This window comes from Leopardus geoffroyi, chromosome C1 (genome assembly GCF_018350155.1).
Source record: "Leopardus geoffroyi isolate Oge1 chromosome C1, O.geoffroyi_Oge1_pat1.0, whole genome shotgun sequence".
Classification (NCBI taxonomy): domain Eukaryota; kingdom Metazoa; phylum Chordata; class Mammalia; order Carnivora; family Felidae; genus Leopardus; species Leopardus geoffroyi.
The window spans coordinates 45,862,608-46,136,295 of NC_059328.1; the positions used below are offsets into that span (position 1 = coordinate 45,862,608).

At 41.5% G+C, this 273,688-nt stretch overlaps 2 protein-coding genes and 1 long non-coding RNA gene across 9 annotated transcripts; 1 reads left to right on the forward strand and 2 right to left on the reverse strand.

Moving 5' to 3' along the window:
- Nucleotides 1-14,745: 14,745 nt before the first annotated feature.
- Nucleotides 14,746-24,876, reverse strand: LOC123597960. Its single transcript, XR_006712331.1, has 3 exons — nt 24,724-24,876; nt 16,894-16,990; nt 14,746-14,987 (listed from the first exon to the last, which is right to left on the reverse strand). It is a non-coding gene; the product is annotated as an uncharacterized LOC123597960 (long non-coding RNA).
- Nucleotides 24,877-25,110: 234 nt separating this feature from the next.
- PRKAA2 (protein kinase AMP-activated catalytic subunit alpha 2) lies at nt 25,111-105,259 on the forward strand. 4 transcript variants are annotated; one of them, XM_045477545.1, is made up of 9 exons: nt 25,112-25,334; nt 60,178-60,319; nt 74,968-75,061; nt 75,756-75,900; nt 85,151-85,238; nt 87,244-87,468; nt 99,446-99,950; nt 101,395-101,521; nt 102,788-105,259. In XM_045477545.1, exons 1-9 carry the CDS (start codon nt 25,241-25,243, stop codon nt 103,024-103,026), a joined length of 1,659 nt encoding a protein of 552 aa, XP_045333501.1. In that variant the 5' UTR covers nt 25,112-25,240; the 3' UTR covers nt 103,027-105,259. The 4 variants fall into 4 exon arrangements, with proteins under 4 accessions (XP_045333502.1, XP_045333501.1, XP_045333503.1 ...); XM_045477546.1 differs by lacking the exon at nt 87,244-87,468 and having other exon boundaries at nt 25,111-25,334; XM_045477547.1 differs by lacking the exon at nt 60,178-60,319 and having other exon boundaries at nt 25,250-25,334.
- Nucleotides 105,260-114,158: 8,899 nt separating this feature from the next.
- Nucleotides 114,159-242,472, reverse strand: FYB2 (FYN binding protein 2). Of its 4 annotated transcripts, none has more exons than XM_045477543.1 (20): nt 242,102-242,472; nt 206,656-207,397; nt 202,871-203,032; nt 199,620-199,650; nt 168,928-169,028; nt 159,209-159,243; nt 156,417-156,448; nt 152,752-152,854; nt 149,670-149,832; nt 141,235-141,349; nt 141,104-141,144; nt 139,979-140,057; nt 138,850-138,948; nt 133,905-133,933; nt 132,389-132,449; nt 120,203-120,289; nt 117,825-117,906; nt 114,993-115,149; nt 114,854-114,887; nt 114,159-114,609 (listed from the first exon to the last, which is right to left on the reverse strand). In XM_045477543.1, exons 1-20 carry the CDS (start codon nt 242,432-242,434, stop codon nt 114,588-114,590), a joined length of 2,508 nt encoding a protein of 835 aa, XP_045333499.1. In that variant the 5' UTR covers nt 242,435-242,472; the 3' UTR covers nt 114,159-114,587. The 4 variants fall into 4 exon arrangements, 3 of the variants coding, with proteins under 3 accessions (XP_045333499.1, XP_045333498.1, XP_045333500.1); XM_045477542.1 differs by having other exon boundaries at nt 199,620-199,653; nt 242,102-242,471; XM_045477544.1 differs by having other exon boundaries at nt 139,979-140,042; nt 199,620-199,653; nt 242,102-242,470.
- Nucleotides 242,473-273,688: the final 31,216 nt, after the last annotated feature.

Genomic DNA, 273,688 nt, shown 5'->3' on the forward strand with positions numbered 1-273,688 from the left:
GCAGTAAAGGGAGGTCTTTTAAAGGTGGGAAAAGTACAGTGAATGCAGACGGGAATAGAGGAAGAGGGGTTATGGCCACAAGAAGGAAGGGAATGAGGAATCAAGGCCCCGAGAAGGCCAGGGGCAGTCAGATCCATACTGAGGAATTGGCTGGCCATAGGAGAAGAGACACTCCACCAGATGGAATAGGAGGAAAGGAGAGGAGGGCAGGCGCAGATGGGCTTATTGACCTAGTGATAAGATGACCCAAGAGTGCCCATCTGATGGTGTCTATTTTCCCAATTAAATGCGAAGAGAGGTTGTCAGATGAAGGCGATAGTGATGGGGATAGAAGTTTGAGGCTAGAGGGTCTACGAAGCAGACACCCGAGAATTTGAAAGCGAGCTTTTAAGAGGAATGTGGTATGACGGTTGCCCAATGTGGACAGCTCATTTTAACTTGTCAGTTGGCATTACCATTCTCCTGTATTTAACATCCTGACTTGTAAATTAATCCAAATTGATCTCTGCAAGAGTTTGGTCTGAATTAACCAGATGATGGTTTCAATTCTCCCCTTATGTCTTAGTCTGGATCTCCCCAAAGCAGAGCCTGAAGCGGAGGGTGTGTGTGCTCTTATTTTATTAAGGAGTACAATCCCAGGGAAGGGGCGTGAAGGGCTAAGAGAGCCAAGCAGGGAAGGTGAGAAAGCCCAAGTGCCGATGGTATATACCAGTTGCTGCAAAGTGCTATTGATTGCTGGATTCAAAGACTAGGCTCTTAAGAATCCGGACATGCTGTTTGTCAGGACTTCCCACTTGGCAGGGAAGGGGGTAGAAAGGAGGAAGATTTTATCCATTGGCTGTGATCTATGAGATCGTAGTTTCACCCCCTGCGCTTCTAGGTTGCATCTGTCCGGGTGCATGTGGACCCCTAGTAGGGATGTGCCTGGGTGGGAGGCAGGGCTGGAGGTGACGTGCTTTCATCTTTGGCCTGTGTGAACTTTGTCAGAGCTCATACAGAGCTGGCCTGCCCATCTATGCCTAACGAGCTGGACTAAGAGATAGAAACGTCCAAAGAAGTATCTCATATTACTTACACTTCACAATATGGCTTACTGATTTGACTCAAGTCAAGTAACACTTTAGAAATCCAGACAGCGATGGAAATGAACTAGCTGATTTTTGTTTTCGTTTTTGTTTTTTTTTTTTTATGCTTATTTATTTTTGAGAGAGACAGAGACAGAATGCGAGTGGGTTAGGGGCAGAGAGAGAGGGAGACACAGAAGCTGAAGCAGGCTCCAGGCTCTGAGCTGTCAGCACAGAGCCCGCCGCGGGGCTCGAACTCACGAGCTGTGAGATCATGACCCGAGCCGAAGAGGGACACTCAACCGACTGAGCCGCCCAGGCGCCCCTGAACCAGCTGTTTTTAAAGTCATTAATAGAAGTCCTCTAACCTGGGTGGTAGGCTGATCTGAGATTTTAAGATGCTTTGTACATAGCAGGAGAAGTTCAGATTTGCTTTGGGCAGACTTACACAGGAAACGATGTTAAAATTATTATTTCAACAGGGCAGAAGAATCTCATGGATTTTGAATGCTGACCTCCCCCACCCTTAATCAGAACGCTTCACTGTCCTGCCATCCAGTGTCCATCTCAGAGGGACGTTTGTAAAGAGTTGCTTTATCTGGTCCTCAGGGGAAGCCCTACAGACGTTTTGTGGCAGGGCAATTTCTAGTTATGGGGGACTACTCCCTGGCATTTGGGGATATTTATGTCCCCGTCCCCCACCTGCCTCCCTCCAGCCCTTGTGAGGATTGAAAACACTTGCACATTTTCAAATGTGCTCCAGCACCCCAACCTTTGAAAACCAGTGCTGGAGGGGTTGATGGTGAGCCCCTACCTTATAGACGAGGGAACCAGGGCTTAGAGAAGCTGGATAGGAAGGTCACGCTAGACATGAGCAGGGGATTTGGTACTCCATAAATGTAAGTGCTTTCCTAACTTCCCTCTGCAGAGGGTGTTTAAGTGAGTAGCAAGTTATTTAAGTTAGTGCATGTATGATAGGACACAATTTATAAAATATTTTCACAGAGCTGCGTTTCACAGTGAGGTTCACTTGTCAGATGGTCATGCTAACAAAGAGTAAATGATAGAGAGGTCGATAGAAGAAACGATAGAGAAGTCACAAAGTACAAAGACCATGAGGCGTTTGAGGAAAGATTATAGGAAGAAATTATAAATAAACTGGGCGATTCAGCCTAGAAATTGGAATGAGGATTTGCTAGTGGCCTTCGAGCATATGAAAGATTTTGCACAGAGAATGGTGTGAATATGTGACATGCTATATGGTCAGAGATGCTGTGAGTGAATGGTGTTTGCATCGGGATAGTGTTTGTAAAGAGCTTGAAAGCTTACCAAGCACTTTCATATACATTAGCTCATCTAAATAATTTTTCTAGCATTGAGTTGAGTTTAAGGTGGTAGTGTTATATGTACTTGTTATGTACATGCGTAAAAATGAAAGAAAACAAACATTACTGATAAAAATCAGAGAAAGGACTACTGAATATAAACATATATGATGATTCGGTTTTAATTAGATAGGAAGATGGGAGTTCATATAGGCAGGCCCGTGTCTGACCATCAGATGCCTAGGAAATTCAGGGAACTGGCTAATTTTAATGGAAGGTCTATGCATGCATTACAAGACCTGCCTAACCGAACGCACCAACAGACAGATCATCAGTCAAAGTGAAATCAAATTCAAAGAGAAAATATATATCCGTGACATACTGCAGATGGTCACTGAAAACAAACCCCAAATTAGAAGGAGTTGGGAACCAGGATTATCAGGAACGCACGAGGCACAATGCAAAGACAGGATAAAAAAGATGATGTAAGAGAAAACTCTGGGAAAAAAAAAAAAGAATCCTGAGAAGAACTTCTTATGTAAAAAAAAATTGCATGCAAGCCAGAACCATCTAATTCATTGTACCTGTGTGTGTAACCCCAAATAACCAGAAATGACGTAAGACGTAAGAATAATTGACTATGTATACTGCATGAATATGTGTTTTCATAGTCACATTATCTGACTGAGTTTTAAATCCAGGAATTATCTCCTGTGATGGCGCTATTATCCCTTCCTCTTTGACATTATTTATTCAATAAATAGCATTCCCACTGTGTGCCAAGCCTTCTTTAGGCACTGGTGAGACAGTAGAGAACAGAATAAACATATTTTTGTTCTCATGGAGATTACTTTCTTGAATGTGTGTAGGGGGTGGGGAGGGGAGGAACAACAGATGAACAAAATAAAGAAGTAACATTTGACATTGGTAGGTGTTACAGAGATGGTAAAACAGGCAAGGAGGGTAGGCACTGTTGGGGCATCCATAAAAAAATAGTATTTGTTGCTCAGGATAAAATATTCAGTGAAAAGAACAGGTCTGAAACTGCATATAAGTATATTGCCCATTTTTATGTAAAAATACATTTAATACAATATGCACAGAAAAGAGAATCCAAGGGAATATTCCTAAAATTAAAGCGATTATCTTTTCAGTTGGTGAAATCAGGAGTGATTTTTAAAGTGTTTTTCTTTATATTTTACCATTTTGCTAGTTTTCTATGTTAGCACATATTACTTTTATAAACCAGAAGCAATACAAAATTATAATTATTTTTTAAATATGGTTTTCATTTCCACTACATAGAATGGCTCATACCCAGCATAATAGATTTGTGTTACACGTATGGAAGAATCATTTTTCTAGAGAGATAAAATAAAATCTTCTTGAAACCCCAATAATATCTCTTATCATTATCCACTGTTCTCTCTACTAAAGTGTTATCAATTTTTAAAGATCTTGACCCTTTGCCCTGATTTCTCTCCCCTCACTCACTTACGGCTTAGACCACTCGTAAGATGTTTACCAAATATTGTTTTGTATTAGTAACCTCCCTTCAAGAAGGAGTGGCTAAGACTCTGGAAAACAGGATGGAGGTTCCTCAAAAAATTAAAAAATAGAACTACCCTACAATGCTTTGGAAAGAGCCCAAATGTCCATCGACGGATGAATGGATAAAGAAGATGTGGTATATATATACAATGGAGTATTATTCAGCAATCAAAAAGAATGGAATCTTGCCATTTGCAACTAAGTGGTTGGAACTAGAGGGTATTATGCTAAGCGAAATTAGTCAGAGAAACACAAATATCATATGACTTCACTCATAAGAGGACTTTAAGATACAAAACAGCTGAACTTAAGGGAAGGGAACCAAAAATAATATAAAAACAGGGAGGGGGAGAAAACATAAGAGACTCTTAAATACAGAGAACAACCTGAGGGTTGCTGGAGGGGTTATGGGTTGGGGCATGGGCTAAATGGTTAAGGGGCATTAGGGAGGACACTTGTTGGGATAGCACTGGGTGTTACATGTAGGGGATGAATCACTGGAATCTACTCCTGAAATCATTATAGCACTATATGCTAACTAACTTGGATGTAAACTAAAGAATAAAAAAATAAATTAAAAAGAAAAAAAGAGGCAGTGGCTAAGAACACAGATTCCAGAGACAGGCTGCTTGGGATTGAATTCCACCTTGCTACTCACTTGTTGTGTTACTATGGCCAAGTGGCCTAATCTTCCCGTGCTTCCTCACAGAAAACAGGATGTAGGGGCCCTGGGCTCAGTCGATTAAGGTTAAGCGTCTGACTCTTGGTTTTGGCTCAGGTCATGATCTCACGGTTGGTGAGTTCGAGCTCCTCGTGGGGCTTTGCACTGACAGCACAAAGCCTGCTTGGGATTCTTCTCTCTCTCTCTCTCTCTCTATCTCTTTCTCCCTGTCCTTGTCCTGCTCTCTCTCTCCCAGAAGAAATAAAGTTAAAAAAAAAAAAAAAAAAAGACAGGATGTGCATAATTCCTATCTCATAGGTTGGTATGAAGAAGAGTGACTTTATCCATCTAATAGTACTTAGGACAATGGTTGGTATATATTAAATGTTGCTCATTGTTATTTAATTTTCCAGAAGACGAGGACCACATTTGATAGTTCTCTATATTAGCTCCAACTAAGCACAGTGCTTAGGAAATGCAACCTATCCATCTTGTATCCCTAGGGCCTAACATGTGGCATGGGGTAGGAGAAAATAAAATGTCAAGCAGTTTTATCTGTTATGTTTGTAATTCACTCTGTCATTCTTCAAGGTAAACAGCAGGTATGAAAGCTGAGGCTCTGAGAATTTAAACAACTTGCCCGAGATCACCCTGCTGTTAAGTGCAAATTAAATCCATGTTTGTTTGACTCTATTCGTTGTACTATGTGTTGGAAATAAACGTGAATAAATGGATGAGTGAATCTGAGAAGGATCTGGAATTGTCTTTTGAGCTCCTCCTGTGTTTATTTATTTACCGCTGTATTCCCAGAACTTCGCACAGCGCCTACCTCACAGGAAGTCCTCAATAAATATTTATTGTTAAGTGAATGAATAAATAAATGAAGAAAAGGACAAAGGAACAAATCAAGGAATGAATAGGCAGAACGCCCTTTCAAAATACTATTTTCAGCCTTAATATCCAGTCTCCTACATTCAGTATATGACAGGTTCATGATAAATGCATCTATTCAGCACCTAGAGAAAGTGGAGGAAGTAATTCATTACCTATTGCTACATGCACAAATTCAGACCAACTGGTACACAATCACCCGTGGTTTTATTTTTATTAAATGAAGAAGTAATAAGTCTCCAGCTGTGCAACCATAAGCTTCATTTTTTTGGCTGTGGGTTCACATGGAATAGGCAAAGGGATTCTAGTAAATTTATATGGTGCATCCCCAACATATTTTCTCTTTCGATTCAAAGAACTTTGGGGAAACATTTTTGTTTATATCTTAGATTATTGTATTTCTTCCCCCCCCCCCTAAAAAAATCAGTCTCAAGCTCGCAAAAATCTACAGGGACTCCTGGAGGGACTATTATAGATACTTCTTTTGATTCATACTAGTCCCCCACTTCCTCTTAATATAAGCATGGGAGAAACACCATAAGTTTAAGATAAAATGATTTATTTATAATAACACGTCAACATGATAAAAACACATTAATATATCTGCAGGGTACGATGAAAACCTGCTCTAAAAATCAACTGTAAAAATAACTTTCATTTCGATGAGTAATAGTAGATAGCTCTGGAATGAGCCAATACGTGTTTTTGCGAAGAAAGTTTATATCCCACTGGTGCTTATAAAACATTTCTCAATTTATAAAAATATGCTTTTTTGCATGATTTTAGAGTTTATAAAAAAAGTCACGCTGGAAATGGCATAGTATCGTTATGTTTTATACGTGTACATTCTCTCCGTTCACACATACAAATCTTCAACATTAGAATTAATTTTGGAACAGGGAGGTTGCTTTCAGATAGTCAAATAACTATAATATGCAAATACTGCAGAGCAGAAATATAAACAAGATGAGTGTTAGTCACAGATGACTTTAAAATTTTGAGAGCTACTACTAATGCACAGTATTGAACAAGAAATCTTTCTCAGTGTTCAAACTAGAACCCTCCAATAAATGAGAAAATACTAATGTTTGGTATTATTATTTCTATTACCATATGCATCTGGGTATATAGTTACACAAAACACAGTTACAATCCTACAACGCGGTTTCTTTCCTTTATTTTGCTTCCCGTGGCCATTAGTGGAGAGTGAAAACTGTCTGAAGCATTTCATAAGCCTAAAGTCCTATTTTATTAGGACAAAACTCGTCTTCATCATGTCATTTTCTTTACTGAATTAGATTGGTGGCAATGGATTTTATTGTGAAAATGATTTCTTTTCAACTTTATAATAAAAGGGGAATCATGACAGATACATTATTATTAATTATTAATACAAACACAGAGGCACACAGGCATACCTGTAGGCTATTGTATGGCAAGTATTTGCATCCTTTGCATGCACTTTGGTACAAAAAGGCAGACATTGTGTTAAGAGTGACACACGGCACATATTTGACAATCTATGTGTAACATTTGCTTCTTTGTTTTGAAAGTCACTTCAAAGTCCCCCCTTTTGTTTATATTGCTTATGGTTTTTCTCACAAGTACGCTATGATCAAAAAGTTAATTCTTTTTTGCTATAGTACCAGGCGACCCTAACACTCCAGTGGCTTACATTAATATAGATTTATTTCATGCTCACAGGCCTCTGAGCATCGCCTACAGCTTTGATGGGCTCTATATGTTTTTTTTTTTTTTTTTTTTTTTTTTCGGTTCAGGACTATCCGAGAAAGGCTATTCTTTTGGCAGAGATCAGAAGCTTAAGAGGACAGAGCAAACCATGCAAGCATGTTAGTACCTGTTCAAGGATGGGGTGTATGTCACATCTGCTCACATTCCATTGGTCAAAGCAAGTCACATGGCCAAGCCCCTCATCAGTGTGGTGGGGAAGTATATGCCTCTCCTACACGGGGAGGTGGGGCAGGAAAAATTGGGGTTAAACGTAAAGTAGTATCGTCTGTCTTGACTGCAGATTAAAGAGCCAAGTCATACCCCTGAGTTACAAAAACGAGTTAAATTCTAAAATATCCTTTCAGATTTAAGTAACATTTTAGTATTTCGTTGGAAAACCACTTACAAAGGACGTGATTGTTTGGAAGCCAGACTAATAGTTTAGAGAAAGCGATCTGATACATTAATTAAATCTAAGAAAGTACAGAACAAAACATATCAATTTCTTTCTGGGGCTTCCGTAGCACCTGTGCTTATCTCTATCATTTTACATATTATTATGCCTTCTGATCGTTCATTTCTGAAGACAGAAGCAGTATGTATTATCTTTGCATACCCAAGGCCTAGTCAAAGCCCTGGCATCAAAAAAAAACACTTAATAAATGTCTTTTGAATGACTAAATGAATCCATGCACACAGAAACCAGAATATGTTGTTCTTAATCTTTTTCAATTCTAAAATCATGGGAGAATTAAAGTAGTTATTTTTCTCTCCCCCGTTTCCTATGTGGGACTTCTCACTTTTCCTTCTCTCGGTGAGGTGATTTTATTTTAAATAAAATAAGTTAAGCATGCTTCGTTTAATATACCTCAAGTATTTTCCTGCAGATGAGCTGTGTGCACGTGAACATCTGTGCGTGTATGTGTGTGTGTGAGAGAGAGAGAGAGAGAGAAATCTGTACAGATTGTATACATTTACCAAATATCTTTAGGGTATTCACTATTCATTTACTATACTATTGATAAAAATCAGTTCTTGAACCGACTTCTTTCCACATTTATTTCTTTTATGATTTGCTTACTGGGAAAACCTTCAGAGAGTCACATTATGTAGTTATGAGCCTGTCAGGAGGTCTATCACCATAACAACACAGTTAAAAAGATTTCAAATAGGTTGTATAATGCAGTCCCTTCACAGTAAACAGCAGACAACAATATACAGGAATGAGAAAGTGATGATAATTCGAAAAAAAAAAAATGAAAATGGAAACAGTAGAATGCAAACTGGTTTCTATTACCATTCAGCACATAAAATAAGCCTTTCGATTTCTATAAAATTATTGTTAGACTCACTTGGCTCAGTTGTATATTTTCCTGATGTAAACCTCACACTGAAGTCATGAAGTATTTTTAAATGAAGTTCATATGAAATTGCATCTTTGCAAGTTATTCAGAAATAATGGAGAGATACCATCTCTGCAATTCCCCCTGCTTCTCCAAACCATGACTTTCCAATTCTGTAGCTGATATTAGAGAGATGAAGTATGTGACAAGAGTAGACAGTATTATTTTTATGTTGCTACACAAAAGGAAACAGAATTTGCTCGTGTTTTTTTTTACATATGCATATCCTCTTCCTGCGGGAAACTTAATTGTTCCTGACAAAACTTTTGAGGACGCGAATGGGTGTGATTTCTTAGTACAAGTCACCTTGGCTTCTTTTTTTCTTATAGGTAAAAATGTGATGACGATTTATTTTATTTTATTTTATTTTATTTTATTTTATTTTATTTTATTTTATTTTATTTAACATTTATTTATTTTTCGAGACAGAGAGAGACAGAGCATGAACGGGGGGAGGGTCAGAGAGAGGGAGACACAGAATCTGAAACAGGCTCCAGGCTCTGAGCTGTCAGCACAGAGCCCGACGCAGGGCCCAAACTCACGGACGGTGAGATCATGACCTGAGCCGAAGTCGGCCGCTTAACCGCCTGAGCCACCCAGGCACCCCATGTGATGACAATTTAAAGACTAAATGAATTATCCAAAAATCACAACTTCATGAAATCTCAGATTTGTAATGAATATTCAGAAGATTTTCATTTAGAAACTCACACATATCAGGGCAGAAATAGTAAAGTGATTCAAAATAGTTAACACCCGAAATCTGAAAATTCTTGGCTTAATGCTGAGAAATATTTGGAATATAATAAGATCAAGCTGTTTTTATCTGATGCTTGACTCTATGCTAAGGATTCTATCAGATACAAATTCTCTATGCTAAGGATTCTATCAGATACAAATTCAGCTAAGACTTAATGACACGAAGCTATGACATAAAGCTCCCAGCAGCAAAGGAGTGAGAACATAAAATTCTTGTAGGGATTTATTTTTTAATGTACGTTTGAAAAATGTTCCTAACAGATGAGAAAAAGTAAGGAGCTATTCATAAAACCTTTGGCCTATTTCCATGAAAATGTTCCATTTATTGAACAGGAAATAAGGTGTAGAATGTACTTTTAACCAAACTAAGAATTCATTTCTCCAATTTATAAAAGCTGTTCGTTCCTTCTACTACCAATCCAAACATTTCCTCATCTGTACCTCTCAAGAGGCTTGTGACTCTTTAAAAGAAGTTCAAGAATAAGTGTTTATGGCACCCTCTTTCCTGAAGAGGAGGAAAAAACAATTCCTTTTCAATGTTGCTAAACTCTGGTGGGTGACAAAGCTGGGGGTTACTTGGTGTGATGAGAAACTTGCCAGAGTTCCCAGTTTATTCGTTAACAAGACAACCTTTTTAAGGGGGAAAGCCTAGAGTTTGCTAGGGTGCATCCATATTTTGTAGAATAAATTTTGCCCTGATGGGGGAGGAGCAGGATGTTGTTAAGACTGTCAGACTTTGGATGCAGCAGTCGTAGAAAAACAGGTAAATATAAAAATGCAGAGCAGACTTGGGGCGCCTGGGTGGCTCAGTCAGTTGAGCGGCCGACTTCCGCTCAGGTCTATAATCTCACAGTGCGTGAGTTCGAGCCCCGCGTCGGACTCTGTGCTGACAGCTCAGAGCCTGGAGCCTGTCTCTGTCTCTCTCAAAAATAAATAAACATTAAAAAATGCAGAGCAGACTTAACCAACAAAATGGTTACAGAGGCAAAAGAGGCAAAGTATGGAACAACTGGTGAGACTTAACCACAGACAGGTGTCTTTACAACTAATGCGGAAAGTCTTTGCAGCAGGAATTCAGGGCTGAGGCCAAGTTTTGGATTCAAGAAACATTGTCAGTGCTGGTACTTAGAAATATGGGACTTATCAAAGACAGTTTGATTCATTATCTCTCTAAAAAAATCTTCCTTGCCTTCAGGTTATTTTTTTTTAATGTGTATTTATTGATTTTTGTGTGAGAGGAAAGGGAGGGGCAGAGAGAGAGGGAGACAGAGAATCCCAAGCAGGCTCCGTGCTGTCAGCACAGAGACCCACACCAGACTCAAACCCACAAACAGTGAGATCATGACGTGAGCCAAAATCAAGAGTTGGACCTTTGACTGAGCCACCCACGTGCCCCCCAGGTTGTTTATTTTAAGCTATCACCACTTGACTCAGCGTTTTCTTTCTAGGCATCATAAAGATACATTAGATTTTCGAGTGAGGGAGTAAAGAAAAGGGCAGGAAGAGTGTATAATCAGACTGTTTTTTTACAAACCCATGTTTCTGAGAGTATTTATGTCACAGGCAATGAAAAGTAACAAAAGTCCAGTGATTTCTTTCCTATGCAACAAAAGAGAGTTTGGCGGAAAAAAAAAGAGGTGCCATTTTAATTCATGAGTTAAAAAGGAATAAGTCAAAAAATAATGACTTACTTTTAAATTGTTTCATGGCGGGGCACCTGAGGGGCTCGTCTGGTTAAGCATTTGCCTCTTGATTTCAGCTCAGGTCATGATCTCACAGTTTGTGGGATTGAGCCCCGAGACAGGCTCTGCACTGACAGCATGAAGCCTGCTTGGGATTCTCTTTCTCCCTCTCTCTCTGCCCTCCCCCACTCTCTCTCTCTCAAAATAAATAAATAAACATGGAAAAAACAAATTGTTTCATTAGTACAAGTCTTCTTGAGAAGGTGAGCTTCAGGGCATTGTTCACGGGATACTTCTTTTGTATGTAGCATGGTAGGCACTAGAAAATTCTTGAGGCTTGAATGACATTCTGAAAGATTAGCATTTAGCTTACCAAAAGAATTCCTCCAATGATTCACCTTTACAATAGACCTGATAACAGTTACCTGAAAAAAAGCTACATTAAAAATGACTGTACAGCAGCCAAATTATGCAAAGAGCCCAAAAGTCCATCAACTGATGAATGGATAAAGATGTGGTCTATACATCCATTCACAAGGGAATATTACTAGGCGATCAAAAAGAATGAAATGTTGCCATTTGCAACAACATGGATGGAACTAGAGCGCATTATGCTAAGTGACATAAGTCAGAGAAAGACAAATAACATATGACTTGACTCATATACAGAATTTAAGGAACAAAACAAATGAATATAGAGGAAGAGAAGGAAAAATAAAATAAGATAAAAACAGAGAGGGAGGCAAACCACAAGAGACTCTTAAATACAGAGAGCAAACTGAGAGTGGCTAGAGGAGAGGCAGGTGGGGGGATGGGTTGAATAGGTGATGGGCGATAAGGAGGGCACTTGTTGGGATGATCATTGGGTGTTGTGTGTAAGTGATAAATCACTAAATTCTACTGAAACCCAATACTGCACTGTATGTTAACTAACTTGAATCTAAAAAAAATGGTTGTAAGTTTTATTAAAGAGAATTAGAATCAGATTTAAAGCAAAACAAAAAGAATGCCTTCAAATTTATTTTTACTTTTTTCTTTGTTGTTCCCGAAACAAGACTTGAAAAAGATTATAAAAGGCTGGAAATATACATTTTAAAAAATAGAGGATGATACTTAAGGTGGTTTCTTTTTTTTCCTCCTGAGGAAAAATTTAAAGACCTATTTATTTCCAGGAATATAGTTGAAGATTGCTTTGAATTCTTTTTTTTTTTTTTCCTGGAAAAACTCATGAGAGATGCTGTGATAAGTTTCTCATTATGCATTACGATTTTTAGCATATCCCTAATCTATGTCTGCAGCCAAGTAAGCCCAACATTCCACACACTTTGTTACATGATCTATGTGAGATATCAAGAGGATCAAATCAGGAAAGCGTATGAGAGCAGGATCACGGTGGGGATGCCAACCACATGCTCACTTTCTAAATTCTGGCAAGGGAACCCAAGTGTCAACTTTGCACAGAGACGTCCTCCCTATGTGCCTTCTCCCTTTCTCCCAGCGTCAGGAGCAGCTTTCTGGGGCACTTGGATGATCACACAAAGAGGAAAAACAAAGTGGGGGGAAATAAAAGCTGCCTCCAGTCTTTGAAAAAGTGGAAGGTGTTCCCTGAGAAGGGTAGAATTACCCACGCAGGTAGAAGGAGCAGAGAGACAGGTGCTCCAGGGCTGGGCTACTATGTTTTGCAGGGATAACAGGTTGGGGCTGAGCGTGCATGATAACTTCCTCCCGGTGCTCAGTCCTCCTGAGACATTTGTTTCAAGTTCTGCATTGTATAATGGGGTCTAAACGAAAAGAACAAAATTGCCTTTCACTTTTTTTTTTAACTTTTTAAAGTTTATTTATTTATTTTGAGAGAGAGCCCGTGCATGTGTGAGAGGGGGAAGGGGCAGAAAGAGAGGAGAGAATCCCAAGCAGGCTCCGTGTACTGTCAGTGCAAAGCCCGATGTGGGGCTCCAACTCACCAACCGTGAGATCATGACCTGAGCTGAAATTAAATGACCTGAGCTGAAATCAAGACTCAGACGCTTAACTGCTTAACCGCTTAACCGACTGAGCCACCCAGGCACCCCCAAGATCACCTTTTCAATTGTTAAAGAGTTGTAGTCACTGGGAGGAAAAAAAAATCCCTCCTCCTCAATTTTGGGGATCAAGAAAGCAGCAGTGGGCGCCAGATGGAAAAGCAAGTGCTGGGGAACATGGGAAATGGGAAAGAGTAGCGGTTACTTGGGTTACACAGAGAATAGAGAGGTCAGAACATACTAACACCTCAGGGAAACCTCAGTTCCTGTAAACATTTCTATTTGTTTCCAAGGTTAGTATGGCCTGGAAAAAAGAAGCATATTTCTTTTAAGTGAAACTATTATTTTATTTCAAATTTGGCTTATAAAGGACAATACTAACTTCCTCTAGCCCATACAAATAAATTATTTCTGGCTCTAAGCAGTGATAGATAAAATGAGCAGACTAATTTTGGACAAAAAGCAAAGTCTGAAATCCCTCTGAAGTTGGTAATGGAAATAGTATTCCTTCCTTCTTTTATTCATTCATCAAACATTCAAAGAAAGCCTGCCGGGGAGACAAGAGATTGGCATAACTAGTTATCAATAATAGTATAAATGCAGTAGTTTATGATTGTTTATTTTAACAAAATAAATCATATCAGATTCAGAAGCATTGTTTTTACAGCTCTCTCCCATGGGAAGGGTAGAATTATGACAAGGGGTCTAGGAACTAGTGTGCTATTCAAGTATAAAAAAAGAAGAGAATTACAGCTGTATGGGAATATAATGAAGAATAAGATTTTTCTTGTTCTTAGGCTTTTGTAGTCACTCTGTACCAATTACTGTCCTAGAAAGTGGTAATTACACAAAAGAGATACAGGTACAGGTCAATAGAACGCTGAGCGAAAGATTCTGGGGGAGTTCTAGCCCAGAGTCGTTAGAGAATCCTTAGTGAAGGTGGAAAAACATGGGCATGATTATGTGATATAAGACTTTAAAAGGCAAGCTAGCTCTTTAATTATTAAACAATACATATTTATTTTATTTTTAAAAAATTTTTTAAGTTTATTCATTTTTGAGAGAGAGAGAGACAAGAGTATGAGCAGGGGAGGGGTAGAGAGAGAGGGAGACACAGAATCCGAAGTAGGCTCCAGGCTCCGAGCTGTCAGCACAGAGCCTGATGCGGGGCTCGAACTCACAAACTGTGAGATCATGACCTGAGCTGAAGTCGGACGCTCAACCGACTGCGCCACCCAGGCGCCCCATTAAACAACACATTTTTAAAGCATATATTAAGAACCTAGGTGATTGGGATACAGAGATTAACAGGATAAAATCCTTGCACTTGAACACTGCAGGGAAGGGATATAAGCACCAAAAGAGGCAGAAGAAACAATGCTATAGAGCAAAATACGACATTAGCGCACAGTATGGTGCTAGAACAGAAGTGATACAGGACCTTACAGGAGTAAACAGGAAGAACCCTTTAGGGCTGCCTGGGAGGGGAGAGGTGAATCCAGATAACATTATGCCTGAAGTGAGATTTCATCTGTTACTCATTCACTCCACTGACATGTATTAAGTACATGTATCAACATATATTAAGTACCATTACCATGTACTGTGTATACAGCTTGCCCTCAAGGGATTAATAGTCAAACGGTGAACGAGACCTATAAATAGGTAAGTACAATGAGGGATTTAATTGTATAAAGCACACGACATTATTAAAGACAGCGTGGTCAACTGTACCTGGGACGTTGCAGAACGGCGGGACCGAGGAGGCGAATTTTGAAACCCGTGGAGGTATTTGTTAGGCAGACCGTGATCAGGAGTACCAACGGCTAAAGGAGAGTTCTAGACAATGAGAACAAGGAACTTGTCTGCTATAGCTTCATGTGTACACAGAATGGAAAAGACCTACAGGTAAGAAAGATGAGAGAAGAAATGCGATTAGTAAGGAGATTAGAGAGAGCTTTGAATGCAGACTGAAAGAGTTTGAATTTTACTCTTTAGATGAGTACTTTTCAAAGTAGAATTCACTAAGTCCTTGAGTTCCAACGAAGTCTCTAAGAAAGGTACTGGGCATGCCAAAAAAGCAGATTTCAGGGGTCCATGAATTCCAGACTATGGAGCTTTAAACATTAATCATTAGGCAATGTAAAGTCTTTGCACGTTTTTATTTTATGGATTTATTCAATTTTAATTTTCTTAAAAATTTGAGACAGAGAGTGCACGAGCAGGAAAGAGAGAGAGAGAGAGAGAGAGAGAGAGAGAGAGAGAGAGAATATTAAGCAGGCTCCATAGCTCAGCATGGAACCCAACGCAGGGCTCAATCCCACAGCCATTAGATCATGACCAGAGCTGAAATCAAGAGTTGGATGCTTAGTCGACTGAGCCCCGCAGGTGCCCTGTCTTTGAACATTTTTTAAAAATATTTTTTTATGTTTATTGTTGAGAGAGAGAGACAGAGACAGAGAGACAGAGTGAGAGCAGGGGAGGGGCAGAGAGAGAGGGAGACACAGAGACCAAAGCAGGCTCCAGGCCCTGAGCTGTCAGCACAGAGTCTGGCGTGGGGCTCGAACTCACAAACCGCGAGATCATGACCTGAGCTGAAGTCAGATGCTTAACCGACTGAGCCACCCAGGCACCCCTTTTTAAATATTTTTTTATGTTTATTTTTGAGAGAGAGAGAGAGAAAGTGTGTGAGGAAAGAGCAGAGACAGAGGGAGCCGTCTTTGAACATTTTTAAGGAAGAAAGCGATAGGCTAAGAATTGTTTAAGGAAGATTCATCCACCTAGAGGTCATCCAAAATCGTTCCATTTCTCTCCTAATTCATAAATAAGCAGTCACTAAATCCTATCCATTCTTCCTCTTCAATATTACTCGAATCCACCCTTTCCTCTCCTTCCCTGCGGGAACTGCCAGTGGTTCGAGTCCTTAACCTTTTTTCCCCTGGTCAAATACAAGAGCCTTCTAACCTACGGTTCCTTACTCTTCAGGCACTTCTATCCATGATTTTGTCCTACCACTTCTTGCACCATTTTTGCAATCTATTAAAGTGTATATGATTTCCATTAGAGTATAAGTCCAGGTATGAGAGGTCCTGCAGGACTGTCGAATCAGGATTCACTGCTAAACGTTCCACGGGTATTCATTCTGTCTTACACCATCATGTCCCGCCCTGCTTCTACGGGATCATACCAATCAGCACGCAAGCATGTGGCATTTTTCCTCATCCTAAACCATTCCCTCTTGTCTCCACATTCCCCAATTGCTACTACCCCCTGCAAAGCAAACTTCATAAATTTCTCTGCTCCCTTTCGTAGCCGAGAATTGGAGGGAATCGTCTTCTCCTAGGTCTTCACTTCAATTTTCTCCTTGACTCACTCCATTCATACCACCATCATCATACCACTATCAAGTCCGTGATCAAATCCAATAGTCAACTCTTCAACTCCAACTCGCTTAACCTCTTGGTAGCATTAGGCAAGGCTGCCAATAGGGTCTTGAAACAGTTGATAATACTTTTTTAAACTTCCTCCTACCTTAGTGGATATTCCTTCGTAGTATCTTTTTTTTTTTTTTTCTCCCTAACTCCTTTTCCTTTTATAGTTCTCTAAGTCTGACCTACCTCAGTGTGAGAATCTCTTCCTTTTGCTCTTTATATTGATTTCCCAAGGGATCGCCAGTCCTTGGGTATATATACTGATGGTTTTGAAACTTGAATTTACTGTCTGGACCTGTCCCCTGAGGTTCCCATTCTTCTGGTTGACTACTTACTGGATGAATCCTTTTGAATTTGGTTAAACTTCTCACACTCACCATGGTCAAGACAGAATTGTGTCCCTCGTCCTTCCCTTCGTCCCAACTGATTTCTCATGAAGTCTTTTGCATGTCAGTCTGTGGCACCCCCGTCCATCTGGTTGTATGGCCCAAAAGAAATCAAAGTGTTTCATTCCTTTTTGTGATTCTTCTCACATCACTCATCCGACCACTGGCAAATCCTCTTGGATAAAGATTCTATCAAAATATATGCCAAATTTGGATGGTTGTCCCCATCCTCACTGCTATGACCCTAGTGTAAGAGCTTATTGGCCCTCGGCTGTTTCTACTACACAATGGCCTCTCAGTTTCTCTGCTTCAACTCTTGTCCCTTTTGACTCTTTTCCACACGGCCGTCCAGAGAGGTCTTTAAGTTTATGATTCATATCATGCCAGTCTCCTGTTCCAAAATCCTCCAAAAACTGTGATCACACTGTTTAAAACGTCCGGAGTTTTTACTCTAGCCTAACCAATATGATCTGGCTGTAAGCATTCTTTTCTTTTCTTTTTTTTTAAGTTTATTTATTTTGAGAGAGAGAGAACCAGTGGGGGAAGGGCAGAGAGAGAGGGGGACAGAGGATCTGAAGCTGGCTCTGCACTGACAGCAGCGAGCCCAATGTGGGGCTCAAAACCCTTGAACCATGAGATCATGACGTGAGCCACATATGGACGCTTAACCAACTGAGCCACCCAGGTGTCCCTGGCTCTAAGCATTCTAATCGCAACACCATCTATTCTCATTCTTGTACTCACCACTCTGGGCACATTGGTTTTCTTGCATGCTATTTTCTGTATGCTATTTGTACTATCTCAGGGTCTTTGCTCTTGCCTCTGTGTGCAATGCTCTGATCTCAGACATTTCAATGGTTCTTTCCTTCATATAATTCTCAGCTGTCTGCTCAAATGCTACATTCTCAGAGAGACTTTCTCTGACAACCCATATAAAATGCCTGTTCAACCCTTCCCCCTTCCCCACTTTCATCTGTGCATCCATTTACTCTGCTCATTTTTCCTTACTGCACTTGTCACTAATATTACATTAGATTATATAATTGATTGCTTGTTTATTGTCTGGCTTTCCCCCTAGAATGCGACAAAGACCCTCTCCTTGACAGGATTGTTGTCAGACTCCTCTGAGCCCAATTAGGCCCCACCCTTGGGCACCCTTAGGCTCTCCCCTTGGGCACCCACCCTTGAGCAAGAATACTACTAAGTTAGGGGCGCCTGGGTGGCCCAGTCTGTTAAGCGTCTGACTTCGGCTCAGGTCATGATCTCACGGTCTGTGAGTTCAAGCGCCGTGTCGGGCTCTGTGCTGACAGCTCAGAGCTTGGAGCCTGCTTCAGATTCTGTGTCTCCCTCTCTCTCTGCCCCTCTCCTGCTCATGCTCTGTCTCTCTCTGTCTCAAAAATAAAAAAAATAAAAAAGAATACTACTGAGTTAGTTCAGCCAGACTAATAACCCTCACTACTCAACAAAGTTCTTCATCTTTACCATCACCTTGTCCTGTTAAGTCACTTTAGCAAAGAATTACTTTTTTTTTTCTTTTTTACTATTTTTAAAAAGTAATCTGTATGCTCAACATGGGGTTCACATTCACGAACCCATGATCAAGAGTCACATGCCCTAGCCTTTTAGAAATTTCCTACCCACTGACCCTCCCATCTTGCTCCTTGTCTATAAATCCCTACTTTTCATTATTGTATTTGGAATTGAGCCAAATCTCTCTCCTACTGTAAAACCCCAATGCAATAGCCCTTATCCTATAGGGATGGAGACACAGACACACACACAAATATACCAATAATATAAATAATATTATAATAATATAAATAATAAAATATACCTTACCTTCCTTAAAATTATATCCTCGAAGAGTGTGTGGTTCTCAGTAGGCATTCAAAACATCTTTGTTCAATAAATGAATATATTTAGAACAAGGAATGATATACTCAGAGAAGTTGGGAATCTTTAATAGATAAAGCTAATTTTATACCACTTCTAAAACATTTCAATATTTTAAGAACAAAGGGTGAAAGGTTTATTAATACATACTTTAAAAAGTATTAATACGTTTAATTTCATAGAATCACAACTTCAGAGTTAAGAACGCTTCAAGGGCACCTACTGCCCCACATTCTAATTAAAAAAAAAAAAAAAGAAAAGAAAGAAAAGAAACTGAATTCTTTGGTTATTTTTTAAAGGTCTTTATTCTTAGAGGGTGAATTATTTTGTCATTTACAGACCATTTGGAAATTTTGAAATTACATAATTGATCTTAAGTTTGCACTAACTAATCATGTCAAAGCTTTGTAGTTAATGCTAACAGGATTGAGCCAACAAGCCAAAGCATTAACACCCACTTGAGGTCATTAAAAGTGGATTACAAAAGACTTCAAATAATATATATACTATATTGTTTTGTCAAGGGTTGTTTTAATTCCAAAGCACGGCCATAACAAAGTTGATAATCAATTCAAGGTGACATTGATATCTCATTCAACCTCACCAATTTAAAAGTATTTAGTATAGATAGGCACTGAATTCATGCCAGGAGGGAAATAATTGATTTAGCTGATCTAAAAGTGTGTTTGAGCTTTTTTCAGGCAAGCTGTCAACACACACATGAAAGCAAGATTCTAAAAATGCCATCAGATCCATAATGTTTATACAGCAAAGCAAACAACCTTTGTTATTCCAATTAATGCATCTGCTCTTGGAAGAAATTTGATCCAAAATGTTTTATTTTTCTCAGCTACACTGAAAATTACAATGTTGACTCACATTGAAGCAATTTAGAAATGTACTCAGCCACAAAATGGAAATGGATTACATTAAGTTTAATATCTGTGACTAGGGTACCTGCTAAAAATTACATCTCAAAGTTACATATTATATTTCCTTGAAAGGGTTTCAAGTATTGTCACACATATTGCATCTACTTATCCTTTTGGAGAAGGTTGGGCCCAGTAATATTATTCTCTCAACCTTACAAACCAGTAATAACAAATGTCAAGAGGTAAATGTGTATAGGGAAAATAATGTATCAAGAGCAGTTTGTTGATACCTTGGGCTATAGCCTACAGTCCTTTCTTGTAATCTTATCTTTTTCCTTTGATAGTTTCATTTTTTTTTTTTTTTAATTTTTTTTTTTCAACATTTATTTATTTTTGGGACAGAGAGAGACAGAGCATGAACGGGGTAGGGGCAGAGAGAGAGGGAGACACAGAATCGGAAACAGGCTCCAGGCTCTGAGCCATCAGCCCAGAGCCTGACGCGGGGCTCGAACTCACGGACCGCGAGATCGTGACCTGGCTGAAGTCGGACGCTTAACCGACTGCGCCACCCAGGCGCCCCGATAGTTTCATTTTAAAATGGGGAGTGGGGACTGGGAGTTGAATTTCCTCACAATTGAAAAGAACTTTCAGTATAATCTATTTCAACTCTACTAGTTTTACCAATGAGATATGAAATGATCTGTTTTTGTTTTTGTTTTTTTTTAAGTATATTTATTTTGAGTGAGAGAGCTCATGAGCAGGGAAGGGACAGAGAGAGAGGGAGAGAGACCTAATCCCAGCAAGCTCCATGCTATCAGCACAGAGCTTCACAAGGGACTCGATCCCATCAACTGTGAGATCATGACTTGAGCTGAAATAAAGAGTTGGGCATTCAACTGACTGAGCCAGCCAGGTGCCCCTAAAGTACTTTTTTTTATCAGTGAAATATTTTATCTGGTTATTTGCTTTCAAATACCTTAGGAAACAAATTAAAAAGTGCCAAGATAGACTGGTAAATGTTAACACTGTTGATAATCATCAAGGGTAGGGGTTATTTCTACTACCTACTTTGGTGTATGTTTGGAATTTTTCATAATAAAAATTAGATAATTATTGGTCTTGTAATACATAAAACATACCATCAACGCAGTTCATTAATCACTGAATGTCCAACTCTTATTTTATGTATGTTTTAAGTTTATTTATTTAGAGAGAGAGAGAGAGAGAGCACATGCGAGCGTGTGCAGAAAAGGGGCAGAAAGTAATGGAGAGAGAGAATCCCAAGCAGGCTCCAGGCTATCAGTGCAGAACCTGATGCGGGGCTCAATCTCACGAACCGTGAGAACCATGAGATCATGACCCAAGCCAAAATCAAGAGTTGGACGCTTAACCAAGTGAGCCACCCAGGGGGCCCATCAACTCTTCTTATTTTAAACTTCAGAGCAATAACAGAAATGCCTTAGGATGAATCTATAAGGTCCTACATGTTCTCCCTTATGCCTATTTCCAATCTCACTAATGACTACTGCACTAAAGATAGAAAATTATGCTTTGTAGTCAATATGCATTTGCATAAAATAAAACTATTAATTTTGACTTTTTAATTTTATTATTTTTTATTAAACGTTTTCATTTAAGTAATCTCCACACTTTACATGGGGTTCGAACTCACGACCCCAAGATCAGGAGTCACATGCTTTTCGAACCGAGCCAGCTGGGCACCCAACTTCTTTTTTTAAAGTGCTCTTCCCTATATTCTTGTTCCTTAATTCTATGGTTTAGTAACTATTTTGCTTATTTCAATTCAGTAAATATTTCTGGAATGATGTACCACTTTCTGTTAGGCCCTAGGAACAGCAGATGGGATATGTAATTTTTATATGTATCTATGAAATATTCACTTATAGATAAGTATATATGAAAAATACATGAGATATTAATATATAATAGAATTGATAGATGCTCTATTAGCTGTATGAAGAAAGTCCTATGGGGACCCCAAAGAGAAATGTGTGATCAAAAACTTGATGAATAATGTCAGAGGAAGGACAGAATTATCTTTCTATGCGCTCTATAAAGAATATTAGGGGCACCTGGGTGTCTTAGTTGGTTGAGGGTCTGACTCTTGATTTTGGCTCAGGTCATGATCCCAGGATTGTGGGATTGAGCCCTGCGCTGGGCTCAGTGCTGAGCATGGAGTCTGCTTGGGATTCTCTCTCCCTCTTCCTCGCTCCTCTACCTTGCTCACATGCCCCCCCCCTTCTCTCCCTAAAAGAAAATAAAAAATTATAAAACATGAAGAGACAATCAAAGAATATGCTTCCAAAAATGTACACAAGTATTATAGAGATGTGTGGGACAATTAATTTATAAAAATGTTATTTTTCTGGATTTAGGAATGTTTGTGTTGTCAGCTTCAAAGGATGTGTACATAGTTGTGTTCTCTCTTTCAAATAAATACTCACTTTCATACACAAGTTTGTATTTTTTTTCCTTAAAGAGGTCCTGCACATTATATAAACTTCAGGTGCCACACAACGTGAATCCACTTGAGTGCCTGTAATTTGCTAGGCACTATTCTGGGAGCCAAGGATCCATCAGTGAACAAAATAGAGAAAAAAAAAAAAAAACAACCCTCTCTCTTTGAAGCTTACGTTCTAGTTAGGAGTGACAAGCAAAACGAAAACATAACAAACGAGGAAATGAAATAGTATGTCAGAAAGTAAGTGCCATGGGGGAAAAAGAAACAGCTGAGAAGGGTAGGGAGAAGGAGAGCGCGCAGGGCAGAGAGTATGGGTGGGCTGGTACTTCCCATGTTAAAATAAGGTGGTCAAAGCAGGTAAGTCTCATGGGGAAGGTGACTGAGCAAAGACTTGAAGGAACTGGTTGTTGAGAATACCAGTGGAATCTAGCGTAGTATATTAGGCTAATGGTAGTCCATTATTCTCTTATTCAGGCTCTGAGTATTTGAAGTAAAATAACCCCAAAGACCCAGTATCAGTGAGTAGAGCAGTTAACAGCTGGAGCAGGGTTGAGAACTGAATGACTGTCTGGGGCACCAATCTAGAGATAGGTACTAAAGAACATAGGGACACTATAGCATCACTGGAAAATAATCAAATGGGGAATATTGTTATTTACCAGAACATCTCTCTTGGTGCTGGGGGGTTGGTGGTGGTGAGACCTCCAAGGGGCACGGCACTCAAGGAGATTTGTTCTGATGAACAGTCAGGTTTGTTCTCCTGGGGAGGGTGAGGCAGTTGGGAACCACATCCGAAATGCCCCAGGGCAACAGGAGGCTGCTCCCTGCCAATGAGAGAGTGGTGCTTTCCCAGCCTTCTCAGCCCTTAGGGTTCAATCTTGCTGCCAAACTGAGGTCAGGAAGACAGCTAAACGTATAAGCTTGAAGTATACATTGTTGGCCTGCCCTCGACATAACTATGAGAATGGGACTCCAATCGTGAACATTTTAAATGTTCTTAGAACAGCACATTTGGTTTTCTTTGGCAGCTGTGGTATGGTAGAGAGACCAAAGGACAAGTCAGAACTGCATAGGGGTTCTGATGAGTCTGCCACTTAGCCGATTTAAGTTTTACCATCTACAAAATGGGCGTAATAATAAGTTTCTTTTATGGCAGTCAAATGAGATCATTGTGTTCAAATGAACGTTTTAATCAGCGAAGTACATACTTGTTGGCATAATAATAAAGCTACAAGGTCGTTCACAGTTGCTGGGTAAGGATCATAGTTATGAAGTATATAATAACAAGTTGTAATTATCGAGGAGTAAAGATGGTGTGTAAAATGCTTTAAAATCTCCATTGATAATCTGCCTTCGTGGCGAATCAAGAAAACAATCTAACAGACTTTTCAATGTCTTTTACTGGTATATCAGAAGAAGAGACATACATCATCTGTCTCAAAAGCAAAATTAAGTATTCTGTTTTCTTACTTATTTGAACGAATACCCAAATGAAGGTTCAGCATTAAAAATAACTGGCTGTTTTCTCCCAATTGCCAGCTAGGTAGAGTGATTCTTAAATGACACTTCTTGTCAGCAAGAAAGATGATCCCAAGAATGAACGAAAATAGCCTCTGTTCAACAGCTGTGATATTTATAATTTATAAGCTGTGATCATCTCTCATCAGATTGCCTTGGTGTCTGACCAAGAAAGGATGTATGTTTGCCATTTGTGTATCTTATCACTTCTCAGAAAATAAACTTTTATTACATTTTATTCCTTCTGATCAATACATTTCTCTCTTTACACATAAACAGTGTGATAAGAGGCTTCCTGTTTGAGGAGCATGACCTTGAAACTCTAGTGTTATGCACAAGTTAAGTATGTTCAACTACTCCGTAAACATTCAGTTCCAATCATCAAATCATTTTTAAGCACTGAAAGGCAACCCTGAAGACTCGGACCACATGGAAGGAAGAAAGGGAGGGAGGATGGGAGAGATCAATTCGTAACGAAATTCTTGTCAGTCTTTAATACTGTGCCTGCGTGTCACGCTTCCAGTTTCCTCTCACCCTTCTCCCCTACTTCGATCTCTATTTTTCTTTAATTTATGTCCTTATATCGCCCTTGCTCTTCACAATTCTCTAGGTTCTTTATGTATTTTACTTGCTTTGCTCATTACATTGTTTCTCTTTTCATTTCACTATTGCCCCCTTTGGGCAACTCTACGACCAGCTAAATCTACACTTTATATAAGCATGTCCTAAGTTACAATCGAGCAAAAATCGTGACTGTGCGTTACTGGAGAACTAAATGCAAATCAGAATTGAGAGCTCTTGGGGAGAGAGCTCTTGCACCACAGGGCAAGAGAACGGAGAATTACAAAATGCACAGTGGAGAACAACTGAAGAGAGCACAAGTATTGCGTCCTCTGTGTGCCAAGACCTGCATCAGAAACACCCCGCCCATGACTCGAAAAACTTCCCACTAGCGCTCCGCAGACTGACCTTCGATCGAGGCCCTTCCCCACCGCCGCCTCCCCCTGACGTCCCTTACACCCGCACTTTAGACTTCACGTCCCTCTCTCCCCACACCTCAGGCCTGCCTCTCTTCAAATTCGATTCCCACGTCGCCGCACGCCGACGCTCGGCCCCTCTCGGCTCACACGTTAGCTCCCCTCGGTTTCTCCCACGGCGGGTTCGGAAGCCGGCTCCCGCGCTAGGCGCCCCCCACAGGTGGAAGGGGCCACCCCCCTCCCTGCCCCCGCTCCCTCCCCCGCACACCTGGCTGCCCCCAGGCCCGCCCCGCCCCCCTCCGGCGCCCCGCCCAGCCCCCAGCCGCCGCCGCTGCCGCCGCCGCCGCCGCCGCCGCCGCTGCCGCTCGCGCCCGGACGCTCCCACGCCGCCGCCGCCGCCGCCGCCACCGCCACCGCCTCCCGCGCGCCGCGCCCGCCCCGAGCCCCTCGGCGACTCGGGCCTCCCCCCACCCCCCCCCCCCCCCCGCGCGGGCCCGCTGCACTGTGGGTAGGCGGCGGCCACACTGAGGAGCCCGCGGCGGCGGCCGCACTCGCACGGAGGAGCCGGCGGCGGAGCGAGGCTGCGCGCGCCGAAGATGGCTGAGAAGCAGAAGCACGACGGGCGGGTGAAGATCGGACACTACGTGCTGGGTGACACGCTAGGCGTCGGCACCTTCGGCAAAGTGAAGAGTTGAGTACGCGCCGGAGGCCGCCGCGCGGGACTGTCCGCTCGCAGGAGGCCGGGCCGGGCGGCGGGAGCCCGGCGCGCCCAGGGCCGCGGGCGGGCGCGGGCCTGGCGGCAGGTGGAGCGGGCCCGGGAGCCCCGCGAGGGCGGGCGTGGGGGCGGCGGCGGGGACGACGGCGGGCCCGGGGTGTGACCGGCGGTCCGTGCCCGGGTGGGTGACGCCGGAGGTCGGGCTGGGGGGCAGGGTGCCTTGCAGCGGAGTCGGTGTGGGCGGCGCCGGGGAGTAAGACCCGGTGCCGGTGAGCGAGTTTCCAGCGCCTCAGGTGCCTTGCTGGGTGCTTCGCGTGTGAGCTCATTTCATCCTTGCGGCGACTCGGCGCAGGTGTTGTCCTCACCTTGAAGGTGGGAAAACGGGGACCCCTAGAGGTTTGGGAACGAGCCCAAGGTCACACCGAAATTGGCAGAAGCAGGATGAGGTGCAAAATGTCTTCCAGTACTGGCCAGGCCGGGAGGTGCCTGCCGTCCGACGCTCGTGCTCCGGGATTCGGGTTGGTGGGGCGGACGCTTTCGGGCAGGTTCCCAGGGCCTGCAGGTGGGGGCGTGAACGCAGGGAGGCCGCTGCAGCGGGTCTGGGCTCGGTTAGATCTGGGGGTCTCAAGGGTGCTTGGCGTGTGGAAAGAAGTCTAGGAAGGTTTTTGGAATGGGGACAGATTAAAGGTTCCTTGGTGTTGGCCCTCGGAGCGTGCTGGGCTCAGGAGGCCAGAACTGCTGAGACCTGTCCAGCTGAGGTCTGTTTTTTTTGGTGATGGGATCCCATTTTGGGTGTAGAAAACAGGCTGCTTTTGAATGTCATTTTATTTATTTATTTTTTTTTACTTGTTACTAGTTAAGTATTGAACCTTTTTTTTTTTTTTGATGTTAATAGGAGTCACATGGGGTTTTATTAATCTGTCCTGTCTTCAGAATTAGAGCCAGCTTATTAGAAATAATTTCCGTTGGATTATTGTAAATCCAGAATTACAAGTCAAACGTCAGCTTTTTTCTTTTGCTGTAGGCAGTCTGAGATTTTACTCTCAGGCCTTTAGTTCTCTGTAAACTTCATATTTTAAGCCTCAAGTCAAAGGTGTTAAATAGGTAGAAGGAACTCGTTCATTCCCGTGGCATAGATCATCTTATTTACTTGCACGTGTCTGATGCTGTTTTATTCGGAAGGCACTTGCCGAGCACCTGCTGTGTGCTAGGCATCATTCTAGGCGGTGGGGATACAATAAGGAACACAGCCACATTGAAATCTCTCCTGTGGGGTGCCTGGGTGGCTCAGTTGGTTAAGCCACCGACTTCGGCTCAGGTCATGATCTCGCGGTCTGTGAGTTCTAGCCCCGCATCGGGCTCTGTGCTGACAGCTCAGACCCTGGAGCCTACTTTGGATTCTATGTCTCCCCCTCTCTCTACCCTTCCCCTGCTCACGCTCTGTGTCTCTCTGTCTCTGGATGATAAATAAACGTTAAAAAAAAATTAGATAAAATCTCTCCTTTTGTGGAGCTTATGTTCTAGTAGGAGGAGACAAAAGATCAGAATATATGTGTAAAATATGTAGTCAGTTTAGTGCTACTGAGAAAAATGAATCAGGGAGGAGAGAGTGAGTTTTGTGAGGTTGCAGTTTTCAATAAGGTGGTCAGGCCAAGTCTCACAGACAAGGTGGTATTTGTGTAAAGACCTGAAAAGTTTGTAAAAATCTTTGAAGTACTATGTGCGCCATAAAGTCCTGGGGTATTATAAAAGGCTTCCTAGAGCGGCTAGCCAAGAGGATATATTTAGGATGAATATAGGAAGATCCAAGCCTTAGATTCATGCCTGTAAGGTTACTTGCCATTCAGTGTCATTACTGAGGGCTACCGTGTCATGACATGATCCATTTACTCAAGCAAGCTGTGCCTCTGCCATCTGGGCATGTATACCCTCAAAGTTATATAACTTACCCTGCATCCTTTCAAACTGTGTTAAAATGTTTGTCGTTTTGAATTCTTACATAATTTGAATGTAGACGAAAACACCCATCAGATCCACCGGCCCATTGTCAAAGGACGACTTAAATCTCTTTTGTATATACTCTTGAGCAGCTTCCAGGCCCTGGCTTCTTAAAATATAAACCAGTGGAAGGTACGCTGATTTATGAGAAAACCTTTTCCTGGAGGGCCCAGTCTAATGAACGATCAGAGGAGTGTTTTTAACACCATGTTGGAGCCTCTCTAAAGTTAGACTGTGATTTCCCATCCCGGATTAGAAGTAGTACAGTTGCTCAATAAAAATGGTAGAAATTGCTGTAGTCAGTCTTACTTAATTCTTCAGGGGACAACAAACAAAAGTACACGTATTTTTAAAAACTTGTATTTTTGGGGGCGTCTGGGTGGCTCAGTCGGTTCAGTGTCCAGCTCAGGTCATGATCTCATAGTTTATGAGTTCAAAGCCCACATGAGGCTCTCTGCTGTCATCGTGGAGCCTGCTTGGGATCCTCTGTCTCCCTCTCCCCCTCCCCCACTCTCTCTCTCTCAAAAACAAACATTTAAAAAATGTATTTTTTAAAAAGAAAAATATACCTTTATTGAGGCATGTTTATGTATCATAAAATTCACCCATTTCAAATGTATGATTCATTAATTTTTAGTAACTTTATTGATGATGCAGCCATCATCATAGATGGAACCAACATCAACTTTAAAACATTTTTATCACCACAGTAAGATCCCTCATGTTCATTTACAGTTCATCTTTGTTCCCACCAGCAGCCTCAGGAAACCCCTAATCTGTTTTCTGTCTGAATAAACTTTATTTCTCTGGACACTTCTGATAAATAGGATCATTCAATAATGAGTCTTTCATATTTCCTTTAACGATGTGTTTAGGCTTATGCATGAGGTAACGTGTCAATAGTTTATTCCTTTTTATTGCTAAATAATGTTCCATTGTGTGGACATGCCACTTTCTGCCTGTACATTGACCAGTTGATGGACACTGTTTTCAGTTTGGGGCTATTACAAATAATGCTACCACAGGGATGCCTCGGTGACTCAGTCAGTTAAGCGTCCGACTTCGGCTCAGGTCATGATCTCACGGTCTGTGAGTTCGAGCCCCACGTCGGGCTCTGTGCTGACAGCTCAGAGCCTGGAGCCTGCTTTGGATTCTGTGTCTCCCTCTCTCTCTGCCCCTCCCCTGTTTGCGCTCTCTCTCTCAAAGATAAAAATGTTAAAAAAAAAATTTACGAATAATGCTACCACAAATAATTGGATGCAAATCTTTGGGCACATGTTTTCATATATCTTGGTCAGGTACCTAGGAGAAGAATTGTTGGGACATATCATAGTTTGTATGTTTAGCTTTTTGAAAAACTGCAAACTTTTCAAAAGTGGTTGTACCATTTTACTATCCTACCCACAACGTATGAAGGTTCTCCTTTCTCTACATCCTTACCAACATTTGTTGTTGTGTGTTTTAAAGGCATTTTGATGGGTGGAAATGGTGTCCATTGTGGCTTTAATTTGCATTTGTTAATGATTAATGATACTATCTTCAGATACTTATTAGCCATATATTTATTGTCTTGGGTGAGATATCTCTTCATATCTTTTGCTCATCTCATGAGCTGAATTATAAGAATTCTTTACAAATTTTGGGTCCGAGTCCCTTATTGGATGCAGTTTGTAAATATTTTCTCCTAATCTGTTTGACTTTTCATTTTCTTAACGGTGTCTTTTGAAGTTTAAAAGTTTTGAATTTTCATGAGGTCCAATTTATTCTTGTTTTTATGGACCTTGCTTTTGATGCTATATCCAAGAAATCTTTGCTTTAGATCTCAAGGATTTTCTCTTACGTTGTCTTCTAAATATTTTGTTTTAGCCCTCACATTTAAGTGTATGACTCATTTTGAGTTAATTTTTGAGTGTAAGAGGAGGTTCTAAGATCAGCTTTTTGAATGAATACCCAGTTGTTCCAGTACAATTGAAATGTATTGAAAACATATTTTTAATTGTTATATAGATTTAGACCTTGTAAAGTTAATTACTACTAAATAACTTAATGATAGATGATTTAGTTTTTTTTTTTTTTTTTTAAGTTTTTTATTTGAGAGAGAGAGGTAGAGAATCTCAAGCAGGCTCCATGCCATCAGCACAGAGCCCGACGTGGGGTTCACCTCAGTAACTGTGAAATCATGACCTGAGCCCAAATTAAGAGTTGGACGCTTAACTGAGCCATTCAGGCGCCCCGGTGATTTGGTTTTATATGGTTTTAAAAACATGGAAATGGAAGAGTAAGTAGCATTATTTTTGTGTGTGCCTTTTCTCCTTAACTGTTAGGCTAATTACAGATTTTTAAGATTTAACTTGGTGTATCAACTGATAGGCCAACGTTAGGTACGATAAGCAAAAATTGAAAGTGGCATAATTTTCATTTGATAGCACTTGTTTCAAGTCATTTTTTTTTTTTCAACGTTTATTTTATTTTTGGGACAGAGAGAGACAGAGCATGACCGGGGGAGGGGCAGAGAGAGAGGGAGACACAGAATCGGAAGCAGGCTCCAGGCTCTGAGCCATCAGCCCAGAGCCTGATGCGGGGCCCAAACTCACGAACCGTGAGATCGTGACCTGGCTGAAGTCGGACGCCTAACCGACTGCACCACCTAGGCGCCCCTCAAGTCATTTTTTAAAAGTATAAAGAACTTTTCTTTTTGCTGTTAAATAATGAAAGGTTTATTTAAAAAGTTCTAAACTGATTTTCTCCGTTGTTTTGTTAGATTACCAGAGAAGTGCTATGGAAACAAGTGATGTAGGCTGACAGAATTTAAAAGTAATGCTTTTTATCTACTTAAATTTTTTTCTCCACATTGATTTAGTTCATATTCTTTCCAGGGTAGGGTAGAACTGCTTGAGAACTGTTGAAGATCTCTTGTAATTGGACTTGTTCAGCTCTTATCTCAATAGTAAAGATGATAGAAATACAAGAATAGATTTGTTGTTTGTGTTATACAAAGACTGATTCAAGAATATATGTAATATAATGCTAATTATTTATTTGAAAAGCAGCCTGCGTTTTCAAGGTGAGTACTGATAGATTTGGTTTATGAAATATTTACTCTTTGTCAGAAGACACCACTGGATACTTTGCAATCACATTAGCCTTTTTCTAGCTAGTAGTTTCATCAAGGAATTACCTTCTCTGTTTTTCAGATAGTTCTGTGAATGGCCCACAGAATTGGCTTTCAAAAAATTGTACTAATTCCCCACTTATTTATTTACTGTTTCCTCACTTAACAGGAAAGATAAGCAGATGGAATTTTTATTACATTTTTAAGTAGGCTTCATGCCCAGTGTGGAGCTGAATGTGGGGCTTGAACTCACGACCTTGAGATTGAGACCTGAGCTGAGATCAAGAGTCCGAGGCTTAAGTGAGCTCCCCAGGTGCTCCTTTTTATTACATTTTTAAAAACAAGCAGTGTTACATTTTTTGAAATGTAACGAGTTCTATATGATAAGTTGAATATTGGACAACTATCTGGTCAGTTGGTGGACCAGAATGTTGTACCTGTGGCATACTGGCCCCTGCTGGGATTGCTTTTGACTTCCTGGGCCTTGTTTTCTTTTTCTCCTAAAGGAGAGCGCTAGAACATGTAATCTGTTGGATCCTTTCCAACTTTAAACTGATTTTTAAAAAGATTTAATTCCTCCAAATGGGTATTTTTAATTGTTCCTTCTCGATTAATGGAAATTTGAGTTACTGAAGACCAGAGCTGAAATGTAGATGTAATGGAGAACAAAAGAAAAGGGAAACACATCTGTAACAATTTAGTGATAAAAGCTACAACTCAAGGGGCACCTGGGTGGTTCAGTTGGTTAAGCCTCTGACTTCAACTCAGGTCATGATCTCACTGCTCATGAGTTTGAGCCCCGTCCTGGGCTCTGTGCTGACAGCTTGAAGCTCGAAGCCGGGAGCCTGCTTCAGATTTTGTCTCCCTCTCTCTGTCCCTCCCCTGCTCAAGCTCTTGTCTGTCAGTCTCTCTCTCTCTCTCTCTCTCTCTCTCTCTCAAATATAAACATTAAAAAAAAAAAAAAAGCTACAACTAGACTCAGTTTTTTAATATTTTAAGTACTATAAAATCCATTTGATTTTATTTATTCCCCAGAATAATCTTGAGTTTGTTATTATCTCCATTTTACAAATGATGAAATTGAGAATCCTATACCTTAAGTGACTTGCTCAAGGTCACAGTGCTAGGTAAGTGGCAGAATTGGCAATCATAAGCCAGATTTTCTGACTCCAGAGTCTGTGTTCCATGCAGTGTAAAGTCAAGATGCATAGTGTGTTGTTTTGAGTTTTAAATCTACAAGAATGTAATTTCACATATCTGTAAGTATTCATCAAGTATTAAAAAAGATTGATGTTTCATTTTAGTTCGCATTTAGAATAAAATTGTTCTTTGAAAATCCATCATATGCATGATTAAAATTTATTTTTTCATATTCCTAACTTTAATGCCTTAATCCATTCCTTATATGGATGAATATGCTGAATTCTGACAGTTTTAAACCAAATTTCTTGTAAATCCCAGGTATTTCAGTTTTTTCTTATTATGAAAGTAACCCTGACTAAAGATTACCAGTAACCTTTAGTAACCAAAGTAAAGAGAACTTACAAAAACGATTTGATGTCCTAGAAGGAACATAGGTCTAAGAAGGCTTTAGCCCTGGATTTTAATTCCATTTTATCACTAGTTATATGGCTTTGGGAAAACTAGTAACCTTCTTTGAGCCTGTTTCCTCCTTTGTAAAATGGCAATAACAGCATTCGGCCTACTGCCTTCTAGAATTTTTATGAGGATTAAATGAGGTACATAAAATGGCTTTAAGAATGATAAAGTGGCAGTGTCGTGAAGATGCCTGGGTGCATGGGTGTTGTGAATCAATTCTGCAGTCTCTGTGAAGTGTTAGTAAGTGTTTGCTGTGTTCAAATATGCCTTCAGTTCTGATAGAGACTGGAGACAGAGCTGTAACAATTTGCCCCTGTTTTTTGGATGCCTACATTGAAGGAAGTTCTAAATGACTAACTTGTGTTATGTGATAATTATTAATTTTTTTATTGAAATGCAGTTGTTTTTGGGTAAGTCATGTAATTTTTTCCCCCACAAACATGAAAAATGACTAAAATAAGAAAAAGGCAAGTAATAGTGGATGTTCATATAACTTACTAGCTGAACTGATTTTACGTTTAAAATTATTCAGATTCTAAGCAAGTGTTAAACAGTAGTTCCAAATAATAAAGATATATTTCTCCTCAAGTACTAGAAGGTTAGTGTTTAGGGGCTCCTGGGTAGCTCAAGTCAGTTAAAACGTCCAACCTCAGCTCAGGTCATGATCTCATGGTTTGTGAGTTCGAGCCCCACGTCTGACTCTGTGTTGACAGCGTGGAGCCTGGTTGGGATTCTGTGTCTCCCTCTCTCTCTGCCCCTCCCCTGCTCTCTCTCTCTCAAAAATAAATAAATGTTAAAAAAATTTTTTTAGAAGGTTAGTGTTTGAATCAAAATCAATTCAGTGGTATCTCTCAAAAATTGGATAAATGATGTGGTATTTAGACTTTTTTCCCCCTGACTTCTGTATCGCGTAGATGATTTCAGCATTGATAATTTGGTCCTTAATTTCTGAATGGATTTTGTTCCTTTTGTGTAATCAGTTCACGGGACTCTCAGAAGATGTTTTTTTCCCTTAAGAAACAATGTTAAAAATGGTGGATAGGTTCAAAGTAAGTGCACAAAGGCAACATGGTGTATAGTACAAAGACCATTGGATTCGGAAGACCTGGGGTGGAACGTTTGCTATGTTGTAAGCCCGCTGAGGGGCCTTAAACTAAAGTCACTTGATCTGTAAAAAAAGGGAATAATACCACATGTTCTCTTACATTGTTGTGAGAAGAACATGAAAAAATGTAGGTGAAGAGACCCTCATAAGTCCTTAAATCTTACGTAATTTTATGTAAGTAGGTTTTATGTATATAAACCCCATAATTAGTTGAATTCTGAGAATAACCTGTGATCTGGTTCTGAGACCAGAAGTTTATTTAATGAGGGGAGGAAGACTTTACGATCTTCTGTTTAGTGTTTCCCAGCTCTCTTCTGATATTTTTTTCTGATATGTTCAGAAAACTCTGAGTCTCTAGATACTGCTCACTGTCACTCTCTCCTGTACATTACTCCCTGTGCATAGGTGTGAACGTGTAACTGACTTATATTCCAGATCCTGTGGCTGCAATCGCAGATCTCTTGAGAAAAGGAGGCAGAAGTTAGGAGAAGGAAAAGAATGTGAGCAGCAACTGGCATTTTTTATTTATAAAGGGTCATTTTTAAGGCTCTACTTAGAGTAGAACCAAAATTAATACAGTTCATTTTTTTTAAACTACAGAAAATGCACTTTGTGTTCAAAATGTCTTTGTACCAAACTTTCTCTTAGTATATGTGTGTAAATTCAGAGAGGATTTTGGAAGTTTGATCATAGACTGAAGTAATTACTTCAGTTCTGTGGACTTTATTCCTTTCCCATGCTGGCACAGCACTGCTTATAGTGTTTCTTTGTTTGTTTGTTTTGGTAAAAACATGCCAAAATATTAATTTATCTTGTCATCCATGTTAGTTTTCCTTAAAACATTTGGTAGTATTTGTAATGGTGACACCCATTTATTCTTCTGGGATTCTTGTACTTTCCTTGATGATAGGGAAAATATTTTATAGAGAAAGTAATTTTTTTTAAGTCAGGCTGATAATTTAATTTGACCTAGCAGAAGATCTAATCGCAAATCCTTTAAGAGATAACGAGTAAGTGGGTAGCACAAGATTCCTAAAATACTCAATGTGTTATAAGTAGAGCAAATCTACCTAGTATATGTATCAGATAAAAACATAAGAGCACCTTGAATCAGGTTGAATGGATTTTTATCTGTTAAATGGCTGAAATGCATATACAAAGCAATGTGTTTATTTTGAAATGTAGTGAGCCATTTTATTTTTAGTATAGTGTATTAAGGAAAGAATTTCAGGCAGCTCTTATCTCTGCTAATAATAGAAACCTTTTTCACCCCTTCAAGGGAACAGTATTCTTGCTTAAGTGCTGTCTAACGTTTAACCATGTTTGCCTCTGATAAATTTTACCATTTTTTTTAGGTGGTGCCTTTGTTTTTAAAGTGGTAATCTTTTTAAACCTGCCATTAGGTTGTTTTTTTTTTTAAACAACCTTTTATATGGTTAAGGAAAATGGTCAAATCTTGCAATAAACATGTCTCAGTCTGAATGCCCATGTATTAACTTACTAAGATACTTCTTTTCAGAAAATTTTCTTCATATTATTTATACAGTCTTATGTAGTATTAAATACATGATCAGTAGTATTAAATATATGTTCACATTTAACGTCTCTTAACTCCTAAATTATGAATTAGTTATGAGGTAGTTTATCTAGCTGTCATAATTGAAAATCATGGAATTAAAAAATTTGAATATATCATAATTTTTTTCCAAATTCTTATTTTACTTGATAAATACTATAAATATCAGTTAATTTCATTTTCTTTTTAAAGGTGTTTGAATATAGTTTGGCACTATATGGTATTCCATACTTCACTTCTCCCAGGCTTAGTTAATGAGATAATAAAACTGATATGTATTTAGCATTTACTGTGCTTAGTCATTTTGGATTTTATGCAGAATATTTTTACCAGTATTAAAAATGTGGCAATGATGCTGCTACAGCTGATTTACTAATTTAAAACAAAGTGGGAAATATTCATTGGGAATTTACCTAAATGAATCTTGTCTCACATTTGAATTCTAAGTCAAATATATGATAAATCCACCTTTTACTCAGATTGATATCAGCTTCTACCTAGTGCTCTACTAATTCACTGTTAGACAGTGTAACGGTTATACTGTATGTTGTAAACTCGATTTCAGCAAGAATTTGACTTTGTGTCTTACAGTAACTTTGTGGATAAGGTGAAGAAATGTGCTGTATGTGGTTTATTGCTGCTGAATAACTATTCCCAAAGAAACCAGGTGTCCTCCTAAGGGGAAATCTTGGACCTTGACTCTATTTAATTAGTAATATTTCCTATTTGGGATGGTACAAAGCTAGATGAGGCGATTAATAGACCAATTACAAAAGCAGAATTTAAATTTATATTAACACTTAGACTGCTGTGCAAAAACCAAGAAGGTGAAATTGAATAGGGGCAAGTGTAAAATATAGCACTTAAGTTAAAAACAAAGAAGAGGTGCATAAAAGACTAGAACAGTTTGACACTCGTTCTTGAAATGTTGGAGTTTTAGCTGACTATAAGCTGAGGAAGTATATGTTTTGAATGCTTTAAATGTAAAAATTGTTACCACATGGAAAATAGATGTATAGAGACCATATTAGCTGGTAGTTTTAGAGGGAGCGTAGTTCTGTACTTGGGATTAATCTAAATTTTGAATATTGAATTCATTTTTTGGCACTACAATTTGCAAAACTTAGCCAATCATATTTCAGAGAATGACCCTTATAATTAGGAAGCCCCAAAAGAATGCCATGTGAAATACAGTAAAGGAAACATTTTTTATACTATAGAAAGTGTATTTTCAGTGTGATAGATGTTTTTGAATAGCTGAAGTACCATCATCTAGCAAAAGGAGTCACCATGTTCAGTGATGTTTTGAAGGATATAGCTAGTACTGTTGGGTGAATATTTTAAGAGGCAAATTATAATCCAGAATAATGAGGATCTTTCTGTCAAGGAGCTTGTTTAGGAATGGTACAACTTATACTCTAAATCAGTTAGGTTTCTTTTTTTTTTTTTTTTTAATTTTTTCTTAATGTTTATTTTTGAGAGAGAAAGCACAAGCGGGGGATAGGTAGAGAAAGAGGGAGACACAGAATCCGAGGCAGGCTCCAGGCTCTGAGTTGTCAGCACAGAGCCTGATGTGGGACTTGAACCCACAAAGTGCCAGTTCATGACCTGCGCTGAAGTCAGGCACTCAACCGACTGAGCCACCCACACGTCCCCAGATCGGTTAGATTTCTGTCATTGACACATTTACTTAGATCCTGTATGGTTAGCTATCAAAATTGTTGCCACAAAATTCCTATTTTGAATGGAAGGTTGGCATAAATAATTTATAAAGTTCTTTTTAACTTCAATATTCTATTAGTGCATGAACATTTTTTCTAATGTGATTAACTTCCACACCTGCTGTGACTTTAAACTTGTATCAAATCAACCTCCTAGTCAAGAACAATTAGAAAACTTGGAGGAAATGAAAAAAATCTGTTTGAAGTCAGCCAAGACTTGGGTGGTCAGTGTCCCAATGAGAAGAAAAATGTATTGGAGTGAGTCTGATACTTTGGCTTTTCTCTTGGTCATTTGCTAATTTGTAATTATGGTACATGTGAAAAGCCAAACAGATAGCAGTGGCTAAAAGGCAGAAAAGATGAGCAGAACTTGAGTCTTGGTGAGAAGGCAGTTGACAACTTATCAAGAAGGAGAGCCCCTCGTAAACAGTTGGGTTTCTGGTTGCAGCCCTCTGAGGACCGAAATCCTTTTTAGAATCAGCTTAATTTCACACTTATTAAGATGATCTGCTTCCTATCTTTATTCTTTGGCGGAAATAAAATCATCTGGAGCTTGTACAGTTTTTTCATGTACGGTGTTCAACATTCTAGGAGACAAGGCCAAGATAACAGGAACAGACTCATGGGTGATTCAGATATTAAAGTTATCAGACATGGACTTTAAAATAACTTATATGTTAAAGATGGAGAATTTTAGCAGAGATCTAGAATCTATAAAAATAGGGAATTCTGCAACTGGAAAATATAATAATTGAGTTAGGACTCCATGGATGCTTTAAAGCAAATTAGTTTGTGTTGCAGAGAGAATTGTGAACTGGAAGAAAAGTCAGAAGAAACATCCAGACTGAACCATAGGGAGACAAAGTGATAGAAAGTGAAAGAGACCTATAGAAATAACAGTGAAAAGTCTAACATGTGTTAATGGAACCTGTAGAGAAAAAAGTCATTGTAGGCTTAAGGTTTTTTCCCCCTTGTAGAAAGGTGACCTCAGACGTACTTTCTTCTTCTTTTTTTAAATTTATTTTTTTAAATGTTTATTTATTTTTGAAGGGGAGAGAGACAGAATGTGGGGGGGGGGGGAGGGGCAGAGAGAGAGGGAAACAAAGAAACCAAAACAGGCTCCAGGCTCCCAGCTGTCAGCACAGAACCCGATATGGGGCTCAAACTCACAAACTGTGTGATCATGACCTGAGCTGAAATCAAGAGTTGGACACTGAACCAGTTGAGACACCCAAGTGCTCCTACCTTCTTTTAATGTAGTTTCTTTTAACATATACCAAGATACCAAGATGTGATTTCTCAGTTCTGTTACCACACACCAGTATTTACTTTGAAAATGACCTGTGATTGTGGAATTACATGTGGACTGGGAGGTCTCTGAAGGGACGTGTAATACTCCAAGGAACTATATTACTACCTCACTGTTTCACCAGCATTAAACTTGTGTAGAAAAAGATACTCCAGCTCCCCTTTATGATGTCTCTTCTAATTCAATGCATCCCCTGTGGGAGGCTTAGAAGCTGCATGAGGGGACAGTTATTTGATGTGGTTACTGTTTGAGGCTTACAAATGCTGGAGTTGATTTTATCCATTCATGTGAGTGTCATCCCTCACAACCTCTTCTGTCTGTGTGATATGGGCTCTGGGAAGCAGGGATTAGATATTTTAACTCCTGATGAAGATGTGTTTGTTTCTACCATACTGATAGGCTGTTTCTAGTCCTAATTCTTTCTAGAAAACCAAAACTGGTATTAGATTACTACCAATTATGTCCTGTGAGCATGGATGTTATTTTGAACATAAGACCACTGATGATCGTAAGACTGGGGCACTGTGCAGGTCCAGAAGGAAGGAGACAGGGAATTGGGGAAGTAGCAGTATTTGAAGAGACAATGGCAGACAGTTTTCCAAGTCTGATAAACACATCAGACCACAGATTCAAAGCTTATGAACCTCAAGCAGAATAAATGTAGGAAAATCATTCCTAGGTACATCATTGAAAAACTGCTTAAGACTGGTTCCCTTTGCTTCAGGCTTTCCTGTAATGGAGTGGACTGCATCTGTTTGTACAGAAATGGGAGAAAGTGTTGAGAAAAAATCTTAAAAGTAGTCAGGAGATACTGTCTTCAAAGGAACAATAAGCTAATTTTCTGAACAAAGCAAGGACACAGTAGAATAATATTCTGTTCCACCTATAATTAAAAAAATTTTTCTTAATGTTTATTTTTGAGAGAGACAGCATGAACAGGGGAGGGACAGAGAGAAAGGCAGACACAGAATCTGAAGCAGGCTCTGAGCTGTCAGCACACAGCCCGACACGGGGCTCCAACCCATGAGCTGTGAGATCATGACCTGAGCTGAAGTCGGACGCTTAACTGACTGAGCCACCCAGGCGCCCCCTGTTCAACCTATAATTTTGTAATACTTTGTAATATTTTATAATATTTTTCAAAATTGTAAAATTTTGCGATGTAATTTTGTAACATCTGTTCAGTCTATAATTTTGTACCCAACAAAAATATCCTTCACAAATAAAGGCAAAATACATTTCAGATGAGCATAATTTGAGGGAATTCACCTGCAGACCCATAGTAAAGGGAATGCCAAAGGGAATTCTTTGAGGCAGAAAGAAAATGATACTTTCACAAATGGAAGCAGGAGGAAATGAAGAGCATTGCAAAGGGTAAATATGTGGGTAACTAAACAGATACTGATGATACAAAATAATAACATCTTTTGAGATTTAAAATATATGTAGGAATTAAATACACCAACAGCAAAAGTGGGAGAGGAAGCATAGAGCCAATGTGTTCTGAAATTCTTGATTGTCTAGGAAATGGTAAAGATACTAATACTAATTTATATTAGACTCTGGTAAGTCAGGGATGCATGTTATAATCTCTGGGGTAGCCACTGAAATGAAAACCTAAAGGCCTTAGGGGTAAAAAGTAGTTTGGTTCTCATTTTGTTTTGGAGAGAATGCTAAGTCATTCCACAGTTTTACTTTATTTTTTAAGTAAGCTCTACTCTCAGCATGGGGCTTGAACTCCAGATCCCGAGATCAAGAGTCACCTGCTTTACTGACTGAGCCAGCCAGGCCACCCCCACAGTTTTACTTTAAAGAGAAATTTTATGGAACAGAAAGTTATGTTCAGTAAATATGTTAAACAAAAAACTATTCAGTTAGGGCCAGTTGATGGGCATAGAAAGGGAAGTGTTTGAAGATAGGAAAAGGAGGATGAATAAGGAGAAGAAAAAGCATGTAGAATAAGAGAAACACAGAGAGAAAAGAGACACATTAAAGACCAGAGTTGAGTGGGGGGCACCTGGGTGGCTCAGTCAGTTGAGCGTCCAGCTTCGGCTCAGGTCATGATATCATGGTCCATGGGTTCCAGCCCCACATCCGGCTCTGTGCTGACAGCTCAGAGCCTGGAGCCTGCTTCGGATTCTGTGTCTCTCTGTCTCTCCCCCTCTTCCATTCGCTCTCTCTCTTTCTCTCTCAAAAATAAGTAAACATTAAAAAAAAAAAAAAAAAAAAAAAAAGACCAGAGTTGGAAAGACAGAAGAGAGGGCATGGTTTAAGAAGCTTTGGGAGTGTTTCTGGAAGATTCTACTGTTCACATGGCATGAGGACATCTGTGCATGTTTTTATCTTTTCTCTGACCCGAATGTTAATACTCTCTCCAGCAGTTTTAAATATATACTGGAGAAATGTTTTTTTCTGACTCTGTAAATGATTCATCTTACATGATTATGTAAAAAGTAATTTGACTCTTGGGTGGAATTCTTGATTGACTTAAGTTTTAATGAAATACGTTAAGGCATTTAGAGTGTAAAGCCAGTATAAACATAAGTTTTAAAAATGAAGCTGAATACAGCATATCACGTAATCACTTTCAAAGAAATTAGCTGAAGAACAAGTCTGCCAAATGTTCTCATCTCCAGGCTTTCCTGATCTGTTTAAAATAGCACGTTTTCCCACCTCTACCCTGTCACTCATACTCTGCTTTATTTTCATGGTACTTCATTACAGTACCATTGCATGTTTATTGTTTATGTTCTCTACCTGAATGCAAGTTCCATCTGTACCTGTATTCTCAGCATTTGGAGCAATGCCTAGTACACATTAGACACTCAGAAAATATTTGTCAAGTGAATGAATAAATGGATGCTCAGACCAACGGAGGGTAAAAACAACTAGGAGGAAAAGGTCTTCAAGGATATAGGAGTTTGTTCTCTGAAATAAAATGGAGTGCATGTTACATATTGTATTACGGGACTGTGTTGTATTTTCTTGACATTTGGAGCTCTTGATGAATACCTTTAGTTTGATCCACAGCAAAGGCTACAGCCCTACCCCAGCCTGCATTTTAACAGCAATTTTTCTTACTTGATTATTCTCGTCCTTTGTCTCTCCTTTCTTAGCTTATCACCTACAACGAGGCTCCATCCCTTCATCACCCTAGTTTCTCAACTCAAGGGCTAGAGATAAAAGGATTAACATGTAGTAAGTGCTCTTGTTATGTTACAATCAAGAGACCCTGGTTACTGGGAGGTAAAATAGTGTGAATTTTGGGCTTGGGCAGATGTACCATCTTGCCGCTCACTGTTGTCTCATTCCTAATTGCTTCGTCTGTAAGCTGGGTGTAGTCATATTTACCTTATGGAATTCTAGGGATTAAGTAAGACTTGTATATAAAGTGTTTAATAATTCTTGCTTAATCAGTGGTAGATAAAGAGGAATAAAGTTTTTTGCTTCCTGTTCAGAACTATCCTTGAGAGAACTGTAAAGGGCTTTCAGGGAAAGGAAATGTAGAGAAAAGCAGTGAGTCTGTGTTTTGTTTCACCAGGGGTGAGGAAGAAAGGAGCCTTGTGTTATTTTGGCAAAAGTCTGGTGATGGTAGGGGTCAGAACACATGTGCCTCAGATGACTTTCCTGACTCCCGGATCGAAAGCTCTTGATACAGATGAGTAAGGGTGGCCGATGCCTGTCAGGGCCCCGCTTGCTAACACATACAGTGTCTCTCAGACCTGTCATAGCCTAAGTACAGATAGAGTGTCATCCAAACATTCCTTCTTAACTTTTTATTAGGCTGCACCGCATGTACAAAGAGGTACATGCATTGTAAGTGTTTTTTAACTAAATCCTCAGTGAATATTCACAAACTAAACGTATCCATATCACGGCTACTTAAACACATACAAAATGACCAGTATCCCACAAGCCCCCACTTTGTGTCCCATTTTGGTTACTGTTTCCATCGTCCACCCCCACCAAGGGTAACCACTATCCAGGGATTAGTTTCACTTATTTTTAAACTTTGTAGAAACAGTTCCATTTGCGCCTGGCTTCTTTCACTTGAGATTATGTCCGTGAGATTCTCCACGTTGCTGCATGTAGTTGTAATTTGTTAATTCTCATTGCTGTATGCTATTACGTTAAGACTACACCATTATTTATCCGTTCTGATACTGATAGGCATGTATGTGGCTGGTTTTTATATTTTGGTTATTATGAATAATGCTGCTTTAAACATTCTTCTAAGTCTTTTTTTTCTATTTATAATATATTACTATATACATATGCATATTTAAAATCATATAAATGTTTTAGAAATGCCATTTTTTCCTACTTTACATTTCAGAGTTTTGTCATTCCTGGGGCTACTTTTTGAATCATCTGCCGTAGTTTTCTAGAGTAACTATTCACTTTTGTTTAAGTTATTTTGAATTTGTGAACAATAGTATAACAAGTGGCCACTAATAAAACATGAGAGCTTTGGGTTTTTTCATTTGTCTTGTAGAGTTATGCTTAGGAACTTCACAATGTTGTAACCACACAGCATACTGCTTTTTAAAAAATCTTTTATCTTTAGAAGGCTGATTTTATTTAGGATGATATTCTACATTTGTAAGTATGAAATCATTGTGCAGGAATAATGTCATATTACCAAATCCTGACAGATATCTTTTTTGTTGTTGTGTACTGATTTGGTCAAATGTTTTTTCTCAGCTAGTGGTTGATACATATTTAGGCAAATGTGTCTTTTGTACAGAGTCCTTCATTCAAGATAATTTAGAAATAACCTTTGTAAATATGAAAGGTTTATGAGACCTTGAATTTGAAAAGACTCTCTTTTCTGGAGTATAACTTTGGGTTAAAAAAATCAGGTTATATTTGGAATATATGGTATATCTTTGAGAAAAGGATTTTGTTGTTGTTGTTTAGTTTAGTTTTTAGTCCAGGTGCTGTTTCCAGTCATTTTGCCAGTGGCCACAGAACTCTGTAGGGCTCAAAATATGAGAAAGGAGCAAACTCTGCCCTCCCCCTCCCCCCGAGAATATCTTTGGAGATAGCAAGATCCTGGAATCACAGTTCTAGCATTAATTTCTTACATGAATTTTGAGTGTCTTAAGTTCTATGAGCCTCAGTTTTCTGCACAAAAATCCGTGTAGCATTTAAATAGGAACATGTGTATAAAGTACTTAATATACATAGACACACACACACATAAGTACAAAGTGCCCAGTATGTTGCAAGCACTTATTATTATTATTACATGCCTTTGAGAAATACCTTTCTTCCTATTGATACCATAGCCACCTATCTCCAAATTGCTTTCCTTCCTGAGCCCCAGAATTGTCTGCTCCTTTCACCCTGCTTTTGGAGACCCACTCTGGTTCCTTTTCTACAGCACTCTGTACTTTTTCTTTTATTTCTTAGATCTTTGCTACTGAAAATGTAAATCCATGGACCAGCAGAATAGAGAACTTTTTTTTGTTTTTTGTTTTTTTGTTTTTTTGTTTTTTTGTTTTTTTTTTTTTTGAAAGAGAGTATGCACGCTTGCACATGCAGGTGAGGGGAGGGGAGAAACCCCAAACAAGCTTGTTGCTGACTGTGTAGAGATCTACCTGAGGAGTGGGGCCCAGTCTCTCAAACTGGGAGATCATCACCTGAGCAAAATCAAAAGTCAGATACTTGACCAACTAAGCTACTCAGGGGCCCCTTATATCGTGGTTTTAATTTACATTTCCCTGGTGAGTAAAAATATTGAGCGCCTTTTCATGTATTTATTATCTACACCTTCTCTTTTCCAAATTTAGTTTCCTGGAAGACATTTGATTTCTTCTGGAATGCCTAGACTTTAAGTAAATTGCAGTCTTGTAGTTGACGGTTATTCTTTCTTCTATCAATACTTTTCCATATTTAGGAGCTCCTGGAATGTAATACCACAAGAGATTCCTTGGGATGTAGAATGTATAGATAATATTTTTTCTCTGACAGATAGTTGTTTTTTCTCATATATGAGAGATTAGCACACCCAATTTGAATTCCCCTCTCAAATTCTAAAGCTGCAATAGTAGGAGTATATGAAACCTAAATTACATGTTCAAACAACCAAATATTAATGTCAGTTAGGCATTCAGTCCATACAGAAAATAGTTACTGAAGGCCAGTTATATGTCAGGCACTGTGCCAGATTCTGAGGATACGAAGATAAATGAGACACAGTCCCTGCTTTGAAGGATCCGATTGGTTTAAAGAAGAAGATCAATAACAGCAACAAAATAGGTAATTCTAGCACTCGATGTTCAGTGCCATCATGGAGAGGAGCTATGGTTGTACATTGGAGGGTCATTTAATCCATACATTTGAGTTGCTGGAATGAGTGGGGGAATAAGGATGGTGTTTAGGGAATGTTTGCTGGAATAGTACTTGAAGTGAACCTTAAAGACAAATGAAACTTGGACAGGTGAAACATTGGAGATTGGTGACTGGGGACACAAAGGGTTCACGTGTTTCACTGCATTCATTTATTATACTCAATAAAATTCCACTGAAATTTACTAAATGCTTATCATGAGCTAAACATATGTTAGCCCTGGAAATGAGAGAAAGCACAGCTTGATGGGGAATTCAAAATAGCTCTAAATGACTAATTTATAACATTTGAGGTGAGGGAATGGTGAAAGATGATACTGGAAAGGTAGGTATATGCCAAAATAGGTATTACGTAAATACTGTATGGGTACCTATGAAACTAAGTGAAGCCTCTGCCATTAGATAAGTCATTCAGATTATCTCCTCATTCCAGTTTTCCAACTAAGTACAGAGCATACTAGGATAGGTTCTAGCTTCCTAGTATCAGTGGAACGTTCATTTTGTGTGGTACCGTAATTTGATATGTCTCCCAGAACTTCTGTCCAACACCATTGTTAAAAGTTCTTGAATCGGGGCGCCTGGGTGGCGCAGTCGGTTAAGCGTCCGACTTCAGCCAGGTCACGATCTCGCAGTCCGTGAGTTCGAGCCCCGCGTCGGGCTCTGGGCTGATGGCTTGGAGCCTGTTTCCGATTCTGTGTCTCCCTCTCTCTCTGCCCCTCCCCCGTTCATGCTCTGTCTCTCTCTGTCCCAAAAAAATAAATAAACGTTGAAAAAAAAAATTAAAAAAAAAAAAAAAAAAGTTCTTGAATCTTCCCTTTGCTTTTTATTTAAGTCATCTTGCTTGGTCTGCAACTGGAGAGTGTTCATAACTAATCTTTCTTGCTACGGAAGTATTTAATAATGTATTCCCAACTTTCCACCCTTGCTCCTTAAACCTAGGTCCAATTTCAAGGTCTCACCTTGAATAATAGTTGTTCTTCTGATCCATGAGCATGGGACGTTTTCCATTTTTTTGTGTCGTCTTCAATTTCTTTAATAAGCTTTCTATAGTTTTCATTGAATAGACTTTTCACCTCTTTGGTTAGGTTTATTCATAGGTTTTTGGTGTAATCGTAAATGGGATTGATTCCTTGATATCTCTTTCTGCTGCTCCATTATTGGTGTACAGAAATGCAACCAGGTTCTGTACATTGATTTTATATCCTGTGACTTTGTTGAATTCATGTATTCGTTCTAGCAGCTTTTTGGTGGAGTCCTTTGGGTTTTACACATAGAGTGTCATGTCATCTGTGAAGAGTGAAATTTTGACTTTCTCCTTGCTAATTTGGATGCCTTTGTTTCTTTGTGCCTGATTGCTGATGGTAGGACTTCTAATACTATGCTGAATAACAGTGGTGAGAGTGGACATCCCTGTTGTGTTCCTGACCTTAGGGGGCAAGCTCTCAGTTTTCCCCATTGAGGGTGATTTTAGCGGTGGGTCTTTCATATATGGCTTTTATGATCTTGAGGTATGGTCCTTTTGTCCCCACTTTCTTGAGGATCTTTATAAAAAAGGATGTTGTATTTTGTCAAATGCTTTCTCTGCATCTATTGAGAGGACCATATGGTTCTTATCCTTTCTTTTATTAATGTGATGTAACATTGATTGATTTGCAGATATTGAACCAGCCCTGTATCCCAAGAATAAATTCCACTTGATTATGGTGAATAATTCTTTTAATGTAGTTGGATCTGGTTTGCTGGTATTTTGTTGAGAATTTTTGCATCCGTGTTCATCAGGGAAATTGGTCTATAGTTTTCCATTTTAGTGGGGTCTTTGGTTTTGGAATGAAGGTAATGCTGACCTTGTCGAATGAAAAATTGACAAAAATAAAATGTAAAAAATAAAAAATTGACAAAAGATTTCAACAGGCAAATCATTAAGTAAGATACAGATGTCTGATAAACACATGAAAAGATGCTCAACATCACTAATCATTAGGGAAATGCAAATTAGGAGAGGTCACTACACATCTAGTGAAATGGGTGAAATTAACAAAGAAAATGCTGACAAACCAAATGCTGTAAAGAATGAACTAGAACTCTTTTTTAGTGAAAGAGAGTGAGCAGGGGGGTGATGGAGAGAGAGAAAAAAAAATCTTAAAAAAAATGTTTTTTAAGGTTGTTATTTTTGACAGAGCACGTGAGCACGCACAGGAGTGGCAGAGAGAGAGAGAGAGAGAGAGAGAGAGAATGAATCAGAAGCAGGCTCTAGGTTCTGAGCTGTTAGCACAGAACCCATTGTGGGGCTCGAACTCAGGAGCCAAGAGATCATGACCTGAGCTGAAATTGGATGCTTAACCAACTGAGCCACCCAGCTACCCCAAGAGAGAAGATCTTAAGTAGGTTCAACGCTCAGTGCAGAACCTGATAAGGGGCTTAATACCACGATCCTGGGATCGTGACCTGAGCCAAAATCAAGAGTCAGTGCTCATCCAGCTGAGTGAGGCACCTTATATACTACTGGTGAGAATACAAAATGGTATATAATGCTGGGAGACAGTTTAAATAAAATCTTACCATACAGCCCAGCAGTCCAGTACCTAGAAATCTACCCCAAAGAAATGAAGACACATTGGCCCCACCCACCCATCCTTACCACAAACACACAAATAGCTGACTTATTTCATAATCTCCCAAAACTGGAAACTACCCATATGGCCATCACCTGGTGAATGGATAAACAAATTGTACAATATACATACAGTGGAATATCACTCAACAATAAAATGGAATAAACTACTGGTATATGCAAAAGAAAAAAATAAAAAAAAAATGGATGAATCTCAAAAGCATTAGAGCATAAGAAGCCAGAGTCGAAAGATTATATACTGTATGGTTTTAGTTATAGAATAGTGTGAAAAGTACTGTAGTAACAGAAAACAGATCAATAGTTGGGAGAGATTGGGGTGGAGAGAGGGTCTGACTGCAAAAGGTTGTAGTGGAATTTTTACATGATGATAGAAATGAGCTACATTTGATTTTAGTGATAGTTACATGACCATATATGTGTAACTCGTAGTACTATAATGTATTTAAAATTCATAGTACTATCTATATTTAAGAGGAGTAAATTTTAAACTTCAATAAAATGACTTTAAAAAGGAGATAAAGGTATACTTAGGGTATAGTTATATTAAATGGGAAATTTTCAGTATAGACTGGAGTGGTGAGAAAGGGAGGTGTGGAGAGGATTCCTACAGCAGGTGACTGTTCATTGAAAGAATTTCTATCAGTTATTCCCAGTTCTGCTTCTCAAATGATATAAATCAGTTTCATTCTTCTGTATAACAACTCTTCACCTTATCAAATATAAAATCCTAGAAAGCATAGATAGTGTAAGTATGGTTTTTTTCTCATAAAATTCCATAGCTTTACAAAATATTTTGTGTAGTTTGGCGATAATTTAGAAAAAGCAAAATAGAACACTAACGGGTGGTAAGTTTGTTGAACTCTTTAATCCGAGAAATTTTATGGGCTATAAAATAATTTATTTCCATTAGTTCATTGGTGGTAGTTTGGCAGAATTGGAAATTTGAAGTAATAGTGAAATAATAGTGAACTAAGTAGATTCACCTGTGAATGGCAGACATCTTCAAAACAAGAGTGACTTAAGATAGTATTTTGCTCTCTTGTAACAGTCTGAGCAGGTGGTTCAGACTGTTGTGCCCAGTAGCATCAAAAGCATGAGCTTCTCTTTTCTGTTGCTCCCACCCGCCTAACTAACCCTGTCTTCAAGGTACAAGATGGTGACTTTGGAATTCCAGGCTTTATGACAGAGGAAGGGATGAAGAAGCTTGTTCGGGAGATTTCTTCTAATGCGTTGTTGATCAGAACGTAGTGATATGACCACATCTAGTAACAAAAGAGGCTAAGATGTGGTCTGTACTCTGGGTAGCCATGTGCTCAAGTGTAATTTGGGAGTCTTTCTGTCTGGGATGGAAGGGTGGAATAAATACTGGGAGAGCTAGCCAGCGGTATAACAGAACTAGTTTGTTCACCGCTTACGTCTCAAGTGTTTAGTGCTTATCATAGTAGGGATTCATTGCATGGATAGACATCCCTTGCTTGTATTGATCTTGGTATTTACTTTGTATACATGATACATTGTGGCAAATCGTCCATCCCTGATGTTTTTTGATGTTTTTTCTTATCTGTGCTCTCCATTTACAAAGAAGGTATCCCTAACAGTCTGCAGACAGGTTTAATACCATACAGAATTTATTTTAGCTCCTCTGTTGCTGTTTTTTCCCCTCTACTAAAATTGGAAGTCCTGTTACTCCTCTCTTTTCATGTCTCCTTTGATCAACATAGCCCTTGCATGTGGGAAGTAGTACATGTTTTTGGATTGAATAAATGCATGGAAATAAAACTGATGAACCCAATCCTTTCCTTTCAATTACTCTATAGCCCTAACACAGAAGAAATTCTTGGTCTTAAATCTGTTTTTCTTAAAAGATTCTTAGGAATATTCATTTGGCTTTCAGATGGAATATGATTATGAGGCAACTTGGATTTAATTAGTTATTACTAAGTACTAATTCACTTAAGTTATTAGGCAATAGGGGCTGATTTAGTTCAGGAAAAAGAAGAGGCAATCTCAATGCATTTGCCTTTTTTTTTTTTTTTTTAGATTTTATTTTTAGCAATCTCCACACCCAAAGTGGGGCTTGAACTCATAACCCCAAGATCAAGAGTCTCATGCTCCACTAACTGAGCCTGCCAGGCACCCTCGATGAACTTGACTCTTTTTTCTTTTCTCTCTTTTTTTTATTATGAAATTTATTGTCAAATTGGTTTCTATACAACACCCAGTGCTCATCCCAACAGGTGCCCTCAATACCCATCATCCCCCCCTCACCCCCCATAAACCCTCAGTTCTCAGTTTTTAGGAGTCTCTTATGGTTTGGCTCCCTCCCTCTCTAACCATTTTTTTTCTTCCCCTCCCCCATGGTCTTCTGTTAAGTTTTTCAGGATCCACACAGGGGTGAAAACATATGGAATCTGTCCTTCTCTGTATGACTTATTTCACTTAGCATAACACTCTCCAGTTCCATCCATGTTGCTACAAAAGGCCGTATTTCATTCTTTCTCATTGCCACGTAGTATTCCATTGTGTGTATAAACCACAATTTCTTTATCCATTCATCAGTTGATGGACATTTAGGCTCTTTCCATAATTTAGCTATTGTTGAGAGTGTTGCTATAAACATTGGGGTACAAGTGCCCCTATGCACCAATACTCCTGTATCCCTTGGGTAAATTCCTAGCAGTGCTATTGTTGGGTCATAGGGTAGGTCTATTTTTAATTTTTTGAGAAACCTCCACACTCTTTTCCAGAGCGGCTACACCAGTTTGCATTCCCACCAACAGTGCAAGAGGGTTCCCGTTTCTCCACATCCTCTCCAGCATCTATAGTCTCCTGTTTTGTTCATTTTAGCCACTCTGACTGGCGTGAGGTGATATCTGAGTGTGGTTTTGATTTGTATTTCCCTGATGAGGAGCGACATTAAGCATCTTTTCATGTGCCTGTTGGCCATCTGGATGTCTCCTTTAGAGAAGTGTCTATTCATGTTTTCTGCCCATTTCTTCACTGGATTATTTGTTTCTCGGGTGTGGAGTTTGGTGAGCTCTTTATAGATTTTGGATACTAGCCCTTTGTCCGATATGTCATTTGCAGATGTCTTTTCCCATTGCTTTGGTTGCCTTTTAGTTTTGTTGATTGTTTCCTTTGATGTGCAGAAGGTTTTTATCTTCATGAGATCCCAATGGTTCATTTTTGCTTTTAATTCCTTTGCCTTTGGGGATATGTCAAGTAAGAAATTGCTGTGGCCGAGGTCAGAGAGGTTTTTCCCTGCTTTCTCCTCTATGGTTTTGATGGTTTCCTGTCTCATATTCAGGTCCTTTATCCACTTTGAGTTTGTTTTTGTGAATGGTGTAAGAAAGTGGTCTAGTTTCATCCTTCTTCATGTTTCTGTCCACTTCTCCCAGCACCATTTGTTAAAGAGACTGTCTTTTTTCCATTGGATATTCTTTTCTGCTTTGTCAAAGATTAGCTGGTCATACTTTTGTGGGTCTAGTTCTGGGGTTTCTAGTCTATTCCATTGGTCTATGTGTCTGTTTTTGTGCCAATACCATGCTGTCTTGATGATTACAGCTTTGTAGTAGAGGCTAAAGTCTGGGATTGTGATGCCTCCTGCTTTGGTCTTCTTCAAAATTACTTTGGCTATTCGGGGCCTTTTGTGGTTCCGTACAATTTTAGGATTGCTTGTTATAGCTTCGAGAAGAATGCTGGTGCAATTTTGATTGGGATTGCATTGAATGTGTAGATAGCTTTGGGTAGTATTTACATTTTAACAATATTTATTCTTCCAGTCCATGAGCATGGAATGTTTTTCCATTTCTTTATATCTTCAATTTCCTTCATAAGCTTTCTATAGTTTTCAGCATACAGATTTTTTACATCTTTGGTCAGGTTTGTTCCTAGGTATTTTATGCTTCTTGGTGCAATTGTGAATGGGATCAGTTTCCTTAGTTGTCTTTCTGTTGCTTCATTTTTAGTGTATAAGAATGCAACTGATTTCTGTACATTGATTTTGTATCCTGCGACGTTGCAGAATTCATGGTGGAGTCTATCGGGTTTTCCACGTATAATATCGTGTCATCTGCAAAAAGCGAAAGCTTAACTTCGTCTTTGCCAATTTTGATGCCTTTGATTTCCTTTTGTTGTCTGATTGCTGATGCTAGGACCTCCAATGCTACCTTAAACAACAGCGGTGAGAGTGGACATCCCTGTCGTGTTCCTGATCTCAGGGAGAAAGCTCTCAGTTTTTCCCCATTGAGGATAATATTAGCTTGGGCTTTTCATAAATGGCTTTTATGATGTGTAAGTATGTTGCTTCTATCCCAACTTTCTCAAGGGTTTTTATTAAGAAAGGATGCTGAATTTTGTCAAATGCTTTTTCTGCATCGATTGACAGGATCATACGGTTCTTATCTTTTATTAATGTGATGTATCACATTGATTGATTTGCGAATGTTGAACCAGCCCTGCATTCCAGGAATGAATCCCACTTGAGCATGGTGAATAATTCTTTTTATATGCTTTTGAATTCGATTTGCTAGTATCTCATTGAGAATTTTTGCATCCGTATTCATCAGGGATATTGGCCTGTAGTTCTCTTTTTTTACTGGGTCTCTGTCTGGTTTAGGAATCAAAGTAATGCTGGCTTCATAGAATGAGTCTGGAAGTTTTCCTTCCCTATTTTTTGTAATAGCTTGAGAAGGATAGGTATTATCTCTGCTTTAAATGTCTGGTAGAATTCCCCTGGGAAGCCATCTGGCCCTGGACTCTTATTTGTTGGGAGATTTTTGATAACTGATTCAATTTCTTCGCTGGTTATGGGTCTGTTCAAGCTTTCTATTTCTTCCTGTTTGAGTTTTGGAAGTGTGTCGGTGTTTAGGAATTTGTCCATTTCTTCCGGGTTGTCCAGTTTGTTGGCATATAATTTTTCATAGTATTCCCTGATAATTGCTTGTATTTCTGAGGGACTGGTTGTAATAATTCCGTTTTCATTCATGATTTTATCTATTTGGGTCATCCCCCTTTTCTTTTTGAGAAGCCTTGCTAGAGGTTTTTCAATTTTGTTTATTTTTTCAAAAAACCAACTCTTGGTTTCATTGATCTGCTCTACAGTTTTTTAGATTCTATATTGTTTATTTCTGCTCTGATCTTTATTATTTCTCTTCTTCTGCTGGATTTGGGGTGTCTTTGCTGTTCTGCTTCTATTTCCTTTAGGTGTGCTGTTAGATTTTGTATTTGGGATTTTTCTTGTTTCTTGAGATAGGCCTGGATTGCAATGTATTTTCCTCTCAGGACTGCCTTCGCTGCATCCCAAAGCATTTAGATTGTTGTATTTTCATTTCCATTTGTTTCCATATATTTTTTAATTTCTTCTCTAATTGCCTGGTTGACCCATTCATTCTTTAGTAGGGTGTTCTTTAACCTCCATGCTTTTGGAGGTTTTCCAGACTTTTTCTTGTGGTTGATTTGAAGCTTCATCGCATTGTGGTCTGAAAGTATGCATGGTATGATCTCAATTCTTGTATACTTATGAAGGGCTCTTTTGTGACCCAGTATGTGATCTGTCTTGGAGAATGTTCCATGTGCACTCGAGAAGAAAGTATATTCTGTTGCTTTGGGATGCAGAGTTCTAAATGTATCTATCAAGTCCATCTGATCCAGTGTATCATTCAGGGCCCTTGTTTCTTTATTGATCCTGTGTCTAGATGATCTATCCAATGTTGTAAGTGGAGTATTAAAGTGCCCTGCAATTACCACATTCTTATCAATAAGGTTGCTTATGTTTGTGATTAATTGTTTTATATATTTGGGGGCTCCCGTATTCGGTGCATAGACATTTATAATTGTTAGCTCCTCCTGATGGATATACCCTGTAATAATTATATAATGCCCTTCTTCATCTCTTGTTACAGCCTTTAATTTGAAGTCTAGTTTGCCTGATATAAGTATGGCTACTCCAGCTTTCTTTTGACTTCCAGTAGCATGATAGATAGTTCTCCATTCCCTCCCTTTCAATCTGAAGGTGTCCTCAGGTCTAAAATGAGTCTCTTGTAGACAGCAAATAGATGGGTCTTGTTTTTTTATCCATTCTGATACCCTGTGTCTTTTGGTTGGGGCTTTTAGTCCATTTACATTCAGTGTTATTATTGAAAGATATGGGTTTAGAGTCATTGTGATATCTGTAGGTTTCATGCTTGCAGTGATGTCTCTGGTACTTTGTCTCACAGGATCTCCCTTAGGATCTCTTGTAGGGCTGGTTTAGTGGTGATGAATTCCTTCAGTTTTTGTATGTTTGGGAAGACCTTTATCTCTCCTCCTATTCTAAATGACAGATTTGCTGGATAAAGGATTCTCGGCTGCATATTTTTTCTGTTCATCACATTGAAGATTTCCTGCTATTCCTTTCTGGCCTGCCAAGTTTCAGTAGAGAGATCCGTCACGAGTCTTATCGGTCTCCCTTTATATGTTAGAGCATGTTTATCCCTAGCTGCTTTCAGAATTCTCTTTATCCTTGTATTTTGCCAGTTTCACTGGCACGATATGTCATGCAGAAGATTGATTCAAGTTACATCTGAAGGGAGTTCTCTGTGCCTCTTGGATTTCAGTGCCTTTTTCCTTCCCCAGTTCAGGGAAGTTCTCAGCTATGATTTCTTCAAGTACACCCTCAGCACCTTTCCCTCTCTCTTCCTCCTCTGGAATCCCATTTATGCATATGTTATTGCGTTTTATCACATCACTTAGTTCTCTAATTCTCCCCCCATACTCCTGGATTTTTTTCTCTCTCTTTTACTCAGCTTCCTCTTTTTCCATAATTTTATCTTCTAGTTACGTATTCTCTCCTCTGCCTCTTCAGTCTGAGTTGTGTTCACCTCCCTTTTATTTTGCAGCTCATTTATAACATTTTTTAGCTCCTCCTGACTGTTTCTTTGTCCCTTGATCTCTGTAGCAATAGATTCTCTGTTGTCCTCTATAGTTTTTTTCAAGCCCAGCAGTTAATTTTATGACTATTATTCTAAATTCATTTTCTGTTATATTGTTTAAATTGCTTTTGATCAGATCGTTAGCTGTCGCTAATTCCTGGAGTTTCCCTTGAGGAGAATTCCTCCTTTTTGTCATTTTGTATAGTCCCTGGAGTGGCGCGGAACTGTAGGGCTCTTCCTCTGTGCTGTCTGGAGTAACTTGCGTTGGTGGGTGGGGCCGCAGTCAGACCTAATGTCTGCCCCCAGCCTGCCGCTGGGGCCGCAGTCAGACTGGTGTGTACCTTATCTTCCCCTCTCCCAGGGGCAGGACTAACTGGAGTGGTGTGGCCTCTGCCTGGGCTACTTGCACACTGCCAGGCTTGTGGTCCTGCTTCGATTGGATCTGGCGTATTATCCAGGGTGGATCCGCAAGGTGCACAGGGGCGGGAGGGGCAGACTCAGCTGGCTTTGCCTTCGGTGGTCTGCTTCGGGAGGGGCCTTGCGGCACCGGGAGGGAGGCAGACCCGTCGGAGGGATGGATCCACAGAAGCACAGCGTTGGGTGTTTGTGGGGTACAGACAAGTTCCGTGAGGGGAACTGGCTCCCTTTGGGATTTTGGCTGGGGGATGGGCGAGGGAGACGGCGCTTCCCAGCACCTTTGTTCCCCGCCAAGCTGAGCTCTGTCCTCTGGGACTCAACAACTCTCCCTCCCGCTCTCCGAGTAGAGCTGTTGACTTAAAACATTCCAGATGTTAAGTCCCACTGGCTGTCAGAACATGCTCTGTCTGGCCCCTCCACTTTTGCAAGGCAGACTGGGGACTCTGCCTTGCCGGGTGGGCTGGCTGCCCCTCCACCGCCCCGGCTCCCTCCTGCCAGTCCATGTAGCACGCACCACCTCTCCGCCCTTCCTACCCTGTTCTGTGGGCCTCTCGTCTACACTTGGCTCCAGAGTCTGTTCTGCTAGTCTTCTGGTGGTTATCGGGGTAAATTAGGCAGATGTGGGTGGAATCTAAGCGATCAGCAGGACGCGGTGAGCCCATCGTCCTCCTTCACTGCCATCTTCTTCCCCACAGTCTCAGACTCTTTTTTCTTTAAAGTTTATTTATTTTGAGAGTGAGTGAGAGAGAGCATGGGCACAAGTGGGGGGAGGGGCAGAGAGAGAATCCCAAGCAGACTGGCATTATCAGTGCAGAGCCGGATGTGGGGCTCGAACTCATGAACCAGGAGATCATGACCTGAGCCAAAAATCAAGAGTCGGACACTCAACTGACTGAACCACCCAGGCACCTTTGTATTCCTCTTATAGGTGAAAGTTTGTACACTTTTACTAAGCTCTATCTCCCAGCCCTTGGCAACCACTTTTCTACAAGTTTGACTTTTTTTTTTTTTAGATTCTACAGATAAGTGATACAGTGCAGTATTTGTCTTTAACTGGCCTAATTTACTTAGCATAATGCCTCAAAGTCCATCTATGTCACAAACAGGATTTCCTTCTTTCTCATGACTGAATGACACATGTATGTGTGTATGTATCATCTTTATTCATTTGTTGACAGATACCTGGGTGGTTTCCATGTCTTGGCTGTTGTGAATAATGCTGCAGTGAATGTGGAAGTACAGACACGTCTATAAATAAATAAATAAATAAATTTTACTATATATATAAATATATATATGTCAATAAATAAATATATATATACGTCTATAAATAAATAAATATATATATTTTTTACTATATACTCAGAAATGGGATTGCTGGATCATATGGTAGTTCTATGAATTTTTTAAGGAAGCTACATACTGTTTTTTATAATAGCTGTACCAATTTATATTCCCACCAACAGTGCACGGGGTTCCCTCTTTTCCCACATCCTTGGCAACATTTAACTCTTGTGTTTGTGGTGACAGCAGTTCAAGCAGGTGTGAGGTGATACACATGGTGTTTTTGATTTGCATTTCCCTGATGATTATTGATGTTGAGCACTTTTTCATGGATTTATTGGCCATTTGTATGTCGTCTTTGGGAAAATGTTTATTCAGTTCTTCTGTCCACTTTTTAATCAAGTGTTTTTTGTTTTTGCCATTGAATTGAGTTCTTTATATATTTTGAATATCAATCCCTTGTCAGATGTATGATTTGTGGATATTTTCTCCCATTCTGTAGGTTGTCTTTTCATTTTGTTTCCTTTTCTGTTGAAAACCTTTTTAGTTTGATGTAGTCCCACTTGTTCATTTTTGTTTTTGTTGTCTTTGCTTTTTTTGTCAAATCCAAAAAATCATTATCAAGACTTATGTCGAGGAGCTTACCACCTATGTTTTCTTCTAGAAGTTTTATGGTTTCAGGTATTAAATTTAAGTCTTTAATCTATTTTGAGTTGATTTGTACATAATGTGCAAGATAGGGTTCTAGTTTCATTCTTTTATATGTGGCTATCCAGTTTTCCTAGCACCATTTATTGAAGACACTATCCTTTCTCCATTGTATATTCTTGACTCCTGTGTTGTAGACTAATTGACCATATATGCAAAGGTTTATTTCTGGGTTCTATATCCTATTCTGTTGATCTATGTGTTTGTTTTTATGCCAATATTAGACTGTTTTGATTACTGTAGCTTTGTAATACAGTTGGAATTGGGAAGTGTGATTTTTTAAGCTTTGTTCTTTCTCAAGATTGCTTTGGCTTTTTGGGGTCTTTTGTGGTTCCATATAAACTTTAGGATTGTTTTTTCTATTTCTGTGAAAAATGCCATTAGAGTTTTGATAGGGATTGCATTGAATCTGTAGGTTGCTTTGAGTAGTATAGACTTATTAACATTATCAGTTCTTCTAATCTGTGAGTGTGGTATATCTATTGTGTCTTCTTCCATTTCTTTTAATCAGTGTCTTAAAATTTTCAGTGTGTAGATCTTTCCACCTCCTTGTCAAATTTATTCCTAGGTATTTTATTCTTTTGATGCAGTTGTACGTGGGCTTGTTTTCTTCTTTTCTCTTTCTGATAATTCATTGTTAGTGTATAGAAACACAAGTGATTTTTGTATATTGATTTTGTATACTGCAGCTTTATTGAATTTGTTGGCGAAGTAATACTTCATCATTAAATTGTTTTTTGAGTGATTTCACTCACTTTCTGGTTTCCTGGTTTTTCAGTTTAAGCATATGGTATTAAAAAACAAAACACCCATCTGTTTGGCTGTTAGAGTCTTTGGTCTTACTTCTTTGATCTGGTAAGAGCCCATATGTTCTCAGTAGTCAGTAGTTTCAATTATCAAATGGGGAAGGAGTAATTGAACTCTTTTTTTCAATTGTATTGGCAAGGGATGCAGCATTGGTTACTCTCACTGAGACTATCTGGGATGTGAGGGGAGAAACATATTTTTTAGGCCATGCAAGCAGATGTTTGGGTATCATGAAATTCTCAAAAGTGAATAATACTACCCTACCGAGGCATTAAGAAACCATTTAAGTTATTTTAATTGAGTAGAAGAAGCTCCCTGAAATTGACTTCACCATAAAGAAGAATGAAATCTTGCCCTTTGCAACAATATGGATGGCTCTAGAGCACATAATGCTAAGTGAAGTCAGTCAGAGAAAGAGAAATACCGTATGATTTCACTCGTATGTGGAATTTAAGAAACAAAACAAAGAAAACAAGACAAAATTGAACAAAGAAAAAAAAGACAAAAAACTCTTAAGTACAGAGAACAAACTGGTGGTTACCAGAGGAGAGACCCCGGGGAAATGAGTGAAATAGGTGAAGGGGATTAAGAGCACTGAGGAATCTATAGAATTGTTGAATCACTGTATTGTACACCTGAAATTAATGTAACATTATATGTTAATTATACTGAAATTTAAAAAATTAATAAAAGAAAGTCCCTGAAATTGATAATATTTTTCTGGGGTCCTGGAAGCAAGTTTTAGAATGTTATATTAGGTTAGATTGCTTGAACTTGATTTGCTGTCTCCCAGTTTGTTTTATATGCCGGCACAGCATTTGAGATGATAATTTACTACCTGAGAAAGTTATAAAGGTAAAAATAATCTCCAGTGACAGGAAACTCAGTTCTTCCTAGGTCAGCCCATTTCATGTTTGGATTCTTCTGACTGGGGCCACTATGTGTAGTTAAACATGCTTCCTGTGAACTGAAGGGAGATGATGACCTGAGATGACATGTGCCACCTCACACTGCATCACTTTGGACGAGTTGTTTAACTTCTCTGTGCCTCAGGTTTCTCATCTCTACTCTGGAGGATACTGATACTTCATAGAGTTGTAGGGTTGAGTGAGCAGGTTAGTTAGCACTTAGAATAATGCTTAGTACATAATAAGCAATAAATGTCATGGTTACTTTTACCATCAGTATTAACGTATTTGTTTTAATGATTTGACTTGACTCCCAAGAAATTCTTGGGAGATATTGTCACCTGACTCTTTGATTTCTAGCATATAGTCTGTGTGCCATCAAGTGAAATAGAGGACATAGGTTTGGTAGAGGAAGTGGAGGAGAATGCTGAGTTTACTTCTGAACATGCTGAATTTGAAATGTTTGTGGAATACTAGTGTTGAGATACGGAAATTTGAAGAAGAGGGCAGAGTCCTTGGCATATGGCTGGTAATTAAAATTATGAGAGATGGGTGAAATAACTTAAGGATCTACTTTGGTTATAGATGAGAAACCTGGGGACCCTAAACCTTAAAGAATAGGTGAGGCCATAAAGGAGACAATCTGAGAGTTAGAGATGGTCTGAGAACCAGGAGAGAGAAGTGACACCAAAGAAGGGAAAGGTATCAATGTTGTCTAATGCAACAGAGAGTACAGTAACCTGTGAACTGGAAAGTATACATGGCTTGATAGTTAACAGGTCTTTTGTGACCCTCTTGTATCAGTAGAGGAATAGAGGTAGAAGCCAGATAGCAGTGACTTCTGAAGGGTTAAAAGGGAGGAAGAACAGACAATAAATATAGACTACTGTTTTGAGAAATTTTAATGAGGCAGATGTTAAAAACTAAAGGAAGATACAGGGTAAATGGAAGATTTAGGGGCAGGATGGAATATTGATGGGCTAAAGAGAAGGGCTATTAGAAAAGAAAAAGGTTGAGTGGCGCCTGGGTGACTCTTGATTTCAGCTCAGGTCATGATGATCTCATGGTTTGTGAGTTTGAGCCCCACATCGGGTTCTGCGCTGACAATGGAGAGCCTGCTTGGAATTCTCTGTCTCCCTCCCTCTCTGCCCCTCCCCTCACTATCTCTCTCTCTCTCTCTCAAAAATGAATAAATAAGCATTAAAAAAATATTAAAAAAAAGAAAAGAAAAGAAAAAGGTTGAGTATAAGGAGAATGGAGAAAAGATGGGTTCAAGACCACAAGTTGATGATACTAGTCTTAAACAGGAGGAAGGTGAAAACATCTGAGACTGGAACAAAGAGAGATGTGGATATAATCAAGCCTTGAAGATAGAGGAAATTCTCCTAAAGACTTCATTTTCCCCAAAGAAAAGAAAGGGGAATTTGTTGGAAGGAGTCAAGGGTTGACTAAGTGTTTGGAGGAGAATGGTCAGTATTTAGAATAGTGATTGAAAGAAAAAGAGGGCAGGCAGATTTGTTCTCCAATGAAGGGATTTTTCATCTGAGCAGTATTTGGGTACTATGAATGTGTTATATGAAAGGGGAAGGATTATTGTTTAATTCAATGGAAGATATATTTATTTAGCATGTATTTTGTACAAAATACCGTGTTATTTCTTCTGGGAGACTTGGATGAATACTGACCGCCTTACTCAAGATGGGGGTGGGTATGAACTATAATAGCTCATGTCATATGATATTTCAGAACCATAAATGTTTATAATAGCCTAAAATGATGATACATGAATTTTAAAAACATACTGTGAGAGTTTGAAAGAAGAAGAGATCCCACTAAATATGGGGAAATAGGAAGGTTTTATGGAAAAGACAAAAAAATATATAAAATAAGGGCTACATGTGTATTTTCTGATGAAATAGTAATGAAATCAGTTGTAAGTTTTTCATCTATTACATCAATTATTTATTCTTCTAGAATACAATGGCACTAACCAGAAATGAAGAAATAAAGAGATTAACAAAACATAATTCTGCTTTATCCAAAAGATGTTCCAAATTTGGCTTTTTTTTTTTTTTTTTTTTTTTTTTTTTTTTTTTTTGGTAGGAATGTAGAATTCAGTAATCCTTTCCACAAATATTTAAAGGACATCTCCATGTTAGGTAATGAGGATACAGAGAAGACTAAGATACAATTTCTTTCTTCAAGGAGTGCATACTCTAGTAGAAGAAATAGAAGGAAAGGAAACTGAAGATCTGTGCAATAAAAGATATAAAAGTGGTATATATGAGTAAAGAAATTTGGGGTTACAGTGGAAGGAAACATGAATAAATGATTATGTTGCTATGACAGCAAGTTTTTCCCTTTTTCTTTTCTTTAGTTGGAGAACATCAATTGACAGGCCATAAAGTGGCAGTTAAAATCTTAAATAGACAGAAGATTCGCAGTTTAGATGTTGTTGGAAAAATAAAACGAGAAATTCAAAATCTAAAACTCTTTCGCCATCCTCATATTATCAAACTGTAAGTATTTTTGTACCTGATAATGCAAAAGAAACTGTCCTGAAATAATTCCTATGAATTTATAAATAATTGTTTATCTTTAGTTAACTTTTTATAAAAGTATAATTCTTTTTTTATTTGTATTCAGCAAATATTAATTCATTTAACCTCTATTAATCTTTTTTTGTATACTTTTAGTTTATAATTAAGAGTCACTTTTCAAAATTGCTACTGTTTTCGGGTGGTGAATGCAGCCTTAGAAGTTGACTCTTCCCTAGTATTCACTTTAAAGGGCATTTAGGACTTTGGTGTTCCTAGAGTCATTTCATAATTTTTTTCTAGTCTATTTTCGTTAACATAACAGTATTTTCTTTTTGGAAAAGGTAGAAAGTAACTGGTAGAGATTATCCACCCTAGTATATTATTTGCAAAACTGCAGTTATTACTGTGATTACTGATACCAAAGCTCTTAGGGAGGCAAATGGATTTTTTTTGATAGGATAAGTTACAAATTTAAAAGATAAGTAAATATGAAGAGATTGATAAACCTGATTAATTATATTGAAAGATAAATAATTTAAAATTGATTATACTCATAGAAAATGTAGATACTGAGTATGGAACAGTATTCTTTTAAATCATTTAAAGTTGCAGTTTTATATGAACTGAGAAAATGTAATATGATAAACACTGATAATTGTCTCTATTTTTTATCTTAAAAAATTGTTTTAAAGTTTATTTTGAGAGAGAGAGGCGCAGAGGGAGTGGGGGAGGGGCAGAGAGAGAGGGAGACAGAATCTCAAGCAGACTAAGCACTGCCAGTGCAGAGCCTGACATGGGGCTTGATCCCATGAACTGTGAAATCATGCCCTGAGCTGAATCCAAGAGTCAGGTGAACTGACCACCTAGGCACCCCTCTTTATTTTTTATCTTAAAGTTTGGATAGAGTTTTATAAAATAAATATTAATCTTGTTGAGTACCTGATAATGGCTAGGAACTATATTGAGAATTTTACATACATAATTTCACTGTATCCTCTTGATGAGCCTATAGGATAGGTATTCTTTTTTTTTTTTTTTTTAATTTTTTTTCAACGTTTATTTATTTTTGGGACAGAGAGAGACAGGGCATGAACGGGGGAGGGGCAGAGAGAGAGGGAGACACAGAATCGGAAACAGGCTCCAGGCTCCGAGCCATCAGCCCAGAGCCTGACGCGGGGCTCGAACTCACGGACCGCGAGATCGTGACCTGGCTGAAGTCGGACGCTTAACCGACTGCGCCACCCAGGCGCCCCTATAGGATAGGTATTCTTGTCTTCAGTTTATAAATAGGGAAATTACATATCTAAAGAGTATCATCAGTGTGTCCAAGGTCAAATAGCCAGTAAATTGCAGAGCTGGTAGTTGATGCTATGCTGTTAATGCTTTACTCCAGTTTTTCTCAAAACAAAATGATATAAATCCCTTTTAAGGGAAAAATAAATTTGTGGATCCCTGGTCTTGACTTAATTATTTTTAGTGTATTGTTTTTTAAGTTTATAGAAACAAAGAATTAGGTATAATAAACTCCATATGCTTATAGCTTCAACACAACTATGAAACTAAAATAAATTCACAATTTAAATATAAGACAATGAATGAAGTCATTGAAATTCATAGTATCTATAGTATAACGTGACAAATAATGGTGGTTTTCAAAAAACAAATCATTGTTAGTTTAATTGTGGAATTAATAGAATGAGGTCCAAGGCCATATATATTTTTTCCTTCAAATAATATTGCAGAGAATGCCTGTTGATATGACTATACCGTAAAAAATCATTTTTAATATCTTTGAGATTTTATTTGCTAGTTCATTATAATCAGGCATTATATTTAGCCTAAACTTTGTTAGTGAGTCATCTTTGGGTGTCAGTGTTAATGAGAAACATCTCAATAACCTATAGAGATATATTATTTGCCTGTGACAAAGCTAGCATAGTAGCTGTGGTAAGCTGAATAATCCCCCTGCCCCAGATATCCTATTTCCTAGATTCTTTGACTATGTTACATTACATGGCAAACGGGAATTAAAGTTAGAGATAGATTTAAGGTTGCTGATCAGCTGACTTTAGGGAGGTTTTCCTTTATTTTCTGGGTGTGCCCATAGTAATCACAATGGCCTTTAAAAGTGAAAGAGGGGGGCGCCTGGGTGGCTCAGTCGGTTAAGCGGCCGACTTCGGCTCAGGTCATGATCTCGCGGTTCGTGAGTTCGAGCCCCGCGTCGGGCTCTGGGCTGACAGCTCAGAGCCTGGAGCCTGTTTCAAATTCTGTGTCTCCCTCTCTCTGACCCTCCCCCAATCATGCTCTGTCTCTCTCTGTCTCAAAAATAAATAAACGTTAAAAAAAAATAAAAAAAAATAAAAGTGAGAGAGGGAATCAGAAGACTAAGAGAAAGAGGTTTGAGGATGAAGCAAGGTCAGAGTGTTAAATGTGAGAAGGACTTAATTGGCTGTTGCTGACTTTGAAGATGGAGGAAGAGGGCCATGAGCCAAGGAATGTAGGCAGGCTCTGAAAGTTAGAAAATAGAAAAGTTTCCCCCTAGAGCCTTCAGAAGGCAATACAGCCTTGCTGACAACCTTGATTTTAGCCCAGTGAGGTGTATTAGACTTATATAAAACTACAAGATAATACATTTTTGTTGTTGTAAGCCACCAAATTTGAAGTATGGCAGCAATAGGAAACTAATACAGTAGCATTCTTCAAATCCTTAAATGAGTGGCTAATCCACTTATTGCTAGGATTTGGAACATGCGTACATTTATTGTTGGTGAACTGTTGCAAATTGGTATGTTCCGTTCATCTTACTAACAACATGAATATGCAACTGTTTAGAGAAGGCTTTTTTTGGAGGGGCTTGGTGTGCTATTGGGTGACTGTGATGACTCAGTTCTCTCTCAAACAACTACCATGAAAACTTCCTTCATAACAGTAAGCTTCAGTGTCATTTGATCTTGACTTGAAGTTCACTTGATCATACACATAAACAACAAATAAGGTCACTGAATTTGCACAGCAGTACATGATTGATTATAAGGTTATCATCTAAGACCTATATTCTAGAAGATCCAGAGTACATTTATACTGATTTTTTAAGATTATCTTAAGAATTAAAATACTACCTACTAGCTTGGTGACTCACCTCTCCTATTCTTTGTTTCCTTAACTTTAAAATGAGGATGTGTTTGCACTGGTATAATGCCTAGTATTTGATAAACATTGGTCTAAAGCAGGAATTGGCAACCCACATGCTGATTCCAGTCCACTTTCATGATTAACTGTTTTTGAAACAGTTCATAGCTGACTTCAACTCCATGTTAATAATGACTTTATTCTAGTTACTGAGTGACTTCTAAGCTAAATCTCTTTGCTCTTCCTTACTGAGTGGCCACCTTCTGTGAGAGGAGAAAGCTGAGAAGTCAGACTAAAAGTATCACATGCCAGAATGAGAGTGAAGGGAGATACCTCTGTATTTGCCTTGTTCCTTAACCTCATCCCTTTTAGAATGCCAACCCTGAAAGACCCCAAGGAAACTTTGCCCATTTAAAGTATGAGTCCTAGTTCCTGTTCTGTTCCTACAAACACAGATCAGATTTTGTCAGTAAGCAGTTGCAACTGTCATGAGGATTTAAAAGCTTATTATTGTTATTTTTTTACTGTTTATTTATTTTTGAGAGAGACAGTGTGAGCAAGGGAGGGGCAGAGAAAGACGGGGACAGAGGATCCAAAGTGGGCCCTACGCTGATAGCAGTGAGCTTGATGTGGGACTCGAATTCAGGAACCGTGAAATCATGACCTGAGCCGAGGACGGATGCTCAGTTGACTCAGCCACCCAGCCTCCCTTAAATGTTTATTTTTGTTGTCCTATGTACCAGTGTTTTCTTGCCTTCATTTCTATAATTATTTGTAATTTTAAATTTACTTTGGCTAATTATCTCATTCTGGCTTAGGATTATTTAATTATTTGCTTATAATTATAATTATTTAATTATTTGTTTTGTGTAGGAGATATAGAATGTTCTTAGGGTTGATCGGAAAGTAATTAGTGGAGGTAAATTTAATGTTTAAAGCTCCGCTTTCTAGCCTTGGGCTTAATCCATTCAGCTTGATTGCCTCTTTAATTGTGGACTGAAATAAAAAAAGAAAAAGCACTCATGTATCCTTGGTTTAGAACAAGCTTATTGACATAGCCTCTAACAGTGTTAGTGATTTAAATAGAGAGAGAGACCTGATCCTTTCAGTGGTTTTGTTTGTTTTGTGTAGTCTTGGACTAGCTGCCAAGAATAGTTCCCTTGTTAGGGATTGGGCCTCTAGTTTCGCTAGCAAGAAAGCTTGGAAACCAAAAACCAAGAATGGAGGGTATTTATTGGATGATATCTCTATTAACTCAAATTGAAAAAATATCACTGGGAGAAAACTGAAAGGAGTAAACAGGATTCAAAGGAAACTCCAGACTTACCCATGAACTAGAATTTGTTGATTTGATTTTTGTCTCCCCCCGCCCCCCACCATAGTTCTTGGGGAACTTCATTTTACTAATCAAAGATGAATACTTCCTAATTTGGTAGAGCTGGTTTCGCCTATTTTTTAATTTTTTAAATCTTATTCAGCCTATAGACAGCTCTTTAACATTGTTCATCACCTTGAAATGTTGCAGTCCCTAGGTTTCTGTGACATCATAGTCTTCTGATTTTCTTTCTTTTTTGCCGCTTCTTAAGACTTTTCTTTATGGGCCTCTTTCTCTGCATGGCCATTAAATAATGATGCATTTCAGCAGTGTGAGCTACTGTAATCTTAGTGAACCGCCTTTGGGTGCCCCCATCTATTATGTTGGTTGTCATTTGTCATCTTTGTGTTCAAGACTTCTAGACCTGTATTTCTGGGCAGGTATTTCTCCTGAATTCTGAACACATGTACTCTTTATTGGATGATTCCATTCTGAAGTCCTAGAATCATCTGAAACTAAGTTGAACTTTTCTTTCTTTTCCACACTTCTCTGTTTTTTGTTTATTTAGTAAAAGTACCATTCATGCAATTTTCTGAGCCTAAAACTTGAACATAATCTTTAATTCCTTTCCATCACATATAATTAATTGTTGAGTTCTGAAGCTACTTTTTCCTAAGTATCTCCTGAGTCTGTCCATTTTTTTTTTGTTTTTATTGTCACTAGGTCTTTTACTTGTCTTTTGACTGTTGCTTCTGCTTAGAAAAGTTTTCCCACACCTCCCTTCCCCTTAGGCTTCCAATTCCAACTTGCCATTTAGATCTGAGGCTTTACATGTGATTACCTCTAGAAAACCTGCTTTACTCCCTAAGACTGAGTTAGGTATCATCCTCTCTGTACCATAGCAGTCTGCTTTTCTAAAGTCCTGGGCATTGTATTGTACTCACTCTTTTTTTTTTTTTAGTTTCCCCCCACAAGACCGAGTTCTTTTAGAAGCAGAAATTATGTTTTTTTCTTTAATTTAACAAATTTTTATTGAGCGCCTGCTATATAATAGGAACTGTCCTATCATTGGGGATACAGTGGTGAAAGACATGGTTTCTGCCCTTGTGGAGTTTATGTTCTAGAGGTATCTAGCAGTTCTAGATAGGGAGTAATCAAATTAACAAGATTACTTTAGGCAGTGATATGTGCTTTGAGGAGAATGAAACCATATGGTTCTGTTCCAGGGTGTGATTAGTGAGGCAGAAGTGTTAATTCAGATTAGGTTGTGGGGAAGACCTCCCTGAAGAGGTAAAGTTTGAACTAAGACCTGAAAGATTATTGGGGCGCCTGGGTGGCTCAGTTGTTTGAGCATCTGACTTTGGCTCAGGTCATGATCTCACGGTTCGTGAGTTCGAGCCCTGTATTGGGCTCTCTGCTGTCGTCACAGAGCCTGCTTCAGATCCTCTGTCATCCTCTCTGCCTCTCCCCTGTTTGCTCTCTCTCTCAAAAATAAGGAAACATTAAAAAAATAAATAAAAGATCTAGCCATCTAGTGACATGATATGACTATAGTGTAGAATGGGTGTGGGGACAGAAGTGGAAGCAGACCAGGTAGGAAGCTGTTGCTGTAGTCCAGCTGAGACATTGTGATTATGGTGACTTTACCCAAAGTGATAGTCTAGATTTGTGCTGTCCGGTATAGTAGCCACTAGCCACATGTAGCATAAATTTAAATTAATTAAAATATTTAGTTCTCTGGTCACAGAAGCTGTTTTCCAGGTGTTTAATAGCAACATGTGGTTAGTGGCTATTGTATCGGACAGAGACTGCATAAAACATTTCTGTCAATGCAGAAAGTTCTATTTGACAATACTGGTCTAGGTAGGGAGAATTGATGGATTCAGTATGTAGTTTGGAGATAAAACGAATGAATTACTGAGGACAAGAGAGTGAATAAGAAATATTGTGTGTGTGTGTGTGTGTGTGTATATGTGTGTGTGTGCGCGCGCGCGCATGTGCCTGAGCAACTGAGATTTTGGATTTCGGTTTGAGCAGCTAAGTGGTGATAATGATGCTGTTTTTCAAGATAGGAAGAATGGAGGAGAATCATGTTGGGGTACAGGTGGGCATTAAGGATAGTTGTTTTGGCCATGTTAAGTTGAGAATCCCATTGGACATCTAAATGGAGATGTTAGATACCATGTTTATCTCCCTAGCACCTTGCACAGTAGCAGGTGACATTTTGAATAAGGTCCTGATGGTTCTGGGAGGACAACAAGAGTCAAAGAATGAAAGTGTAAAGAACATGGTATACTGGGAACAACAGTCTTGCTCGTCTGGTGCACAGAGTATGTGTAGGGAAATGGAGGAAAACAAGGCCAGAAAGTTAGTTTGTTCATTCATTCAGCAAATGGCACCATTTAGGCCACTTGGAATGCATCAGCAAACAAAAAGTTGATAATAGCATCTCTGCTCATATGGGGCTTCTATTTGTGTACATGTGTAGTGGGGGTTGGTGGGAAGATAGTAAACTTTATATTAGTAAACTATATTGTAAGATAGTGGAGAGGTGAGGGAATATGCCATGCAGATTATCTGGGGAGGAAGATAACTGATGGAGGGAACAGTAAATACAAAGGCTCTGAGGTGGAAATACAGTCCAGAGATTAAGGGAGCAGAGTCATTCAGTCCTCTAGGCAGTGTGATTCAGGGGGAATTGGAGTAAGAGGTGAGGACAGAGACCTAAAGGGGAGCCAAACTGTGTAGGCCATTGTAAGGACTTTGGCTTTTACTCTGAGTGGGATGGGAAGCCATTAGAAAGTTTTCATCAGAGGTATGATATGACCTGACTTATGTCGAAGCAGGGAGGCTAGTTAAGAGTCCATTGCGGTATTCTTGGTGGCTTGGAATAGAGCATAGTTTGGAGGGTGTTGAGAAGTAAGCATCTTCTGTATATGCTTTCAAGGTAGGGTAAAGAGCATTTGCTGAGAGAGATTAGATGTGGATTGTGAGAGGAGAGAAGTCAATGATTGACTCCAAGGTTATTTGGCTTTGGCAAATAAAAGAGTGAAATAGTTGCCATTAAGTGAAATGGAGAAGATTGTAGGAGGAACAAGTTAGAGGTAGAGGGTGGAATCAAGAATTTGATTTTGGTTTTACGTTTTTGTTTTTTTTTTTTAAGTTTTTTATTTCGAGAGTGCGAGTGAGCACGAGTGGGGAAGGGTCAGAGAGAGAAGGAGAGAGAGAATCTCTGCACTGTCAGTGCTGAGCCTGATGCGGGGCTCAAACCCACAAACCATGAGCTCATGACCTGAGCCTAAACCAAGAGTTGGGCCCTTAATTGACTGAGCCACCCAGCCACCCCTCGTTTTATGATATTGAGATACTTATTAAGCATGTAAGTAGAGATAAAAGTAGGCTACTGAATATGTGATTCTGGAGTTAAGGAACCGTGTAAGATAGAAATTTGGAAGTCCTCACCATATAACTAGTAGTTAAGATATTTAAAGCCCTAAGACTTGATGAGATCACCAAGGATGTGAGTACAGATAAACAAGAAGTTCATGAATTCATCTCTAGGGCACTATGATGTTAAGATGTCCAAGATGAGGAGGAACCAGCAGAAGAGAATGAAAATGAACAGTTACGAGGTTGGAGGAAAACCAGGAGAATCTGGTATCTTGAAGCCTAGTGAAGAACATATTTGTGAGAGAGATTATTAACTATTCCTTTCACTGCTAAATATTGAGTAAGATGGTGCTGAGAATTGATCATTAGATTTGGCAAGGTGGAGATTGCTGGTGTCTTCAAAACGGACACATTAATTGTAATGAGGGCATAACATAAATCCTGTTATGAGGAGCTTAGGAGAGCATTTGAGATGAAGGAGGAGTTATTAACAATATACAATTCAGGAATTTTATTAAAAGGTAAGGAGATAAATAGGAGTGGTAACTAGAGGGGAATGTGGAGTCTACTTTTAAGATGGAAGATATTAATGCTTTATACCAAAGGGGATGGTTCAGTCAAGGTGGAGAGAGTGATACAGGAGAAAGAAAAGCTAGTTGCAGAAAGCAAGCCCTTTAGTAGGTGGGAGGAAGGAATCCAGTGAGTAATTGGAAGAGTTAGTCTTTGATAGTAAATGACCATGGAGAGCATGGTCGTGTGTGGTGGAGGATGAGGGGGTCCCGGAAATTAGAGGCCATGTATTGATTGGACAGATCTTCCTTGTACACCCTAAATGATGACAACAGTAGCAGTGGGGAAAAAGACATTAAGGCAGAATGAAAGGGAGTGGGCAAGGAGATAGGTTGATGACTATAACAAGAAAAAGTATTGGGTATGTAATCTGATGATGGCCTGTACTTCAGAGACAATGGGGTTTTTGAGTAAGAAGGTTTTGAGTGAGGGTTTCATTAATTTTTTTTTATTAAAAAATTGTTTTTAAGGTTTATTTATTTTTGAGAGAGAGAACGTGAGCAGGGGAGGAGAGAGAGAGGGAGACACTGTTATTTGAAGCAGCCAGCACAGATCCTGATGCGGAGCTTGAACTCACGAACCCCAAGATCATGACCTGAGCCAAAGCTGGACACTTAACCAACTGAGCCACCCAGGTGCCCTGAGTGAGGGTTCCCTTTAGATCATAATATATTATTAGATTATGCAAATTGGCTAGCTTTTAAAATTTCCGTGTGAATTAATCTAGGATCTGATCAGCAATGCCTGCTAATTTCTCAAAAAAGAAAGACATACATTGTATGCCTTTGCCTGGAGGTACACAGCACCATCTAGTCCTTCAAAGGAAAATAAAAATCAAAATGAAATCTGATCTAGGGGCGCCTGAGTGGTTCAGTCAGTTAAGCGGTTAAGCGTCCGATTTTGGTTCAGGTCATGATTTTACGGTTCATGAGTTTGAGCCCCGTGTCTGGCTCTCTGCTGACAGCTCAGAGGCTGGAGCCTTCTTTGGATTCTGTGTCTCCCTGTGTCTCTGCCCCTCCCTGCTCACACTCTGTCTGTCTCTGTGTCTCAAAGTTAAACATTAAAAAATTAAAAAAGAAATGCAATCTGATGCAATCTCTAGATCTAACAGGGTGCTGTAAATTGTTCATTATGTTGCCATAAAGGATGGATCAGCCAAATAAGACCATGGAATCCTCTACAGGACAAGCCACTGGTTTCTTCAACAAAAGAATGCAAAAGAAAACAGAGGTAGAGGAGCATATATAAATTAAAAGAAACACGAGAGACATTATTAATCATTTGCAATGTATTGATTATATTTGGTTCCTTAATTAAAATATTAAAACAAAAAGCAAAAAGATATTATAAGCTAATCAGGAAACCTATTTGGATATTTGATGACATTTGTGATTTGTTAAATTATGCATTGATAACAGTATTGCATGGGTATATACACGTACATTTTTTACGGCTGTTAGTTTTTAGAAATACATATAGGTCTATTTACAGAGAAAAATGAGAGCCAAATCCAGTGGGAATTGATTAAAAATGTATACTTTTATCAAGTTAATAACCAAGACATTTTAATAATCTTTTAGAATGTTAGAGAAGATACTGATTTTTTCTGTATATCCATGTATAAATAAAGGAAGTATGATCAACCTAATAAAAATGGGCACAGGACAGGAGTGAGCATTTCATAAGAAATGTGTATGGTGTTTTCCAAGGTTGGAGAATATCTAAATCTACAGATTTTCTAAACATTTTAGTATTGCCAAGATGTTTTTGGAAAACAGTTGGCATTATTTCCTATAATTGGACATTCACATGAACTATGACTCAGCAATTTCATTCATAGGTGTATATGAAAGAGAAAATCTTGCCATATATAAGAATGTTCACAGCAGCGCAATTGATGGTAGCAAAATTGTGGAAAAAATTTACTCTCCAGTGGTAGATTGGATGAATAAATAGCTTCTCCATTAACAGGAGAGTAGATCAATAAATACAATGAAATATTATATAATGGTCACATCAAATAAGTATAGCAAACACAGCATTGTGGATGGATCAATAAAACAGGTCCCAAAATACTCCATATAGCCTGATACCCTTTTTTTAAAGCTGAGAGCAATTAAAATAAAAATATACGTTAAGAGTATGAATTTTACATATATATGAAGATAAAGGGACACGCACACACAAATGTATAAAAGAGAAAGCAAGGGAGGCAGGAATGGGATTCAGGATGATGGCTAACTTGTTTGGGGAGAAGCAGTAGGAGGGGGAAGAGAGAGGACTGCATTGTATAGTTAGCTGGAAGGTATTGTCCAGGTCCTAGGTTTTTGTTTGGGTGATGGGTTTGTAGGTGCTTATATTAAAAATAGTAATTAAAAGTAGGCCATTCATGGACCAATAAATGAACTAAGAATAATGATTACGAATTTCTTTAATAACTGACTTCTAAATAAAGAAAAATATGCTATATATGCAGCTATATAAATAATTTTAAATCTCTATGGATGTAACCATCAAGGAGGTTTACTCATGAATATTGATTTTTGTCTAACTTTAGACAGATTTTTCCTGAGTTCTGTATGCTATTTAAATGGATAGTGCTTAAAAATGCATATAACTTGGTCAGCTGGAGAATGCTTGAGGTTTTGGGGGATACTGGAATTTTTTTGCCTAATTATACTTTTTCTGAAAAATGTTTCTAAAGCATGTTAGTTTACTTTTCTGTTGTATTAAGAAAATGATGATATGAATGAGTTTCATGATTGAATTTCTTGTAATGCTTCAATGTGGTATTTTGGAAGGCACAAAAATTTAGCTTACTCTGGCTAGGTTTACGAACATAATCCTGGAATTTGCCTTTTTCCCTAAGTCCCACTATCAAACTGTTTTGTTAGGGGCGCCTGGGTGGCTTAGTCAAGCGTCCGACTTCGGCTCAGGTCATGATCTCACGGTCCGTGAGTTCAAGCCTCGCGTCGGGCTCTGTGCTGACAGCTCAGAGCCTGGAGCCCGTTTCAGATTCTGTGTCTCCCTCTCTCTCTACCCCTCCCCTGTTCATGCTCTGTCTCTGTCTCAAAAATAAATAAACGTTAAAAAAAATTAAGGAAAAAAAAGAAACTGTTTTCTTAGGATTTCTTTCTCATGTTTCTTCTTGTCTTGACTTCATTCTAGTTAACTGAAATTTTATTCATTGAATTTTTGTTGTAATGTTGCCCTAATTATTCTGGTTTTGGCTCCGAGCTGGTCACAATTATTATTATAAAAGTGCTAATTTATTTATTTACTTATTTAAATGACTGCTTTGTTACAGATACTTCACTAGGTGCATACTCAATCACTGTATAGATCACCAGCTGAGGTACAAGCCCTGAAGGGAAGGGAGTGCTCTGTGAGAGCAGAAAGGGTGACCTGGGCTTACGGAGTGACCTTCTCTGCTTAAGCGGAGATATAAAGGCTGACTGGTGGCCAGTTACAGGTGCGGGTACAGGTCATGGTACAGGATTCACGTTAGTAGGCACTGCTTAGACAGATGCTGAGGCAGGAGCAAGTGCAGCACGAATGAACGAATGGAAGAAATAGTGCCCTCTAGTGGTGGGAATCAGAGATGAGACCGTGTAGACACAGGCGGGGGCCTGATTCACTCAGCACCTAAGAGCACTGGGAACTCCCTGAGGATTTTAATTAGGAGGCTACTGAAGAACAGATTCATGTTTTGAAAAGAGTACTAGAGTACTTGTCTGATGTCTGTCTTCCTCAGTGAGTGTAGGCTCCACAACTAGAGACAGGAGCCGTTGATCTCACCGAGTGCAATACATGTAGATTTGCAGCAAATAGTAAATGTCACAATTTAATAGCTCAGTGTCTGGCACACGGTATAAGTGCTTATTAGTAATGTTGGCTGTGGTTTTCATCGCTCTAGATTGGCCTTTAATGTGCACCGTGGCTACTTTGGAGTTAGAGGTTTCATGAAATAGTTCAATCCAACAGTATCCACTGAAGACCTGTGATATACTTGGAAGAATCAGCAGCTAAGTTTATTAGAATTTCATCACTTTTGGGGCGCCTGGGTGGTGCAGTCGGTTGGGCGTCCGACTTCAGCCAGATCACGATCTCGCGGTCCGTGAGTTCGAGCCCCGCGTCGGGCTCTGGGCTGATGGCTCAGAGCCTGGAGCCTGTTTCCGATTCTGTGTCTCCCTCTCTCTCTGCCCCTCCCCCGTTCATGCTCTGTCTCTCTCTGTCCCAGAAATAAATAAACGTTGAAAAAAAAAAAATTAAAAAAAAAAAATTTCATCACTTTTTTTTCTGTTATGCTCCAAGGATGTAACAGAGCAGAAAAGTGATAGAGAATTCTGTTAATAAACCAGATTAGCCGGCAGTGAGTTGACTAGGTGCTCCTGCTTCACACTATTCATTTTATTCAGTTAGAGTTTGGTGCCTGGTAAGATTGCTCTTACAGAACCATTTCTTCTGGAGTTCTCAGGTAAAATTCTCTTTTCATAGTTCATTTGAAGTAATCTTAACTTTATTCTTCAGTGGTGTTAGTTTATTTTATATAAAGTGGTTACTGTGTCATTTTTCATCCAAAAGACTAAAGATTGCTATTAGGAATATTTTTTTGAAGATCTATAATCATTTTTATACTGTAGCTTTAATATTTTACTTTTTTCAAATGTTTAATTTACACATGATGTGTCTTTTCTTAAAATATATAGTATGTGGTTACATGACCAACTACCGGGCCATTTTCCTTTCCTTTGTAATGGGGAATAATAACCAGAACCACCATGTAGCACATACTTGCTTTCGTGCACATTAGTAAAAAGTACTCTATCTGGGTGGACGAATTTACCGAAGGGGTCTCCTGCTTCTGACACATTGAACAGGGTAGCATCTGGGCTACTTTTCACCTCCTACTTGTGTCCTCATTGGGTGCCTGGAAGCCATGCAAAAACTACACAGCTATACTTAGTGGCCCTAAATAGTAACTCAGTAGAAATCACATATTGCTCACAATCAGATTATAGATAATCCTTTATAAACAAAGTTAAAACTTTAATAATTGTATTTAACTTGTTTTCAAAACTTTGTTAAAATTGTGTATATGGGGAGAAGTCTTTTATGAAATTTTTTTCAAGTAGAGCTAAGATTCTTATTTTTTTAATGTTCTCAGCTTTGCCGAGAAGTCAATTTAAGAAATATATATATAAACACACATTCGTATATATGTCTATTTAATTTTTTACTATGGAACGTTTTTGATGTATACAAAAGTAAAGTGATAAAGCCTCATGTATCCATCACTTGGCTTCAATGATTGCCAGTATACTGTTTTATCTGCTTCTTTCCACTTCTCCCACCCCAAATTATTTTGAAGTAAATCCCAAAATATTATGTGTTTTAATCTCTAAACTTTTCACTATCTGCTCTGGAATATAGACTCTTTATTTAAAAAACACAAGCATAGATCATTATAACACCTAAAAAATTAAAGTGATTAACAATATTATCAACCACCCAGTCAGTATTCAGACTTTGTTTCATAAATTTTTTTTTTAAGTTTATTTTATTTTGAGAGAGAGAGAGACGGAGGGAGAGAGATCAGGGCAGGGTGGGCAGAAAGAGAGAAAGAGAATTCCAAGCAGCCTCTGCTCTCTAAATGTGGAGCCCAGTGTGGGGCTCAATCTCATGAACCGTGATAGATCATGACCTGAGCCGAAATCAGGAGTCAGATGCTTAACTGACTGAGCCGCTTAGGTGCCCCTTGATTTACTTTTAACCTATAGCTCCCCCCTCCCTTTTTCTTTTCTCACATTTTATTTGTTGAAGAAATGGTTATTTGTCCACTTTCTGCATTTTGCTGATTAAATCTCTTGTATCATTTAACCTTAACAAGAGTATTTTTAATTTATGTTTCAGTATGATACTTGATCTCCAGACTATAAAAAAATTTGTTTAAATGGAGAAATTAATGCTTACTTTTTCAAGAATGACGGATTTCAAAGAATTTGTAAACACGGAAGGGAGGATCTGAAGAAAAGTCCCTTAAGCCTCAGAAAGGAGAGAATTTTGTAAAGCTATGTTTATAGCTCTGTGATTGTTTTGATAATTTGTTGCCATCTTAAAATATTGTAAAGCACTGGAATATAAAATTGTAGCAATAATATACTAGCTTGATTTTTTAAATTAAACTAACATTTTTTTATGATTCTTTTTATTTACAAAAAAGATACCAGGTGATCAGCACTCCAACAGATTTTTTTATGGTAATGGAATATGTGTCTGGCGGTGAATTATTTGACTACATCTGTAAACATGGACGGGTGAGTAACTTATTATCTAGTACAATAAACCCCTAAGCTAAGAAAGAGGATAGTAGGAAATAGTAAACCACAAAGATACCTACAAAGTCAGGGTTGCTTCTGTAATAAAGCCCAGCTAAAGATACAGAATAGTAGACATATTTTCTTTCGTAAAAATGTACATTTCAAGGGGCTCCTTCCTGGCTCAGTGAGTGCAGCATGTGACTTTTGATCTTGGGGTTGTACGTTCAAGCTCCACATTGGATGTAGAGATTACTTAAAAATAAAATCTTAAAAAAAATACACCTTTTGAAATACTGATTTTAGGGAACACGTTCCACTTAGTTGCCAACATGATATTTGTGTTTTCAGAATGAAAAATCTGTTGTATAACATGTTGAAGCTTCAATTATTTTCTTTTCGGAGCACTTTCATAGAAGTTCTGTTTTACATTATGTTTGTTGATTGCCTAAAACATTGTGCACATTTAGTGATATTAATTGAAAATCAAATCTTCCTAGCAGCCCAGAAAAACCTTGTTGATTAACATGTTGACCTTTAATGCAAGTTTTTGGTTTGTTTATCTGATGTGTTGAAAGTTCTGACCCAGTTCTAATTAGCTTACACAGTTACGTTTGGGTTGATTATAAAACTGAAACTCTTGCTATGAAGATGTCCTAAATATTCTTAGCGCAGCTTCTGTTATACTTGCTAGGTTGAAGAGGTGGAAGCAAGGCGCCTCTTTCAGCAGATTCTGTCAGCTGTGGATTACTGTCATAGGCATATGGTAGTTCATCGAGACCTGAAACCAGAGAACGTGCTGTTGGATGCTCACATGAATGCCAAGATAGCGGATTTTGGTATGTAACTCCAAGGTTGTTCAGAAACGTACTGGTTGCCTTTTAAAAATGTGTCAGTAGCAAGTGTTAAGGTACGAATTTGCAGGTTCAACTTTGCAAATCCTATACCATGAAAAGGGATGAGTGGCGCAGTCTCCAGGCTACCTTATTGTATTCATCTTAACAGTTTTTTAAAATGCAAATACTTCCAGAGAAGTTAGGGCTAGCTTCAAGGTAAATCCATTTAATCTGCATTTCCTTCTAAAGGAATTCTTAACTGTTATTTTTGTGGGGGGTCACAAACTCCTTTGAAAATCTAATGAAAATACGGAAACTTCCTTTGATGAATGTACTTCAAGAGGGGTAGTGAAAATTTACATGCAGCTTTGGAGACTTAAAGTCTTTCTGAATTGATCAAGGGTAAAATCTAACAACTTGCTAAAAGAATAGGAGTTTTGGTCAAGAGTAAACAAAAAGGTGAAATGTAAATTTAAGGCACCACTTTCTGGGGTAAACAAACCTGAAAGAGTACCATAATAGAGAGTTTGGCAAAAATATTAGGAGGTGAGAGATTATAGAGAGATAGAAAGGTACCAGAGTTCAGCAGTGCTTATTTATAATTTTTGTAATAATTTTGTATATATTTAATAGTAATAATTGTTATATAATAATAATTGTATTATTATATTGTATATTAATATATAATTACATATTAACATATAATAATAACAATATTGTATAATCTTGTATAATCTTTAAAAACTAGGAAACTTGGGCAGGCCCCTTTTGGGGCACCCGAGTGTCTCAATTGGTTAAGTGTCCTACTTCAGTTCAGGTCATGATCTCACAGTTCATGAGTTCGAACCCCACGTCAGGCTCTGTGCTGTTGGCCCAGAGCTCATTTCAGATCCTCTGTCCCCCGCCCCTCTCTCTGCCCCTCCCCCCCAGAAATAAATAAACATTAAAAAAAAATTTTAAACAAGGAAACTAGTTTCCCTGTTTCACTTTCTTTTCTTTTTAAAATCAAAAAAATTTATTTCTTCATAATTTATTGTCAAGTTAGCTAACATACGGTGTATACAGTGTGCTCTTGGCTTCAGGAGTAGATTCCCATGATTCATCGCTTACATACAACACCCAGTGCTCATCCCAACAGGTGCCCTCCTCAGTTTTCTTCACTCATTTTTCCCTCTCCCAACCGCCCCCCCCAGCAACCCCCAGTTTGTTCTCTGTATTTAGGGGTCTCTTATAGTTTGCCTTCCTCTCTGTTTGAAACTTATTTTTTCCCCTTCCCCACGGTCCTCCGTTAAGCTTCTCAAATTCTACATATGAGTGAAAATATATGATACCTGTCTTTCTCTGACTGACTTATTTCACTTAGCATAATACCCTCTAGTTCCATTCATGTTGTTGCAAATGGAAAGATTTAATTCTTTCTCATTGCCAAGCAGTAGTCCATCTTCTCTATCCATTCATCAGTTAATGGACATGTGGGTTCTTTCTGTAATTTGGCTATTGTTCAAAATGCTGCTATAAACGTTCGGGTACATGTGCCCCTATGAATCAGCACTCCTGTATCCCTTGGCTAAATTCCTAGCAGTGGTATTGCTGGGTCATAGGGTAGATCTATTTTTAATTTTTTGAGGAACCTCCACACTGTTTTCCAGAGTAGCTGCACCAATTTGCATTCCCACCAACAGTGCAAGAGGGTTCCCATTTCTCCACATCCTTGCCAACATCTGTTGTTGATGGGGTTGTTAATTTTAGTCACTCTGACCAGTGTGAGGTGGTATCTCATTGTGGTTTTGATATGTATTTCCCTGATGATGAGTGACATTGAGCATCTTTTCATTTGTCTGTTGTCCATCTGAGTGTCTTCTTTGGAAAATATCCATTCATGACTTCTGCCTGTTTCTTCACTGGATTATTTGTTTTTTGGGTGTTAAGTTTTGTAAGTTCTTTATAGGTTTTGGATACTAACCCTTTATCTGATATCTGATAAGTCATTTGCAAATAACTTTTCCCATTCCGTCAGTTGCCTTTTAGTTTTGTTGATTATTTCCTTTGCAGTGCAGAAGGTTTTTATCTTGATGAGGTCCCAATAGTTCATTTTTGCTTTTATTTCCCTTGCCTTCAGAGACATGTCGAGTAAGAATTTGCTGCGGCTGAGGTCAAAGAGGTTGTTGCCTGTTTTCTCCTGTAGGGTTTGATGGTTTCCTGTCTCACATTTAGGTCTTTCGTTCATTTTGAGTTTATTTTTGTGCATAGTGTAAGAATGTGGTGCAGTTTCATTCTTCTGCATGTTGCTCTCTAGTTCTTCCACCACTGTTTGCTGGAGACGGTCTTGTTTCCATTGGATACTCTTCCCTGCTTTGTCAAAGATTAGTTGGCCATACATTTGTGGGTCCACTTCTGGGTTCTCTATTCCATTGGTCTATGTATCTGTTTTTGTGCCAAAACCATACTGTCTTGATGATTACAGCTTTGTGTGCTAGAGGCTAAAGTCTGGGATTGTGATGCTTCCTGCTTTGGTTTTCTTTTTCCACGTTACTTTGGCCATTCAGGGTCTTTTGTGGTTCCATACAAATTTTAGGATTATTTGTTCTAGTTCTGAGAAGAAATACCAATGTAATTGTGATTAGGATTGCATTGAATGTGTAGATTGCTTTGGGTAGTATTGACATCTTAACAGTATTTGTTCTTCTAATTTGTGAGCATGGAATGTTTTTCCATTTCTTTGTGTCTTCTCGAATTTCTTTCATAAGTTTTATATAGTTTTTAACATACAGATCTTTTACATCTTTGGTTAGATTTATTCCCAAGTATTTTATGGTTCTTGGTGCAATTGTAAATGGGATCAACTTCTTGATTTCTCTTTCTGTTACTTCATTATTGGTGTATAGAAATGCAACTGATTTCTATACATTGATTTTGTATCCTGTGACTTTGCTGAATTCATATATCAATTCTAGCAGCTTTTTGATGGAGTCTTTTGGATTTTCCATGTAGAGTATCATGTCATCTGTGAAAAGTGAAAGTTTGACTTCTTTGCCAATTCAGATGCCTTTTATTTCATTTTGTTGTCTGATTGCTAAGGCTAGGACTTCCAACACTATGTTAAATAACAGCGGTGAGAGTGGACATCCCTGTCATGTTCCTGATCTCAGGGGAAAGCTCTCAGTTTTTCCCCCTTGAGGATGATACTAGCTGTGGACTTTTCATATATGGCTTTTATGATGTTAACGTATGTTACTTTTATCCCGACATTCTTGAGAGTTTTTGTTATGAAAGGATGCTGTATTTTGTCAAATGTTTTTTCTGCATCTATTGAGATCATGTCGTTCTTATCCTTTCTTCTATTAACGTGATGTATCACACTGATTTGCAAATATTGAACTAGCCCTGCAGCCCAGAAATGAATTCCACTTGATCATGGCAAATAATTCTTTTAATAGACTATTGAATTCGATTTGCTAGTATCTTGTTGAGAATTTTTACATCCATGTTCATCAGGGATATTGGCCTGTCATTCTCCTTTTTTGTGGGGTCTCTCTCTGGTTCGGGAATCAAAGTAATGCTGGCTTCGTAGAATGAGTCCAGAAGTTTTCCTTTCATTTCTATTTTTTGGAACAGCTTGAGAAGGATAGGTATGAACTCTGCTTTAAATGTCTGGTAGAATTCCCCAGGAAAGCCATCTATCTGGTCCAGGACTCTTATTTGTTGGGAGATTTTTTTTTTTTTTAATGCTTTATTTGGTTTTGAGAGAGAGAAGCGTGCACAAGTGGGAGAGGGGCAGAAAGACACACACACACACACACACAGAATCTGAAACAGGCTCTAGGCTCTGAGCTGTCAGCACAGAGCCCAACGTGGGGCTCAAACTTGGGAACAATGAGATCATGACCTAGGCTGAAGTCAGATGCTTAACCAACTGAGCCACCCAAGCACCCCTGTTGGGAGATTTTTGATAACTGATTCAATTTCTTTGCTGATTTGGGTCTGTTCAAATTTTCTGTTTCTTCACGTTTGAATTTTGGAAGTGTGGGGGTGTCTAGAAATTTGTCCATTTTTTCCAGGTTGTCCAATTTGTTGGCATATAATTTTTAATAGTATTCTAATAATTGTATGTATTTCTGTGGTGTTGGTTGTGATCTGTCCTTTTTCATTCGTGATTGTATCTATTTGGGTCTTCTCTCTTTTTAAGAAGTCTGGCTAGGGGTTTATCAATTTGGTTTATTTTTTCAAAAAACCAACTCTTAGATTCATTTATCTGTTCTCTTTTTTTTTGGATTCTGTATTTATTTCTGCTCTAATCTTTATTATTTCTCTTCTTCTACTGGCTTTGGGGTTTCTTTGCTCTTCTGCTTCTAGTTCCTTTAGGTGAGTGATTAGGTGTTTGTATTTGGAATTTTCTTGTTTCTTGAGATAGGCCAAATTGCAGTGTATTTTCCTCTTAATGACTGCCTTTGCTGCATCTCAGAAGGTTTGGACTGTTGTGTTTTCATTTTCATTTGCTTCCATATATTTTTTAATTTCTTCTTTAATTGGTTGACCCATTTATTCTTTTTTTTTCCTATTTATTTACTTAAATTTTATTTTTTTAAATTTACATCCAAATTAGTTAGCATATAGTGCAACAATGATCTCAGGAGTAGATTCCTTAATGCCCCTTACCCATTTAGCTCATCCCCCCTCCCACAACCCCTCCAGTAACCCTCTGTTTGTTCTCCATATTTAAGAGTCTCATGTTTTGTCCCCCTCTTTGTTTTTATATTATTTTTGCTTCCCTTCCTTTATGTTCATCTGTGTCTTAAAGTCCTCATATGAGTGAGTCATATTATATTTGTCTTTCTCTGACTAATTTCACTTAGCATAATACCCTCCAGTTCCATCCACGTAGTTGCAAATGGCAAGATTTCATTCTTTTTGATTACCGAGTAATACTCCATTATATATACACACACACACACACACACATATATACGTATATATATACATATATATACATATACATATACATACTGCATCTTCTTTATCCATTCATCCATCGATGGACATTTGGGCTCTTTCCATACTTTGGCTATTGTTGATAGTGTTGCTATAAACATTGGGGTGCATGTGTCCCTTTGAAACAGCACACTTGTATCCCTTGGATAAATACCTAGTGGTGCAATTGCTAGGTCATAGGGTAGTTCTATTTTTAATTTTTTGAGGGGCCTCCAAACTGTTTTCCAGAGTGGCTGCACCAGCTTGCATTCCCAAACCCATTTATTCTTCAGTAGGATGTTCTTTAACCTCCATGCCTTTGGAGGCTTTCCAAACTTTTTCTTGTTGTTGATTTCAAGTTTCATAGTGTTGTGATCTGAAAATATGCATGGTATGATCTCAGTTCTTTTATGTTTATTGAGGGCTGTTTTGTGACCTGGTAACTGTTCTGTCTTGGAGAATGTTCCATGTGCACTTGAGAAGAATGTGTATTCTGCTGCTTTTGGATGAAAAATTCTGAATATATCTGTCAAGTCCATCTGGTCCAGTGTATCATTCAAGACCATTGTTCATTTATTGATTTTCTGCCTAGATGATCTGTCCGTTGCTATAAATGAAGTATTAAAGTCTCCTGCAATTACCATATTCTTACCAATAAGGTTGCTTACGTTTGTGATTAATTGATTGATATATTTGGGAACCTGTGTGTTGGGGCATAAACATTTATAATTGTTAGCTCTTCTTGATGGATAGATCCCGTAATTACAATACAGTTTCCTTCTTCATCTCGTTACAGCTTTTAGTTTAAAATCTAGTTTGTTTGATGTAAGTATGACTACTGCAGCTTTCTTTTGACTTCCAGTAGCATGATAGAGGTTCTCCATTCCCTCACTTTCAATCTGAAGGTGTCCTCAGGTCTAAAATGAGTCTCTTTTAGACAGCGTATAGATGGATCTTGTTTTTAATCCATTCTGATATCCTCTGTCTTTTGACTGGGGCATGTAGTCCATTTACATTCAGAGTTCTTACTGAAAGATATGAATTTAGTGTCATTGTGTTATCTGTAGGTTTTATGCTTGTGGTGATATCTCTCTGCTTTCCACTCACAGGGTCCTCCTTAGGATCTCTTGCAGGGCTGGTTTAGTGGTTATGAACTCCTTCAGCTTTTGTCTGTCTGGGAAAACCTTTATCTCTCCTTCTATTCTGAATGACAGCCTTGCTGGATAAAGGATTCTTGGCTGCATATTTTTCCTGTTCAGCACATTGATTATTTCCTGCCATTCTCTTCTGGCCTGCCAAGTTTCAGGGAACAGGTCTGCCTCTACTGTTATGTGTCTACTCTTACAGGTTAAGGCCCATTTGTCCCTAGCTGCTTTCAGAATTCCCTCTTTATCTTTCTTTTTTGCCAGTTTCATTATGATATGCCATGGTGAAGACCTATTCTTGTTGAGTCTGAAGGGAGTTCTCTTTGCCTCCTGGATTTGGATGTCCACTTCCTTTCTCAGATTAGGGAAGTTCTCCGCTATAATTTGTTCAAGTAAACCTTCTGCCCCTTTCTCTCTTCTTCTGCTGGAACTCCTAGGATACAGATATTATTATGTTTCATTGAATGACATAGTTCTCTAATTCTCCCCTCATGATCTAGCATTGTCTCATCTCTCTTTTTCTTGGCTTCATCGTTTTCCCTAATGTTATCTTCTGTTGCTGTCACTGCATCTCGTTTATTTTGCACCTTATTTGCAGCATTTCTTAATTTGTCTTGACTATTTCTTAGTTCTTTGATCTCTGTAGCAGTAGATTCTCTGCTGTCTTCTATGCTCTTTTCAAGTCTAGCTATTAATCTTATGACTGTTATTCAAAATGCTTGATCAGATATATTGTTTATATCTGTTTTGATCAATTCTCTAGCTGTCATTTCTTCCTGGAATTTCTTTTGAGGAGAATTCTTCCGTTTCATCATTTTGGCTAGTTTTCTGTCCTTTATGTGTTTTGATAGCTTGTTATATGACCTGCACCTGCAAGCACAATTATATTAAAAAGTGGTCGTACACTGTCAAGAACCTGGCCCTTCAGGAGGTGTTTTTGGAGTGTGTTGCATGCTCTCTGTTGTTGTGACTCTGGTTGCTTGATCTCGCTACCTGTAATGGTAGTTTGGACCTTGTACTAGGCGTGCTTTGATTTGTTCATTGAAGTAACTCTGAAAAAAATTTAAAAATGGGTGTGGTGGTAGAAGAAGCCTTATCCCATACAAAGAGAGAAATGACGGGTGGTTAAAAAGAAAAGAACAGCAACCAAAAAATTGACCAGGCAGGGAATCAGAGAAACTATATTGCTTAATCCAGAGAGAGAGAGAGAGAGAGAGAGAGAGAGAGGAAAATAGGGAAGGTGATACAGGGGCGCCTGGGTGGCTCAATTGGTTAAGCGTCTGCCTTAGGCTCGGGTCATGATCTCACGGTTCATGGGTTTGAGCCCCACATTGGGCTTTGTGCTGACAGCTGTGGAGCCTACTTGGGATTCTCTGTCTCCCTCTCTCTCTCTGCCCCTCCCCTGCTCTTTTTCTGTCTCTCAGAATGAATAAATAAACAAATATTTAAAAAAAAAAAGAAAAAGGAGATACAGAAGAGATGTAAAAAGAATGGATTAAAAATTATCTGCTTAAATAAACCAATCAGAATTAGAAATAATAAAAGGAATGAAGAAAGAAAAATTTATATAAAATAAGAACTGATCAAGAGTCAAATCAGAAAATGCAAAACCACTGGACTGATACCTGATGGTGCCTTGGAACCTGTGACTGCGGTGCTGGTCTGGAACACTGTCTGCTTCAGTGTCCGTCTCGCTTCCATAGATATGCATTTACCAGGCACTAAGGGGCGTGGTTTGGTGTAGGCAGGTCCTGCCTGCACTGTGGGTCTGTTGTCCCTTCCCTGAAGCCCAACCTTGTTGGCGATGGGGAGAAAAATGGGGACACCCCTGTCTCTCCTCCCCAGACCAGATGTCTCCCACTGCTCTGTTCAGGCTGTCCACACAGTGCCGTGCAGACACAAGAGGGCCACTTTGTCCCACTCCACCATCTCCTGCACCTCCCAGGCACTTGACTAAATTCAGTCCCTGATGTCATAAAGGATCCTGCTCCGTGCACCCCAGTTCTGGGGTAGTGCCGCTCCTGGCCTGGGTGGCAGGTGTCCGCAGGGTCTTTTGTCTTTAGAGTGGATATATACCTTCTTCCCACAGCACTCAAGGGAGGGGGCTACTCTCTCCGACTGCACCCCTGAGCTCGCTACCAAGCCTGGGTCTGGCTCCCCTCCTCCCCAGGCGTGCATACAGGGCGGCAGGCTCCAGTCTGGAGAAAGACCTGCAACCCTGGATCGTGTTAGATATTGGTTCTTTCTCTATTTTTTCTATTCCCAGGTCTGTGGTTTTTCTCTTGTCCAAATACAGCCCTACACTTCCACAGCCTCTCTTTCTCTTCCTTTTGTCTCTCCAGAGAAAGGGATCCCTCTCCTCTGTGCCTATGCCACCCATTTTCTCTCTCCCAATTGACAGTCACACACCTATGGACCACCAAGTTGTCCCTGTGGGCCCCTAGAGATATTTCTGTCACTCTGTAGCCTGGGTTCTTGGAATTCCGTCTTCTGGCCTCAGTATTGCTGTGTTTGAAGGACGAGGGAACTTTGGGTCCCCCTACTTATAGCTCTGCTATGTTGACTCCTTCCTCCTAAAAAAAAAACTTTAAAAGGTGCCCCTTCTCTTTTGTAAATCAAAAAAACTCTTTAATATTGTAGTCCAGTTAGATTTTTGGTTCAGTAGATTATTTTTTCTATGTTGAATATAAGCTTTCCAAATTAAAAGCTTTTGGAACATAATCTTTATAAATAAGAACCTGTCTGATTTCTACTTAGAGATTTTATTTTTAAAGGCTTTGAAAGCATAGGACAAAAAGTAATAGGCTCCATTTCATTCTTTCAACTGTAGAAATGGGCAAATAATATTTTGTTGCTTTTATGTTTAGAAGAGTTCATATAATTTAGAACAATCTCATATTTGTCAGGTGAATCAAGATTTTTATTTAGAAAAAGGAATTCGAATCATACATGATGTGCTTTATCTTTTAGAGCTTAAGCATGCTGGAATGTTTTTTTCTAGTCTAACAAATACTTTCCACTACTTTTTTTCTAATAATTAAAAAATATGTATAGGACATTAAAGACTTGATATTTTCCCTCGTACTTATATCTACTTTTAAAAATATCTAGCATGAAGTAAACGTTACTCTTATTTTCAGGATTGTCTAATATGATGTCGGATGGTGAGTTTCTGCGAACTAGTTGTGGATCTCCCAATTATGCAGCACCTGAAGTCATCTCAGGCAGGTAATAATAGATGGGTGGAGAGTAAACTTTTCATAATCTTTTGTTCATCTTAATAACATTTAATTATGATATATTCTGTTTAGAGGATAAGATTAACACAGTAGGAACAAATTGTCCTTTTAATTTTTCCATTCTTTAAGAGAGAATAGTTTTATTAAACAATTTTTTAAACAGTTTAGATTTTGTTATGAGTATATTTAATGATTTTTTTCTTTTTTCCAGGTGTAATTATTTTTATTCCTAGTTATTTTTGATAGTATTACTGATATAGTAATAACAGAGAATAAGTGTTGTGTTTGTTGAAAACATTTACAAAAGAATTCAAGCATTAAGTTCTTGATAGGACAATATTAGTGTCCCTGGTCCTATATATGCTGGCAATATGTAAAACACCTAGGTTCCCGGGTGCAGAGTGCAGAGGTGTAAAGTAAGTCACTGAGACATTGCAAGGAAAAGAAGAGAGTATAAAATAAAGATGTAAGCAAAGAGTAAAGTGTTGAAGGAACAGATAAGAAGCATATCGATGAACATAAAACCCTTAGGTGAGCTTTTGTTCTCTCTGTTCTCAAAGTTCCATGAGTCTGTGATGATGCTGAATTATTGAAAAAAATTTTAAGGGAGTTTTTCCATTAAAAAAATGACTGAAAGAAATATTGATTTTATTTTGATAAAGTACAGATAAGAGCATTTGCTATATTCAAGCATTCCTATCAGACAGTCCTTAAATAATAAACATATTTTTAATAAGGTACTATATAGACCATTATTTTATGTTTTGTTTTTAGAACAATGAGGTTTTGGGGGGACAGTATTGTCACTTCATGAAATTAAACTGTACAAGTAGAGATTGGAGCTTACCCATTGGTATATAGAAAAAATGTTCATACAGATTGCAGTGATAAACTGAAGACTTTCTACAGTGACCAGTGTCTGTTTAAAAACTTAACAGAATTCTCTGAGAGAAAATACAGAAAAGTTATTCTTGCAAGGAACAGATATAGGAGTTTTGGACAGTACAGCAAATGATATAAATGATGGGCAGCACCATTTTGAAGTGGATTATATTCTTTTAATTGGAATAACATAGATTTACTTTGTTACCTCAGACCTAGGTTTGAGTTTGTCAGTGTGCTATCAGGAGCATTTTAATATTTTTTATGTAGGTGAGAGAAGAAAGGACTAATATTCCAGGCATAGGTTATGTATGACAAAGCTAACCTTAGTCCTGTGAGCTAACCTAACAAGTGATTGGAATGAAAGTCATACTCAGGATAATGTTATACAGGACAAGTACTGTCAAAGGGATGGCTGTAGGACTAGTTAGGCATTGTAATGTTTCAAATATTCTGTAAAATAGGCATGTCAGGGATAAAAATTCTGTTCTATATGCATTTTCTTTATTGTAGTTTTATGATAAAAGGATTTAACGTATACATTATAGTATTGTTTTTTTTCAGGTTTATGGTTATCTACTTTGATGTTTCCATAAAAATTCAACCATAGTATGTTTTATTTTTAAAAAAAAAAAATTTAATGTTTATTTCTGAGACAGAGAGAGACAGAGCATGAGTGGGGGAGGGGCAGAGAGAGAGGGAGACACAGAATCAGAAGCAGGCTCCAGGCTCTGAGCTGTCAGCACAAAGCCGGACGTGGGGCTCGAACTCACAAACTGTGAGATCATGACCTGAGCCGAAGTCAGTCGCTCAACTGGCTGAGCCACCCAGGCGCCCCTGTTTTATTTTTTTTTAATTAGTCAATTAGTAAGTTAAGTGAGTTTGTGACAAAGAAAAATACTGCTTTCTTTTGGAAAACTTGAATAGTAATTGCATAGACCATTTCTCTACGGGAACAAGTATTGACTGTTGGGAGTGTGGCCATGGTCCTCATTGAAGGCCTGCAAATCAGTATAGACTGAGTCTGTAATATGTATATGAAGAAACAGGGTATACACGCGGATGAGAAAAAGTGTACTTGTATTTCAGGGTTTTGTCATCCTTTTTCTTAGATTGTATGCAGGTCCTGAAGTTGATATCTGGAGCTGTGGTGTTATCTTGTATGCTCTCCTTTGTGGCACCCTCCCATTTGATGATGAGCATGTACCTACGTTATTTAAGAAGATCCGAGGGGGTGTTTTTTATATCCCAGAATATCTCAATCGTTCTGTTGCCACTCTGTTGATGCATATGCTGCAGGTTGACCCCCTGAAACGGGCAACTATCAAAGATATAAGGTGATTATTCTTTTTGTGACTGTTACGTGCATTTTGTAGTATTAATAATAATAACACTAATTGAGTGCCTGCTTTATGTTAGTCTCTGTAACACTTAATTGCATAGGAATTTTGCTTTCCTTTTTACACAAACCTGATCAGGTCACTGATCTTTTTAAATATTTCAGATTGTTTCCTAAACTTTTTAGCTTAAGCAGCAAATCCTTAAAGGCCCTTCCTAATAAGGCTCCATTTCCTTCTCCTGAAGCCTCACTGCTGCACTTACCACCACACACTGGTACCAGTGCCTCAGCTACATTCAGCTTCTTGTTCTTCAAGAAACATATTTTATGCCTTCATGTTTTAATTTATATTATTGTCTCTGATTTGTCTTCTGCCTTTTTTGACCCTGTAGATTTCCATCCATCCTTTATAATTCTTACTTATCCTCTCCCTTGTGAAATTACCTCTGATTCCTCCAGGCAGTGTTAGTTGCTTCCACTTCGTGATTTCCACATTTTGTTCATGGTTTTACTTTTTCATTATCGCTTCATATCTAGCTATTACTCAGTGCCTCTTCCTCCAGTCCTAAATTATAACTCCATAAGGGTAGAGAGAGTGTCTTACTCATCTTAGTACACACAATGCTAGAAGGCCCACGAATGTAGTATATGTTGAGAAACTATTTGAATAAATTTCAGGAGTGCCTGGGTGGCTCAGTCGGTTCAGCATCCAGCGCTTGATTTGGGCTCAGGTCATGATCTCACTCACAGTTGTGGGATTTGAGCCCTGCTTCAGGCTCTGTGCTGACATTGTGGAGCCTGCTTGAGATTCTCTCTCTCTCCCTCTCTCTTTGCCCCTCCCCTGTGTACACATGCATATATTCTCTCTCTCTTTCTGAAAATAAACTTAAAAAAAAAGTGAATAAATTTCAAATGGAATACAGGGTGAGATTTATGTATTTTACATATGGTTGATGAAATAAAGCATTAAAAGTTTTGCTAAGATTTTGAATAAAAAAATAAGCTAGGGCTGTGAAGGATTTCTTGTTACGTGAGAAACTTCGGAACTTGCGGTGTTACTGTGAATAGGACCTTTATCTAGCATACACAAGCCATGGTAATTCTTTACCTTCTACTTTTTACTTACTGTGTTACGTTTCCTAGGGTTTTTTTTGTTTTTACCTAACATTTCATCAGTTATTTATTTACAAACACATTCTGTTACCGTCTCTCCAGAATCTCTCCTCTTACAAGCCGGAATGGTTGTGTAGAGACCTGTGACTCTTGGAATGTTTAAATGGAGTAGTTTTTTACGTGGTAGCTGCTGATCTCTTCTGCAAGCAGGGACTGATTGCTTTTCCATTTGTATACTGTTTTTCTCCCCTAGCCTTTCTTCAGTGTTCCAGGCCTCATACATAAAATAAACATGTGATTGTAAATTAGCACCAACTTTAGTTATGGAAATGAAGTTAGTAGGAAAAAAACCTTTTGTGTTTACAGTTTTTGTTTTGTTTGGTTTGTTTTTGGCTTTTTTTTTTTTTTTTTTTTTTTTTTAACATTAAGCTCTATGCCCAGCTTGGGGCTTAAACTCACAACCCTGAGATCAAGAGTCAACATGCTGTATGGACTGAGCCAGCCAAGCACCTTGGTCACTTAATTGTCTTTTCCTTAGAAAGAAAATTAGAGACGCTGATACATATATTTGCACCTGTTTCTGTCAGCACATACATTTAGAATAGGAAAAGTACTGATTCCACTTCTGTTAAAACCGATACTTGTATATTTACAAGCTTTAGATGAAAAATGTAAATAAAATTCTTAGGATGAAGTAATTTATGCATATGTAGTTGACATAAAATAGTATTCAGTACAAGTACAAACTCCCAGTTATAAAAAAAATAATGGCATTCATTTCTGTTCTCAAACTAATAACTTGAATTTATAGTTTCTATCATTTTTTATTTATCCAAATTCAGTTTTTTAATGTATGGGAATTTTTTTTGTTGTTGGTTTTTTTTTAACGTTTATTTATTTTTGACAGAAAGCGTGAACGGGGTAGAGGCAGAGAGAGAGAAGGAGGGAGAGGGAAAGGGGGGGAGAGAGAGAGAGAGAGAATGAGAATGAATGAATGAATGAATGAATCTGAAGCAGGCTCCAGGCTCTGAGCTGTCAGCACAGAGCCTGATGCGGGGCTCGAACTCACGAACCATGAGATCATGACTTAGCCAAAGTAGTATGCTTAATAAGACTGAGGCGCCCCTGTTATGCTAGTGCATTCTTTTTTTTTTTTTTTTTTTTTTTTTTTTTTTAAGGAAAGGAACTTTATTTCATGGAAAAAAAAAATCTGGGAGGGATTTTTCTGAACCAAAATCCACTGGAGAACAGCAAGAGATCAGAGTGATGACAGTTTCTCACTGGCTGCATCACAGTCGTGATCAGTACCCCGATGGGCTCTGTAAATGATACTGAGTGGTAGGGCTCCCCCTTCTAGTGTCCCTGCTCTCTTTTAGCTATGTTTCCCTTTATTCTCACACTTACTAGTGGTTTTGTGGCCCAGCTGAACTTAACACAAGCTCAGAGGTGCTTTATCTGATACTGTGGAAGGTATGGGGTGTGGATTGACCCACCAGGGTTTCAAATCTGACTGCACACAGGAGTTACCTGCCAACCTCCAAGAGCCAGGTTGTGCCCCTCTGTGGCATTCGTTGTGGAGTTGGGCTGGCTGCAAAGAGGAGGTGTCCCACAGGGTCTCCCCTCCACAGCGCACCTTGGTCCCTGCGACACAGATGCGTCTCCCAGGCTGATAGGTGGTGGGGGACCAGAAACACCCACACGTGGATGACTTAGTCCACCAGCTTATTGAGCACTTAGAGCAGAACTTCCCTTCTGCTGTGGTCCTGGTGGTGTGGGCCTTGGGGTTGGGGTGCCTGTGTCCCTGCACCCCGAGTTGTTATGCTGCTATATTCTTATGGTTATTCCATGTAGGTCTTATTTTTCTTATAAGGTGGTAAGCGATTGGAGGTTAGAAAATGTATCTCAGTATTTATTCATTCATTTAATCATTTTTGCTTTTATTTATTCAGTAACTATTTATTTAGTATTTATTCTGTTCAAGGCCCTAGGCTAAGTTCTGGGAATATAGTGATAGACAAGACAGACATCGTTTTCATGAAATAACATTTTTGTATTCTCCCAAGTGCCTTAAGCTTAGTATTACTCTTATTACTAATAATTAATAATAACAGTTAATACAACGTGATTAAAAGTGAAGGGTCTGAAGTTCAACTGTTTTAGTATTAATCCTAATTATTCTGGTTACTAACTACCAGCATACTACTTACTCTTTCTGTGCTTTTGTTACATCATATATAGTGGGTTTGGTGGGAGGAAAGTCTTAGGTTGAGCCATGTGAATTTTTTCCGTAGGTCTAAAAACAGCTGAATATCAGAAACTGCAGACATTCAACCCAATATAATTAAAGCTCTTAGAACAATGTCCAGCACACGGTGTTAATATGTAGGAAACTTTTAGCTGCAGTTGAAGAAATTTGGACACATGGTGAAATTTCTAAAATTTGATATTCTTTATAACTCATTTGGTCTCCTTTTAAAAAATATTTTTGAGTATGGTTGACACACACTGTTACATTAGTCTTAGGTAAACAACATAGTGATTCAGCTTCTCTATATGTTATGCTATGCTCACCACAAGCGTAGCTGCCATATGTTATCACAGAATGCTATTACAGCATCATTGACTATATTCCCTATGCTGTGCCTTTTATTGCTGTGATGCGTTCATTCCTTAACTGGAAGCCTGCGTCCCCCTCTTGCCTTTTCACTTTGTCCATACTCCTTACCACCACCCCCCCTTCCCTGGCAGCTGTCTCTTCTCTATTTATCGGTCTGATTCTGCTTTTTAAAATTTGTTTATTCATTTCCTTTTTTTAGATTCCACTTATGAGTGAAATCATGTATTTATTTTTCTCAGATTTACTTCACTTAGTCCATTCATTTTGTTGCAAATGGCACAACATCATCCTTTTTTAAGGCTGTGTAATACTCCATTGTACATGTATACCCCATGTTCTTTATCCATTTGTCTGTGATACGTAGATGGTTCCATATCTTGGCTATTGTAAATAATGCTGCAGTAAACATAGGAGTGCTTATATATTTTTTGTATTAGTGGTTTTGTTTTCTCTAGGTAAATACCTAGTGAATTTAAAATATCTTTTAAATTTTTTGAAGAACTTCTGTTCTATTTTTCACAGTGGCTATACCAGTTTATATTCCCAGCAGCAGTGTATAAGGGTTCTTTTTTCTCTGAAGCCTTGCCAACATTTACTGTCTCTTATCTTTTGATTTTTGCTACTCTGTTGTAAGGTGATATCTCGTTGTGGTTTTGATTGTGGTTTCCCTGATTACAGAGGTTGAGCATCTTTTCATGTGTCTATTGGCCATCTCTATGTCTTCTTTGGTAAAATGTCTATTCAGGTCCTCTGCCTATTTTTTAATTGATTGGTTTTTGTTTTGGTTTGTTTTGTTTTTTTTTTTTGTTTCGTTTTTCATTTTTTGTTTTTTGGTGTTGTGTTGTATAAGTTCTTTATAAAGTTTGAATATTAACCCTTTATTGGATATATAATTTGCAAGTATCTTCTCCCATTTGGTAGGTTGCCTTCGTGTTTTGTTGATGGTTTCATTCACTGTGCAAAAGCTTTTTATTTGATGTAGTCCCAATAGTTTATTTTTGCTTTTGTTTCCCTTGCCTTAGGAAACATATCTAGAAAAATGTTGTTTTGGCCAGTGTCAGAGACATTATTGCCTGTGTTTGCCTCTAGGAATTTCATGGTTTCAGATCTCACATTTAGGTTTTTAATCCATTTTGAGTTTATTTTTGTATATGGTGTTAGAAAGTGGTCCAGTTCCATTCTTTTACATGTAGGTGTCCAGTTTTCCCAGCACCATTTATTGAAAAGAATGTCTTTCCCCCGTTATATATTCTTGCCTCCTTTGTTATAGAGTAATAGACCATGTAAGCATAGGTTTGTTTCTGGGCTCTCTATTCTGTTCCATTGATATGTGTGCCTCTTTTTGTGCCAGTACCATGCTGTTTTGATCACTCTTGCTTTGTAGTATATCTTGAAATCTGGGATTGTGATACTTCCAGCTTTATTTTTCTTTCTCAACGTTGCTTTGGCTATTTGAGGTCTTTTATAGTTGCACACAAATTTTAAGATTGTTCTAGTTCTGTGAGAAATGCTGTTGGTATTTTAATCTGTAGATTGCTTTGGGTAGTATGGACATTTTAACAATATTCATTCTGGGGCATCTGGGTGACTCAGTCAGTTAAGCATCTGACTCTTGATCTTGATTCAGGTCATGATCTCATGGATCATGAGATCTGCTGACAGTGCGGAGCCTGCTTAGGATTCTCTCTCTCTCCCTCTCTTTCTGCCCTTTCCTGCTCATGGGTGTGTGCACACGTTCTGTCTCTCTCAAAAGCAAATAAATTAAAAAAAAATTTTTTTTTTCATTCTTCCAGTCTATGAGCATGGTCTTTCACTTCCTTGGTTAAATTTATTCATAGGTATTTTATTATTTCTGGTGCAGTTGTAAATGGAATTGTTTTCTTAATTTCTCTTTCTAGTACTTTATTATTAGTGTGTAGAAATGTGACTGATTTTTAGGTATCTGCAGTTTCACTGACTTATTCTAGTAGTTTTTTGTTGGAGTCTTTAGGATTTTTTAATGTTACTCCCATGTCATCTGCAAATAGTGACAGTTTGATATCTTCTTTACCATTATGGATCCCTTTTATTTCCATTTCTTGTCTGATTGCTATAGTTAGGATGTCCAGTACTATGTTGAATAAAAGTGGTAAGAGTAGACATCCTTGTCTTGTTCCTGATCTTAGGGGGGAAGCTCTTGGTTTTTCACCATTGAGTATGATGTTAGCAGTGGGTTTTTCATATATGGCTTTTTATCACGTTGAGATCTATTCCTTTTGAACCCACTTTGTTGGTTTTTTGTTTTTTTTTTAATCATGAACAGATACTGAATTTTGTCAAATGAGATGATTATTTGATTTTTATTCTTTGTTTTGTTGATGTCATGTATTTGGGTGATTGATTTATAAATAATGAAACATCCTTGCATCCCCCAGAATAAATCCCACTTGATTGTGATGAGTGATCTTTTTAATGTTAAATGTGGTTTGCTGTTTATTAAGATTTATATGTCTGTGTTCATCAGGGATATTGGCTGGTAGTTTTCTGTTTTTGTAATGTCTGTGTTGTTTTGGTATCAGGGTAATGCTGGCTTTGTAGAATGTATTTGGAAACTTTCCTTCCTCTTCTATTTTTTGGAATAGTTTGAGGAGAATAGGTATTCACTCTTCTTTAAATGTTTTATAGAATCCATCTGATACTGGACTTTTATTTTTTGGTAGTTTTTGATTATGAATTCAGTCTTATATGTTTGGTTTGTTTAGGTTTTCTATTTCATCCTGATTTAGTTTTGGAAGATTGTATCTTTCTAGGAATTTATCCATTTCTTCTAGGTTATCCAATTTGTTGGCATATAAGTTGGTGTAATATTCTCTTATAATACCTTATATTTCTGTGGTGTCAGTTGGTAGTCCTTCTCGTTTGTTTCTGATTTTATTTGGGCCTTTTCTTTTTTTTTCCTTATGAGTCTGGCTAAGGGTTTATCAATTTTATTTATCATTTCAAAGAACCAGCTCTTGATTTCATTTATTTTTTTTCTATTGTTTTGTAGTCTTTATGTCATTTATTTCTAATCTTATCTTTATTATATGCTCTAACTCACCTTAGACTTTGTTCTTCTTTTTCTGGTTCCTTTAGGAGGAACGTTAGATTGTTTATCTGAGTGTGTATTTATTTATTTATTTATTTTCTTAGTTACTGAGGTAGGCCTGTGTTGCTATATATTTCCCTCTTAGAATTGCTTTCACTGCATCTCAGAGATTTTAGATGGTTGTGTTTTCATTTTCATGTGTCTCCATAACTCATTTAGTGTTAAGTCATGTATCAAAATTGGGTATCAGATAGTAGTGATAGAAAGACTTAATTTCTGATGGCTGTGCAGTAGTAACCCATGGGAAATGAACTGATTTTGTCTCGGGCGAACCCTCATAAACATTCTGGTTACTGGTTCCATTGATAGAGTTAATTCAGGAATTGACTCCTGAAAATCAAAAACTGGGAGTATGACTTTTTAACTGGCAGTTTTCTTATGGTAAAGAATTATGGTCCTTTGTCTAAATGAATGAATTAAAAAAAAAATGTGGGGACACCTGGGTGGCTCAGTCAGTTAAGCGTCTGACTTTAGCTCAGGTCATGATGTTGTGGTCCGTGGGTTTGAGCCCCATGTCGGGCTCTGTGCTGACCACTCAGAGCCTGGAGCCTGCTTTGGATTCTGTGTCTCCCTCCCTCTCTCTGCCCCTCCCTGACCCATGATCTGTCTCTCAAAAATAAATAAGTGTCAAAAAAAATTTAAAATGTACATTATTTCTCTAGTTATTATTTTTAAGCATTTATTTATTTTATTAGTGTAATTCATATAGCATAAGTTTGCTCCTTTAAATTCTGTAATTCAGTGGTTCTCAGTGTATTCGCCAAGTTGTACAGTCATCACCATTTTCTAATTCCCTAAAAGAAACTCTATACCCTTTAACAGTCATTACATGTTTTCCCCTCCTTTTATCCCTTGGAACCCAGTAATCTACTTTCTGCCTTTACCTATTTGCCTATTTTGGAAGTTTCATATACATAGAATCATAGAGCATATAGCCTTTTGAGTCTTGCTACATTCACATAGCATAATGTTTTCAAGGTTCATTCATGATGTAGCATCTATCAGTTCTTCATTCCTTTTTTTCCTTGAACAATACTCCATTGTATAGATATACTACATTTTGTTTATCCATCCGTTAGTGGATACTTGAATTGTTTCCACGTTTTGGCTCTTAAGAATAACGTTGCAATGCACATCTGTGTACAAGTGTTTTTTGTTTTTTTTTTTTAATTTTTTTTTTTCAATGTTTATTTATTTTTGGGACAGAGAGAGACAGAGCATGAACGGGGGAGGGGCAGAGAGAGAGGGAGACACAGATTCGGAAACAGCCTCCAGGCTCTGAGCCATCAGCCCAGAGCCCGACGCGGGGCTCGAACTCACGGACCGCGAGATCGTGACCTGGCTGAAGTCGGACGCTTAACCGACTGCGCCACCCAGGCGCCCCTGTGTACAAGTGTTTTATGGTCATACGTTTCCATTTCTTGTGGGTGTATGCCTAGAGTTTGTAATTCTTGTATGTTGTTGCTGCTCTTCTTGTTGAGTGATTTTATTGAACTAATTCCATAAATTTTTTATTCTTTGTCATGGTTGGCCCCTGAAATCTCTGCTTGGTTAGCTTAATGGTCAGCTAATTATTAGAGCTTCCGTTGAATGTCTTGATCTAATAAGTCTCCCAGCCTTTGCTGAGAGACTCCGTGTGCATGTCTTCATTGCTCCAACGAGAAGCTTGTTAACCCGGCTTTAGGCTTTACTCTCTGTCAGCATCGAGGCTCCAAGTGAGCCACTAATTAGAAATTAGGGTCTTTCTTGGGCATGCGTACAGCCCTGTATATGTACGTGGCCTTCTTTAGTCCCAGGAATGTATTAGAGTATTTCAAAGATCCCAGTGGAACCCTTATTCCTAAAGTTTTCATTTTAAGGTTTTTGGTTAGCTTCTTACTTGCTCCAACTCTTCTTGCCTCTTTAGGCAGCAGGGATGTGAGACAGTTGCCATTGGTTGTTTTTGACAAGTGTCCTGAGGAGAAGGCTGTTTGCAGTGAGGGAGCTCTGAATCAGGTCAGATCAAGACCAGGCTTACAAAGTGGAGATTTTCAGGGAACTGCAAGACATGTCAAATAGTGACAGTTCTGTGGGGCTAGGACTTTGGCGAATTCTAAAGCTATTCTGCTCTAATTCCAAGCCTTTTTCCCCTTAGTGGTTGCTAGGCTGCCAGTTTTCTGGGCTACCATGATTGTGACGCTGTTGGTTTTCAAGGCTACCATGGAAAATGGGGGAAAGGAAGATGGATATAGGGCAGTTTAAAATGTCCCACATCTCACTGTTTTTACTCAGCTGTTTTCCTGAGTAAATACTTCTAAGGATTTTGCAGGCTTTTGGTTAATTTCCAGAGTACTGGAAAAGTCGACTTTGATAATTTTTGCTAGTAATCTTAATGCCTGTATGGAAGAGTGAATTTTTGGAGTTCATTCAAAAGTGCTCACCTTCCCTATTTGTCATTGATGTTTTAAAAATGTTAGACATATAATTTCTTATGTTCTCTTTCTTTTGAAAAAATTAACATCTCACATTTTTATTATTAAGCCTTGGGTACTTAGTCTGATACAGGAAATAATCACATTAATGAATTCATTTCGGTTTTCATACTTAATGTATTCATCATTTATTTATTTTGCATTTACTGAGCATTTGTTTACACTGTATTGGGTAATGGAATATAGCTAAATAAGGCATGATCCCTGTTTCAAGGAGCTCTGAGTTTAGTGGGTAAGATTCAGAAAAAAAATCAACACCTATAAGAAAGTGTGAGTGTTAAATACAAAGATCTACTAGAGGCTATAGAAGATTCATCTTTGGATCACCCTCGGGGCCTGGCACACCATCATCAACATCATCATTATTTTTGTCTTTTCAATTCAATTTCTATATCACAAGCAGAATGATCTTTATAGAATGCAAATTAGATCATGTCACTGTCATCCCTGTCTCTCTAAATTCTTTCAGTGATTTTCATCAGGCATAAGTTCTCAGCCCAAAATCTTTCTTACAGCCTACAGCTGTCAGAAATATCTGGTATGTTTTGACCCTCTAATCTGCAACTCATGTTTTCATGGTAGTGGCCTCAGACCTCCTGCTCCTTGAACATGGTACAGCTGTTTCTTGTCTCGGTCTTTACATACATTGTTTCTTTTGCTGGGAATACCTGTTCGTAGCTCTTTGCTTAGCTGATATGTAATCATTCTGTTATCTGCTTAAATACCACTCAGAGTAGCTTCCCTAATTACACGCATCCCATTGTGATTTTTACATTCTTATTTTACACTGTGCTTTCCACCTAGAATCTTTATCACAGGATTTTCATGTTTGTGTATTTATAACTGTATGTTTATTTTTGTGAATATTTTATCTGTATTCAGCTAGAATATAATCTCTGTGAGGATGAGAGTCCTTTTGCCATAGGATAACCTTAAAACTTACTTTTATTTTTATTTATTTATTAAAAAAAGTTTTTTAATGTTTATCTTAGAATGAGAACGAGTGGGGGAGGGGCAGAGAGAGAGGGAGACAGAGAAACCGAAGCAGGCTCCAGGCTCTGAGCTGTCAGCCCAGAGCCCAACGCCGGGCTCAAGCTCACAAGCCGTGAGATTGTGGTCTAAGCTGAAGTCGGATGCCCAACCAACTAAGCCACCCAGGCACCCCTAAAATTTTTTTTAAATGTTTACTTATTTAGAGAGAGAGAGAGAGAGAGAGAGAGAGAGAGAGAGAGAGAGAGTGTGTTAGCAGGGGAGGGGCAGAGAAAGAGAGAGAGGGGGACAGAGAATCCCCAGTAAGCTCTGTTCTGTTAGCATGGAGCTCGAACCCACAAACTGTGAGACCGTGACCTAAGCCGAAATCAAGAGTCAGATGCTTGACCAACTGAGCCACCCAGGTGCCCCATCGTTGTATACCCTTAGTTAATATTCATAAATGAAACAATCAGTCAATAGAAGGCATTCAAGTAAAATATATATTGATCTGAATTTAGCTTAGGGGGTGCCCAGTTCTACCAATAGTAATGCTTGTGCAGTCTCAAAGGAATAGTACATGTTACTTGGATGAAAAGGGATGGGATATTCTAGGATGGTTACAGTAACATTATGAACAAAGGCCCAGAAGTGTGAGAAAATAAAATTTAGGAGAGTGATTATCAAATTTATTGGTTTTAGTATTCCTTTACAGTCTTAAAATTGAGAATTCTAAAGAGTTGTGTTTTTAATGCAGGTTATGTCAATATCTGAGAAACTTAAAAAAACATTTAATTAACTTAAAAATAACACTAAAGCTACTACATGTTAATCTAAATAAATATCTTTTCTGAAAAATAACCAAAAAAAAAATGGTAACAAGAGTGGCATTATTTTACATTTTCAGATTCTCTTAAGTGTTGGGCTTAATCAGAAACAGTGGCTAGGTTCTTCTGTCTCTGTCTTCATTCAGTCTGTTGCAATGTGTTGTATGTTAGTTGCAGTCTATGAAGAAAATCTGACATCAAGTAAGTGGTTGGAAAGGGAAGCACATTTTTAATAGTCTTTTAGACGGTTGTGATACTCTTCTTGGTATTAAGCCAAAGCTTAACGTGTTAGTTACAATATCAAATGAGAAAAGGTATCAGCCTACTTTTGTCCTATATTACATTAAAATTAGCAGGTTGCTTTTGTGTTCTGAGGATGTTTTATCCTTGTATGATTTTGTAACCTCATGTGTTGGTCATTTTGAAAATACTGAGTTATTGAGTTAGAAAGATTTTCCAAATGGTGACATGTTCATTATACAATATTAGAAATCATTTTCATTGTTACCACTATAAAGTTACCAGCAAAGTCTTTCATAGGAAGCTGTCAAACCAGTAGAGGCAGATATAAATTGTATAAAATTCTAAAATTTTGCTTTAAAGCTTGAACTTTATCATTGGCAACAAACACTGCCAGTTTCCTTTGAAGTGACAGGCTCTGAGAAAATTTCAGCCAAATACCTAAGCCTGAATAGCCATAGCTATTCAAGGGTGGGGGTTAATTAACTTAGCCAGGGTCACACAGAGAACAGGTCTTCCTGATTCTGTTATATTGCATTGCCCCGTGTATAAATTACTTGGGACTTGCCAAAGCATGTTCTTACAATAGTGTATTGTGGTATTTTTCCTAGAGAGCATGAATGGTTTAAACAAGATTTGCCCAGTTACTTATTTCCTGAAGACCCCTCCTATGATGCTAACGTCATTGATGATGAGGCTGTGAAAGAAGTGTGTGAAAAATTTGAGTGTACAGAATCAGAAGTAATGAACAGTTTATATAGTGGTGACCCTCAAGACCAGCTTGCAGTGGCTTATCATCTTATCATTGACAATCGGAGAATAATGAACCAAGCCAGTGAGTTCTACCTCGCCTCTAGTCCCCCAACTGGTTCTTTTATGGATGATAGTGCCATGCATATTCCCCCAGGCCTGAAGCCTCATCCAGAAAGGATGCCACCTCTTATAGCAGACAGCCCTAAAGCAAGATGTCCATTGGATGCACTGAATACAACTAAGCCCAAATCTTTAGCTGTGAAAAAAGCCAAGTGGCATCTTGGAATCAGAAGTCAAAGCAAACCATATGACATTATGGCCGAAGTCTACCGAGCTATGAAGCAGCTGGATTTTGAATGGAAGGTAGGAGATGGCAGTATATTAAGATCATTTGTAAAAGGTTTGTTTTTTTTGGTTTTTGTTTGCTTTTTATGTTTGTGTTTTTGTATAATAAGCTGTTCTGAACTACTGAGTTCTTAGGGTCAATAGAAATTTTGATTTAGATACAAATTTTGTGGTCATCTTGCTTCTGGATGATAAACCCCATTTTCCTCATTAATGTACCATGTACATTCAAAACTAAAGTTTAAGGATGAAGAGTTGTCGATGCTGGGGACCTCTGATATTTTTGAATTAGCGACTAGCATTCTTGGCCAAGAAAGAGAACGTCATCAACCTGAAATCGCCTGAGAAAATTGTCCATCTGTTTTTGCCTGCATCATAGCAATAAAAAGTCATGTGTCTTCAACGATGCTATGTTTAACTTTTTGTTCTCATTTCTTCTTTTTCCCACTAACTATAGCAGCTAGTGGTCAATACAGATGATACCATCAGGATAAATTTCTTCAGTCAACAAATATTTTTCTCTAGGTTGAGAAGATCTCTTTTATTTGTATAGTGCTTTTAATCCTTAGTTATGGTATGTTTTTCTTACTCTCAGCCCCCAGTTTTCCTTTTTTCAAATTAGTGCTCAAATTCATTATAATTCTATTTGAGTATAGGTGGAAGGAAAAGCATTTTTTTCCCCCATCTCAGATATCCTTTTTCACTCTTGTTCCTTTCTTGAAAGCTGTGAATGTATTTTTAAAGGAAGAAGAAAAACATTCAAATACACCATGCATGTATTCATTTGACATGTTTGAAAAATCAGTCCTTTTCATTTTATTGGTACATGAAATGAATAAACAAAATAATATTTCCTTAAAATCATTTAAAAACATTTCTGAAGCAATTCAGTGAAAAGAGAGACATTAATGTCTTTAAAATTCCATACTGAAAAAAAGTTTGAACTAACTTGACAGATGTTTTGAAAACCCAGGATCATCTTTTTTCTGAGCTGCAGTTGTCTTATCTTCCAAAGGCAAATAATACTTCTTCACAGGATTATTGCAATACTTAAATTCTGTGACAGTACCTGTTTATACTGCTGAATGCAAACCATTAACATATTGGTTCTTTTTTATTCCTTCTACTCCATATTAATAGGGAGAAGTATTCAAATTGAGGCTGGGTAACCAGAATTACTGTTGATGTGTTAGAGTGGAGGCATATCTAGAATGAGGGCTAAGACACTCTATAATCCCTGAGTTCCCTTTAGGTTTCAGTTGCTCTGCACACACAGTACTATCAGTAGAGATTAAGTAAATATGAAGCTGTTATGTAATATATATTAAAAAAAAAAGGTCATTCAGGAATTCCTTTTCTACCCCACCTCTATCAGTCATGGCTATTTGCAATAAGAATAGGAAGATATTTTGTAGTTTGTTTTTTTTAACATTTTTCCTTAAAAAAAGATTTCCCATTTTAGGTAGTGAATGCATACCATCTTCGTGTAAGAAGGAAAAATCCAGTGACTGGCAATTATGTGAAAATGAGCTTACAACTTTACCTGGTTGACAACAGAAGCTATCTTTTGGACTTTAAAAGCATTGATGGTAAGGAAGCTATGCAGGCATGAGCTCTGAGAAGATAAAACTTGGCGCTAGTTGACAAGATGTTAAAATCATCTCAAAGACATGGTGGGTAGGTCTTCTGTACTGGTATTTTAGTAATCTAGAGTTAACTAAAAATGTAAGTGAAATGAAAAGGATTGAAGACATGTGGAATATCTCTAATCCAGCACCTCTTCAAAAGAAGTGCCTCCTTAGCATAAAAAAGTCACTTAAAGTGCTGGCTGTGGGAGCAAAGTAAGGAATTACAGGGAAGTAATTTTTACCTAAACTTGGCTGATGTTGTCAGGTTCTTTGTCACATTTCTCCATTCATATGTTATTACCATTAGGGTTGTAATAGCTAAACTTGCCTATTTATCAACTTCCCTCATCCTGGTTGGCCAAATGGGCCTTTGCTTGGAGTCAGCCCATTTGGTCTGCCCCAGATGTCCAGGAGACGAAGGAATTGGGAGGTGGTCTGGGTTGTGTCTAAGTACTTAATGTGACAGAAGTCAAACCTTCACGAACCGAATGGGGTTGTTGAGTTCAGAGGGCCAAGTGGGATAAAAACAGTAAGCCATGGGTTAGGTGCCGAATGGACAAGAGTAGAACTGAGTTCAGAGTTGGGGAGGTTGTTTTCAACAGAATAGTTAAATTACGTTCTTGAACTACCACCAACGATAGCAGTATTTATTTGGTCCCTGACCACCATTATCAGAATTACCCAGCATTCTTACTACAATGCAAATACTTGGGAACTACCCCCGTATCTACCAAATCAGAATCTCTAGAGGTGAGTCCTGGGAAATTGGAAGTCTTCACTTTTAACAAGATTTTCCTTGCCCCTCCTGGAGGCAATTGCAGTGTGCACTGAATGTGCAGATGTGCAGAATGGCAACTTTTTTTTTTTTTTTTTTTTTTTTTTAGTGATACCTTTTGTTGGTATGTTGCAAGAAAATAATCCTCCAAGGATGTGCTTCCTTCCTATTGGTTATCAATTTGATTTCAAGGCTGATGCCAAATACTATACTGAGAAGGATTTAGGGGTGACATTTTGACCGTGTCAGTGTTGTGATTGGTTAGTGATGCCTTGTGACAGTGGGAGGAAAGGGGTATTGCCACCCCTGCTCCCCGAACTCTGAAACATGCCATCCATTAAGTTGCGCTTGTTCAGATGTGTTTATTCAATGTTCTGAATGTAGCATCTTCAGGGGAAGGTCTCAGACAAGTACACCTTTCATGTAATTTGCTCTCCTTTGGTTCATTTCAGATGAGGTGGTGGAGCAGAGGTCTGGTTCGTCAACACCTCAGCGTTCCTGTTCCGCTGCTGGCTTACACAGACCCAGATCAAGTTTTGATTCTGTAACAGCAGAGAGTCATTCACTCTCTGGCTCTCTTACTGGCTCCTTGACAGGAAGCACACTGTCTTCTGTTTCACCTCGCCTAGGCAGTCACACCATGGATTTTTTTGAAATGTGTGCCAGTCTGATCACTACTTTGGCCCGTTGATGATGTTTCTCTAGTTTGTCTTTGTTATTGCACTGTGAAAATCAGATATATTCTTAAAATCATTATTTTACTTATGGGTATCACATCCTCTGGAATACTGATCGAGAGTCATGAATATTTCCAGGGGACACTCAATGCCATTGACATTACTGAAAACAAAAAAAGTCTGACATTTTATTTACCTGTAGACATCTGTAATTCTGTTTTGCCTATGATGAATTCATAGGCAGTATCTTTAGTAGGTGAATGTCGGTGAAGATTGTTAATTTAAAATTGTGAGTTCACTACAGATGATTAATGCACCTTCACCAGTGAACCGTCTCATCAAAGGATAGTTTGGCAACACCTCTTTGCTCTACTATTTAATGTAGGTAAATCCAGTTTACTTCCTAAAAAGTGAAGCAGGCTTTAAGTTGTGTTGATGCATCCTGTTCTCTTGCACAAGAAGATTAAAAAAAATAATACGGCCATTAGTAAGTTAGTATTTAAATGTTGAAATCTTAAAGGCTTGTCCCCCAAATTTCAGAAGCCAAGTTCTTCTAGTAGCTTTAGTGTTTGCAGATACTGCCTATTGTTTAACAGAAGGGCTGTGGTCCTGAAACAGGTAACTGGTTTTTCCAGGTTCCTTAAGAACAGCTATAATCAGCTCCTGGCTGGGAGATTTCCTTGAATAATTATCTTAAGAGCCTTCAGTGTTCTACTCAGTATTGGAACATCCAGAATGGCAGCAACTTTTGTGTTTTTCATAAATGTTGTATCATTTTTAGAAAAACCTTAACATCATTTTAAAACATGCCTTCAAAAGTACCTTTCTCAAATTATTTTTGGCTCTATTTATTTTTGTATTTCACTAAGCATGATAAAGTAGACAGTTAAATGAAACAAAGCAAAATATCAACAGTCCCTTAAAAGAGAACTCTTATCTTTGATTTAATGTATGTGGTGGAGAGTTTTGTGTCTGTCCTGTTGTATCCCACAATGCTCATTCTTCATTTGAAGTTCAAATTTGTCATAGCAGCTGTTCCCCTCCCTAACCTTCCCACCACCATTGTCTTCGTTGTTTGATCCTTAGTGGCTGATTGACTTAGCTTTTTTTCTGGTTCCCTTTCTTTGTTCTCTATCTTGGTTCTAGCCATCCAGTTTGAAAACACTGTTCTGGCCCTAAGGGCTTTTGTGTACTTCCAAAGCTTAATAGTCTCTGACCTTGACTGTTGAGGCTGTTTGGGTAGGGAAGCCTTAAACATTAAAAAAAAACAAAAAACAAAAAAACTCTCGAGTAAATGTGTGTTGTTTACATATATACAAATATGTATTCACACACCAGTGCTTTTTAAAAGAAAACCAAACAGTTTCTTTGTTTTGCCTTGTGCAGGTTTTATTTTTTAAAGTTTAAAAAGAAACCTATCTATATACAGCACAGTAGATAATAATAGCTCATTGCTTATATTGTTTTAGTGAAAGTATTTAATTTTTAAATTATGTGTAATTTATCTAATTTGTATTTATCTATTCATTTGTTTAATGTGTTGTAATTAACACTCTCATTCACCTGACTTACCCCAGAACAGATTAAGCTCTTGAAAACCAAGTTTCTCTTTGCCAAAAATGATGTTTTCTACCAAGAAGCAAATGAAAATGTTAGGATAAGTTCCTCTTGTGTTTATGGAAGATCAGCATGTCTGTCTTTAAGTAGTTTTGAGTCAGGAGTTTGTAGTGTGTCACATCATATTGGTTTATAGGACTTTTTAAAAATGGTGTTAAGAACTTTTAAATCTGACTTAATATTGAAAGGAATCTGTTCACCAGTTTAGGAAGGAGGGGTGGGTTTACATTAAACGGTTTTAAGTTTAAGCCTTTGAAAGACTGCCATCTAGTGGCATCAAAGGGTACTTTCTGTAGTTGTTTTTACAGGGAAAGCAGTCTGGCTGTGTATTTTGCTTAGGGCATAATTTTGGCCTCTCTAAATGTGTAAATACCTCTTTTGGGAAAAACAGGACCGCCTCATAATATTTGCTTGACTATGAATTGGTGACCTTAGAGATAAGGAGTTAATCTGAGGAGTCCTATCCCCAGGGACAAAATCCCTAATAATTTTGAAGATGGAAAAGCAGCAGCAAGGACTACAGTGGCATTTTAGCTCTCTGTAAGTCAGATATTAAAAACTTACATCAAAATTATTTTATATGGATGTTTATCATGTTTATTGAGAATTAAAAATATTTACTATTTTCACCCTCTGATGGTTACCTGTTGAATTTTAGGAGAACCAGGGTTGCAGTTTGGGTTGTTGTATGGTTAAATTTTAAAGTACAGCTACTCTGTGAATCTAGAAGGTGTAGTAAATTGCTTTGTATAGAGAAGATTGCAGGGGGCTCAGTCCAGCTTCTATAAAAGGGGCTAGAACATTGTCCTAGGAAGCTTTTGTTGCTAATTAGAAGAGGGAAAGAATCAGTTGCTAAATTCCCACATTTCAGTCTTGTAAGCTGGTTAACTGTAGCTGTGGTATGTGGTAGTTAGATCTGGGATAGGAGGAATTTCCAGTTAAGATTCTGGAGGAGAGGGGCGCCTGGGTGGCTCAGTCAGTTAAGCATCTGACTTCAGCGCAGGTCATGATCTCACAGTTCATGGGTTCAAGCCCTCGTCAGGCTCTATGCTGACAGCTCAGAGCCTGGAGCCTGCTTTGGATTCTGTGTCTCCCTCTGTCTCTGCCCCTCCCCCAAGTGCTCTCTCTCTCTCTCTCTCTGTCTCTCAAAAATAAACATTAAAAAAAAAAAAAGATTCTGGAGGAGAGCTTCTATTATTAGGTCATAAAGACTTAGTCACATCATGGAAATGGACTCCATAAGTTCTACAACAGCACTCCCAAACTGATTCCCTTGAGGTGGTCTGCTGAAAAACGAGTCCATTGAGCAAATTTGGAAAATGTTACATGCTCCTCTCCTGCTTGAGGATGACAAGAGATTACGAACATTAAAGACTCTGAAACGTCCTTCAGTGAAAAAAAAGAAAACCATTTAACTTTAACCCTGCTTTGCCCAAATTAACTATATTTTAAACTTAATATCCTTTGGGAAAAGGCAACTTGGGAAAATACTTTGTCCCAGGTTGCTATAATTAGAGTAGTTAAGAATAGAATTAAGATCTCTCTTCTCATCAGTTGTTGGAGAGAATATGGTTCAAAATCAGAAAAATTTCATTTTAACCTGTGGATAAATGCTGGACTACACAGAATTGTGTGTGTGTGTGGGATGTGTTTCATAGCACCTTGATCTTCTTAAATCAGGTTGTGGTAACTGTTTGGGAGCAGAATGTATTCTGTGTTGTGTTGAGCTGATAGCTAAAAAACCTTAAACAAGATTACTTGTAAAAGAAAAGGCCTAAGAGACTAGTGACTAAAGGCCTAAGAGACTAGAGCTTATGGCTCTGTGGGCGGTGAGTTCAAGACATTGATTCTCAATTTTCAAACGTGTAGTCAGTGAACATTTTGTAAATACTTTTATATAGGACATCATATTTGGATCTGATTGCTATTATCTTTTAATGTAGGAACCAGATAACATCTTGGATTGAATAGGGAGGTAGGCAAACTATTTGAAGTTGGGTTTTTGTTTTGAACAACAGACTTTTGAGACACTTTTGTAACCTCAAGTGTCTGCGTTCCTTGATATTAGCCAAATATAAGAAGAATATAGGAGCCTAAATTAATCAGAAGTAATGGTATTTCTGTGTCAGGGAATTGGCTGTATGTAGTACAGACAATTCTCCATTTTCTGCAAATAGGGTTCCCGTAATAGTCACATAATTGTGGGCTTGCTTTTTCTTATTCTCTAGCCAGTTTGTACTCAGGGAACATAAACTGGTTTTTTATAGTAGATGAGACATAATTGAGAAAATAATCATAAAAAAAAAGTTACAGGTTTTTTGACTGTTTGAATTTGTTGCTTCTAATGTGCAGTATGCTCAGTTAATATAAGCACTGTATCTTCCGTTTATAAAGTAGAAAAGCTTAGAATGTGCCTACCATGGACACTGTATCTTTGGCTATTCACTGGTTAAGAATTTAAATCCTGGTAATGGCTGTGAAATCTCAATATCTAAATGCTAAACATCTTCACAGTTTTGTCCGTTTTCGTTTTTAAAGAACTCCACCTTTTCATTCTGGCATTTCTTTACCTGGTCATTCTGTCACTCTGTGACTTTTTAAATGGGGAATGTAATTTATTTTAATAATTCTCAGAGGCTCTATTAGGAACTCTGGATGAGGGATATGTGCAATGTTAGTAAGTCACACCTATGTTGACCTCAGTTTGTAACCTCTAAAGTGGGAGGAAAAGACTAAAAGGCCTCTGAGGTACCTTTGAGCTTTAAAGTTCTGTCTTTGCCTTTTTTTAATGTGATTTGTGTTAGTGTTCACTTTGTATATATTTAGGGGTTTTATAGTGTGGATGTTCTGTATTTGTTCCGTGAATCATTTTAAAGGTAAATACTTGAAAAAAAAAATTAATATAACTGCCCTCTGGAATATATATGGCAAAAATCATACAGAAAACCAAACATGCTAAAACATCATATGCACTTAGCATAAGCAAAATATGACTAATTTGAAGTGTTGGAAGTGTTCCAAACATTTTTATAGTGACTTTTAGATCCCCAGACCATATCTATTAACTTATTTAGTACATTACAGTAACCTTGCGAGGTAACCATTTTCCAGATGAGGAAGCAGGACCACAGAGCCCTTCAGAAAGCTTTAATGCCATACATGTATTCAGCGATGATCATGGCTCTGTGTATGCCACCTGCCTCCAGGGGAGACCCGGTGACTCACTGAAACATCTGAGTAGCTGAGTAATAAAGATAAATCAGATAGATTGCTTTCGAGTCTTAGAGTGACATAAAATAGTCTTAATTGAATATTTCTTAATTATTTGAACTGGCTGATTGTACTAACTAAATTATCTGAAGTATTTACGATTAGCATATTGATATTTAAAAGTACTTCTGAGTTATTGAGGTGCTTACAAAATACTAGAAAAACTTTTAGGCATGAGTCATTTTACTTAGATAATTCTAAGTAGCACAATCTTTTATAAAAAGGAAGACTGGCCCCAGCCCCTAACTTATCATAGTTTTTGACTGATATCTGAATTGGGCTTCCCTAAATTTCATATACAGATTGATAATTTTTCATTTTGTATGTGTATTTAGATGATTAACACTATTTTCATAGAGTATATTTCTATTCACAGACTACCTAATTATGGGCTTGATAGTCTCCCAGATCTTACAAAACTTTAAAATGTAATTTGTTTGATGAGCTTTCAAAAAGATATGTTCCTTAAACAAGTTGCTGGCATCCTTACTAGCTCCTCCACATATAATCGTGATACATTTGATGCCACTGAACAGAAATAGCACGAATAATAGCACTCACAGTCTAGACTGGCTTGCGTTTGAATTGAACTGTTTCAGCCACGACCTGATAAGAATCAGGCTAGGTCTCAAAGTTAGCAAGCAGACTGTGGGCTTTTAGTCTCGGTGGGAGCCAGTGTCCGTGTTTACCGCCAGCCTCGTACAGCAGTGCCAGCTTGTGGCCGTGACTGTGATGTGACTTTCAGTAATTACCGTTTATATCTAAAGCAGTTTAGCTCTTAGGGAAGTAGCTTATGATGATTCGGACAAGCAAGGTAGGTAAATTTCAGTTACATTTAAAGTGCAATTAAGGAAACCCTAGAGTAGTGTGCTTTTTCCAGGACAAAAACTTAAGTATTTGTAGAGTATCCTAGCATGGAAATTTTTCTGAACGTAGATAGAATTTTGAGGAGGTTCATACATGTGACTTTTTTGAAGGTTAACTACTGCGTGTTGATTTAAAATTTCAAGAAGGAATAGGAATGTTCTCTTCAAGGAGAACTGCATAGTTAATTTTTTGCTGCTAACGTAAGCATTTATTTTTCACGGCCAATAATGCCTTTTCAGTTAGTTTTGTTAAAAAGAAAGGCCATTCTTCAAGATCGATGACATTTTCCGGGATGGAAAAAGAACTAGATCCATTGTTGTAAACAAATACACCTTAATTGTGCCTTCTCAAATTAGAGGAATAGTCATAACGAGTCAAAAATTTGAACTATCTTTTTTCTAATTCCTCTCCTTTTTCCTTCCATCTGCCCTTCACAGATGGTTACTTTGCTTTTTTGCCTGTTTGTTTTCAGGCTCCTGTGGCCAGGCCTTCCCCTGTCAGAAGCTGTTCACTGGATGTATTTTTCTATTCCTTTTACATTGCTTTACTTTTTAAGTCACTTTGGCAAAACGTTGGCTGCTTTCTCATGTTTTTAAAATTAATAGCAATCTTTATATTTCAGCCCTTTAACATGTTTGTGAAGGCAAGAAATAGTGCAGAGCAAAGAACAAAAATCTAATTTGGAATCTGATTCTCGGTTTGGTTGTGTTTTCTCATCTACAAAATGTGGACAATAACCTACCTCACAGACGTGTGAGAAACTGAAGGCCCTCACTTAAATACAGGGTTTATCATCCTCTTTAAGGTAGGATCCCTTCCTTTTTTTTTTTAAATAGGTATCTTTGATAATGATGGGATGAGTATCTTGATTTTAGCTAAGTCTTATGTGGTAAGAAAAAATGTTTAAGACCACAGTTACACCAACATACCAAATTATGGTATTTTAAGTGACTTAAAATTTCCCGAAAATATCAAATATTCAAATGTCGAATTTGTCTTTTGTGGCAACATGTATTCAGAACTTCTTAAAATGTCGGCTGGATCTGCCTTAATGTACCAAAACACAGCTTTCTTTCAAGACTGTTCACAAATATGTATGGCTGTATAATGTTTTGTGTGTTTAATGTAAAATTGTTAGAGAACTGTGACCTCTAAGCATAGTAATCTAAAAAATGTTTTAAGAAGAACTCCTGTGTTCTTTGTCATATATGCTGAAATATCATACAGTGGGTTTTAAGTGCAACAAATAAAACTGAAAGTTGATAGCCATTAGGTTATGACCTTGACAATCAAGAAAATACAAGATTGGCTATTATTCCAAAAAATTTTAAGAGTATCCTGTGTTCATTCTTGCCTAGCCTATCTTTGAAAAAGACAAAAAAAAAAAAAAAAAAATCCCATTGACTGACACATTGACCTGTTGAAGCACTTGGTAACCTATTAAAAAATCTTTTTAAAACTGTTGAAATTGGGATCATTTTTTACGATTTCAGGAAGAAAAAGAAAAAAGCCCTGACTTGGAGTGCTTTTGTGTTTTAATAACCAGAGATTCAAATTTCAGTTTTGTTTGTTAGGTATTTTTTGTGGGTGTCGAATGATCAGTGAGAAGGCTCTGTCTTCCAGTAACCACGTGGTGAAGCTGTCGTCTTGAACTACATGGCACTTCATACTTCTAGGTTCTCCCTGGTTCATATTTGCACTGTGCGTATTCACAGGTAACAAACACAAAAGAGAAAAGCAGCCTGATTGCTTATAAGCTTTTTTCACAAGATCAAATTAAAGTCTCTGGTTAATGTGAAAGCTGTTTTTGTTTCTGCTCAGTCATTAAGCTAATATTCTACACATCAGTTAATAGTTAGAGAGAAAGCTGTTGAAGGAAAAGATTGCCTGTGATTCCTTGAAGATTTCGTACTACTTTTTGTTGTACATTGTAGTTTCTAACTTTAGCCACTGTATTTTCTATTGATGCCATAACAAATTATTATTAAACTGGTGTTAAGTCACTGGTTTATATCTTACAGTTCTGTACGTCAGAAGTTTGGTGTTGCTTCTTCAGGTCACACAGGCTGTGACACAAGGTCACAAAAGCACTGGTAGGGTTGGGCTCTGGGGAATCGTCTGTTTCAAGGCTGCTTCAGATTGTTGGCAGAATTTCAGTGCATGCTGCTATGGGATTGAAATCCCATTTCTTGTGTGGCTATTGGCTAGGGATCATTCGCAGCTTCTAGAGGCCACCATCATTCCCTAGCCTGTGGCTCCCTTTAGCTTCAAGGCCCGCCACGGCGGGGTGGGGGGTGGTGGTTCATGCTTGAATCTCTCCTGCCTCTTCTGTCACTACCTTTCTCTGGCTGGCTGGCTCTTCTGCTTTCCTCTTCTTATTTTTAAGGGCCCCTGTGATGAAAAGTCAACTGGCTAGTGACCTTAATTTTACAGGAATAACACCAGTGCATACAAATCACAGAGGGAAAAAAATCTGCTTACCCCAACCATAGGATAGGAAGGGAAAGGACCTCAGTGTAAAAACAACAGAATTTTACACTAAAGGCTATGTAGGGCAGAAAACGAACAATGTAGATGTGAGCCTATGTACTTAAAATGGTCGCCACTCATACTTCTCTAAATGCAACTATCTGAAAAATACTGTATGGTAATCTGCTTGAAAAACATGTAAGATTTCAATTTGCCTTCTACAAACTTTAAAGAGATTTGCTTTTATTAGTTAAAATGTTTTTCTTTTGTTTCTTCAATTGCATGGGTATGGATACTTATTGTAGGAAATTTGTAAAGTACAGGAAGTTTGAAGAAGGTGAAAAAAGAATAATCCCTACTCTTTTGTCCCCAAAGAAGCACTTCTTAGGAATTTGTTATTATATATCCATTTTTTTTCTCTTCCTATTCTTTCAAAAGTTTTGAAGATGTACAGGAGAGGGCCTGGTCAAGAGAAAGCTCTGTCCTCTTGGAAGAGCATTTCAGAGGTTCTCAAAAGGAGGAAGGGAAGGTCTTGTTGGGGCAGGCATACAGGTTGCTGGAGGCCGGGCCCCTACGTGAAGTTGAGTGTGCCAATGTCAGCCTCCTTTAAGGTCAAGTACCTTTGGATGCTGTTGTCTTTATCTGTGTATATAAAATTAAAAAGTCCATCTTTCTATTGAAGTTTTATGCTAGGTTAGGGTTTGTAGGAGACAGATGGCATCTGCTTTGATAGCACTGAAGTATTACAGTGTTGACCTTAATAAACCTCATAGATAAATAATGAGATACTTGGTTTGAATGCTGTGACTTAAAGAATGGGAGAAATGTGGCTGAAATTAGTGAGATAGATACATAACATTAATTATGGATAGAAGCAGTTATTCTTCCTAAAAACATATTCCATATCAATAAATAGTAATTAGGTAGTAGTTTATATTTTAAAAACACAAAATATTCAATTTACCTAGAACATCCCAGCCATTCTTTCAAGTCTTAAGATTTGAATGTCAAAACCATATTTTTGTTTCTAACATCCTCCACCTACAGAAAACACCAGGTATCAAAATAATATGTACACAGTATTGCACATTAAGGATTTTAGGACACATTTATATTATTGTATTAATATGACAGCCTGATAACACTGTGAAGTAGACAGGTTGAGTGTTATCAGCCTTTTTAAAATTTATTTCTGAGAGCGGGAGACAGAGTAGCCCTGTTTTACTGAGGAAAGTGAGGCTCAGAGCTGAGCTACTGAATCAAAACAAGTGACTGTGTGATGAGGTGGCAAGATGGGTACATGATTTCTGACTCTTCTGCACAGGATTGTTGGAGGAGAGGTCTCTGCTCAGCCTCTCTCTCACTCACTCACTCAACCTCCTTGTCCACAGGCCATACGTAGCCTCATCTTCTACAATGCCCACGGCAATAGGTCTTTTCCCTGGGGTGTGCGAGAGGGTTGTGCTGGCCTCTCATGGAGTAGCTGTAATTCAGGGGGGTCCAAGCAGCAATGTATTCCCAGTCTATGGATGGAGCCCTTTATTTCTGCTGTGTTATTCCTTATCTCTGTGTTAAGGGTCTCACTGATACCTTCCAGTCTTCTCTCAAGTCCCGTGAGTATGCTTCATCAGGCATGTGACTTGTCTCTATTTTGGTTAGGTTGCCAGCTGTGGCTCGTCTTGGTTCTTTCATTTGGGAAAAATTCTTGCGACGTCTCCTGGTCTTCAGCCTAATAGCTTTGTGAAGAAGGGGGCCTCTCGTGCCCTTCCAGGAGGGTCACTGCTGTGTACTATGTGTGCCCAGGCTGCTTTATCCTTCAGGCCAGTAGTCTGCAGAGGCTCTTTGCCTGTTGCGGGCAATGTCCCAGGCCAGAATGCGGTGCGTTTTAACTAAGTCTTCTGCCACTGGAACCGAGGCCACACAAAACTCCCAGGTTGGAATGGGCTGGAGACATGGTGTCGCCAGGGGTTTGGGCCCGTCTCCTGGGGGAGGGAGCCGGCCGCACGGCCCGAAGCAAGCTGACTGGGAAAGTAGTTCTTCTAGAACATGGGGAGGTGGGGCTCGGTGTTGTCAGCAAGTGAGGTAGTGAGTGTGGCACTGTGCTAATTCCTGCAGGTGGCCCTACCCACTGTAGCGACCGCAATCCATTTGTCTCTGGCCCTTCCCACCTTCTTTGTCGTGGCCTCTTCTCCACCTTCAGTTGGGGAGTTTGTTTTGCCAGTCTTCAGATTGATTTCTGGGGTATTTAGGATGATTTGATAGTTACCTAGTTGCCTTCATGGAGGAGGTAAGCCTAGAGTATTCCTACCCGGCTGCCACATTCCCCTTTCCTCTAATGGATACTTTTTATGCTTGGCCTTTATTGGTGAGTGCCATTTGGAACATGAGAAAGAAGATAAAAGAACCTAGAAGCTTAAAAAAATAGTTTCACAGTATAAAGAATTAGGTCATGAGACAAATTCCATTACACCCTTGAAGACTAGACTCAGCCTGTCTAAACAGTCGAGCAGAATTGTTCGGCTGTTCAGGGCTGAAGAAGCCACTTAAAACAGCTGTATGCCTATGTACAATTTATCTCATGGACAGGCAGTACACATCATGTAAAAACAAAGAAAGTGGAACTGTAAATAACATTAATTCTATTTGAATAGGTATTTAGGCATAGAATTATTTTTCTTACTTGGATGGCAGGATGTTTTAAACTGACAGCATATATATATATAAAATTGTGTTAATTTAGGCTCTTCCTTTAGGAATAAATTGCTTTTTAGCATTCTGTTCCCAAAGGAAGCCAATATTGAATAGCATTTGTCTGATTTTGGTTTTCTGATAAAGCAGAAGGACACTTACTTTTACCTTGATTTTTTTTTTTTCTAAAGACTGAGCCATAATTACATTCAAGATTATACCTTAAATCTGAGTATTTAAAAGATCTTGGTTACATTATTTATTTTTCAGAATTACATGCAATTTAAATGCACAACATCTTCTAGAAATTATAAACACTCGTATACTAATATTAGAAGCAAACTAACCATCTGCACAACTGCCTAGGTGCCATAAGGCATGATTTCTAACTTTGGCTATGGCTCATTAAATAAGTGCTCAAATGCTAACACACACAGTTTCACATTCTCTTGAGCCAGCAGTGAAATAGATACGGAAATAGACATTGAAAGATAACCATTTAGGAGTAAAACCAACATCTAAATATGGAGGATTTGTTTTTCTCTTCTCCAGTTCCACAGATCCCACCATCCCAATTGACCTGTGAACTGGAACAGGTGAGGCAGACCTAAGGTCTCAGATTAGTCCTTCCTAGTGGAGCCCCTGCCCCTGGAGCTTCATCTTCCTAAGGCGACCAACCTTGATGCCTGAGAAAACAGAAAGGTAGAGGCCCGTGGAGTAGTGAGTGGTAGATTTCTTACCCAGTTTGCAAGAGACTATTATTGCGTTTCCTGTTACCAGACTTCTATACAGAGCATAAAAATACCAAAGTAATCCTTACAGCTTTTCCGGAATTTAAAGAAATTGGGTAGTCTTTCCTTGAGACTGACACACACAACAGTGTCTTATATTTAGGATTCATGATTTGTAATATAAAATCAAACCACTTACTTGAAATCTAGATGTTCAACTAGTACATATCCATCTATAGAAACAAAAATCACTATTACTAGTCTCAAAGGTATAGAATGCTTTCAGATTTTTCTTAAACAGTGACTGAAATTTTATGGGTGATAAGCCAGTAACTTACATTTGCCTTTAGAATTGCGACAAATCACTAGATTTTCTTCAGTGGTGTCAATGACTTGCAGTTCTTCTCCAGGGGTTATTGGCAAATCAAACATTCCATTTCTTGAATTCCTGGAACATGCCACTGCTGTGTTGATGACAGTAATCTCTTTATCATACTGAAACAAGAAATTACTAGTCAGACTATGTGTGCATAGTTTTTATTCTAACAAAATTGATGGAGGACATCATAGGTCTCTAACATGGGTGTAAAGAAATAGGTATGTTAACCATTCCAGTAATAAAGTTACCCCCAAACTCAGGAATGGAGAAGTTTAAAAAATAAGAGGGAAAGAGAAAAATCTGTGTAGCGCTTTAGAGTTTATAATGTTCTTACATACCTAGCTTTGCTAGGTGGCACTCTTTCTACCCTTCCTCTCTGGGCTTATGTATAAAGTAAAGTAGAAGAAATGGGGGCTAATTCCCACTCTCCTTCTGTGGTCCAAAGACAGGCGTTTGTGAAACAAACTAAGGAGGAATTCAATGTCTGACCTTAAGGTGTGTGATAAACTAGCCAGCCTATACATTTATAGGTGCTTCACCAAATTAGAGTGGCCGGACAGCTCCCTCTGCTCAGGACAGTCTATACCTAATATCTCTACACATACTTACCTCCCACTCCCAGAAATGTAAATTTGGATGATAAATGATGGGATCTGATTCACAAGATAGATTTTGCTTTTGTCCAACAAAGTAATGGTTTCCTCCCTGATTTCTAGGCCATTGTTCACTATGAATACAGTGATTTCTTAACATGAAAATCTGATCAGGTCACTTTCCTTTCTGTCAAGTTCTAAAGATTCTTCATTACTTGCACACTAAGATCCACATTTCTCAGCTTGATATTCAGGGTCCTTTGCAGACTGTCATTTCTCATGCTTCCATTTCTGCCCTGTTAATGAAGCCACATCAAGCTATAGGATGGTCCTGAATATACCATGTACCTTTTATATTTCCAGGCCGTTGCTCATGGGGTTTTCATACCTGCAGTATCTTTTTCTCTTAACATGGAGACTTTCACAACTGCCATGTGTAATTTTGTTTAACTGCACCACTTTGTATGTGCTCCTGTTACAGCATTTAATAAACATATTGTCTTATAAAATGGAAGACAGTTTTATTCATCCTTTGTACCCTCAGTCTATAGTACCAATGAGGCACTAATCTTACATGATTTTAGCTGAATAAAAATGACTGAAATGGCATAGTTTTTCTAATGATAAAAGAAAACCCACCACAGGTAATAAGAAGGAATAGAATCATACACACGGGACAATGGGAATTTCTGTCCCATATGAGACAGTCACAAATATAGTTAGAAAAGTACTAGACGGAATGTAGGGTCTTTCCAAAAATTGTTACTTGCTAGAAACCATCGTTTTTCACCTAAACTACTAACATCACAGTTGCAGTAAATAATTTCATATCAGTTTCTAGACATAATAACTCTAATCAGCTTTGGTCCACAGCAGGAGTTACTGGGGCACCTGGGTGGCTCAGTCAGTTGAGCATCCCAACTCTTGATTTTGCTTCACCTCATGGGATTGAGCCCTGGGTCAGGCTCCACACTGAGGGTGCAGTCTGCTCAAGACTCTCTCTTCCCCACTCTGCCCCTCTTTCCCACTTGTGCACACTCTATTAAAAAAGCAGGAGTTATGAATGATTACGAGGGAGTCATGTATATTCCTTTTATCCAGTCCAAAAACATTTTTGGACATTTATAAAGGTAATTTTATTCTGTTCCACACATGGATATAAAGATAACTCTGTCCTCTAAGAGCTCATCGGTTAATTGGTGAACACATAATTGCAATAATGTAATAAGCTCAAATACAGAGGTATATAGAGGAAGAGTAATTTCCTTAATGAGCAAGTGTGGGTCGGTCTTCCTGGAGGAGAGAAGATGAGTTAACTGGAGGTTGATAAATGAGTAAGAGCTAGTCAGATGGCGAAAAGTAACAAGAATGTACCAGACAGTTGGAATGGAACAAGCAAATGCCTAGAGGAAGGGAACAGTAGGACAGGTGATTGAGGACAGAACTATGCATAGTTTGTTGCCAAAGCATGAAGTACGAGGTAAATAAAGAATGGCAGGAAATAAAACCAGAAAGACAAGCAAAGGTATGACATGAAGAGCTTTCTATGCCATGTTAAGAAGCCTCACCTTTATCCATTTGGTAATGGGGATTAGTAGTGACTTGGACAAGTTTTATGAGCAGGATGCACACATTCTCAATCCAAGATCTGGGACCTGGGAGGCTATTCATATTTCTTAAATTAAAAAAATCTCCTGGTGACAGTATATGAAATCAGAAGGGAGAACCGTTTGAACCTTGGAATTCAGGAAATCCTCCATGGATTCTTAATGACAGAAAAAGTCAAGGAGCCTTAGATACTGCTTCCTTCATTCACTCATTCAGCTATTTGTTTATCTAATCATTCAGTCATTCAGTGAACGCTGTATCCAGGTATGTGAGGACCTGGGAAGCAAGGAATGAGACAAAATCTCTCCTTCAGTGAGGACTCTAGTTCAGAATACACACACATACACAGGCTGTTAGGCAGAGTGGGTAACATGTGAACAGAGCCTTAAAGAATAACTCAGGAGTTTTTCCAGGAGGCTAGCATGTACAAAGGCATGATCATATAGAAATGCATCAGGAAATAGCAGTATCAGTAGTGGATCGTATCTACCCCAGAGGCAGAGGTGCAAAACTCTTGTAGACTCTTTAACAATATTAAAGGCTAGGAATTTCTACTTTAAATTAATATTTACCTTCAGAGGAGAACATACCTCAAATTGTTCTCTAAAACGTTTTTCTTCTTTTTCCATTCTGATCTTTTCTAAGTTTTGCTTCTTAGTTCTAAAGAAATTTCTAGGAGATTAAGGGGCAAGAAATACGCAGAGTTGAATGTACCATAATAAAACACTTAAGTTTCCAAATCTATAAATTCATTCTACTTCAGGATAAATTCAGGTATAATTTGGTGTGTATATGTATACTTTTATATAAAATCATATAATCCCATATATCTAGGTGTGTATAGGAATATATATATATATGTTTCCACTTAGAGCAGGGTGTCAGAACAACTGAGCAGGTTGAGTAATACCAGTTGCTTTTTCCTGTAATTAAAAAGTTGTGGTTTCTTTTTGGATACCAAGATAATTTGGAATACAATAAAATTGGTTAAACAAAAAACTTTTCTAAATCAGACTTCAAAGTATAATTAACTTGTTTACAAAAATCATAAATCTATGTGTTTCAATCAGAGAACTGTCCTGTTTGCAGAATGGTTCTGGAGAAGAACTGAATTAAGAAAATAAAGCAAGTTGCCACAAAATAGGTGCAAAATTGTCAGCACATAAAAGGGGATAGATACAGCAGACTGAATACCCTCTTAACTCCTCCCATTTCCTCCTTCCTGTTCTTCATGTGGGGATTGGTGCTTTTTTACCAGTTTAATATATTGACAGAAGGAAAAAAGGCAGGTCATACTAGTTTTATTCAGGAGTGTCTCCTGCATCTGTTTCATTCTGTCCCAAGACTACAGCCACTGACACATTTCATTTCTTGCCTGAGATACCATCTTTTTTTTGCCTTTCCTTTCTCAAATCCATCTGCATACTGATCTCTAAAGTCATCTTTCTAAAATGTAATTGATCATGTCATCTTTTGCTTAAAATCTTTCATCTGTCTCTACTGCCCATAAGATAAAGGCAAATTCCTTAGGGTGGTACACAGGGCATTTTCTAATCTGGCCCCAATCTACCTTTTCCACACACACACACACACACACACACACACACACACACACACCCATACACAAACTCTACATCTTGGAACATCTTAGAAGGTGGGCTATTTCTATACCTTTATAGCATGGCTTTATATCTTTCCCCAACTTCTCTGAAAACTTGTCATCATCGATTCAGAAAGAGATAATAAAATAGAGAATAATAAAAGGGTTGAACTAATATAGAAAACATTTCTTGTTGGTAGAGTAAGTTACGACAGAAATCACTTTAAAACGAACAAAAAGGACATAGAAATTGATACATCAATCAATAAGAATATGGTAGCCCTAATAACTGCAATGTAAAATTTACTCAGTTGAAAATAAAAGTAAACTATAATATCAGCTTGTTGTAAGAACTTAATAAGCACTAGAAAATTGTTTCCTGAAAAGACTTATGTGTACATTAAAATACTAAACTTTTGCGGGGGGGTGGGGGGGGGTGGGGGGGGGGTGGGGGAGGGGGCAGGAGATGTCAACAATTTCACTGATACTTTCTCTCGTGGAATTCTGTTTTACTATGCTAAGTAAAAGTATGAAGTTTAGGTGGAGAGATGCTTTTCTAGTCTCTGAATACATCTTTTGAACTTGGGAAAAGTTACATCAGCCTAAACCCAAAGATGGCCATTTTATGCCATCCTCTGAGTTTAAATTTGATATAGACAGATGTCTGCTTCCTTTTGGGGTTCCCTTATAGTACTGTTCGAGACAGGTTTCCTAGAGCAGACAAATCACACAGTGTTCCCAGCTCAATGACTGTTTTAATAGATGTCTTGGGGAAAGTGCCCTATCCTAACAATTGAGAAGACCAGAGCACAGATCATATAGTAACCATCCGGGACAGTAAAAACATCACCTCCTTCATAGCCAACTCTGGGAACTCGAATCACATGAATGAAGGTTAGATCTTGAGTTGCAATATACTTTTTAAATTATAACACTAATGTAGTCATAGCTAGAATTGTGTTCCAGGGAAATTAATCTGGTTATGTGATCACAGTTTCTCAAAGTTTAAGTTCTAATTGGTGTATTATTAATTTAAGTTCCATCTATAGAGGAAAAGTTCTTACAGCCTAAAAGAAGATGAAGGTTTTTCCTCATTTGATAAAGGCTAGCTTGAAAGTTTTCCTTACTCCCTATCCACCAAAAGTATGGACAACGATGATGAAGATAAATGTGTGTGGCACTTTACGTTTTTATATTCTTTGTCTCTTTTAATCCTCTCAACTATACTATGATGTAGGTGCTATTATTCTCACATGACGGATGTGGAATGTGAAAATCAAATTTAATGACTTGCCTAAGGTCACACAACTAGTAACAGGTGTAAATTTCAGCAGATAAGCTATAATGTAAATGCACCTGTGTACCTACCTTTCAGATTCTTCAACACCTTTTTTCTCTTTCTTTTCCTTTGCCATGAAAAACCTGGGCTTCCAAGTTTTTAGTTTATCTTCATTTCTGAGGAGAAAAATATTTTGAGCAAGTAGATAAAGACTGAACTAAACATTTATGGAAATGTCAGCATTTTCTGGACAATTATGTTTTACAAAAAAATTAAAATATCATCTAGAAGTATATTTGGATAATCTGTGTCAAGGCCAGATTGTGAATATCTTAAGCTTTGAAAGCCATATCATCTCTATGGTAACTACTAAACTCTGCTGTTGTAACTGTATTTACAAAAACAAGTGGCCAGCTATTTTGGCCCACAGGCCATAGTTTGCTGACCTCTGATGTGTGGTGATCCAAATTTGAAACCAGAAGCAAGAGATCAACCTGCTTATAATCACATTTCCCTTCCTGGGCTTCAGTTTCCTTGCCTCTAAAACGCAAATAATATTAATCATTACCATGAGATGAGACAAATCTAACTAGTGTTTAACATTAGTAGCAAAGGATGCGGGGAAGAGCCGGGGAAGATGGTGGAGTAGGAAGACCCTAAGCTTACCTGGTCCCATGGATACAACTAGGTAACACCCACATCAGTGTAAAAAATCCAGAAAATAATCTGGAGACTGGCAGAACAGATTTTGTACAGCTAAATGTAGAGAAGAGGCCATATGGAAGAGGCTCAGAAGGGCAGAGTCACTGTAGGAAGCTAAACAGACCCACCCTCAAGACTGTACAGAGGAAGGAGGGAGGGATGCTGTGGGCAAGGAGAAAGGAAAGAACAGACACCCCAGGCATGGGGAAGATGAACCCCACCCCCCAATAACATTTAGCTTTCAAAACTAGAGAGGCCAAATTTCATGAGTTCTTACATTCAGTTGGGCTTAACACCTGTAAGTTTAAAAATCAGTGCAATCAAAAAAAAAAAAACCAAAAAACCGTGCCATCAACTCTGGGAGAGCAAAGAGGGCTAGAAAAAGCAGTGTCCTTTTCTTTAAAGAGACAGCACAACAAATGGTTCCAAGGGGATACACCATAGAAGCAACAGTTTAAAAAACACCTGGGGCATAAGGGAAGGATAGTTGTTTACTAATCTCAGAACATGTGCTAGAAGGACAGGGATCTTCTCCAGGAAGAAAGGAGTAGGTGGGCACCATTTCCTCTCCTACCCCCAAGCTTGACACCTATGGGAACCAATGCAGTGAACACTCTCCACCTAGCTTGCTAACACCAATCGCCTTGCCCCCATGCACTTCTGTGGATCTGCCCCTTCCAACCCAGCCTGCGAAGTTGCAGGTCCCCTCTCAGAGGGTGGACCTTGTTGGCAACACACCCACCCCTGCCTCTTCCTGTTGACTTCTTCAGCACTTGACTGGAGCTTGTCCAAAGCAGTGCCACAAGCCTGGTAGTGTGCAAGCAGACTCAACAGGGGCCAGCACACTGCAAACTGCTCCAGGAGAGGGGAAGATAATCATACAGACCAGTCAGACTGTGGCCCCAGCAGCAGGCTGGGGGCAGACATCTGGTATGATTACAGGCCCTGCCCACCAACAAGCTTCTCAGGACAACACAGGGGAACTGTCCTGCAGTTCAGTGCTATTGCATCTCTAGCAAATGCCTGGTCTGAGTCAACTCAAACCCAAGGAAGCCCCAGTCTGGCCTAAAAACACAGGGACCAAATCTTGCCTACAACAGGTAGAGAGCCATTGCAGATGACTGGACTTGAGCCAAATGCACCTCAGCCATAGCAGCAAGGCTCATGCAACACACAAAGGAGAGACCCCAGCTGCACCAAGTTCTGGTGAACAGGGGACAATATCTTGCAGGGCACTGTAGGACCTTTTCTTAATAAGCCCACTACTTTCAAAAGCAGGAGGTGTACGTGACTTTTTAACACATAGAAACAGACATGAAGAGTTAGACAAAATGAGGAGACAAGAATGTGTCCCAAATGAAAAAAACACGATAAAACCAGTAGCAGATATAAGCAAAATGGAAATAAGTAATATGCTTGATAGAGAATTTAAAGTAATGGTCATAAGGATACTGACTTGAGAAAAGAGTGGAGAACCCCAGTGAGACCCTCAACAAAGAGACAAAACATAAAAATGAACCAGTCAGAGATGAAGAACTCAATAACTGAAGTTAAAAATATATTAGATGGAATAAAGGGTAGGTTAGAGGAAGCAGAATAACTGATCAGAGACCTGGAGAACAAAGTAATGTGAAGCAAGATGAATGGTGGGGCGTGGGGGGAGAATGAAGAGACTTAGGGAACTTAGCAACAGCATCAGGTGCATTAACATTCATTTTATCAGGATCCCAGAAGGAGAAGACAAAGAAGAGGGGGCAGAAATTTATTTGATAAAATAATAGCTGAAAGTTTCCAGAAGGTAGGGAAAGAAACACATTAAGATCCAGGAAGCACAGAAAGTTCCCAACCAAATCAAACCAAGGAGGTCCACACCAAGACACATAGTGATTAAAATGGCAAAAGAGTGATAAGGAGAGAATTTTAAAAGCAGCAAAAGAAAACAGTTACATGCAAGGGAAACTCCATTAAGCTATCAGCTGATTTTTTTTAGCAGAAACTGCAGGCCAGAAAGGAGTGAGATGATACATTCAAAGTGCTGAAAGAAAAAAACCCCTGCAGCCAAGAATACTACTATATCCAGCAAGGCTATCATTCAGAACAGAAGAAGAAATAAGGGATTTCCCAAATAAAAGGTAAAGGAATTCATGATCACTAAACCAACCCTGTAAGAAATATTAAAGGGGACTCTTTGAATGGAAAGGAAAGACCATAAGTAGGAGTAAAGTAGGAAGCACAAAAGTAGTAAAAATAAGTATATCTATAAAAATCAGTCAAGGGGCGCCTGGGTGGCTCAGTCGGTTAAGTGTCCGACTTCAGCTCAGGTCACGATCTCACAGTCCGTGAGTTTGAGCCCCGCATCAGGCTCTGGGCTGATGGCTCAGAGCCTGGAGCCTGCTTCCGATTCTGTGTCTCCCTCTGTCTCTGCCCCTCCCCCAATCATGCTCTGTCTCTGTCTCAAAAATAAATAAACGTTAAAAAAAAAAATTAAAAAACAAATCAGTCAAGAGATTCACAAAATAAAAGGATGTAAAATATGACACATCTATGTAAAATGAGAGGAGGGGAGTAAAGAATGGGTTCAAACTTAAGCAACCATAAATGAAGTATAGATTGCTATATGCAAAAGATGTTATATATAAACCTAAGGGTAGCCACAAGTAAAAAACCAGTAATAGATATGCAAAGAATAAAGGAAAGGAATCCAACTATATCTCTAAATAAAGCCAGCAAACTGTGGGAGAAGAGAGCAAGAGAAGAAAGGAACAGAGTAAAACAACCACAGAACAAATAATAAAATGGCAATGAATACATACTTATCAAAAATTACTTTGAATGTAAATGGACTAAGCACTTCAATCAAAAGACACAGGGTGACAGAATGGATTAAAAAAAAAAAAAAGCAAGACCCATCTATATGCTGCCAGCAAGAGACTCATGTTAGACCTAAAGACACCTGCAGATTGATAGTGAAGTGATAGAAAAGGATTTATCATGCAAATGGAAGTGAAAAGAAAGCCAGGGTAGCAATGCTTATATCAGACAAAATACACTTTAAAATAAAGACTGTAACAAGAGACAAAGGATGCTGTATAATCATAAAGGGAACAATCCAACAAGAAGATATAATAATTGTAAATATTTATGCACCCAACATGGAAGCACCCAAATACATAGAGCAGATAATAACAACTGACAGTAATACAACAGTAGGGGATTTTAACACCCCATTTATATCAATGGACAGATCATCTTAACAGAAGATCAACAAAGACACAGTGGCTTTGAATGACACATTGGGTCAGATATGTCTAACAGATACATTCAGAACATTCCATCCTAGAACAGAATACACATCTTTTCAAGTGCACATGGAACATTCTCCAGCACATATCACATATTAGGCCACAAAACAAGCCTCAACAAATTCAAGAAGATCAAAGTCATACAATGCACCTTTTCTAATCAAGACACTATGAAACTAGGAATCAACCACAAGAAAACATCTGGAAAGAATTCAAGTACAGGGAGGTTAAATAACATGCTAGTAAACAATGAATGGGTCAAACAAGAAATCAAAGAGGAAATGAAAAATACATGGAGAGAAATGAACATGAAAACATAATGGTCCAAAATCTTTGGGATGCAGCAAAAGCTGTTCTAAGAGGGAAGCTTATAGCAACACAGGCCTACCCAAGCAGCAAGAAAAATATCAAAAAATAACCTCATTTTACACCCAAAGGAGTTAGGAAAAGAACAAAACCCCCAAACCAGTAGAAGAAAGGCAATAAAAACATTAGACCATAAATAAACAATATAGAAAATAAAAATAATAGAAAGGATCGATGAAACCAGGAGCTGTTTCTTTGAAAAGATAAATGAAATTGATAAAAATCTTTAGACTCCTAAAAAAGGAGAGAAGACTCAAAATCAGAAATGAAAGAGCAGAAACAACAGACACTGCAGAAATACAAGAATTGTAAGAGAATATTATGAAAAATTATATGCCAACAAATTGGAAAACCTAGAAGAAATGGAAAAATTCCCAGAAACATATAACCTACCAAAACTGAATCAAGAAGAAATAGAAAATTTGAACAAATTGATTACCAGCAAAGAAACTGAATCCATAATCAAAAAACAGAAGCCCAGGACCAGAGAGCTTCACAGGTGAATTCTACCAAACTTTCAAAGAAGAGTTAATATCCATTCTTCTGAAATTATTAAAAAAAAAAAAAAAAAAACAGAAGAGTAAGGAAAGCTTCCAAATTCATTCTATGAGGCCAGCATTACCCTTATTCCAAAACCAAATAAAGACACTACAAAAAAAGAGAACTACAGGTCAGTATCTTCGATGAACATAGATGTAAAAATTCTCAACGAAATATTAGCAAACTGAATCCAACAATACATTAAAATCCATCACAATCAAGTGAGATTTACTTCTGGGATGCAAGGGTGATTCAGTATTCACAAATCAATCAACATGATATGTCACATCAACAAAAGAAAGGATAAAAATCACATGATCATTCCAATAGATGCAGAAAAAAAATCTGACAAAGTACAACATCGATGCATGCATTAACAAAGTAGGTTTAGAAAGAACATACCTCAACGTAATTAAGGCCATAAATGAAAAACCCCCAACTGACATCATCCTCAATGGTAAAAAACTGAGAACTTTACCCCTAAGACTAGGACCAAGACAAACATATCTACCCTCACTACTTTTATTTAACAGAGTGTTGGAAATCTTAGCCACAGCAATCAGAGAAGAAAAAGGAATAAAAAGTACTCAGATTGGTAAGGAAAAAGTAAAACTTTCACTATTTGTAGATGACATGATGCTATATATAGAAAACCCAAAAGACTCCACCAAAAAATGACTAGAACTGATAAATGAATTAAGATCACAGAATACAAAATCAATATACAGAAGTCTGTTACATTTCTATGCACTAATAATGAAGCAGTAGAGAGATTGAGCAATCCCATGTATAACTGCACAAAAAATAAAACAGGAATAAACTTAACCAAGGAGATGAAAGACTTGTAATCTTTGACACAAATGGAAAGCTATTCCATGCTCAATGATTGACATAACCAATATTGTTGGTTTAGAAATTTAATGCAATCCCTATCAAAATACTAACAGCAATTTTTCAAAGAACTAGAACAATCCTAAAATTTGTATGGAACCACAAAGGACCCCAAATAGCCAGAGCAATCTTGAAAAGATTAATAAAACTAGAGGTATCACAATCTCACATTCCAAAATATTCCAAAGGTATAGGAATCAAAACAATATGGTGGAGACACAAAACACACATACATCAGTGGAACAGAAAAACCAGAAGTAAAATCACAATTATATGGTCAATTAATCTTTGATACAGAAGGAAGAATATTCAATCGGAAAAAGTGTCTTCAACAAATAGTGATGGGAAAACTAGACAGCTATATGCAAAACAATGAAACTGGACCACTTTCTTATACTGCGCACAAAAATAAACTCAAAGTGGATTAAAGACCTAAGTGTGAGATGTGAAACTATAAAAATTCTAGAAGAAAGCACAGGCAGTAATTTCTCAGACATAAGCTGTATCAACAGTTTTCTGCATCTGTCTCCTGAGGCAGAGGAAATAAAAGCAAAAATAAACTATTGGGACTACATCAAAATAAAAAGCTTCTTTATGCACAGCCAAGGAAACAACAAAACTAAAAGGCAACGTACTGAACGGGAGAAGCTATTTGCAAATGACATATCTGATAATGGGTTAGTATCCAAAATATATAAAGAACTCCTACATCCCAACACCAAAAAACAAACAAAAGAACCCAAACAATCCAAATAAAAATGAGAAGAACATTTTTCCAAAGAAGACATACCGACACATGAAAAGATGCTCAACCTTACTCACCATACGGGAAATGCAAACCAAAACCACAATGAAATACCACCTCACACCTGTTGGAATAGCTAAAATAAAAAACACAAGAAACAACAAGTGTTTGTGAGGATGTGGAAAAAAGGAACCCTCATGCACTGTTGTCGGGAACGCAAACTGGTGTAGCCACTATGGCAAACGGTATAGAGATTCCTCAAAAAATTGAAAATATAATTACCACATGATCCAGTAATTCCACTACTGGGTATTTACCCAAAGAAATTAAAAACACTGATTGAAAAAAGATCACCCCTATGTTTATTGCAGCATTATTTACAACAGCCAAGATATAGAAGCAGCCCAAGTGTCCGTCAATAGATGAATGGATCAAGAAGTGGTATGTAACAACCACAACAAAAAGTGGTATAAAGAACATGTATGCATGCACGCACACACACACACAGGTATATTTCTCAGCCATAAAAAAGAATAAAATTTTTCCATTTGCAACAGCATGGATGGATTTAGAGAATATAATGCTAAGTGAAATAAGCCAGAGAAAGACAAACACCCTATGATTTTACTCAGATGTGGAATTTAAGAAACAAAATAAATGAACAAAAAAGGACAAAGCAAAAAATAGACTCTTAACTACAGAGAACTGATGGTTACCAGAGGAGAGGTGGGTGGGTGGTGCAGTGGGTGAAAGAGGTTAAGAGTAGACTTATCATGATAAGCACTGAGTAATGTATAGAATGGTTAAATCCCTATATTACACACATGAAAATAATATAATACTCTGTTAATTAAAAAAATACTGGAGATTGGGAGGTAGGTGACAGTGTAAACAAGGTTGCCCATAAATTGGTAATTTTTAAAGCTGGGTAATGGGTACATGAGGGTTCATTATAACATTCTATTTTTCTACATTTGGAATTTTCAGTAAGAAATTCTTTTTAACGAAGACCATTCAAAGAAAAAATAAAAGGATGCAGGGAGGGGAGGGTATCATAGAAGGAACTAAAACTTTCTGAGCACTGGTGTGCCTGGGTGGCTCAGTTGGTTAAGGGTCCGGCTTTGGCTCAGGTCATGGTCTCGTGGTTTGTGGGTTCGGGCCGCACGTTGGACTCTGTGCGACAGCTCGGAGCCTGGAGCCTGCTTCAGATTCTGTGTCTCCCTGTCTCTCTGCCCCTCCCCTGCTCATGCTGTCTCTGTCTCTCAAAAATAAATAAACGTTAAAAAAAATTTAAAAAAACTTTCTGAGCACCTATGTGTCAAGTTTTATGCTGTTAACCAATTTAGTTTTCACAGTGAAAATTCTGAGTATTTAAAAAATTGGAAGATGTAGAAAAGAGACAAAATAAGCATAATCTGACCTCTCAAAGACCTCTAAGTTTCCTTTAAAACATCCTTCCTAGCACTTTTAAAAATTGAATTGAGATCATACTATACATACAGTTTTGCATTCTATTTTTTAATTGTTATTATAGAGTAACACTTCTCCATGTCATTAGAAATTCTTTAGTATATATTTAGCATATATGTAACTGTCATATACTTGGCAGATTACTATATATTTCAGTATTTGGGTGGGTGGTTTTAAACATCTTTTTATAAATACTCTGAGATACACATTTTTATGCATTAAATTTTTTTGTTTCCTTTTTCACCAGAGCTTATTGCTTGAAGTCAAATTACTGGGTAAAGTAAAGGGTGTGGGCATTTTGGATACATATGGCCAAATATTCTTTCAGAGAGGTCATACCAATTTCTATCCATGCTAGCCATGTGAATACTATGGTCCACTCTGCCCCTTTGTCAACTTATTTTAGCTTTCCTAGGGATCTAGTTAGAGAGCTTAAAGAATCTGGCAGGATGAGGATTTTTTATTACCATATCATGGGTAAGAAACAAAGGCTCAGAGAAGTAAAAGGATATGCCACAGGTCTCACTGGTGCCATGTTCCAGTACCAGCGTCCTTTTCAAGATCCCCCTCTTCTTCTTTCCCTTGCTAATCCCCTAAGAGACCTTCTACTGAACAAAAGGAAATAAAAAGCAGAGGTCTGGAATACCTAGTGACAACTTAATCTAGAGCTGTTTAGACTTCTCCTCAATCTAATACCTATCTACCAAAGTATGACAAGCAAACTAGCCAAGTTTATAAGAATCCAGGTATCGGGGCACTGCATGGCTCAGTCAGTTAAGTGTCCGACTTCGGCTCAGGTCATGATCTTCCGGTTTGTGGTTTGAGCCCCGCATAGGGCTCTGTGCTGACCGCTCAGAGCCTGGAGCCTGCTTCAGATTCTGTGTCTCCCTCTCTATGCCCCTCCCCAGCTCATGCTCTTTCTCTCTCAAAAATAAACATTAAAAAAAAAAAAAAAAAAGAAAAAAGGAATTGAGGTATCATCTTCCCTCTCCCTTCTGCTACTTTCTTTCCACCAGTGTTCTATCTGCTACAAATGCCTTTAATAATTAGTTTATGTGAAGCCAAACTACAGATTTACTCTATCACATGAAGAAGGTCTTGTTCAGAATTTGACAGGGCTTATGTGGTAAACATCGTTCATGCACAAAATATTCCTTGGGTACCTACCATCATCTAAGTGCTATATTAGGACGTGGATAATAGAGATGAGGAGGATGTGGTTTCTACCAGAGGATTTCACAGTTTAACAAAATCCACGTAAGTTCTCCCCTGAAATCTCTTCTCTCCTTCATTTCTTTCACCACCCGAGAACATTTGATCATCTTTCACCTGAGCGATCATAATGACATTCTAACATATGTATTACTTCATACTTTCTCTCCAAAGCATTCTGGAGAAGGATCCCTTTACTCTTCCTGAAGTGTAGCTCTGAGTACATTGTCCTTTTGCTCAGAGTTTGGACTTCCTCATTTGGCTGTAGGGCAGAAGAGTATCCTGAAAGGGCGCTCCCAGTACAAAACTACTAGACTCAAGTGTCTTAAAAAATTGCTACACTTTACCCTTAGAGTAAGTACTGTGCACAGTACCTTAGTAGCCCCCGCCAACTAAGCTGAAACCATACAGCAGCAAGCAGTATGCAAGCACAAATGGCCAGTTTGTCCCATGGAAAATGCTAGAATCAGCACCACAGTATTTCAGGAGAGTGAACCTTAGGCCAAGGTCAAGGTAGGAGTTAAGACAGATTGTTATATTGGCATTCTAAAAAGCCAAATGCAGCTCTATGGCTATTTATTCAAGACCCAACGAATGAGAATGTGGAAAACAGAAAATTAAAGGATTAAAAATATAGTAGGGAAATCCTAACTAAAAGAAAGTTCCAGTAGATATATATCAGGCAAATTAGACGTTAAGACAGAGCATCACTAGGAGATACAACATTGTGTAGTAGTAATTCTTTACTACTGGATTGGGTTTGAATCCTGTTTCTACACTTTACTACCTCTGTGAACTTGGGCAAGTAACAACCTCTATGCCTGAGTCTCTCTTCTGAAATGTTTGTATAATAATAGTATCTACCTCATGGGATGGTGGTGAAGATTGAATGAACTAATACATAGTAAATGTATATAACAGTTACTGACCCCAGTAAGAACTACATATTATTTTTGTTATTAAGAGTATTAGGGATAGAGACATCTACCATATGAGGAAGAAACATTAGGTTCACTATATTTTTAATTTTGTAAGCAACTAACAAAAGAGCCTCAGGATACATCGAATAAAACATGACAGAACTTTAGGAAGAGATTGACAAGTCTACCATGTTTGTATGAGATTTGAAGCTGTTTCTTTCAAATATTGATGGCTCCAACATCTAAAAATTCATAAATCTACAGATTTTAACAAGAGAATGATTTGAAGAACCTAAGTGGATTGTTGTACCAAACAATTAGAGAAGGCATATTTTTCTAAAGTGCACATGGGACATTTATAGAACTTAACTGTACATTAGGCATGAATCATGTCTTAAAACATGTCAAGGCACTGATAGCAATTACTTTCTCAGGGTACTAATATCTTTTTTTAATGTTTACTTTTGAGAGGGGGAGGGAGGGGGAGGGAGGGAGAGAGAGGGAGAGGGGGAGGGGGAGGGGGGGAGAGAGAGAGAGAGAGAGAGAGAGAGAGAGAGAGAGAGAGAGAGGAGAGAGAACACAAGTTGGGGAAGGGTAGACAAAGACAGAGATTCCCAAGCAGGCTCCAAGCTGTCAGCACAGAGCCTGATGCAGGGCTGGAACTCATGAACCATGAGATCATGACCTGAGCCAAAGTTGGATGCTTAACTGACTGAGCCACACAGGTGCCCCTCTGTGTACTAATATCTTACTAACTACTTTTTCAGAGCACCAGGCTATTAAGATGGAAAGGACACTGGAATAGAGAGCATGGGCACAGACCTTCAGACATGGAAGCTTGGTATGACAAAGATGGCATTGTATATCCATGGGGAAAGGTGTAACTATTCAATTAATCATGCAGGACATTTATCCACATGTAAGAAAATTTAATTAGATTGATACTTCATTATAGTACCAACACACAAAACTCAGTTCCAGATACGTCTAAAGTTTAAATGTAAAAGGCAAAAAATTCAGCAGTTTTAGAAGAAAATATAGGAGGATATCATATGATCTTGGGATAAAGATTTCTTCTAAAGATGCCAAAGGCAACACTCAATTGCTAAATTCAAGTACATTAAAATTAAAAATTTCTGTTCATTAGAAGACTAGGAAGAATGTTGCAAAGTCAAGCTACAATGGGGGAGAAGGTCTCTGCAACATATATAACTGACAAAGGGATGATATCTAGAATGCATTAAAAAATCTATAAATAAATAAGAAAAAGACCATCAATGCAATAAGAAAACAGAATAAAAATGTATGAACCGGCCTTCGATAGAAGATATGAATGGTGAATATTAAAAGGGGTTCAACACTTAGTATTTTATACCCACAAAATTGGCAAAGTTAAGAATTCTCTCTGTGCTAAGTGTTGGTGAGAATGCGGATCAACATTCCCCTTACAAACAGCTGGGAAGAATGTAAATTGGTACAACCACTTTGGAAAATAAGTTGGCATTTTCTTATCAATTTGCATTCCCTTCGGCATTTCTCTTCCCTTCTGAGTATCTGCTAGGAAAATTCTAGGACATATTCACAGAAGACATAAGACTATTTACAGCAATAGTGTTTTTATGTACAAAAAAAAAAAAAATTAGAACCCTAAATGAATCAAGGATAAGCAGAGGAGACCTTTCTTTTCAGTCATTTAGTTGAGGGGGAGAGGACAGAAAACAAGCAGCTAGAGAGGGGGCATCGAGTTCCAGGATGGTTTCTTTCTGGTTAGATGGTTATTCTGTCTTTGAGGATAGAGGCTCCGCCAAACACTGCTCGCTATCCTCCGTGTTGCCTTGTACATAGGAGGTTATTAAATCAGGGTATGTTGCATTAAAATGAGTTTCAAGTCTCTAGATTCAAAGGCAAGAAACAGATTCCAAAGCTCCAGTGACTTCTGAATCACCTACTACCATTAGATCACGTACATTATTCACTGTTTTCCCTTCTTAGGGGAGGGACATCAGAATCTGACTTTTTATCCAGTTTCTAAGGCTCTGAAGAGGTGGCCCTCTGACCATATTTAACAAACCATCAGGAAATGGATTAGGTATCAGTAGGGATGACCAATGAGGTAAAATGACTTACCTGGATTCTTTTTCATTTATATCGACGTTATCATAGATAATAACTTCCTGAGACCTAAGTTCTAGGGTCAAGACACGAACAAAATAGTCCACTATTAGGTATGGCTCATACAAATTTCTGGGCTTTCCGAATTATCCACAATGTCCACCATTATCCTTAATACCCAATTATCCAGGTGTCTCCCCATGTCTGTTTTATCAAAATCTGATCATAGAACACAGGCTGGAAGGATCAAAGAGCAAAAAGAATCTCCATTTGGGGAGAAATTCAATTAAGAGATTAAAAAAATAGTGGCATGCCCTAGTATCTCAAATATACACATACATATTTATGTCTATTTAATTTCATGCATGTTTTCAGAAAATATGAGTTGCTGAAAGGGTCATTTTTAGAATAGCTCCCCATCATCCTGGAACTAGGCAAAGATGTTTTACTTCTAGAACAGTAAGAGGGCTTTTCCAAAATCCTGGAAAAAGACAGTTTAAGTAAAATATTCATGTTTTTTTCCTCCTTAATTTTGATTTCAAACCATTGGTAACTGCTCTTCTATAATAATCTTGCATAAAACTGAACCTTAGTGCATAATTGGACATTTTCAGTTTGGGATATTCACAATTCCTTGCTGCTTTACATAGAATCCCATGTTTAAGTGATTCACCACTTGAATGAGTTTGAGACTTTCTAGTATAATAATTTCATAATTCATATTTGATTATTCATAAATTTGGCTGCGAGTACAATGCATGTCTATTCTATGTTGGCTTTTTGGATTTTTACGTGGACCAAGGAAACTTGGGGGGGACCTATGATTTTACCAGGCTTATTTATATAACCTTCACTTGTTATTTAGTACAGCAAACTCATATTTCTGAAATACAATATACATTTGAATTGCCTAATCAGAGTGAAATCAAAGTACCACCAAACAAACAAACAAAACCAGCTTACAAACAAAAACCAGCAAACAACACATGGCCTTCTTACTGGCAGATTCAACTCACTGTACATGTATTGAGATCATACTATGGATCAGACAATGTACTAATCTGTGCATTATTTTTATAGCAAAGAATATTCCAGTAACCCATCCTTGATTCAGCTAGTCAGTGTACTGCAACTTGATCATGTCCAACTCATTAGGTCTTAATTAGGGTGATTTGGCTGTCAAATCCTATAAGAGCTGTGTGGTATAATGTAAAATGCACGAGCTTTGTAATCAGAGAAACTTGAGTACAAATCCCAGATCACTAAGGTATGGATATGGGTCCTAGAGCTTCCTAAAAAGATACTATTTTTCTGGGATTTTAAGAGGCCTGGTATATAGTAGGCACTCAAGAAACGTTATTCATCTTCCCCAACGTAAGTTATACTGTTGGATAAAATGTTGTCTTTGATCTTTATGTCTCAAACTTTCATTAACTATGCAATGAAGGAAGGATTACTACTTCTCTTTCCCTGCCTCTGAATATGCCAGTACTGAGTAGTTTTGTGCCAGTAGTAAGTGAATGTCACTTACCTAAATCAGGCAGCGAAATGGAAAATGCACTGTTGATTGACAGGAGACACAAAAGGGTTAAGGAAAAAAGCCAGGTTCAGAAAGATTAGCTGATCCATCTCAAATAACATATTGATGACTAGGTTTCTTGCTGCAAGTGCATCTAGGCAAAGATGTGAAGCAAACCTCTCCTGTAGCTTTGTTCTGATCAACTGTCCCCCTGCTTCCACACCACCATTTAAAAATGAGCTTATGTATCCCTGGGACCACCCGTAGTTCCCTCCCCTAACTAGACAACTTCAGGCTCTACCCTGTCCATTCACAAGATCCTGTTTCCACCTTCAAACCTTCCAAGATGCCCATCAAATACAGGCCTACCTTGTTTCATTGCAATTCACAGACACTGCGTTTTTGACAAATAGGTTTGTGACAACTTGCCATCAGCAAGCCTATCAACACTGTTTTCCCAAGAACATTTTCTTAATGTCTCTGGATCATATTTTGGTAATTCTCGAAGCATTTCAAGTTTTTTCATTATTATTCATTATGGTGATCCGTGATCAGTGATTAGAACTCAGTAAAGCTCAGAAGATGGTTAGCATTTTTAGCAACAGATTTTTAAATTAAGGTACGTACATTTTTTTTTCAACGTTTATTTATTATTTTTGGGACAGAGAGAGACAGAGCATGAACGGGGGAGGGGCAGAGAGAGAGGGAGACACAGAATCGGAAACAGGTTCCAGGCTCTGAGCCATCAGCCCAGAGCCCGACGCGGGGCTCGAACTCACGGACCGCGAGATCGTGACCTGGCTGAAGTCGGACGCTTAACCGACTGCGCCACCCAGGCGCCCCTGGTACGTACATTTTTTTAGACATGTTTCACGCTTAGTAGACCACAGTATAAACACAACTTTTATATGAACTGGGAAACCAAAAAACTGGACTCGCTTTATTGCTAACATTTGCTTTGTTGCGATGGTCTGGAACCCAACACACAATGTCTCTGAGCTGCACCTGGACATCCACTGTGGTGAAAGAGAACCACCCTCTGCAGACCTGGGACCCCGCCTACATGTATGGTTAAGCCAAAAGGATATCTTGAGGGCAGAATTCCAGGCCAGGGGGGGATGGGAGATAGCAAATTGCTAAGTGGGAGAGGGACATTTGGCCCGAGTAGATTGTTCGGTTACACAGTTAAGGAGATGGAAGGAAGCAGGGTGTGGTAGAAAAAAAAAAAATCCACGTATTTTAAGCAATGAGTTTCAGTGCAGTCCAACGGGGACACTCACCACGGGCCAGACCCCTGTGCTGGGTATATAAAATTATCAGACACAGTTTCTACCCTGAAGTAGCCAGGCGTTTAGTGAGGGAGACCCAAAGTACAACACTGTGTGATAAGAACCTAAGAAAGGAATGTCCAAAGAAATAGCACTTCTGGGAAAATCAGCTAAGCTTTATGCAAGCCTCAGGTTCTTCATTTCTAGAGTGAACACCAGCTGTATCACACGGGGGAGTATTAGAGCTGCATGGGCGTACCTAAGTAGATGTGCCTGGGAAAGAGCTGAGGACGTTCAACGGTCCTTGCTGTCAGTGACTGTACAACCAGACCTGGTGCCATCAGAACAGAGGAGCAGCAGTCCCTGGGGTCAGAGGGAGCTGCATCTGACTCTGAGTTCTGCCACTTGTCCACTTACCTGTGCAAGTCACATAACTTTTCAAAGCCCTAATTTTTCATCCGTGAAATGGAGAAAAGAGTTTCTATCGCATCGTGAGTATTGTGAGAACTGGAGAGAGAACACACGTGAAGCCCTTCACCCTCCCTGTCCTCAATGCCTAGTTAGCATACTTCCTTGGCTTCTCCACTCAAGGGTTCCTAGCTCAGCAAAACCTTTCTTAATGCCAACTCCGTTCCTCTATTTTTTTGGGTCAGGGTGATGGCAGCTCCTATTTAAACATAGAAACGGAGGCTACAAAAAGTCTAGAACGATATTGCCTTCCTCTAGGTCATTTAACTCATTCATCAGCTATTTACGGAGTACCTGTCATGTCTCACGCACTGTTCTTTATACTGGAGATACAGCAGGGGACAAAACCATGAGTGCCCTCGTGGATTCTAGCAGGGTGAAGCAGATGCAACAAGGATTTTTATGTTCTGTCAACTAAGGAGAGAAGTGCAACTGAACAGAAGAGAGCAAGATGAGGGGCCAGGAGGGCTGCAGGTGAGGGCTGGTCTGCCGTTTTTCGGAAGATGGTCAGGGAAGGGTTCGCTGATAAGGCAACTTGAGTAGAATCTGAAGGAAGGGAGGGGGTGAGCCACACTGTTATCTGAATGAAAGCGTTCTGGGAAAGGGAATGGCCAATGCAGAGACCGACAGGCAGAGGTGTGCTAGGTCTCTTTAAAGAAAAACAAGGAAGTCGGTGCATCTGGAACAGAGGGTGTGAGAACAGGTTTAACATCTAGTTCCCATGTAAAACTCACAGCAGAGCTGAGACCAGTTGGCATTTAATTCTTGGCTTATTTCTACCTAAATCAGACCATTTAATGACTGTCCTAATAGACAGTGTGTGTATCCGAGAGAAAGAGAGGGTGGAGAGCCTTACTCTTTTTCCATGTCACATTCCCAGTGTTGCAAAACCTCTCTCTGAAGGTAAGGTACTCAAGTAGGAGTTGGTGTTTAATCAAAAAGCTCAATAAACACAGTAATAAATTCTATCTTGTCCTGTTATATCTACACGTTATTAATTGAAAAATTAAGGCTGAGGGGCAGATTTTGCCAAAATTGATGAGAAAAATGTATCTTATTTTTATTTGAGAGAGATAGAGAGTGAGTTGGGAAGAGGGGCAGAGGGAGGGAGGGAGAGGGAGAGAGAGAAAGCGAGAGGGAGAGCGAGAGAGAGAGAATCCCAAGCAGGCTCCATACAGTGGGAAGCCAGATGGAGGGTTCCATCCCATGACCCTGGGATCATGATCTGAGCTGAAACCCAGGGCCAGTCAACTCAACTGACTGAGCCATGCAGGTGCCCAAGGAAAAAATCTTATTAGACCTTCCTAAAGATGAAACATCTTTCTCTGCAGGTAGTAAATTTCTCTTTTATAGAGGTGTGCAAGCACAGATATTTGGCTTGTTAGGAAGTTTCCAGAAAAGCTTTTGTACTGCATTAGACTAGATAATATGGATTTCTCTTATAACCCTGTGATTCTCTAACTTTAAGAAAAAAGGTTTCTCAGGAGTATTAATAGATGTTAGAAGACATGCACAGGATGTTAGGGAGACACAGAGGAGACACAGGTAATCCAGGTCTGGGTAGAGAGGTTCAGGAAAGGTGTCCCAGAAGGGATACTATTTGACCAAATTTTAAGGGAAGACCAGAACTCTGATAATCAAAGGAGGTTGGAGGAGGGTGGGTGCATTCCAGACCAAGGGAATGTCATGGTTAAAGCAAGGAGGCACCAATACCATGGCAGAATTACATCTGTCGGGTATTTATGCGGGATGGTAAAGGAAATCTGAGTGAGAGATGGAACTGGACAAAAAGGGAGCTTCCATAAAATATTCACTTGCCATAGAAAAAGCCTGGGTATTCTAAAAGTCATTAAGGAGTCATTGAATAGTTCTAAGAAAAAGGAAATGAGATTTGCATTAAAAAATATCAGCATTTTCACCTGGATCAATTTTTTTTTAATGTTTATTTATTTTTGAGACAGAGGAGAGACAGAGCATGAGCAGGGAAGAGGCAGAGAGAGATGGAGACACAGAATGTGAAGCAGGCTCCAGGCTCTGAGCTGTCAGCACACAGCCCGATGCGGGGCTCGAACTCACGAACCGTGAGATTATGACCCGAGCCGAAGTCGGACGCTTAACCGACTGAGCCACCCAGGTGCCCCGCCTGGATCAATTTTTTAAGGGACCACAGGCATCATGCTAATCTTTTTTTGTCAGAAGCATCTAACCTGCCAGGGCCCGAGTATGCCTTCGTGCGTAGGTCTAACTGACCACTGGAGCTCTACTTCCATGGTCAGGAGTACAATCTGTGAACAAGACAGACTGTTGGATCTCTTGGTAGATCTAGATCCAGCAGACAACTGGACTAAAAATCATGTAACTTTCAGCTTCTACGAAGGACGAGAACGTCAAGGTAGAGTAGTAATTCCATGCCAATGTATCTGGTGACCTTAGGGAAATTATCTTATTGTCCCCTGCTCTTATAAAACACAGATCTCTGTCTATATCCATTTCTACATATTAGAGAAGTGCCTGCAGAAACTACCCAGCCTCTCTTGTAGGCAAGAGGAAACATGGGCTGGGGCATGATTTGCCCACAACTGCACACTGAGTAAACGACAAAGCTGTAACTAGAATCCAGAATCCAGGCCTTCCATACTGCTGGCAACGTGTAACCTTCTCAACCACTGGTAATTAGCGCCGAGATCTTGGAGGGCCCTTTCCAGATCTAACACCTTGAGATATATGAACCAGTCAGCTGCAAAGTTCATCTCCCCTGTCTACACATTACATCTCTCTAGAGATGCAAATCAGAATACAGAAGTGTAGACAGGTAAAACACTGAAACTCGCAGGGCCAAGAAAACATACAAGGATGTAATTAATAACACAACGGCCGGTGTTAACAGGGATATATGACACAATGGCCGGTGATAACAGGGATATATGGCAACAAAATTACTTTCTGGACTTTGCTTAGGCTTTCCTCTCTACCCTTGTTTACAACCCTGTTTCATCAATTTTTTTTTTTTTTTTCCCAAACGGATGTTGTCACCTTATTACTAGCTGTGGGTGTGGTTCATTCACAAATTGGAAAGAAGAGGCAGGTGATAAGCAGGCCTGTGGCTTTGGTTTCTGATACCCCCTGCACCGTTTCTGAGACTAGCACGCAGAGCCACAAGGCTGACACTGCGAGTTCCCCCATGGTGGGGAAAACAAAAACAACCGCCAAAGACTTTTTACCTTACATTTTCTTTCAACTTGTTTTTCTTCATTTTAAATCTGTTCTTTTCTTTCTTCAAGAATTTCTGCAGTCTTTTAAGTGCTTCTTTTCCGTCTAAGCTAAGAGGAATCAGAGGATATAAACAACATGGCATTTGAAAGAGTCCTAGAGAAGGAAGAGGCTCATTCCAGAACACGTCCCACTCCAGGAAGCGAGAGCAAATGCCTCATCAACCTCTGTGCTAGTCTTATTTGTTTAGATGCCAATATGAAGTAACACACACCAATCAGCTACGAAGGGAATTATACTTCAGTACAAGCTTCATCCACCGCGAATGGTCTCTATTTTGTACATGTGAAGCAAGAGCTTCCTTTCAGAGAAGATGACTTAGGGAAAGAATAGTTTACAAACTATACTGGAAATACAGCAATTGTGGCTCCTGAAATCCATGTCACCAACTCTTAATTGACTGACTGATATTACAACAATGGTGGTACATTTATTGCCCAGTTAATGATTAAAATTCTTCCAAATATGCTCTTGGGTTTTTTTAGGGTTGCTGGAGAGGGAATGATACATCCACACCATCCCACCCAGCATGGAACACTACTCCTCCCTCCAACCCTTGAACCTCTTGCTTTTGACCATTGCTGTTTTCATTTCCACAATGTGCCCTCAGTAACTAAAGTTGACGAATAAGGCCCATTTGAACAAATATTCCCGATAACACTGAATTCTTAGATATTAAATTAAGTCTAAATCCCAGAGACAGTCTTCTTAACTTGCAAAGACACAATTTAAGTCATGACCAGTGATTTCTTTCCGCAAATGCTATGATAGGGCCGAAGCGAGTTTTATTACTATTTACTTCTCCCTTTTGACTTAATTCCTAACACGATATTAAAGTTCCCTACTTGGAGAGATGGGCATTTTCTTAAGAGAGAAAAGCAATATGATTAAAGATTCTAGCATATGACCGTACACAATCCCAAGTCTCTTATTCATCACAATTGTAGATTAAAGTAGCTTCTCATGACTCATGACGCAAATCCTAAGGATGACACAAAGGAAGACGACTACTTCTTAAAGTCTGATTTTCCTACAGCATCAATACTATTAGCTACAATGCTAAGAAAGAGAGGAACTCACTCTATTTTTGGGTAGTTGCCTTTTGTTTTGTAGACCTCTTCATACACTTCTTCACTATTTTCTTCTGGAATTAAAAGAACTGTTTTCATGTATTACAATGACAATAGCTCAAATTCATATTTCACCAGAAATTATTGGATACCTATCATGTGTTAGGTACACTTTCATGTCAGGCACGTTTTTAAAAATATTTTTTAATGTTTATTTATATTTGAGAGAGAGAGAGAGTGCAAGCAGGAGAGGGGCAGAGAGGGAGACAGAAATCTAAGCAGGCTCTAGGCTCTGAGTTGTCAGCACAGAGCCTGATGGGGGGCTTGAAGGGAGATCATGACCTGAGCTTATGTTGGATGCTCAACAGACTGAGCCACATTTTCTTTTAAAGTTTATTTATTTGGAGAGAAAGGGACAGAGAACCCCAAGCAGACTCCGTGCTGTTAGCACAGAGCCCAACACAGGGCTTGATCTCATGAACCGTGAGATCATGACCTGAGCCAAAACCATGTGTCAGACGCTTAATCAACTGAGCCACCCAGGTCCCTCAGGCATATGGCAAAAATAATTAAACCCCTATAAAAGTAGGTACAAAATGAAAATTCATATTTGCTTTTCCCCAATCCTAAGTCTGATCTGGTATAGTCAAAGAAAGCAGGTTTATCAACAGATTCCATCCTTCTAACCTCTTCCTTTGCATATTTTGTGCATAACATTCAGAGTCTATAAACATCACATGCTGTGTTGGATGTTGGGGCAATAAAGGGGAACCAAAGCATCCTGAATAATCTTCCCCTTCTTACCATGGCTTTAGCCTAGCCTAATACATCAGCTTAAGATACACAGATACAATTGAAGGCTACCCTGTATGGGAGGATTTTCAAGTTTAATTTTTTTTAATGTTTATTTTTGAGAGAGACAGAGAGACAGTGTGTGAATGGGGGAGGGGCAGAGGAAGAGGGAGACAGAGAATCCAAGGCAGGCTCCAGGCTCTGAGCTGTCAGCACAGAGCCCCATGCGGGGCTTGAACCCACACACCGTGAGATCATGACCTGAGCCGAAGTCGGGCTCTCAACCGACTGAGCCACCCAGGCGCCCCCCTACCCACATTTGCAAATGTCTTCTTATACTTACCATCATCTGAAGCAAATGAGCTAGAGAAATCTGACCTTGTTCTGTGGGGAGAAGTAACGCAGAGACCATTAACCTGTTGTGTTGTACCTTTAAAGTCTTACCACACTGCTGAAGGGCTGAGATGCACTTACCTCCCTCTGCTGGGGCACTCAACATCGTCATATGTCTCCTCTGAGATGGAGCGAGGCTTCCAGGCCCCCTGGCCTGGCATTTCTTTACTGACCTCCAAGGCCTCCACATACCCACCTATAAAGAAAACAGAGAAAGTCCTGGAAGAATAGCTCATCAAGTGCTACTAGCATAAATGCATTCACACATGTCGTGGCAAGGAGGCAAGAACAGGAAAGGCAGATTTCATCAACTAAAACTGGATTATAATCTTGATGTGTGCGTTTCTTCAAACCATTTTGCCTTGCAGAGACTCAGTTATGGTTCTCTGAAGTTGGGATAATAAAAACCCGGACTCTTAAGTGAGTGTGGCAAGGATGAATACGTATTCATGAAAGGTGCTCGTTACCTAGTGACCAGTAACTCCTCCCTCTTCTCTGATGGCTCTTCTCTAATCTCAGACCTCAGATGGTGATATCCTCCAGGATATAGCTCTGGGGCTTCTCTCTCTTTATAAATTTTTTTTTAATGTTTATTTATTTTATTTTATTTTTAAAAATTTTTTTAAACGTTTATTTATTATTGAAAGACAGAGAGAGTCAGAGCGTGAGCAGGGGAGGGGCAGAGGGAGAGGGAGACACAGAATCCGAAGCAGGCTCCAGGCTCTGAACTGTCGGCACAAGCCCGACGCGGGGCTCGAACTCACAAACCGCGAGATCATGACCTGAGCTGAAGTCGGAGGCTTAACCAACTGAGTCACACAGCACCCCTTTAATGTTTATTTTTGAGAGGGAGAGCATGAGAGCGAGTGGGGGAAGGGCAGAGAGAGAGAGAGGGAGAGAGAGAGAGAGAGGGGGAGAGAGAGAGAGGGAGAGAGAGAGAGAGATAGACAGAGAGACAGACATAGAATCCGAAGCAGGCTCCAAGCTCTGAGCTGTCAGCACTGAGCCTGACGCGGGTCTCAAACTCACCAACTATGAGATCATGACCTGAGCTGAAGTCGGATGTTTAACCGACTGAGCCACCCAGGTGCCCCACAATCTCTTGAAATTTAGATGATCTTATCCAGTTGTGTGGCACTTTTCTCTTCAAATTTCTTAGACCAGTTAATTGAGCGAGCACATTAGCATTTCCTTACTCCTTAGTGATGGAATTAGCCAGAAGATGGGGTGCCAGGTTGAAAAATGTACAGGGATTGTGGGCGCAAGTAGTGAGCCCTGTTAACTGCAGGTGCTGGTTTATTTCACAGAGCTATACACTTGTCATAATCATAAAACTGTCATATTTTTATCAGTTGGCATAGTTTGATATTTCGAGTACGGGTGATTCAGAACCATTTTCACACATGGACTGTTAATCAGAAAGAAGAAGTGATACATCTGAGAAATAAGCAAGAAGCAAACGGACTTGTGTCAATTAAACGAACCAAGTAACGAAATTTTAACCCCTGGTAAGAAGTCAGCATGTTCAAACCCCAAACTGTCTCAGGCACGTCAGCTCCTTGAGCTGTCATGTGTTGCTTTTCCGTAAGAGGTTATCAGCAAGTTTCTCCCAGCACAAAACAAAGATGCTGCACACACACAGGTGCCTAACTCCTAGTTCAAGACCACTTTTTTTCTTTTTTAATCCTTCCTTTTGGCTGCGGCAAATGTTAAAGTTTATGGCTTCCTCTTAAAAACACAGACAGCTCCCAAATTTACATCTCTAACTTAGACATCTTTCACAAATTCTAGATTCTCCCTCACCCTTCAAGTCACTCCTATTTGGTTGTCTAAATACATTATGTTCCAAACCAAACTCAAGGTTTCTTCTCTGCAAATCTGCATTTCCTGAGGTCGGTCCCAGCTAAGTAAACAGTGGCAGCTCGTCCTTTCTGTCGTTCGGGTCCCAAACAGGAAGACGTCCTTGATTCTCTTCTCTACTTGCAAATTCTATCCTGAATCCAAGCACGGCTCAACAAGTCTACCACGCACGCTCCTCCAAGCTCCCGTCCTTTCTCTCTCACGTTAGTACTACATGCTCCTAACAGGCCCCTGATTGATCCCTTTGCATTTCTTCTTTCACAACAGCAGCCAGGATAATTCTTTAAATGCAATCAGATCACTCCATTCTTGTGCTCACAGCCTGTCATTTGTTCTTAAAAACCTGTCAACGTAAATGTCAAAGTTCTTGCAATGGTCTATAGAAGCCCCCACCCTATCCGGCCCCTTGTCATGTCTCTGACCTCATCTCCTACTACACTCTGCTCCAGCCACACACCTCCTGGCTGCTCTGCCCCCACACCCGGTAGGCTCCTGCCCCAGGATATTGGCACTCCTTCTCCCCTCTCCCCTGGAACATTCTTATCCTAGATACACATGGCTCTCCTCATCTACGTTACAGCTTTGAAGTCACCTATGAACACTTGAAAAATACCACTTCTACCTCTCCTTGGCTTTCCTGATTCTCTTTCCTTGCCTTATCTTTTTCCCTGTAACATTTACTGCCATTCCATATAGTGGATATTTTATTGTTTATATATTTATGATCTGTCTCCTCTGATTAGAACGCACCCTCTGTGAGGATAGGAATTTTTATCAGTTTTGTCTACTACTATACCCCCAGCCCCTGGACCAGTGCCGGGCACATAAAAGGCACTCCAATATTTTTTAATATTAAATGATTTGAACGGACAGGTCTTCTAACAGAAGTGTTTTCTGTACTGAATTTTTAGTTATAGTGTACTGATATTTTAAATTTTCTATCTAGTATCTCATTACATACTTGTTATTTGTTCTTTTTTCTTCCCCTTCATCCTCCTCTTTCTTGACTGAGATTTCTTCTCTTTATTCTTTTTTCTTTTCTATTTGTTTGGAAGTTTCCATTTGCTTAGAAGTTACCCGAGTAGGTTTTCAATTTTACTTCTAACACACAGGAAAAAGCACACATCCTAAGAGTACAGCTCAATGGTTTTTCCCAAGTTGAACATATTCATGCATGGAGCACGTATTTCAAAAACCTAACACTGCCAGTGCCCCTCCGAGCCCCTCCCACGCTCTGTTCTGGTCGTCATTCCTTCTCACAAGGGTAGCCACCATCGTTAACGCCTAACACATGAAGTAAATTCTGCTTGTTTCTGAACTTTTATTAATGGAATCATTCAGAATGTTTTCTTTGGTGTCGCCTACTTCAATACTCCGTGACATTCATCTGTGTTGTTGCATATAGTTGTAATTCCTTCCCGTAACTATTCCATTGTGTGAATACACTACATTTATTCATTGTACTTTAGATGGACACGTGGACAGTTTCCAGTGTGAGGCTGTTATAAAAAGTTCTGCTATGAACATCTTGTATCTGTCTTGGTAGACTGAAGGATGCATTTCTATTGGTACAAGAACAGGCACGGCATTGCCTGTCATAGGCATACGCCGGACTTTAATAGATACTGCCAGATGGTTTTCCAAGGTGAGTACCCCAGTTCACAGTCCCAGCAAGTGTAGGAGAGTTCTAGCTGCTCCACAGCTTCACTAAAACTTGGTATTTTTAGTCTTTTTTACTTTAGCCATTTTGGGTGGGCAGGTAGTGATACCCCATTGTAGGTTTCATTTCCATTTTCCCACGACTTAATGAAGAGCTCTTTATTATGTATTTACTTTTTGAATATCTTCGAGTGAAGTACCTGTTCAAGCATTTTCCTAATTTCATTTTTCTGATTTCTATTCTTCTTAAGTTTATTTATTTATTTTGAGAGAGAGGGGGCCATGAACGCATGTGCAAATGGGGGAAGGGGCAGAGAAAGAGGGAAAGAAAGAATCCCAAGTGGGCTGTGCGCTGTCAGCATGGGGCTGAAACTCACGAACTGTGAAATCACGACCTGAGCCAAAATCAAGAGTTGGATGCTTAACTGACTGAGTCACCCAGGTGCCCCTGATTTCTTTTTTATATTTTCTGGGTACAGTGACGTTCACAGAAGCTTTATATATTCCATCTGAGTCCTTTGTCATATACCTATATGTACAGATCTCTCTCTCTCTCTCTAGATATCTGTATATCAAATAACATCTTCCACTCTGCGTCTCGCCTTTTCACTCTGGTATCTTTTGATGAATATATCCTAGCTATGCTCTTCTAAGGCTAACGTAAATTAATACTACAATTAAAAACCTTAGACTGTTTTAATTGTGAGTTACCTTCTCGAAGTATGTGCTATTAATGTTCAGTATTTTTTCCCCTCTCCCCAGTTTTATATTCTTGGTGTTTTTTTTTTTTTTCCCAGTTGATATTTTTGGTCAGCTTTTTTCTTGCATCCAAAATTCTCTATCCAGGATTATCTTCCTTCTGCCTGAAGTATATGCTTTAGAATCTCCCTTAGAGATTTCATTTGGTGATAAAAGTCTCTTTTTGTCTGAAAATACCTTGATTTTTCCTTCACTGTTGACCTGCATTTGCACGGGCTGCACAATTCTAGACAGACACTCAGGATCCTTCGGCTGCACTGTATTCAAGTTACACACTCTTGTTGAGAACTCAGCAGTCAGCCTGCTTGTTTCTTTCTGGGTGACTGACCTTCTTTGTTTGCTTTGAAGATATTTGAAGATATTTTCTTATTCTTCAGTTTCTTTAAGATCTAACTAGGTGTGTTCTTTTATTTATCCTGCTTGAGAACTTTGGGGCTTCTTCATCTACAAACTGATTATCTTTCCATAATTCTAGAAAATGATGAGACATTATCTTTTTACTTTTTCCACTTTCAACTCTTTCTAAGGCCGCTTTGTAGAACTGACTTGATGTTACTTTTAAGATTTTTTCTTTTATCCTTGAGGATTCTTATCCTCTGTCTCATTCTTTCCTATCATTCCCTACGGACTATGTTGGGATAATTTCTCTGAATGTATCTCCTAGTTCCTTAATTTCCTTTTCACCCGTGTCTAATCTGAGATCACTCCCTTTCTATATCACTTTATCAAATTACTGTTTATCTCTATCAATTCTGTTTGTTCCCTGTTCCTATTCTTTTTACTTTTTAAAATCTACTATGATGTTTTGTATTTAACAACTCTCATATCTGTAACTATCTTTCAGGTTGGTTCCTGTTGTCTGCTGTTCTGCTGGTCTCCAATCACCGTGACTTGTTTGCTTGTGCGTTTAGTAATTGTGGCCTATGAACTGTTAATTTTTAAAAGTATACATTGGGGAATTACTTGAAACCTAGGATGGAAGGAGGCTGCATCAAAGAGGATTTTGTGTGCTTCTAGCAGTGATCTGGGAGGGCTCACAAGTTGATACACATTAGACTAAATTGGGTTTCCTCTGGACCACACACATAGTAGTGGGGATTTGAACTGCAGGTGGGCAAGACGATCAGCTCATGGGAATCTTTTTTTTTTTTTTTTTCCCTTCAGCCAGCACCAGGGTCAAAACGGACACGTTTCGGCTCCCTGGGGTTTAGGCTTTGTTAATTTTGTTTTCATCCCCAAGAAGCAATACTTTTTTTTAGTTTGTTCATTTTTTTACAAGAGGCCTATTTGCACAGGAGTATAGAAAGACATGCCATTGTCTTTTTCTTCTCAAAATTTTCTGTTTTCCTGCCCACTCTCCTTGACTAAGCATTTTACGCTACTGAAACAAGGGCTGCAAAGAGCCATTAATGGACCCAGCGACTCCCTTTGTGCTTTCGCGGCCTGTGCGTTATGTACAGATTACTCAGAATAATCGTCTTTGCACTGTTTTCTTCACGGCATAATCCTCAAATCTATAGTGACTCCTCATGGGCAGTCCATAATTGCGTGAAAACAGCTTTCAGCCCCCTATTCAGGGCTCTCCTTTAACTCTTTTATTAACTTCAACTTGTCTTCCTCTCCTTTTTTTTCTTTTCTTTTTTTTTTTTTTTTTTTTTTTTTTGCTATACTCCAAATTCAGTCTACCCACTTCTCAAGGCATGGTTTTGATTTTATGCCAACTCTGTGCTTTCTCATGTGTCATTAACATCACCAGAAATGTCTTTTTTTCCCCCTGTTGTCACATTTATTTTTGAAAAAAAAAAATTTATGATGTTCGTAACATTTGAGATCTAGCCTTTTATAACACATTTATAAGAACACAATACAGCATTTTAAACTATGGGCAGAGTCTCATTCATTCTATGTGGACATAATCCTTTGAGGTCCTGACGTTATACAGGAGTCTCCTATTATAAGCTCACTCGGGGCAGGCCCCGGGATATAGCTCCTGTCCTCTGCATAACACTCAGTCTAAACAGGGGCTCAAGGGATTCGGAGCTCAATAAAAACCCTCAGGCCAAGTGTAGCTCTGGCATTCACCTTCCAGGGCTCCCGGTTCCTGCAAATATGCGGATGCTTTCTTTTTATATCAGTTTTGTGATACTTTAATACATCTTCCAAAAATGTAACCTTTACTTGTCTTAGTCGAGACAATTATTCAGGTTGTCCAATCTACCACGGTCGCACTGAAGTTGGATTTCTTCTTTTATTCCTTCCTTTCACAACATTTTGTCGGGGGTTCTCCAGTGTGCAAGACACTGTACCAGGTTGCAGAAATACAGAGAAAAATACCACATTGTCTCTGATCGCGTGGTGCCCACCGAGTACCATGGGAGACAGACACATAGCCCATGAATTGTAACGTAAGGGATGCTCTGCTTTTTTTAGATGAGGAAATAAATGAAGAGAACACTAATTGAGCACACTAACTAGATACTTTATGTGCATTGACAAATGGGCCTTGGAAAATAAGGCGTATTATTCCCATTTGCATATGAAAGTCCATAAACTTCCCAAGGTTATGGGATTAGCATACAGTGGTCCTGGGTCCTAGAACTGCTTCACTCTAAAGCCTAATGTGGAAATGTGGTTATTCGGTTGCTGTTTTCATGTGATGGAATCAGAAAGGAGTGAGGAATTATGTCCCTGGAGAGCAGGGAAGAGGAGGATGGACTGAAGTAAGGGAGACCTCAGAAGAAGTGACTTTTTAAAAAATTTTTTTTTTCTTTAATGTTTATTATTTGAGAAAGAGACAGAGAGCATGCAGGGGAGGGGCAGAGAGAGAGGGAGACACAGAATCGGAAGCAGGCTCCAGGCTCTGAGCTGTCAGCACAGAGCCCGACCCAGGGCTCGAACCCACAGACCGCGAGATCATGACCTGAGCTGAAGTCAGCCGCCTAACCGACTGAGCCACCCAGGCGTCCCAAGAAGTGACTTTTAAGACAGATCTTGAAGGATGCCTAGGACATCAGGAGGTAGAGAATTAGGTAGAGAATTCCAGACAGAGATTGGGCAAAATTACAGAGGCATTTAAACACGTGACTTGGGAAATACAGAATATAGCAGAGTATGCAGGGATGTGGCCAACTAGTCCAAAGGCAGATTTTAAGGGGCCCTGAGTCCATCTCGTGATCACTGTGTTTTTATTCTTCTCATAACTGATTTGTAACATGTGAAATGTCAGTGGTTTGCCATGGTTTATTGGGCTGGAGGGGACATCTGTTTTGTCTACCTGCTATCTTCTTTTTCTCCCCGATAACAGCCCTTTCCTTTTGTTTGGGAAATCCTTCAATCTGAGTTACTCAGTTTTGGTAGAAGTGACTCTGCCCCCAGCTCCAGGGGTGAGTTTATGGCACAGGCTGGGCCAACCACAGCATCATAGCTCCCATTCGTGATGGCTGGATCAGTGATGACATGTGACCCAATCAGAGCCAGTAAACCCAGATCTGGGCCTTTTCTCCTAATGGTTGAGAAGGTTACAATTTCTAGTGTTCCCCTGGGGTTCCCAAGAGGATAGGGTATAAGCCCGTTAATGCTAGAAGCCATCTCGCCTCCGGAAGGGTAGGATTTGTCTGAAAATGGAGCCATGCCAGAGGGGGAAAAGCCAAGAGGAGAAGAAGTAATATTGAGTCTTTGTATTCTATCTGCGGACGCGGATCCCGCCATGGCCAGACTTTCCTCAAAGTGAGCCTCCTCTTTTCTTTTTTTTTTTTTGCTTAACACAATATGATGTGATTATTGTTACCTATAATCAAGAGTCTTGACTAACATGAAGTAAAACACAACCTAAATAAAGTCAGCTAATGATATCATACTGTGTCAATTATTTTGGCCCACAAAAAACAACAGGAGCTGGCAGACACACAAAGAAAGTATTTGCTGAGCACCTATTATGTGACATACGGTCAGATCTGGCCCTGACAAATCCCGTGAGGTCCACAGTATGAACCCTTTTTATGAATGAAGCAACACTGTAGGAATATGAAGTTATTTCTTACGTAGCCAGTAAGATTTGAACTCTGGTCTCCTTCTACATCCAGGGCTCTTTCCATGATCTGCATACCCGTGTCACTAGGGCGAGTTACCCGGTACAATAACAGATGTTCAATATTTATAAACTAATCTACAATCGTGGACACGCACAACTTTAGAATCATGTGGTGACGGTGAAGAGAACCAGGAAGAACACAACTTACCGTGGCTTAAGGAGTGTCTGGCCAGCTTTGGGTCATGGGGGCGGGGCTTTGTCTGGACAGCGATGATGCTCCCAGTGTCCTGTTTCCCGGGCAGCGGGCTCCTGCTGCCTCCGTGGACCTTCATCACCTTGTTTCTTCCCAGCATCCCTCCAGAGGCAGCCCCCTAAACACACGCAACAGGGAGAGTGCTGCTGAATTCGGATTTACCTGCTCTGTGTTTCACTGACTTGTGCTGTTCATTCACTCATTTCTCACGGATGGCAATGATCTCTTATGGTACTGAACGCAGTCTCCCTAGACTAAGTTTCACAAGGATGCATACGATGCCTTTGGTTCGCCTCTGAATGGTCACCGAAGGCCCGGCACGGAGGCAGCCCCCACCCCCGCCTGGAGGCAACCAGCATGAAACACAGCACTGACAAAGCAGGCTCTTCCTATATTTAATCTCACCTCATCCCCATGACACCCCATTAGGAAAATATTAGTCCATGCGATAAAGAGTTTAGAAAGGTTAAATAACTGGCCTCTGGTCTCACAGCTAATAGTCAACCAGGGCAGGGCTTGAGCTCACAGCCCCATTCTCCTGACCACCGAGGGATGCTGTGTTCCTTCTGCCTGATATTTCATCTTCCCACCTGCCATTTTTCTGTTCCTCCTCACTTCCTTTCACCCCTCCTCCCTCCAGGGTTTGTCAGACACCAACGCTGAGTTCTGGTGATTGATACAACGGGCAGGGTGGCCTCTACAGCGATCACGGAAACGATGCACAGGAACAATTAAGGTACCACGGGGCCAGCGCTATATACAGTTGTATTGTTCACTGAGACGGAAGCAGAGGGGGGGAGGTCAGTTCTCTAGGCTGGGAGACAGGATGGGGAAAGACTACCAAAGCAGGTCTTATTAAAGCGTATTTTAAAACGCAAGTAAGAGATCGACTGAGGGGATAAAAGAAGACCTGATGCGCAAATCAGCACGAGCAAAGCCACGGGGGTCTGGTCAAGGGTTAGTGTCCTCAGACCAGAGCATGGAGGCTGACGCTGAGGGCGGAGTGGAAGGAAGAGGGGGAAAAAAGAGATGTGAAAGATGGGACAGAATGAGGCTGAGTGATGCAGGGTCTTGTGGGTGAGGCCGCCTGTGGGCTCCACTGAGCCTCGGGCAGCAACCCGAGCGATGCGCATTTCAGAAAGATCTGGATGGATTACCAGGAAGAGGCCCTGGAAGGACCAAGGGGAATTACAGCATTTCTGGCCATCTGTCAGATGACAGTGGGAGAGGAGATTACGGTCCTTCCGGCTTCAAGTGGGCGGGAGGCTTGACCAGTACAATAACCTCTGAGAGTAACTGGGAAAAAGCTGACGTATTTAACAGACATAAAGGATGGGGTCTCCCCAGGTCTTGGTGGGACGTGGGCAAACTCAAAGGCCAGTACAAGGAGGGGCATTCTTTTAAGTCACACAGCCAAGAATGAAGTTTTTAATGGGGGAACATGACAGGGAAGAAAGTCAGTTTCACACACATGCAGAACTGCCTTCCTTCGCTGTGGCCCCTAATAAAGTGGGGCAGGGCTCCCATCGGGCTGTCCTTGGGAATGCTTCCGAGGGGGCTCAGTTTGAGCCACCGATTATGTATTTACTGACTTACCATTTACATCTGACCCTGAACACCACTGCTACTCCACCCACCACGTTTATGTAACGGAATCCAAACACTTTTGATTCCCAAACTCAAATCCACTCTCGGAAAGCAGGAATATGTCCCTTTATTTTTTTAAAAAAAATTTTTTAACGTTTATTTATTTTTGAGACAGAGAGAGACAGAGCATGAACGGGGGAGGGGCAGAGAGAGAGGGAGACACAGAATCGGAAGCAGGCTCCAGGCTCTGAGCCATCAGCCCAGAGCCCGACGCGGGGCTCGAACTCACAGACTGTGAGATCGTGACCTGAGCTGAAGTCGGACGCTCAACTGACTGAGCCACCCAGGCACCCCTGAGGAATATGTCCCTTTAGTGGTGGCCTGACCCCATACCTGGCTCTCGTCAAACAGCCAGCATGGATGAAGAACACATCCCTGCTTTTGCTCTTTCGCGGTTAGTCGGTATCCTTAACCTTGCTCCCCTATTGCCTTTTGCATGCTCCTGATTAACCCCTTCCTGACCTCAGCCTCCTCGCCCACTTACGGGCTTGCCCTCTCTCCGGCCTCATGTGCAACGCCGCCCCCCTAACTCTGGTCCCTGCCTTTCATAATTCGTGACTTATTTCTTCCTTGAATTACGCTGCTTTGTGACACCCTATGAACACACAACCCGGCCAGCCTGGGTCTCCAGGCCCACAACACCGACAACCTGTTGGATTCACCCAAGCCCTGCAGATGGAACTGAAACAATCTGAGGTCAGAAGGTAGGCACATCTCAAATAGCTTCTTAGAATGTTCTGAGCAGTACAACTGTCGAGGTGGTAGCAACTGTCGAGGCCTCTGACCACTCCAGCTGTTCTGAAGGGGACAGTGTCAAATAGATGCAGAGACACGCATATAGGCGGTATTTGCGGACAGGTAATAACTAACAACACCTTTCATTTTTATGGTAGCTTAGGGTTTACCAAGCACTTTTACGTACATTACTTCTTTTTATCATCACTAGCGAGACAGAATCAGGATGGGGCTGAAGATGATAACTGGGTACAGACTATTTTTCTTTTCCACATGAGATGGCCTAGCTGAGAAAGGAAGTTGTTTTAAGCTGGAGTACACGCCTGAAGGAGGCCCCTCTCCTCCAGGCTCCTTCTTTTGCAGGGCAGAGCACCCGAATGGCTGTCCCTTTATGTCTTGCCCCCAGGGCACTTGGCTGAATCCACACTAGTCCCAGCCCATCTCCTAAGGCCTGCTTCAGGACTACTGAATGGGAAATCCAAGGCTAGAGCTCTGTGTTACGGTCACGTTCATTTCTTTGGTAAAACACCCAACACCCGCTGCGTCTTCTGACTCTGGACAGCTGCTGTCACAGCCTCGGAAAGGTCGCTCCATGAACTGCTCCTACAACATGGCTGGACTGTTCTGTTGGCCCCGAACCCTAGAACACGGATACCTCGAAAAGACGGCTTGAATGTAGATCCCTTTCTGGTTTTCGAGGTCCCAATTCACACAGCTCCTTTTCCTTCTCTTTTTTACCTTCATCTTCATGTGTAGGGCTTAGAGGTGAAGAGATAGCAGGGAAAGAGTCAGGTTTAGAGTGTTTAGATCACAGTGTGCCCCCCCCCCCCGCCCCCCCGCCACTTCAATGAAATGAATGGAAAAAATGTATTTAAACAGACATCAACAATCCCTCTTCTCTCCCCACCTTCTTCTAAGATGAGGATCAGGTCACCCATTAGATCATCTCGGTGAGTTTCTATCTGCTCCAGTCAATGCCAGAACGAATCCCTGCTTAAAATCTCCCTAGGAACTCGCCATTGACTATAGGATAAAATATAAGCCCATTGTGATCTTACCGCAACCTTTCTTTCCAACCTCGTCTCCCTCTGCTCCTTCCCGCCACTTTTGCTCTAGACTCTCACATTCCCCAAACCTACCAGCCTAGTTCAAGCAGTTCTTCCTTTCATCTTTTTAAGTTTTTTTCTTTTTTTTTTTGGCGGGGGGTGGGGGGAGGGACCCCAAGCAGGCTCCGTGAAGTCAACGCAGACCCTGACATGGGGCTCGATCTCACGACCATGAGATCATAACCCGAACTGAAGTCTAGAGTCCGATGCTTAACCGACAGTCACCCAGGTGCCCTGCAAATCTCCCTTTTTATTTACTATTTCCCTTATCAGACATGCCTTCCACATCTTCTATTGCTGGAAAACATGGTGGCAATTTGTTCTCAATGTGTCTGAATTTCTCCGAATCTTACCTCCAAGAATCCTTTCCTGATTCTCCCAGTCCTACCTTCTTATCTGCTGCCCCAGTAATGTGTCCTTCCATCTTGTACCTTAACCCATTGTCTATGGATCTGCCTCCAGTTCGTTCACTTTGCCTTGTAAACTAACAAGTTACAAGGAGGCAGAGCTCTGTGATTTCTGTATCCCAGCACTAGTGCCGTGTAATCCATGGCGGCAATAGCGCAGTCCTGGCACAGAGTGGTACTTAGTATTCCCGAAGGAAACGAATGACCGCCGTGCACGAGAATACAGATGGCAGCTGCACCAGGGGAGTGTAAGAGAGGCAGGGTGGACGGTGTCACGAAGAACCGGGACAGAGGACCAAGGGACAGAATGCTGGAGAACATCAACACCCATATGAGAACTTCTGCTTCTGGCATAGTGAACTAGATTTACAGCCACAATTATATGGAAGGCAGAGGGAGAGGAGCCCTCAAAGAAAATCAGAGAGGGGCCACCACGGGAGGAAAAGCACCAGAGAGAGCGCTGTTCTGAACGACAACGGCAAGAGTTTTAAGGAGTTTCTTTCATGTATCTCATAACTGAGCACTCACGCCCACCATTAAGGCCATATGCTAGTTCTGTGATGATCAGGGGCTGTGAAGGAGGGCTGGGTTCTAATCCCCACCATCCCCCTTTCTGAAAGTCTAAGACTTACCTGTCTAAAAAATCAAACTGTATCATTTATAAATGAATGGTCACAGTGCCAATCTCCACGGTTACCATGAGAATGAAATGTGATAAAAATGTTGAAAGCCTAGCACTGTTCAGAGCACATAACGGGCCCTCAATAATTGTCGGTGTACTTTTCTTCATGGAAGCATTTGCTATGTCAGAAGTACCCGATTCTCATGTTCTCACCGCACACTGCTGGTATTTCTCCTAAAGCATTACCTGCCTTGTTGACATTATGTCCTTTGTAACCTATCTTCCTGTCCCTCAGGCCCTTGTCTGGTACTTTCTACACAACTGGACCTCCATAAATGGTTATCAAATCCAATTCGATATTGTGACTTCTAGGGAGACTGTAAGGAAATGGGGTACATCATCCCTGCTTTGAAACTTCTAATTCCCCCCGATCTATAGTATAAAGTCTAAATCTGTGCCATCCAATAGTGACTACTATCCGGGTGTGGCTCTTGAGCACTTGAAATGTATCAGGTTCAAAATGAGCTGGAAGTATAAAACATATCTGGATCTTGAAGACTTGGCATGAATACAATACTATAAATACCTCAGTATTGACTACATGTTGAAAGAATATTTTGGTATACTGGGATCAATGAAATACATTAATTTCACCTGTTTCTTTTTACTTTTTAACATACGGCTACTAGAAAACTCTTAAATGACATCTGTGGTTTGCCTTATAGTTCCATCGGATGGGGCTGGTCTAAATGGCAAATAGACAGCGTGGGCCCTCCTGGATCCCGCTCTGTACGTGCCCCTGGCTTCGTTCCTGCTGCTCCCACACTGCACCTTATGCTCGGGCCTGATCTTTGTTTGTGGATTCCTGGACCAGCCTCACTGTTGAACAGTATGTCTTTGCTCCTACTTTTCCTTGGGCCTGGAACGTACATTCCGACATTTTCACCTGGCCAATTCCTACAGGTCTTTCAAGAATAAACTCAACTGTCAACTCTTCAAGAAAGGGGGCCCAGAGCCTCATCTCTGGGCTTCTATAACCTCTTAGCAGTGATTATATTATATTGCAAAGTCCTACTTATGTGGTCATCTGCCTCCAAACAGCTCCTGACCCCCAGCCATTCTGGCCTCCACTCCCATCTTGAACCAAAGGCAGAGAATATATTCTATTCGTTTTTGTACTGCAGAATCTAGCGGCATCTGAACAGAGGTAAAGCTCAATAAACATTGAATGAATCACTCGACATGTGCTTACCAAGTGCCCAGCACCCTGCTAGAGGGCAATTATGGGGACCATGAATTGAGGCAGGCAGGCCAGAACTCAAGGAGAAACATGAAGCGGGCTTCCCCTATGATCCACTGCTTGCGTTCGTATCCTCGGTCAGAAAATTCTGATACTTCTCCAGAGTTCACTGACCATGTTTACCCTAATGTATTAAAAATAACTCCAGGGGAAGAGTGACAGACTCTGAAGAGGCGGGTAAGAGGCCGGTAATGCCCTTGCCAAGACCGTGCTCTGAACCTACCGGTAAGAGGTTTTAGCAATACCAAGAACAAGACAACATGGGCCGTCCTCACAAGGAGCTCCGACGGGAAGGAGGTAGAGGAGAGTGAGGATGAACTGGCATGTTAGCAAATAAACGACATACAGCGATGTCAGCGCCAACTTGTGACCTTACAGGGAAGGGGCTGGGTACTTCTCTCTGAAGGAGGGGAATTGGGAAGGCTTCTTACAGGAGGGGTGTCTGATGGTCGATGTTTGCCAGATCATCAAGTTGGGGAGTAAAGGCACAGAGACTCGAAACAGCACGCTGGATTTTGGAAACTAAGGTCTTGGGGAGTCACGTGATCGTTTTATGCCTATTTGTGTGACTCCCACAATCCAGGAGCCCCTGAGGGTAGTGGTCATATCGCACCACTGCTGCAGTCCCCGCAGTTAGAAAGTGACTGGCTAGTGACGTTGGGGTCTCAGTAAGTGTTTGCTGGTGAGTTTGGCGTGGGCTAGAACAAGGCAGGAGGCAAAGGCCGTGCAGAGCCCTGAGCACCTTCTCTGTACCAGGCACCTTGCGGGGCACGAGGGAGGCTGAACCAGGCCAGTTTGCCCAGCTGGCCCACTGAGGAAAACTAGTTCAGTCATCAGAGGGTCAGTGGTTGGATAAATGTTTTTCCATTTGAAGGTAAAACTCACCTAAATTCTCCACGGAGACCACTCTTCCAAGGCTGAAAGTAAAGAGGAAACTGGTCATTTTCATAAATCAATCCAAACCATGCCTTTGTTGTTTGGCTACAGCCCATTAGAGACTTGAACAAAAGATGAGGTGAGGCCCGAGGACAGAGCAAAGGCAGACACAGACAACAGAAATTTCCAGGAACCACGAGAGGAAAACAAGCACCCCCAAAGCTACGGCACACGCCAGAAGAAATGTGTAATTTGCTTAGAAGAACTCATTGTCCTCTGCATGCTTTTCCAGGAAGGCCTCTGTAGAGGAACGACTTTCTGGTCACTTGAGGAAATATGTGCTTGGGATATTGGGGCAATGTTTCAGTGGGCAGAAGTGGTAAATGAGTATGTAAGCCATGCTGGGGACTCTCCCTTGCTGGTCGTGCCCCACGTTGATCCAAAGTCAGCTCTCATATGATCTAGATTTGGCTCTGTTAAAATTACGTCCCAGTGACCACAACAGAGCTCCTCGTTCATTCAGTCGTCACACAGATCTGATTCATTCATTATTCTGAATCTAGACAAGAATACTGAAGCAAACAGAAAATATCTAAGCCTCGAAAATGCTGCCACCAAGACCAGCCTCACAGCTCATTTACCCTCCTTTGAGGGTAACCCCACAAGCCTTCATTCGGGGACTACTGGTTTTTATTTTCCATAGAATTCTAACAAACCGGATGGCAGCACAGGTAAAGTAACATGTCAGACGGACCTCTGCTGCGTTACTCACAGGTTGTTTTCTCTCTCTGAGCCTTGAGTTCTCACCTGGGAAATGAAGCAGAGATACTACCTCGGCGGGGAACACTGAGGATTAAGTGCTCCCACATTTGCACCAGTGCCTGACACACAATAAGGACTCGGCACATGCTTTTCCACGTGAAAGACTCCCTTCCAGACACAAAGGTATGGACAAAGAAATCCTAACTGTCCGACAGGAGACAGCAAACACCCTTGTGGTGGTCGGATGTGAAGGGATCTAGCTCCGAACACCTAACAAGGGCCCAAAAGCATTTCACCAAGAAGAGCGTGAACTATGCCCACTCAGTCCATTATGTTCCAGAGGATTCCACGTCATCAAGAAAAGGTGAAGTCAGATTCCACCCACCCAGGTAAGAATACTGAGATCAACAGGGGCGCCTGGGTGGCGCAGTGGGTTAAGCATCCGACTCTTGATCTTGGCTCACGGCACAATCTCACGGTTCATGAGTTCGAGCCCCACATCGGGCTCTACACTGATGGTGTGGAGCCTGCCTGAGATTCTGTCTCTCCTTCTCTCTGGGCCTCTCCTGCTTATGCTTTCTCTCCCTCTCCCACCCTCCCTCCCTCCCTCTCTCAAAATAAATAAAAACGAATACTGAGTGAACACAATTCATGTCTCTAAGTTAAGACTTAAAAGTTAAAAATACTTTCAAGCTTTTTAAATTTTGAATGGATTTAGCTATTTATGGATTTCACCTGTGCAGAAAAGGTTATCATTTGGTGATGTTGCCAGATAACTGAAGCCAGTTTTTTTTGGTCTTGTTTTGGAAGCTTTTTAAAATCAGAATGGTTCTAACCTTGTTAATAAGAACAACAATTATTTATAGTTTTCTAGCTATAAAGCGTATCCACTAATGAACAGTCCTTTGCAGCAAATGTAAGAAAGCAAGCAGAAAGATGTAAGATTTGACTAAATGAAACCAATGAGAAAAGAGTAAACTTTGACTGACCCACAACATGAAGTTAGCACCTACTGTGTGCCAGGCACTTACCTACTCTGAGTTCTCCCAGCGATGATGAACCCCCTTATTTACTGAGCACCTACTACAGAAGATACGGTAACCACAAGGCATATGCTTCCTGTCCTTACAGAGAATACACATTTTACACAGACATAACTGGGGCTCATGACTGCAACAGAAGCCAGCACTTACTAGTAAACTGTTCACCTGAATTTACCTTATTCTCATTCCTACAATGACCCCAGATGCTGGTACTTCTTTTTTATTTTTTAAAAACTTTTTAAAATGATTATTTAAATTTTTTTTAATGTTTATTTATTTTTGAGAGACAGAAACAGAGTGTGAGCGGGGGAGGGGCAGAGAGAGAGAGAGAGAGAGAGAGAGAGGGAGAGAAAGACACAGAATCTGAAGAGGCTCCAGGCTCTGACCTGTCAGCACAGAGCCCGATGCAGGACTCGAACTCACAGACTGTGAGATCATGACCTGAGCCACAGTCGGATGCTTCACCCACTGAGCCACCCAGGCACCCATGGGTACTTCTATTATCTCTATTTTACAGGTGAGGAAATGGAGGTTCAAGATCACACAGCCAGGGGCTGGGATTGAGGCCAGCAGTGATTCTGCCTGAACCCTAATCAAGCTGTTCCAAGGTGGCACCTACACTGTGCCCACGAGGAGCCAGCAAATGTGCCTTCAAAGGGCTGGTCATTCTCGTGAAAACACAGATATGCACGTTTGGCTTGTGCCACAGCAGTCCTCTCTCTGAAGGGACAGTTATTAAAGGCCGGTTGATGCTGGCCGCCATAGATAAGGGGCTTAGAATGGATTGGGACCAGATTCTCTCCCCCTTCCACATTTTCTATCTCTGTTATTACAGGCCTTAGGCTACAGAATCTTAACAGCTGGAGTCTTGGAAAACCCTCAGGAATCAGGGGAAAACCAAAAGCAAAGGCTTTTCTCCTTGCTCATAAAAACAAAATACAATCAATTCTGTATACCTATTGTAGTTATAAAGTTGGTAAAAAGAGCAAACAATACCTTTCGCAGTTCTTCGATTTCGACTTCGTAAGTTGCTAAAATAAATACGAAAAAAATTATATCAAAGGCAGTGTATTCACCCATTCCGTACAGCACCCAGGATTCAAGCGATTACGCAAGACTGCAGAGCTCAGTTTTCTCAGCCTTCAGAACGCGGATCTGTGTGAGGCTTTGTCTACACGGTTTGGGAAACTCTCGGGTCACTGATCAGGACTTTAATCCATGTGGGGATTTCCAGGATGGAATATAGAGTCAGTGAAAACACTTGAAACAATTTTCAGTGTCCTGTTTTGGTAAACAGATGTGCACCCAAAGCTTAGGAGAGAGCACCGAAATTTCGTGGTAGCCATAAGAAGGGGAACTTGGAAGGGAAGGGAAAAAAGGACCCCCCTCCAAAAAAAAAAAAAAAAAAAAAAAGCCTAAATCTAACTTCAACAAAATGAACTCCATAGCACAGTGATAAGTGTTTTACTCTACGACTGTTTTGTTTCCTTAGTATCTTTTTTTTATTGTTTATTTTTGAGAGAGAGAGGGGGAGGAGAGGGAGGATGGACAGACACAGGCAGGGTAGGGGCAGAGAGAGAGGGAGACACAGAATCTGAAGCAGGCTCCAGTCAGAGCAGAGCCCCATGCAGGGCTTCATCTCACTAACGATGAGATCACGACCTGAGCTGAAGTAGGACACTTAACTGATTGCGCCACCCAGGCAACCCTCCTTAGCACCTCTTGAAAAGAGGAGACTGGCCACCAGCTAAGGTTGGAATTTCTTTCGATTGTTTCTGAGAGTTCTGTGGAACGTATTGAGTGATGTGATCCCAACCTTAATGATTAGCAAACGCCAAGGAGTGGCAAGAATGTGGGTTCAGAGTCCAGTCCTGCCACTTCCCATCTATGGGATTGCAGACAAATTCCTTCATTTTCTTGAGTCTCAGTGTGCTCATTTGAGAAAGGTAGTCAATGGGAAACCTCCTTACACAGTTAATGGGGAGGTTAAAGGAGATGATGTAAGAAATGGAACATCCTAGCACAGCACCAGACATTGTATAGAAAGTGATGGGTTTTTTGATAAATTTGCTTATTTGAATTTTCTTTCTTGAAATGTCATCTATAAAACTTTTTTCTTTACTGCTAATGAATATATGGGCATAATAGGTAGGGCTCTCCCTGTTTTTCTTTTCTTTCTTGCTGCTAGGGTCCTAAAGGTTTTGTTTAAAAAACTGACCAATATGTTGCATTTCTAAGCCATCATTATTCTACACAGGTAGTCCATTGATAAAGGAAATGAAATCCTAGGCTTTCTTTAGGGATTGCCTACAAGTGACTACTGAACAAAGACCTAAGATTCTCTATGTATGATTAATACTATGTGCTTCAAAATGAGTAACTGTACACTTTTACTTTTTACTGATTTTTGAATCAAAAGGTATTACACCTTGCTATTGCTTGCTTTAAAACCTTTGTTTAGCCATTAATACATTACAATCATATTTGCTTACGATGCAATTTACTCCATGCCCATTCCAAGTATGGCTTTTCCAACTTTAAAAATGATAATTTCCCTCCCCTAACTTATTTACTATTTTTTGCTTTTCAAAGAATTAATAAATCATGATCTTCTTGCTTCTCGTTGCCACCTGGGGAGAGGGGAGATATTATTATCCTGTCTTAGAGATGGGGAAACCGAGGCTCAGAGGAATCTTACTTGCCAAGGCTAGGACACAAAAGTACACACGGAGTAAATGATGCGTTCATAATCTGACGATGCTCTTTAACAAAGTGGAGGTGCCCCAATGATAAGTTTTGCCATCACAACTTGCTCCTAAGGTAGGAATATAAAGGACAAAGGACTGTACCCTGAGGGGTTAGGAAGGGACTAGGACATAACAGGAAGATGCAGCCCACAGAACTGGAGCCCTCTCTCTCCACTGAAGATCTTTATCCCAGCTGGGGAAAAAGGAACCTATCAGAAGATGGTCTTTGGCACCCTCCAACGGCCCGTACCATAAAATGACCACAGCCTTTGGCTTTTTCTCCATGTGCTAACTCTCTGTGTGGCCTTGGAAAACCAGGAGGTGAGAGCACTATTACTAGTAATATACAGAAACAAGAAGCAGAAGTGGCTAATATTTTTTACACTTACAGATAGCAGGCACTAAGCTAAATGTGTAAATGCGTGATTTCACTTAATTTGTACAGCGATCACCAGTGATACATTTCACTAATGAGGAAGCAGATGCCCAGAGAGTGACATTACTTTCCCAAGGTCATTCAGTTAGCAAATGGCCTTCAAACTTCCTTCCAGCCATGATTCATTCATTTAAATCAAACAGCACTCACAATGATGGGTAGAACTCTTATTAATGTTATCCTCAAGGGTTTCTAGTACTCCTCAGGAAGCACAGTCTGAATGGCTGGTCTAAATGACCTCTGAGGACAATTCTGCAGAGCTTCTAGAAAAGCTTAAACCCTGCTTACCCCAGTTCTATACAAAAGGGTAAAGCCTCAGAAAGGCTTGGAGCTATGTGTTGAGCTACGCACCCCAGAGGGGATGGTCTTGTAACATCTTGTTAGATTTAAGTCTAAGTATTTATCTTCCTTGAGAAATTGTAAATGTTATGAAATTTTCTGATTTTATTGTGTCCATTGCTAGGATATAGAAATAGGATTTTTTTTAATGTCCATTTTGTATCCCATAACCTTATTGAATTCATTTACCAGTTCTAAGAATTTTTTTTTTTTGGGGGGGAAATTCCTTGGGATTTTCTACCTAGACAATCCTGTGATCTGCAAATAAGGACAGTTTAATTCTTTGATTTGTATACCATTCATTTCCTTTTCTTGACTTATTGCATTGGCTAGAACTTCTAGCAAATGTTGAATAGGTGCAGTTAAGAGTGGACATCCTTGCCTTGTTGCCAATCTCAGGGGGAAAGTATTCAGTACCTCTCCATTAAGCATCATGTTAGCTGTAGGCTTTTTTGCAAATGCTTTTTTTCAAGTTGAGGAAGTTCCTCTCTATTCCTGTTTTTCTGAGGAAAAAGTTATCATAATGGGTGTTGAATCAGTCAAATGCTTTTTTTGCACAGATTGAGATGATTGTGATTTTTCTTCTTTAGGCTGTCAATAAGGATTTCATCGATTAATTTTTGAATATTGAACCAGCTTTATCCCTGAAATAAACAACATTTGATTATGGTATAATTCTATTTTATATCTTGCTGAATTCTATTTTCTAATATTTTGCTAAGGATTTTTCTGACTATACTCACAAAAGATGTTAATCTGCATGCAGTATTATTCTTGTGGTCTCTGTCTAGGTCTGGTATCGGTAACATCAGCTTCTTAAAATGAATCAGCAAGTGTTTCCTCCTCTTCCATTTTTCTTGGAAACACTGTGTAGAATTGGTGTTAATTCATTTTTAAACATTTGACAGAATTTTCCAGTGAAAAGTCCCTAGAATTTGAGATAGCCTTTTTTGGGAATTTAGTTTTTTATTTACCAATTTATTTATGTAAAAATTTTAATTCAAGTATTGTTGACACAGTGTTATAGCTTTTTGGGGGGAGTTTTAAAATTATGGATTCAATGTCCTTAGCAGTCACAGGGCTATTCAAATGATTTATACTAGGTTACTTGAGGTACTGTGAGCTTTTTGTAGAACTGTTCCTTCTTCAAGTTGTCAACTTTAGACGTGTAGAATTGTTCATAATATCCTTACTGCCCTTTTGATGTCTGCAGGGTTTGTAATGGTATCTCTGTTTCATTCTTGATATCGTTCATTTGTGTCTTCTTTCTGTTTCTTTGTTACTCTTGCTAGACATTTGTCAATTTTATTGATCTTTTCAAGGAACAAGCTTTTGCTTTCATTGGTTTTCTCTATTGCTTTTCTGTTTTCAATTTCATTTATTTCTGTTCTTGATCTTTCTTTTGTTCATTCCCCTTGTTTTAGATTTATTTTTCTCTTTTTCTGTGTTGAGGTAAGATCTTAGATTTAAAGATTTTCCTATTTTTTAGTGTAAACATTTAGTGCTATTAATTTCTCCTCTGCATTCCTTAGGCTATGTCCCACAGATTTTTATATATTTTCATTTTCATTAAGTTCAATATATATTTTGGTTACCCTTGAGACTTTCTGACCCATGGATTACTTAGAAAGGTGTGATTTTGGTTCTAAGTGTTTAGAGAGTTTTCTGTTATCTTTTGGTTACTGATTTCCAGTTTGATTACATTGTGAAAATACACTATGATTTCAAGTTTTCAAAATGTGTTGAGATTTGTTTTATGGCCAGAATATAGTCTATCTTTGTATATGTTTATGGGTGCTTGAAAGTATATGTATTCTGCTCCTGTTGTGCATTCTATAGGTATCAGTTAGATCTTGTTGCTTGATGGTGTGGCTGAATTCTTCTGTATCCTTAATGATTTTCTGAGTAGGTGTTCTGTCAATGTGGAGAGAGGGGTGTTAAAGTCTCAAACTATGAGCCTATTTGTCTATTTCTTCTTTCGGTTTCTGCTTCACATATATTACAGCTCTGGAGCTCGGTGAACACACATTTAGGATTATTCTGTCTTCTTGATGGATTGACCCTTTTCTTATTACATAATGTCCTTCTGAATCTCTCATAATTTTCTGTGCTCTGAAGTTTACTTTATCTGTTACTAATATAGCCATACCTACAATCTTTGGATTAAATTTACATCTGCCAATCCCTTTCTTTTCATTGGCATAGTTAGACAATTTACATTTAATGTAATTAATGCAATCATTGATATGTTAGGGCTTAAGTCAGCCTTTTATTTTTTATTTTTTGTTTATTCTGTTTTTTGCTCTTCTGAGATTTCCTGTTTTCTTATGGGTTACTTGAGCATTTTTTTTGAATTATTTTTTATCTGTAGTGTTTTTTAAATTACATCTCACTGTATACCTGTTTTAGTGGTTGTTGTATGGATTACACTATATGTACACATTAACTTATCACAGTCTACTGGTGTGGACATTTTATCAGTTAATGTGAAGTATAGAAACCTTACTTCCTTTTACATCCCTTAACCCTTTCCTTATAATGGTCTTACATATTTCTTTTATATACATTTAGAACTACATCAGACAATGTTAACAGTTTTTGCTTCAACCAGCAAACATAATTTAGAAAATTCAAAAGAAGAAAAGTGTGTCACATTTACTCACATTTGTATTCTTTTCCATTGTTTTTTCTCCTGAACTGATGGTCCAAGATCCTTCCTTTTATCATTTCTTTTCTGTTTAGAAAGCTTCCTTTAGCCATTCTTTCAGGATAGGTCTGCTCTAACAAATTTTCTTAGTTTTCCTTCATTTGAGAATGTCTTGATTTCCCCTTCAATCTTCAACGATTTTTTTCACTGGTAATAGGATTCTGGATGGATAGTTCTTTTCTTCTTGCGCTTGAAAAATGTTGTGCCACTTCCTTCTAGCTTTCAAGGTTTCTGAGGAGAAATTCAGTCATTCAAATTGTTTTCCACCTATAGGTAATATATCATTTCTTTGCTACTTTCAAGAGGTTTACTTTTTATTTTTAGAAGTTTGATTGTGTTTTTGTGTAGATCAGGTTTATCTTCTTTGGGGTTTTCTTGGCTTCTTCAATCTTTTATGCCTTTTACCAAATTTGGGAAGTTTTCAGTTATCATTTCTTCAAGCACTTCTTCAGTAGCATCCTTTCCCCAATCTTTCCAGTACTACAATTTAAGTCAGAGTCCCACAGGTCCTTGAATCTCTGTTCATCACCCCTCCCCCAATCGCTTTTCTCCATGCTGTTCAGATTGGATACTTTCTATCATTTCTTTCGAGTTCATGGATTCTTCTATTCTCCTCATTCTGCTGCTGAGCCCATCCAGTAAGCTTTTTATTTTTTATTGTATTCTTCACTTCTAACGTTTCTGTTTCTTTTTTTTTTTTTTTTTTTACATCTTCCATTTCTTTGCAGAGACATTCCATTTCTTCCAAAAATAAAACAAAACTATTTTTTGTGTGTGTTTCAGTCATGTTCATAATTACTCAAGCATTTTTTAAATGTTTTTTATCTTGAGAGAGAGAGAGAAAGGGGGGGGGCAGAGGAAGAGGGAGAGAGAGAGAATCCCAAGCAGGCTCCACGGTGTCAGCACAGAGTCTGGAGTGGGGCTTGATCCCACAAACCATGAGATCATGACCCAAGCCAAAATCAGGACTGAGTCACTCAACAGACTGAGCCAGCCAGGCGCCCCAACACTGAACTATTTTTGTAACAACTGCTTTAAAGTCTCTGTCAGAACACTCTACTACTTCAGTCATCTCAATGTTGGCATCTACTGATCACCTCTTTTCATTCAACTTTACACTCTCCTGGCTCTTGGTATGATGAGTACTTTTCTATTGACACCATGGGCATTTTAAGTATTATGTTAGGAGACGCTGGATATTATTGGAAGCTTCTATTTTAGTTGGTTTTTCCTGGTGGCAGAAATGGGGGGGACTCTTTTCTGTCGGGTGAGGGAACACATCCAGGTTCCCCACTTCCTGGCCTCCTGATAACGCAGATGAGGGAAACGTTCTTCACGACTGCTGGGCAGGACTGGGCACTCCAGTTCCACACTCAGCTTCTGCTGATAAGGCTGGGAGTGGTAAGAGTGCTTGCTATTATTCCCCATTTGGCATCCTTACTGCTGGGTAGTTGTCCAAGTCCTGACTCTCCGCTAGGTTTTCTCTAACACCATCCCAAGAGGGAAAAGAAAGGGCACCTTGTTATCGCTTGATGGGCGGGAGACTGGAATACAAGCTCCCCACGCGGTCTTCACGGACGTCCACTGTAGGAGAAGTGTTTTTTACTCCTGGGATGGAAGTCCCAGCTTCTGACCTGACTTTCTCTGATACCACCTCAGCAGAGCTGTTGGGATGTGTATTGCAGCCTCATGAGGGTGTCTTAGGCTCCCCACTCCGCATTGGCTGGGAGGATGGAGCCACAGTTTTTTCTGTGACGTTTGGCGGGAGAGGAACAGTTATTGTCTTGAGGCGTTCTGTTTTTTCTAGGCTGCCCCTTTTCTGGTCCTTTGGCTAGACAGAACAGGCTTTTGCTGGACCTCTTTCTGTTTGTGCTCACTGGTGTTTCCGGACTGCCAACTTCTTCACTTCCAACTCTGAGATAAATGAGGCAAGAAGAAAACACAAGGAAGTCACCACCTACTCGTCCTTGGGTCTTCAGGTCCCTAGCGGGTCCGCCTTCTTGTTTCTACCTTCAGAGTCTTCCAGTTTTCTTATGGTTGTTTTACATATACTGTCTGACTGTTCTAGCTGTACTTAGCAGGGGGAAGAGAGAAAAGTATATATGCTCCATCTTTCCAGAAGCACAATTCCACGTGACCTCAAATGTCTTGCTTTACCCAAGTCTCAGAACAACTCCACAAAGGAAATATTAGGCCCATTTTACAGGTGAAGACACTGAGGTTCAAATACCATTCATTAAGTGGTATAAAGATAACGGAAAATAAATGGGGGAAGAGTCAAATGAGTAAGTACAAGTGGAGGTAAAAGAGCTCATCTCCTCCTCCCCTCCCCTCCTCCTTCCCCCCCCCCCCCCATAGGGTAACTTCACCTTGGTTGGCTCTTTAAAGACGAACAAGGAAAGGGGTTTTGACCCCAGGCTATAGTTCCTCAGCTTCTTCAGCCCTGGTATGTCAACCCTACCTCTCAGCAGGATATTCTCTCTGGCTAGGGACACCCTCACCACCCTCACCTGTCTCCCACCTTCCTCCTTTTGGGCTATCCTATGCTCTGTTACTCTCCATTGAATCAGTGATTTATTTTCTGAGCCCTTCCTCTTTCAGTCATAAACACCTGTCTCTTTGGGAAGTACACAAAGAACCCTCAGGGAAAGACTGTATAGAGGCTTGAGTTAGTGGTTCCTTCTGTGGGTACCTCAGGTGATGTCCCCGGGCAGGTTCACCTTGAACATGTGTGGCCTGAGGAGATCAAATGTAGGCCTCCAGCTTCTCATTTTCAAGATGCACCTTCACCCTTCATGACAACGTGTCCAAACCACACCTATACCACCCCCCATGAGCTGCTCTCTCTGCAGCCCAGTCTGTCCTGGGACTTAGGGACGAGACCCAAGCAGGACCTCAGACAACCACTTGGGAGGGGGACATTCTGAAGGTCCTATGTATCCAGAGACAGAACGTATAGGCTCTGACTGCCGCATCTAAAGGGCCCTGTGGGCCCTTGCAGAAAGGCGTGCAGTTGGAATTTAGTCCAAATGGAGCCCACCGCCTTTCTATTCAAAGCATGGTTTGTAGACCAGCAGCATCGGCACCACCAGGGAACTTGTTAGAAATGAAGACTTTCAGGTCCAACCCCAGAGGTACCAAACCAGAATATGTTAAGCAAGATCCTCAGATGATTCATATTTTAAATGTCAGAATTCGAGAAGCCATAATCTGATGTTGGTGCCCAGACACCGCAAGAATGGAACAATCCTGCCTTATGGAGGTGAGAGGGGAAAGGAGTTGTGTTTCTTGAGGCTAGTGTTTTACAAGCCACAGGGAAGAGTCGAAACGTTGCCCAGTCGAAGAGTCAGAAAGAGGTTCTTCAACCCTTTATTTCCTGGGGGAGGGAAGCGAAATTTCAATGGGATCCCAACTCCTACTCCACAAACCTCTTCTGTCTGTATCCTCAGGCAAATGACTTCTCCCAGAGCCTTGGGTCTTTTCTCCATACAATAAAGAAGCTGAATCAGATGATCTCTCTTTAACCCTCTCTCCAGGGAAGCAAAAACATTCTTGAATGAGAAGCAGAAAAACACTGAAAAGAGCAGGCATCTTAGAGGCAGTCTGAGCCTGTTTCACAATAGAGCTCTACCATATTTTCCTTGTGTGACCCTGTACAACTCAATCTCTCTAGTACTCAGTTTCCGGTCTCAAAAAGTGGGCGAATAAAACTGCTCTATCAGCAAGGATGTGCACAGAGAGCCCAGAGAACACACAGAACCACAGAACTGTGGCCCACAGTATAGGTTCACTAATATTAGTGTTCATTCTGACACAAATATTTGTGCTTTTTATAGAGAATCGGCTGATCCTATAGGCAGAACAAAGACACAGAAACTTGTAGAAATGTTATGAGTTCCTGCTTGTTCATTTTCTTACCTGACAGGGTCTCTTTCTTCCTAGAGAGGTCTGAGCTTTGTCGGCAACACCAGAGGCTGGAAGACTTAGCTCTGAACCAGTGGTCAGATCCATTAAATGAATTCTCTGCTGCTATTCAGACTAAACACAGGGACCTAATTCTCATAGTCTGTTATCTCCCTCTCCACACACAGAGTTACCAGGGGAGTTCAAGAAAGACACCAGAAGAAGAGAGAGGAAGTTTCTATAGGAGGGGGAAGGAAGAAAAATGAATTGCCCTATCTTGATTTTCCCTCCCACATATCTATAGAAGGCAAGGCATCTAAGTAGATTGGTGAAGGAGAGAATAGAAAGGGTAGAGAGGAGGCAGCACTAGGAGTTGTGAGATAGCAGTGATGTCCAAATGGATTTATTTTTATTTTTAAGAGACCAGACCGGGGCGGGGGGGGGGGGGGGGGGGGAGAAACGAGATGGTAGACCAGCATGGCTGTGAATTTTTAAACTCATAGTTAGCTAGAGGGAAAATACCACTTTTGCTGCATTTTCATTCCACACAGGGTTACAGTATTAATTGGCTTAGCAGACTTACAATCAGCAATTTCTTTTGCGGTGCACAGGTTAATGGAGTTGCCAGAGTGTTTCAGATATGAAATTGTCGCCTCATAATTATGTGGTTCTTCAAATTCAGCACTGAGAAACATGGAGGAAACAAAAAGGTTACTTAGAATAAAACATTGCTTTAAACATTTTAAAACTTTTTCTATTTTTTTTTCTTCATTAGAGAAGTAATATGCCTGATAAATACGGTGATTTAAACAGATATGAAACGCACACCACCCCTACTCTCAACCTACGGGAATTCTGAAAAAACGTAACAATACAGAGAATTATATGAAGAATACATAACTCATCTAGACATCAATAAAGTCTCCAGGGGCCAGATATAGAGAAAGAAAGTCACAACTAAAGATGTATTATATGCAAAGAGAATTATATGCAAAGGGAAACTGAGACAGATAAGGAAAGATCTTAATGACTGAGCGGCCAAGGATTTACTTTCTGAGTCAGAAGTTAAGTCTCAGACACAGGCTTCCACTGAACGGGATGTTAGATCCAAGCTATCAGCATAAAGTTCAGAGTCACAAGATGCCATTTCATCGGTAAAACAAATTGTAAAAAATATGTGTGCTGGTTCCCAGGGAACAGCAGGGAAGCTTGGTATCTGGCTCTGATCACAGGAGCTAAAAGAGTCACCCATGAGAAACCGAAAACTTGAAAACCTAGCACTAAATACAAGGGTTCTGAATGCATGATGTGTCTTTCAGAGAGACACAGAGACAAAATAGTGCTCGAAATCCAACCCTCTCTTGTAAGGCAAATCTGAAATCGTTCTGTAAAGATGTTTCCACAACCCAAGGCACCTATGGTCTCCAAAGGAAATAATTCCCACATAAAACAAGCTTATAGTATAAAAAAAAAAAATGCAAACCACACAAAGAGATGAGGTACCACAGATAGTCAGATATACCAGAACGACAGAAATAACAGAATGACATGCAAGTGATTTAAAAATAAGTGTTTTAAATGTTCAAAGAAATAAAGGAATAAAAGCCATTAGGCAAAAACAAAACAAAAGAGAACAAAAAAACAAAGATAAAAACAAAAAACAAGAGTGTGGAAAAAAAAACCACGTAGATTTAGGGACAGGAGACAGGAGTTATAGAAATCATAAATACAGTTGTTGAAATAAATAATGTAGACGTTGAAAAGTAGACCAGACACAGCAGAAGAGAGAACTGGAGAATGAGTTAGATCTAAGGAAGTCATTCAGAATATAGCACTGAGAGAATGAAGAGATGGAAAATATTAAGAGAAGTTAACAGTGGGGAAGACAGAATGAGGAGGTTCAAAATATAAAGACTAGGAATTCTAAAAAGGAAAAAGAAAAAGGATGAAGAAAAGGAATCAGTATTCCCATGATAATAGCTAAGACTTCTAAAATTAATAATGGACACAAATCCTTCTATTGAAACAGCTTCAACAATAAGAAACAATGATAAATCCACACTTACACAGTTTGTAATAAGTTAGCGTAAGTCAAAGAAAAAAAGAAAAATGTAAAACCTGGGGAAGAGAAAATATAGATTGCCAAGGAGCAGCAGACTTACGATGGACTTCTTTCTAGCAGCAGTAAGTGGTGGAGATTGTGGATAATAAGTATACTGAGGAAAGATATCAGTATCAAATTACCTTCTAGCTAAATTGTCATTAAAAGTGAGGGAGTAACAAAGATCTTTTCAGAATACCAGTACACACGTTTACTGCTCATAGATCCTTGCTGAAATACATCAACACATTCAAAGAAACTGAACTAGTAATGAAGTAGGATATAGGAAACAATGGTGGGGGAGTATTTAGAAAAGATGGGGGAGTAGGATTATCCTTAGCTCACCTTGTCCCACAGACACAGTGATATAACAACTACATCTATGGAACTAACTCTGAAAATGATCTCAAGACTGGAAGAACACACCTTCCGTGGTTAATTGTACAGAAACCACATGGAAAACGATAAGGGGGTAGAGACATAGTTGGGAAGAAAATTCCAAGCAAAACTAACCAAAAATGAGAGAGACACCACAAGCACAGAGAAGTAGGATCAGACCTGACCCCAGGCACCCCAGGCACTAGGGGTCTGCATTGGAAGAAAAGTTCTCCTACACATCTGGCTTTGAAAACCAATGGGGCTTAATTACCCACAGGAGCTTTTAAAACCAGCAGACTTAACTGTGGGAAAACAAGGCAGTAAAAGGAAACTGAGTCCTCTCAAAGAGCCAGTGTACTAAATAACTTGGCTGAGACACAACACAAAAGCAGGAGTATGAAAGGTGTCTGGGGTGTACATTAAGTTTTATTTACTAATCTCAGAACATGTGCTGTCAGGGCAGGAATCTTCAGGAGATTTCTCCAGGAACAAAAGCAGTGGTGGGCACCACTTCTCTTCCCCCAAACACTCCAGATGGCCAGATACTTGCGGGAACCAGCTCTAAAACTCCCCAACTTGCTAGCAACACATGCCCCACCTCCGTGTTCACCTGCAGACACCCCCCACCCAGCCCACCCACTTCAGCAGGTGTCCCTTCAAAACAGCTCCTGCCTGGCCATACCCTGCATGTGGCCCCGGCAGAACCCAGTATCACTCCAAAGTGACTCCTGCCCTAAGGAGAAGGGGAGATAATCTTAAACACTAGCACACCCATAGTTCAAGCACTGGCTGTTGAGGAAGTGGGCCCTGCTTTTGGGTGAGCCTACAACTGTGGCAGAGAGGCTAATTGCAGACATATAGTCTGAAGGCTGACCCTGCCCACCTAGGAGCCCCCCCCCCCCGCCACCCCAGCCTCAGGCCTCACAATAGCTCAGGACCAACACTGCCCAGTGTGCTCACAACAGAGAAAACAGGTCATTGAAGCCAGCTGGTCTGAACGCAATCACAACGCAGACACAGCAGTAAGGTGCACATAGTAAGCCCACAAAGGAGACATCCCTGGAGTGCCTGATTCTGGTAATTAGGAGGAATTGTGCTATAGGACACAATAGGACCTCTTCTATACAAGGCCGTTACTTTTAAGACCAGGAAAGGTAGCTGAACTCCCTAATGCAGAGAAACAAACACAGAGAGTTAGACAAAATGAAGAGACAGAGGACTATGTCCCAAATAAAAGAATAGAACAAAATTACAGCAAAAGAGCTAAATAAAACTGAAATAAACAATACGTCTGATAAAGAATTCAAAGTAATGGTCATAAAGACACTCACTAGACTTAAGAGAGGATAATCTCAATGAAAAGTTCAACAAAGAGAGAATAAATATTAAAAAAGAATCAGTCAGAGATGAAGAATTCAATAACTAAAAAAAAATACAAAAGAGGGAATCAACAGATTAGAAGATGCAGAAGAACAGATCAGCCATCTGGAAGGCAGAGCGATAGAAAGTACCCAAGCTGAACAGCAAAAAGTAAACAAATAGTTAAATAAAGGTTAAGGGAATTCAGGGACATAATCTAACACAGTAACAGTCACACTATAGGGATCCTAGGAGAAGAGAGAGAAAAGGAGGCAGAACATTTATTTGAAGAAATTATAGCTGAAAACTTCCTGAATCTGGAGAAGGAAACAGAAATCCAGATCCAGAAGGCAAAGAGAACCTCTAGTGAAATTAACCCAAGGAGGTTCACACCAAGATACATAATTAAAGTGGCAAAACATACTGATAAAAAGAAAGAATTTTAAGGGCAGCAAGAGAAAAGAGTTACATACAAGAAAAACCCCAAATGGCTATCCTCTGATTTTCTAGCAGAAAATTTTCAGGTCAAAGGGAATGGCACAATATATCAAAGTATTGAGGAGAAAACAACCTGCAACCAAGAACAGTCTACCTAGAAAGACTACTATTCAGAATAGAAAAAAGAAAATATTTCTCAAACAAAAGTTAAAGGGAGTCCATCACCACTAAACCAGATTTATATGAAGTGCTAAAGGGATTATTTTGAGTGCAAAGAAAAGGCCAAAACTAGAAGAAAATTAAAGAAAAAATTTCACAGGTAAAAGCCAACATTTAGTAAAGATAGATTAATTACTGATGAAGCTAATATGGAGGTTAAAACACAAAAGTAGTAAAATCACTTATATCTACAAATATCAGTTGAGAAATACACAAAATAAAAAGCTGTAAAGTAAAATATCAAAAAACATGTAGAGGGAAGTAAAAATTTACTGCTTTTAGAATGTGTTCAAACTTAAGTGACCATCAAATTAAAAAGACTGCTATACACATAAGATGTCACATATGAACCTAATGGGAACCACAAATAAAAAACCTCTAATAAAGACAAAAAAATAAAAAGAAAGGAAGACAAGTGTAATACTAAAGGAGACATCAAACCACAAGGGAAAGGAGCAAGAGAAGAAAAAAGGAACAAAGAATTACAAAAAATCATACAAAAAGTAATTAAGAAAATGACAGTAAGTAAATACCTATCGACTTTAAATAGACTAAACGCTCCAATCAAAAGACACAGGCTGACTGAATGGATATAGAAACAAATCCACATACATCCACATCCACATCCAAATCCACAACAATTCATATACATGCTGCCTATAAGAGACCCACTTCAGACCTAAAGATACACACAGACTGAAAGTGAAAGTTGGGAAAAACATATACTATTTAAATGAAAGTAAACAAAACAAAATTCAGGGCAGCTATCACTTTTATCAGACAAAACAGACCTTAAAACCAAGACTGTAGCAAAAGATAAAGAAGGGCACCACATTATGGTAAAGGGATCGATCAACCCAATAAGAAGATATAAAAATTCTAAGTATCTATGCACCCAACATTGGAGCAACTAAATAAATAAAGCAAATATTAACAGACTTAAAGGTAGGAATTGACAGTAATACAGTAATGGTAGGGGACTTTATTACCCACTCGCATCAATGGATAGATCATCCAGACAGAAGACGAACAAGGAAACAGTAGGTTTGAAGCACACATTCGACCAGATGGACCTAAAAGATGCATACAGACCATTCCTTCCCAAACAGCAGAATACACATTTTCTTCAAGTGCATGTGCAAAATTCTCCAGGATAGATCACTTAAGGCCACAAAAGAAGTCTCAGTAAATTTAAGAAAGCTGAAATTATACCAAGGATCTTTTCCAACCACAACAATATGAAACTAGAAATCAGTTACAAGAAAAAATGTGGGAGGAACACAACTACGTGGAGGCTATACAACATGCTACTAAACAATGAATGAGTCAAACAAGACATCAAGGACAAAGTAAATACACGGAGACAAATAAAAATAAGACACAATAGTACAAAATCTTTGGGACGCAGCAGTACAGACCTATCTCAAGAAACAAGAAAAATCTCAAATAAACAACCTAACTTTATACCCAAAAGAGCTAGGAAAAAAAAAACAAAGCACAAAGCTAGTAGAAGGAAGGAAATAATAAAGATGAGAGCAGAAATGAACAAAATTGAGACGAAAAAATTAGAAAAGATCAACGAAACCAGGAGTCAGTTCTTCAAAATGATGAACAAAATTGATAAACCATGAGCCAAATTCATCAAAAAAAAACAAGAGCGAGGACTTAAATAAATACAAGCAGAAGTGGAGGAGAAAGAACTGAAAGTAATGAAATACAAAGGATTATAATATTATGAACAATCATATGCCAAAAAAATTGGACAACCCAGAAGAAATGGACAAATTCCTATAGATATACCATCTTCCAATACTAAATCAGGAAGAAACACAAAATTTGTATAGATTGATTGCTAGTAATCAGTAATCTAAATTAAATCAGTAAAAAAAAAAAAAAAAAAAAAAACTCCCAACAAGCAAAACTCCAAGATCAAATAGTTTCAGGGTGAATTCTACCAAACACTTAGAATTAACATCTATTCTTCTTTGGGGGTGCCTGGGTGGCTCAGGGGCTGAGTGTCCGACTTCAGCTCGGGTCACGATCTCACAGTTTGTGAGTTCGAGCCCCACGATGGGCTCTGTGCTGACAGCTCAGAGCCTGGAGCCTGCTTCCGATTCTGTGTCTCCCTCTCTCTCTGCTCCTCCCCTGCTCACACGCTGTCTCTCAAAAATAAATAAAGATTAAGACTTAATATCTTTTCTTCTCAAATTGTTCCAAAAAATAGAAGAGGAAGTGAAACTTCCAAGTTATTTCTATGAGGTCAGCATGGCCCTGATACCAAAACAAAACAAAGACCCTATAAAAAAAAGGAAACTACAGGCCAATATTCTTGATAAACATACATGCCAAAATCTCCAACAAAATACTAGCAAACCAAATTCAACAATACATTTAAAAAGTCAAGATCAGGGGCTCCTGGGTGGTTTGGTCGGTGGGGCGTCCAACTTTGGCTGAGGTCATGATCTCACAGTCTGAGTTTGAGCCCTGCTTTGGGCTCTGTGCTGACAACTTGGAGCCTGGAGCCTGCTTCAGATGCTATGCCTCCCTCTCTCTCTGCCCCTCCCCCAAGCTCACGCTCTGTCTCCCTCTCTCTCAAAAAATAAACAAACATTAAAAAAAATAAAAATCATATAGGATTTGTTCCAGGGATGAAAGTGTGGTTCAAGATTTGCAAATCAATCAGTGTGATAGATCACCTTAATAAGAGAAAGGATAAAAACCTCATGATCATTTCAATAGATGCAAAAAAAAGACACTTGAAAAAAATCTATCAATCTATGTATGATACAAAATTCAACAAAGTGGGTTTAGAGGAAATACACCTGAACATATAAAAGTCACATAAGACAAATTCACAGTTAACATTATACTCAAAGGTGAAAAGCTGTCAACGCAGACAGGTAAAAGAAATAAAAGGCAATCCAAATTGGTAAGTAAGAAGTAAAAATGTGACTATTTTCAGATGACAAGAGACCACATACAGAAAACCCTAACTACTCCACCAAAAAACTATTCAAACTGGCAAATGATTCAAGAAAGCTGCAAGATACAAAATTAGTATACGGATATCTGTTGCATTTCTATACACTAACAGTGAAGTAGCAGAAAGAGAATTAACAATTCCATTTACAACTGCACCCAAAAGAATAAAATACCTAGGAATAAACTCAACCAAGGAGGTGAGCTTGCACTCTGAAAACTATTAAAACACTGGTGAAAGAGACTGAAAGCTACATAAATAGATATACCATGTTCACGAACTGGCAGAATTAATATTGTTACAATGTCTGTAATACCCAAGGCAATCTACAGATTCAATGCAATCCCTAACAAAATACCAACAGCATTTTTCATGGAACTAGAACAAATAATAGTATGTATGCATAGTGTATGCATGTCAAATATTTATTGTGTGTAAAGTATACAAATTATAAAATTTGCATGGAATAACAAAAGACCTCGAATAGCTAAAGCAATCTTGAGAAAAAAAAAGATCCAAGTTGGAGGGATCACAATCCCCAATTTCAAGATATACTACCAACTTTATAAGCAAAACAATATGGTACTGGCACAAAAATAGACACATAGATCAATAGAACAGGATAGAAAGCCCATAAATAAACCCATGCTTATATGGTAAGTTAATTTATGACAAAGGAGGCAAGACTATAAAATGGGGAAGAGAATCTATTTAACAAATGGTACTAGGAAAACTGGACAGTTACATACAAAATAATGAAACTGGACAACGGTCTCAAGACATACACAAAAATAAACTCAAATGGATTAAAGACCTAAATATGAGACCCAAAACCATAAAACTCTTAGAAGAAAACATGGGCAGTAATACCTTTGACATTGGCCTTAGCAACATATTTATGGGTATGTATCCTTCGGCAAGAGAAACAAAAGCAAAAATAAACCATTGGTACTGCATCAGAATAAAATGCTTTCACACAACAAAGGAAACCATCAACAAAACAAAAGGCAATCTACTGACTGGGAAAAGGTATTTGCAAATGATGTATCTGATAAAGAGCCAATACCCAAAATATGTAGAAAGCTTACACGCCTCAACACTGAAAAAGCAAATAATCTAATTAAAAAGGCGCAGAGGACCTGAAAAGATATTTTTCCAAAGAAGACATACATATGGCCAACAGACACATGAAAAGATGCTCAACATCACTAACCTTCAGGGAAATGCAAGTTAAAACCCCAATGAGATATTACTTTACACATGTCAGAATGGCTAGAGCCAAAAATGCAAGAAGAAACGAGTGTTTGCAAGGATGTAGAGAAAAAGGAGCCCTTATGCACTATTGGTGGAAATGTAACTTGGTACGACTGTGGAAAACAGTATAGAAGTCCCTCAAAAAATTAAAAAAAGAATTACCATTCAATCAAATAATTCTCCTACTAGGTACTTACTCAAGGAAAATGAAAACACTAATTTGAAAAGGCATATGCACCCTTATATTTATTGCAGCATGATTAACAATAACCAAGGTATGGAAGTAACCCAAGTGTCCATCAACAGATGAATGGATAAAGAAGATGTGATATATATACACAATGGAATATATAAATATATATACACAATGGAATATTATCCATAAAAAGGAATGCAATCTTGCCATTTGTGACAACATGGATGGACCCAGAAAGTATAATGCTGAACGAAGTAAGTCTAAGACAAAGATAAAATCCATATAATATCACTTACATGTGGAATCTAAAAAAGAAATCTACAAATAAATGTACAAACAGAAAATAGACTCTTAAATATAAAGAACAAACTTGTTCTCCAGAGGGGAGGTTGGTGGGGGGGGGGGGGGAATGGGTAAATAGTTAAAGGGGATTAAGAGGTACAAACTTCCAGTTATAAATAAATAAGTCACAGAGATGACAAGTACAACACTGGGAAAACAGTAATATTGTAACAACACTGTATGGTGACAGATGGTGACTACACTTACTGTGATGAGTACTGAGTAATGTATAGAATTGTTGAATCACTATGTTGTATATCTGAAACTAGTAAGACACTGTATGTTAATTATATTTCAATTTTAAAAAGAAATGGTGATCAAATAAATTAATAAAGCTATTGGTAAATCTAAATACAAATAGAATGTAAAAGTAACTAGTTTGTAGAAATTTAAGGTAATATGGAATTAAAAAATATTAAATAATAATATGAAAGAGAGTGAGGGCTATGAGAATCATCCTCACATCTTTGTACCCTTTAGGAGCAAAAGAGAGGTTTTGATTAATGTTAGATTTAATCAGATATCAAGATTTAACGACTTCTTATCTGCTAGAAGGAGACTATGCAAGGAGAAAACTTAAATATTAAAGAAGAAGGCAGAAAAGGAAAAAACATACACGTAAAAAATGTCATACTATATTTAAAACGTAAAACAGGAAAAGTCCAAATAGATCAAGAATCTCAATAGAGATAAATTAATTTACTTAAATAAAAAAGTAGTAGATGTTATAAAAATCTAGCTAATGCTGCCAAAAGCACGAGGCAAGCCAAAGTTCCTATAGAAACAAATGGAATAAAGAGATGCAAACCAAATACCAACCAAAAGAAAGCTTAGGTAGATTAATATTAGACCATACTTTAGCATGACCGATCAAGAAAACAAGAGAAGGTACACACATGTGCGCGCGCACACGCGCGCGCGCGCACACACACACACACACACACACACCCTGGATAAGACAGACAACAAATCTAGAGATCATTTTAGGTTTTCAGAAATCTAAGAAAATGTTATCATAAGCTCGTTAATAAATTTGGAAATTCACAGAAAATTGGCAGACTTTTAAATATAAAATTACCACAGCGACTGAAGAAGTACAAAGGCTGACAGGCCAATAAAACATCAATGAGCTTGAACCAAAAGTATACACACTCATTCTCTCTCTTATTTACCTTCACACTCAATCCACTCCTCTCTTTCCTCCACCAAATAGTTTCATGGGCAAGTTTGAATGAACAGTTTCAGAGAATAGAAAAAGAGAAAAGTGGGGGTGTCTGGGTGGCTCAGTTGATTAGGCGACTGACTTCGGCTCAGGTCATGATCTGGCAATTTGTGGGTTTGATTCCTGCGTCGGGCTCTGTGCTGACAGTTCAGAGCCTGGAGCCTGCTTCCGATTCTGTGTCTCCCCCTCACTCTACCCGTCCCCTGCTCGCACTCTGTGTCTGTCTCTCAATAATAAATAAATGTTAAAAAAATTTTTTTAAGAGAAAGAGAAAAGTTACCCTACTCATTTGAAGAGGGCGCCATGATTTTGATATGAAAACCAGACTATGATCAAAATAACAAATATAGCCCCAATCTCACTTAAGAGATTTTAGCCCAAACTCACTAAATAAAATACCAGGAAAAATGAGTTAATCAGTATTAAAATTAACTCAAGAACAACTAAAATTTATTCCAAGATGTCAAAGATGGATCAACATCAGAAAATCTACCACTGCAATTAATTACCTTGAAGGAATAAGAGAAACCAGAGTATTTTAATAGGTGCAAGAAAAAAAATTCCGCACAAACTCTTAACTAGATTAATCTCCAACAAATATACTAAATGGTGAAGTGTAACAGTTAACTTGAGATCAATTCTACTGGAAACTCCTGCAATAGAAAAAAAGAGAAACTCACAGAAAACTAGACAAAAGGACATTGCAGACATCACAGAAGAGAAATACTGAATAGCTTCTAACAATAAATGCACAGCCACATAGTAAACAGGGAAATGGAAGGAAGGCAATGAAGATTAGTTAACACCCACCATTTTAAGCAAGAATCCCAAAGTTTGAGAATAATATCTCATTTGGCAAGAATATGGAGAAACTGGAATTTTATATTAGTTTGAGAGTATAAAGTGGCACGACCATTTTGGAATATAAAACTGAAGTTGTTTACTTTTGTTTAGACATTTTATTTCTAAGTAAGTAACTTAGGGAAACCTCGTTATATTCACCTGGAAATATATGACATGATTTCTGCAGCATCATTTGAAAGATTGGAATCTTTCAAACAATTGGAATGTCCCTCCATAAGGGAACACATGAACAAACTGTGATATGTTCATATGATGGAGTAGCTATAATATGCAAATGATACTGAATAAACTAGACTCATATGCATCAATATAGGTAGAATAGGAAAATACAGCTTCAAAATAAAATCATGTTGCAGAATGGTAAGATGCCATCAGTACAAAAATGTAAAATACTGTATCTTCAACAAATAGGAATTTGTTCAAGTGTAAGACATACACTAAATGGGGTGTCTGAGTGGCTCAGTCAGTTAAGCCCTGACTTCAGCTCAGGTCACGATCTTGTGGTTAGTGAGTTTGAGACCTACATTGGGCTCTGTGCTGACAGCTCAGAGCCTGGAGCCTGTTTCAGATTCTGTGTCGCCCAATCTCTCTCTGTCCCTCCCCCACTCATGCTCTGTCTCTCTCAAAAACAAACATTTTAAAAAGTGCAATATTCCTTACCCTGAGTCAAAGTTAGGAAAAAAAAAAAAAAAAGACATACACTAAATGGATACACTCCTGTATCCACAGTATCCCTGCCTCTGGGAGGGAGAAAAAGGAGACAGAGGAGTGAAATGAAGGGGACTTGTGCTGTATCTGTAACAAATGGAAAACCACTATTTCACTAAATGTGGATAGGAGAGGGAGGAGAAAGAATCACCCATGATATTCCCATCTTAACACAAGTGAGGTCTTAGTATTTTGGTATTCTTCCTAATTTTTTCCATTTATAGGTGTATTAGTATACCTGTTGCTACAGACAATGAAGAGGTTGGAATTCTCTCTTTTCTTGTTCCTCCTTCCCTATTGATTATTTGTATTGCAAGCACATTCCACCCAATTGTTTTCCCTCATTTGACCAGCTTGAGTATTTTCAGGGTTTTTTTTTAAGTCATCTTCTCTAAAGATGTATGAACAGTTCACTTTGCTGAAAAGGAAAAATTATGAACTCTAATGCATCAGTAATTTCTCCCCTATTTTGTTCCCCTCCCCTATCATAAAGTAATTGAGAGAAACTTTCTTAAATTATAGACTATGCCATGTATCTCATGCTCCAATGACCTAACAATCTCATCAGGTCTATGGCAAATTAACTTTATTAATAAGAAACAATTTGTGGAAAAATTGAAAGAAGAGTTCTAATCAATTTCTTGGACTACTTTTGTCAGAAATGAATAAATATCTGACTTTAGATTATCAAAAAGAATTTCAACTGAATATTTTTTAAAAAGTGTCTTTCAGATAAATTGTCTTTACAGAGAGGCAGTCTCAGTATTAATGTTAAAAATGAAAAAACATATTGTAGATGTATTTAAACCTCTTTTTTTTGCTACCTGAGAATATCTTTATATCCTTTTCCTGGTCCATTAAAACAAGATCTGAAATCTGCCTTGATTTAATATAGTGTGGGTCAATATAAAGAACTTGGATAGCAGGGAAGAAATAAGTGTATGATTTAAATAAATCTATGCGTCAAGCTTTTGTTTCCACATTTATTAAAATAACTGTCTATAGTCTGTCTCCAGGACTGTAGACATTATTGGGAGACAAACACAGATTTATAGACAAACTTGGAGCTTGGGGTCAGACAGATATAAACTCGAATCCTAGCTCTTCTACTTTCTAATTATAAAGTACTGAATAAATACCTTAGTCTCAGTTTCCTACTCCTTAAAATAGTAATAACAAAATCTAATTTAAAGGTGTATTGTGGATATTGAATGAAATATTTGCTCTCTGTACATAAGCATTCCACTCAAGTGTGCTAGTAATATTATTGTATTGGAGGAGAGAAGTTATAATATTAAAAAAAAAAGTTTGACATACATCTAAGGGGCGACTGTGATCCCTTCCAGAGACCTTGGGGGAGTAGGTGCTATCTTCACACTCTCCCTCTGCTGTGCTCCAGCTCTCAGAGGGGAGCTCTTACACATATCTGGTGCCCTGGTTTTTAGTCAACTGCCATGGTTTTTGTGGCTGTTATGCAGAAGATGCCCCTCGACCACCTGATTCTGATGGCCAGGGGGCCTTGTGTTCCTGTGTTCCATAGGTCTATAATAATAAAGAGACAGTCCTTGGCAGGCTGCCACCCGTAGGTCAATGCATAAATATCAGGCTGGAACACAAGAGCAGTCATTCTGTGAAAGAGGCCCATTTGCTTATCCTGGAGTTTTGGCCTGAGGGCCAGGCTTCAGGTGTGGTACACATCTAGAGGCCTATGGAGGTGCTCTCAGGGAACATAAACCAGTGGCCACCATCTTTATACAAGTCTACTTCTGCCTCACTACAACTCCCAGGCATCTCCTGGAAAGGAGCTTATACATTTGTCTGCAAGCCTGATTGTTCTGTTACCCAAGGGATACTTTCAGATTGCCCAGCTCTGGTAGCCAGTGAGGCTTATGTTTGTAGACACACAAGACAGTATATATTTGAGGACTGCTGCTGCCAGAGGGTCTGGCTCCTCATCATTGTGAAGCTGGGTGCTGACTGAAGTCCTCTCTTTGGGACACTGGCAGGTCTTAGCATACCCTCAACTCCTGGGAGCTATTACAAACATAATAGGCTGCTTAGATGATCAAAAAGGTTTGAGATAACACCAAGAACTAGGGCAAGATTGAATGATAAGGTTTACCTCCTACATGAGGCCACTCCTTTAAGAGTGGGACAGGTGGCTATTTCATCTATTGTACAGAAACCAAAAAAGAGAGACAAGCAAAATGAAGAAACAGAGGAATATGTTACAAACAAACAAAAAACCCCACAAGATAAAACCACACACACACACACACACACACACACACACAAACATTAATGAAATGGAGATAAGCAATTTATCTGATAAAGAATTCAAACTAACGGTCATAAAGATGCTTACCAAACTTGATAGAAGAATTCATGAACACAGCAAGAATTTCAATGAAGAGAAAATATAAGAAGCACCAAATCAAAGTTACAAAGCTGAAGAATACAGTAACTGAGCTGAAAAAATATAGTAAAGCCATTCAACAGCAGAATAGATGAAGCAGGGGAAAGGATCAGTGAATTCCAAGAATGAGCAGTGGAACTTACCCAATCAGAGCAGTAAGAAGAAAAAAGAATGAAAAAAAAAAAAAAATGAAGATAGTTCAAAGGACTTCTAGGACAACATCAAGCAAAGTAACATTCACATTATAGGGTTCCCAGAAGGAGAAGAGAGAGAAAGGATCAGAAAGAAATAATTACTGAAAATTTCCCTAACCTTGAAGAAAAAAAACAAAAAAAACCAGTAACACATGTAGACCTAGGAATACCAGAGAGTTCCAAATGAAGTAAACTGAAAAAGACTCACACCAAGACACATTATAATCAATATATCAAAATTAAAGATAAAGAGAATGTTAAAAGCAGCAAAAAAAACAAAAAACAAAAAACAAAAAAAAACAAAAAACAAAAAAAAACCTGTTACATACAAGAGAACACACATAAAACTAACAGATTTTTTCAGTAGAAACTTTGCAGGCCAGAAGGGAATGGCATGATTTATTCAAAGTGCTGGAAGAAAAACAACTTCAACAAGAATATTCCACCTGGCCAAACTAATGTTTAGAACTGAAGGACAGAGAGAGTTTTCCAAACAAGCAAAAGTTAAGCAGTTCATCACTACCTAACCAACCTTACAAAAATGTTAAAGGAATTTCATTATGCTGAGAACAAAGGGCACTAATTAGTAACAAGAAAATGTATGAAAATATCAGCAAAGGTTAAGTATATGGTAAAGGTAAATATATAATGAGGTAGTGAATTTATATTTATATTTATATCATTTATTAAACTAGTATGAATGTTAAAAACAACAGTAGTAATAATAACTATAACTACAATAATCAGTTAAGAAATACACAACATAAAAAGATGTAAAATGTGGGGCGCCTGGGTGGCTCAGTCGGTTAAGCGTCCGACTTTGGCTCAGGTCATGATCTCACGGTCCGTGAGTTCGAGCCCCGCGTCGGGCTCTGTGCTGACAGCTCAGAACCTGGAGCCTGTTTCAGTCTGTGTCTCCCTCTCTCTCTGACCCTCCCCCATTCATGCTCTGTCTCTCCCTGTCTCAAAAATAAATAAAATGTTAAAAAAAAAATTTAAAAAAACAAAGATGTAAAATGTGACATCAAAGATAATAAAACATGGGGATAGATTTGTGTTTGAATTTAAGTTATCAACTTCAGATAGACTGCTATAAGTATAAATTGTTATTTGTAAGCTTCATGGTAACCACAAAGCAAAAACCTATAGTATATACACAAAAGATAATGAGGAAGAAATCTAAGTGTGCTACTAAAGAAAGTCATCAAACCACAAAGGGAGAGACAAAGAGGAGAATAAAGGGACAAAGAGAGACTATAAAACACTCAGAAAACAATTAACAAAATGGCAATAAATACATACTTATAAAAAATTACTTAAATGTAAATCAGCTAATTTTTCCAATTAAAAGACACAGAGTAAATGAACGAAAATAAAAAAACAAAACAAGACCCACCTATATGCTACCTACAAGAGACTCATCTTCAGATTTAAGGACACACAGATTGAAGGGTTGAAAAACGGAGGTTCCACAGAAGTCCTCATTATGTTAACTATCTGTGGTGACAGATGTTAATGAGACTTACTGTGATCACTTTACAACATATACAAACATCAAATCCTTAAGATGTACACCTGAAACTGATAGAATGTTATATGTCAATTATACCCAACTAAAAAAGTTTTCTTGAGGTTTGCATTTTCTTTTTATTGAAAGTTCTTTTTATTGCTGGCATAGCATCAACTTTCTATCTTTTCTTTTTTACAGAAAACCTCTAGTAATTTAAATATATAATAAAACATTGTTTCTAAATGAGATCTTCAACATTATGTAAGTTCAAGAAGAAACAAGTCCTGTAAATGCAGGGCTAGTGTTACAGATGATTTACAAAGGAAATGTTCTTTCTTTTCTTTTTTTTTCTTTTAGTGTTTTCTTTTTATATTTGAGACAGAGTGTGTGTGAGCAGGGGAGGGGCATAGAGAGAGGAGGACAGAGGATCTGAAGCGGGCTCTGTGCTGACAGCAGTGAGCCCATAGTGGAGCTCAAACTCACAAACCGCGAGATCATGACCTGAGCCGAAGTCAGACGCTCAACCAACTGAGCCAGCCAGGTGCCCCAAAAAGAAATTTTCTAACTGTCTTTGGACCCTTGGAATTCTGTCTACAAAATCAACTTTTGAATAGTTTGAGTCACAGACTTGGGACCTCCTGTCATGGTTGTTTCCACTTGCCGTGTCTACCCCTTGATGACACCTCTCTTTTGGACAATAATGTAGTCAACCTCTGTATGAGGCTGTACGTTCTAGAGAATTGGCTCACAGAGCTCATTCGACCTGCTCACTTGGTCCAACAGTGACACTGTCCATGGTATTAGCTACAGTTTGTTGAGGTTTGCCATGTGGTAGGCACTGTGTTTAGGTTGGTCATATCCATCTCTCGCTGGCTGTGTGGATGCGAGCAGTCACTGAAGACCTCAGAGCTTTAATTCCTTCAGAGGCTCACTGAGGAAAGCCACACGAGGGGAAGTTGAAAATTTTCACCGTAAGGTGGCTTTGGAAAATCTAAAGCAGAGCTTCCATTAGGTAGAAAGACTGAGACTCGAACAGCAAAACCTGTTAGCTCTACTTCGGTATTTAATTAGGGAGGTAGGTCTAAGTTGAAAGCCAAGCTTCTTTCACTTCTTATTTCAGTGGGCCACCCGTTTTGGAGAGAACAGGAGTAGCTTAGCCAGGAGTCACTCTGTGTGACATTGCACAGGTTCCTGGTGACAAGGGAGCCCAGGCCATCTGATTTCTCAATTATCTGAAGTCCCAAACTGGGCAAATTCCATTTCCAACAAATACTTTTTGTAAGACTACTCTCCCCATAGGGCTTCACCTTAAGAAATCTCCCTCTTGAGGGGCACCTGGGTGGCGCAGTCGGTTAAGCATCTGACTCTTGATTTCAGCTCAGGTCACGATCTCATGGTTGTGAGATTGTGCTCTGCATGGCCACTCCACGCTGAGTGTGGAGCCTGCTTAAGATTCTCTCTCTGTTCCTGTCCTGCTCTTTCTCTCTCTCTCTCTAAAATAGAAATCAATCAATCCTCTTGAGTGAAGGGATTGGTGAGGAGACATTAAAAAAAGACTAGGACTTAAATGCTATTTACCATGGATCTCAAAAGGCACTTATGCCAGGTTCACAAAAATACACGATACATTTTCAAGGAGGATTTCTTCCACAAGCTATTAAAAGTCTGTCTTCTACCTATCACTGCTGAAGAGGAACCACCAACCAAGCCGCTGAGCATCATGGTTTGAAGACGACACAGGCTTTGGAAAGACAGATATGGGGTAAAACGCGAGCTTTCCCTGGCCGTGACCCTGAGCAGGTATTTGGGCCTGAGTGTCTTCTTCCTGTAGTCCTGTCTTTCAGGAGAACGAGAGGATGTAAATTCCGCTGTCTGGGGTGGCGCTTGGCACAGAGGGTCTGCTACCCCTGCTACCGCCACCTCCACTTTTCCTGCCCCTTCTACTTCTTCCACGAGCCCACGTTCCCGCCACCCGCACTTCAACTTCTACCACCTCGACCACTAGTTCGTCCACTTCTTCCATTTTATTTATTTATTTATTTATTTTTTTGTAACGTTTATTTATTTTTGGGACAGAGAGAGACAGAGCATGAACGGGGGAGGGGCAGAGAGAGAGGGAGACACAGAATCGGAAACAGGCTCCAGGCTCTGAGCCATCAGCCCAGAGCCCGACGCGGGGCTCGAACTCACGGACCGCGAGATCGTGACCTGGCTGAAGTCGGACGCTTAACCGACTGCGCCACCCAGGCGCCCCTCACTTCTTCCATTTTAACAGAACCCCCACATACAGGTTTGTGCATATATTTCTCTAGATGTGATACATATGGTTTAAATGTCTGCATAGGTATGTGTGTCTATATACATATGTTCATACACACACACACACACACACACACGTGCGTGGGGAGGAGTTTAAGCCCAACCTTACCAGCACATTTCATAACCTTACTAATTCGCCTTTGATCTCAACAACAACTCTAGCAAATACAACGTCCCCAACATCACTCAGCGCTGGGCACTAGATATTTCTGTGTTTTCCATCAACGGATGTATAACCCAATTCTTCCTATAAAGGGCCACCAAACTATGATGACTGATGGTTAATTCTCTGCGTTAACTGGATTGGCCACCAGTTGGGCAAATGAAGTGTTCTTTCTGGGAGCGTCCGTGAGGCTATTTCTGGATGAGATCAGCATTTGAATCCATGGAGTTGGTACCACAGATCACCCTCCCTCCTGTGAGGAGACATCATTTAATGCACTGAGGGTCTGAATAGGACAAAAGGTGGAGCAAGGAGGAATTCACCACCTTTTTTTCTCCTGCTGTGTTGATTGAGCTGGGACATTTCATTTCATCTTTTCCTGCCCTTGGACTGGGATTTTTACTACCAGCTCTCCTGGCTCTCAACCACAACACTGTAGTCGCAACCACAACACTGGCTAGGAGTCCTGGGTCTCTAGCCCACAGATGGCACATCACGGGACTTCTCAGCTTCCATTACCAGTGTGCAAACAAGTTGCTCATCATCACTAAATATTATGTACACATTGATATTTATGCACATAATGTACCTATGTGCCAGATACTATGTGCCTCATTCTTTTAAGTTTATTTATTTGAGAGAGGCAGACACAGCACGAGAGGGAGAGGGGCAGAGAGAGGGAGAGAGAGGCCCCCAAGCAGGTTCCGTGCTGTCAGTGCAGAGCCTGACGTGGGGCTTGAACACATGAACCGTGAGATCATGATCTAAGCCAAAATCAAGAGTCAGACACTTAACTGAGTGAGCCATCCAGGTGCCCCAATGTGCATAATTCTAATATAGAATACACAAATATTCTGTAACTCCCGCTGGTCCTGTTTCTTCGGAGAACCCTGATACAATGACCAAGTAAATGCTATTTAAGTGCTGTGTAACCTCATACAATATGCCACGAGAGCCAGGCATAGTCCCTAGTTCACTGCTCTTTTCCTCTGGACTACAGGTCACTCTAGAATCAAGGAGAAATTGAAAAATGAGAATAATGGAGCATAGCACGATGGTGAAGGTCAAGGAGCTTATGAGTGAGTTTTGGAGAATATTTTTCAAAACTTTGTAGGCTGATCCAACAGTTTCACAGATTAATTCTTCTCCGCATCATTTCTATGGGGGAAAATGTGTTGGAGTATCACTGTACTTTTCCGTGCCTGACATTATCACCCATAAAATAAGAACAGTATTCTATTACTTAACCTATGTTTTGAGGTGACGGTGCAATCGATGAAACCATTGTGAACTTGGGCATGGCTTTCTGAAAGCACATTGCCTTCCAATGCCACCGATAAAGCAGGTTCTTCCATAACCAGCGGCAACTTCTGTAGCATGAAACAAAACGACCTGAAGCCCTCGTTTTCATCAGCAAGGGCAACTTTTAAGGTATCTGCATTTCAAATTTCAGGGTGTCCCTTTCAGGTGGCCGGAACTTCCAACCCCAGCTGTTTTACAAAAAGCGAGAGTGGGCCATCCCCAGAGCTAGAGGCAAGCTTTCGGTAGCAACCCTGTTTCCCGACTCCAGCCCGTCGGCGGCACTAGACCCTGTTACAGAGCCCCCTCCTACCAACAAACAACAAATAGCTGCGATTTATCAAGTGTTTACAACATTGCCGGGCACTCTGCAGAATTACAGATATTCATCTCAATCCCCGCAGCCACCCTAAGAGGGAGGATTTATTGATTTCACCGTCTCCCATGTGAGGAAACGGGAGGCCCAGAGATATTAAATTACTTTTCCAAGATCACACAGCTTGTGCGTGGGGCTCAAAATAGGAATCTGAGGTTATCCGACCCAAAGTCTGTGCTCGTAACCCTTCACAACATACTCCCTGGATCTTCTGATTTTCAAGTACTGCAAAAGCACTCAATTTAAACAGACTTCAATTACGCGGCTGATGAGAAGTAGCAGATCTTCTTCCTGCTTTCAAATAATTTATAATTTAGACAGGAAGGTGAAAAACGCCCAAGAGTCTGGAAAACAACAAAAGTAGACTGTATATGATGAGTCTCAAAACGAACACCCTCTAAGTCCATTCTACGATTAAGCCAACATCTGCCCAACTATTGCGTGCCGCACTGTGCCACACACACCCAGCCACCATACGTTCTAAAATGTCAGATTACCTGTGGTTCCTGCACACACAAGGACACTTCCTGCCTCAGTGTTTCTGCATATGTGGTCCTTCTGCTTGCCATATCCTTACCCCCAATGGCCGCTTCACAAACTCTGACTTATTCTTTAAAATATGAATTGTCGGGGCGCCTGGGTGACTCAGTCGGTTGAGCGTCCGACTTCGGCTCAGGTCACGATCTCACGGTCTGTGAGTTCGAGCCCCGCGTCAGGCTCTGGGCTGACCGCTCAGAGCCTGGAGCCTGTTGCGGATTCTGTGTCTCCCTCTCTCTGACCCTCCCCCGTTCATGCTCTGTCTCTCTCGGTCTCAAAAATAAATAAATGTTAAAAAAAATGATTAAAATATGAATTGTCATGTCTCTGTTCCTTCTGCCACCTATTCTCCACAAAGTGGTCGGTATGATCTTCTAAAGAGAGGATTTGAACCTTGTCACAGACCTGCTTAAGACTTCTGAGGCTTCCTGTGACTCTTAATGAAAAACAGCGACAACGACAAACCATCAGCCGCCTCCCCTTTATGATCTCACTTCCAGCAACTTCTCCAACCTCCTGTTCAACCATTCTCCTGCTCTCCCATGACACTCTAAGCACGCTGGCCTCCTTTTTGTTGTCCAAGGACGTCACGCTCTCCCCCAACTCAAGGGCTTTGCAAATGCTGTTCCTGCCACCTGGAATGCCTCTGTATGGCCAGCTCTTTCTCAAGTGTCAGGTCTCCCCTTACACATTGCCTTCAACAAAGTCCTTCTCCTTCCTTTTCCAAATAACCCTCTTCCCCCCATTTCTGTCTACACAACCTTCGGCTGTATACAATTCTCAGGAGTCGTCCTAATCTTTAAGTCATTTCATTACTTTTGTAAGTTTAATTTTTTTCTCTTTTGCTCTGTGATTGTATGTATCACTCACTGCTGGGTCCCTAGTTACAAAGACAATGCCTGGCACATTTTTTTGGAAAAATGTTTGTTTGTTTATAGAAAGAGAGAGTATGAGCAAGGGAGGGGAAGAGAGAGAGGGACACAGAGAATCCCAAGCAGACTCCATGCTCACCATGGAGACTGACTCGGGTCTCAGTCCCAGGACTGTGAAACGGAGCCAAATATGGGGCACGATCTCACGACCATGACTTCATGACCTGAGCCTACATCAAGAGTTGGCCAACGTAACTGACTGAGCCACCCGGGTGCCCCACAATGCCTGGCACGTTATAGGCTCCCAATGATCTGGATCCTCCTCCGATGCTCACAGAAATACTGAAAACTCCTACAAAGACAGACAGATGATGTCACATCATGAATATGTTCACTTAGCTCCCCCTCTGTGCCAAGCACTGTTCTGTAATACAAAAGCCAACGATAGACAAGGTCCTTGAACTCAAACTCTCATCGTCTAGAATAACAAAGAAAATAAACCAGAATAATTATTATTTGAGGCATTAATAAATAATAACAGAAGAATTTAGCAGGCCTCTGTATGGAACAGATGGCACATTGGGAGAGGAGACACAAGGTCTGATCCGGGAAGTGGGCGTGTATTTATCATTTTGTCTTACATTTCGTCATCATTTGCTTATCTGACTTTCTTCCCAAGTAAAACGTATCCATCTGAGAGCAGAGACTTTGTTTTGTTTTCTGTGACATTATCAGCATCTAGAACCATGTCTGGCACATGCTTGGGGCTCAAAAAACATTCGCTGACTGAATGATGGACGGAAGGAATCCTAGACGATGAAAAGGAGCCATCTAAAGATCTTGGAGATCACTCCTTAATGCAGGAAGAAGCAAACATGAGTGCTCAGTGAGAACATGCTTGCTGTGTTTGGGGAGAGGCCAGAAGGCCAGTCAGTGGGCTGAAGACAGTGAACAAGGGAGAGAGGGAGTTAGGAGGGGAGTCTCCAGAGTACAGAGCAGCTAGAACATGTAGGACTTTCTTGGTCTTGGTAAGGAGTTTGAATTTCATTCAAAATGTCAACCGGAGGGAAAGTGCTCAGTGATTAGTTTGGTTAAATAACTATGGAATGCAAAGTGTAACAGGCCCACAGAAGGTAAAGAAGAAAGGACTGCCTTCCGGAAGGGCTAAAAATAACAACAAGCTTCTTGGTAGTGTCACTTGAAGCTGATGGCTAGAGTAAGAAGGAGCAGAGGACAGAGATTATTACATGTGAGTCCATATCTTCACATAGCAGGAGTCCGCCCATGATATACAAGGGCAAACAAAGAGCCCAGATTGTCTTAAATTATTTAGCTTTAATATTAGCAGGACAGGATATTGGACATGCAGATCAATGCAAAATATACAGATGACAGAACCTGAGAACGCTTTGTTTATATAAAAGTTCACGAACGGTGAAAGTTTATCTGTCTATCCTTCTCCTTATCAACCTGTCATTCAATTAGCCCATCACTTACTCAGTTATTAAGTAATTATTACTTGCATGTCTACTTCCTGGGGAAACAAAAGCGAGAAAGACAGACAATCGTGGAACTTAGAATCTAACAGATATCTCCAAAAATCTCTCATGTTACAAAAATTCTGAGACAGGGTGGTGTAGTTGAAAATCCTTATAAATATCCAGTCCTCAGTTTGCATCCCAGATAAGCTCTGTATTATCTTATACTTAAAGTTTTTTTTTAACGTTCATTTATTTTTGAGAGAGAGGGGGAGAGAGAGACAGAGCGAGCACAAGCGGGGTAGGGGAAGACAAAGATGGAGTCCCAGAATCCAAAGCAGGCTCCAGGCTCCGAGCTGTCAGCACAGAGCCCAATGCGGGGCTCGAACTCACAAGCTGCAAGATCATGACCAGAGCTGAAGTTGGCTGCTTAACCGACTAAGCCACCCAGGTCCCCCTGTATTATCTTACACTTTAGAGCAAGTCATGAAATGTCTCTGAGCCCTTGGTTTCTCATCTACAAAATGAGAATATGAATTTTGCCCTCCTAAGATGATCATGGGACTAAAATGAGTCTAAAAGATACAAAGGGCTAAGGAATGCCCAGCACGTGGCCATAGTCCAAGATTCATTTCCATTCAACCTTTTCGAATAAACCTATGTACAAAAATAGGCTCTAAGTCTGCAACTTTAGTGTCTAATTTCTTCCTAAATCATGAATCTTTCCAGCTTATCATTCGAATGCCACTCAAGAGAGATGAGACTTGTTAACACTTCGATACTTTAGCTCTACCCTGGCCAGCCTCCCTCACACGGATCTTTCTACAGACAGAACAAGAAATCTTAAGGCAGGAAAGGTATTCGAGAATACCTGTGTGGACAATGTCAAGGCTTAATGTGTAGAGCAGACCACGAGTCTTAAAAGTTTCCCTCTTTGGTCATAGGTGAAGGTCTAGTGTGAATCCTCTGTAAGGCAGCCTGGAGGGCTGGTTCATAGGTGGTACTCTGAAACATGCAGACAAGGTCAAATCCTGGTACTGACGATCCAGCTGTATCATCTCGAAATCCTTAACCTGATTCTATGGTCAGGGAGTCCACTAACCACCAATTTCACGGGGTAGTTATGGTTGGAAGCTTTAAAATGAGAGTGGACATTAAGTACAGGGCACAAACCTCCGTCCATGACGAGTGCTCAATAAACAGAACCTACAGGTGAACTTCTCTTTAAAGGAGGAACACTTGAAACTATGATAGAGAAAACCCCCAAACACGTGTTCTTGCCACCAACGCCCTTGGAAAGACAGGCCAAAACAGTGGCCTTGCTGTGTCCCTGAAATCCAATTAAAAAGGGATAAGAAGAAGTTCCTGAAGTGGCTTGAGCTGAAGCCACCTGAACATTCTAGGTCTCTGACTTCATAAGGCACAGGCTTCAACAAATTCCCTCTCCTCATTCTTGCCCCATGGTGATTGAATTAAGCACGCTGGGATGTCAGGGCCCACCTTCACCTCCCAGATACCATCAGGAGGAGCCCGTTTTGCTGTTGGTCAATCAGAGCAGGTCTATACCGGTCTGGACTACCTGAAATGCAGCCATTCGAGAAAGAGCACTGCAGTTGCAAACAACATAAAAACTAGTCCTAAGAAGTTCTGGTCTTACATGCACAAAGGCACAAGGACATGTTGTTTTGTTTAAGTAAAAAAAACAATCCCAAAGAGCTTTCAGGAAGGGTCAGTCTTGTACTGAACACTGAGGATGTGCCAAGCACTCCACACGTGTTAATGCCAACAATGATGGAAACAGCAAATCACCTAGAAACTCTCTCACATCCCTCTTTTGCCCTCCTATCTCCTTCTCTACAGCTGATTCTGCAGTCACTGCATTTCCTCCACAACACATCTGGAGTCCCTTCATTTTGTTAAATCTCCATTTCTATCACCTTGTCCATATCAAGCGATTTAATCTCCTTCTCAGTTTCCTCATCTATAAAACTGGATATCATCTACCTCTTCAGACTGTCATAAATGGAACCATACGTGTGAAGAACTTAGAACACGTAAAATATGAATGCTGATTGCTTGTATTTGTTGTTATCGTCACTCTTTTGTTGTCGCAATGGCTTCTGAAGCTGTCGTTCTGTTTCTACCGGTCTCCATACTACGTTTATTATTTATACAGCATCCCAAGGGATCTTTACAAAATAAATGTCAGCCCATGTCACTCCCTGGCATAAAACTCCTGTGGCTTCCCAGCATATTTAGAGCAAAATCCAAATTCACTCCATGGCTCTCAAGACCATCACTGCACCAGCCCACTGTGCTCCCTCCTTGCTGGTTCTCTCAATGTGCAGATGGAGTTCTCCCTTGAGACCCCATTCCCTCTCCTGGCACGTCCATCTCCTAGACCTTTCATGACTGCGTCCCTCATCATGCAGGTCTCATCCTGAATGTCACCACGTCTGGCCTCTCTTGATCACCCTACACTTCCTATATCCTAGTTACTATTCGAATGCTCTCGTTAATTTGCTTTATGGCACTTACCACTATTCAAATAAAGACTACAGACACATTTTGCTTCACCACCGTGGGCTTGTTCTGTTATTATCAGTATTTTACGTGAACGCCTTAGGTAAGGCATTTATTCCCATTTCCACAGGATCTATCCCTCCCCGTCATGTAATGCATGTCCTAGATGGAGCGACATAATCCGCTCAGCCCTATAAGACATTTGTGTTTCTCACTCTACATGGGGTAGAGATACCAGAACGCAAATACAAAAGCATGTTCCAAAACATTAGGATGAAAGAGATCATCAGGAATATTCAAAATAAGCTTATGTTATCTTTTAAAGACTATCATTAAAATGAAGACACAAAATCAAAAAGTTCAGGAGAGAAAATGGTGGACTCCTGGGACCCACCCACAGACCCTCACCTGCGAAACACCATACTGTATGACTCTTCTCTCCTGAAATAAGCAGGCTCTCTCTTTTTTAGTGTTTGAGTCAGAGATTTCCTGAGTCAGGACTACCCCCTGACACTTCTTAATGGGAGCAAAGCCATATTTATAGCTAATGAATAAAATATTAGCCAACTCTGCTAAGTACTGACAGAGACCCAGTGCTAATTGCTGCCCTGGGACTAACCTGCTTTGCTCACACAAATAGGGGCTGCTTAGTCAAGAGGGATGCCAGCCAGCTTGGCTCTCCTGAAAGAGTGATGACAAAGAACAACCTCCAACGAGTCATTCCACTGTTGGGAACTAACGAGATAGTTATTCCAGAGATAACCAGGAATGGAGAGGCCAAGGGTTGAAAAACCAAGACTTACTAAGCATCCTCTGTGTACTCCACGCTTCATACATGTTATTTCATTTAGTCTCCGTGACAGTCAGCGAAGAAGTATTATTGTGTCCACCTTACAGACGCATATAGCAAAGCTCTGAGCTGTCACAGGTGGAGAGGAAGCATTTGACTCTATGGGAATGTGACTCCAGACTTGACCACGTTGCATTACACAATGCTGCTTCTCATCTTTAACACACAACATAAAGAGGTTCACAAATCAGTGGCTACTGTAAATGCGCTGAGTTTCTAACAAGATGATTAAAACATATATCCATAAAAGTACGGCTACGGACTCCTGTCTTGTGAGTAATGGTTGAAAACGATGAAAGTTTTATTTAACACAATGTATCCCTTAGAGGTCTTAAGAGCAGTCACGTAAGGAAGGGGTCAAGACCCTGTTTACAGTACCAATGAGTAGATCTTGGACAGATGGCTAGGGGTAGGGAGGTCATTTGTGGCCCCGGCCCAACTCAGACTTTTGAATACAGAAGACAAATGTGTCACATGTGTGTATGTATATGTACCTGCATGTAGGAAACCTTTGTCTATACAATTCCATATTTTCAATGTATGTAAGAGGGCTTGGCATATAAATCAATAAACATAGGAGGAATGAATAAAATGTGCCTCAACAAGAAAAATACGGGACTCTTCTGGTAATGAGCTCACCATCAAAGGATTTTTTAAGAGACTAAGTTTCTGAGCATGGATTCTTGCCTTTGGAGGGGGGTTCAACAATAGCCAAGCAAGCTTTATTGAACACTCTCTAGATGCTTGGCATTGCACTCAACACCCTACAATCGTTATTTAACATTTGCCATACCTGTATGAGTTAGATCCTATCAGCCTCCCACTTTACGTGAGTAGACACTAAGGTCTGCAGAGGTCAAGGCATTTGTCCAAGGTTATGCAGGTGTTAAGTGGTAGGCCTCGGACTAAAACCCCCAGACTTGTTAATATTACGCTACGTGGCCTATTACATCCAACAATTGCCAGGTCCACTCCCAGTAATGAGACCCAATGTATTGCTTCGAATCTATTATTTGTACTGAAGATCAATACCATGAACGTGGAAGATGTTCTTTCCAAACAAGTGCCAGTTGCCATGGAAGTTGTATCTAACGCTGTTCAGCATCATTGCATTTACGTGTTTGAGCTAACACATCACTGGGGCGCCTGCGTGGCTCAGTCGGCTAAGCGTCTGACTTTGGCTCAGGTCATGATCTCACGGTTCACTGTTCGAGCCCCGTGTCGGGCACTGCGCTGACAGCTCAGAGCCTGGAGCCCGCTTCCGATTCTGTGTCTCCCTCTCTCTCTCTGCCCCTCCCCTGCTTGCACTCTGTCTCTCTCTCAAAAATAAACATTAAATTTTTTTTTTTAAATAAACTAACACATCACTGACCAGCTAAAGTCCCAACTTCTCAACCCGGCACCTAATTAACTTTAGGATCCAATCTCAGCTCTAACTCTTCCACATCAGAATACTCTGTTTATCCCCCACTTTTGTACTACTGCCTTGTTTTCAGTCACATTCTGTCTCTTTCCTGAGCATCCCTGGGTCCATCCATCCATCCAGTCAGGAATGTGGCGATTTCTGGGAACAGTACCCTGCCCTCACTCACTGTACAGTCTCGCAAGAGGGAATAAGCGTACCTGTTTAATCCTGACCCATCACGCAGTAGCCATCTCAAGAGCTTTCATCCTCCATGAAGCCGCCCCTAAGTACGCCGGTTCCTCTTTGCCCCTTTTGCTTGGCACTCGTACATCACCATGGCCCCTACTGTAACTGCGGTACGGTGAACCTCGTTTCTGATGATGGTCGGGTTCTAAAGTCAGTGTGAAAGGACCCCACAGTCCAACTGCCCTTCCGAGTCCCTCAGGAAGGAGGTGTCACATTAGAGACTCCCCACTGTTTCCCAGTATGTGGCCAGCAAGCGAGTTTAGCCTCCATATTGAAACAGACCGCTGCCTTTGATGAAAGTGCCAGAGAAGAACTCAGCTGAGGTCGGAGGCAGACCGTAGGAAGAATGCGTATCTGGTTACATACCTCAATCGCGGCACACGTATCATCACATTGAGATGCTCAGAGAAGGTGAGTCACGAGGGAACCAAGATTGACTCAGTGCACAGCAGAGTTATATTGTCCCCTCACACGGTCACCCTGGGGCCCATGTTCATTGAGTAAACAGTACAACTCAGTGCCTCAGCTGTCTAAATTGCTTTTTCTCTTTCACAAAAACGCACATAGAATGTGGCTCCACTCACCTTCCCTGTGCTGTCATTTAACTCTGTCAACTGGGCAGCTAAACTAGGAGTTCCTGGAGCAGGTGGGCCATATGCCCAACACCAGATGGTCAATTCCTTGGTGAACAAGATGGTCTCATCTTACTAAGATTTGGCTCCTGTTTACCTCCACAATACCATTTCTTTTCATTCCAAACTACCCTTCCCACACCAATTCTACTAACCTATTTCTAGTTTTCACAGAGAATACCCGTTTCCTCACAGCTCCTGCCTCTGCCTATAGTGCCCTTCCCCACGTCATCCAGCCAACGTCTATCCTCAGTACTCACGTCAAATGTTTCCTCTTCAGTGACAGGCTGATTGGGATGTACACCCCTATTCTTCACTCCTTCTTGGATCCCTGCCCCCCTTTTTTTTTTTTTTAGGTAAAGTTGTGGTGTCCTCCCACGCTGAAGCTGGGCCACGTGACTTGCTGTGACCAATAGGATGTGAGTAAATGTGATACAGCAGAGTCTGAAAAGTGTGTGTGCAACTGGGATGGTCTTGCTTGTCTGCTGTGACTCTAGGTTGTTCCTCAGCCAGTTTGCTGGAGGGTGAGGCAGACGGTGTGAAGTCAGGTTGCCCCACTCATACCAGCCAAGGCAAGCCTACATCCACCAACTTCAGGCTGACCCCCAGACAAGGGTAGCAACCCCAGTCAATATCAGGGAAACTGCCTAGGGAATCTGCAACATACTAACATAACACCACCAGCTGAGCCCAGCCCAGATCAGCTTCACCCACACGTTTGCATATGCTGTTGATACTTTGTTGTGTATTATGGAGTATGACTGTAGCAATAGATCACTGATAACGTTTTCTATAAAGGCTTCACTGACCCCTCCCAAGGACAAGTGAGCACTCCCATATTTGTGCAACCTCTAAATCTTGTACATTCCTCTATTAGGAAAATTAACACATTCTAATCTTATAAACGTTTGGTAAATAATGTGGGGATTCGTTTTTATGTTCGCTGCTTCTTCCAAGGCTGACCTTCTTGAGAAAAGGAACCTATTTGTGAGGGAGGTGAGGTTGATACAATCAAAAGACTTTGGGCACACCTGTTCGTACAGCCATTATGGAAAAGAGTATAGGGGTTCAATTAAGAATTGACCTGTCATATGATCCAGCACTCCCACTTCTGGGTATGTATCTGAAGGAAATGACATTAGCATCTTGAAGAGATGCCTCTACACTCCTGTTAATATCGCAATAGGCAAGATGTGGAAACAACCTAAGCGTCCATCAAAAGATGAACGGATAAAGATGTGCCCTCTATGTACGGCAGGATGTTATTCAGCCACAAGAAAGGAGACAATCCTGCCATCAGTGACAACATGGACGGACCTTGATGGCATTAGGAAAAGTGAGATAAATCAGACAGAGAAGAAACAATTATCGTATGGTATCACTTAGATGGGAAATCTAAAAAAACAAAAAAAACAAAACGAAACTTGTAAAAACAGAGAGTAAAGAGTGGTTACCAGGGGCCGAGCGGTGGGTGAGGTGGGGAGATGCTATTTAAGGTACAAACTTATAACTAGTAGATAAGTTCCAGAGATCTAATGTGCAAATAGTGACTACACCAAAGAGTGTTTTATTGTAAATTTTAAAGTTGCCAAAAGATGAGATCGTAACGGTTTTCAACACAAAAGAGAAACGAGAATTAGGCGAGGTGAAAAAGGCACCAGCTAACTACTGAAGCAGTCACACTGCAATTTACAAATGTGTCATACTAACATCTTGCACACCTCAGACTTACACCCTCTTCTATTTCCATTATATTCGATAGGAAAAATAGTTTGGGCATCTACGGGTTAGAATCATGGTTCTGCAAATGGCCAAACTTTCTGAGCCCAAGTGTCTTCGGCTAGACAATGAGGACAGCAGCAGCCATTTTGCAGCCTTGAGAAAAGGAAGTGAGAAAATCTGCATAAAGTAGCCGGCTCAATGCACGACACCTCAAAGGGCTGCACAGATAGTATTTGGTCGAGTGAATTAATGAACGGACACTTCCATGGCAAAATTCTCAGAACAAGTACAACAAAAACAGAAGGTCCTTTGTCCCATTACTGATTCCTAACATCACGCCAGCTGCCCACAGCATCCTGTAGCCTCTAATTCAATTTATTCCTATGGAAGCTGATGTTTCAATTTACTGAACCCAACTGTCTAATAAATAAAAGTCCCTCAGAGGACCATCTTTGCAACTTCTTGTCAGCACAGCAGTTAAATGCAGTTTATTTAATCTCTCCTCTAAAACAAAAGTTGCAGCTTGTTGCTTGTAAATCTGTTCTTCCTGCAACCCTTCGGAGAAATAGAGACACCTGGCGTGGACCTACTGCCTGCTCTCAGGCAGGTTAAGCAGCCTTGTCAATGGCGACATGCGCTGTGCTCCTGCCCAATCAAGAAGCAGGTACTCACCTCTCTGGAGGCAGGCAGCCCTCTTCCACAGCTGCTGTAAAAGCAAGAGGTAGAGTGAGAAGGCGCATAGGTGGCAGCCTGATTAAAGCGAACTTTGTGCAAGGCCCTCACCCCAGAGACAAAGTGAGGAGCCGCAACTCACGGGTGCCCCAAACCGCCTCCCCCCTCCCCAGCACCCTGGGTCCTGCAGTCCAGCATCCACCTACACTTCATGGTACTGTGTGTGTGTGTGTGTGTGTGTGTGTGTGTGTGAGAGAGAGAGAGAGAGAGACAAAGAGAGAGAGAGAGAGACAGAGACAGAGACAGAGCCAGAGATAGATAGATATGAGCAGGGGAGGGGCAGAAAGGAAGGGAGACACAGAATCCAAAGCAGGCTCCAGGCTCCAAGCTGTCAGCACAGAGCCTGACAAGGGGCTGGAACTCAGGAACCGCGAGATCATGATCTGAGCTGAAGTTTGGATGCTTAACTGAGCCCCCCGGGGCACACCTATGGTGCTTCTTTAGGAGTCTACTCTTGGTCTTCTGTATTAGACTTTGACCTTCTGGAGTACCAGAACTTGTGTGTGGGGTTCTCTATCTCTTGCGTCTATCACAGGGCCCAGGGCAAGGAGAGTGTAGCTGCTCAACACAAACTTGAAACAATGATAACATTGCATTCATTGAGCACATACTGGTGTGCCAAACATTGTTTCAACTCTTCCCATGACTCATCTCATTTATCCTCACAGACTTCGGGCGAGGAGTGTTACTGTCATCCCCATTTTACAGATAAGGACAATGAGGCTCAGTGAATAACATGCCCAGGCCTAAATAGCTAGCGACTGGGGGAGCTGGGGTTCACAAAGCCCATTTTATTACAAAACACTTGGTGCTTTGTTCTATGTTCTCTGACAGACTTCTTCGCTTTGGGAGTGTTTGAGGTCTGAATGATTCTGTGCTTTAAAAAATCATACTTAGCTTTCTCTGTTATGGAGGTGGCCAAATTGTTATTAACATCTACTTATAAAAGCTCTGTTTCTTTCTTCTTCTTCTTTTTTTTTTTTTTTTTTTTTTTCACTAGGCAAAGGTCTTTATTAACTTTGTTTCAAACTTCATTCCCGGGCTTCTTCAGCTTCATTAGTTGCCAAGAATGAATTGTGTCTAAGCAAATACTGAACAGAGTTGCACTGTCCAAGGGGCTGGGGCTTAAAAACATTAGAGATCTAGATTTTATCAGATCCATGAACAGAATGTTAATTTTTTTAATGTTTATTCATTTTTTTTGAGAGACAGAAAGAGAAAGTGGGGGAGGGGCAGAGAGAGAGGGAGACACAGAGTCCGAAGCAGGCTCCAGGCTCTGAGCTGTCAGCACAGAGCCCGACATGGGGCTCGAACTCACGGACCCGCGAGATCGTGACCTGAGCCCAAGTCGGACGCTTAACCGACTGAGCCACCCAGGCGCCCCCATGAACAAAATTTTAAAAAGCACTTGTAATCTAAAAAAGAGCAGCTCCTGGTAACTTCTTCAAGTCCTATCTCCTTCAGAAGTTGACTCCATTCAGTTTGCTTCCTTCTTGGAAGCTTCATCAAAAGGCTCCACGCGACCTGCAACTTCCTGCAACTTCCTCCTGCAACCTCCTCCTGCAACCTCCTCCTGTAACCACCACCACCTCCTCCTCCCCCTCCCCCTCCTCCTCCTCCTCCTCTCCAGTAGTGGGTGGTAGACTGTGGGCAGGAGCTGCTGCACCAAGCTGGTTAAAGCCGCTGGGTAGGCTTTCTGTCAGCTGCTTTACCTCCACTTGGCCCTTGATGGTGAAAGTGCTCGCTGCCCCGGGCGCCCGAACTCTAGGGTCGCAAAAGCGGATCACCCTTCCTCGGTTTGTGAACACAGTCACTTCTCCGACTCACCAGAGCTACTGTTTACCCCTAACTTCTTTAAGGAGAACTGACATTTTTTTTTTTTTTTTTATCATCTCCTGTAGCTGTTCTATGCACCATCTTCTTTCGGGGAGCAGTTCCTTTCCCACCAATGTGCACCTGTGCTTGCCAGTGCGAGTTCCTCCTGGTTTGTGATGGTTTCTTTCATCTTGGTGGAGCAGAAATGGGACCGGGGGCTGGGGGGCTGGGGTCCGCGCTCGGTGGGGCGGGGAGGGGGTGGGGGTGTCTCGGGCCGACCAGCTGAGATCAGGCCCACGCACCAGGGCTCCACATCCTCATAGAGAGTTTCCTCTCAGGATCAGGCGGAAGAAGATGGCAGCAGGGATCCTCAAAATGTGGTCACTGGACCCGAAGCATCAGCATCTCCTGGGGACCTCGTCACAAAGGCCAATTCTCGGGTACCCAATGCACACCAAATAAATCAGACGCTCTGGGAGTGGGGCCCTGTGATCGGTGTTTTGACAAGTCCCCTAGCTGATTCCGGCAGAGGCTGAAGTTTGAGAACCAATGCGTTCAAGAAATTTAACCGAGGGTGTTCCGAGCCGTCATGTGAACAAGGCGCAAGGTCTGCTGGCACTCGCGGCCACGGTAAAACCAAAGTTAGCACAGCACTAGGTGTCACCCCAAAGAGGGCATTCATTAGAGCAAAGATAAACAAAGGCCTTTAAAGTGTCTACAGGGTCAGACCACGGGGCGGCCGCGAGGGGATGAGAAGGTATTCCTCTAAGCAGAGGAGGAAGACTCCGAACAGTACAGAAAAATGGCTTCCGAGGACTCCTCAGTTCCTGCAAAGGGCCAGCGGTGGGGGGCAGGGGTGGGGCCCTCGGACTAGTTACAGGAGGCCGATCACACAGGCTTGAGGGACCCACATTAGGATCACCCGTCAAGTTCACGCTGATTTTCTTCCCTTTTCATTCCCTCCTCCCTCCTACCGCCCTGATTGTGTTGACAACACAGGCTTTGTAGGAATCACAAAAGCTCCCTGCTCCCTGCTTGACTACTTTTCGTTTTCTTCCTCTTGGACAGCTTCCCGGTGATCAAATGCAATGCTCTCAGGGGAAGCGGGCTGGCCCAGGAGCGATAAGGGGCCAATTCCTGCAGATCTGTCGTATTTCACGGGCAAGCTGCCACGGCCTCCACGTGAAAATAAGCAGTGACGGACGTCCGGCCCCTTGGAAAAGCAGTTTGGCATTATCACCTGGGAGCTGACAGGAAGAGGGAGGCAATGGAGGCCGGTGGGGGGCTGGGGAGGGGGGGAGGGATGTGGGCACTGGAGCCATGACTTCCACTGGCCCCTGGCTGGCTGCCTGCAGGGGACCTGTGCGTTTTCTTACCTTCCGTGTGGGTCTTAGCAATTACAGCTGCCTGCCTCTGGAAGGCCTGGAGATTCACGGCTGGGGGCTTTGGAGGCTTTGGGGGAGGAGGACCCAGGGACTTGATGGAAGGCAGTGGCTTTGTTTTGAGAAGTTGGTGATGCCTGTCATCTGGCTGTTTCTCTGAGCAGAGATTAAAAAAAAAAAAAAGTTATTTTATTACTATTTCCCATTTCATGGCTTCTTGGGTGAAACTGGCCAGTCTCTCTCCCTTCTTGTCTAGATCTGTCCTACTGGCCAGGGTGCCCTGATCAAAATGCAAACCTGATCATGTCACTAGCCTGCTGCCCACAGGACGAAGCCTGGCTTCATCAGCATGACATTCATTTATGTACTCCAACCTCTGGCATGTTCCTACGACATGGCCCCCCATCCACATTTCCAGAGTCTTTTATTACACTTTAGCATCGTTTTCTGACCTCAGCCCAAATATCTTTCACTCATACCAATGGCTTCTCAGTTGTCTGAATTTGATTTAGAAAGTCATCCTGTATCCAAGACTTTGTTCATGCCATTCCTGGTTCTGGAATGCTGTTCCCTCACACTTCCTTCTTGGCAAGCTCTGACTCATTCAAGGCCCTGCTCCAATGACACCTCCTCTGGGAAGGTTTCATTGATTTCAAGATCGAGGTGAGAATTAACCACTCTGTTTTGTATCTCCACAACGTATCATTAACACCTCTCCGCCAGTGTGGAGGCATGTTAGAGGGGCCGCCAGTCTATCTTACTATTGAGGGTCGGCTCCTCATGCACAGGGACAAGGCCATATTGCTCTCCTGCCAGCATCAGGCAGAGAACCTACTTCCAAGAAAATGCATGGTGACTACTCCCTGAAAGGTTCCATCAAGCACTTATGACATGCAAATAACACGGGGGCTATAGAGAGGAGTAAGAATTGATCTCCGATTTCCAGGGCTCACAGTCTGGGACAAGCTTCAAGGCTAAGTTTATGGTATGTGGGCACCTGTGGATTTTATGGTTTTGCTTCCTGGAATTTTCTGAGACAGTGTCGAATGCCTACATTTTGTCCTTCTGTACTCAGAAGCCAAACTCCAACAGAAATCCCAATATTATATGTGAAAACCATATCTGCCTCTAACGCTTCACAGCACAACATCTTGTATGATCCAAGAGCCTTGTTTTTGCTTCACATAATACAGTGGTTGAGTACATGGACCATCCATGCTAAAACTAAATACGGCGGCCAGTGTACAAATCCCTCATTGCAACTGCCTCAGAGCCCTGCTGCCCACTCTGGGAGCTGGGAGGGGAGGGGAGGACAGCCCCCTTGTGCCCCACCAGGAGGGGTTATATCAGTCAGGACCAAGCTCCTCTCTTCCTAGGCTTTTTTTTAAAAAAAAATTATTTGGGGCGCCTGGGTGGCGCAGTCGGTTAAGCGTCCGACTTCAGCCAGGTCACGATCTCGCGGTCCGTGAGTTCGAGCCCCGCGTCGGGCTCTGGGCTGATGGCTCAGAGCCTGGAGCCTGTTTCTGATTCTGTGTCTCCCTCTCTCTCTGCCCCTCCCCCGTTCATTCTCTGTCTCTCTCTGTCCCAAAAATAAATAAACATTGAAAAAAAAAATTAAAAAAAAAAATTAAAAAAAAAAATTATTTATTTTGGGAGAGTGCGAGTGGGGGAGGGGCAGAGACAGAGGGGACAGAGGATCCAAAGCGGGCTCTACACTGACAGGCTGACAGTCATGAGCCCGATATGGGGCTTGAACTCATGAACCGCGAGATCATGACCTGAGGTGAAGCCGGACACTCAACCGACTGAGCCACCCAGATACCCCTTCGTAGGCACCTATGGATTACAATTATAATTAAATTGTAATGATAAGTTGCAACATCAGAAATTTCAGTCTTTATCAAATTAAGGCGATGTGGCGAAAATGAATGATCACTTACCAACTGGGTTCCTAAGTTTTACCAGGTGCTGTGCTAAGCCAAGGGTATGGGTTCTCTCATTTAATCCCCTCAACAGCTCAGTCAGGTAGACGAACCATCCTCCTGCCCCATCCCTTCACCAAAAACTAATTATCTACTATATTCCAGGCACTGTTCTAACAGCTGGGTATGGAGTTAAGAACCAGAACAGATCAAGCCTTGCCCTCAGGAATTTTCATTCTAACAGGAGGAGACTGATGATAAACACGCAAACAAATAAAGGTAATCACAGAGACCTGCGGGTTCTATGAAAGAGATCCACCAGGCTGATAGGCAAGAGTGGGAACTGAACTAACTTCTTCAGATAAAGAGAAGGGTTAGCTGTGAAAGTGTCATGTGAACTCAGACCTATATGCAGCTATGGAAGGCTCTAACAAGAAGGAAGAGGAAGAGCTAACGTCAATGTCCTGAGCATAATAAAGTCTTTTCAAGGAACAGCAAGAAATCCAGTGTCTATTATGAGCCAGGGGGAGAGAAACAGGAGTACGTCAGATTCATCAGCAGGACCCAGAAGGTGCAGAGCCGTGAAATTAGAGACCACGATTGAGAGATGATTTGGGCAAGCTTGGATTTGTCCTCGTAGCTCTACTTCTCACAAGATGCATGAACTTGGACAGTCTGTATCCACCATATAGAGTCGTATGCAGGAGATCCTTCCACCCACCTGTCTACCCATCCACCCATCCAAGCATCCAATAAATACTTTTTGAGGACCTACCAAACCTGGCCTTGCTCTTTTAGGTGCTGGGGATATGGTGGTAAAGAAGACAGTTTTTACCCTCATGTAACTCACATTTTATTGAGGTAAGCAAACAGTATACACAACAATATACCATGTAAGGATGGGATAGGAGGAAAACCAAATCAAGGTAAGAAGACAGAGACTTATGGGGGTAGGGTAGTTATTTTAGATGGTGATTCACAAATTCTACTCACAACAGGTGACACTGAGCAGAGACCATGGTGGAGGGGAGGGAGTGAGACATCAAAGACCTGGGGGAAGCATGTTCCAGGCAGAGTGCTCAGCAAGTGCAAAGGCCCTGGGGTGGAGTTAGCTTAGTATATCTAAGGAAAAGCAAGAAGGCCAATGTGGTAAAAGGAGAGGGTAAGAGAGGTAGGAAGGGCCAAATCACATGAGCCACTATAAGACTGCTGGAACTGAATGTGAGCAGGGGAGTGATGTGATCTAACTGATGTGTTAGAAGTTCACTGTGCCCGCTAGGAGAATAGGATAAAAGGAGGCAAGAGTATGGAAGCAGCGAACCCAGCTGGAACACTGCGGTGGTCCAAGTGAGAGATGATGATGGTGTGGATAAGAAAAGAAGGCAGAAATGGATAGAAGTGGAGGGATTCAGAACATATTTTCATGGTGGAACCAAGAGTGTGCTGATGCAGTGGATGCAGAGAATGAGAGAGAGAGGACTAGAGCACAGTTCCTAGGTTTTTGGCCTGAGCAACTAGGAGGATGTTTGTGCTGTTTACCAAGCTGGGGCAGATTGGTGATGGATCTCATTTACAGGAGAGCAGACCGGGCTCTAAGAGGTTGAGTCGACTGTCCAAGTTCATGCATCTTGTGAGAAGTAGAGCTAGGAGGGCAAATCCAAACTTGACCAAATCATCTCTAAATAGGATTCCCGGAGATTAGGCACTTTACCCAAACCTGAAATTACAAGTTAGTGGATGGGCCTCGCATACCTGCTCTAGAGTTCAGAGCGAACCTCACCCAGGTCACATATGACCACTAGGAGGCTCTAAATTAGAAAGACACAGTGGCCCCTCCCTCAGGCATTACTTTCTCACCGGGGACCTGGATGGCAAGTTCACTCTCATAGACAGGCTGGCAGGTGTTCCCCACGGGGCTCCTCTCAGGATAGGGACTTTCTAGGCTCTTCGTGCCACATTGAAAAAGTAGAGAAGTACGATCTTGAAAGGAGACAAGTGAATTTTGGGGGGCCATCAAATGCCTCTGGGAAGGAAGGGTCTGGCCTCCTCCTGTTTCTAGCTTCCCCCTGGGCTCCTGTGGAGCAAGCCCTATGCTTTTCTCCTCCTCCAGATGGAAGGCCCTTCTTCCACGACTGGCAAGGACAAAGGCTGAAGACATCCCACTTTTGTGAGATGAAACCTTCTCCCAATTCCAGAGCTTGTCTTTGAAGCTGTCAGTCACCATGACATTCCTCTCATGGGTTATGTCAGCACGTGACTGATTCACGTCTAACAGCAGAGACGTCTTCTGTGACTTTACTGCAGAATCAGTAGACCCTTCTGGAGGTTCTGAGGAATCAGAACATCTCTGAATCTTGCTCCTCTGGGAGGACTTCATTTTCTGGGGTTGAAGAGGCTGGGGTTCACCGCCAGAACAATACAGTGGGAGCTGACTGTGGTTGGAGGAGAGGGGTTTCTCATTGGCCAAAACACCTGTTGACTGTGTGTTTCCAATATCGCTCTTTTGACAAATTCTTGCTGGGAATATAGGTCTTGGAAGAGAGGGCACATCAAACTTTTGAAATTTGGCTCGAAGTTCCTTGAAGTTTCTTAACCCTTCCTAAAGCACAAAAAAAAAACAATGTCTTATCATTCCAGGAAAAAAACAGTGTGATTAGCTGATTTCACTGTGCATGCAAAGCGTTCTAAGTGCTGATACAACACCACTCCTTACCTAGGGGGCCATGTCGGCTGGTAATGTGATTGTCTATGTAAGACACAATGAAAACAAATGTCTCCTCTTTGAAACACTTCAGATATGTTTAATTTCTTCACAACACGTAAAGCATACTTAAAAGGAGAATACTGACAGTTGGTGGTAAGTCCCTTGATACAAATTTTGGGGGGCTCCTTGCTGCCTATACAAGTTAAGTTCTAAACTCTTTAGTACAGCATTCAAAGTTCTTCATGATGTGGTGGAATTATGGTCTCCAGCCACAACCCAACACAACTACCCTTAAACCAAACAGGGATATTTATAATTTTCTAGAATCTGTAATGTCCATCACCCCCGACTCTGCTTGTGTGTTCTTGCTTCACAAAATGCACCCTCTATCTGTCCAATTTTTTGTTTTGTTTTTTTTTTTTTTTTTTGCAACTCCAATGCCTACCTTTCTCCATTACAATTCTCCCTGGGGCTGATAGCAAGAGCGAACTTCTTCCCTGTCTCCTAGTGCTTGCAGACTCTGTACAACTTGGCTGTTGAACTTAACTTTGGAACTACACAGGTTATGTTCAAATTCTCTGCTCTTGAGAAAGACAGATACCCTATGTTTTCACTCTTATGTGGATCCTGAGAAACTTAACAGAAACCCATGGGGGAGGGGAAGGAAAAAAAAAAAGAGGTTAGAGTGGGAGAGAGCCAAAGCATAAGAGATCTTAAAACCTGAGAACAAACTGAGGGTTGATGGGGGTGGGAGGGAGGGGAGGGTGGGGGATGGGTATTGAGGAGGGCACCTTTTGGGATGAGCACTGGGTGTTGTATGGAAACCCATTTGACAATAAATTTCATATATTAAAAAAATAATAATAAATAAAATAAAAATCATATTGGAAACGATATCAGACAAAAAACGCACAAATTCTCTGTTCTTTATCATCTAGGCAAATACTCTGGGAAGCGGGATATTACCTATCGGTGTAGTCTCATCAGAAAAACAAGTTGTCAAGTGCGAGACAGGTTAGGGCTGCTGTATGTAAAGCGTCCCCCACAATTCGCGTAAGTCCGTGACAAATAAAAGCTACTTGGAAGAGGCTAGCTGATCCTTTTGTATTTTTGACTCCCCCTGGGACAGTGTGCTCTATGTTCTCAGTTCAGTTTGAATTCAGTGTATGAAAATGATGGTATTAATAGCAGCCCGACCCTTGGGGCTGAGGAAGGCTGTGCCTGGCATTACACAGGGAGCTGGTCTAGGCAGGTAGGATTGGGCTTGACTCCCGCTCAGTGCTGTTCCCAGCGGTCCCCCCTTCCTCTCCCTGGATCTAATTTACTTTTGTAAGGGCGTTTTGTCATCCTTCGTCTTCCCAGGAGGTAGTCAGGGGTGGAGATGGAGTTCCAGAACAGCTAACGGAGCCATTTCAACAAGAGCCACTGTCTTCTCCTGATCATTTTAAAGGGCGGAGCCGCACGGACACAGACAATCCCATCGCCAGCCACTTTTGATTTTGCCATCTGAGGGAATGCCGGCTGACCTTTTTCTCTGTGTTTACAGTTGACTCACACCTGCTTTCCAAAGATTCGGGGAGGGGAGGAAGTTGAAGAAGTGCAAAGCAGGTGTCTGGGAGCTTGCTTGCATGCTCTCCCCTTGAGCCTTCCCTCCCTCCTATTCTCTCCCCTCCCCCACCTCTCCGTCTCTCCATCTCCCTCCTTCCTCTCTCTCTCTCTCTCTCTCTCTCTCTCTCTCTCTCTCTCTCTCGCGCACACACACACACACACACACACACACACACACACACACAAAGCTTTCTCCACAAACTGCTAACTGTTGATTTCCTATCTCTATTTCAACCAGCACTGAAATTAATTCGACTACACTTCCTCTCCCTGATGTAGGAGCAGCCAGCACTGGGCATGGAACCAGGAGATCTGAGTATGAGGCTCCGCTTCATCATTTTCTAGTTATGTGCCTTGGGCAATTCACTCCACTTCCTTGAGCCCTATTTTCCTCACTATAAAATGGGACGGTTCTACTAACAGTTCAAGGTTATTGTAAGGATCAAAGGAGATAGCTTCACATACCTCAGTGGTTAATGTTTAAAGAAATTTAAAAAAATTTTTTTATGTTTATTTTTGAGAGAGAGAGAGAGACAGAGTGTGAGCAGGTGAGGGGCAGAGAGAGAGGGAGACACAGAATCAGCAGGCTCCAGGCTCTGAGCTGTCAGCACAGAGCCCGATGCGGGGCTCGAACCCATGAACTGTGAGATCATGACCTGAGCTGAAGTCAGACACCCAACCGACTGAGTCATCCAGGCGCCCCTAAAATAAATTTTTTTATGTTTATTTTTGAGAAAGAGAGAGAGAGAGAGAGAGAGACAGAGACAGACAGCATGAGCAGGGGAGGAGCAGACAGAGAGGGAGACACAGAATCGGAAGCAGGCTCCAGGCTCTGAGCTGTCAGTACATAGCCTGATGCAGGGCTCGAACCCACCAACCACAAGATCATGACCTGAGCCGAAGTCGGATGCTTAACCGACTGAGCCACCCAGGCGCCCCTCAGTGGTTAATATTTTTTTAAATTATGGTAAAATACACATAAGTTAAAATTTACCATCTTAAACATTTTCAAGTGTACAATTCAGTGGTATTAAGGGCACTCGCATTGCTGTGAATGTCCAGAACCCCTTGAATGGTGCAGAAGTGGAAATCCGTAGCCATTACACAATAATTCTCCACTCTCCCTACCCCGGGCCCCTGGCAACCACCACGCTACTTGGTCTCCGGTTTTGACAAGTCCACGTACCTCACGTAAGCGGAACCATAGTATTTATCTTTTTGTGACTGGCTCATTGCACTTAGCACACTGTCCTCCAGGCTCATTCGTGCTGTAGCATGTGACAAAATGTTCTCCTTTTTAAGGCTGAATAATATATCACTGTATTTACGTACCACTTATTGTCCATCCATTCATCTATTGGGTGGACACCTGGGTTCCTTCCACCTTTTAGATATTTTAAATAACTCTCCTAAGAAGATGGATATGCAAATATCTGAAACTGTGCTTCCAATTCTTTTGGGTGTTTGACCCCAAGTGGAATTGCTGAATCATAGAGTAATTCTATTTTTCATTTTTTTACATTAAAAAAAAGTTTAAGTTTATTTCTTTATTTTGAGAGAGAGAGAGAGAGAGAGAGAGTAAGTGGGGAAGGAGCAGAGACAGAGAGGGAGGGAGAGAATCCCAAGCAGGCTCTGTGCTGTCAGCCCAGAGCCTGACGTGGGGCTCGAACTCACGACTGTGAGATTATGACCTGAGCCGAAGTCGGACATTTAACCGACTGAGCCACCCGGGTGCCCTCGGTTTTTGATTTTTTGAGCAACCACCATGCTGTTTTCCATAACAGCGATACCATTTTATATTCCTCCTAACAGTATGTAGGATTCCAGTTTCTCCACATTCTTGTAATGCATATTATTTTTATAGTAGCTATCAAAATAGGTGTGAGGCAGTCAGTGGTTGATATCTTCAACCGAATGTCATGATGACTATTTTTGGCTCTTTACTGTCTGAAGCCACATGAACTACAGTATACTGGTAGGTAGATTTTAGTTTCCTCAGGAACAATTAGGATAAACCCTAGCAGGAAATAAAATTATGGACCGATAACCTCCAGACCAGAGTCCTGTGTAAAGATCGTTGGCTCAGGAGGAAGCAAGCCTTCTTAAACCTGGTTCACTCCTTCGTAAACAAATGCTCATTCAAGGTCTATGATGTGGGCAAAACCACTGTGTTAGACACGGCTCAGCTCTTAAATATTACATTCTAATGTCAGGGAGGGGCAGAAAGTAAGTGGATACACATGAAAATATTAGAGACCAACGCCATGTGGAGAATTAAATAGCTGGTTTAGTGAAGAGTGGCTCTGTTCCCACCAGCGACTTCCCGAGCCACCATAGGGAAGTCATGCCCTTCTCTGGGCTTAGTCATCTATCACATGTAGCAGTTGACCCTAGTGATCTCCAAGGTCCCTTCCAGCACTAACATTTGGACTTCACTTTCCTTGTTATGGGAAAGAGACGTGACACATTTCGTTGCTGATTATTCATCACCCATAGAGGGGGCGTCAGGGCAGAGGGCATGAGGCAAGGTGTATGAAGATGGGAGGGGAGGTGCCCAAGGGGCCATGCCATGCCTCATTTTCCTGGGCCCACGGCAGGTCAGTGTCCACATCCTGTCAATGTCAAGTCTTAAGAAGCCCACAAGCCTGTCCCTTCTTCGTGCCACGGCTACTGCCTCTGAGTCCTCCTCACGCATGGCCATGACTTCCTCTGTCTGCTTCTACTCCAGGCCCCTCTAATCCACCACTTACCCGGCTGTTCAACCAATCTGATGACAAACACACATGTGATCACGTAGGTCCCCTGTTTGGAATTCTTCAACGTGGCTTCCCCAAAGCTTGCAAATAAGCTCGAACTCTTTTGCTTAGCACAAAAGGCCCTCCCCAATTCCAACTCTGTTCATCTTTCGACCTGGTAGCGGGCCCTTCCCCCAACACGCCCTCTTCCCTCTGGCCTCACTAAATTACTGATGTCTTCCCAAACCTGTTTTGCTTTATCATGCTTCTGTGCCTTTGAGTGTGCTTTTTCCTCTGCCTGCAACACCCACGTTTCTCCCAATTTTCTGAACTAGCAAATTCCTGTTTGCTCACAATTCAACTCACATCACCTCAAAATAGTCCTTGGTTTCTTGCCATGTGCTAGGCATGAGGGTTGCAACGATGAATGAGAATTCCTGACCTTTCATATGTATATACACAATGGAGTATTGCTTGGCAATCAAAAAGAATAAAATCCTGCCATTTGTAACAACATGAATGGAGTTAGAGTGTATTATGCGAAGCAAAATCAGTCAGAGAAAGACAAGTATCGTATGACTTCCCTCACAGGTGGAATTTAAGAAACAAAACAGATGAATGTAAGGGAAGGAAAGTAAAAATAATATAAAAACAGAGAGAGGGACAAAATCTAAGAGACTCTTAAATACAGAGAACTAACTGAGGGTTGCTGGAAGGGTTTTGGGTGGGGGGATGGCTTAAATGGGTAATGGGTATTAAGGAGTCTATCCTGAAATCATTATTGCACCATATGCTAACTAACTTGGATGTAAGTTAAAAAAAATTCCTGACCTTTCAAATGATATAAAAACAGAGAGGGGGACAAAATCTAAGAGACTCTTAAATACAGAGAACTAACTGAGGGTTGCTGGAAGGGTTTTGGGTGGGGGGATGGCTTAAATGGGTAATGGGCATTAAGGAGTCTACTCCTGAAATCATTATTGTACCATATGCTAACTAACTTGGATGTTAGTTAAAAAAAAAAAAAAAAAAAAAATTCCTGACCTTTCAGAGGTGGTGGAATGAGGGAACACACACAAACTGATCATTTTAGTGTAAGAGAGACAATTTCTAGATACATGGCATGATGTCTATCAGAACATAGAGAAAGGGTCATGATGACAGCCGGGGTGCAAAGAGGGCTCCCTAAAGATGACTCAGCTGGGAGAGGCAGGCACATGAAGGTGGCAGGACAGGTGGCTCCGACAAGAGCAGGAACAAAGAAGGCATGGCAGGGGGGAGCTGCATGGTGTAGACAGGAATAAGCAATTCCATGTTACTGAAGCCCCAGTGTGTCAGTATGGGAGTCTGCAGAAGAGAGTGGAGGGCAAGTCTCCTTAAAGTAATTGGGCTTAATCTTCAGAGTAAATGGGGAGCTACTGATGAGTTTTATACACGGCTAGAACAGGCTGAGATTTCCACCTCATGCAGGGTAGAGAGCAGGAACCAATTAGGAGGCTACTAGAATTGGCCAAGTAAAAAGGACGAAAGGCAGGATCAGGCAGTGTTACGGGAACGGAAGAGAGAAAAGTGCAGGGGGTGGTATGGACCAGATCTAGAGAGGGGAGAAGGGCTCCAGGATGATATCTGGGTTTCTAAATTGGGCGAGAGGATGGACATTGGTCCTTGCAACTAAGACTGAGGACAGGAAATAAAAGTACTGAGGAAAGATCATGGGCCCGGTTTTGGACGTGATGCTTTACCTTCTTAGGGGAGCCATCAAATAGGCCGTTAGGTATGGGAACCTTTGGGGGGTTATACATTTAATTAGGGAGTTATTAGTTTCTTGGTGAGCACAGAGCTTAAGGATATGAACCCTGGAGTGTAGCTGCCTACATTCACATTCCAGCCCCTCCATTTTTGGCTTTATGACCCTGAGCAAATTACTTAACTTCTCTGTATTTGTTGCCTGGTCTGGGTAATAATTGTACTGTACCTCATAGGGTTGTTGTGGTGGGTACAATAACGGCTCCTCAAAATGTCTATATCTTCATCCCTGAAATCGGTTCATAGCAGCTTGCGTGCCAAAAGGGACTCTGTGGTGTAATCGAGTTAAGGATCTTCAGATGGGGAGATCATCCTGGATTAGCTTGGTGGGCCCAGTGTAATCACAAGGGTCCTTATAAGTGGGATGCAACAGTAAAGGGGATGCAATCATGTAACAAAGATGATGGATATGGGGGCTCAAGATGCTACATGCTGGTTTTGAAGATGGAAAAAGGGTCCAGAGCCAAGGAAGGAAGGTAGCCTCCAGAAGCTGGAAGAGGCAGGGAAACGGATTCTTCCCTAGAGCCTCCAGAAGGAATGCTGTCCTATCAACAGCTTGGTTTTAGACATCTGACCTCCTCGACTGTAAGATAATAACTGTGTGCTGTTTTAAGCTCCTCAAATTGTGGTCATCTGGTGCAACAGAACACGAAAATGAACAGTTGTTATGAGGATTCAACCAATAAGTACATGTAAAGCATTTAGAAGGCAATGAGAGATGCCCACTAAATTGGAGCTCTAGCGATTACTGGTGGTTGTCGAGACCATAGGGCTGGATGGGATCACTTAGGAGAGCGTGTTGTTGGCATCAGAGCCCATGGGACAAGAACAGAGGGCAAAAAATGTCATCACAGAAGCAAAACTGTGGTGGGCCCCAGAGTGAATGCGAGGGGAGAGAGAAAGAAAGGACTCGCTTTTTGTTTCTGTTTGTTTTGTTTGTTTGAGTAAGCTGGCCATGACAAAGGAAGGAGGAAGGGCAATTAGGATGGGATTTAGCGGGGCGCCTGGGTGGCGCAGTTGTTTTAAGCATCCGACTTCAGCCAGGTCACAATCTCGCGGTCCGTGAGTTCGAGCCTCTGGGCTGATGGCTCAGAGCCTGGAGCCTGTTTCCGATTCTGTGTCTCCCTCTCTCTCTGCCCCTCCCCCGTTCATGCTCTGTCTCTCTCTGTCCCAAAAATAAATAAACGTCGAAAAAAAAAAAAAAAAAAAAAGAATGGGATTTAGGGGCAACAGAAGACTTTAATTATTTTTCCTGTCTAGTGAATCTTCCCTTACCCCAGATCCTGGAAAGCTCAGAACTACACTTCCCAGGAACTCTTTCAGCTCGAAATCTGCCAAGCAGAGGCAACCAGGGAGGCATGGGGAATGAGCACAGGAGGGTGTCACTGCTCAGTGGGGAACAGAGCTCTGGGGAGCAGCCGTAGTCGATGCTCCCGCGCTGTGCAGAGGCCAGAAGCATGAATGCCTTCCCACTGCAACAATCCCGTGTGGATGCAGGATTTCTCCCTAATCTGTAGCATACAAGCTCAACTCCAGCCCCTCTGGAAATTCCTCAAATAATGTTACAAGTCCCTTCCTGCTCAAACTGGCAACAAGAGATCTGGTTGTCCACAACCACAGACACAATACATTCTGGTTTCCTTTTCTTCCTCTCACCCATGAGCACCCCCCCCCCCCAACCCAGTACTTCTCTCCCTCCATCAGGATATAAACTCCCTGAGGACAGGTGCTCTGTCAGGATTGGTCACTACCTTAACCTCAGTACCTGGAAGCATATTCAGCCCAGAGCAGATGCTCAATAAAAATTTGGAGGGTGAATGAACCTTTGCCTTAGAAGTCTTTCAGCATCCCTTCAAGATAGGGACAGCACAGGGATGCCTCCGGGGCTCAGTCGATTAAGCGTCTGACTGTTGGTTTCAGCTCAGGTCATGATCTCACAGCTTTGTATGTTTGAGCCCTGTGCTGGAGCCTGCTTGGGATTCTCTTTCTTTCTCTCTCTCTCTCTCTGCCCCTGCCCCACTCACGCCGTCTCAGTCTCTCTCACAATAAATGAACTTAAAAAAATTTAAAAAAAGAAAAAGATACGGATAGTGTCTTATTTATCTTGGTACCCTCATTAACAGCTGGGGCTTCCAAATTGTTTGGAGGATGACTTGGTGAAGCAACATTTAGAAAAATTAGCAGGTTCACATAATTCACGAACTGTAACTGTACAGAATTTTGTTTTTTGTTTTTTCCTAAGGGCAGCTTAGAATGCACACAGAAACAAATGATCTAATTGCTGTCGTGTCAGAAGATAACCCTGAAAATAGCCCGGGGAGAGGACCTTGGCACTTCTGATGTGGACTGGGCGCTTCAGATGCTTCAGCTGGGAAGCAAAGGCCAAAACAATTTCAGAGATGTTGTGGGAGCAACCTAAAATAAAAGAAAGTGGTGTCCTCTAAACACTAACGGTGTATCTCTTTGATATGGAAATTGACCAAGGGGGCAGCAACCAGCAAAGAGAAACAAAGACTTTGCTGTTTTAGAGCTCAGGGAGACCAGTGTGAGTGACTCAGTTATAAGCCCCAACGTCAGTTCTATAAATGCAGTATTATTATATTTACATGAATATATTCAGCCCAACTAGGGAACAAGACTCCATCAGATACACATATCTCATTCAAAATTTTATAGGAATCTAAAAATGATAATGACAACAATAATAATGATAATGTGTGTGTGTTTGCGTGCGCGCGCACACACACACACACACACACACACACACACACAACTTTACATGACATGACTATGTGCCAGGCTCTATTCTAAGCACTTAACTCATTTAAGCCTTGTGCCTAACCCGGTGTTTTCCCAAGATATAGACCAGAATATTGAGGCATTGAGAGTCTAAGTAGCCTATTCAAGGTCACAGCAAGGAACGGTCAAAACCAGGATTCAAACTCACACAATCTGGAGCGCTCTATCCTGCCCTCCTTAAACCCAAGAATTTACTGGTGGGTTTAGAATTTTTTAGTTTTGCTAAAATTTTTTTAGGAACGAGTTACCATTTGGGGCACCTGGGTGGCTTAGTCGATAAAGTGTCTGACTTCAACTCAGGTTGAAGGTACCATAGTTTGTGGGTACGAGCCCCATGTCAGGCTCTGTGCTGACAGCTCAGAGCCTGGAGCCTGCTTTGGATCCTGTGTCTCCCTCTCTCTCTGCCCCTCCCCTGCTCGTGCTCTGTCTCTAAAAAAATAGACATTAAAAAAAAAAAAAAAAAAAGAAACAAGCTAATACTTGACCAAAACAACATGAATACTGTACTATTAGCTTCCTGGGGAGTCTTTGTATACTTTGCTAGTTTCAGAGAATTGATAACTATGTTTCTTTTTTTTTCCCCTGTATCCATCATCCTTATTACCAACCCTTATATATAAAGTCTCTACAATAACCCTAGAAAACAAGTATTGTTACAGGTAGGTGTAACATTTTATAGGTAGGTGAATACACAGATACTGAGTAACTTTCCCCAGCTTCCACAGTTAGAAATTAGGAATTTGAATCCAAATCTGTTTAACTTTAGGATTGATTTTACCTATTCTGCTAAAATGCCTTCCTTATAAATTTAGCTCTAATTTACAAGTCTTCTGTTATCTCTTAGACATTTCATCATCAGTTTTGCATATGTCACACTTACTTCAGAAATTATGTGACAAATGTATCTCTAATCATATTTCTTAACAAACAAATAATAATTCCAGGAACCAATTTGCATTTGCCTTTAAAACACTCTCTCAGACTTTCTGTTAAACAGATGAGCAAACTATTGGATCTAATGTAATTGGGTTTTTAAAAATGCCTTAATAAATTACATGGCTTTTGTGACTGTGTCTCTTGGATTTTCAAGGTAGTTCTGATCTCTGACTTGATGTAATTTATTTTATTTTATTAAAAAAATTTTTTTTCAACGTTTATTTATTTTTGGGACAGAGAGAGACAGAGCATGAACGGGGGAGGGGCAGAGAAAGAGGGAGACACAGACTCAGAAACAGGCTCCAGGCTCTGAGCCATCAGCCCAGAGCCCGATGCGGGGCTCGAACTCACGGACCACGAGATTGTGACCTGGCTGAAGTCGGACGCTTAACCGACTGCGCCACCCAGGCGCCCCTGACTTGATGTAATTTAAAGGTGATATGAAAATGCAGAACCAGACCACAAAATACAATTCAGTGTACCCCTTCTGCAAGTGAGAATCAGTCCTGTGTCAAATCACATGCGCGGATTCCTGGTTTATAAAATATGATAGAGAGAGCTGCTGCACCCTTGCTGGAGTTCTCCCTGTCTCCCGGTCTGCTCGGGAACCCTCTCCCAGCTCACAGCTGCCTGGGCTCCCATCTATGACGGCATGGTTCACACCACATTGTAAGCTGCAGTGAATGAGGATCCCTGCCAGGGATCATAAATTAGTAGTGACTCAGAAGTGAAAGCCATCATAAAAATAGACATAAAATAAATTCCACAAGGAGAAGACACTGTGTTGATGCCTATTTTCTTGATTTAAGGGAAAAAAGGTAACGCATTTCTGAATCTCTACAAATTGCTGACTACTGCCTTCCGGGAGGGAGGGACAATGGCAACATCAATGGCAATGGTTTATCACACATTTCACATTCTTCTCCGATAAGCAAATGTGAGAGCCTTAAGGAAAATGCAAACTCAAAATCCAATGTACAGAGGAAAGCAGCAGAAGCTAAGAAATTATGAGCCCAGAAAAAGAGGCAGTAATAGCTGTCAAACCCTTCCAAAGATGGAAAGAAAGAAAAGTCAATTAAAAATAGCATCTGAGTCATCCTTCATGAATAAAAGAGCTTCGATCCAACCTTCACTACTACAAGAACTATAACGATGGCAAAGTGCCCTATGTTCTGGTACCAGTGATTAATTCCAATGGAAAAAAGACAGTCTCTTTAACAAATGGTGCTGGGAGAACTGGAGAGCAACATGCAGAAGAATGAAACTAGACCACTTTCTTATACCACTCACAAAAATAAACTCAAAATGGATAAAGGACCTGAATGTGAGACACGAAACCAAAACTCTAGAGGAGAAAGCAGGAAAAAACCTCTCTGACCTCAGCCGCAACAATTTCTTACTTGACACATCTCCAAAGGCAAGGGAATTAAAAGCAAAAATGAACTATTGGGATCTCATGAAGATAAAAAGCTTCTGCACTGCAAAGGAAACAATCAACAAAACTAAAAGGCAACCAAAGAAATGGGAAAAGATATTTGCAAACGACGTATCAGACAAAGGGCTAGTATCCAAAATCTATAAAGAACTCACCAAACTCCATACCTGAAAAACAAAATCCAGTGAAGAAATGGGCAGAAGACATGAATAGACACTTCTCTAAAGAAGACATCCAGATGGCCAACAGGCACATGAAACGATGCTCAATGTCACTCCTCATCACAGAAATACAAATCAAAACCACACTGAGATATCACCTCACGCCAGTCAGAGTGGCTAAAATGAACACATCAGGAGACTATAGATGCTGGAGAGGATGTGGAGAAACGGGAACCCTATTGCACTGTTGGTGGGAATGCAAACTGGTGCAGCCACTCTGGAAAACAGTGTGAAGGTTCCTCAAAAAATTAAAAATAGACCTACCCTATGACCCAGCAATAGCACTGCTAGGAATTGACCCAAGGGATACAGGAGTGCTGAGGCATAGGGGCACTTGTACCCAAATGTTTATAGCAGCACTTTCAACAATAGCCAAATTATGGAAAGAGCCTAAATGTCCATCAACTGATGAATGGATAGATAAGTTGTGGTTTACATATACAATGGAATATTACTTGGCTATGAGAAAGAATGAAATATGGCCTTTTGTAGCAATGTGGATGGAACTGGAGAGTGTTATGCTAAGTGAAATAAGTCATACAGAGAAAGATAGATACCATATGTTTTCACTCTTGTGTGGAGCCTGAGAAACTTAACAGAAGACCATGGGGGAGGGGAAGGGAAAAAAAAGAAAGAGAGGGAGGGAGCCAAACCATAAGAAACTCTTAAAACTGAGAATAAACTGAGGGTTGATGGGGGGTTGGAGGGAGGGGAGGGTGGGTGATGGGCAATGAGGAGGGCACCTGTTGGGATGAGCACTGGGTGTTGTATGGAAACCAATTTGACAATAAATTTCATAATAAAAAAAAAATTTAGAATCCCTATCGATAGCCCTTCCAACATCATTCCCGATGATCTCTTCCACCCTATCTCAGCCACCACTCTCCATGGATGGATACACTCTAGACTTTGTCTTTACCAATAGCTGGACTATCTCCAGCACATTAGTTTCAAGGATCTTCCTCTCAGATCACCATCTCTTCTCTCACCCATTTGTCTGTTCTGGTACCCCAGCTCTAGCAGATTGCTGGTTCCACCATATGAGTCCCTGGGCCCCAGTACTTCTTCTCTGTCTACTCTCCCCTGTAGCCCAAAATGTCTCCTTCCTCAGACCTTGGTTGGCAATGTTTTTAGATCTGGCCATGCATGGGAATGTCCTGAGGACTTCTGAACCTGCCCCACTGACACAGACTCTATGGGGTGGGGGATGCCCATATTTTATGCATCACTTGGAGTGTTTACTGTACAGTCAGCTCAGCATCTGGGCCAAGGAATAGATTGGGAAACATGTCTTGTAGCATCTCATCTGCATATCTCTTAAAGTCTCATGCCTCTCACTACTTTCCATGTCTTACTGCAATTACCCAAGTAGATGCCCCATCTTCCCAAAGAGTCTGTGAACTTTCTGAAAGAAGACAGAAAAACAAACTTATCTTGGTAGAGCTGACAGGCTTGAGTATGATGCTTTACTTTTAATAAGTCCACAGGATTTGCCAAACTAGCATTGAATTAAAAAAAAAAAAAAATGAGGGGCGCCTGGGTGGCGCAGTCGGTTAAGCGTCCGACTTCAGCCAGGTCACGATCTCGCGGTCCAGGAGTTCGAGCCCCGCGTCAGGCTCTGGGCTGATGGCTCAGAGCCTGGAGCCTGTTTCCGATTCTGTGTCTCCCTCTCTCTCTCTCTCTGACCCTCCCCCGTTCATGCTCTGTCTCTCTCTGTCCCAAAAATAAATAAACGTTGAAAAAAAAAAAATGAATGGATTTCTGGGGTAATGACCTAGAGGAAATGTTCTTTAAAAGGGCTCTCTTAGAGACCTACAAATTAAATCCATGCGAACGATGCATCTTCACTGCAGCTTGAATCACATCCTCCTCTGTTAAAATCTTTCAATGGCCCCCATTTTCCTGATGATAAATTACACATTCCATCCATACACACAGGCCCCCTGATCTTCTCCTGTCTCCAACCCCAGCTTCATTTTCCACTACTTCCTGCCTCTAACTCACCCCGTCAGTAAAACTGGACTTGCCTCCCGTGCATTTGCTCATGCTGTTCCCTCGGCCTGGAATGGCATTTCCATACTTACGTGCCCAGGTAAACTATTCATCTTCTGAGATTCAGATGAGCAATCAACCCATCCCAGAAGCCTTTTCCGGCGCTTAGGCTGGGCTAATACCTGCTCCCTGCTTTATAGCACTCTCTGTTTACCTGTCTTTCCATTTATTTAATTTTATTAAAAAGCATCCATCTATGTGTCTGATTTACCTGAACCCCACTCATACTGATGTCCTCGGGGCATGGGCCAGAATGTACTCTGGTCCACTCGTTTCTGTCACTACACCTAGGTCCACAGAGTGTAGATGACAATATTTTTTAACTGAACTGATTAGGAAGCATTTATGGACAGAGGGACTGTGGAAAAATTAGGAGGAATTCTAGATAAGAGAATATGAAAAGTGCACTGAATTCTGTGTATGTTACATCTTATTATGTTAGTACGGTTCTAAGCACTGAGCATAGCAATATGTGCATTTTGTCTCAATTACTGTAATCCTTACAACGGGCTTCCAAGCTGTGCCCCAGAGGAGGAAAAACCAAGGATCAGAGTTTCTGAACCTTGGTTAGGTCTGATAAAGTAGAGGAAATTTTTAACTTTTCATGTTTATGGGCCCTGCTCCAAGGGCTCCTAGGGAAGCTATACGTTTACCTAGGTCAAAATGACCCAGCAAAACCTCAAAGCATGGACTCTATTTCTGCCCTGAACACACATTGTACATCTACTCTGTTAAAAAAAAAAAAAGATAACCAAAAAGGAGCATTCCAAACATCAACATAAGAAAAAACCCATAAGATTAAAGTCATACAGCCTTGCACAAGCTAAAAGCGTAAGATAAAGTCCGTAACTTTCTGGAATGTCTTTGTTCAGGATGATTTGTAACTCTTTATGTAAAAAGAAAAACATATATATAACCCTGCACCAAATGTTCCTTTTTCTGAGCACTCTCTTGTGTGAGAGGATTGTGTATCCCAGCCTATCTTAATTTGGGCTCAAACTTTTTTACCTTTAACATTTTTTTAAAAAATTTTTAGATGTTTATTTTTGAGAGAGCGCAAGCACAAGCAGGGGAGGGGCAGAGCGAGAGGGAGACACAGAATCTGAAGCAGGCTCCAGGCTCTGAGCTGTCAGCATAGAGCCCGACACGGGGATCGTAACCACAAACCACGAGATCGTGACCTGAGCCAAAGTTGGATGCTTAACTGAGCCACCCAGGTGCCCCTCTTGTTACATCTTGAAAAAGATCTGTTCATTTTGCATCCACATTTCACGTGGCTAATGAGTGTGTGAGCCAAGCATAAGGAACTCAGCCCTGATGCCAAAGCTTGTGGGGTGTGTGTGTGTGTGTGTGTGTGTGTGTGTGAGAGAGAGAGAGAGAGAGAGAGAGAGACAGAGAGAGAGAGAGAGACAGAGAAACAGAGAGACAGACAGACAGACAGACAAAGAGAGAGAATAGACTTTTTACTTTGGAGTGAATTTACATTTATAGAAAAGTGGCAAAGAGGAGCGCGCACGGCCTCATCCTGGTAGCTAGCATGATGCACAAGCTGCTTGGTGTGGCTCCGAGGACGGGGGTCAGTGATGTTAAAATAAACTCTGCTCTAGCACACCTTTTCTGCAGTGACAGGTTTTCATTGGTCTGCTCCCAAATTTATCCAACAATTCCCGGTTGCATGCCTACGATGGGTCACTTAAGTGAAGAAGACAGACACAGGTCTTGCCGTCATGGAGCCCACAGTCTCATGGAAAAGACGGACAAGGAAACAGACAACGGGTCCCCACAGCCACGGCTGTGACAAGGCAGCACCAGGTGTGGGAAGAGGGACACCTAACTGGGTTTGGGGAGCACCAAGACCTTCCTGGACAAAGTCACAGGTGGAGAACAGGCTGGGGGGCACTTGGGACAGAGGAGACATTTGTGGGACCGGAGGCCTGAGAGAGCCTGCCAAGTGTGGGGTCCACAGTTGGTTGAAATGTGAGATGGGGAAGGAGAAAAACCAGCCTGAGTCTGCTGAAAGGCCCCAAGCCATTAAAAACAAACTTAACACACATTTGCCTTTTATGGTTCAAAATACTTTTGCAGACCATACAGGCACAGGGTGAATTAGAAATTGGTTATTTTGCAGTCTCGAAATCCCCTCAATCAAGACATGAAACCCTCAGGCACGGGAGGGTGGGGGGTGGTGGATAATTACTCGTTTGAAACCAACAAGGTTCATAATGCCTTTTAGGAAATCACAAAACAAAACCTCCCTCAAAAACAAAAGAACACTTGGGTTCCAGATATTGCTTCAAGATACTGAAATGTGGTACAGGAGAGGGTCTCAGAGGACAAATTAGGTTACACATTCTCAGATGCTAAGTTCAAAGGGGCGCCAGGTGGACATAGCAGCCTGAGGAGAAGGTCCCAGAGTCAGCACGGACGATCTGTATGCACAGGAAAGTCTCCAAACTACTCCCCCATCCAGCCTCCCCATTACACTTCCCCTGCTTGTTCAGCACTGCAATTTGGGGCAGGAACAGGGAGGCTTCCCTAGAAACTTGTTACCAGCAAGTTGGAAACATCAGGGTGTCCTTATTTGAAGAGGCTTCCTGCCCTCCCCGCTGCCCTCTTGAGCCCTAAACAGAACAGTTGCTCAGTGTCCTTTGGGTTCATGGCAGTTTTATTTCAAGTGTGATTTACTGAAATTTGAAAAGCTCAATAACTCCTTTCAGCACCTCACTGCCTTCACCCTCCAGCTTATGATGTAAACTCCTGAGCCAGCACGGCCATGTTCATTTCTTAGGTTCGCTCTTCACGTTTGAGTCCCAGTTGCAGGAAGAAACCATCAAAGAACTCAAAGATACGACTCCAAAGGCAACTGGGACAGATTTTACAGGTGATAGATGTTTTTGTGTCACTTTGTTTTGTAAATAAGAGAAAACAGCTTCCGTCTGGTCTTCTGTCTGGTCAGTACCTTCCTTCTCCAGTCACGGAAATGGGCATCATCTCTAAGACCTGGTGTGCCACTGTCACTCTTGTCACGTGGTGCCATCCTCCCCCACCCCCCCCCCCACCTGCCACCCCATTCACTGAGCTTGTACCACTGCAACGGGTGCTTTGCACATCGAAGTGCAGATTCTCCTGACAACCCGGCAGGGCAGGTGTTATTATCCTCATTGTAGAGCTAAGAAAACAGGCTTGGAGAGCAAGCAGTTTAGCTTAGAGATTAAAAACCATGCCGTAGACTTCAGAGTCAGCTTTTGATCCTGGCCTTTTCACTGTCAGCCAGGGGGGCTGAACCTTACTTTCATTCCCTGGCTCTTGTCAATAACATGGCAACACTAACAACACTAACTGCTGCCTGTTAATTTGGGCAAACCACAGCGTTTGCTACACAGATTTTATACAAATGCTAGATAACTATTATCATTAGTTGCTAGTCGAAGTTGCCTCATTATGAAGTGGTAAATCTGGATTTAAAAATGAAGCCTGGGGCGCCGGGGTGTCTCAGTCGGTTCATCATCCAACTCTCAGTTTCGGCTCAGGTCATGCTCTCACAGTTCGTAAGTTTGGGCTCCCCATGGGGCTCTGCACGGATAGTGCAGAATCTGCTTGGGATTCTCTCTCTCTCTCTCTCTCTCTGTCCCTCCCCGGCTGGCACACTCTAATAAAAATAAACTTTAAAAAAAAATAAAAAATGAGGTTTGACTGCAAAACTCAAGCTCTTCCCATTCTACCACGTTGGGTTAGTCCCTTTTCATACATCGTCTTGCTTCCTCTTTCACTATGGGCAACGGAGAAGTGATGGGCTTTGTCTTATGGATGAAGACACTAGAGCTGCAGGGGCCAAGTCACTGGTCCACAACTGCAGAGCTGATAAACTTCCAACGAGGCCTTCTACCCTCCCTCCCCCAGCTCCAACACACCACCACAGCCTCGACTGGTGCCTGCAAACAGTCCAAGAATGCAAAGGAAGAGCCTTCCCAAGTCCTTTTATCTGAGGCGAAATTTCTTCAGCCAAAATTGATGCCTGACAGTCTGTGCTTTCTACATGTGCATTCTGCTAATCCCCTCACCAAAGCTCGGAATCTTCTTCACTCAAAGAGCTAGAGAAGCCAGAGCCACTCGTGAGGGACACTTACAGCAGCAATTACTTGCAAGCCATCCCTGGGAAAGGCATCGCACCAGCTCCCAGTTTCCTTACCTTGGGAGGGCAGCAGCCGTGCGCGGCTAGTGCCGCATTCGGCAGCCCAACTGTCTCCTAGGAAAGAAGCACCCTTGGCCTCTCGGGGGGGAACCTTGAACTGATGGAAATTACAGAGAAACTGTGTGCTGTGGTAGAAAAGCATTGACCAGGAGGGTCCCGGGATCCACTTTTGGCTCTTCCACTCACTAGATGGGTGTTGAGGCAGGCAGGCACTATAGATATCTTCCCTGTGGAAGGGATAACGGATCCCAGACTTAACGGATGCTTCCTGCAGGAGTAACCGTCATCTCTGTCTAGCCTTCCTCCCTTTCTTCTTCGTTCATTACCTTCTTCGGTCAACAAATGTTAATCCCCTAAATCAGACACGAACCCTCCCCACCACGTTGCACATCTGGAGGGACACGAGTCACACGTTGTGTGACCACACAGATCACTCTCACAGATTGCCATGTGAACTGCTCCCCAGGATTTGTGTGCCTCAGGGGCCCTACTGCAGATACAGGCAGGGAGAGTGGTGACCAAGTATTCTCTGCCCACACGGAGCTTACCAGCAAATGGGTTGTTTTAAAGGTCAACAGACTGTTCAGTCAGTCATTCATTAATCGAGTGCCTATTGGGTACTAGGTCACGATCCAGGCATGTGAAGATACATTGTAAAGTACAATACAGGTATATTACTAACAGTTTATCTTCCTCTCACCTTCCCCTCTAAATACTAATGGTTCTAGAAGCTTTCCTTCTTATCTCCCCTAGGTTCATCTACTGCACCGAGTGCACTCTTCTGTCTCCTATTCACCTTTGGGTTTCCTAACATAGTGCCTGGATCAGGGAAGACACTAAGTATTTGTTGGAGGACTGCATGCCTCCATGCCTTTGCACACATTTCACTCTCTGCCTCAAATGCTCTTCTTCCTTTTTATGGACCAAAAAAATATTTGTCTTGCTTCACTCAGCTCCGTTGCAAGTCCCTGTGGAAGCCTTCCCTCAGGTATGCAGCAAGAGGTGGTGATTTCCATGTGTTCCAGGAGCCCGGGTGCTCTCTCCACTGGAGTGTTTGTTACAATGTTACGGTCTTTCACATTTTTCCCCTTCTTCCCTATGCTAAGAGCCACTTCACCGGCAGCAATAAAGAATGTGGGCTTTGGGGTTGAAAGATTTTAGATTAGAATCCTAGCTCTATGAATTCAGGCTCTGTCTCTACAAAGCTATTTCAGTTCACTGTCCCCTATTTCCTGATAAATAAAATGGGCATACAACTATTCCTATCATAGGACTGCCATAGACATCAACGCCGGCTGGTGCCTAGCACAAAGGAGGCCCCCAGCAATGATATTTTGATAAGGACAGTTGGCATATTGATAATGAGACAGATGAGGAGGAGGAGAGGGATAATGATGTTGATGAGGATCACGGTGATTTTGAATATGATGAAATGATTATCCGTGACAATGAGTACACACTTAGGAAACATGCACAGAATTGGCCTGATGGTCTCAGATAGAAAAAATTCCACCTGTTCTGACAGGTGGCCATTTGAGTTGCCAATAATAGAAATGCTTCCATGTTGGCCTCCCTCTTCTTCTGAGGTGCAGTATCCATGGGTTTTCTTGGAGCTTTCATTCTAGTCTACTGCTTGGTCCTACTCACTTCGTGAAATGACCCTATGAAATTGCCCTCTCTCCCTCATTGCTCCCTCCATTTTCCCACCTTGTACCCAGACAAGCCAACAATACTAGTTCAGAACAATGGACAGCAACACAGGCCCTTCCCTTCAAGCATTTAGCGCTGGTCTCCTTGAACTCCATCCATGAGCCCATTTTTACTCACTCCTGGAGGCTGGGGTTTCTCTTAGCTTGCGGTCAGCTAAATATGGAAAACACATTGGGGTACCTAGCAAGGAAAAAAAAAACCTGACACAGCAACTACATGGATATGGTCTTGAATTGATCTTATGGGTGCCGGGTCAGACTTTTTTTACTCAGCTCAAAGATACCAGCTTGTGGTAAACAGCCAAAATAGTTGAAGGGCAGACTGAGTCAGGCTCTGCTGACTAGAATGCATGGCTGCATGGAACATTAAATGAGATTTTTTGTGTGTGCAAACTGACAAGAAGAAATAATAAGGCTTTAATATCAGATGATGCTGGGAGAAAGAAAACAATCATAGGCAATTACTTAGCTTTGAGAGCAGCAAGATGAAAAGGAGGAGGTACTCTTGCTTTCTGATTTTTACGATGTATAACCTTGGGTACTCAAGAAGAATAAGCTTCTGACTCATTGAGGCTAAAATGAAAATAGAAATAATACTGGAACCAATCCAGGGTTGGAGTACTTGTTAGGTCACTCTGATCTTGAAGAAGTCATCGCTCAGCTTCGTAGAGCCTCAATTTGCTCATCTATAAAACGGGACCCCTTATGGTTTTGCAAGTTTGTGGTAAGGATTAGAAATCCCCGAGTCTGGCTTGGTACTGGTCAGAGCAAACAGTCAACAAAATCACGTTGACCAAATTAACATGCATACATGAAATTCGTTAACCACGGTCTTATACAACCATATAGAAATTATTTCTTGCAGAACTTATCATGACCTGAGAAAACTAAAATTCTTGTTGACCAACTGAAGATATAAAATCCCATTTTTGGTAATACTTGAAATACTAATAATTGTATTTGTCCTGTCTACTTCATGAGGTTCTTCTTATGAATATCAAATAAAATGAAATATGACAATACTTTGAATACAAATAAAAACAGAGGCTCTTAAATACAGAGAACAAACTGAGGGCTGCTGGAGGGTGTTTGGTGGGGGGATGGGCTAAATGGGTGATGGGCATTAAGGAGGACACTTCTTGGGACGAGCACTGGCTGTTATATGGAAGTGATGAATTACTGGGTTCTACTCCTGAGACCAAGTCTATACCGTATGGTAACTAACTTGAATTTAAATAAATAAATTTTAAAAAGAAGAGTGTCTTGGGATAAGACACTGTTTGAGGCAGTTGGAATATTCAACATTAAGTCTAATTTTTAGAAAAAATGAAAAAAAACCCCACCAGAATCCAACAAAGACTCAAGATATTATCTTTGAGTATGTATAAATGCTGTGGAGCTGACAGGGAAGAATTTTCCAGACGGAAAAGCTCAGTTAACCCTTGGAACTGGCTTACCAAAGAGAAGGAGTTGGGATTTCAGTGTCTCACACAGCACCTACCACATGGAGAGTACTCAAAAAACATACAGTAAATTAATGAGTGGATGAATAAACCTCATGGGGCGTGTGTGGGGGATGGAGGGGGATGGCTTAAAGCAAGACTTTGTAATGATTCTATGACCCTCTATCTCAAACTTTGAAATGAAGCAATTCTCTAACTACGTACCTTCTGGCTCATAAGCAACATGAGGAGAAGGGCTTAGTTAACTCAGCCCCCAGGGAATCTTTCCTACCAGCCACCATGCACTCTTCACCCTTGTACTTCTCCAGTGCTGTGTGGAGGACACAGTCCTCAGCAGGGACATGAGGGTCTCCATGCTCCTCTTCTGCCACTGTCCCTTTATCTGCAGACATGCCATGCTGCTTCCTGCCTCAGTTCCTTTGCATACACTGTCTTGTATGCCTGGAATGCCTTTCCCACTCTACCCCTTGTTGTCTGGTGAACACTTTTCATCTTTTAAAACTAGAATAAAAAATTATCTCCCTTGGGAAAGCCTTCTCTGATTCACCCAACTTGAGTGAAGACATTCTTAAAAAAACTTTTTTTTAATGTTTATTTATTTTTGAAGGAGAGAGAAACAGAGTGTAAGTGGGGGAGGGGCAGAGAGAGAGAGAGAAAGAGAGCAAGAGGCAGACAGACACACACACACACACACACACACACACACACACACACAGAATCTGAAGCAGACTCCAGGCTCCGAGCTGTCAGCACAGAGTCCAACGCGGGGGCTCAAACTCACAAACTGCAAGATCATGGCCTGAGCCGAAGTCGGACGCTCAACCGACTGAGCCACCCGGGTGTCCCAGGTGAAGACATTCTTAAAACATTCTTCCTGTCTGCTCCCTCAGTCAGTTGAACATATGGTACTGTCCATATTACATAATAATTGCCACATGGCGTTTATTATAGTACTTTTGTACATCTTTCCTATTAAACTCTGATTAGTTTGAGGGAGGTCTAAATTAGGTTTTATTTCATAGGCTTTTGGTACAACGTCTGTTAACTAAGAGATCTCTGGGGTCAGATAGGCTTGGGTAGAGCTACTGGACCCATCACTTAGTTGGGTGGCCCCACCCACCCAACTAGGTTTAGTCTCTCTGCCTGAAAACAGGAACAGTAATGTTACACATTCTTGCCAGGCTGTTGTATAGATTAAAGTATATTATTCATAGGAAGGGCTAAGCATATTGCCTAGCCCCGAAAACATCATCTATTGTCATCATTGTGTTTAACCATTTAAGCCATCAGGAGAGAGAACACTGAGTAAGAAATAGGCACTTTCTCTTCTGTGGAATTTATGATCCAGAGTGGGAGAAATTAAATAGCTACTTACACACTTTTCCTTTCCTTTTTTAAACAACTAGGACACATGCTCTGAAAAACAAGACAGCACTGGGGTGAATAATGGTCATGGTAGTCTAGGACTGTGGGAGGCTACACAATGCCCCCTTCCAAAGTTGTCCCTGCCCCAATCCTCAGAACCTGGGACAGGTTACCTTACGTGGTCAAAGGGGATCTAGGAATGTGATGGAGTTAAAGCTCTTGACATGAAGAGATTCTCCTGGAGCGTGTAGGTGGGTGCAATATAACTCTAAGGGTCCTTATAGGAGGAAGGGAGGAAAGTCAGAGTCTTAGAAGAAATAAGGACAGAAGCAGAAGTCAGAGAGAAAGGAAGGTGCCACGCTGTTGGCTTTGACGTTGGAGGAAGGGGCCATAGCCCGATGACTGTGGATGGCTTCTGAACTGAAAAAGGTGAGGAAACACATTCTTCCCTACAGCCTCTAGAAGAACGCAACCCTGCAGACTGATGTGAGACTCCTGACCTCCAGACCCGTGGGAGAATGACGTTGCGGTGCTTTGGGCTGCCAACTTTGTGGTAATTTCCTATAGCAACAATAGGAAATGAACATATGTGCTCTGCAAAAAAACACTCTGGGGTATATAGTGGCTAGATATACCAGAATCTCAGTGATTTCACGTAACGGTCTCTCACGCGCATACACACACACTACATGCCCAACAGGAGTGGGAGGAGCTCTGCACCCAGTGACTCAACACGTAACCCGCAAGTCATGGAGTCAGAATGTGAACCAAACGTTTGACTTGAGGGTGTTAGTCACGCAGTAGTATCCTACCACAGTTTGAGCCAGAGAAGCATCAAGAAACATGGAGACAAGCCATGAGTGGTTTCAAATTCCACTTGGAGTAAAGCCGTGGGTTTACCAATAAATAAAACAAACATCACTCATCTTATTGACTTCCCTGTGAGCCAGACATCTCCTTTGCTGTCAGGGATAAAGTTTTTCAGTGCACGCACTCAGAGTGGTAATTAACGGATAACCTTTGACTCAACACACTGTCTTATAGGTGAAGATTCTGAAGACTTGCCCCAAGTCACACAGACATACTGCCAAGGCCAAGACTGGTTCTCGAAACAGAACTTCTTCCACCTGCCTCAGAGGAAGAAGTGAATGAGAAAAAGGCATTTCATGTAAATCTTTGGACGACCTTGGTAAGTTATCCCCACATGCTATTACTCTACGATTTCAGACCAGAGACTTGATGTTTAGAGTTAATGCCCTGAAGGGGGTGGAGTTTGAACTTGAATTTCTGGAAGCCTCATCCACGCACCTAACCTATACTACGCAGCTTCCTGTGTGGATATGGCTCTCTCTCATCCCATGCTGGTGGCCAAGAAAGGCAATAACTGAGATTCCTTCTCAGCCCTCACAGCCCCCAGGTCCACACTGCATTCCTGGGTTGCAGTGGATCACAGGGTTTTACCAGTAAATGTTCCCAACAGGGAGTCTAGAATTTGAATATGCTTTCCTATGCCAGTCTTGCAAAGTTAGAAGTCAACAGATAGGTCTTCAGCACTACTAAAGTTATGGGAGGTTTATACCCCCCTGAGGTAAGGAGAAACACCTTGACCTGTAGGTAGCTTAAGGAGTTAACTGGGAAGTATTCTAACAGTTGTAGCTATACTCTGGAACAACCTTTTAGATGAAGGATGTTACCAGGCTCTGCTTTTCTGCTGGGAGAGTTATCACTGGTTTTCATCGTGAATGCACGCCTTGAAGGGAGGTCTTTTCTGAAGGATAGGATTGAGGGACAGTACGAATGTTTTTTTTTTTTTTTTTTTTTTAACGTTTATTTTATTTTTGAGACAGAGAGAGACAGAGCATGAACAGGGGAGGGGCAGAGAGAGAGGGAGACACAGAATCTGAAACAGGCTCCAGGCTCTCAGCTGGCAGCACAGAGCCCGACGCGGGGCTCGAACTCACGGACCGTGAGATCATGACCTGAGCCGAAGTTGGACGCTTAAGCGACCGAGCCACCCAGGCGCCCTGACAGTACAAATGTTCTATGTCACTCCACCTGTGTGTGGTTTCATAGTTTTCCAAGCAGAAACTCAGGGAAATGGTGTCCTTGCATTTCATGGCTTTGGTGTGTAAGAAGGCATCTCCTTTTTTATGCTAACTCTGTACTTTCTGTAGGAGGATACCACTATCCAGGAGTTTCTAGGGGAAGACAAACTCTTGCAGAGAGTGCCCTTGAACACTCCAGCTCTGGGTTTGACTCCTAACATCACCACCAACTGGCTGTGTGTCCTTCAGCAAGTTACACAACCTCTCTGTCTCTCTCAAAGGCAGTGCTTTCTCTAGAGCAGCTGTGAAGTTGATACATATAAAAAACTTAGGATCATGCCTAACATACATAGGTGCTCAGTGTTAGCTGCTGTTAATAACAATGAGGAAATCATGCAACCTTTACGAACTTCTTTCTTTGTCTAAAACGGGGATAATTTCCCTTGCAAGTCACTTGTGAGGTTTAAATGAAACACATCTAGGTGCAGGGACTGGCAGAGTGGGTCCTTCACGGATACTTTCTTCCTTTTAGGGACCTTAGTTCAACAAAGCAGTCACTCAGCGTGACACTGCGGTGGGCATCAAGGGGAATTAAGAGCACAGAGTCGGTGAACATGTCTACGAGCAATTTATTTTTGTCTTTTTTGTTTGTTTTTTTCATTTTAATGAAATCCAAGTTAGTTAACATAGAGCGTAATAATGGTTTCAGGAGAACCCAGTGATTCATCATTTCCATATAACCCCCAGTGCTCATCCCACCAAGTGCCCTCCCTCATGCCTATTACCCATTTAGCCCATCTACCCTCTCCCCACCCCCACCCAACCCAACACCCCTCCAGCAACCCTGTGTGTTCTCTTTGTTTTGGAGAATTACAGAACCAGGGATTAAAGTCCTTTGCTCATGACACAGAGTCAGAATGAGGCAGAAACATCCCAAATGCTCCACTGCTGAGCTCACAAGGGACTACCTGGCACACGAGAGCAAGGTTGCATGGACACGTTTGATGCTAGGGTGTTTTTCCTGATCGGCCATCTCATTCATTACTTCCTAATTGCCAAGTGAGATAGAGGCCCAGTCTCAGAGATGGAATATTTGCCTAAGGGCACACAGGCATGAGTGGCAGGGACTAAATGTAGGCGGAGGTCTGCAGACTCCCAATGCAGCGCTCTCTCCTGCGTAGCATAACCTGGAGACAAGGCTCCTGTGCGTGTGCTCGGAAACAGCACGGTGAGAAAGACAGGAGACCCATGGGCACCTTTTTCAGGGCGTGGAAGACAGCACTTCTGTGTTGATCCTTTAAACGTTTAAGTAACGCTGCTCTGTTTTTACATATGGACTTCGAATTGTTAAAAAAAAAAAAAAAAACAAAAACCAAAAACCCCTCAACTATGATTTTCTTAAGATCACATGCTGATCTTTGAGACGAGCTAATGACTGGTTCACAAAAGGTGGGGGAGGCAGGACTCCAAAGGTGGTCTGAATTCTCAGGTCCTCTCTGCTCGAATTTTGGGTTGGGAAATTTTGCTGGAATCAACAGCTATGAATATCTGTACAGGATTTTATTTTCAATGGTACTAGCAAATATTTTATTCTATGTCATTCTCGTGGACAAAATATCAAATAAATATTACTGGACACATTTAGAAACAGGAACGCTGAACCCTAGAGAAGATCAGGGACTTGTTCAAGGCCACCTAACAAGGGGACGGAAGGACCAGACTTCAATTCAAGTCTTCTCGTTAAAAAAAATCTTTAAGGGGCGCCTGGGTGGCGCAGTCGGTTAAGCGTCCGACTTCAGCCAGGTCACGATCTCGCGGTCCGTGAGTTTGAGCCCCGCGTCGGGCTCTGGGCTGGTGGCTCAGAGCCTGGAGCCTGTTTCCGATTCTGTGTCTCCCTCTCTCTCTGCCCCTCCCCCGTTCATGCTCTGTCTCTCTCTGTCCCAAAAATAAATAAACGTTGAAAAAAAAAAAAATCTTTAAAAAAACCTCTGATACACCACTCACTGTGATCACGACAAACTGGAACCAGGTTAAGAATGGTCAAATAGGAGTTTGATTTCTGATTCTGCCTTTTCTGTGACACAGAGAAGATGAAAATAGTGACAGTGAAGCACAGGCAATAAAACTGACTTTTTCCAGTATCAGGGTCCAAAATTGCTTAATTATCGTTTCTGAAGCACCTTACTTTGTAACTTCTTTGTATTTGGTATGTGCCAAAAAATGTTAGGATCCATCTTTACAAATCACCCCGAGAGACTGCTCTTGGAGATTTCTACAGGTGAGAAAAACCAAATCCAGAAAGTCAGTGGTCAGGGAGGAACAGGGACCGTGGTCCCCGGGTCACTTCCGTCCATTTCCCATGCCCGGTGGTAAAAAGGACTTCTCAGAATGCTTCTCAGAAGAGCTAGGCACGGCTGTGTTTAGAGGGGTCAGAATAACAACACGGTGAAAGACACCGCCCAGACCGATGGGGGCGGGTCACCCAGTATCCACGTTAATTCTCTTAATTTATTGGTAAGGTCCATGTAGGAGCTTGGTGGGGCTGCCATACAAGGCACACCAGACCACGCGGCTGGAACAACAGAAACTGATTGCTTCACAGTGTTGGGAGACTGAAGGCTGAGATCCAGGCGTCCTTGTAAGGGTTCCTTGTAAGGGCTGAGGGAAGGGCCCGTCCCAGGCCTCTCTCCATGGCTTCCCTTCACTCTGGGTCTCTGTCTCCACTCATTCTATATATCAGGACACCGGCTGTATTGGATGAGGCCTCGCCCTAACAACCTGACCTCTGTAAAGACCCTACCTCCAAAATAAGGTCACCTTCTGAGGTAGTAGGGGTTAGGCCTTCCACATACGGCTTTGAGAGGATCGGACACAATTCAAGGCAGAGCAGTTCGTGTATTATTACAGCTTGTTGCTACTTTAGTGTGTAGAATTACCTGCCTTTTGAGCTGTTCAAGCTCTTTAGGTGTATTCACTTATTTAAACCCCGCCTGGAGGCCGAGAAGTAAGTGGGACCATGATGTCCCTTTACAAATGAGGTAACTGGGGCACAAAGAGATCAAGTCACTAGTTCAAGGCTGAACAGTTAGGAAATGATAGAGCGCGGAGTGGAACCAGTCAGGCTGCCTCAGAGTCCCTGCTTTCAGGCACCAGGCTGTGTCACCTCTGTGAGCAGCACCTAGTCCCCGCTCTCCGGGATCTCCCAGTCCAGGCCTGGGTCTGTTCAAAGGGCTGAGGTCTTGCAAGGTGAGGAGAGACCATTTGTGACTAAGGGGCTAGGAAGGCTTCTCGGGGAGGTGGCAGCTGAGCTGAGTCTTTTGGTTTCCATTGTTTTTAATTTTATTTCTTTTGAGGGAGGGGGAGGGGCAGAGAGAAAGGGAGAGAGAGAAAAGCACGAGCAGACGCCATGCTGTCAGCACAGAGCCCAACGTGAAAGAAATCATGACCTGAACCAAAATCAAGAGTCGGACGCTCAACAGACCACGCCACCCAGGCACCCCTGAGCTAAGTCTTAGAGGAAGTGGCCATGAGCATTCTGGAAGGAAGAGTGTGCACGTGGAAAACACCAGACTGGAGCACCAGGAGGCTGGAGTGGAGCTCACAGGGCAGGTACCGGAACACCCCGGCTTTGTCAGCCAGGCTCAAGGTCTCGGGCTCTACTTCACAGAGAGTGGGGAAGCCCGGAGGAGGACTCAGCAGGGGAGGGATGTGATCGGATTCACCTGTTAGAACCATCTCCAGCGGGGAACTGAGGGTACACACTGTGGAGCAGGGAGGACTGGACTCGATGTGAGGGTCACAAACTCCTGGGGTCTGGGACATGGGATCACACCAGCCGGCCCAAGGTCAGCCCTGCAGGTGAGCCGGTCACTCAGCTCCTTACCATCGAGGACTCGACAACACAGTTCAAGGCAACTAGTTCTTTGCAAAGACAAGAGAGATGTGGCCAGTCTTTCAGAACTGTCAATACCCGAGTCATCTTCCCTTTTCCCCTCCTCAGAAATTCTTCTGCGACTCGTAAGAAACCTCACCCCAGCAATCAGATCTTAATCCTCAGCTCACACTGCTCTCCCAGGAACAAGGTCTCAACAGCCGGTCCTTTCCAACACCACCCTCCTCCATTGGCTGGTCTGCCTTTTTTTTTTTTTTTTTTTTTTTTTTTTAAACGTGTACCCTGTCTTGTTGAGTTACTACTCATTAAAAAATCGTATCGTTCGGGGAAAAAAAACATCAAAAAAATAAAAACCCTTTGGAATTGTCCTTGAGGGCTTGCTAAGTGGTTTTAAAGGCATTCAGAACCTGGGTTCTAGACTCAGTTCAGTCAAAAATAAGCCACTGGTAGGGGCACCTGGGTGGCTCAGTTGCTTAAGCATCCAACTTCAGCTCAGATCATGATCTCAGGATTCACGAGTTAGAGCCCCACATCAGGCTCTGCACTGGCAGCTCAGAGCCCGGAGCCTGCTTTGGATTCTGTGTGTCCGTCCCTCTCTCTCTCACCCTCTCCCACTCGTGCACGCAGTTTCTCTATCTCTCTATGGCTCTCAAAAATCAATAAACATTAAAAAAATTAAAAAAAAAAAAAATAAGCCACCTGTGACTTTGGGAAAGTCCTGCAGTCTAAGAGTATCAAAGCATGACAAGACTTTGGGGGACATTCAGTTCACTTTCCCCATTTTGGAGGTGAAGTCCTATGCAGTGCTCTTGGCTTAACAGGATCAAGTGCATATGCTAGTCAGTCCTTCAATATCTGACCCTCTTGGAATCTGATTCTGGCCATGTTCTTTCTCTGTCTCCCTGTCTCTTCCTCCCTCCCCTTCTCCACCCCACCCCTCTCCCACTAGTTCTTCTAAGGAGCCAGGGATGAACCCCAACCTGGGTCAGGCACCCACTCTCAGTGCTTCCCATCAAAACTTAGAGCTTTCTTCATCCCTCTGTTTTTCATTTAATACCCAAATTGTTTTCTTGACATTCTCCCCTGCAAGACCGAGTAACTAGATGGCATCAAGAATAGACAGGCGAGAAATTCTATGAGAGGACCTGGCTCACAGAAGATGTTTGGTAACTACCTATCAGATAATCAAAGAGTAGGGCCTAGTGATCTGCTGTCTCCAGGTTTACTATCAAAATTAACAAGAACAGTCACGGAGCATCCACTGTATGTGTGGCACGGTAAGGAAGTCGCTACAAAATGTGTTGCCAAACAGACCCATGAAAGGATGTTCAACCTCACTCATCATCAGGGAAATACAAATCAAAACCACGATGAGATACCACATCACACCTATCAGAGTGGCTAAAATTAACAACTCAGCAAACAACAGATGTTGGCGAGGATGCGGAGAAAGGGGAACCCTTTTGCACTGTTGGTAAGAATGCAAACTGGTGCAGCCACTCTGGAAAACAGTATGGAGGTTCCTCAAAAAAATTAAAAATAGAACTGCCCTATGATCCAGCAATAACACTACTAGCAATTTATTCAAAGGATACAAAAATGCTGATTCCAAGGGGCACATGCATCCCAATGCTTATAGCACTATAAGTAAAAACCCTTTGAAATTGTTGGCCAAATTATGGAAAGAGCCCAAATGTCAACCGATGAATGGATAAAGAAGATGTGGTGTGTGTGTGTGTGTGTGTGTGTACACACACACACACGAATACTACCCCACGATGAAAAAGAATGAAATCTTGCCATTTGCAACAACATGGATAGAACTGGAAGGGATTATGTTAAACAAGATACATCAGTCAGAGAAAGACAAATCCCACATGACTTCACTCATATGTATAGTTTGAGAAACTTAACGGGTGATCACAGGGGAAGGGAAGGAAAAATAAGATAAAAACAGAGAGGGAGGCAAACCATAAGAAACTCTTAAACACAGAGAATGGGTGATGGGCATTGAAGAAGGCACTTGTTGGGATGAGCACTGGATGTTATTGGTTAGTGGTGAATCACAGGAATCTAGTCCTGAAGCCAAGACTACACTGTATGTTAGCTAACTTGAGAATTAAAAATGTCTTGCCACTTTTCCCCAGTGGGCCCCAAGTTTCCCCATCTTGAAAATGGGAGTTGTTTGACCTCTTGGTCTTTGAGCAATCTCCCAACTCCTACATTTTGTTTCAAGAACTTGCTCAAATCACTTGACTATTAAGCAGAAGTAAACGTCAATACTGGTCTGTCAATTACAACTCCAATGCTCATTCATCAAAACTCAAATACCATTTTGTAAGCATCCCAGCTGAAAAGCATTCCCAGCTCAAAAATGCTAGGATTCTCTTTTGCCAAAACTGTGTGACTAAATGCAAACTTACCTAGTTGAGGGAGTACACTGAGGTATAACCTCACTATAGGTTTGGAAAAAGACTCCTCAACCTTTCTGTCTGGGTGCCTAAACTATGTAACAAAATATATTCTTATAGAATTCCCTTGAGCCTTCTTTTGGTGGGGGGGGGGGGGGAGGGGGATACATTTAGTACAGCCAAAACAGTGAAGGATATCTAATTGTTCAGGTATCTGTTTTTTAAAAACGTTTATTTACTTATTTTGAGAGAGAGTGCAGGAGCAGGGGGAGGGGCAGAGAGAGGGGGAGAGAGAGAATCCCAAGCAGGTTCCCTGCTGTCAGCATGATGTCCATTGCAGGCTCAATCACACAAACTGTGGGATAACCTGAGATCCAGAGTCCGACGCTTAACCAACTGAGCCACTCAGGCACCTCTACCTGTTCAGGTATCTATTGATGCAGAAGAAACCACTCCAAAACTGAGTGCCCTAAAACAATAAATTATTTCGCTGCATCCTACAATCTTCTGAAAGATTAAAACTGATGCCTGGTATCCTTGAAAACCTGTTTAATCCTAAATCACCTCATTCAAGTTCTCCCAGGTGCTCAGGCTTCACACCTTGGAGTCACAGATGATTCATTCCCACCCCCCACCCCGCACACACATTTTAATCCAATCCATCAGCAAATCCTTCTGACTCGACTCTTATGATGTATCCAGAATCTGACCATTTCTAGCCACCATTACTAACACCCTGGCCTGAGGCACCATGCCCTCTTGCTTGGTGAGCCAGAGTCTATGCTTGCACTCTCGACCCATCATCTGTTTTCAAAACAGTAGCCAGGTGATCCTTTTAAAATGTAGGCTGGGGGCACCTGGGTGGCTCAGGCGGTTGAGCCTCCTACTCTTGTTCAAGGCTCAGTTATAATCCCAGGGCCGTAGGACTGAACCCCATGTTGGAGCCTGCTTGGGATTCTCTCTCTCTCCCTCCCTCTCTCTCTCAACAGAAACAAACATTTAAAAAAAAAAAAAACTAAACTAAACTTAAGCTGGATCATTCTATTATGCCACTCAGATCTCCCTCCCTCTGAGAGGAAAATCTGAAGTTCCAGGGCCCTGCAATGATCTGACCACGCTCGGCTTTCTCGACACCAGCCATTCTGGACAGTTTGCTACTCCTGAACACACCAGAAAAGCTTCTGCCGCAGGGCCTTTGCATTCACTATTCTCTCTCTCTGGAATATTTTCCCCTAAGATATCCACATGGCCAACTTCCTCACTTCCTTCAAGTTTCTGTTCAATTATCACATGTGGAAGCTGCTCTTGAAACTATCCCATTTATTTATTTATTTATTTTTTCAACGTTTATTTATTTTTGGGACAGAGAGAGACAGAGCATGAACGGGGGAGGGGCAGAGAGAGAGGGAGACACAGAATCGGAAACAGGCTCCAGGCTCTGAGCCATCAGCCCAGAGCCCGACGCGGGGCTCGAACTCCCGGACCGCGAGATCGTGACCTGGCTGAAGTCGGACGCTTAACCGACTGCGCCACCCAGGCGCCCCGAAACTATCCCATTTAAAATAGGCTCACCTGCTGCCTCGACATCCCTATACTCTTCCCAGCTTTGTGTTTCTACATTGGAACCACTGTGATCCAACCTAATATATGCGTATAACATATCTATGTATATTATAATTGTTATTACATGGTATTTATTATACATTCTATATAAGGTATAGTATTATATATAATATATATTGTATAATGTCATAAACATACAGTATATGTTTTCTCCACTAGAGTAGGTTTTTTAATTTTTTTTTTTTTTTAACATTTATTTATTTTTGAGACAGGGAGAGACAGAGCATGAACAGGGGAGGGTCAGAGAGAGGGAGACACAGAATCTGAAACAGGCTCCAGGCTTCTGAGCTGTCAGCACAGAGCCCGACGCGGGGCTCGAACTCACGGACCGCGAGATCATGACCTGAGCCAAAGTTGGACGCCTGACTGAGCCACCCAGGCGCCCCTAGAGTAGGTTTTATAAAGGCAGCATTTTTGGCTGGCTCATCGCTGCACCTGCAACAGCTTAAATGGGCCCTCGAAACACAGCACAGGTGCCCAGGACCAACAGACTGAAGTGACGAATATTGTGTTGATTTGTTAAAAATAAAACAAAATCCTTTCTTTCTTTTCAATGTTTATTTATTTTTGAGACAGAGAGAGACAGAGCATGAACAGGGGAGGGGCAGAGAGAGAGGGAGACACAGAATCTGAAACAGGCTCCAGGCTCTCAGCTGGCAGCACAGAGCCCGACGCCGGGCCCGAACTCACGGACCAGGAGATCATGACCTGAGCCGATGACCTGAGCTGAAGTCGGAGGCCTAACTGACTGAGCCACCCAGGCGCCCCCAAAATCCTCTTTCTAAGAGGAGAAGGGACCCATATTTCTCTGATTTTTTCCCCCCTTACATGAACAGAAAAAGTTGCATAACCACATTAGCTAAAGTGCCCTTTGTGTTTGTTTTTTTTTTTTCTAAATTGCCTAACGTTCTGCTTGTTTTGTTATCCTTGCTAGCGATACCTGGCTTACAGCTGGCACTTAGTATTTGTATCCATGCTCCAGCTCTGCTCCTGACCAGATGTAGGATACTGAGCAAGTGACATTCTGACCATCAGTTTCATCCCCCCTCTCTCTCTCTCCATATATATACGTGTATGGATATAAACATGTATATGTATAAACAAAGGGGTAAAAGGCATCGACCTCACGGTGTTGTCCATGTAGATAAATTCAAACAGTGGGTGCCATGCAACCTCTTGGTAGATGAGGGAGGGCAAAAGAGACGAGCGTTTCTTTTTCTTATGACCACAGTACATATATTCAGCCTGACTTTCTTCCATCGAGGAAGAGCTTCTGGAAAGTTGCTGGGCCACAGGTTAGAGGGAGAGAATTCAGAAGGGAGATGGAGTACCAGCGTGCCCTTGCTCACTCTGTTCCAAACTCAGCTAGCTGGACTGCTCAGCCAGAGACACAGTCTCATGCCGGGGCGGGACAAAAGGGAGCTTTTTCTGACAGGTGACAGCTTTGAAAAGGGTCCTCTCTCCCCATTTAAAACCAAACCCGTGGGAGGGAAGCCACAGGATTCACAGGAGAAAACAACTTGACTCCAAATGTATATTAAGGAACATCTATAGCAAAACAGCTCCCTGTCCCCCTTGGAAAGAAGCTGACTTTGAAGAGGGGGAAAGAAGGGAGTCGAGAACGGGAGAAGGAAAGGGAGGTCAGTGAGCTGAACGATTCTGCAGGCCTGCAAACAGCACCTGCGAGGAGAGGAAGTCCACCTGGGCTGTGGGCTCGGCACTCGCCCACAGGTCGTCTCTAGTTTAATAAATACCTCCAACCATCTCACAATCCAGTGATTCTCGTAGTAATCCTATTTTATGAGCGAGGAACCCCGGGGCTCAGGAGGATGAACTCACTTGCCCCAGACCACAGAGCTAATAAGGAGCAGAGCCCACAATGAAGCCACAAGCCACAGCAGCACACCGGGCAGTCCTGCTCTCTGACCAGGAAGCCCACTAATCATCAGGGGACCGGCCGGGTCCACAAGGGCAAACAAACAGAGAAAGGCCAACAGGCAGGTACACCCAGGCTGGGGGGAAGAGGTGAGAAACCCAGCTGGCGGGGTGTGAGCTAGGACCCCTTGTGCCACCATCCGGAGAGCCTCTGGTCCCCTCACCCTCGGAGAGTTGGGGAGGCGATGCAGAGCACCCAGTACACGCCCTCCTTTTGTCCCCCTTGCCCCGGGGGGCAGGGCCCCTGTGAGTCTTCTGGAACCGCACTAGCACCACACGTTTACTTCTCCCCGGGAGGCAGAAACAGCCCTTTCCCACCGCTGTCTGTTGGCGGGCACTAGAAAGAACACAGAGAAAGCCGGCAAGCCTTACCCCTTCCATGGCCTTCCTCCGAAGAACCGACGGATCCTTTGGGAGACGAACGCGACTTCCCAGAGCGGTATCCTGGGGCCAAGACTGCTTTAATTTGCCTGCGTCCGCCAGGGAGCAATCACTTCCCAGAGCCCCGGACACACCTGGGCCCAGGCTCCCCCCACCTGCCCCACCAGGGCAGCAGCTCCTCCCTCTCCAGAGGTTGGAGCTTCCCGGCCCCAGGCTGGGCGCAGACCCGCCTCCATCCGCCGCCGCCGAACTTTGCAGGGCACCCCGCACCTGCCGCAGGGAAGGGGTCCTCCCTGTCCAAAGACCCACCAACTGGCCCTTCATAGCTAGTGGCTCTCCCCCAGACTGGCCCAACAGTCATTCTACAGAGGAGTTCACTTCGTGCCCCAGGCAGGAGGCACCGGGGAGGGGCTGAGGAACAGGGAGGGGGAGGGAGGGGGAGGGAGGGGAGGCTGTGGCAGGGCGCCTGTGAGTACCTAAGGCTCCGGCTGGGCTGGACGAGGTAATCTCCCTTAGTAAGTTACTAACAGCCTTGGCCCAACCCCGCCCCTGAGATGGCTACTTAACTTCGCCTAAGGCTCCCAAAGAGGACAGAGAGTACCAAAGCTTGCAGGGAGGGGTGGTGGGGGCCAGAAAGGGAGCTGCTATCGTGGAGCACCTGTTGGGGCGCTGACATTATCTCATATGGATACATTCTTACATTAAGTCCTACCACACCCTTGGGAAGGGCAATTATTCTCACCTAAATGGCGAGGAAACTGAGGCTTAGAGAAATCCCATAACCTGCCCTGTAACCTTGGTCACACAGGCAGTAAGTTGAAGGATCAGGGTTTGAACCTGGGCCTGGCTGTCGCTAAAGTGGTTTTGTTTTTCTGGTGTGTGTGTCAGGGGTGGAGTAGGAGGGTGGAGGAAGGGGTTTTTGCTTTTGTTGTTTTGACTACTGGTGCTGGAAACCCAACCCTCATTTCCCAGTTCTCAAGAGCTCAGGGCTGCCCGGGGTGGGGGGGGGGGGGGGGGGGTGGGTGCTGCTTGAAGCAGATCTCTGCGATTTCTCTTTTGTTAGGGCTCAGCTGGAGCACGAAGCTGTCCAGGAGAGAGGAGGGAGGGGGGAGGGGGAGAGAGGGAGGAGGAGGGGCAGAGGAGGGAGAGGGCAGGTGAGGAACGCCCACCTGCGTGGTTCTCATACCTGGCTGATCCTCACAGCCGCCAGGGCATCTATTAAAAATACAGGGTCCAAGTTCCCAAGGCGGACACGAATCGTCTCTAATCTAGGGTCTGGGAATATGGGTTTTAGGTAAGCTTTTTAGGTGTGTTTTAATAACTAATGATTTGCCGTAAGATCTGTCCTCTACATCATGAGCCTCCACGCCGACACACACGCATACCCACATACTAACATAAACACTTCTCAAGATGATAATCACTCTTATATGGGCGTGATCATGCTGTTACTTTCTATTCTTCTCTGAGCCATGATGTGCCGTTCAATTTAAAAAATCAGTGGTCAGCACACCTCACTGCATTGATTTCTTAACTCACTTTGCTCCACGCTGCAGCTCTGCTCACAACCAGCTTGGAGGTCCGTTCCTCCAACGAAACAGGGCGCAGGCCAAAAACCGTAACTTTCCCTCTCACCCTGTCCTCCCTTCTGTTCAAGGCGATGAAGTCTTGTATACATTTGTAAATGATAAGACGGAAGGAGCTCTTTGGAGAATGAGGAGCTGAGGAGCCCTCCTCCCAACAACAGCTGGCAGTGGGGTTGTCAAATTCCCTTTGCTGTTAACGCAAGCACTCCCCCGGGGGGCTTCAGACCCGCCTGCAATGGTGGAGGCAGCGGGGGAGGGGGTCGAAGTGGGCGGGGCTGAAGGGGGCGGGGTTGAAGGGGCGGGGAGTGGGTCGCGAGGGTCTCCCCTCCCCGCCCTTGGAAGGACTTGGAGCTCTGTGGGTTTCAGTTTGGTTCAGGACAAGTTTCAATGGAAGGCCATAGGACGTAGTAGGCATCAATCATTGGTAGCTGTTAGGAGTGTTTTGCAAGTAGGCAGGCCTAAGGACCTGCGGAAACCCATAGGATCTCTTGTTCTTACCTTATGATCCTCTAGGCCCTAGACCCAGTTTACCCCTAGCTGTTGGCCTCGGGAATGTCCCCGACGCAGCCTCTCTGAGATGTGTGTTCCTTTTCTATAAAACTAGGTAAGAGGACTGGCAGTGCTGGCCCAAGGGTTTACGTGCCATGTGAACATCTCTACCGTGCTGAGCATTACATAAGCACCAAAGATACCCTTCCCCTTTTACCACCCTCTCTCCGCCTCAATTCATGGTGGCCGTGTCAGCGTCGACATGCATATGCTATACGTGGGTGTACAAATGATGTGACGTTGTTTTATTTCCCTGTAATGATCCCATTTTGCTTATAGGCCCCCATGCCATGGCGGCAGATCCTTCAGAACTCATATGTGCTTACGCTGGGGGGCTGGGGGGGGGGTGGTGGGGTAGAGACAGAAAAGGGAGATACAAGGTACAGACGTGGTGGGGAGGGTTCTGGCTGTGAAATCAGGGGGTTGATCGAAGTTTAGCCAGATCTCATTACATTTAGGAAAGAATAACTCAATCGAAAAAGAAGAATGAGATCCTCTTACACATACAAGGTGCTTTGGGTGGCCTGCCTCCAGCTTCAGACCAGGACTCTCCCCATGATCTCCACTTCATCATGGACAAGGAAATAACTGACAGACTGGTCTACTGCCCGCTGGGAACAGTGCCCCAGCCCTTAAAAACGTCACTTCATTTAGTCCTTATCATGACCCTGGTTTTTCCAGCTGAGGAAACTGAGGCACGTGGGAGTTAAACACCGATCTGGGGAAATGCAGTTGGCAAGTGGAAGGACAGACATTCCAACCCAGGCAGTCCACACTCACCACACTCTGGTTTTTTACCATTTAAATTTTAGAGAAACACAGAATCTGAAATAAACACAGAATCTGGAAGCTTGAAGGTTTCTTCAGAGCGATTTTTTCCAAACCCAAGTCTGAAAGAAGTCAGCAGAAAGCTTAGCAGATACTTGGGCAAATTCTTGGCAGATATTTCTAGACATTTCTGTCTTTCAAGGCTCTAGTTTCAGTTTGCTCCTCTTGATAACCGGGGATGATGTGCCAAACTCTCCAACGAGGTCCATTTTTTAGTACACTGAGCAGTAGAAATCCGTACTTACATCACATTCCTTTTTGGAAAAAAGTTTTATTTATTTTGGAGAGAGAGGGAAAGTGGGGGGAGGAGCAGAGAGAGAGGGAGAGACAGAGAATTCCAAGCAGGCTCCAAGCCTTGATCCTGACATCATGACCTGAGCCGAAATCAAGAGTCAGACCCCCTGAGCCACCCAGGCTCCGTCACATTCCTGATGCTTACTTTCTGTCTCACATACTGCCTGTAGCTTTGCAGCGTTTCCAATCACGTCTGTCTTTCATTTCTCGGCAAACACTGCCTATACTTTGTGCCATAAGTAATGGTTTGTAGCCGAGTACTCTGATGTAAAAAAAAAGAGGATTTAAAAAATATCTGAAAATGGGAAATTGTGTACATCCAGCTCTTTCTAGGGTGATCTTTGAGCACTCTATGTTATTACGATGACAAAACCAGAGCACGTAGATTGATTGTCAGAATTAGGGTGATACCGCCGAAGCAACCTATTATTAATATTAAAATTATTATTGGTTCCATTAATCATTCCTGAGGATTTCCAGTGTAAGTGTAATTTATTTATGTATAATTTATATCCCGACTATTTTCAAAAGGGAGAGAAGGAGGAAGAAAGGAACTTAAATTTATTGAGAGTCTGTCGTGCCACAAGCTACAGAGTCCGCATATATTTTCTGCCATTCCTCACGACAATGTGGTGAGATCATGGGTGTTATCTGAGTTGATGAGTAAAGAAAACGAAGCTTAGGCGGGTGAAGGCAAATGCCCTGGCTATGTGGAGTACAGGTCTGCTTCTCCGTTTGGATCCACCCAGCCCTGTGGCTCTGTCCCCCACTCCATGCTGCCCCCAGAAGGCTGTGAGGGAGTGAGCAACACAGAGCCCAGTAAAACAGGATGTTTATGAGTTAAGAGGGTAGCCGTGCAGAGGACAGAAGGGATGGAAAGGTACGAAGGGATGGGTAAACGGTGCAGAAATGGGGGATGATAACTGCAAAGTACATAATGATCGGAAGGTACGTTATTTCAGGATAAAATGCCTAAAGTTAGCTTGGGAGGTACGTGGGCTCACGAAAGGGTCTGCTTCCTTTTCACCAGCGTGAGAGCCATAACCCAGCTGGTTGCTCTTTTTCCTTGAAGGAAGCTCACACCTCAATTCTGTGCTCATCTAAATACTCATCTTAAAAATATATCGTGATTTAGTAAGAACTTCCTTAAAGGAGGCTAAGCAAACATGACCAAGGCAAACTGCTTTCCTTTTATTATCCTTGTAACCAAGGATTTGAACCCCTCCTCTGTTGCCAGGTGCTGTGTTTGGAGCTGGGGATGTAGCGACCTTTTAGATCCTTGAAAGGAAACTGGCTTCCTCCACTAATGCCGTTACGTTATGTATGCATCACTCAGATGAATTATTAACATGTTTTCAGATATGCTTACTTTGTTGAGATAGAAGGAAGGCCACTCCCCTGTGGGAAGGACATGAGGCTTGCCTGGAAGTATGGAATCATTCCCAATATCAACTGCTTTCACGTCGCATCATTCAGAAAAGTGGGTCCTCAGATGGAAAACTCCGGCAGGGAACCCCCCCTCTCTCTCTGGGTCTTGTTTTCTTGCTCTGGACTTGAGGGCACAGAAATACTACATGACTGCAATGCTTGAGGGCTCAGAGTACTAGGAAAGAGGAGAGGTAGGTCTCCCCAAGAAGCCAACTGGCACATGAACTGTGAATCATAATTTGGGGAGCTGAGTTTCACAAGTGTTTGAAAGCTTTATTTAAGAATGAGAACTGCTTTCCTTGCAAGGACGTAGGGAGGCATAGCTTCTCTCCTGCACCCATGTACACATCCCGTTCTCTAACCGCTCCCTCTTAAACACCGTGCCTATGTTCTGTGGACTTAAGACATGTGTGGGCATTCTCGGATAGTAGAGATCAGAGGCCTCTGACCTGTGGCTGAAGGACAGGAGTGTGGCACACAGGTGGTCTCAGGGAAGACCGAGGCTGAGGACGCATAAACCCAGTTAAAAAAAAAATAAGCAAACTATCAACTCTCGCTTACTCTCTGTTTATTCCTCATGTATCGTTTCCCCAATCTTTGGTAAAATCTAGGATAGTTGGATATTTGACCTCAGCTCTAGCATAGTGGAAAAGGAAGCAGCGTGGTCCGCATTTGGGGTGGAATGTTACATAGAGGGATAGGGACAGCAGGGTCCTCTGAGGTCAGCCTGTCCATGGCACTGGTTCCTGAGAGACTCCACAGGGCTGATGAGCTAGACAAGAGCTGATGAGCAAGCCATGTGGCTGAGATAGAGCTACCTCTCCTCACCCGTTGGGGCTTATGGAGGCTACTTTATCAAGGCATGGGCAGAGGCAATGCTTTGTGTTCACCAAGTCCCAGTTCTTGGGTACATGAGCAGACTGTACTTTCCAACCTCCCTCGTGATTAGATTTGGCTGTGTGACCAGGTTCTGGCCAATGGGCTGTGGAAGAAGGAATGAATGCTACTCCCAGGCTCGACTGTCCACTTGCCCCCTTCTCCTTCGGCAGCAGTCTCAGAAGCCACATGATTAAGACAGCAGAATCACACAGCAGAGGGGGCCTGGCTCCGAGTCCGTACTTCTAAGAAAGCGATGGTCTGTCCAATAGTCATCAGATTGTATTGCTACGAATACATTTCTTGCTCTGTCAAGCTATTCACATCTCGGGGCTATTTGTTACTGCAGCGTGGCCTATTTTGCTCTAACTAATACAGTTTTCTTACAATGCACCTATGGGCTCTAGTAAACCATTAGCAGTGGGTTCATAGGAAAAGGAGAGGAAATAGGAAGGGATGGGCTTGGAGACAAGGAAACTAATCTTGAACTTCTTAGGGACTGACTTGAAGGCCAGATTGCTGTGCCTGAGTGCTGCTGGGCATAATAACAGGCATCCTTTATTTACTGAGTGCTTACTTTGTATCAGGCATGACAGTCATTACATATGTCAAATATATATGCCATTCAATCTTCTCAGTAATCTTAGGAGGCGTGCATCATCACTCCCATGTTATAGATGAAGAAACAGAGGCGTAAAGAGATGAAGGGTTTCTTCCTCAGACACACAGCCCGTACGAGGCAGAACACAGTTCAATCTCAGATCTGTCTGACTTGAGGCGTAGTCAAGTGCTGGTAACCACAGTGGTACAGGTGGCAGCCAGGCTGAAGGTCGTAGGGGCGCCATTTTAGGAGACGGATGGTGTCAGCTAGAGAAGGATTATCGGCAGCACCTGCAGCACGGATTTCAACACCCAAGGAAGGACCTACAATGCCTAGTCCAAGCATAAGGGCATCACACACACGGACTAGGATTGAAGGCCACACAGGGAAAGAAGAGGTTGGCCATTGGAGCCGGGCACACACAGCCAGGGCTGGTGGACAGGTGAGGCACAGTGGCACTGATAAAAACTTCACCCCAGGGGCGACCGGGTGGCTCAGTCGGTCACGTGTCCGATTTTTGGTTTGGGGTAAGGTTCGTGATCTCACAGTTTCGTGAGATCAAGCCCCAGGTTGGGCTTTGCTGGCAGCACAGAGCCTGGCTGGGATCCTCTCTCTCGCCCTCTCTCTGCCCCTCCCCCACTTGCATTGTCTCTGTCTTTCTCAAAAATAAATAAATTAACTAACTAACTAACTAACTAAATAGAACTTTCGCCCCAGAGAGCAGTGGAACCCAGACCAGGGTAGCAAGATCAACACTAGCCTGTTTCTGAGGGGGTGTCTGCCCCCCTACTATCCCTCCTACTTGCTTAGGAAGTGCTCAGGGTCTGAGCAGATCTGGGCCTCTAGACCTGCTCCGTGTATGGCTGGGAGAGGAGTTAGAGAGGATCTTTGCCCTGGAGATACTCGCTAAGCCACACCATTAGCATCCTATTAGAAATATGGAGAAAGAGCTGTGTAAATGCTGTGTATGTGATTTTTGGCCAATCCTGCTTCAGCCATTTACCAGCTGTAGTTCTGACCCAGTGACTTGTGTCTTTGACCCTCGGCTTTCTGCTCTGTAAAATGGGGCTAACAAACTCAATCCCTCAGCTGGTTCTGAGTAGGAAACGGTAGAAAGTGTATGAAGAATCACACAGAGTAGTCAACACCTAACCAGCGCTCAGTAAAGGCTGGATCTCTCCCCTCTTTCTTGCCCACAGAGGAGGAGGTTATGTCTGCCCACAGGGTGAAGAGACGCCTCACCACGGGAACAAGGCTTGTCCTCAGGCCTAAAGTCCTCAGGGATTGGGTAGTCCAGAGGGAGAGAACATCTTGTGCAAAGACCTGCCTTCAACAATAAAGCCCAAGTGGGCCCTTCAGGGAGATAAAATTTTTAAAAACCATAATCTCTGTTTGCAGGAGTCTGTTCCCGATCCTTCGTCATCGTGAAAGCTGCCGTAGGGACTGTGCATCCTTTTCTGCTTTTAATGCCTATTTTCCCCTGCTCACTGCCTCCGTTACCAGACTGGCCGGCAGCTCAGCCTCCAAGCGGCCACGAGCTGAGGCGACAGCTTGCAGGGAGGCAGGATGTAGCATGGTCTCTGTGTGCCACATCTCAGTCAGCTCTGAATGTGGGTGTTGGACTGGACAGGCCATTTGGCCCTTGTTCAGGCTGCCAGATAAGAGACTTTTGTATTGAATGAAGGGCTTCCTGTGCAGGGAGGCGGTGTGCTCCAAAGGGATCTTATTTCCCACTGCCCCCCCCCCCGCCGCAAGCAGACAATGCTGTTCCAAGCCACGCGGAACTGAGCGTGGAGGTCAGTGTCTTCACTCGAAGCTACTTCCCACTGTGGCATTTAACCACCTACATAAACAACATGAACTGAGTGAGCTCATGAATGCTCCCGGCCACCTAGAAGGGCGGGCAGGGCACATCATAAACCCCTATTTTGCAGATAAGAGAACAGCAGCTCGGAGAGGGACTGGAGAGAACTGCATCGAGGCTGGATTCTGGGGTTGCTGCCCGTGGAGGGGGTGGAGGGAAGTGGAAAATGCGAAGACCAGTGTTACAAACAAGAACCTGGGATGGATCTAGTCGCCAGCTTGCCACGACCCATAGTTTCTCTTGGCTTCCACCTACATCCTGTCCACGTCCACATCTACTTCCCTAGCCCTTCATTCATTCCGCAAATAGTTACCTAATCTCTACCATGGGCTGGGTTAGGCCAAGACATAGCTAACTCTACTCCAGTCAGGGAGTCAGGCATTAAACAGGTGCATCACTATATGATGACTCATACCTGTAAGTGCTATGAAGGAAAATAAGGGGGAGTAAGATAACAAGGGGGCCTGCTTTGCAGAAGGTGGTCAAGGAGTCGAGGTCATTCCTGGATTTCAGACCAATTCACTCATTCGCTCGGCCAACGAATATTTACTGAGTCCCTACCCAGGGCTTCAAGCTGGGGATTGTTCTCAGTGGTGAGGACTCGGAGGGTGTTTGCGTATACACCACCAGCTGGACTGCTCACCAGGGTGCTCCACAGAGACTTCAAACTTAACCAAAGCCATAACCGAACCAATGACTTGATCCCCTAAACCCACTCAAGGGTCATCAAGCTCATCCACTTTCCCAAACAGAAACCTTGGATATTCCTGACTCCCATCGATCCTTCGCCTCCGAAATGCAGTTGGTTGTGCTTTCAGTCAATGACCCTCAGGGAATATTTGCTCTGTGCCCGTTCTCGTTAGGCACTTGATATTCTCTGGCACGGAAGAGGTACAGCCCTCGCCATCAAGGGGGCTTATAGTCTAGTTTCACCTCAGGAAAGGACTAGACTATTCAGAACCCTCTCTCTGATCAGTTGGCTTCTCTCCATCACCTCTATGGGGGGTTGTAAGTTTAGGATTGTGGTGCCCTTGCCTCCAATCTCTCACCTCACACCAAATCAGCTTTCTCAGTGTTACCTGAGTGATCTTCCCCAAGACGAATCTGACCCATGTCCTCCACCATTAAATACCTCACTTTTCCAGCTCACCAGGCTGGAAAGTGGGCAAGTTGGGATTAGCCTCCCTCAGAACATAATTCTTATGTGGGCCACACGCAGAGCATTGTGGGCTTTGGCTCAGCCCATCAACCTGCCTTTGTCCGTCTGTCTGTGTTAGTCTCTCCCCCAAAGACAGTAGGGCTTTGGCGACAGGAATTGGCTCTTACTTATCCCAATCCTCTGTATCCAACTCAGTGTAAAGCCCACAATAAATAGGTCCTCACTACACATGTTACTCTCAGGTGAGATTTCATTAAGTTGTGTTATTTTCCTTTTCTCGTTTTAGTGCTAGACATCTCAACAGCTGGTCAACCTCATTCATGGCCAAGCCCAAGTGGGGTCAAGGTGATTTGAGAGAGACATGGGCCAGGAGTCGGCAGAAAGGTGGGCTGTACCACCCTCTTCACTGTAGCAGAAACTTTAACCCCCAGCCATTCCCAGATCCCTTCCAAATGCCTGGTTTGTTTTCACTTGGCTTCCACGTTGTGGAAATAAAGTAATGCTCTGGGCAGCACTGAGGCCAGCAGCCAGCCATGGACTAGCCTCAGGCACAAGGGAGCACTTTTAGCAGCCGGCCCAATACCCAAATCTTCCACTTTGGCCACAAATGTGCATCTTCCTTTTATTTGCAAATTGCACTGGGCTCTGGGAGCAACTGTAAATTGGCCTGGCTCTGGCTTGAGTCATATATCAGACCTGAAGAGTGGAAAGATAATGAATCCTTCACCATTGTCCTATCGGTTGCAGCCAACAGCCTTGGTTTATGGATTCTGCAACTGTTCTAATCTTGATGATCTTACTCTGTACCCAATATCTTCACCATCTGTCAGCAATGTAGATGCCATGCAGGACCTGAGTATGGGTAAACGTGGACAAGGGGTTTGGGATTGGGAAAGCCAGCTAGGAAAAGTGGCTAGAGCTTGAAAAAAGATAGTTTTGGCCATGGAAGGAAAACGAGATTGACAGGAAGAGCCAAGAAAATAGCTTACAAGTGGACATACAAAAACTGTGTAGAACAAAAAAAAACATGGTTGTCTACTCATTCACGGACGTCATTCATTTTTTTTTAAAGTTTTTTTTTTTTTTTTTTTTTTTTTTTTTTGGGACAGAGAGAGACAGAGCATGAACGGGGGAGGGGCAGAGAGAGAGGGAGACACAGAATCGGAAACAGGCTCCAGGCTCTGAGCCATCAGCCCAGAGCCCGACGCGGGGCTCGAACTCACCGACCGCGAGATCGTGACCTGGCTGAAGTCGGACGCTTAACCGACTGCGCCACCCAGGCGCCCCTCGGACGTCATTCATTAAACCGACCATTTTCCACTGCTAGATGGGGAGAGGAGCTGATGCATCAGTCAGGGTCCAGTTAGGACCACCGATGTCTCTCTAAACATTTGAGGGGCACCTGGGTGGCTCAGTCGGTTAAGCGCCCGACTTCAGCTCAGGTCATGATCTCACAGTCCGTGAGGTCGAGCCCCGTGTCAGGCTCTATGCTGGCAGCTCGGAGCCTGGAGCCTGCTTCGGATTCTGTGTCTCCCTGTCTCTCTGCCCGCCCCCCGCCCCCGCTCATGCTCTGTCTCTCGCTGTCTCAAAAATAAATAAAAACATCAAAAAAAAGTTTTAAACATTTGAAACAGAGGGGATTTAGTACAGAGGCGTGGTGATAGCAGGGATGGAGAGTATGAGACGGAAGTTGGATTGTGAAGAAATGCAGAGATTAGCAGCAACTGAAAGCCACTAGGGACAAAGCAGAGGTGGTGTTAGCCCTCAGAGCCCACAGGCTGGGATCACCCAGAGGAGACGGGAACCAGTGGGGGAGATCAACGGCCACTGGCATATACAGCTCCCGAGGCTTCCAAAGAGGGGACAAGATATTCAGGCTTCTCCCTTCCTCCTGTCCTTCAGCCTCCTGTCAATTCCTCCCGTTGGCCAAACCCAGGCACAACCAGCTGACAGAGGAGTCTAAGGCTCGAGGCGTGCAGGGGTCAGACGCTCTGCCACACAGAAGAGAGCCGGCCTGGGGTAAACAACAGATCTGTGGGCAATCTGTCCTCCGCCAAGCACATAATAAATGAAAATGGTACAAGAGAAAAAGTAAGTTCTGTAACAGATCATTTTTTTTAAGCTACAAGATAAAAAAAGAAAGCAACAAAGTCCTCTTTTTTTTTTTTTTTTTTTTTTTTTGTGGTGGGAAAAGATTAGAAAAAATTTGGGAGATGACAGAGAAGCTGGGTCTTGAGGGAGGTGCGAGAGTCTGACACGAAAGCAGGGAGAAGGGCATGTCAGGGGACACAAACAATGGCCTGAGCAGAACCACAGCTTCTGGGGAGAGCCCGGCAGCCCCAGCGAGCGGAGAGAGCTCTGGCCTGGCAGGAGTGCGGGGTGCGTGTGCAGGAGAGCAGCCAAAGAGAGGCAATGGGAGAATGGAGGGGGCAGCTCAAGGCCAGAATGACATGCTGAGGAGTTCAGATTTAGCCTGTAGTCTGGGAAAATGCTGCCATTGGGTGACTGAAAGGGTGGTGAAGAGATCATCCTCCTTGTGAAGGAAAAGGAGACTAGCCTGTGACCTTCTCTTCCCTGGAGCACATGTAAATCTCATGTGCCCTCCTCAGTATTCACTCTTTAATGCCCATTCAGACCATTTTGGAATGCTCCAGTGGCAATGATCTTCCGATCCCGAGCTCTGCTATTTGAAAAGACAAATCTTTGCTTCGGCAGATAGATTCATTTTGTTGAAAACGTTACAAGGGGTTGGGAATCAAATCAGATATGTAGGATGGTCGATCAAGCTGCTGTGCTTTTTTGGTTAAAATTGAGGTGTAATCAATACAATTTGAACTATGGCTACATCACCGAAACATGAACAGCACCTCTTTACGCGCGACTGCTGAGAGAAACAGCACACATTCAGGTAGCTGCGTAGTTGAAAAGTCAGTTTCATTATTTTATGATTATGTATCATATGATTTACTTTAATATGAAGAGTCCGTGAAAAGAACAATTCCTCCCAATTCTATAGCATCTTAGGCTTTCTAAAACACTTGCACACAATGAAAGGATGATACAGAGAAACAAAGAAGGGGAAAGAAAGCAGAAGAGGAAGAAAGTAAATTATTCTTAAGAGACTTTTTTTTTTTTTTTACACTGCACTGTCAAGAAAGACAGGAAGTCAATATCCGAGTATATTTCAAGAAGTCAATATCTGAGGATATTTTAGGGAACTCATTGTCAGAGGTTAGGAAATTGAAAACCATAATATCCAGTTAACTTACAGATTTCTGAAAGGTTGGATCACTCAAGGTGATCACAAAATAACACTTAGCACTTACCAGTACAACTTGTTTTTTGCTTCTAGGGTAATAAACATACCAACTGTAGCACACACGTTTGGTAAGCCTGTCTAGCATTCATTTTCCCCTTCTCTTTCTTTCCTCTGCTTAAAAAACAATCCTTTTAAAATACAGGTGGTCTTTTTGGGGCGCCTGGGTGGCTCAGTCGGTTAAGCGACAGACTTCAGCTCAGGTCACCATCTCCCAGTTCGTGAGTTCGAGACCCCTGTTGGGCTCTGTGCGGACAGCTCAGAGCCTGGAGCCTGTGTCTCCCTCTCTCCCTCTGCCCCTCCCCCACTCATGCTCTGTCTCCCTCTCTCAAAAATAAATAAACATTAAAAAAAAAAAAGAGAGAAGAAAAAAAATACACGTGCTCTCATTCTTTTCCCACCAGCTTACGTGCTTTAAGGAAGGCTGATCCCACCCCTAGCTCTAGAGCGCTAGGTATGGGTCCTGACTGGCAGGTCATCCGCACATGTTTGCCACCTCAACCAAGTGATTGGTTCCAGGGTGAGCATGTGATCCAAGCCAGCCCAATCAGAGGAATCAGAAGATTCTTTCTTAGAATAGTGGCATGAATCTCTTCTTGCTGCCAAACCCAAAGTAAGCTAGGAACGTGTAGTAGGAGGGGCTGTTGACAGCCATCTTTGACCATTAGAAGAGTCAGGTTTAGATTGAAGCTTGCCAGGTAGAAGGAAGAATGGAGCCACAGAAAGGACCTGGGTCCTCTAACTGGATGGCTTAAACCAACGCAAAGGCTTAATCTGCACTTGAAGTTTCCGGCTCTGGGAGCCAATGTAATCTCCATTTGGCTTGCCAGTTGGAGTTGGGTCTTCTTTTTCTTGCACTGAGAACCTGTGGAATATCAACAAAAATATTCTTCTGGAATGAAAATATTGCTTGTGGGAGACACGACTGCCTTTATCCAGCATTTATTGACCCCCGAGGCTGCCAAATGTTTTCCACGTACATTGTGGCATTGAAGCTCGCACACCATCCCTATTTTGAGTTGAGGAAACTGTGACTAACACTTGCTTGAATAGTCAGGGTAATTAATGCTGGTTGCTGTAACAAATAACCCTCAAATCTCAGTGGCTTAGCATGTATAAGTTTATTTCCTGCTCACATCACAGTTTGAAGAGAAGCAGGTGGCTCTCTTGGGCAAGTGTCCTTTAAGTGATGATGCATGGGTTTGGCTCGCTTCCCCGGTGTGCCTCTGGCGTCCTGGATTGCTTTGCTTCCAATGGTGCGGATACAGAAACAGAGAGTGTGTGAAAAACTACTAGAGATGCTTCTGGGGCAAGGCCCGGAAGCGCTGCATGACTTCTGCCCACATCCCATTGGCCCACGTCCCATCCCACAGAACTCGGTCACATGGCTTCCCGCTGCAAGGGCGGCTGGGAAATACAGTCTTCCTTGGTGCCCAGGGGAAGAGGGAGAGTGTCTGTCTGTCACCCTTGTGGAGGGCCGTGTGAGGATGCTGCCTACACAGCGTGTAAGCGGAGCCAGGATTCTAAGCTAAGCATTGCATTCCTATGGTCTTCTATTTCTCCTGCTCCCCACCCCCTTTCTCCCCTCCCCCTCCCCCCTCCCCACATTCATGTTTCTTTAATACCCTTGGTAAGTAGCTACCGTGCTTATGTAAAGATCAATTTGTATTTTTTGCCCAGTATCTTCTTAAGGAGGGGAGAAACCTCCATCCTCCCTGACATTTGGTAGAACCACAGAAGCTCTTACAAACTCACAGACGTGTTCACGGCATGATAATGTATATGAGGGATTGATCATTCACTTATCCTCAAAGCAGATGGACTTTATAAGGAGAAGCGCTCTGTAATTCAGACATGACTGTGAAGAATAAATCAAATTTCTCTGTGTACTTAGGGGAGAAAGAATTATTCCAATGCCGCGTCTGTGGCTTCAGGTCCGTTTACTGAGCCCGCAATCCTGCGCCATGACCACCAGGGGGAGCGCTAGGCCTATCGCCGCGCAAGCAGCTATTTTTAGAGGCTGCTTCTAGCCTCAAGGAAGGAGCCAAAGAAATAAAAGACCATGATATATATATTTTTTTCAAACCGGACCAACTTATAAATTATTTGTGAGTCCAATAAAAGGCAATTATCAACATTTCCTACTATTTCAAGAGTAATATATTCTACGTTAGAAAAAGATTCAATTTATTCCATGGCTATGATTCAGACAATGGAAACTGGAAGCAACCACAACCAAAAAAAAAAAAAAAAAGATTGTAATCCTGTGTAAATCTCTGTCTTTAAAACCCAAATCAGAGGATGTGAATTCTGGCTCTGGTGGGCATGAGATACTTGCCCCGAGGCCGTGGAATGTGATGGGCTCAGGCGAGGTGTCTGGAGAAGGGGGCTTGTGTGCCTGTGCGTGCCTTTCCCCAGCCCGAGGGCGGTCAGTCAGAATGATCTGGCCCAAACAACTGAATAATGAACATTATAAAATTATTTTAGGAAGGATAGTTTTGTTATTTTCAGCTCTACAGACATACAGTATAATGGGGCTCAGAAGATCCTGGCTTCCATCGCCGGGGTTGCTGTGTTTTTAAAAAGAGCCCTTCAGCCCTCCCCAACCGGTCCACCAAGCGGCACTTTCTTTGCCAAGCAGCAGCATGGTATCATGGGACAAGCGTGGCGCCTGGTTCCAGAGAGTCAGAGCCCGAATCTTGCCTCTGTGAAGCATTAAATGTGAGAGTGTGGGCCGATTAACCTCTCTGCTATTCGGTGTCTACGATCCTCATCTCACAGAATGAACATCAAGATGAAATGAAATGGTATACACGAGTACGTAGCAGATCACGGCTAGCCAATAAACGCTAGCCTCGTTCTTTGGTTAAGTTCTCCTTTTGCCGAAGATGGCAACACACATATATTTGAACTGAGCCTGGGTCTACATGTTCAGAAATTCTGAATCCACGAGGCTGGATTCAGGAGGAGGTACTCTGCACCCACGGCAGGAATGAGGAGTGGGTGATGGCGAGCCTACATGGGTGTGGGAGTTCTCTCACTGCATCCCTTAGCCCTGAAACAGGCAGGCTGTTTGTGGAGGTGCGTGGTCTCCAGAGAACCTGGGCACCTCACCGGGCTAAGTGTTTTCTCAAGGACAGGGGACAACGCCGGGGGCAGCGGGAAGGAGAACCCGCAAACCCCGAGCTCTCCATCAGCAGCAATGACCACTTACACACCCTTCCCCTGAGGGTGTGAAAAGCCGACCAACGGAAGCTGATCAAGTGGAGGGCCTCGGCCGGTACCTGGGGAACTGGAAGCGCAAGGGCTTGCAAGGAGGATGGACTGCGGGCCTCTTGCCTCCAGGACTGCCACTGAGCCACATGGGGAGCTCAGCGTCAGCCCTCCATCTATGAAGTTGGACCTGAACGGTCTCCTCTCGCCACTGCTGGTCTGATCCCTGTCAGCGACCAGGCTCAAGCCCAGAACCTTGTGCTCATAACTGCTGCCTTTTCTCAATCCCCGGCCTGCACACACCATGCCCCGCCTCTCGCAGCCTCTCTCTGCGCCCTGGGAACCGCCCCCCCCCCCCCCACCTCCGCACACACCTCACCGCCTGGAAGGCAGCTATCCTAACCCCTCCACCACCAATGCAGGCTGTACCAGGGGACTTCCTTGCTGCCTGGCTCAGGTTGCAAAGCACCAGCAGGAAGTCCCAAGGGGAGATGAAAAAGGGATCGGGGAACTTCTCCCCTGACCCTCTCCCTGCTTTGGAGTGATGGGTCCGGCAGCACCTGTATCCTTCCATCGCTGGGTTCCCGTCACCCTCGTGGCCCAATACCCACCGGGCTCTAGTCTTCATCTTGCCTTCCCTTTTCCTCCAACCACCTGGATGATAATGAGCTCTTGCTCATTTCTGGACCTCTCACCATCCCTGGTCAGTCCCTTCAACCTCGCCCATAGCTCCATGAGAGGTCCTGTGCTCAACTCTCTCCTTTTTATCCACCTGAGGGGGATTCTGTTTCCCAAGGGGCCCTGACTGATCCCTGTGTGAAAATTTATGTATACGTTATCTTCTTTAGAGAGGAGCTTATCACGATATATCAAATGTGAAATCACCAAAGGTAAAAGTGGAATTAAAAAACGAGAACAGGTGGCTCAGTCGGTTGAGCGTCCGACTTCGGCTCCGGTCATGATCTCGCGGTTTGCAAGTTCGAGCCCCGCACCGGGCTCTGTGCTGACAGCTCAGAGCCTGGAGCCTGCTTCCGATTCTGTGTCTCCTCCTCTCTCTGCCCCTCCCATGCTCATGTTCTATCTCTCTCTGTCTCTCAATAATAAATAAACGTTAAGAAAAACAAAAACAAAAACGGGAACAAAAATATATGCAGTGGCATCAAAGATAAAACTAAGAAAACTCCACAGCATCACAACCTCCGCACCTGATGACTGACAGGCCACACACGTAAGCCCCTTGTTTTCCAAATGCCTGCAGACGCAGTAGGGCATCCGTGAAGGTCAGAGTTTATAAAATACAAATAAGCCCATCCCCCCTCCCACAACCACAAATGTGTGCAGATGAAGTCTTGGTGAGAGTCACTTAGTTGCGGTGAAAGGAGACTTATGCAAACAGCACTGGAAAGAAGGAGGAGGGCAGGGTGTCACCATAAGGATGGCCTTGGCAGTGAGCAAGAAGGAGCTATCCCAGGAGTCCAAGAACAGGAACCAGAGCGTGGCCGGGCCTCCCAGTCAAGGCAGCTGGGTCCAGGGCACAAGGGCTTGCTGAATTTCCCTCCCAGCATCAGGAACCGGCACAGCTGAGCTCTACACAAGCACTGCCTTCTTTCTGCCTCTCTTGCCACCAACAACTGGTTTCCTCACATGACCTTGATCTTCCTCCTTGCTTGGGTTTTCATGTGGTCACCCTAAGAAGCAACTTCTGCTTGCTTGGGTTTTCATACGGTCATTATTTCTGTCTGCACATCACATTAATTTATTCAGGCTCTCTAGTCTATTTTAAAGCCTTTCTTTGGGCACCCAACCAGCTTCAGTTTCTGCTACAAATAACCGGATTTTCCTTCCATCTCTTTTTTAAGGCTTATTTATTTTGAGACAGAGAGAGAGCGCTTGCAGGGGAGGGGCAGACAGAAAGGGAGAGAGAGAGAATCCAAAGCAGGTTCTATGCTGTCAGCAGAGAGCTCAACGTGGGGCTTGAACTCACCCATGAACTGTGAGATCATGACCTGAGCCGAAATCAAGAGTTGAATGCTTAACCGACGGAGCCACCCAGGTGCCCCTCCTACATCTTTTAATTCAAGTTCCCTGAGTGGAAATCTGACCGTCCAGTTCACCCTTCTCTGGACAGAGGTATTCATGGTGGACCACATTATAGCTGGCCTTGGATCAGGTGCACACCTAGCACGATCTGGGCCTACCAGGGAGTCACAGACTAGCTCAGGGGCTGTGGTGTGTGTGGGCAGGGCAATTGCCTTTAGAAGAGGACAGTGAACAAGGAAAATCCTGTAAATCGTGTTTGCTCTTCATAAAGACCTTGTGGATGATTTGTGAACATCTGTGTATTTCGGTCCCTTGAGGTCCCTGGGAGTCTCTATCATGGCTTGATCCTCTGTCAGGAATTCTGCTGACCTACTATAGCCTCCATGCAGGACCCAGACAGCGGAGGGAACATAGCCTGGGACAAAACAGTGCGCATTTGAGTTTGGTGAGGTCGTTGGTCTCCAAGCACACCAGAAAGTGAGTTGGAGGCTGCAAAATAATGCACGCCATCTGCTGGTGAGGACAGGGCAGGATTCCGGCCTGCTCTGAACTGACGCAGCACATGGCAAAAGTGAGCTTTGGATGGAGGTCCTTCAGGTGAGCATGGCTGGGGAAGGCTTAACCAGTCTGGACAGCATCTTCCTCTAGAGTGTGGAAAGACATCTGAGCACCTTCCCCAAAGAGTTGAACAATGGTCAGTGATGGCAGGACTGAAATTCTGACTCTGCTTTTTCCAAGAGAAGACATCCAGATGGCCAACAGACACATGAAAAGATGCTCAACCACACTCATCATTAGGGAAATGCAAATCAAGGCCACAATGAAATACCACCTCACACCCGTTCAACAACACAAGAAACAAGTGTGGGCGAGGATGTGGAGGAAAAGGAACCTTTGTGCACTGCTGGTGGGAAGGCAAACCGGAGCGGCCAGTGTGGAAAACAGTACAGAGGTTCCTCAATCAATCAAAAACAGAGTTACCATAGGAGCCAGAAGTTGTGCTTCTAGGTGTCTATCCAAAGAACATGAAAACATTAACTCAAAAAGCCATATGCACCCCTCTGTTCACTGCACCATTGTTTACATTAGCCAAGGTAAGGAAGCAGTCCAAGTGTCCATTGATAGATGAATGGATAAGGAAGATGAGGGGTACACACACACACACACACACACACACACACACACACACACAGGAATATTACTCAACCATAAAAAAGAATGAAAGCTTGATATTTGAAACAATGTGGACATAGATGGTATTCGGCTTAGTGACGTAAGTCAGAGAGAGAAAGACAATTTATATGATTTCACTTGTATCTGGCATCTAAAAATAAAACAAACCCCCAACCCCCAGAAACAGACTCCTAGATACAGAAAACAGATTGGCGGTTGCTGGAGGGCAGGGCGATGGGAGGATGAGTAAAAGAGGTGAACGAGATTAAGAGGTCTGAGCTTCCAGTTATGAACTAAATAAGTCACGGGGATATACTGTACATCATGGAAAATACAGTCAATAACACTGTAACAACTTTGTAAGGTGACAGATGGTAACTAGACTTCTTGTGGTGGTCATTTCACAAGCTATATAAATATCGAATCGCTATGTTGTATACCTGGAACTAATACAATATTGTAGGTAAGTTATTCTTCAGTAAAAAAATTCTAACTCTGCCACATATTAGCTGCATGGCCTTAGACAGCTTACTTGACTATTGAACCTGTTTCTGCATATATGAAATACAGACAATAAGATCTGCCTTTTGGAGCCAAAGCAACAAATACACAATATAGCGGTTATTAAGTCCTTGGAGACTAAGCTCTCAAAAACAGATAGTAATTTTTATGATTATGATTACTGGTGGGGCTGCTGACCTGTTTTCTAACATTTGCGATGGGACTCGAGCCACTGGGAGGAAAGTAATCTTTCAAACCAACATGGGGAATTGTCGTCTGTGACAACACAGCCACAGCATCTCAGGATAGACAGGGCTGTTGGCTGTGGGCTGAATGATCTATTGCAAGGCCTAGATTTGAAAACAAACTTTTTTTAAAAAGGCAGTGGTACAAGAAAAGATAACAGTTCTCCCCAGGGGCCCACAGGCTAGAAAGCATTTTCCAGCGTGGAGATGTAGGGGTGGCTCCGTTACAGCATTACCCTGCCTCTGAAATCCAGGAGGTTGTGAGGCAAAGCGCAGGTGACCTTGACCTCATATTGCAGAGGCCATCTCTCAAGATGGCCCTCCCCCACCCTGCCCCTTATCTGAGATCCTTTTTCAAGCGAGAATGTGAGTAAGTGATGAGTCTCTGAATTCCACCTGCGCTGTCTGGGGGAAGGCTTCCTGGGGTGGGAGGCTTAAGATCTCTCTCCTCTCCCTCCCTAAGGAAGAGACTGCTCCCCTTCAGTCCAGGGGAGAAGGGAGGGAGCCCCTGCGCGCTCTTGTTGCCAGGCGCAGGCTGAATTATCTTGCAACAGCAATTGGTGTCTACCTTGGTTGAAGTCAGTGAGGTTGTAAAATCACTTCCCCGAGGCACTCCAGCACCCAATTTGGAGATGAGCGGGGATTTACATGATTCAACAGAATGTTTGTTTCCAGTTTCGGGGCTCAGTCAGTCGTGAAGGAGGAATTTGTGAGCAAAGCTTACCGGCCGTGGCTTGAGCTTCATTCTTGTCCGCAGGGGATGCCCGAGTGGAGGCACAAGGGCTGAATCTTTGAGGAGGTTAAAATAAATGAGGCTCAGGGGTGGGATGCATCTGTTTCATCGTGACCCCAGGGAGCTCTCTCTTTAGGGTCAGGGAGGAATAAGCAAAGAAAATTCTTCTCTCTAAGTCCTCAAAGTTAGGGACACTCAATGTATCGAGTATTGATTTTGGGCCGGGTACTGTTATTGACCAATATGTACTCATTTGATCCTTAAAACAACTCGGTGAGGCTGATATTTTTGTCCTTCTCTTATGGATGAGGAAACTGAGGATCACGGAAGTTAGGTGATGACCCTGAGGTCACACAGGCAGAAAGTTGCTCAGCTGATCCCCCACCCCAGGAGGCGCTCCTTGGAATTGTGCCTGGAATTCAAACCTGGATGCATTTGTTATTCCCAAGAAGGCATCACACAACCTGAAGGCAGAGTTTGCTGGTATGCTTGTCTTACACTCACAGTCCCCGCAGGATCTTGCTAGAAAAAGGTTAGGATAAACAGGCGGTTAGGATCTGGAGACTGGTTGTCTCTGTCTCACCGCCCCATGGTTTAGGGGACTGGAGGATTTATCTAGAATGAATTCAGATCCATGCTGATCCACTTACTAGATATGGGATCTCAAGCGAGTTATGTATCCCTTCTGAGCCTCGGTTTCTCCATCTGTTTAAGTGGATTGCTGTAAGGATTCAAAGTGACTGTCGGTGGAAAGGCCTTGTCATATACTAGAGGCTCTACAGATAACCAGGTTCCTCTCTTCCAGTTATCCATTGCTGTGTATCTAAGCACCCCAAAACACAGTCGTATAAAACTACCACAGTCATTTATTTTGCTTATGAATCTGTGGTTTGCTCAGGGCTCAGCAGAGACATCTCACCCCCTGCTCCATGCTGCACTGCCTGGGCCAGCTCACCTGGGGGACCCTCTTCCCAGACAGCTCGCTCCCATGGCTAAGAAAGCTTCTCGTCAGCTCCTCCCCGTGTGGGTCTCCCCGCAGTGTGGCTTGGGTTTCCTCACAGTGTGGCGGCTAGGTTTGAAGGGTAGGTGACCCAAGAGACAGCAACGGAAAACCATCCATTCATTAAGTCCCGGGCCTGAAACTAACACAGCACCGCTTCTGTTATAGGCTATTGGCCAAGCTGTCCCAGAGTCCAGAATCAAGGGAGGGGACAGAGACTCTCCCCACTCCTAAGGGAAGAATCTCAACAAGCATTGGGATTAGGTTTAAAAACAGCCACGCCACACTCTGCCCGCTGGCAACAAATTATTTACTAATTTCACCCAGCACGTCCTAACACCCCCCCTGATGTCTTACACCATGGTGGCATTAGGTTTGGGCTCAACGTTCAGGGCCTTAACATCTAATCCGCCAAGATGTCAGTGAAGCTCCTTGGGTTCAGTTCCTCAGATGCGGCGCCTTCTCGATCAGAAGTCGTGTCAACTGCACGAGACAAGTCGTCTACTTCTATGCACAAGAGTGAGACAGACAGACTGAAGCCATCAGCACAGCACTGCTCAGCAGAGGCCAGGCTGCTGGGTCAGAGCCTGTGGGCAACGTCCTACAGTGGCCTCGGGCCGCGGACTGAGCACAGGTGTGATGAAGGATGATCTGGGCTCAAACACACTGACTTTCTGGGTGGGGATGAATGTGTCACACCATCACCCAGATCCTCAACTTCCTTTTCTTCAAGGTGGAAATAACGATCTCTACTTCAGAGGCACTTGGTGGGATTTAAATGAGGTCTTGTACGAGAAACTGCCCAGAAAGGTCCCTGGCATATTCTAGGTCTCCACTAAAGGAGAGCAGAATATAACATCTGAGATGACAAATACTTTGGGCAGAATGATATTTATTTCACACAGTGGATGCAAGACTCAAAATGTATAAAAGGCACTTGTAAACTCTCAAGTTTTGTGAAGGAAAGAATAATGTGTGTTTGTTTCTTTGGTTGGCACCCATTGGCTGCTTCCCAGTCAAAGGTCTCCCATCAGCAGGGTGGGTCCCCTCTGCCTCGAGGCTGGTGGCAGTTTGGTCTCTGAGGCAGAAGCCAGGAGAGGGAGCTGCCAGATGGACAGCAGCTAAAAGTTGTTAGACTTTTCCTCGCCTTCTGTGCTGGCCTTTGCCCCGGTGTCACCAGATTTCATCTACACGGGACTCCACTCAAATCTTGGCATTGCCAATTTTGGTGCTGGAAAAGATTTCTGGAGTGGATGAGCAAACCCATCTGGGTTGGGGACGACGGGTCAGAGTAGTAGAAAGGCAACATGGTTTCTGTTTCTGGGAGACAATCGTGAAGCAGAGCAAACAGGGGTTTAGAACCAGGCAGGCCAGGTTCAAGGCCTGACGCTATTTCTTCTCGACTGTGTGATGTGAGAAAGTCCCTTTGGCCACTGGATCCTCGGCTTGCTCATCTAACACATGGGAAAATAACCCTTCCCGCTGTCAGGGCTGTGAGAAGGCATTGAGGCAACGCATGTGAAGAGCTCACTTCCACGCCCGAAGCAGCACCCACCATGTTTCTTTATTATTACTGGAAGAACACGGGATAACCGTACCCACCTAATCAACTGGTATGAGGATTGGAGAACATGCGTGCAGAACATCTCCACACAGCTAGGCTTGCAAAAGCGCTCAGGAAATGGTAGTGCTACTACAGCCATCAATAATTTCTATGTTAGCAATAACGGTGTTGATCGCCCTTGAATAAATTCCTAATATTCCTTGAAAGTTTCTACAAGCCTGGAGACCAGGTTTACATTATGTATATATTCAGACATCATTTGGAAGATTTCTCGCACAAAAGCCAGCTATACACACAATCGATGGACATAAAATAAGACAATAAAATATAAACAAAAAGGGAGCCATGGTGAGACCACTGTCCACACTTTTATATATGGTTTAGATGAAAGGGCGTGGCACAAAATTGCCACTTTGACGGTGACATTGAGTTCTTAAGGGAGAAAAATATTGAGTGGAGCAGAATTATTGAACAATTGGAACTTGAGGTATAAACCTGGCATAGTTTCACCTATTTTCCCATCCCTGCCTTCAGCTAAGTGCTGCTTAGATACAGTTTCTCGCATCTGATTGATCGGTAAGTCTATAGCTTTTTGGTCCATTTCAGCAATTGGGATAGACTCGATCCAGAATTTTAACTTTTTTGTCCTAACCATACTGCTCCACGGCCCCTACTTAACCTTGCTTATGTGGGTTACTCTGGTTCCCAAACACCAGGGGCAAAAATTTCCTTATTATGTTCTCTTCCGTATCAGGGTGGTCCTGGACTGAGACTTTAGATTCTGCAGCTCAGGTGACGGCAGACTGGGGAATACGATGCCTTACTGGTTAGCTGTCGCCAAGTGACACTGAGTAACAGATATTCCCCAAACTCAGTGGTTTTCTCATGGATCTGAGGTCAGCTAAGAAGCTCTGCTTCAAGCTGTAGCAGCTAAAGGGAGTCTGAATCTGACCAAACGACTCGGTTTCAAGTTGAAGGTCCATAGGCTGCTTGAGTTTTTTAGTCGATGGGCCTCTTTTCCTCTGGGACTAGGGGGCTACTGATAGGATATTCTTGTCATGCCATGGCAACACAGGTGTAAAAGGCATCTCCAGGTATCATGCCTTCATACAACTATGTCCCAAAGTAGGAAGGAAAGCAAGGATTACCCTGGCATACCTTTTTCTTTTGATCAAGCGTAGAGAGTCTTCCTCAGAAGGCGCCCAACTGATTTGCTGCTCGTTGGCATCTCATCTGCCCCAACTGGGTCCCATGTCCACCTCCAAATGAGTCCCTGGGAAAGGGAAGGAGAGTGCTGTGATGGGCTTAGGAAAATGCTTATTGAGCGAACGGATTCTTACAGAGACGAGTCATTCTCCTTTCCATTCCAACATCGCTTTTAGGAATAAGTGAAAAGTATACTTGGGTTCAGGGACACCATGGAAAAAAGAAAGGAGTAGGGGAAGGGGAGAAAGAGGGATTCATCCTCATGTTTTGTTGCTGCCTCAACTACTCACACATGATTATGCAGCTTCAGTAATACAGAGGGTTAATATGCTCGGAGTTTGAAGGATATACCAAAGCGTCCCTAGCACGGGGTTCTTTTTTCATTCTCCAAAAAAAAAAGGTAGTGGCAGCAAGGAATTTAATAATAATTATGGCAATATGCTATAATTAAGATTAATAATTATTAGCTATCACTAATACTTAAGTAGTACAAACTACATGCTGCTCTACATATATAAGTTCATTATCAAGTGCTGCTCAGGAAGATTGGTGTGACCAATGAACCTCACTTCGTGGTATTCACAGCCTTGTGTGGTCCCCTCCTGCACTGATCTGGACTTGGCCATGTGACTTGTTTGCCAATGGGATGTTAGCAAGCGTGACAGAAGCAGAAGCATTCTCTCTGGGAAGTTAGCTGATAGGCTGGAAAGAAGCCTAGGCTAGACTACTGCCTGGTGAGAGGCCATGAAGAGAAAAATCCGGAAAGATCAGAGACCATCATGCATGTTCCAGTCCCAAAAGTGACCTCCCACAGGATCCTGAAAAATAATAAATCAATGTTGTTTCCAGCCACTGAGTTCTGGGTTGGTTTGATACACAGCAATAAAAGTGGAAACAACTGCAAAAGAGAAAAAAAAACCCGGAAACAATCGGTACAACAAACGTGAGCAAATTCCTTGGACGATTTCCGTGAAGGATTTGCTTTCCCTTTCTTACTGTTTGTGATCAGCCAGAAAAGCCAAGGGGTGACAGTAAGCCTCATGCGGGTGGTTCATTCCTTTGATAGGTATTTGCAGAGGGCTTGTTCCATCCCAGGCAGTATTCCAGGTGCTGGGATGTTGTAGTGAGTATGGCCTCTGCCTTCAGGATGCTTACGGTACATGACATGGCCCGATCCTCCTTCATGCCCTGTGAAAATACTCCCCCAAATATTTGTGGTTCTCCCCCAAATATATCATTTGTGTTTTTAATAACCGGCTACATATCTGTCCTTATTTTTTAAACAATGTTTACTTATTCTATGTACTTATTTTTTTAAAAAAATGTTTATTTATTTTTGAGGGAGCACAAGCAGGGGAGGAGCAGAGATAGGGGGACACAGAATCCGAAGCAGGTTCCGTGCTGACAGCAGCGAGCCTGATGTGGGGCTCGAACTCATGAACCGTGAGATCGTGACCTGAGCTGAAGTTGAACGCTCAACCGACTGAGCCACCCAGGTGCCCCTGTCCCCATTTTCAGCTGACTCTAAGCTGCTTATAGTTTTAGAAACAGGGAGCCTAGGCAGACTTACTGTCAGAGCAACTTGTCCTCAAGTCCTCTCTCCCTCCCATCCCTTTTTTCTGGTGTCAGCCCCCAAGTTTGACTGGGGGCTCATCTAAAGCTACCAGAAAGATTATAAGAGAGCATAAATGCTCATAAACATTAGCACTCTTTCTTCTACCCCACATAAAGTGAAAACCTACATCCAATTTCAGGGCAATTTTAAACAAAGGGCAGTTCAGGAGGTATTGGGTCTACCCCCCACCCCCCTGTCCTCTAGGACTCTGATGCTGATGAGAGTTTGGAACCTGGCTCTCCTGCATGCTCTGTACCTACCCTGACTCCCTGACCCTTTGCGCCGGAAAGCTGAGAGAGTCATCCTTGACGCTGGCCCCTCGCCTGCAGAGCCTTACCGAAAGCTCTCATGTACATTATCTCAATTACTCTTTCCAGCAGGCCTGCGAGGCAGGTGTTCTCAGCCTCATTTTACAGTTGAGATACCTGAGGCTCAGAGAGCTGAAGTGACTTTTGCAAGGTTACAAAGAAAATTAGTGGCTGAGCTTCCCTTGAAGCCCAGGTGCCCATCTCCTGCCTTAGGCTCTTTCTGGTTTCTTTGCACTGCCTCTTGCCCCCCGGGTGCCCCATGCTATGTCACTGAGATGCTCGAGAAGCGTTCTCAAGAAAGGGAGGCACACGTGATTGTTTTCTTGCAACTGTGTACGTAGGAGGCATTAACATTCGCCCAGGAGCTGCTGAAATCCACTCAAGCGGAACCGAGACTGGAGAGAAGGGGACTGACCGCATTTGTTTACAGTGGGCTAATCCAGCTCTGTCTCTCGTTCCACACAGGCTGGCTTTATGAGCAGGAGAAAGTCTAATTACAGACTGACAGCCCGGGAGTGTCTCATGGGAAGACAAGTCCTGAATACAAGTATTAAGAGAGACTTGACTGGTTTGGAAACAGATATATATTCGTTTCCTAGTCCTGCAGTTGTAGGGGGAGTGTCTTAGATGAGGACTATACCTGCGTAAGATTTCAGCCTGGAGGAGGCAGTAGAGATGAGCTGGCCCTCGGGCGTTGGACACGGAGGTCCCGGGAAGTCACGGGACTGTCCCAAAGTCGTGCGGTGTGATCCTGTAGAGGCCAGCACACAAATCAGAGGCCTGACTCCGGAGCTTCTGAATTCTCACTGCTCCCTTTTGTCCTCAGTCACTTCCCTGAGTGTCAGGTGCATGGAGTTCCAGTCCACGGGAGCCAGTCTCCAAGCTCTCCCTCCACTCCTGATTCCTCAATGAGGTCATGCCCACCTGCTGAGAGCAAGCTCCTGAGTGGCCACAGGAGAGTGTTTGTGGAGCACAGGCCATGAGAGGGCAGGGAGTGAGGGGATTACAAAGAGAAACAGTGCACATGATGATTTTGCCTGCAAATACCTGTTAATTCAGGCCAATTCAACAAATCTTTGTTAGGTATGATATGTGTATACGTATGTTAGGTATGATAGGTGTAAAGCTGCAGTTTTCCTACTGGGCTTGATAAAACAAGTATGAAGCACCTACTATGTGCCAGCACTGGAGTACAAGTCACTTAAAACTGGCCCCTGCCCCCGTGGAAGCTCCCAGTGTAGTGGGAGAATAGAAAGTATCCAGATATCTCAGTGTGATGCTGTCGGGGAATGGAGAATAGCATCGTTTTTAATATGTGTGCACACAGGGCGGTCCCTTATTGCCTGCTCATGGGGCACATGAACTTGGCCTGGCTGTGGAAAGCTAGTTCCACTCACTGACTCTTACATCTGGTGCACAGAGACTCTGGACCAACACAACCTTGTCTTCCAGAGTTCACAGGAATCACAAGTGGGATAAATCCCCAACCACCAAGTTGGTGGTCTTTCAGAGAGAGAGAGAGGTGGCCAGGGTACTGTGGGACTCTGTGAGGGAAGGCATCAGAGAGAGGACAGTGGATCAATCAAAGAAGCCTGGGGAACTTGCTCAGGTGTAACAGGGACTCTGGTCTTTATTGCAGTCAAATTCTAATAGGAATTTCCCAAAGGACCACCCAGATTTGGCCTGAGGTGCTTCTAGTGCAGGATGCCTTCTTTGAGAAAAGGTCTTACATTTCTATGCTAATGAGCCTGAAGCTGGCTCCCTCCCATCCTACCCCTTACATGCAAATGCAGAGCTTCAACGTGAAGCGGGGAGCAGTAGGCGTGCATTAACCCATCCGTTGTAAAGCCTCTGATTGAGATCAATTACTTAAACCAGCCCCACTTCATTTCCAGCTGAAAACCCACCACTAATGTCTGCTGGCTGCAGCCGGCCTGATGAAGCTATCAGTAGGAAAAATCAACATCACAGACAAAAGGTTGAGACAGGAGGTAGGGGAGGGCAATGCACTGGACTGGGGAGGCTCATTTACTGTCTGTGGACTTTGTGCCTTGTGTTGTGCTGGATATTGCATAGGAACATTTTGTAGGGGGAAGATCATCACATACAAAGACGCACACACACACACACACACACACACAGACACTTGCTTCTGAAGAGACACCACAAACTCACAAAACTATCTGCTGTGCCATCCATATGGACTGTCAAACAGTAAGATGCTGGGAGAAGCTTCCTTTGCTTCTGGCCATCTCAAGATTGGGCATGTCCAAGTTAAACTTGCTACTCTGAGTTGCTCCCCAAGTTTTCAGCCTTTGAGCTGCTGGAATGGCATAGGAACCCGGGCAGAGATGGGAAAACGGGTCTTTCTACCACCTTGTCACCTGGGCTCTCCTTCCAGAAGGCCTCAAAATCAGCCCAGGGCACTTGAATGGGAGTCTCCCACCTTCTACCCTCCTCCATTATTCTCCTTACTAGGTCCCTCCTTTCTTCCACTTTCCCCTTCCATGTTTTTGAGAGGAGACCCACAGATGCTCCGAAGGAGAAATAGAAGCAGAAATACACGAGCCAGAGCTGTTCAAAATTCCCAGGGGAGGCTAGATTTCCTGGTTTAGTCTTCAGTTCTCCAACCCTATCCTGATCAGTATTATTTTATCCATTTCACAGATGAAGAAACTGAGGCTAGGAGACAGTAACTGATCAGTGGCACTTTGTGACCTACAACTGTGTTCTTCCTGTGCTAGCAAATTGCCTCCAATTGCATGAGATTCGCAGAATTTTGAGCTGCTATCTGCACTGGGCAAGCTGCAGGCCCAGCACAGGGGCAATGTGGCACTGAGCTTCTAAAGCTTTTCAGAGAGCACTGACCTGGGTGTCGCCCTGTGGTGGTAGTCTGGGCCAACCAGTGGGAACAGGACATGTTCCACTCTGAGGCCGTAACTCACAGGCTGATTTAGATAGTGGAAAGTGTTTCCCTGAGATAAGCAATGTGTCTTCAGAATGAATCGCCCTCTTGCTTTCTCTTCTGCATGGTATTTTATAACTATCCATCTTTGATAATAGAATGCCATAATTAAGGTGAAATCCACATAGACAAATATAACAATATTTTGGTGTTTCCCATTCACCTTAGGACATTTTGGCTGAAAGCAGGTGAGGGCCCTAACACACACACACACACACACACACACACACACACACAGTCACAGGGGCACGACATGATCCCATATGACATAGCTTCTCTCTTGCTTCTATTCTGTGATTACCTCTCCATTCACTCTATTTTGCTTTCTTTGTTCCTGGGAAATGATACTCATTCTCTCAGCTAAGGCATAATGGACAGAGAACTGGACCCAGAGCTAGAAGACCCAGGCCCTGTCTTGATATGCTTTGGTATATGTGTGACCAGACCAAAAATGGTCTCAGGTTTTGAAGTTGGACACATTATCAATCCATGACTCTGAGACTCACCAGCTGTGTGACTGCAGGCAAAACACTTAACCACTCTGAAACTTGATATCCTCATCTTCAAAATAGCACTATGACTACTGGCCTTGCAAGATCAGTGTGAAAATTAAATAGATTGAAAAAGATTAAAAAAAAAACATGTAAAGTGGCAGGCACAGGGCTTGGTACTCTATACACCTTGTTTCCATCTTCCCTCTTAATCACCGTGTCTCTGACTGTCAGGATTCCCTTCAGGATAATATTTATCTCGCAAGATTCTTTTAAAGATTAAATGAGAAAATATACCTGAAAGTATTATGAAATAGTAAACTATTTTTAGTTAGCTCACTCACAGATTCACTCCATCAGATTATATTTCTTATGAAAGATTCTATGTTGATACGGGTGATTTAGAGAAGAATCAGACACAGAATTTACCCTAAAGGAACTTCCATTACTGAGATATACCCCATTCCCCTAGAAAAATATAGTATGAGGCAAAAATGAAAAGGGCTGGTATGTATTTACAAGGTTCAAAGATAACATGGAGGCACCTTCCAGATGGGGCCATCAGCCAAGGATCCATGATGAACTTGCTGTTTGAGAAGACACGTGGCAGAAGGGTAGGAGATGATGGATAAAGGTAGCTGAGGTAAAGATCCAGCAGGGGTGAAGTCAGAGCACTGAGAAAGTGTGAGAAGATAAGGGAACCTAGACTATAGTTTCAGGGATCATTTGAGGGTTGTGGTTGATGAAGTGTGCAAAGATGGCTTTGGACCCACTCGTGGAGGAATTTGGACTTACGATCTTATGGACAATGGGGGAGCCACTGAAGGCTTCTGAGCGGGAGACTTATATGGTCAGAAGCTGTCTTCTTGAAGATGAATCCAATGGTAATACACAAGCAGGTTTGGCATGAGGAGAAGCCGGCCCGCTTAGGAGTGCGTCATGACAGTTTCAGAAAAAGCCCAGACCCTGCATAGTTCAAAGGGGAGAATTAAGGAGGAAAAATATTACAGAGGAAATATGATAGAATTTAAGGGACCATGTCAGGGGTGGGTGGAGGGTGAGAGAGCTGAGGTTAAGGAAGAGTCCTGAATGCCACTAATGTCTTGGATGAGGAGAAAAGGCATCAGGGAAATCTCAAGAAGGAGCTGGACCAGGAAGGAAGAGGATATTCTCTCTATGTAAAAAGAAGAAGGAAATTAACTCACCAGAATCCCAGGCATCGGGGGAGGGCAGACCAGCTTTTTTGTGGGGCAGTGCTTCTCAACCTTGGCAATATTGATATTTGGGCTAGATCATTCTTTATTGGGGGGGGGGGTGGTGGAGGGAATGGGTCCTGCCCTGCGCATTGTAGGATGCTTAGCACCTGGTAGATGCCAGTGTCACAACCTCCAAAGTTGTGACAACCATAAATGTCTCTGGACATTGCCAATGTCCTCTGAAGGGCAGAATCACCCCTAGTGGAGGCCACTTTTATAGGGGGGAGGGGAACACAGAAATCAGGGACTTCAGAGACTTTCTAGGATCCAGAATCAGTCTTTGCTTTTGTCAAATGTTAACTTAAGTCTCTGAAAAAAAAAATAGAGGCAGTAACAATTGGGCACCTTACTAATATCTCCACATTTAATTCAGATACATATTTCTTAAGCATACAATTTGTTCATTAAAACTTTTCATAACTGTATTTGAGATTAATAATAATTTGAGATTAATAATTCTCTCCTGCTAATGAGAGAATCTAAGTGTTCCCAAAGATATTAAGACAGCTGTACAGGGGCGCCTGGGTGGCTCAGTTGGTTGAGCGTCCGACTTCAGCTCAGGTCATGATCTCGCAGTCGGTGAGTTTGAGCCCCGCGGCGGGCTCTGTGCTGACAGCTCAGAGCCTGGAGCCTGCTTCGGATTCTGCGTCTCCCTCTCTCTCTGCCCCCCCCCCCCCCCCCCCCCGCCATTCACGCTCTGTCTCTGTCGGTCTCTCTCTCAAGAATAAATAAACATTAAAAAAAAAAAAAAGACAGCTGTACATCCT

What these genes read in the sequence shown, in the direction of transcription:
- PRKAA2 (XM_045477545.1), top strand. Translation starts at nt 25,241, where the DNA reads ATGGCTGAGAAGCAGAAGCACGACGGGCGGGTGAAGATCGGACACTAC. An exon ending in CACCTTCGGCAAAGTGAAGA is followed by an intron (nt 25,335 to 60,177) that starts GTTGAGTACGCG and finishes TCTTTTCTTTAG; the next exon opens with TTGGAGAACATCAATTGACA. An exon ending in TGCCAAGATAGCGGATTTTG is followed by an intron (nt 75,901 to 85,150) that starts GTATGTAACTCC and finishes TCTTATTTTCAG; the next exon opens with GATTGTCTAATATGATGTCG.
- FYB2 (XM_045477542.1), bottom strand. Translation starts at nt 242,434, where the DNA reads ATGAAGGGCCAGTTGGTGGGTCTTTGGACAGGGAGGACCCCTTCCCTG. An exon ending in CTCATTTGCTTCAGATGATG is followed by an intron (nt 140,058 to 141,103) that starts GTAAGTATAAGA and finishes ACATGAAAACAG; the next exon opens with TTCTTTTAATTCCAGAAGAA. An exon ending in GTTTTAGAGAACAATTTGAG is followed by an intron (nt 115,150 to 117,824) that starts GTATGTTCTCCT and finishes TTCTTGTTTCAG; the next exon opens with TATGATAAAGAGATTACTGT.